At 62.0% G+C, this 259,870-nt stretch overlaps 31 protein-coding genes and 2 non-coding genes across 47 annotated transcripts; 12 read left to right on the top strand and 21 right to left on the bottom strand.

The window, feature by feature from the left end:
- Positions 1-463: 463 nt before the first annotated feature.
- ANKRD33 (ankyrin repeat domain 33) lies at positions 464-2,856 on the top strand. Its single transcript, XM_033083119.1, has 4 exons — positions 464-514; positions 720-849; positions 1,513-1,653; positions 2,078-2,856. Exons 2-4 carry the CDS (start codon positions 729-731, stop codon positions 2,854-2,856), a joined length of 1,041 nt encoding a protein of 346 aa, XP_032939010.1. The 5' UTR covers positions 464-514; positions 720-728.
- Positions 2,857-4,858: 2,002 nt separating this feature from the next.
- Positions 4,859-16,435, top strand: ACVRL1 (activin A receptor like type 1). 2 transcript variants are annotated; one of them, XM_033083205.1, is made up of 11 exons: positions 4,859-4,944; positions 6,038-6,305; positions 9,555-9,625; positions 11,462-11,686; positions 11,940-12,139; positions 12,226-12,325; positions 12,990-13,136; positions 13,221-13,496; positions 14,783-14,980; positions 15,914-16,044; positions 16,142-16,435. In XM_033083205.1, exons 3-11 carry the CDS (start codon positions 9,556-9,558, stop codon positions 16,274-16,276), a joined length of 1,482 nt encoding a protein of 493 aa, XP_032939096.1. In that variant the 5' UTR covers positions 4,859-4,944; positions 6,038-6,305; position 9,555; the 3' UTR covers positions 16,277-16,435. The 2 variants fall into 2 exon arrangements, with proteins under 2 accessions (XP_032939096.1, XP_042636014.1); XM_042780080.1 differs by having other exon boundaries at positions 12,990-13,496.
- A 3,158-nt stretch (positions 16,436-19,593) lies between these two features.
- ACVR1B (activin A receptor type 1B) lies at positions 19,594-37,091 on the top strand. Its single transcript, XM_033083242.1, has 9 exons — positions 19,594-19,684; positions 28,487-28,726; positions 29,602-29,850; positions 31,967-32,197; positions 33,400-33,567; positions 34,133-34,289; positions 34,717-34,841; positions 35,442-35,572; positions 36,082-37,091. The coding sequence occupies exons 2-9, from the start codon at positions 28,552-28,554 to the stop codon at positions 36,205-36,207; spliced, it is 1,362 nt and encodes a 453-aa protein (XP_032939133.1). The 5' UTR covers positions 19,594-19,684; positions 28,487-28,551; the 3' UTR covers positions 36,208-37,091.
- On the top strand, positions 36,790-46,248 carry TAMALIN (trafficking regulator and scaffold protein tamalin). Its single transcript, XM_033083117.1, has 11 exons — positions 36,790-36,949; positions 41,417-41,539; positions 41,781-42,013; positions 42,148-42,246; positions 43,941-43,990; positions 44,377-44,431; positions 44,745-44,847; positions 44,934-45,027; positions 45,158-45,224; positions 45,305-45,371; positions 45,453-46,248. Exons 1-11 carry the CDS (start codon positions 36,790-36,792, stop codon positions 45,875-45,877), a joined length of 1,476 nt encoding a protein of 491 aa, XP_032939008.1. The 3' UTR covers positions 45,878-46,248.
- Positions 46,249-47,867: 1,619 nt separating this feature from the next.
- On the bottom strand, positions 47,868-50,170 carry LOC117008972 (basic proline-rich protein-like). The gene is made up of 3 exons (XM_033083116.1): positions 49,500-50,170; positions 48,771-48,862; positions 47,868-48,388 (listed from the first exon to the last, which is right to left on the bottom strand). Exons 1-3 carry the CDS (start codon positions 50,168-50,170, stop codon positions 47,868-47,870), a joined length of 1,284 nt encoding a protein of 427 aa, XP_032939007.1.
- NR4A1 (nuclear receptor subfamily 4 group A member 1) lies at positions 49,438-55,307 on the top strand. Its single transcript, XM_033083189.2, has 7 exons — positions 49,438-49,503; positions 51,721-52,526; positions 52,763-52,892; positions 52,996-53,147; positions 53,588-53,790; positions 53,954-54,132; positions 54,219-55,307. The coding sequence occupies exons 2-7, from the start codon at positions 51,723-51,725 to the stop codon at positions 54,473-54,475; spliced, it is 1,725 nt and encodes a 574-aa protein (XP_032939080.1). The 5' UTR covers positions 49,438-49,503; positions 51,721-51,722; the 3' UTR covers positions 54,476-55,307.
- Positions 55,308-57,583: 2,276 nt separating this feature from the next.
- Positions 57,584-60,085, top strand: ATG101 (autophagy related 101). 2 transcript variants are annotated; one of them, XM_033083251.2, is made up of 3 exons: positions 57,584-57,683; positions 58,500-58,788; positions 59,250-60,085. In XM_033083251.2, exons 1-3 carry the CDS (start codon positions 57,637-57,639, stop codon positions 59,652-59,654), a joined length of 741 nt encoding a protein of 246 aa, XP_032939142.1. In that variant the 5' UTR covers positions 57,584-57,636; the 3' UTR covers positions 59,655-60,085. The 2 variants fall into 2 exon arrangements, with proteins under 2 accessions (XP_032939142.1, XP_032939143.1); XM_033083252.2 differs by having other exon boundaries at positions 57,627-57,683; positions 58,503-58,788.
- A 1,886-nt stretch (positions 60,086-61,971) lies between these two features.
- Positions 61,972-75,807, bottom strand: FMNL3 (formin like 3). 4 transcript variants are annotated; one of them, XM_033083172.1, is made up of 27 exons: positions 75,648-75,807; positions 73,265-73,348; positions 73,096-73,176; positions 72,937-73,013; positions 71,784-71,867; positions 71,156-71,308; positions 70,296-70,404; positions 70,141-70,217; positions 69,963-70,056; positions 69,239-69,313; positions 69,049-69,159; positions 68,827-68,976; positions 68,615-68,716; positions 68,290-68,536; positions 68,091-68,162; positions 67,661-67,785; positions 67,390-67,592; positions 66,260-66,494; positions 66,100-66,168; positions 65,896-65,976; positions 65,685-65,814; positions 65,444-65,604; positions 64,477-64,578; positions 64,299-64,388; positions 64,095-64,206; positions 63,898-63,997; positions 61,972-62,476 (listed from the first exon to the last, which is right to left on the bottom strand). In XM_033083172.1, exons 1-26 carry the CDS (start codon positions 75,792-75,794, stop codon positions 63,906-63,908), a joined length of 3,063 nt encoding a protein of 1,020 aa, XP_032939063.1. In that variant the 5' UTR covers positions 75,795-75,807; the 3' UTR covers positions 61,972-62,476; positions 63,898-63,905. The 4 variants fall into 4 exon arrangements, with proteins under 4 accessions (XP_032939063.1, XP_032939064.1, XP_032939065.1 ...); XM_033083173.1 differs by having other exon boundaries at positions 68,827-68,973; XM_033083174.1 differs by lacking the exon at positions 71,156-71,308.
- Positions 75,808-76,153: 346 nt separating this feature from the next.
- Positions 76,154-79,638, top strand: TMBIM6 (transmembrane BAX inhibitor motif containing 6). Its single transcript, XM_033083255.1, has 10 exons — positions 76,154-76,258; positions 77,567-77,665; positions 77,751-77,859; positions 77,946-78,066; positions 78,179-78,227; positions 78,343-78,440; positions 78,543-78,622; positions 78,728-78,828; positions 78,912-78,984; positions 79,088-79,638. Exons 2-10 carry the CDS (start codon positions 77,610-77,612, stop codon positions 79,109-79,111), a joined length of 711 nt encoding a protein of 236 aa, XP_032939146.1. The 5' UTR covers positions 76,154-76,258; positions 77,567-77,609; the 3' UTR covers positions 79,112-79,638.
- An 89-nt stretch (positions 79,639-79,727) lies between these two features.
- Positions 79,728-87,772, bottom strand: NCKAP5L (NCK associated protein 5 like). Its single transcript, XM_033083115.2, is given in 14 exon segments — positions 79,728-80,167; positions 80,533-80,672; positions 80,778-81,062; positions 81,146-81,224; positions 81,301-81,454; positions 81,528-82,147; positions 82,149-83,258; positions 83,691-83,804; positions 83,888-84,007; positions 84,099-84,137; positions 84,246-84,314; positions 84,579-84,685; positions 84,786-84,827; positions 87,723-87,772. Coding segments are annotated over 12 exon segments (3,069 nt in total). The 5' UTR covers positions 84,681-84,685; positions 84,786-84,827; positions 87,723-87,772; the 3' UTR covers positions 79,728-79,930.
- Positions 87,773-88,202: 430 nt separating this feature from the next.
- KANSL2 (KAT8 regulatory NSL complex subunit 2) lies at positions 88,203-104,872 on the bottom strand. 3 transcript variants are annotated; one of them, XM_033083197.1, is made up of 10 exons: positions 104,832-104,872; positions 103,888-104,145; positions 100,244-100,422; positions 99,140-99,254; positions 97,106-97,269; positions 95,546-95,712; positions 94,723-94,819; positions 91,598-91,851; positions 89,308-89,499; positions 88,203-88,640 (listed from the first exon to the last, which is right to left on the bottom strand). In XM_033083197.1, the coding sequence occupies exons 2-10, from the start codon at positions 104,136-104,138 to the stop codon at positions 88,521-88,523; spliced, it is 1,539 nt and encodes a 512-aa protein (XP_032939088.1). In that variant the 5' UTR covers positions 104,139-104,145; positions 104,832-104,872; the 3' UTR covers positions 88,203-88,520. The 3 variants fall into 3 exon arrangements, with proteins under 3 accessions (XP_032939088.1, XP_032939090.1, XP_032939089.1); XM_033083199.1 differs by lacking the exon at positions 104,832-104,872 and adding an exon at positions 104,727-104,818; XM_033083198.1 differs by lacking the exon at positions 104,832-104,872 and adding an exon at positions 104,286-104,522.
- LOC117009204 lies at positions 88,690-88,817 on the bottom strand. Its single transcript, XR_004420444.1, has one exon. It is a non-coding gene; the product is annotated as a small nucleolar RNA SNORA2/SNORA34 family (small nucleolar RNA).
- On the bottom strand, positions 94,520-94,647 carry LOC117009203. Its single transcript, XR_004420443.1, has one exon. It is a non-coding gene; the product is annotated as a small nucleolar RNA SNORA2/SNORA34 family (small nucleolar RNA).
- Positions 104,873-105,543: 671 nt separating the features above from the next.
- Positions 105,544-115,662, bottom strand: CCNT1 (cyclin T1). The gene is made up of 9 exons (XM_033083183.1): positions 115,484-115,662; positions 114,344-114,425; positions 113,968-114,096; positions 113,120-113,180; positions 111,764-111,826; positions 111,107-111,152; positions 108,485-108,648; positions 108,092-108,162; positions 105,544-107,777 (listed from the first exon to the last, which is right to left on the bottom strand). Exons 1-9 carry the CDS (start codon positions 115,654-115,656, stop codon positions 106,404-106,406), a joined length of 2,163 nt encoding a protein of 720 aa, XP_032939074.1. The 5' UTR covers positions 115,657-115,662; the 3' UTR covers positions 105,544-106,403.
- A 776-nt stretch (positions 115,663-116,438) lies between these two features.
- Positions 116,439-127,786, bottom strand: ADCY6 (adenylate cyclase 6). The gene is made up of 21 exons (XM_033083163.2): positions 126,952-127,786; positions 125,306-125,455; positions 125,098-125,219; positions 124,878-124,989; positions 124,684-124,811; positions 123,861-124,019; positions 123,631-123,772; positions 123,423-123,551; positions 122,945-122,970; positions 122,699-122,846; positions 122,014-122,111; positions 121,853-121,940; positions 121,663-121,779; positions 121,421-121,579; positions 120,034-120,209; positions 119,920-119,952; positions 119,328-119,457; positions 118,605-118,868; positions 117,747-117,951; positions 117,179-117,303; positions 116,439-117,096 (listed from the first exon to the last, which is right to left on the bottom strand). The coding sequence occupies exons 1-21, from the start codon at positions 127,783-127,785 to the stop codon at positions 116,968-116,970; spliced, it is 3,474 nt and encodes a 1,157-aa protein (XP_032939054.1). The 5' UTR covers position 127,786; the 3' UTR covers positions 116,439-116,967.
- Positions 127,787-130,749: 2,963 nt separating this feature from the next.
- CACNB3 (calcium voltage-gated channel auxiliary subunit beta 3) lies at positions 130,750-137,748 on the top strand. The gene is given in 15 exon segments (XM_033083200.2): positions 130,750-130,870; positions 131,010-131,102; positions 133,841-133,963; positions 134,046-134,168; positions 134,246-134,287; positions 134,289-134,362; positions 134,430-134,494; positions 134,586-134,605; positions 134,837-134,917; positions 135,111-135,169; positions 135,252-135,361; positions 135,448-135,599; positions 135,674-135,769; positions 135,850-135,999; positions 136,608-137,748. Coding segments are annotated over 15 exon segments (1,515 nt in total). The 5' UTR covers positions 130,750-130,828; the 3' UTR covers positions 136,893-137,748.
- A 191-nt stretch (positions 137,749-137,939) lies between these two features.
- DDX23 (DEAD-box helicase 23) lies at positions 137,940-146,654 on the bottom strand. Of its 3 annotated transcripts, none has more exons than XM_033083180.2 (17): positions 146,591-146,654; positions 145,741-145,943; positions 145,537-145,635; positions 145,335-145,431; positions 145,142-145,207; positions 144,499-144,637; positions 144,287-144,420; positions 144,101-144,213; positions 143,865-144,008; positions 142,723-142,948; positions 142,473-142,618; positions 141,096-141,273; positions 140,772-141,014; positions 140,061-140,212; positions 139,864-139,972; positions 139,475-139,649; positions 137,940-138,511 (listed from the first exon to the last, which is right to left on the bottom strand). In XM_033083180.2, exons 2-17 carry the CDS (start codon positions 145,941-145,943, stop codon positions 138,288-138,290), a joined length of 2,448 nt encoding a protein of 815 aa, XP_032939071.1. In that variant the 5' UTR covers positions 146,591-146,654; the 3' UTR covers positions 137,940-138,287. The 3 variants fall into 3 exon arrangements, with proteins under 3 accessions (XP_032939071.1, XP_032939073.1, XP_032939072.1); XM_033083182.2 differs by having other exon boundaries at positions 144,287-144,417; XM_033083181.2 differs by lacking the exon at positions 146,591-146,654 and adding an exon at positions 146,480-146,573.
- Positions 146,655-147,138: 484 nt separating this feature from the next.
- Positions 147,139-152,492, bottom strand: RND1 (Rho family GTPase 1). The gene is made up of 5 exons (XM_033083256.1): positions 152,331-152,492; positions 152,160-152,247; positions 150,433-150,542; positions 149,061-149,195; positions 147,139-148,081 (listed from the first exon to the last, which is right to left on the bottom strand). The coding sequence occupies exons 1-5, from the start codon at positions 152,448-152,450 to the stop codon at positions 147,836-147,838; spliced, it is 699 nt and encodes a 232-aa protein (XP_032939147.1). The 5' UTR covers positions 152,451-152,492; the 3' UTR covers positions 147,139-147,835.
- A 248-nt stretch (positions 152,493-152,740) lies between these two features.
- CCDC65 (coiled-coil domain containing 65) lies at positions 152,741-155,915 on the top strand. 3 transcript variants are annotated; one of them, XM_033083214.1, is made up of 9 exons: positions 152,741-152,806; positions 153,221-153,354; positions 153,553-153,720; positions 153,789-153,958; positions 154,112-154,250; positions 154,328-154,525; positions 154,905-155,123; positions 155,212-155,364; positions 155,483-155,915. In XM_033083214.1, exons 2-9 carry the CDS (start codon positions 153,223-153,225, stop codon positions 155,705-155,707), a joined length of 1,404 nt encoding a protein of 467 aa, XP_032939105.1. In that variant the 5' UTR covers positions 152,741-152,806; positions 153,221-153,222; the 3' UTR covers positions 155,708-155,915. The 3 variants fall into 3 exon arrangements, with proteins under 3 accessions (XP_032939105.1, XP_032939103.1, XP_032939104.1); XM_033083212.1 differs by having other exon boundaries at positions 152,747-152,777; XM_033083213.1 differs by having other exon boundaries at positions 152,757-152,834.
- Positions 155,916-156,064: 149 nt separating this feature from the next.
- FKBP11 (FKBP prolyl isomerase 11) lies at positions 156,065-158,432 on the bottom strand. Its single transcript, XM_033083258.2, has 6 exons — positions 158,254-158,432; positions 157,746-157,811; positions 156,654-156,741; positions 156,531-156,564; positions 156,369-156,439; positions 156,065-156,298 (listed from the first exon to the last, which is right to left on the bottom strand). The coding sequence occupies exons 1-6, from the start codon at positions 158,368-158,370 to the stop codon at positions 156,081-156,083; spliced, it is 594 nt and encodes a 197-aa protein (XP_032939149.1). The 5' UTR covers positions 158,371-158,432; the 3' UTR covers positions 156,065-156,080.
- Positions 158,433-159,999: 1,567 nt separating this feature from the next.
- ARF3 (ADP ribosylation factor 3) lies at positions 160,000-162,866 on the bottom strand. The gene is made up of 5 exons (XM_033083259.1): positions 162,762-162,866; positions 161,808-161,987; positions 161,587-161,697; positions 161,379-161,503; positions 160,000-160,998 (listed from the first exon to the last, which is right to left on the bottom strand). The coding sequence occupies exons 2-5, from the start codon at positions 161,953-161,955 to the stop codon at positions 160,837-160,839; spliced, it is 546 nt and encodes a 181-aa protein (XP_032939150.1). The 5' UTR covers positions 161,956-161,987; positions 162,762-162,866; the 3' UTR covers positions 160,000-160,836.
- Positions 162,867-165,625: 2,759 nt separating this feature from the next.
- On the top strand, positions 165,626-167,758 carry WNT1 (Wnt family member 1). Its single transcript, XM_033083237.1, has 4 exons — positions 165,626-165,791; positions 166,062-166,315; positions 166,501-166,766; positions 167,015-167,758. Exons 1-4 carry the CDS (start codon positions 165,691-165,693, stop codon positions 167,501-167,503), a joined length of 1,110 nt encoding a protein of 369 aa, XP_032939128.1. The 5' UTR covers positions 165,626-165,690; the 3' UTR covers positions 167,504-167,758.
- A 5,437-nt stretch (positions 167,759-173,195) lies between these two features.
- DDN (dendrin) lies at positions 173,196-174,738 on the bottom strand. Its single transcript, XM_033083233.1, has 2 exons — positions 174,352-174,738; positions 173,196-174,272 (listed from the first exon to the last, which is right to left on the bottom strand). Exons 1-2 carry the CDS (start codon positions 174,519-174,521, stop codon positions 173,240-173,242), a joined length of 1,203 nt encoding a protein of 400 aa, XP_032939124.1. The 5' UTR covers positions 174,522-174,738; the 3' UTR covers positions 173,196-173,239.
- A 658-nt stretch (positions 174,739-175,396) lies between these two features.
- Positions 175,397-178,734, bottom strand: PRKAG1 (protein kinase AMP-activated non-catalytic subunit gamma 1). 2 transcript variants are annotated; one of them, XM_033083231.2, is made up of 12 exons: positions 178,608-178,734; positions 178,426-178,516; positions 177,865-177,968; positions 177,709-177,790; positions 177,576-177,634; positions 177,436-177,481; positions 177,290-177,344; positions 177,078-177,204; positions 176,454-176,619; positions 176,308-176,345; positions 176,061-176,207; positions 175,397-175,971 (listed from the first exon to the last, which is right to left on the bottom strand). In XM_033083231.2, exons 1-12 carry the CDS (start codon positions 178,611-178,613, stop codon positions 175,873-175,875), a joined length of 1,020 nt encoding a protein of 339 aa, XP_032939122.1. In that variant the 5' UTR covers positions 178,614-178,734; the 3' UTR covers positions 175,397-175,872. The 2 variants fall into 2 exon arrangements, with proteins under 2 accessions (XP_032939122.1, XP_032939121.1); XM_033083230.2 differs by lacking the exons at positions 178,426-178,516; positions 178,608-178,734 and having other exon boundaries at positions 177,865-178,409.
- Positions 178,735-179,381: 647 nt separating this feature from the next.
- On the bottom strand, positions 179,382-207,282 carry KMT2D (lysine methyltransferase 2D). The gene is given in 59 exon segments (XM_033083266.1): positions 179,382-181,250; positions 181,363-181,471; positions 181,573-181,646; positions 182,021-182,306; positions 182,393-182,523; positions 182,624-182,760; positions 182,978-184,148; positions 184,501-184,637; positions 184,718-184,853; positions 184,948-185,096; positions 185,434-185,609; positions 185,705-185,786; positions 185,870-186,026; positions 186,112-186,276; positions 186,349-186,492; positions 186,574-187,683; positions 187,752-188,012; positions 188,015-189,118; positions 189,121-189,486; positions 189,488-189,694; positions 190,303-190,535; positions 190,687-190,753; positions 190,902-190,989; positions 191,083-191,206; positions 191,299-193,373; positions 193,587-193,735; positions 193,844-194,014; positions 194,165-195,844; positions 195,984-196,034; positions 196,113-196,186; positions 196,466-196,710; positions 196,814-196,898; positions 197,166-197,339; positions 197,451-197,555; positions 197,852-197,926; positions 198,348-198,537; positions 198,621-198,745; positions 199,025-199,141; positions 199,231-199,374; positions 199,455-199,670; positions 199,770-199,811; positions 199,903-200,009; positions 200,095-200,259; positions 200,334-200,515; positions 200,728-200,832; positions 200,939-201,049; positions 201,363-201,476; positions 201,675-202,528; positions 202,621-202,755; positions 203,000-203,895; positions 204,008-204,174; positions 204,255-204,369; positions 204,451-204,616; positions 204,704-204,869; positions 204,962-205,059; positions 205,140-205,390; positions 205,477-205,603; positions 205,675-205,753; positions 207,216-207,282. Coding segments are annotated over 58 exon segments (16,233 nt in total). The 5' UTR covers positions 205,724-205,753; positions 207,216-207,282; the 3' UTR covers positions 179,382-181,157.
- A 1,467-nt stretch (positions 207,283-208,749) lies between these two features.
- On the bottom strand, positions 208,750-210,664 carry RHEBL1 (RHEB like 1). Its single transcript, XM_033083114.1, has 5 exons — positions 210,377-210,664; positions 209,988-210,140; positions 209,552-209,769; positions 209,393-209,472; positions 208,750-209,249 (listed from the first exon to the last, which is right to left on the bottom strand). The coding sequence occupies exons 1-5, from the start codon at positions 210,662-210,664 to the stop codon at positions 209,026-209,028; spliced, it is 963 nt and encodes a 320-aa protein (XP_032939005.1). The 3' UTR covers positions 208,750-209,025.
- A 770-nt stretch (positions 210,665-211,434) lies between these two features.
- DHH (desert hedgehog signaling molecule) lies at positions 211,435-215,420 on the bottom strand. The gene is made up of 3 exons (XM_033083229.1): positions 215,109-215,420; positions 213,370-213,631; positions 211,435-212,791 (listed from the first exon to the last, which is right to left on the bottom strand). Exons 1-3 carry the CDS (start codon positions 215,418-215,420, stop codon positions 212,124-212,126), a joined length of 1,242 nt encoding a protein of 413 aa, XP_032939120.1. The 3' UTR covers positions 211,435-212,123.
- Positions 215,421-217,361: 1,941 nt separating this feature from the next.
- On the bottom strand, positions 217,362-222,999 carry LMBR1L (limb development membrane protein 1 like). 2 transcript variants are annotated; one of them, XM_033083206.1, is made up of 17 exons: positions 222,810-222,999; positions 221,172-221,256; positions 220,864-220,900; positions 220,583-220,722; positions 220,384-220,487; positions 220,175-220,301; positions 219,991-220,059; positions 219,775-219,839; positions 219,579-219,654; positions 219,385-219,471; positions 219,112-219,188; positions 218,953-219,030; positions 218,787-218,860; positions 218,592-218,682; positions 218,341-218,407; positions 218,089-218,250; positions 217,362-218,001 (listed from the first exon to the last, which is right to left on the bottom strand). In XM_033083206.1, exons 1-17 carry the CDS (start codon positions 222,879-222,881, stop codon positions 217,943-217,945), a joined length of 1,470 nt encoding a protein of 489 aa, XP_032939097.1. In that variant the 5' UTR covers positions 222,882-222,999; the 3' UTR covers positions 217,362-217,942. The 2 variants fall into 2 exon arrangements, with proteins under 2 accessions (XP_032939097.1, XP_032939098.1); XM_033083207.1 differs by having other exon boundaries at positions 219,385-219,468.
- A 628-nt stretch (positions 223,000-223,627) lies between these two features.
- Positions 223,628-227,637, bottom strand: LOC117009037 (tubulin alpha-1B chain). Its single transcript, XM_033083216.2, has 4 exons — positions 227,530-227,637; positions 225,839-226,061; positions 225,601-225,749; positions 223,628-224,795 (listed from the first exon to the last, which is right to left on the bottom strand). Exons 1-4 carry the CDS (start codon positions 227,530-227,532, stop codon positions 223,815-223,817), a joined length of 1,356 nt encoding a protein of 451 aa, XP_032939107.1. The 5' UTR covers positions 227,533-227,637; the 3' UTR covers positions 223,628-223,814.
- Positions 227,638-230,806: 3,169 nt separating this feature from the next.
- LOC117009039 (tubulin alpha-1A chain) lies at positions 230,807-234,700 on the bottom strand. The gene is made up of 4 exons (XM_033083219.1): positions 234,592-234,700; positions 232,812-233,034; positions 232,574-232,722; positions 230,807-231,963 (listed from the first exon to the last, which is right to left on the bottom strand). The coding sequence occupies exons 1-4, from the start codon at positions 234,592-234,594 to the stop codon at positions 230,983-230,985; spliced, it is 1,356 nt and encodes a 451-aa protein (XP_032939110.1). The 5' UTR covers positions 234,595-234,700; the 3' UTR covers positions 230,807-230,982.
- A 2,607-nt stretch (positions 234,701-237,307) lies between these two features.
- On the top strand, positions 237,308-243,180 carry LOC117009041 (tubulin alpha-1C chain). Of its 2 annotated transcripts, none has more exons than XM_033083221.1 (4): positions 237,308-237,331; positions 240,841-241,063; positions 241,153-241,301; positions 242,151-243,180. In XM_033083221.1, exons 1-4 carry the CDS (start codon positions 237,323-237,325, stop codon positions 243,120-243,122), a joined length of 1,353 nt encoding a protein of 450 aa, XP_032939112.1. In that variant the 5' UTR covers positions 237,308-237,322; the 3' UTR covers positions 243,123-243,180. The 2 variants fall into 2 exon arrangements, with proteins under 2 accessions (XP_032939112.1, XP_032939113.1); XM_033083222.1 differs by lacking the exon at positions 237,308-237,331 and adding an exon at positions 239,523-239,557.
- Positions 243,181-244,281: 1,101 nt separating this feature from the next.
- On the top strand, positions 244,282-248,281 carry PRPH (peripherin). Its single transcript, XM_033083235.1, has 9 exons — positions 244,282-244,640; positions 245,269-245,329; positions 245,453-245,548; positions 245,628-245,789; positions 245,861-245,986; positions 246,067-246,287; positions 246,611-246,660; positions 246,807-246,883; positions 246,955-248,281. Exons 1-9 carry the CDS (start codon positions 244,297-244,299, stop codon positions 246,994-246,996), a joined length of 1,179 nt encoding a protein of 392 aa, XP_032939126.1. The 5' UTR covers positions 244,282-244,296; the 3' UTR covers positions 246,997-248,281.
- Positions 248,282-249,015: 734 nt separating this feature from the next.
- On the bottom strand, positions 249,016-258,133 carry LOC117009003 (zinc finger protein GLI1-like). The gene is made up of 11 exons (XM_033083161.1): positions 258,003-258,133; positions 257,821-257,898; positions 257,442-257,637; positions 257,118-257,268; positions 254,854-254,955; positions 254,611-254,751; positions 253,908-254,057; positions 253,036-253,200; positions 252,524-252,772; positions 251,839-252,118; positions 249,016-251,268 (listed from the first exon to the last, which is right to left on the bottom strand). The coding sequence occupies exons 1-11, from the start codon at positions 258,097-258,099 to the stop codon at positions 249,041-249,043; spliced, it is 3,837 nt and encodes a 1,278-aa protein (XP_032939052.1). The 5' UTR covers positions 258,100-258,133; the 3' UTR covers positions 249,016-249,040.
- Positions 258,134-259,870: the final 1,737 nt, after the last annotated feature.

The raw sequence follows: 259,870 nt of genomic DNA, 5'->3' as shown, positions 1-259,870 counted from the left end.
AGGAGCGGTCACAGTGACAGTGCCAGTGTCCCTCTGTGTCCCACAGGGGCGGTCACAGTGACAGTGCCAGTGTCCCTCTGTGTCCCACAGGAGCAGTCCCCGTCCCCAGCGCCCCCTGCCCAGCCGGGAGCGGCTCCTGGCCCCAGGCGGGGCAGGGCTGAGCTGGGCTCGCTCCCCGCGCCCAGCCCGGATGACAGATGCCTGCAGTGGAGCAGAACGAGCTGCAGCTCCCGCTTCCAGCCTGGATGCCTCCGACCCGGAGCTGCACTATGAGGAGGAGGAGGACGAGGAAGAGGAGGATTCATCCTCAGGATCCTCAGAACCCTCGGACACCAGCAGCATCTTCTCCGACGACTCTGTGTACCCTTGCTATGAGGTGTCCCCGCAGGCTGACAGTGCTGAGCTCCTCAGCCTCTACCAGTGCTGTGCCAGGAATGATGCCAAGCTGGTGTGGGAGAGGCTGGAGCGTGGGGTGACCCGGAGTGAGGCCACAGAGGTGGACATCAACGGGAGGGTGAGTGGCTGGGGTGGAGGATTTTCCAGGAATGGATAAATCCTGAAGGCTGGTGGCTGCTAAAGCAGGAATGGGTCTGCTGGGGTTGATCCAATCCTTGGAGCAGAAGTTTGTCTGCCCTCCCATCCTGCCCCTGCCTAGTTTGGGTGGGGGGACAGTTTGGAAGAGCCATGGGAAGCTGTTCTCAGTGTTGTTCCCTCTCCAGAACGCGCTGATGGTCGCCTGCTCCAAGGGCTTTGTGGACATTGTGCCACTGCTGCAGAAGTGTCCCTACATCAACATCAACCAGCAGGACAACGATGGGAACACAGCCCTCATGATGGCTGCCCAGGCAGGTCAGCACTGCCTTGGCACAGGCAGCACCTTCTAGAAGGGATGTGACCCCCAAAAACCCTAAAACTGCCTGTCCTGAAAGCTCTGCTCCCAAGGGATGTGTGACATCAGCTGTAATTTATGGTTCATCTCAGCACTGCTTTAAAGCTGATGTGAAAACGGAGATTCCTGCAGCAGAGCTCTCTCAAACGTGCCGTGTCCAGTGGCAGAGCTGGGCTGGAGCTGCCCCATGAGCTCCAGGAAACTCCTGGAGGGAGAGGAGTCACAGGGATTTACCTGACAAAAGGCTTTGGAGCTCTCTGTAGGGCCCAAACCTCCAGTCTGGCTCCCTCCCCACGATTTACCAGGAGGGGAAGGAGAAGGGTCCCAAAGTGGGGATCACCCTTGATTCCCATGGTATCCTTGCTAGAATTCATTATTTTATGGTGGGGTTTTTTTCATTTTTGGACTCTTTCCTGTGTTTTCCACTAAAGCAGCTGGTTCATCAGCGCTGTTCCCTCCATGCCCAAACCAAAATAAACCCAAACCCTTTCAATCCTGATCCCTTCAAGCTTCTACACCCCCATCCTCAGGGAATGCAGCTGCAAAACCCTTTATCCAACAGCCCCAACCATCATCCCAGTTAACTGTGTGAACTCTAACGCAGCTTCTCTCTGGCTGTTAAGGACACATCACCATTGTTAACTACCTCCTCAACTACTACCCTGCCCTCGAGGTGGACCAGCGGGACCCGCGGGGGCTGACGGCGCTGATGAAGGCGGCGGTGCAGGGGCAGCGGGACTGTGTCACCGCCCTGCTCCTGGCGGGTGAGCATCGCCCCGGGCACTCCCGGCCTTGCTGGGGTGGTGATGGTGCCTTGGAGAGGCTGCCTAGAACGGAGGATAGGCAAGGTGGGGATTTATTAAAAGTCCATACACCTTGGGCAGTCAGAAGTCTGTCAGAGGTTACACCCAAGATGGGTGATGGTCACGAGTTTTTCAGACAATTTTAAGTTTGGTCTGAGACTCCAATTAGTCTCAGGTAATGAAGTCGTATTCCCCCAGTTTTCCCCCACCAATTCACTTTTGTTTACACTTTTTGGGCCCTGAGGCTGGAGGGTGTCTTTAACAATTCCTAGATCAAAATATGAAGACAACCGACACTCCATAGGGAGTTATGCACTAAAGCAGCACAGGATTTAAAAATGTGAAAGCTGAAATGCTCAGGCACGGTGATGCTCTGTGCTCTCAGGAGCTGACCTGCAGGCTGTGGATGCCGTGAAGGGGAAGACAGCTCGGGAATGGGCGATTTTCACCGGCCGCTTCGACACCACCGTGCGCATCCGGACCCTGCTGCGGCGCCCGCGCGCGGAGCAGTTCGGATCCCAGTACCAGCCCGAGTGGCCAGCCCTGGCCGAACTGGTGGCCAAGGCTCTGAGCCCCAAATCCAGGAGCAAAAGACTCTCGGAAAAAATCCGCTCCATCTTCACCTTCAACATCCCCCGCGATCCCGAGGAGGACGGCGTGCTGGACCACATGGTGAGGATGACCACGTCCCTCGCCAGCCCTTTCGTGGCCACCGCTTGCCAAACCGTCTGCCCGGACAGCCCCCCCGAGGTGGGGAAACACCGCCTGTCGGTGCCGGAGATCCTCGGGCAGCACGTGCCCGATGCAGGTGATGAATCAGAAACATCCTCGCGTCCCAGCACCGGGGGATCCTCCTGCAACGGCCACGCCGTGTCCGAGCTGCGGCCACCGCCCCGGCAGCCTCCCAGCCGCCTCCTGAGCTTCCTGCCGCTGTGGCTGCGCCGTGCCAACAGCATCTTCCCCGGAGAGCCCGTCCCCAAAATCAAAGTGAGCAAAGCTTCTGGTTCATCTGCCGGGGAGAAGAAGCCGCGTGTGAAGGACAAGCACCTGCTGCAGCCGCCTCAGTGGAGGTACAAGATGCTGAAGGAGGAGAAGAAAGCGGCTGAGGAGGCCAAGACGGGGGAGAAGAAGAAGAAGAAGAAGAAAAAGAAAAAGAAAGGCTAAGGGGGGAGGTGTCGGTGTGGGGACAAGGTTCTTGCTGTCCCCTTGGATCCACCGGGTTTTCTGGCACAGGGGTGGTTTTGTTTTGGGAATGTCCAAGGGAGGAGGAGGATGTGGGCACACACACCCAGCTGAAATACCCCCGAGGGTTCACAGGCCCTGCCTGGCCTCTTGTCCTCTCCACCCCAAGGGTGGCCACCCTAGCATGGTACACACTGTGCTGGACACTGATGTCCTGAGGCCCTGGACCAAGCTCCAGGAATGCCAGAGGGCTGTGGCACAAGTCCAATGTTATTTCCTCTTTTTTTTTTTTTTTTTTTTTTTTTCCTCTTCGATCTTCCCAAGCTCTCAGTTCCACAGCGCGCGTTGGAATGTGGCTGAGCAAATTAAAATGGAAGTGGTTGCCATGTTAACAGGACTGATTCCATGAATAAAGCTCAGGGTTGCCGTGGGGCTGGCAGGAACGCTCCCCCTTTGCTGCCGGTGTCCCCTGGCCACCCTGTCACATCCTCAGTGACACTCCCCACTCCTGTGTGCTCCTGTGTGGTGGGTGGACACAGCAAGGCTCAGCACAGGGAAACAGCTCCGTGCTGTGGAAGGAGCCCCAACTGCAGGCACAGGCTGGAAACCGAGCTTGGGATGCTCTGGGCTCCGTGTCCAGCTGCTCCCCCGAGCTCCAGCGTTGCCAATGCTGCATCAGCAGCGTGTTGGTGTCCCCACATTTCAAGATCCCCCCCAAATCTGCTCCATCCAGGGTGAAGTTTGGGCTGCTGGCTCCTGCAGGATGGGCACGGTTTGGGCTCCAGGAGGGCAATGAACGGTGTCACAGCGCTCAGAGCTAAAGTTACCCAGCTCACAAATAATTCTTGTCCCCATCCCTGCACCTTTTTAGAGGGTCAGGAGCCCACACCCCACACTTTGAGGTAGCAGCTCTGCCCTTTGTGAGGCTCTGGGAGGCTCGGGCTGGCTGCAGGCAGGGAAGGATTCCCGAGGGGAAGGAGCTGCAGCCTCCCCGTCTGTTCCCCTCTGTGCCTTGGCTCGCTCGGGCTCCCCGGCACGTGGCTGCCCTCCCTCGCCAGCTCCTGCCGCTCGCAGATGAGCCGGGGGCGGTGGCACATGGAGCAGCCGTGCCACGAGCCTGGCTCCTGTCGCACAGGGGGAAGGGAGGGACGGGCCCCCCACCCCTCTGACATCGTGGGGACGGCTCAGTGACACCCCAAGGGTGCGCCTGGGGAGGTGCGGCTGTGATCCAGGGATGCTCCGTCCCTTCTGCAGGATGAAATCACAGCGATGAGCAGCGGGATGATGAAGGGAAGTCTCACGGGAGGCTGGAAAGGGCTGGCATGGGGCTGTGGGTGGTGCCCAGGCCCGCTGATTCACTCTGTGTGCCCCAGACAAGGGCTGGAACCGGGGAGGAGCCTGCGGTGGGGTTGATTCGCTCATCCCATTCCTCTACAGTCAATCCCACTCTGGAGGAATTCCCTTTCCCACCGTGTCAGAGCTGCAGCTGAGCGCAGGGCTCTCACCCATCTCTGCCCTTCGATCAGCAGTTAGGAACTTTTAGAAATTTTTAAGCAGTGTTTATCCCCTCAGTGATGATTTTAATTTAAAAAGGAAGGTTTGAAAGAGGGAGTTGCAGGGATCAAAGCAGCCGGCAGCAGCTCTGGCTGGAGAGCTGGCGTGCTCGCCTGCCCAGAATAACTCCTGCCCGCAGCCGTAAAAGCAGGATGCCCTGTGTCTGCTCCCATGGAAGGGATGCAAGAACCCTCCAGGAATAACCCCGGGAGGGGCCAATCCGGCCGGATCACTGATGGTCACGGAGATAAGATGTCTGCAGGCATCGCCTTCCTCCCGGGCAGCTCCTATCTGATGGAACCTGCCCGTTTCCCCCGCGCCAAAGCTCCGGCTCCGCACGGGCAAAGTCACATGTGAAGGTCCTTCGTGTTTTATCCTGGTTTTGTGCTTTTGTTTGCTTAAACTTCCTAGATCACGGCTGATAGCCGGGCGAGACTCCGCGCTCCGGCGCTGGGAGGCTCCGGGTGGGTTCAGGATGGTGATTGCATCGCTCGGTGATGCAATGGCAGCGGGGAGGTAAATCAGAGCCTGGCACCTCGTTAGGAAAGAGGTTGGGGTCACCGTGCCGGGGAAACAGCTGGCAGCAAGGTAGGGATGGGGTTGGGATGGCACTGGAGGGAGAAGGGAGAAGCAGCTGGGATTGGGGTGCCCAAATAACAACCCTGAAAGCAGCAAAAGGGAAGCGGAGCTTCCGCTGCCCACGGTCCCGTGAGCTGGGGGACCGGGAAGTGCCCGGCCCCGGCGTGGGAACGGCCCTGCCGGCGGTGTCCCAGTGCCTGTCACCGCAGGGTGCTGTGGGGACAGCAGGGCCAGCACAAGGCTCTGAGTGAAGCCCCAGAAAGCCACAGAAAGGCTCCACGTCTCCATCACACCCTAATGCCACGTTACCCCCCAGGGAAAATCCTCTCTGTCCTCCTGATGCCTTTTTGGGCTACCTGAAAACAGAGGCCAAGCAAAATAAATAAGAATAAAAATTCTATTTTTTGAAGGGCCTTCAGGTTCATTTTGGTACACGGGTTTTCATGCTTCTATGAGTTTGGTCCATTTTTGGGTGTAGCCCCTAAGGGGGTTTTACCTGCCTGAAATGTACCTGAAGGTTCTTCAATAAATAGAACTGCTCTTTATTCCCTTAATTTTGCCTGGCCTGTGTTTTTAGGTAGCCCAGGAAGGGCTGCACCCTGGAATTGCTGGGTCCAGCATGGAATAACCAGGGAGCCCCTTGGCTCTGCCCCAGGGCTCCATCCCCGTGAGGGCTGGAGCAGGAGGGGTGGCCAAGCAGGTCAAGGTCATTCCCACAGCATCTCTCTAGAACATTCCCATCCCTGCTCCATGCTCTTGTTAAAGACCTTGGGATGCTCAGGGTGAAGTGGTGATGGCCATGGGATGAAAACTGGGAAACTGGGTGGGAAAACTCTGGGTGAAGGATGAGGAGGGAGTAACAGGGAAAGAACCAGGATGGAGCTGGGGCCCGGTGAGCGGGAGGAAGGGAGGCTGGTCGTGGCTGTGTGCTCAGCAATAGGAAATGCTTTATTAGCTGGGAGTGGTGGAGAGAAGCCAGGCAGGAAGAGGCAGTAATAAGAAACATTTTTTTGACTTCTCCCACATCCAGACCACAGAGCAGCTGCCAAGCGGCTGCGTCGGACAACGGGGTCGCCGAGCCGAGCCGGGGAGGGTGACAATCCCACAGAGGGACAGACACGGCCGTGGGAGCCCCCACGGGGACAGGATGGGTGCTGGGAGGGGAGCAGATCCATGAAGATCCTCGGAGTTGGGGCTCAGGGCACGGAGTGAAGCTGCCCCAGAGCGGGATTGCGGCCGGGAGAGCCTCGCCAGGGCCGGGCAGTGCCGTGGGCTCCTGCAGGACCTGGATGCTGTAGGTGAGTGGGGAAAAGTTTGTGGGGTCTGAGGCTGCTCAGGGCTTCCTCCTGATTTACCCCCCAAATCAGGATTTGGCCCCATTTCCTTTGTGTTTGATGGGACGCTGGTGTTGACATCAGGGTTGGAGAGGCTGGAATTTGGGCCAGGGGAACAAATCAGGGCTCACATCAGTGTGAGGGCAGCAGGGTCTGTCCCCAGGTCCTTGTTAAAGAGCTGAAATAATAAACAATGGCAGCAGAAAAGCTGGAATCAACATGGGAAATGGGGAATTCGGGTGTATTTGGAAAAGGCAAGGGGAAAAATGACGGAAAGTTGACAGCTCCGCTAGCGAGGGCTGCAGCAGGCAGAGGGATCCAGCAGCACGGAATGTGCCACCTCAGGGCTCCCCTCTGCACTGCCAAAATCCTCCTCTCACAGCAGGGTGGCCAAGGAAGACCCAAATGGTCACTAAAGAGGCTCCATCTGCAAAACCAAACTGGGGAGAGCCCAACAACGGAGCCAGGGCAGCCACAGTGTCCTTGTCCTTGCAAGGAGCTGCAGGCAATGCCATCCCCACACCAAGGAACCTTGCTGCACCCTTACCAGGTTTTGCTGCTCCCTTGACCAGGTTTTGCTGCTCCCTTGAGCTGGTTTTGAAGCTCTCTTGAGTTGGTTTTGCTGCTCTCTTGAGCTGTTTTTGCTGCTCTCTCTGTGTGGTGATGCTCATGGAATGGAAATGCCCGTCAGTGAGCAGGGCTTGGTTGATGGAGGGTGAATGCTGCTGGATCTGTGACCCACCTGCAGCTGCAGGCAGGGAAAGGAGAACCTCCACCTGCTCCTGAAACCAGGCTGGAGCCTTGGGATCTGTGGCAAAGCTCTGTCCTGGTGTCCATGCAGTCCTGCAGCCCTGCAGCCAGAGCACACCTGGCTCACCTGGCTGGGGCTGGCACTGGCACTGGCACTGGCACTGGCACTGGCACTGGCACTGGCACTGGCACTGGCACTGGGGCTGAGCTGTGTGAAAAGGCAGCACAGGGAACTGAGCCTGAGCCACATCCCGTGCCTAAACCCCCTGACAGCAGCAGAAACCACAGGAGAAAGCAGAAGAGCTGGGATTGAGAGCTGGGCCTGGTGAGAGCAGGGATCCCTGAACCATCCCACACATCCCAAGGGTTGTGCCCAGCCGCCCTTCCCTGAGCTCCTGTGCTCTCCTGTGCTCTCCTGCTCCATTTTCCCTTTGGTTTTCTCTCCATGGGGGTGATGGGGAAATTCCCCTTCCCCAGGGTTTGTTCTTGCTCCAGACCCTGCAGCTCAGCAGCCACTCCTGCCAGCACCCATGTCCCAGCCCAGAGGTTTCCCTTGGGGTTTTTTCCTTCTCCTGATGCTACAAATCCCAAAGAATAGAGTATAGAGTATAGAATATAGAATATAAAATATAGAATATAGAATATAGAATATGGAATATAGAATATGGAATATAGAATATAGAATATATAGAATATAGAATGTAGAATATAGAATATAGAATATAGAATATGGAATATGGAATATAGAATGTAGAATATAGAATATAGAATGTAGAATATAGAATATGGAATATAGAATGTAGAATATAGGATATGGAATATAGAATATAGAATATAAAATGTAGAATGTAGAATATAGAGTATAGAATATAGAATATGGAATATAGAATATAGAATATAGAATGTAGAATGTAGAATGTAGAATATAGAATATAGAATATAGAATATAGAATACAGAATACAGAATATAGAATATAGATGCTGTGGGTGTCAGGAGGGGACAGGGATGGCTATGCCAGGACTGCTTTGTGCCATTTCTGAAGAACCTGTGATGTTTTTCCTGTGGCATGCCAGGAACAGCTCTGGATTAAGTTTTGCTCTCACTAACAACGACAATCCACGGGATGTTTCACATCCAGCAGAGTTTTGGGTGAGGCCCTGCCTGCTTTTGTATTTCATGGCAAATATCCTGCAGCTGTCTAATGGTTCAGGATTTCGTGGAAGTGGCTCCAAGGAGGGAATTCACCACCTGGGACACTCAGCCTCCCTTTGAAAACGTACATCCTGGAACTCTCAGCATTTCAAGAAGTGTGGTGCTTGGCAGCATCCCAGCAGTCAGAAATCAGCAGCTCAGCCCCAGAGGGATGAGTTTTAAAATAAAGCAGATCCCAGTCCAGCCCTGGGGCAGTTGGGATTTTAAAACAAAGCTGGGGGTCAGACGGGTCAGCCTGGCATCACCCCTCACACCAGGCACCAAGGACCAGCACCCAGGATCTGCCCACTGTTTCCTCCCCTCGAGCAGCATCCAAGTGAGTTATTTTGGGGAGGAAAAGCCCGATTTCCAGCAGGGCTGGAGCTGCCGGGGTCAGCCACGTCCGTGTGCGCTCCCGAGGGCCGGGCTTGCGTGACTCCGCTTCCCCATCAAGGCCAGAATCTAAACAATCTTGATTCCTGTCCCAGCAGCCCTGGGCTGGGCTCTTCAATTGCAGGAAACGGAGCCTTTGGCATGTTTATGTCGGGAACACGAAGAATGAGCTGAGGAGGGGCTGGAGCCTGGAGCGAGGCGGGGGGCAGCGGGGGGATCGCCGTGTTTGCCTTGGCAGAAATGGCTCTTTTACAAGGAGAAAAAAAAAAAAAAAAAAAGGAAGATTAAAAATAGCCAAACTTCCCCCAAAGGCTCAGCAAGGAATTTCTGGCTGTCCCAGCACCTCTGTGTCATTGATAAGCTCCACACAAAAGCACCCCCAGGACTGAGCCCCTGCCTGAGCCAGCGGCTTTGGTGGCTCCGGTGATGTTGGGGCTGCCCTGGTGTGGGGGCTTTTTGCTCCATCCCACACTGCAAATCTGGGATCTCCAGCAGGGCTGTGACATCCTCAGGGCTGCCAAGCCCGTGGGGATCGTGGTTTTACAGAGCAGGAGCCACGGGAGCAGCGGGAAATGCCGGAACACTGGGAGAAGGGAAGAGGTTGGGGCTGCATGGACGTGGCCAGGCCTGGTTCCAGAACATTCCTGAGCTCTGTGGGGACACAGTGGCACCCCCATGCCATGGCGGGGAGGTCTCCCAAGGCTGGGAGGTCCTGGGATCTGTTCTCAGGAAGGGCTGTACCCAGGATGTCCGGAGCTGCGTTGTTGGGAGCAGCACATCCTACCTCACCCTGCGCCTGCTCTCCCTTCCCAGAGCCCCCATGGGTGCTGAGGAGCCCTGGGGTGCAGGGGCTGCTCTCACCCCTCTCCTCTCCACAGGATGATGCCTTGTGCAGCCTCTGGCCGGGTGTTGTTGGTGCTGGTGACGCTGTCCCTGAGCTCTGCAGCCGGTGAGTGCCGCGCCACGGGGTTAAAATAAACCCTCGGCTTTTTGGGACCATCTCTGCCCAAAATAAAACCCAGGGAGGAAGCTGAGCTCCTCAGAGACTGTGCTGTGCCCCTGTGGGAGGGTGACCCAACCCCAGAGAGGATCTCAGCTTAATTAATTGTGGCTGATCAAAGCGCTTTGCTGTCACCGGAGGGGAGATGAGGAAAGGTTGGTACCACACAGTAAAAAATGTGGATTTCCCCAGGGGTGGTGGTGAGATGATGATGATGGGAAGCAGGAGGAGCTGCTCAGCATCCCAGGGGAGCACCAGGTGATCTGGGGACATTTCCAGGCTGGGTGCTTTTGCAGGGAGGTCCAGGATAACGTGGCTGTGCTGGGGAGCAGCAGCAGAATTACTGTGGGGATGAGTCTGCACCGAGTCCCTGTCCTGCCCAGGGGGCCACCAACCCCAAACTGGCCCCATCACCACCCCACGGCACTGTCACCAGGCAGCCTTTGGGGCAGGAAGTGCGGGATGGCCACCACAGCCATCCCCTTGCTGTCCCCTCTCTGTCCCCTCACTGTCCCCTCGTTATCCCCTCACTGTCCCCTCGTTGTCCCCTCGCTGTCCCCTCACTGTCCCCTTACCACCGGATGTCTGGCTGCCCTCACGCTGAACTCTCTGATTCCAGGAGGGATATTTTCTGTGTAAAAGGGCAGAGCTAAATTAGGAATTTGGGAGGGTGGTTGCCATCTGAGCCACTCTGGTGCAGGAAAGGGCCTTCAGGGAAGTCAGGAAAAACTCCAGGAAAGACCCTGGGTTTGTCACCCAGCTCCCAAAACACCCACTGGGAAGGCACTGGCTGAATTTGGGGCTGTTGATCCACCCCAGGCTCCCACAGGTCCCACATCCCCTGGGATTCCGTGGGCAGGATGTGACCCCGTGTGCTGTAAACCAGTACATCCCAGTTTATCCCAGTTTATCCTTGGGGTTGTGGGAACAGGTGACCCCCAGGTTCAGGGCTGGGACTTGGAGCCCAGTGACGTTTTGGGGGTGTCAGGATGGACTGAGCACTCACAGCAGCCTTCCCCTCCTGTGATGGTGCCAAGCTGCCCACGCTCAAAACTTGGTTCAGGAGTCTTTGGGACGATGTCACTGTCCCCAAAGCCACTGAAGATCCTGGGTGGGCAGTGGAGTGACCCCATGGGCAGTGGGATGACCCCATGGCAGTGAGGTGACCCCATGGGCAGTGGAGTGACCCCATGGGCAGTGGGTGACCCCATGGACAGTGAGGTGACCCCGTGGCACTGAGGTGACCCCATGGGCAGTGAGGTGACCCCATGGGCAGTGGGATGACCCCATGGGCCGTGAGGTGAGCCCATGGCAGTGAGGTGACCTCATGGCACTGAGGTGACCCCATGGGCAGTGGGATAACCCCATGGCAGGGGTGACTCCATGGACAGTGAGGTGACCCCATGGGCAGTGGGATAATCCCATGGGCAGTGGGTGACCCCATGGCAGTGAGGTGACCCAATGGCACTGAGGTGACCCCATGGCACTGAGGTGACCCCATGGTAGTGAGGTGACCCCATGGGCAGTGGGATGACCCCATGGGCACTGAGGTGACCCCATGGGCAGTGGGATAACCCCATGGGCAGTGAGGTAACCCCATGGCACTGAAGTGACCCCATGGCACTGAGGTGACCCCATGGCACTGAGGTGACCCCATGGGCAATGAGGTGACCCCATGGCAATGAGGTGACCCCATGGCACTGAGGTGACCCCATGGGCAATGAGGTGACCCCATGGCACTGAGGTGACCCCATGGCACACGGTGTCCCCTCCCTGTGCCCGCAGAGGAGTTGCTGTGTGCCTGCGATGTGCCCCACTGCAGCCAGCCCAACTGCACGGGCAAGGTGTGCTTTGTCAGCAAGAGGAAGGAGGAGGGCACCATCACCCAGCACCGGGGCTGCTTCTCCCAGCACATCCTGGAGCAGTGCAACACGCCCCTGACGGAGCAGTACGGCATGAGGTGCTGCAACTCCCACATGTGCAACGCCGAGCTGGATATTTTCCTGAAAGGTACCGGGGCAAGGTGGGGGGGATGAGCTGCCCACCTGGCTGGAGATGTGCTTGGCTCTCAAGATCATCCCTCAGCACTTACAGAGCCACCAAGATGAGCTCAGGTGTCCCTTCTTGGGCGATGCCTGCAGAGCTGCCGTGCATGGGGTTGATCCCAGTGCAGGGATGATTTCCCCCAGGTCCAAACCCAAACCCCAGACCTGCACCCTCCATGTCCAGCCTCACACTCCCATCCCTTCTTTCCCCCACCCAGGAGAAGATGCTCTGGTAAAGACACCTTCCCTACCCAACCTCCTGCTGATGATCTTCGTCCCACTGCTCTCCCTCCTCGTCCTCGTGGCGCTCACAGCCCTGTTCTGCTGGAAGCTGGCCCAGCACCGCCACAAGCACAGCGACTTCGGGGACACAGACCTCATGCTGAAGGCATCCATGATGGGAGACAGCACCTTAGAGGTGGGTGAACTCCTTGAGGGACCCTAAATGTCCCCAGGGTGTGTGTGTGTGGGGATGTTGAGCCCATGGGCACCCTGTTTGCACAGGACCTGCTGAACGATGACTGCACCACAGGCAGTGGCTCTGGGCTGCCTTTCCTTGTCCAGAGGACGGTGGCTCGGCAGATCACCCTGATGGAATGTGTGGGTAAGGAGAGTGGCTGAGGTGGGGGAGGAGTGCCTGGGTAAGGAGAGTGGCTGAGGTGGGGGAGGCTGCTCCAGTCACCCCCAGCTGGTGCTTGAGTGATGACTTCAAACCCAGGAGGGACCCAGCCAAACCCAGTAACAACCCCAAGTTCTTCCCCTTCCCAATCCCAAGTGCTGCTGACTGGGGAGGGAGGGAGCAGCTGGATGGTTGAGTGGATGTTGGCCAAGCTCAGGGAACCCTGTGCTGCTCCATTGCTGTCCCACACTGTCACTGTATAGCTAGGAAAAGAACACAGCAACACTGCTTCTCTTGCTAGCAGCAAGAAAGAGATTTATCAAAGAAAGCCATGGCCTTATACAAAGGAGATTGTGACAAATGCAGAAAAGACTCATTGGTCAAAAAGGGTCAAAAGGTCAAAAATATGCTGTCTGTAAAATACCATGAGGCACTCACAGGCTCGGTGGTCAACACCAGGTGTCTGCCTGTGGAGTTCTTTCATCCTTCCCTTGTTGATCTTTCCCTGGGAAAAAAAGAAAAATCAACAACCTGGGAAAAAAACAGATTAGATTTATCCACAAACCTCAGTAGTGTCCACACCCCACGGGATCCAGGTGCATCACCTGGGTCCTGGAGCGCTGCTGACACCGTGCCATGGCTGTGACAGGTAAGGGACGCTATGGTGAGGTGTGGCGAGGCGTGTGGCACGGGGAGAGCGTGGCTGTGAAGATTTTCTCCTCCCGGGACGAGCAGTCGTGGTTCCGTGAGACAGAGATCTACAACACCGTCCTCCTCCGGCATGACAACATCCTGGGTGAGCAGGGGGGGCCGGGAGGGCTGGAGAAATGGGGGCAGCCATGTGGGGGGTCCTTGATTCACGGTGTTTGTCCCTGTCCAGGTTTTATTGCTTCGGATATGACGTCCAGGAACTCCAGCACGCAGCTGTGGCTCATCACCCACTACCATGAGAATGGTTCTCTCTATGACTATCTGCAGAGGACAGCCCTGGATGTGGAGACCTGCCTGGGCTTGGCCTCCTCCATCATCTGTGGCCTCGTCCACCTCCACGTGGAGATTTTTGGCACACAAGGCAAACCTGCCATCGCCCACCGTGACCTGAAAAGCAGGAACATCCTGGTGAAGAGCAACAGGCAGTGCTGCATTGCAGACCTGGGTGAGAGGGGTGGGATGTGGAACCCCAGGGGTGTAGAACCCAAGGATGTGGCACTTGGGGGGTGTGGAGCCCCAGGGATGTGGAACCCCAGGGATGTGGAACCCAGGGATGTGGAACCCCAGGGGTGTAGAACTCAAGGATGTGGAACCCAGGGGTGTTGAAACCCCAAGGATGTGGCACTTGGGGGTGTGGTACCCAGAGATGTGGAACCCCAGGAGTGTAGAACCCCAGGGATGTGGAACACAGGGATGTGGAACCCCAGGGATGTGGAACCCAGGGGTGTGGAACCCCAGGGATGTGGAACCCAGGGGTGTAGAACTCCAGGGATGTGGAACCCAGGGGTGTGGAACCCCAGGGATGTGATATCCCAGTGATGAGGTGCCCAGGAATGTGGTACCCAGGGGTGTGGCGCTTGGGGGTGTGGTACCCAGGGATGTGGAACCCAGGGATGTGGAACCCCAGGGGCGTGGAACCCCAGGGATGTGGAATACAGGGATGTGGTACCCAGGGATGTGGCACTTGGGGGGTGTGGAACCCCAGGGATGTGGAACCCCAGGGATGTGGAATACAGGGATGTGGTACCCAGGGGTGTGGAACCCAGGGGTGTGGAACCCCAGGGATGTGGGACCCAGGGGTGTGGAACCCAGGGATGTGGAACCCAGGGATGTGATACTCCAGGGATGTGGAACCCCAGGGATGTGGTACCCAGGGATGTGGCATTTGGGGGTGTGGAACCCCAGGGTTGTGATACTCCAGGGATGTGGAACCCCAGGGATGTGGTACCCAGGGATGTGGCATTTGGGGGTGTGGAACCCCAGGGTTGCAGTACTCAGGGATGTGGAACCCCAGGGATGTGATACCCCAGTGATGAGGTACCCAGGGGGGTGGAACCCCAGGGATGTGGAACCCCAGTGATGAGGTACCCTGGGGATGTGGTACCCAGGGATGTGGCATTTGGGAGTGTGGAACCCCATGCTTGCAGCACTCAGGGGTGTGGTACCCCAGTGACGAGACACCCCAGTGATGTGGTACCCCGTGGTGCTCCAGAGTTGTGGAACCCCACAGAGATGACACTCCAGGAATGTGATATCCTGGGGATGTGATATTCCAGGATGATGCCCCAGGGTGATGGTGCCACAAGGCTGTGGTGTCCTGGGGTTTTGGTACCTCAGGGATGTTGAGCCACATGGATGCAGTGCAGCACAAACCATGATATCCCAGCATTTTATAATTGCACTGATGACCTTAAAAGTCATCCCAAAAGACTCTGTGATCTGTCCCCGCAGGGCTGGCAGTCATGCACTCCCAGGGCAGCGACTACCTGGACATTGGCAACAACCCCCGGGTGGGCACCAAGCGCTACATGGCCCCGGAGGTGCTGAGCGAGCAGATCCGCACCGACTGCTTCGAGTCCTACAAGAAAACGGATATCTGGGCGTACGGGCTGGTGCTCTGGGAGATCACCCGGCGGACGGTGGTGAATGGTGAGCGGCTCTCCGTCCCTTCCCTCCTTCCCTTGCTGCTTGTTTTTTTTTTTTCTTCCCCTTTCCTTCGCCCAGAAGATTAGCTGTAAATTATAAACACTGTAATCTAGTGTCAGCACCCGGCTCCCTGATTAAAGGGCCCATTAGACTCAATCAGTGCTTTGTTTGTTCAGCGCTGATTAGAAAACAAGCAGCTTCAAGCGCTGCCTGGAAAGCGGCCACGGCCGGGACCTCCGGCCGCGGGTTTGGCTCGAGAGCTCGGGAATGGGGCGAGGGGTAAGGTCCCCCCACGCTGGGGACAAACCCAACTGGAGCTGCCTGGTCAGCGCTGCTCATCACGGCAAAGTCCATTAAAATCATTAATTAAATGGTGGGCGCTGCCTGGTGGGGCGGAAGGTCCCTCCAGGCGCAGTCTGGCCGGAATAATCTCATTTACGGCCCCAGGGCTCCCTCAGATTACACATTTACTCCGAATTACCCCAGCCTTGCGCAGGAATGACCTTCAGCCGGCTGGGTTTAACCCTTCCAAGACCCCTCACTGTCCAGAACAGCTTCAGGGGTTAGGGGATCTCCAGGGGACCCCGAAGTTTTGGGGTCACCCCTTGGGGTGCAGGGACTCGAGGCTTCCCAAAGACATTAAATCCCACGAGGACACGGAGAATTAAGCAGAGATTAGCTGGGCCAGATGTCAGATTGACCACCAGGTGCTGGGTGGAGGTGGCCACAGCGCCAAGGGCTGGTTCTGGTGCTGGTGCCGGAGCTGATATTCGTGGTGGGGCTGGTGCTGGGCTGGTTCCAGAGCTGCACTTGGTGCTGGAGCCACCACCCCACGTGCCCCCCAAGGCAGGGAGCAGCTCGGTGGTGCCGGGACCCTCCGGGCAGTCCCTGATGTGCGGGACGGGGCTGAACCCCTCGCTCTGCCCCGTCCCGCAGGTATCGTGGAGGAATATCGGCCGCCCTTCTTCGACGCCGTGCCCAGCGACCCCAGCTTCGAGGACATGAAGAAGGTGGTGTGCGTGGACCAGCAGACCCCCGTGATCCCAAACCGCCTCTTCTCCGACTCGGTGAGTCCCGGGGGCACCGACCCCTCCCAGCCCGAGCCGGACCTTTGTTCCCCATCAAACCCTTCAATTTATTCCTTTTATTTTTGTGCGTCCCCAGGTTCTGTCGGCACTGGCCAGGATCATGAAGGAGTGCTGGTACCAGAGCCCCTCGGCCCGTCTCACCGCCCTGCGCATTAAAAAGACCTTGAAGAAGCTGAACAATTCCGTAGAGAAGCCAAAACCGGAGCAGTGAGCGCCGGGAACCGGACACCGGAGCCACTGACGGGGCAGCACCGGGGACGGCTCCGGTCACAGAGGGGATTTACTCACAGCTCCGGCCTCTCTCACCCCTCCTTCGAGCCGGTTCAATTTGCAAGCACGGAAAAAATAGGAAAAAAAAAAAAAACCAACCAAGCACCAAAGGAGGAATCTTCCACCCGGCCATAAAAATATCCCCTGGATCCGTCACCCGACACCGGCGCGTCTGCTGTCGGGGATGGCAGCTGGTCACCCACCCCGAGTCCTGGATGCCACAGAGAGGGGGCACCGATGGCAGAAGCACCCCCAGCCCTCGGGGCACCGATGGCAGAAGCACCCCCAGCCCTCGGGGCACCCACCCAGCGCTGGCACCACCGGGGGAGGAGCTGCCCAGACCCGCCCGCCCGGCGCTGGCAGGAATTCCCCGGCACAGCTGCGGTGCCCGGCGCATTTCGCGCTAAAGGAGGGATGGGTTTGGCTGGGAAAGGATGGTCCGAGGGCAGCATCCCCTTTGTGGGGGATACCAAAAATGAGGAGAGTCCAGCGTGGTCTGAGCATTCCAGGATGGGGTCCCATGGTGATCCTTGCCAAGCAGCCAGCATCTCCCTTGCCAAAGGAGCGTCCTTTTTGGGTCTTTGCCAATGTTTTGGTGTTTTCTGAGGTGTTTTGGCTTCATCCTGCGTTGCTCCCTGCCATCCCAAAATCCACCCCGTGCTTGGAGATGTTTGGACATGACCAGGATGGGACGTTCAGCAGAACCAGCTTTGCCACATAACTATTTAATTATTAAGATTTAATATATTTAATAAAGTGTAAAGCTATTTTATCACCTAAGAGCTGCAGAACCTCCCATGCTGGGCACTGGGCACCACAGCAGGATGGGGCTGGGTGTTCCTACATGGTTCAATTTATGGATTCACCTCCAGCAGCACTGTTGGATCCCATAATAAACCCGGCCCCAGCCTTGTGCCAACCCTCCTCCTGTGCCCCTGAGGGGCTGTGGCTGCTCCAGGGGGCACCAGTCCTCCAGCTCTGAGGGGTTTGCACAGCCAAAGCTCCCAGGATGGAAGCAGAGCTGGATAATGTGGACATTCAGCTCCAAAGTGCTCTCAGCACATCTCAGCTGCTGCCTTGGTCTGCACCCAGTCAGACACTGGAAGGAATTGGGCAGCAAAGGGCAGTTCTGGGCAGGGCATGAGGTCATGGAGAGTCTTGGGTGCCTTGATCTGGGCTTGGAGTGCTCAGCATGGGGCTTGGGGTGCCCTGCCTGGGGTTTGGGATGCTCAGCTTGTGTTTTAGGGTGCCCTACCCAAGGTCTGGAGTGCCCTGCCTAGAGTTCAAGGTGCTCAGCTTGTGGTTTGGGGCACCCTACCTTTGGTTTGGGGTGCTCAGCCCTGAGCTTGGGTGCCCTACCCAGGGACTGGGATGCTCAGCCTGTGGTTTGGGGTGCCTTACCCATGGGTTTGGGGTGCTCAGCCCTGGGCTTGGGTGCTCTACCCAGGGATTGGGATGCTCAGCCTGTGGTTTGGGGCACCCTAACCAGGGTCTGGAGTGCCCTGCCTAGAGTTCAAGGTGCTCAACCTGTGGTTTGGGGCACCCTACCTGTGGTTTGGGATGCCCAGCCCTGGGCTGAGGTTCCCTGCCTGGGGTTTAGGATGCTCAGCCTGTGGTTTGGGGAGCCCTACCCAGGGTCTGGAGTGCCCTGCCCAGGGTAACCTGCCCCAGGAAGATCACACACACACACAAATCATGCTTGCACACACAAATAATGCACATGCACACACACATCATACCCAAACTCATGGCCCATCCATGCTCAAACACGTCATGAAGGTTTGCACACACATTTTAGCTGAACACACATCACACACTGCACACAAACAGGGCCTGAACACACAAATCATTGCACATGATGCACACACACAACACACAGGCTTGAGGATGAACAAATCAATCTTGAACATCTGAACACAACTCACACCTGAATGCACATCACACATGGCACAGAGCCACACAGACCCACGAATGCACACAGGCACAGCACACATGTTTACAGCACAGGTGATTGAAAACATACAAATCACACTGGAAAACAAGGAACAGGGAGGCTTGGACACACTCATCATGTGTGTGCACACTCATCACACACAAAAATCTCACATCTATCACACACTTACCAAATACTCATCACACACATTTATCTCACACATATCTCACCCATAACACACACCTATCGCACACTTATCTCACCCATATCACACACTTATTTCACCCATATCATGCACCTATCTCACATTTATCACACCCATATCACACACCTATCACACACTTCTCACCCCTCACACATGAACCCTCCCATAATCACACATTTATCACACACCTATCTCACACATTAACTCTCCCATATCACACACCTATCACACATTTATCAAACACTCATCACACACTGATCACACGCATTTATCACACACCTATCTCACATTTGTCACACACCTCGCACCCCTATCTCACACATTAACTCTCCCATATCTTACCCCTATCTCACACATTTATTACAACACCTATCACACACATTAACCCTCCCATATCGCATTTATTGCACATTTATCGCACATTTATCACACATCCATCACCTGTATCTCACACATTACCTCTCCCATATCACACACCTATCACACACATTTATCAAACACTCATCACACACTGATCACACAAATTTATCACACACCTATCTCACAGTTATCACACACCTATCACCCCTACCTCAGACATTTATCACACACCTATCACACCCCTATCTCACACATTAACTCTCCCATATCGCACGTTTATCACACACCTATCACACACATTAACTCTCCCATATCTTACCCCTATCTCAGACATTTATCGCACACTTATCACACCCCTATCTCACACATTAACTCTCCCATATCACACACCTATCTCACACATTAACCCTCTCATATCACACATTTATCCCACATTTATCCCACATCTATCACACACCCATCACCCCTATCTCACACATTTATCCCACATTTATCGCACATTTATCACACACCTATCACCCCTATCTCACCCATCACCTCCCCCCCCGCTGTCCCCTCCCTCCATCTCTCCCCTCCCCTCCCGTGTGCGCACGCGCGGGTTCGCCCCGCCCCTCCCTTAGTCCCGCCCCTCGGTCCCTCCCCTTGGCCCCGCCCCCAGCCCCGCCCCCGCTCCCCCTCCCGCCGGCGCTGCGGCCGCTCCGCTCCGAGGCCGCGGCGCGTCCCCGCCATGGCCGCCCGGGCCCCCCGCTCCCCTCCGGCTCCTCCCGCCGCCCGCCGCTCCCCACCGTCCCCCGCCGCCCTCCTGCTCGCCCTGTTCCTGTTTCTGGCCGGGCCGCTCGGCGGGGCCCGCGGTGAGTGAGCGGCGGAGCCGGACCCGGCCCGCACCGGGCGTAACATGGCGGCGCCCCCGCCCCCGCCGTGAGGGGAGCGGGGAAGACCGGGGAGGGGTCGCGAGGGGGAGCGGGGACGATGGAGGGAACCGGCAGTGAGGCGATGCTGGGGGCTGGGGAAGGGCCGGGGCCTGCCCGGGCCTGGGGCTGGGGGCGGCCCTGGGGTGGGCGGTGAGGCCGAGGGGAGATTTTAGCCAGGCTTGGAGGGGAAAAGGGGATGAGGGAGAGCTGGGGGTGTGAGGAGGCCCTGAGGAGTTTGGGGGCGGGGAGACACAGGGGTGGGTGTTTGAGGGTGCGAGAAGGGCTGGGGGTGGGGGGATCGGGGGGCGGGGGAGGCGGCGGGGCTGGAGCGGCCTGGGGGGGCCCCCGAGGCTGCGAGGAGCCCCCTGAGGGGTCTGGGGTGTGGGCATGGGGGTGGATGGATCTTAGGGTGAAACGAAGGATTTGGGGGTGGCATCCGTGGGGTTAGGGGTCCTGGAAGCAAGGGGGGCTCTGAAGGCATCAAGGATTTGTGTTGGAGGTTTGGGGGGTTCAGGCTTGGCCGAGGGGCTCACAGGTCTGTGTGAAGCGGAGCTGATTTGGGGTTTTTCCCCACAGAGGGGATGTGGATGTGTCAGGGAGAGGCGGCAGAAATTGGGGCTGGGGGTCCTGCAGGGTGCTCTGAAGAGCAGAGCTCTCTGTGCTCACCTTCAGCCTTCAGCCTGGTGTGGGGGGATAACGATGGAAATTGGGATTTATGGCTTTTCATAGAGGATGGGCTCGGTGTTCTCAGAGGTGTTTTCTGGGCTTGTCACAGAGGCGTGATCAGCCCATGGTGGGAAGTGCCACCGTGTTGTCATGGAACTTCTGGAGTTTGTGGCCTCTTCCCACTGTCTTGTGGCCCTTTCCAGGGTTGAACTTGGCAGCCCCCCCATGCCCCAGAGCTGGCAGTGTGTCTGTAACATCCAACCCTCTGCAATCTGTGGTTTGGGCTTTTAAGGAAACCTTTCCATACCCTGAGCTTGTGGAGTGAAACAACTGTAAATATTTATTTGGAGGGAGGTGAGGGAGGAAAAAACTCTTTGTGTCGTTGTTTGTTCTGTGTTGATCCATTTCCTTTACCTGGTTTGGCTCCTGGGGGAGGAGTGAGGGGTCTCAGCTTTGGATTTGGGAGGAGCAGGAGGCCTCAGCTCCAATTTTAGGAAGGAAATCGGTTTGGGATCAACTGAGCCCTTTTCCCCAGAGGTCAGGTGTCTCAGGGGGACAGAGGATGGGCTGGTGTCTGAGGATTCCCAGTGCAGTCCAGTCTGTGGCTATCGAGGTGATCACTGTTGTGTAACTTAGGTACCTGTTCTGACAGGTTCCACTCTGGAATATTTTTCTCCTCCCCAACCTCTCTCACCGTTTGTGTTCTGCATTCCCACCTGACCATCAGAGGGTAATAATTGTGTGTGTGTGCTCACAGATCTGGGCTTGTTAGAGCACAGAAAATGGCTTCAAACCTCACCTGGGCAGAAGGTGAGGGTTTTACCTGTGAGCTCTGGGAATTTGGGAATAGAAATGTGCTTTTTGGGAGGAAAGTAGCTGTGTTTTTGGTGTAACCTCAGGTAAAACCCAGCCTTACAAAGGTGTTTCAGCTCCTCTCTGATAACTGGCAGAGCAGGATCAGATGAGACTCGTGGCATGGCTGTTCTCAGGCTCTCACTTAGGTAAAAACTGGTATTTATTAAAAAAAAAAATCATAATTAATAAACAGGAAAGGTCCAATTGAGTGTACAAATCCCCTGGAAACTTGGCGACTCGCGGTGCCTTTGATTTTGGGCTCTATGAGTGACTATTGTTTCCGCTCAGTGTGTGCTGAACGCTTTTATTCAGCACAAGGTGTGAGCTCAGCCTGGCTTCGAGGGAGCTGGAATGAGGGGCAGGATGGCAGGGAATCACCCTGGGGATTGTTCTCAGCTCCAGCAGCCATGATGCACGTTTGGTATGCCGGGGCTGCCCTCGCTATTGTGCTCCATACCGGAGATTTAACAGCTGCTTATTACGGGAAAGGCTGGAAAAAAAATCTGAATTTCTGCAGTGCTGGGGAGCCTGTCAGAAAACAGAGCAGACAACACTCCTCCAGCCCCTTCCTTTAAAAACAAAAAATAAAATCAAATAATCAAGGCTCCTTTACAAAGGTGTGTTGCAGGTCGACTTTGCTTGAAATAAATCCAAAACCCACCGTGGGGAATAATTTTGGGACAGATTTTATTATTAACACCCGCTTCAAATATTTACCCAGTTAAATCAGGCAAACTCTGTCAGTTATATCCTACAACTTTCCAAGAAAGCCCTTTCTCTGACTGGAAATTAAAAACAGTGTCCAACAAGCATTCTTGAACTCGTGCAGCTCCTTGGCCAGACAGCTTGGGTTGTTTTTTTTTTTTTTTCTTTCCCCTGGATTCGCTGCCAGGAGTGGATGCTCCGGAAATGGCTCTTGCGAAAGGAGTGGAGTCAAACGTCAGTTCTCTTAGCAGCAACCAAAGTTCACTGGGTGGTGACCAGGGGGAATGTGTCCTGCCCTGAGCACAGCAGGCAGGAATTGCTTCTCTGTGAGGGTTTCACAGGGTGGGAGCTCCTCTGTCCTCCTTTAATCCCCTGGCTCTCAGCTGCTTCTCTTGTGCACCCCTATTTATTTCTTTTCTAAAAAAAAAAAAAAAGACCTTTCCTTGCACTTTAAACCCCCTTGACACAGTCTTGCCCTTTGTGTGGATGCACCTGTGGATTGCTGGATGTGGGAATGCAGACCACATGTTAAACAATACATTTCCACTCTGGAAAAGCCAATTAATTGCCTGAGAGAATCCAGGATGGGTCTGAAGTGTTGGAACCTTGAGAAACCTGGGCATCAGGTGTGCAGGGTGTTCCACCCCAGCACCAGTGTGTGTGGTCTGTTGGTTCCTGAACTGGTTTCCTGACCAGTTAAAACACAAAATATCAGCCTAGAACCCAGAGAGGGAATGGGGAGCCCTGGCCCCTGTTCTGGGTGGAAGAGCAACAGCAGAAACATCAAGGCTTCTTCTAATGAACCTCCTAATGATGAGACTCCTGTCAATTCCTTATTTACAATTCATTTAGAAGCTCTTTTGTTTTCCTTGAGTAGATGCAGGGAAAGTTCTGCACTTTAAAGGCACATTTTTCCTGCCTGTTTTCTTCTTTTTTTTTTTTCCATTTCGTGTGTTTTCTAGTCAGCCGTGCTGCTTTCACGTCAGGTCCAGCCTGTGCCAGGGGACTGCAGCCAGCTCAAAGAAGTTGAGACTCTTACTTGCAACTTGAAATATCCCAGGATAATGTTTAGTTTCTGGATGACTTGCTTTAAAGTGCCTTGTTTTTCATAGTGCTTTGCAGCTAATTTTAACTCCATTTCGTGTAGCAGCAGTGGGTCAGTAGATACCAGGAAAAAGCAAAAGAGAGATTTTGGTCCAAAACAGGAGGAGAAAATGAAGGGGGAATGAGGTGGAGGGAAGGTGCTCGAGGTGGTGGTGCTGTATCTCCAGGAAATGTGCAGTAACAGCATCCAGAACTGGCCCAGCATTTGATTTTGGAGGCAGTGGGTGCAGCTGAGCTGGCTCTGGGAGGAGGTGACACCAAAGTGACACTGGAGGAATCACTTTGGACTCCAATGTATCCCAGCAAGGGGTGGAGGGATCCCAGGTGAGGACCCCAACATTGAAGGTGAATGAGTATGAAGAGCCATCAGGATGGTCAGAGGGTGTGGAACCTCTCCTGGAAGGAAAGGATGAGAGAATTGGGATGGATTGTCCAGCCTGGAGAGCAGAAGCTTTGGGGTTACCTAATTTTGGCCTTCCAGTACTTGCAGGCAGTCTGCAAGGAAGATGGAGAGGGGCTCTTTGCAAGGCCTGGAATGCCAGGACAAGAGGGAATGACTTCCCACTGCCACAGGGCAGGGTAGGTGGGATACTGGGAAGGAATTTCTCCCTGTGAGGGTGGTGAGGCCTGGCACAGGGTGCCCAGAGCAGCTGTGGCTGCCCCTGCATCCCTGGAAGTGTCCAAGGCCAGGTTGGAGGCGGCTTGGAGCAAACTGGGACAGTGGGGGTGGAACAAGATGAGCTTTAAGGTCCCTCCCAACCCAAGGATTCCATGATAATTTAATGGAAAGTAAATCTTGTTCCTTTCAAGCCTTCATCAGATGGCTCAGTGTCCCCTCATCACTGCCTTTGGGAAAGGGAGCTGCTTGTTTGCTGGGAGCTCTGTTCCTTTATCCAGCAGCACACAGGGACTGCTGGACACACCTCTGCTCCCTCACCACGAGGGAATGGATTTTATTCCTAACTCTGTGTGATACAGGTTGCTCTTTATTTTGGCACAGCACAGAGCCAGACACTGACAGGTATTTCTTTCTTCCAAGCATGTTTACACATGTCCCTCTTCATTAAAGCATCCAGAGAGGCAGCAGAGCTACAGAGCCAATTGTTGCCCATTTCTGTTGCTGACATTTTGCTGCATGAAGCTGGTGCTCCCAGAGTGGGGCTCGTTAAGTTTGGTGCTGCATAAAAACACAATCAACTGCAGCTCCTGTTCCAGAGCCTTGGAAAGGCTCAAAGTCAGGGGGAATCATTCTTCCAGCCTCAAATCAAACTGTTGAAAAAGAACAGCAGCTACAATCCCTGCAAAAATCTGTTTATCTGGTAAATACGTGGGTGATTATTGGCAATTTTACCAATGATCATCTTCAGGTTAATTATCCTCATACATATTGATCAGGTAGAGTTCAGCCCTGAGAAAATGGCATCTTTCTTAGGCACAGCTTCGGGAGATGCTGGAAAATGTATTCCAAAAGGTGGTTAACACCATTGCATGAGATTCTGCTGTGAAACTTTCCCCTGTCTAGCTGCAGAGACATCTTGACACATGCAACTCCGTGTGAGAATAAATACGTGCAAAATGAGCTGGGAGAGTTGCTGGGGAAGGAGGAGAAATGTTCTTTGCCTGTCAGAGCTCAGTGTTTGAGTCTCCCTGGAGCACAGAGCTCCAATCTACAGCCCCCACCTGTTTGTTTGAATCCATTTTGGTTGCTTTTAATGGGGGGATTTGGAGAGAGCCACCCTCTTTTTTTCTTTTCTGTGGTTGATGCAGGGGGATGTGGAAACCTCTGGGGTTTTTTCAGGACCAAAAGCATCTCTTGGGCTTGAAGGAGCCCAACCCTGAGCTGGGATAGTCGAGGATGGAGGAAACTTTGTTTATTAGCAGTGACCTCTCAGATTTTGGGGAATAGCAGCGAGGCCTGGCCTGGGATCAAATCACAGCAAGGTTCGCTCCAACCTGCTCCATCTCTCCAGAGAGAACAAAGCTGAACCTTGGGCTTGTTCAGGCAGTGTCTGTGCAGGGCTGGGCTGGGCTCTGGGTGTCTGTGGGGAGCAGATCGAGCTCCAGCTCTGCTCTCACCCTCCTGGAGCAGATCGAGCTCCAGCTCTGCTCTCACCCTTCTGGAGCAGATCGAGCTCCAGCTCTGTCTCACCCTCCTGGAGCAGATCGAGCTCCAGCTCTGCTCTCACCCTTCTGGAGCAGATCGAGCTCCAGCTCTGCTCTCACCCTCCTGGAGCAGATCGAGCTCCAGCTCTGCTCTCACCCTCCTGGAGCAGATCGAGCTCCAGCTCTGCTCTCACCCTCCTGGAGCAGATCGAGCTCCAGCTCTGTCTCACCCTCCTGGAGCAGATCGAGCTCCAGCTCTGCTCTCACCCTCCTGGAGCAGATCGAGCTCCAGCTCTGCTCTCACCCTCCTGGAGCAGATCGAGCTCCAGCTCTGCTCTCACCCTCCTGGCAGCCTCATCCCCGGGTGCTCTGCAGGAAGAACGCGCGGCCCGGCCCGGCTCTGCGAGCTGCTCTTTGTTTCCCTTCACCCCATCTATTCCTTCAGCCCATTCCTTTTATTAAGTAGATTATATGTTTGGCTCAATAGGAGCTTTTCTTCCCCAAGGAAAAAGAATGCTGTTGGCATGAGAAATCCTTTTATCCACTCCTGTCTCCTGCTTTGCCCCGGCTGCTCTGGTGGAGATACCAATGGGGGGCTCTGGTCCTTGTCCACCTTCTGTCCCCCACCCAAGGGCAACCAGCAGCTGCTTTTTCCTGCCTTCTGATAAGTTTCTGATAGAAGAATTTGCCTTTCTGATTAACCAAACTGGAGTTACTGGAACCCACATGAGTTGCTCTGTAATTCTCCTCTTTGCCAGGAGCTTCCTAGTGAGGCTGGGTGCAGACAGGCACACACAGAAAATCGGAGAGTTCCTGCCTGCAGCTTCTGCAATAATACCTGGAAATACCTGGAAAGCCCCTCAAGGGTCTCTGATGAGAGGTGGAGAGGACAATCATGTGCTGAAGGCTCCATTCTCTTTGTTCCAGCTGCTCTCCTACCGAGGGGATTTTTGAGGTGCAAACGTAAGAATTCAAGTTTAAAAAGAGCAGTTGTCTCAGAGGTGAAGCCGTGGGGCATCCCCCTCCTTAGCAGGAAATCTTGGCTTTCTGCACAGAGCAGATAAGGATCTCACTCTGTCTCTGAGCTGGGGTTCTGGTATCATACCTTCCAGGTAAACTGATTTTTTTTTGGTTGTTTTTTTAATCCTACAAATGAGACTGAGCAGACATGAACCTGCTTCTCTGCTTTCCCTCTCAAAGGCACGCTCAGTTTCAGGCCAGATACTTCACTCAGAAGTTTACAAAACCAGTTTTATTAGTGCATTGAAGTGCTTTGTTTGCTTTGTAGCTTCTGGAAGCAAAACTGCCACAGCCTAAATCTTGGGATTGAGACCTCAAAAATGAGTCTAACAGGAACAAAGTTCAGTTTTGTTGTATCTAAATCAAACTGAAAAGAACCTACACAGTGAAATGTGTGTGGGTTAAATGTTTTTAATTTGTACCTCGAGCTTTTGATAAGTAATAAGGGAGATGCTTTAAAAGACCATTTCCTTTTAAGTAGACATGAAGGCAGGAATGTGCCCTGGGTGCTCTTTGCCTTCTCAGATTTTCATAAAATCTTCTTTATCACCAACCTTTGTTCCCCCAAGTGTATGTATTTTTCAGAATTGTCTTTTCTGCACTCTGCTGACCATGGGGAAACACTCATCTTGGAAGTGAATGTTAGTGGAAGGGTTTTTTCCTTTAACATTTCCTCTCAAAATCTTCAGAATCTATGGATGTTCTCAACACAGATCGGTCTGAGAGTCCTCCCTGTCTGTTTTCTGTCCTCTGTCCCTTTTCACTGCTCTGTGCTGAGCACCTGCTAACGAGCTCCATTTGCTCGTGATGCTTTTTAAAGGTGTCTCACTCAACAGCTCTTCAGCTTTTAATCACATCATTACAGAACCGTGAAATATCCTGACTTGCAAAGGCCCCACCAGGATCATCCTGCACAGACACCCCACAATCCCACCCTGGAGCAGTGTCCAAAGGCTCCTGGAGCTCTCAGGGCTGTACCCATTCCCTGGGATCTCCATCCTAAACCTCTCCTGACACAGCTCCAGACCTTCCTTTGCCTCTTGTCAGTGGCTTTTCAGTGCAGTTTTGAATCTGTTGATTCCAAACTAACCAGCACCCACATTGAGCCCATCTGAACCAGCTCACAACAACAGCTGGAAAAGGAGGAGCAGCGTCCAGAGAGAATTAAGTGAATAGTAATGCAATTACCCTGATTGATTTACCCAGGTCTCTGGGATAAGGGCTAATGGATGTCTTCCTCCTAAATGAACCTTGAGTAAATCAGGAGCAGCTTGTTTTTCATTAAGCTTAGGGTAACATGGCCCCACACACAATGCTGAGAGTGACTTTGTCTGTGACTTTACACTGAGAGGATTTAGCTCAGCCTGGGCAGAGTTAACTGTGGCACTTCACACCCTTCCCTACCTGAAAGCCCATTTCTGCAGCGGGTAAGGACATGTTTTGGATTCCCTCTGGGAAGGCTGGGAGAGCTGATGAAAGCTGGTGAAAACCCTGCGTGCTGCTAAACAAGCCCCACCCTTCTTCTTGACATTGTTGGATTCCTCTTTGTTCCCAAGGATGGCAAGGCCTGGGGATTTGCTTACAATTTTTCAGGCAGCTTGAGAAAAGTATAATGACAGCTGGGAGGTGGAAAAATGTGGGAATCTGCCTCAGAGTTTCTCCTTCTCTTTATCCAAATAATCTTCGTGGAGAGCAGGCAAAAAGCCAGGAATTTATTTGACCCAAGGTAGTATCTCAGATCAGGAAAGCAGTTCATCAAGAAGTGGCTGATCTGGCTGGGTGTAGCACGTTTGGCTCGTGCAGTTTGTTGGGATTTGGTTTGGTTGGGCATCTCCCAGCTCCCTGAGCTGGGGTGGTCGTCCCTTGGCAGCCCAGATTAGGCAGCTCCAGGGACCTGGCCAGTCAGCCCAGGTGGAATCAGGTCAGTCACTTTGAGTAATTGCTGGTTTTGTGTTGAGTCTGAGCCGAGGTTGGGCTGGGAGAGGATCTTGGTCCGATCTCGCCGGGTTTGCAGGGATGACTTGGGTCATGGCTGGTGGTGATTGCAACAGGGGCAGGCAAAGGGCTGCCTGGACAGGCACCTCCTGGAAAGGCTCCTCTGCCTCCACAGTCTGCTTCATGCTGAAATTGGATTCTTGCAGGTCTGGAATACTGAGTATGACTTGTGCTGTTGGCAGAGCCGGTTCTTCCAGAGCTGGAGAACGGCCCTTCTGAAATGGAGAATTTCATTTCTCATTTCAGCTTTTGCTCTGCATGGCTTTTAAGGAGTTGATCTTGTTTTGATTTCAGCTTTGACATGTCTGTGCTCTGACTGCAAACAAGCCAACTCCACGTGTGAGACGGACGGCGCCTGCATGGTCTCAGTGTTCAACCTGGACGGTGTCAAACACCACGTCAGGACCTGCATTCCTGAGGCAAAGCTGATTCCTGCTGGGAAACCCTTCTACTGTCTGAGCTCAGAGGATCTGCGTAATACTCACTGCTGCTACTCTGATTTTTGCAACAAAATCGATTTAATGGTTCCCAGTGGTAAGTAGGGAGTGAGATAAATCATGTGTTTGAAGTGGGAGGAGAGGAGCTGTCTGTTTGGGATTGGGAATTTGGAGTTCTCGGCCCTGTTTTCACTTCTTCCCTTCAGTTGCTGCATGAACTTCAGCTCTGGGTTTATTTCCTTCATCTGTAAAGTGGAAATAACAAACTACTTCAAATTCAAATGGGGATGTGTGTGTTTGTCACTGAGCTGGCCCTGCCTTTATCAGCCCTTCCAAGACTCCAAATGTTTTCAGTGCTGAGCACAAGTAGAGGAACATTGCAGCAGCTTCAGAGCAAAGTGTGTGGGGAGGAAGGTGCCTGGGTTCAGAACAGGGGAAGCAGCACTGCCTCTGAGTGAGGCTGTGGGAAACTTCTGCTTCTCATCCCTGGGACAGAGAGGGCATGTGGTGCTTCCTCACACCTCCTACTTCCTCTTTTGGGCTGGTTTTTAGTGGGTGCTGTGAAGACTGCAGTCATTTTCTTTGGGAGCAGTGGGGAGGTCTCATCTGGGGTGGTCAGAACAACAAATAATTCTCTTCAGGTGCAAGTCCACTGGTTGTTAAAGGATGAGTGGGAAAGAGGGAGCTGGGAGCCCTGGTTGAGTTCAAATGGAAGGTGAACTGCAGGCTGTTCTGGAAAATCAGCCCAGGACACACTCCTGTCTAAAAGAGGGAATGAGCAGCCCATAATCCCTGATCCCACAAGTGCAGCTCCATCTTCTTTTTGGGGTTTCAGCTGCATTTTTTCTGCCTGATGATCAGCCCCACTTTAACCCTGTTGTTTGATGTGTCCCCAGGCTCTGAGAAAACAGTAAAACACAAGAAGTCCTCAAAAGAATGATAATTTTCTCAAAATGCTTTTTTCCTCCCAAGGACACCTGAAAGACAACGAGCCCCCATCCAGCTGGGGTCCTGTGGAGCTGGTGGCAGTGATTGCTGGGCCTGTGTTCCTGGTGTTTGTTGTGATGATCATTGTGGTGTTTGTGTTCCATCACCACCAACGAGTCTATCACAACCGCCAGCGCCTGGACATGGAGGACCCTTCTTGTGAAATGTGCCTTTCCAAGGACAAGACCTTGCAAGATCTGGTCTATGATCTGTCCACCTCTGGCTCTGGCTCAGGTATTGCGAGATGAGGGGGTGGCCAAGGAGAAATTGCAGTTGTTTCTTTGGACCAAGGGTTGCCACAGCTTTGCCACAGCAGTGAGGCCACGGCCTCAAAGCCTGTTCAGGGAGTGTGTCATGAGTGTTCAGGGGTGTCTGTCATGTGTCTGTTCAGGTCTGTCATGAGCCTGTTCAGAGATCTGTCATGTGTCTGTTCAGGGGTCTGTCGTGTCTGTTCAGGGGTCTGTCATGATTCTGTTCAGGGTCTGTCATGTACCTGTTATGGGGGTCTGTCATGAGTCTGTCATGTGTCTGTTCAGGGGTCTGTCATGAGTCTGTCCTGAGTCTGTTTAGGGTGTCTGTCATGAGTCAGTTCAGGGTTCTGTCATGAGCCTGTTCAGGGGCCTGTTCAGGGTTCTGTCATGTGTCTGTTCAGAGGTCTGTCATGAGTGTGTTCAGGTCTGTCATGAGTCTGTTCAGGGGTCTGTCATGTTTCTGTTCAGGGCTCTGTCATGATTCTGTTCAGGTCTGTCTTGTGTCTGTTCAGGGTGTCTGTCATGAGTGTTCAGGGATCTGTCATGAGCCTGTTCAGGGGTCTGTCATGAGTGTTTTCAGGTCTGTCATGAGTCTGTTCATGTTTGTCATGTGTCTGTTCAGGGTGTCTGTCATGAATCTGTTCAGGGTGTCTGTCATGAGTCTTCAGGGGGTCTGTCATGGTTCTGTCATGAGTCTGTTTAAGTCTGTCATGTGTCTGTTCAGGGATCTGCCATGAGTCTGTTCAGGGGTCTATCATGGCCTGTTCAGGGCTCTGTCATGAGTCTGTTCAGGCCTGTCATGTATCTGTTCAGGGGATCTATTCAGGGATCTGTCATGAGTGTTCAGGGGTCTGTCATGATTCTGTTCAGGATCTGTCATGTGTCTATTCAGGGTCTGTCATGTGTCTGTTCAGGGGGCTGTCATGTGTCTATTCAGGGTCTGTCATGTGTCTGTTCAGGGTCTGTCATGAGCCTGTTCAGGGGTCTGTCATGAGTCTGTCATGTGTCTGTTCAGGGGGCTGTCATGTGTCTGTTCAGGTTGTCTGTTGTGAGTAACTTGAAGGGATGTTTAAATCCAGTCATGCAGTGGTCTCATATCTGTTCAGGTAAAAGCAATGGTTAAACTCCTCCTTTACTGCAAGAGGATACCTCAGACAGCTGCATCTGTTCCCAGTTCAGCCTTGGAATGGGATTTGGGTTGGAAGCAGCCATGAACTGCTAACCTGTGCATTGTTGGCTTTCAGAGGAGAAGGCAGGATGTCACCTGCATCAAAGCTGCAGGAAAATGGGCAAGATCCCAGCAGATCAACATTTTACAGTGCAAATAGTGCATTTGCACAGCCCATTTCATCCCAGAGAACCCTTGGGTCTTCCCAGGTGGATGATGTGCAATGTTTGCTTCTGTAGCAGTTGAAAGGAATCCCCAGAATAGATGGAAAGTCACTGTTCAGTGGTGGCTTTGAACTAGGAAGGTAGTTGGGTTTAAGAATATAAGGAATTTTGCAGCAGATGGAAATTCTAGGAAAATCCTCAGAGACAGAGAATGTCAGAACCTGATATTTGACCAGGGAATAAACCTTCAGCAGCACATCTGCTGCTATATAGAAAATATTTGGGATCTCTTCTGTGCATGCTGTGAGCAGGTGAGCTCCATGCTTTCTGTAACCAATGGCAGTGATGTTGGGACTACTTTCTTAAGAGAAATTTGGGGGGATTTTCTGCTAAAAAAAAAGGAGAAACTGAACAGACTTCATGAAACTCCCTTTTTTGCATTTTGAGGCTGCAGTTCCTTTGATCTGTGGTGGAGCAGAAGTTCCTGAGCTGCTCCATGCTGGATCTCTGCCTCAAAGCAAAATGCAGATGCTGCCCAAGCAGTGGCACATCCCACACAGGAACTGCCACCATTCCCTGGTTGGGTCTTGCTCAGGCAAGATGGGTTCAGCCTCTGAGGTTTCAGGAGGTTTTTGCTACCACAGGAACTCATTCCTTCAATTCTCATTTCCTGGTTGGGTCTTGCTCAGGCAAGATGGGTTCAGCCTCTGAGGTTTCAGGAGGTTTTTGCTGCCACAGGAACTCATTCCTTCCATTCTCACCCCCAGGTTTGCCCCTGTTTGTCCAGCGGACCGTGGCCCGGACCATTGTCCTTCAGGAGATCATTGGCAAAGGGCGCTTTGGGGAGGTGTGGAGGGGCAGGTGGCGTGGAGGGGACGTGGCTGTGAAGATTTTCTCATCCCGTGAGGAGCGCTCCTGGTTCAGGGAAGCAGAGATTTATCAAACCGTGATGCTGCGGCACGAGAACATCCTGGGCTTCATTGCTGCTGACAACAAAGGTGAGCAGGGAATTCACCACTGCAGCCAGGGCCTGACTGTACCTTTCCTTTTTGGTCCCTGGTGGTGTTTACCAGGACCAGAGAGTGCTAACATGTAGCTATCTCTCAGAAAAGCTCACATTTAGCCAGCAGAGAAAAAACAGAGGCCTTACTTGATGAGTCTTTGGTGGTCAAGCAGGATTCTCTCAGAATCATATTTATAGGTTCAGGGAGGATTCAAACTACAACCAATAAAAGTTTATACAAAGAACAGCATCCAATCTAAGTGAGAAGTTCTAAAGATGAACTGACCAATTACACAGACTAATTTCTAACCAATTATCTTCCATAGTGTTAGAGAGTGACCAAATTCTTAAGGAATTTGGCTCAACCTTGGTATCTAGGATACCTTATCTATTATAGCAAGTTCCAGGGGCCAGGGGAAGATGGCTTTGGAGGAATTGTATCATCCACACCTGACCACCCTTTCCAAGGAGTTTTCTCTATGACCCAATCTAAACCTTCAGCTTTAGTCCAGTCTCAGTGCCTGACCACCCTTTCCAGAAAGATTTCTCTAATACCTAAGTAAACCTTCAGCTTTAGTCCAGCCCCAGTGCCTGAGCACCCTTTCCAAGGAGTTTTCTCTATGACCCAATCCAAACCTTCAACTTTAGGAAAGCCCCAGTGCCTGGCCACCCTTTCCAAGGAGTTTTCTCTAATACCCAATCTAAACCTTGACCTTTAGGGCAGTTCCTCTGGTCCTGTGGCTTGTTACCCCACCTGGCTCCATCTCCCTGTCAAGGAGTTGAGCAGATTGAGAAGGTCCCTTCTGAGCCTCCTTTCCTTCAGGTTGAACCCTCCAGCTCCCTCAGCCACTCTTCAGAAATTCCCTAGACCCTTCCCCAGTTCTGTTGCCCATCTCTGGTCACCCTCCAGCACCTCCACATCTTTCTTGTCATGGGGGACTAAAGCTGAGTAAAGTCAACTTCTCTGGGCCTCTACACTGCCCAAAACTGACTCCAGCATTTGAGCTGTTGCTTCAGCAGTGCCTGGGATGGGGGGAAAGTCACTTCTCTGGTTTTGCTGGCCACACTGATTTGATTTTCTTACTTGCCCCTATTGAGCTGCAACCTTACACAGCAACTCTGCTCTGTCCCAAAAATGTGTGAGGGTGGCCATCCCTGCATTGCATCTAGCTGAGCTCCATGTTTTTCCTGTTGCAGATAATGGGACTTGGACTCAGCTGTGGCTTGTCTCTGACTACCACGAGCACGGGTCTCTCTTTGATTACCTGAATCGCTACACGGTGACCATCGAGGGCATGATCAAGCTCGCCCTGTCTGCTGCCAGCGGCCTGGCCCACCTGCACATGGAGATCGTGGGCACTCAGGGTAAAAGCTCAATTGGAAAAAGCCACTGGGAGTTCTGGAGGGGAGGATAAAGCAGCATTGCTCAAGGGAGCTGATGTGCTGTGCAGCAAATCCTGCCTGAGTCAGCCTGGCTTCATCTGGTGGTTATTGACCAGAAATAGAGCGATTGCTTTGGCTGCCTGCGAAGTGGGTTAACCTGGCGCTCGCTCCCAGGAGTTATATCACCATTTCACATCCCATCCTAAAATTGGCACTGCCTGGGTGGGATGTGAGCACAGGCAGAAGCAGAATCACAAACTCCTGACGTCGGTGCCTGCGCTGGGATGTGGAGTTTACATCCCTCTTGAGGCCTCAGGGTGCCACTGCATCAGTGGCGCCTCCAAAACACGACTGGAGCCTCTAAAACACGACTGGAGCCTCCAAAACATGTCTGGAGCCTTTCCCTGCTCTGTTCCTTATGAATCTAAACAGAAAAAAGTGTTGCAGCAGTGGGTTTAACGCCCTGAAACCCGCTGCTGCCTCTGCACCAGTTAACAAATGGATTTCCCCAGCTTGACCCTTGCTGCTTTTTATTTTGCTCTGCTAGGAAAACCTGGGATTGCTCACAGAGACCTGAAATCCAAGAACATTTTGGTGAAGAAGAACGGCACGTGTGCCATCGCTGACCTCGGCCTGGCCGTCCGGCACGACTCGGTCACCGACACCATCGACATCGCCCCGAACCAAAGGGTTGGCACCAAACGGTAGGAACAGGCATTTGGAGGCCTTGAGTGAGCAGAAATGCCTGAGCTGCAGGTTGAACACTGAAATCTCTGAATTTGGCGTTTCCCAGTGTCTCACAGGCTCGGTTTTGTGCCTGAGTTGATGTTGCAGGTGTGGGCCAGCCACGTAAACCTGGCACCCGGAGTTCATGTAATCCATGACAACAAGCTTGGCCTCACTGGAGCCTTTGGGACCTTGTGTAGTTTGGGGACATTTGTATCTCTTTTCCCAGCTTGCTGTTATTCTTTAGTTCTTTTCTTCACTCTCTTAGATCACAAGGCCCAGTTCTGTTCTGTGGCTGTGCCAAGCAGAGCTTTTTCTGCTGGGAAATGCTGTGTGGGAAAACTGAGCATTTACTGCCTTCCAGAGAATTCTCTCAGAATGAAAATGCTTTTCCTTTCTGTGCAGATACATGGCCCCAGAAGTCTTGGATGAAACCATCAACATGAAACATTTTGATTCATTTAAATGTGCTGATATCTACGCCTTGGGCTTGGTCTACTGGGAGATTGCCCGGAGGTGCAACGCAGGAGGTAACATCCTTTGTGTGCCTGGGCTTGCTCTCCTAAATTTGGGCTTCCACTGATCAAGTGTTTGGGAGTTTTGAGGAAGAACAGAGTTGTGGGGAACAGAAGAACAGAGAACACACATCCCTGTGTGTTGTCACCAAGGGAAGTGACAGAAGTGACCCAAGAGCTGCTAAGCTCAGCCAGCCAAGGGTGTTGGCACTCCCAGTGGTGGCTGATGTTCCTTGGATGGATTTTCAGGAAATGGTGGTGCTGATTGGTGAGAGACTCCCCAAGATCAGTGTCAATGTCGTGGCACGTGCAGCTGCAGCATCATCCCACGTGTGACAGTCCCACTGCTGGGGAGGTTCAGTGACCCTGGCGCCTTGCTGGGAGGTGTTGATCCCAGCCTGCTGACTCTGTTCCAGTTTAGGCAGCTGCATTTTATTTCCCTGAATTTTTCTTGTTAGCTCCAATTCCAGATTCTTCATTTCTGTTCTAAATAACTGCAAAGTGTTGACGCATCTCAGCAGTGAGTCATGGAGCCCAAGCCTCTCTCTGTCTGCCTTCAGCGAGCACAGTGGTCCCTGTTTTCAGGAATTTCATTTTCCCTGCTCTGCCTTTCAGGTATCCATGAGGAGTATCAGCTTCCCTACTACGACCTTGTCCCCTCTGATCCTTCCATTGAGGAGATGCGGAAGGTTGTGTGTGACCAGAAATTACGGCCAAACATCCCAAACTGGTGGCAGAGCTATGAGGTAAAATCTGCTTTCATCTCCATTTATGAGGAAAGGCTGAGAGAATTGGGGTTGTCCAGCCTGGAGAACAGAAACTGTGGCCTTCCAGTATTTGAAGGGAGTCTGCAAGAAAAAGGGAGGGAGAATCTTTACAGGGAATGCCAGGATAAGGGGAATGGCTTTACAGTGCCAGAGGGCAGGTTAGATATTGGGGAAAAAATTCTTCCCTGTGAGGGTGGTAAGGCCCTGGCACAGGCTGCCCAGAGAAGCTGGGACTGCCTCTTCCCCAGAAGTGTCCAAGGCCAGGCTGGACAGGGCTTGGAGCATCCTGGGCTAGTGGAAGGTGTCCCTGTGCATGGCAGGGCATGGAGTGGAGACGGGCTTTAGGGTCTGCTCCAACTCAAACCATCCCATGATTCCCCCATGGTGAAGTCACTCTGATTTTGGGCAATGTGGAGGCTGTGTCAGTGCCTGGCACACCTGGTGAAGGGAAGAGCAGAGCCCTGACCTTTGCTGTGTTGCTCACCCAGGCACTACGGGTGATGGGCAAGATGATGCGAGAGTGCTGGTACGCCAACGGAGCAGCTCGGCTCACTGCCCTCCGCATCAAGAAAACCCTCTCCCAGCTCAGTGTCCAGGAAGATGTGAAAATTTAGGCTCTGAGCCTCAGCAGGAGGAAACTGCACAGGAGCTGCTGTGCTAGAGTAGATGTGTGATGGAGGCCTACCTCGTGTTTCAGCCCAACCTACTGCTACAACCAGACGGCGGGACCTGCAGGCTGCTAGGCAGGGGGACGGAGCCTACAGAACCGCTCTCTTCCCTGCTTGGGTATGAAACAATCCGAAACATTTTGTGATCACCTCCTGAGAGCGTGGAGACTTGAGAGGGACTTCACCCGAGGGATCTCAGCCATGATCCTAACTCTTTGTTCCTTGAAAGGAAATCCCTGTAAAGTTCAGCGTGCGTTGAGCACCCGTTGGCAGGGTCCGAGCCAAGCCCGGGTGCTCGGTGCCGGGAGCGGGAAGGGAAAGGGAAGGTTTTTCTTGCCGTACTCTCGAGGATTTTTTCCAGGGACTGGCACGTTCATGCAGAAAAAGCAAAACAAATGGTGCTCTCTTCCAAGAGGCTGAGCCGGAACAGTTGATCAGCTTCACAAAACCGTTCTCCCTCCTTTTTTCTTAAGCTTGAAAAAGTCCAATTGAGCGCCCTGACGGCCGTCGGGGCGCGCCGGTGTCTGCATGCGCGAGGTGCGCGTGTCCCTGTGCCTGGTCATCTCCTCCATAGCCGTGCGGTGTCTGCCTGTGGGTGGCTCATCTCTGTCCGTGCTTCCTGTGCATGTGCAAATCTCGAGTGTCCCCGTTCGTGAGCTGTTTGCGCTGGTGCTCTCCGTGCTGAGTCGTGAGCGTCGTGGAGCTTGGACAGGCTGCTGCAGAGCGGAGCCCCCGCCGCGCCGCCGGCTGCCACAACGTCCCAGCAGGTTTTGCCTCACTGCCACCCCTTCCCTTTTTTAAGATGAAACAAATAAGGAACTGAGAATCGCTCCTGGAATCCAGGTTTTTTTTGTCTTGAGCCCCTGGGGTTTGTAGTTCTTGGTAAGGGGGAGCTGAGGTGTGTCAGAGATGGAGCAGGCGCTGCGGCCGGCACGCTCGGAAATGCAGGGCTCAGCTGGGGAAATGCAGGACTCAGCTGGAGAAATGCAGGACTCAGCTGGGGAAATGCAGGATTCAGTTGGGGAAATGCAGATTCAGCTGGGGAAATGCAGGACTCAGCTGTTGAAATGCAAGATTCAGTTGGGGAAATGCAGGATTCAGCTGAGGAAATGCAGGATTCAGCTGGAGAAATGCAGGACTCAGTTGGGGAAATGCAGGACTCAGTTGGGAAATGCAGGATCAGCTGAAGAAGTGCAGGACTCAGCTGGGGAAATGCAGGACTCAGTTGGGAAATGCAGGATCAGCTGGGCAAATGCAGGACTCAGTTCTCCTGGAAACACAATTCCCAACTCCACCACCCAGGCACATTTCTGGGGGCCTGATGATGCAGTGCTGGGGACAGAGTGGCTGGACAGTGGCCAGGCAGAAAGGGACCTGGGGATATTGGTTGACAGCCAACTAAACATGAGCCAGCAGAGTGCCCAGGTGGCCAAGAAGGCCAATGGCACCTGGCCTGGATCAGGAATGGTGTGGCCAGCAGGAGCAGGGCAGTGATTGTTCCCCTGTACTTGGCAGCACCTTGAGTGCTGTGTCCAATTCTGGGCCCTCCAATTCAGGAAGGGCATGGAGAGGTGGGGATGTGTCCAGAAAAAGGCAACAAGGCTGGTGAGGGGATTGGAACACAAATCTGCTGAGAGAGCTGGGGTTTGACCTGGAAAAAGGCCCAGGGGAGACCTCATCACTCTCTACAGCTCCCTGAAAGGTGGCTGCAGCCTGGTGGGGGTTGGGCTTTGCTCCCTGCAACCACTGACAGAATGAGAGGACACAGCCCTAAGCTGTGCCAGGGGAAGTTCAGGTTGGACAGCAGGAAAAAATTCCTCACTGAAGGAGTGATTGGGCACTGGAATCATCTGCTCAGGGAGGTGGTGGAGTCACCATCCCTGGACATGTTTCACAAAAGACTGGAATGGTTGATGAGGAGGTGTTGGGTTTGGTCATAGGTTGGACTTGATGATCTCAAAAGTCTTTTCCAACCTGGCTCATTCTGTGAGCTGAGTTTGGGGATGCTCTGCACCTCCCAGAGGCACTGGGCAGGATTGGGCAGGATCTGACAGCAGGTGTGGGTTGGGAAATCAACATCCATCTTTTTAATCTAGGTGTATAAATATCTCCTAATGTGGAAGTGGCTGTGTGTCAGTGTGGGGTGGGGGGATCTGCATGGGTTTTCTTTTGATTCAATGCCAGGTGAGGGAGAGGTGGGGTGACTACAGCAAATTTGGAAGTGAGGGCTGGGGCTGCCATGGTGATTTTGGCAGTCAGGAAGAGCCCTGGTTTGGAGGTCAGGTCAGTGTCTGCAGTAGAGAACTCTGAAGCCATAACTTTTAACTGGAGTGGTTTTGATTATTATTTTTTTAATTATTATTGTTATTATTATTATTGTTGTTGTTTTCTGGGAGGGTCTGGATTTTAACTTTTTTGAATATTGTTAATTCTTTCTAAGAGCAGAAAAACAATCTCTAATTATTACCTCTTGACCTGTTGGTTTGTAAAGAAATCACTGCAAAAAAAAAAGAAAAAAAAAAGAAAAAAAAAAAAGGAACCAAATGCACAGCTCGATTTACACTGGAACTGTTTCTACTCTGACCTTGCTCCTGCTCTCTAAGGTGAGGTTTCATCTCTGCTCCGGCTGCCAGGGTTAAGTCTTTATTTCAATCCCTCTGTTCTTGCTGTCTGTGTCCCTGTCCATGTGTCCTTCTCCCCCCCCTCATTCCCTGTGTGTCCATAACCTTGTATAAAATGAGGAGTGTGGTTTTAGAATCCTCTTAGGAGCCGTTTTGCATCCCCCAAGGAGTTTTTGGTTTTTGGCTGTGGGAGCAGGGATGGGGATCCCCTGTCCCCTCCCAGCTTGTCCTGAGTCCCATCTCAGCCAGAGGATCCCACTTGTTGTCCCTGAAACTGCATTTAGAAGCTGAGGGGGGCACTTGGAAGCCCTGGGAGCTGGGGGAAGGACGGGGGGACACCCCACAGGTACTGCAGCCTCTCCCCTCCCGGTGACTGCAGCTCCCCACGGGTGCCGTCAGCTCCACAACTTGCACTGAACTCACCCCCTCCAACTGTAGCCACACTGCACCTGCCTCAGCTAAACCAAACAGCTGCCAGCCAGCAGGGCTGGGCCAGCTGGGATGAGGGAAAGGCAACGTCCCTGTGAGCAGGGTTTGAGGAAAAGCCTCGTTTCACTGGAGATGGGGAGCGGCCGGGACGCGCGGCAGGAACGCTGACCATGTAGCATTCACACAGCACTTTCATGCAAACCGGTGCCCGGGGGTGCCAGTGCTTGCCCAGCTGATGGAGCACATGGGAATTGCTGCCTGGCTCCAAAAGTTGCAGCAGCTCTGGGATAAAAGCAGCATTGCAGGCAGTTGTGAGGGGAGCCGGGTGCAGGACGAGGAGGGGTCCATCAGCGGTACGTGGCTGCAGGACAGAACTCTTGGTACTTCTCTGCCCCTTTGATTTGTTTGGTTTTGTACATTTTCTTAGCAAAGGACTGTAAGAAAATAGCCACTTAGCCACTTTACCTCTTCAGTATGCAAATGTACATATGGTGTAAGATAGGAAATCTTTTGTTTAATATAAAACCAGGCTGTCGATTTCTGCTGTACATTATTAAAAGTTTGTTTTATTCATGTGAGGTGTTGCAGTCTCACTTCACTGGGAGGGGTGGGAATTGCAGGGCACGGCTCAGTGCCTCAGAGAGGGGTTTGGGGGACTAAATAATCTCTTTAAATGTTGAATATTCCCATTTTTAGTGAAGATGCAGCTTCCAACACCCACCAAGCACTCGGCAGGTGGAGGTGAGACAGAGGTGCCAGGTTGGATTTTCCACCCATGCAGGGATGAGCAGCTGAACTTGGGGCTCCAGCTCTGGAGGACAGGCACAGAGCAGGAGGGGTTACAGAGAATAAATAAATAAAAACTCTGGAGATCCCCTCAGAGCATCCCTGGGGGTGTGGTGGGTACAGTGGGCATCTCCCTGGAGCATCCCAGCACTTCGAGGACAGATAAACACTGCAGCAACCTGCCCTGTGCCCCTGTAAAATCCTGTAAATGGGCTGCAAGAACTGCCCCTGCTAATTCCTTAATTAGAGCCTCCTGCAAACGAGCCTGTTGTGAGCGGATCAAGGGGAAAATCTGCCGAGGCCTGGGGTCCCCCCGGGCTCAGACAAGGTGGGGAGGGGGAGGCACCATCTGGGCTTGTCCTTCCTCATTCTCGGCTTTGTCTGAAGCTCCTGCTGTGGTCCCCAGGAAAATCCAGCCCCGTCCTGCCAACGTGGGCAGCAGTGAGATGAGAATATCGAATTATGAAGCAAAACCTGTCTGCTCCTCTAGGAAATCACTCTGGGGTGGCTGCAACTGAGGAGCCAAGTTGTTACCAAATTTTGGGAACACGATGGGGTGTTCCTCTTCATTCCCAGCGGTTTGGTGACTCAGGATCGGTGTTGGGCTCCATCCCATCCTTTCCCCAGCGCTTCCAGCCCGGAGCAGCTCTGCTCCTGGAGCAAACAAACTTCCCGGTGTAACCCCGGCCAGGCTGTGGGCGGGAGGTTTGGGTGGAACGCCAGTGGGTTTGTTACGATCTTCATTTTTTTTGGCAAATTTTAAACAAACATTTGGGCAAGGCTCTCAACTTCAGCTGGAAAATTCCTCCTGTCTCCCGCTGGAGCGCAGCGAGGAGCTGCCGGAGCCGCGCGGTGTCCGCGGCTGCCTCCGGGAATTGTTCTTCCCTCCGTGTCCCAGCTCAGCACGGATCGTGCGGGAACAGCTTCAATCCCTCCGGCTGGGAGCCGGGACGGGGGCTGTGGCCACTCGTGCCCCAGCTCCTGCCTCCCATTAAATCCCAAATGCGGCTTTGGCGGCGGGTGGTGGCAGCTGTCGGGGACCAGCAGAGCCCGGCACTGTTTCTGCTCCCGGAAAGCCACCAGTTTCTCCCCAAATCATCCCTGGGAGCCCTCCTTGGTACCTCTCAGTGCCTGCCGTGACATTGCCGGCAGCATCCCACCCTGAACGCTCAGGACATCACCTCCCCCACTGCACCCAGACCCCCACGCTGAGCCCCGTGCTGTCCCTGAGGATGCTCCCACGCAGGACCCCCCCTCTTGACCCCCCCATGGGGCCCCTGAGCAGGACCCTGCGCTGAAACCCCCTGCTGGACCCCCAGAGGTCACCGAGCAGGACCGCAGGCAGAACCTCCCCTCTGGACCCCCACAGGATCCCTCAGCAGGAACCCGCACTGGGACCACACCCAAGGGACCCCGGCGCTGGATCTCCAAGGAGTCCCCGAGTGAGACCCTCACCCTGGACCCCCCCACTGGATCTCCAAAGGGTCCCCGAGCGTGATTCTCACCCTGGACCCCCCACTGGATCTCCAAGGGGTTCCCGAGTGAGACCCTCACCCTGGACCCCCACTCTGGATCTCCAAGGGGTCCCCGAGCGGGACCCTCACCCTGGACCCCCCACTGGGTCTCTCCACGTGGTCCCCGAGTGAGACCCTCACCCTGGACCCCCACTCTGGATCTCCAAAGGGTCCCCGAGAGTGATTCTCACCCTGGACCCCCCCACTGGATCTTCAAGGGGTTCCCGAGTGGGACCCTCACCCCAGACCCTCCCACTGGATCTCCAAGGGGTCCCCGAGTGGGACCCTCACCCTGGATCTCTCCATGTGGTCCCGACTCAGCGCTCGGGGCCGGAGCGGTACCGGACCCAGCCGGCCACGGGGCGTGGTCCATCTCCAAACCGAGCGCGGTTTAACGCCCAAGTGGGTGCGGTTTGGGTCCAAAAGGGGCGAGTCCCGCCGTGTCCCCGCCCCCAGGGTCCATATAGCGGCTCACGGGACGGCCCGGCCCGGCCATGACCCTGCGGCGGCGGCGGCGGCGGCGGCTCCGGCCGCAGGACGATGCGGCACCGGCGGTGGCCCCGGAGAGCCCCGGCCCCGCCGAGCTCTACCGAGCGCTGGCGGCGGCCGGCGGGACCCTGCCCCGCGTGCGCAAGGTAAGGGCTGCGGGGGGAGTGCGGGAGCCGCCCCTGTGCTCCCGGTTGTGCACCGGGACCGGAGGGGAACGGGGGAGCGGTAACGGGCAGGGGAGGGAGCGGGGCTGCGCCGTGTCCCCGTCCCGCCCAGCCGCTGCTATCTGCGCCCTGCGGGTCTCCTCTTGGGCTCTTGTCCTGCCCCGGGGGCCCGCCCGAGCTTTCCCCGTGTCCCCATCCCGCCCTGGTGTCCCGATCCTGCCCCGGTGACCGCCCCCAGGTTCTTGTCCTGCCCCAGCATCTCTTCACCGCCGTCCCATCCTTGCGCAGCATCTTCCCGGTGTCCCCGTCCCGCTCCATGTTGTCCCCCCAAGCGTCACATCCTGTCCCGGGTCCTGCCCATGTCCTGCCACGCTATTACCCCTCTACCCCCATCCTGGTTCTCCCCATTTCCATGTTCAGGTTCCTCCTCACATTCCCTCAAGTATCTTCCCTGTGCCCCTTCCCAGTGTCCCCCCCAGCCCCACATCCTGTCCTGGTCCCTCTCCCTGTCCTGCCCTGTGGCTTCCAGGGCACAGGGCCAGACCCCGACCCCACAGGACGTGGCTCTGTCACTGGGACAGGCGTGACCCCACGGCCCCCCTGGACTCTGTGCTATGAGAAAGGAAAAGAGATCGACCACAGGGTACCCCAGGGTACCCCAGGACCTCGGGTCTGGTTCAGGGAGGGTAGGAGACAGGTCACAGAGTGCCCTGGCTCTGTTTTGGAACACGGGGCCCCTGGAGAAGCCCCTGTGTGGTGACGCTGGGACCGCCACCGCCCTGCTGCTCCCCCCGGGCCCGCGGTGCTTCCTGAGCGTGCTGGGGAAGCGAGAGCAGAGCCGACATCCGGAGCAGAAGTGGCCTCACGGCTGCACTGCCACAGCCCAGATATGCACAACGGCCTGGCTCCCACTCACCAGCCAAGGCCACCACCAGGCATGTCCCTGAGGGGTCTGGGACATCACCTTCCCGTCACTGTAGTGACGTGGGGCCCAGCGTGACAGGCGACAACTTTCCCTTTGGTGACACACCCAGTTCTGGTGGTTTTGCACCCGTGGGTGCGTTGGGGGCGGTCAGTCCCTGTCTGGTGACACCTGCAGGGCTGGTGGCACCCATGTGGCAGAGCACAGAGGGAACTGAATGCCACCAAGACGTTCCATGTGCTGCTCTCAAGGGGCAGCTCATGGTGACACTGCCAGAGCCCAGCAGCCACCGAGGGGCATTTGGGGACAGCGCTGTCACCTCCTGCCCTGCGGTGAGGGTCCTGCCTTGCCCGGCCAGTCCCTCCACCCGCCCACGCCTCTGTGCCTGCCACAACAGCGACATTGTTTGGGCCGGGGGGGTGGATTTGGAATGAAAAAACCCGACTTTGTGACCACAACAGGGCCCCTCTGTGCCGGGGCCCCTCGGAGCGCGGCGTGGGGTGGGTGCGGCGCCCTTGACGTCAAAGCGTGGGGCGAGCTCGGGGCAGCTCTGAGGGTCCCTTTGAGCACCGATCAAAGCCTCGTTATGCCCGGCCAGCCCCGGGGCACCCGGTGCTGGTTCGGTGCCGCCTTGGCACGGTGCTCTCCCGGGTTTGGTGCTGTCCTGGTGGGACAGCGCGTTTGGGCTGTCCCTGGAGGAGGTGGGGGATGTCCCCTCGGGTGTCCCTGGCTGATGGCTCTTCCTTTGCCGCAGGACACCGGGTTCAAATGGGCATCCCCGAGCCAGTCCCCAGAGGAGCACAGGTAGGGACAGGGGACACGGGAGTGGGGCTGGGCTCTCTGTCCCAGAGGGTTGGAGCTTGGCCCTGGGATGTTGTTCCACTCTGGATACTCCAGGAGGGCTGGAAGTAAAGGGGGATTTTATGGGGGAACCTGCAGCAGTGATGGGGTCACAGCTCCTGGTGGGCTCAGATACCCCCAGACCTGTGGGGATCCTGCCTGGCACCCACAAAGGCAGACTGGGGGGGGTCTCATCCCTAGGGGTAGAGCTGGGGGGAATCCCATCTCAGGGGGAGGTGTCCTGTCCTTGGGGACCCTGAAGCAGCATTTTGAGAAGAGCCCAAGGTTGGCACAGGTGGATTTGGGTGTGGCTGGAGCTCTGCCTTGTCCCTGACCCTTGTGTCCCCCAGGAGGGTGGTGATGCTGGAGAAGAAGGCAGAGGAGTCTTTCGGCTTCGAGATCCAGGTGGGTGCAGAGCTGAACCTGGCCAGGCCATGCCCTGCTCCCCACCCTTCCATCCTGCACCTTGCTTTGCATCGAGGGTATTTTTAAGTTGTCTCTGAGCTGGGGGTTATTTTTAGCTGTGACAGAGATGCCGTGTTACTGAGCCTCCCCCGGCTGTGCCCGCTGGGGACAGCCAGGGCGGCACCCTGGGCTGCAGCCATCGGGGCAAGACCCTGCTGCACCAGCAGCACTTAAACACCGCAATTTCTGCCGCATGGCTGCTGCTGGGGGGCTCCTGAGGCTCACCAGAGGCTCACCAGACCCCCCATTCCAGACCTACGGGCTGCACCACCAGGACAGGAACAGCGTGGAGATGTTCACCTTCGTGTGCCGCGTGCACGACGGCAGCCCGGCCGAGGCCGCGGGGCTCAAGGCTGGTGAGCACATCCTGGGGGAGCTGGGGGGGACCCCAGCAGTGGGGACAGCACCCCTGAAGAACCCTTGTTCACCCCCTGTGCTCTAGGGGACACGATCACAGGAGTGAATGGGCTCAATGTGGAGGGCATCCGGCACCGGGAGATCGTGGAGATCATCAAGAGCTCAGGGAACGTTCTCCGGTGAGCTGGGGGGTGCGGGGGGGCTGGGTGACACAGGGGGGGCTGGGGGGATGCAGGGGGGCTGGGGAGTGCAGAGGGGGCTGGGCTGGGTGGCTGCAGCCCCCCAGTGCTGACAGCTGCTGACCCACAGGCTGGACACTCTCTATGGGACGTCCATCCGCAGGGCCGAGCTGGAGGCCAGGCTGCAGTACCTGAAGGTGAGCAGGGGCTGGCAGGGGTCATGGGGGGCTGGGGACCCCCTCATCAGGGTCCTCACCCCCTCACCCTCCCCCCACAGCAAACCCTCTATGAGAAGTGGGGAGAGTTTCGCTCGCTGATGGTGCAGGAGCAGAGGCTGGTGCGGGGTGAGTTGGGGCTGGGGGTGATGGTGGGAGGATTTTGGGGCACCAGCTTGGCCCCCCTGACACCCCCGTGTCTCCCGTCAGGTGTGGTGGCCAAGGACCCCAGCATCTACGACACGCTGGAGTCCATCCGCTGGTGCCTGCAGGGGGAGGGACTGCCGGGGGGCTCCTCCCGTGCCAGCGGCAGCGATGACTCCCTGTACCAGACCTGCGTCTTCGCCTCTTCCAGCTCCTTGGATGCGGACAAGGATGGCGACAAGGACAAGGATGAGGACAGCGGGGGTCCCGCGCCCCCCCCACCGCGCCCCCGCCCTGCCCTGGCCCGCAGCGCCAGCCTCAAGTGTGCGGGGGGCCCGGGGGCTGCGGGGAGGCTCTGGGCTCGGGCCGGGGACCCTGGGGAGGGGGCGGCCGCCCCCCGCAAGAGCCGACACAGCAGCTTCCGCCGGCGGCTGCTCAAGTTCATCCCGGGTCTGAACCGGGCGCTGGAGGAGGAGGAGAGTCACCTCTAGCCGGCCCCCGGCTCCCCAGGACTATTTATTTATTTATTGCAAGGGGCTTCGTTCCCCCGGCCCCCAGCCCTGGGGGCTGCAGGAAGGTTTGGGTTGGCCCCGGGGGTTCCGATTTGCGCCCCCACCCCGGGCCGTGGGGATTGTGACACTGTGAGGGACGGACACGACACCAAGGGACAGACGTGAGGACCTTCCTGAAGCGGCGCACGGAGCTGTCGCTGCTCTCAGGAGCAGGGGACTCCTCCCAGGAGGGGAGCACCGGGGGAGCCCCGCATTCCCCAGGTTCGGGGGGCTCTGGGGGTCGCAGCCCTGCTCCCCCCGGGCTGTTGTACCACGTCAGCGCTCGCCAATACAGAGACGATTTGCAGCGATGTGTGGCTGTGACTGAGAGGGGACAGAGCCCCGTGGGGACCAGGATTGGGGGGCTGGGGGCTGCCAGCTGCAGCTTCCTCACACCCCCCACGCTGCCCCCTTGGTCCTCCCCGCTGGGCTGCGGGCAGGGCGGCCTTGGGGTGACCAATTGCTGTCACCTTGGACCTGGGTGAGCTCTCGGGGACCCCCTGTGCCCCCCGCCTGCTGCAGCCCCCGGTGCTGTAGCCACGTCCCGGCGCTGCGGGGCCCCGGCCAGGCCCTTCCTGCCCCGTTTCCTCCGGCAGCCGGCGGGAAGCGAGTCCCACCCCGAGCGCTTCCGCCTGCGGGGAACAGGGTGCCCACGCAGGACGGGCACTGGGATCCACGCACGACCTGCCTCAGTGTCCCCCAGAGCCACCGAAGCAACATCCAGAGGATTTGGGGGACACGAAGCACCCCCAGCAGCTGTGGGACTGCTGCAGCACCGGTGTGTGTGGGGATTCCCTTGCACGGGTGCTCCGTGGGGCACCCAGAGCCCCCAGCCCTGTGCTCTGTATCTCTGTTGCCCCTCTGTTGCATTTTTGGGGACTCCAGCTCCCCCCTTCCCCTCCCTGTCCCCACCCCAGGACTCCAGGGGAGCCTGCTGGAGATCTGGGGGTGAGAACTGCAGGGGTCTGTGTATGGGGGTCTCAGCTGGCTCCCCCACCCTCTCGTGCCTTGTCCCTGTTCCAGGACGGCTCTGTGCTGGACATTTATGGTCTGGCTCCCGCAGCCCCGGCATCCTCCCGCGTGCTGCCAGGGTCGGAGCACCCCGTTCCTTTCAAAGCCATCACGGGACCCCGCGCCGCAGCTGCCACCCCACGCTGAGCTTTTTATAGCCCCGACCTGGGGCTGCGTGTGCCCGGAAATGGGCAGGTGGCCGTGGGGACAGCGGGGTCACGCGTGGCACCGGCTGAGCTGGGCAGGGCCAGGGGGCCGAGGCTGTACGGTACGGACCGGGAACGCCCCGGAGCAGCCTGTCATTACCGATAAATATAGGCCCGGGGCAGGGAGCCAGCGCCAGCCGTGGGCACTGATCACCGCCCGGTCACGGGCACCCTGCGAGCCCCAACGCCCACCCTGGGCTCGGGAAGTGCTGCCTGGTGGCCATCGCATCCCCGTGTCCCACCTGGCTGTCGAGGTGGATCCTCGGAGGTTTTGTGAACAGGGATCCCCCCGCTGCACCCCCGTGGCCTTGCCGGGGTGGCTGGGCTCGGGTTTCCTCCCCCGAATCCATCGCAGTCCCCACGACCTCTCCCGGGGTACAGCTAATCCCGGGTGCGGGGGCTGCCGGTGTCACCCTCCTGTCTCCGGTAACGCCGCCACCAAGCGAGGGACACGGGGGGCTGCAGCCACCACGCTCCGAGCCCCCGGGGGCTTTGAGACTCTCGACAGCTCTGGGACCCCCCTTGTCTGTCTGTCCCGAGGATCCCGCCGGTAGCCCCGGGCTGGCACCGGCCATGTGCCCCTCGTCGCGTGTTGCAGGGACCCCTGCAGGTCACCCCGGGCCCGGGGGATCCCTTTGGGGGCGACCCCGGTGGTGCCGCGGGATCCCCAAGGCGTCAGTGGCCATGTGTGACGCCAGCGGGCAGGTGTGATGTCACGGAACCCCGTCGGGGGCGGGCGAGAGCAGGAGCGGGGCCGGAGTGAGGTAACGGGCAGCGGGAGGAGGCAGCGACGGCGCCCGCCCCGGGCCGCCACCTCTGGTACCCCCGTGCGCCCTCCGGGCCCCTCCGGTGTCCGGCTGCCCCCACACCCCCTGATCCTCACAGGGCCGGGGGTTTTGTGAGGCCAGGCAGGGTCCCGGTACCGAGGTCCCGGCAGCACCCCCGGCCCCGGCTGCGCTCCCGGGACCCCAGGGTGGCTCCAGTTCCCGGTGGGACCGGGCCGGGGGCCTCTGCCGCTGCAGGGGCACTATCGGGGCAGCACTAACGGCGCTGCCAACCCCGGGCACAGCGGGCCAGATCCCCCAAAACCCCCGGTTGTCCCCGGGAGTGGATACCGGCGGGTACCGCAAGGAACGGTACCGACCTGTACCGAAGTCTATGGGGTTGGTACCAGGAGATACCAATGGAGTAGCGGGGTAGTACCGGAGGGTACCGGCTGGGAAGATGTGGGGCGCTACCGGAGGGTATCGCGGGAGGTACTGGGGTGGTACCGAAGGGTACCGGGATGGTACCGGAGGGTATTGAGGCGATACCGGCGTGGCACCCGGGGCACTGCGGAGTTCTGGGTCCCTTCCGCTCACCCTTCGCCCTCCCGCGGGCCCGGGCCGGCCCCGCACGGGCTGAGCTCATCTTTCCAGCCCGCGGGCGATGTTCCCGGCGCCGGCGCCCGCCAGCAGCCGCCGCTCTTTCCATCGCCCCGGCCAGGGGCTCCCCGCGGGGACCGGGCGGGGGCGGGACCCGGCGTCACTCCCCCCGCACCCGGCACCGAGCGGGAGGAAACCGGGGGCACCGGTGCCTCTGAGCACTGGAGATACCCAGATGGGCACCGGGGGTACGGGAGACCACCGGGGAGCCCGGCTTCGTGGGGGACACCGGGAATGGGGGCACTGAAGATACCGACACCGAGGGGGCTCCGGGGATGCCAACACTGAGGGGACACCGGGGATAATGGTACCGGAGATACTGGCACCGAGAGGGCACCGAGAATGGGGGCACCAGGGTACCGGCACCGAGGGGACACCAGGGATACCGGCACCGAGAGGCTACCGGGGCTGGCGACTTAAGTGATGTCAACACCGAGGGGGCATCGGGGGTGGGCGCACCGGAGTAGCAGCAAGGAGGGGACACCGGAAATACCGGCAGCAAGAGCACACCGGGGAGGGAGGCACCGGGGGACGCCAGCCCCGGGGTAGCAGCAGCGAGGAGACACCGTGAATACCGAAGGGGCAGCGACACCGGGGATACCCCTGACACCGGGGCCTCCCTCCCCCCGCCGGCGGCCCCCGGAGCCCCGGGGGGATATGTGGGGAAGCGAGGGGCGCCCGAGCTATTTTTAGCCGGGGCCGCGGGGGTATTTTTAGCCGGGGCCGCGGGTGCGTCAATGGAACCCCGCGTGCGTCACGGCCGCGCCCCCGCCGGGGCCGCCCCCCCCGTGCGTCACCGGCCCCGCGCCGCCCCGCGCGTCACCGAGTGCTTAAGAGAAAGTAGTGGCGGGGCCGGAGCCCGGCGGAGCCCGCGGAGCGGCCGTGGCAGGAGCAGGAACCGGAGCGCCGCCGCGCCGGCACCCGGGTACGGGCGGCACCGGGATGCGGGGAGCAGGCGGGGGGCACCGGGGGTCGCGCTGGCAGCGGGGGCGGGCTGAGCGCACCGGGAGGTGCACGGAGTTGGGTGTCCCGGTGGCACCGGGGGAACGGGAGCCATCGTCGCGGGTGGCACCGGAGGGGTTGATTGGGCGTGTTGGGTGTCGCCGAGGGTTTCTGGGTCGGGCATCGCCGTGGCACCGGTGGATTAGGGCAGTGGGTGTCCTGCAAGGTGGATGTGGTCGGGTGTTCCAGTAGCACCACGGGCAGCCGGGTCGCGCGTCCTGGTGGAGCCGGGGCTCGCGTGTCCGAAGGAAGCCCCGGTGGCACCGGCGAGAGTCAGGGGTCCCAATGGAAGGGACCGGGCGGTGTGCGCTGTGCGGGACTGCCCCTTGTGGGTACCCGGTGGCACCGGGGGGAGCCGAGTCGGGGATCCCGCGTGGCGCTGGGAGGTGCATGGGATGAGGAGTCCCAGTAGCACCGGGAGGAACTGGGTCAGGAGTCCCGGTAGCACCGGGAGGAACCGGGGGTCGCGCACCCGGCGGGAGTTGGCAGAGCGAGAGGTCCCGGCCCCGGCGGTCCCGGGAAGAGCCTGACCCACCCACTCCTCTGGGAGCCGCTACTTGGGCCACGGAGGACCGGGCTGGTTCCCCCATCACGGCACCTTAACCAGAGCCAGCTGCATGTGCAGGAAATCCCCGTCTCTGGGAGTGGCGGGGAGCAGAGTCACTCCATCCCGGGCATCACCCCGGGATCCTGGAGCAGAGTGGTGACGGAACTGGAGTGGGCAGCAGCGGGGCAGGCAGGAGCATGCGGGCAGCACCGGGAGCCTGGAGCTGCGAGCAGGGATGTGCAGGCAGCACCAGGACCCGGCCGTGGAGACAGGGATGTGCAGGGCGCCAGCCCCGTGCAGACAAACCCCCCGCTGCACACGTGGGCCTGGCAGCAGCCGCTACGGCATTACCGGGCAGCAGGTGCCGGCAGGGATGTGGGCAGCTTTAGCCACCCCCGGTGCCACCGGCTGCTCTCGCCCGCCCGCGGCCCCGGGGCCCGGTGCCAGCGGCTGCCACCCGCCCGTGCAGGCAGCAGCCTCAGGGCTGGGCACAGGCAGCTGCCTGCACTCCCAAAGGAGGAATCTGCAAATAGAGCCCGGCCGTGGGCAGCGCGGGGGCTGCTGCGGGAATCTGTGCCCGGTCCCTGTGGGGACGGAGCAGAGGGGACCCCAAGTGCTGTCAGCGAGTGGGTGAGAGAAAAAGGATTCAAACAACCGGGACCACAGGGTCGAGGCTTTGCATCGGCCAGGATTTTCATGTAGGCAAGGAACACTCCCACTGGCAGAGACAGAGAACCCCCGGGGCCGTGTCCCCAGCACAGCCTCACGTCCCCTCGGCTTCATTCGGGGACAGGAGGCAGCTGAGGGGTCAGTGCGCCCTCTAAACCCAGTTGGATACGCATAAACTCCACTGGGACACCGGCAGGAGGCTGGGGGCTGGTGCCATCCCGTGGGTGCCAGAGCTGGACCCACTCTGGGTATTTTTAAACCCAGCTCCTGGCTGGTGTCGGCTTTCTTGGTGCCCGAGAGAGCTGTCCAGATTTGGCTGGGGGAATCCGGGGGCTCTGGCTGCAGGGCCGTGCCAGGACCGTGGCCGGGGGCCAGTGCAGCGTGACCTTTAAAGGTCTGCGAGATGAATTACATTATCATCTTGCCATTAGGGTCACTTCTGGCTTGCTTTTCAGCTGGATATGGGAGTCTTAGGTCTCACCAGATCCATGCACAGCCCCGGGGGGCTCCAGGGACAGAGAGTGGGCTCCTCTCCCCCTCATCTGCCTGCACTGATGTTCCCGAAAAGCCCCAAAAGGGATTACGGGGGAAGCGGGATCCTCAAAACCTAGTTCAGCCCCGACTCTGGCTTCCCTTGGCCAGCCCTAGGGCTTGGGAATCTGCTGGCCACATTCCTCACTCCTTCCCTTTCGGGGGCTTTTGCTAAGCCAGCGTTTTGGGGAATGTCCTTTGCACCCATTGGCTGTGCCGTGACCTTTCCCAGGGACAGTGGTGGCCGCCACCAGGCAGCCAGTGGCCATGGGGGTCCAGTTCCAGCACGAAGGGAATCCTGGGGAGGTTCCCACGGTTCCCACCGTGTCTCCATCCTCTGCCTGGATGAGGGGCGGTTTCGGGGTCCCCGCTGACGCCCCTCTCTCCCCACAGAGATGCCCTGCATCCAGGCACAGTGCAGCACCACGGGCGCCGGCCCCTGCGAGCGCTGCCCGGCCGAACTGCTCAGCCCCGAGGGCGGCCGATTCCCCATGGAAGTGGCTGGAGCCGATCTGGCGGCCGCCCCCGCCCTGCCCAGCTTCAGCACCTTCATGGAGGGCTACGCCGGCGAGTTTGACGCCTTCCTCTACCAGCTGCCAGCCAGCGGCCAGACCAGCGCCGCCACCGCCTTCAAGCTGGAGGACTTCCAGGTGTACGGCTGCTACCCCAGCGCCTTCGGTGGGCAGCCGGACGAGACCCTCTCCTCCAGCGGCTCGGACTGCTACGGGAGCCCCTGCTCCATCCCCTCGCCCGCCACGCCAGGCTTCCAGCCCCAACAAGCCCCAGGCTGGGAGGGCTCCTTCGGGCCCTACTCACCTCTGCCGAACTACGAGGCTGGGCAGCCCTGGGCTGAGCCAGCCAAGGGCGGGGGGTCTCAGCCTCCCTTCTTCGCCTTCGGCCCCCCTGCCCCCAGCCCTGGCGCATCCCCTGCAAGCCTGAAGGGGCAGCCGGGCCCCTCGCCGCGTGTGGACCCACGGCTGCTGGATACAGACGCCTTCCCCACGACTCAAGGTCCTCCCAGGGGCTTTGTTGGGCTGCCCCTGGCCCCGACCTCGCCGCTGCTGGAGGGGCCAGCGCTGGCTCCCACCAAGGTGCGCAGCCCCGGGGCAGGCGAGGGCCGCTGCGCCGTCTGCGGGGACAACGCGTCCTGCCAGCACTACGGCGTGCGCACCTGCGAGGGCTGCAAGGGCTTCTTCAAGGTAAGGGGACCCCCAGGCGATCACGTGCGCCGGGATATTCCCACAGTGCTTTGCGGCAGCGGGAGGATGCTGCGGGGTGCCCCAGGGAGGGGCAGGGCTGGGAGCGCGGTCAGAGCCCTCCCCACGGACACGGAGCCGGATGCTGGGCTGGAGAGGGAGGCAGGGGAGGACAGAAGGGCTTTTGTTTGGAGCCCGGCGCCCCAGGCTGAGCTCGGCCGCTCCTTCCCCACCCGCAGCGCACAGTGCAGAAGAATGCCAAGTACATCTGCCTGGCCAACAAGGATTGCCCTGTGGACAAGCGGCGCAGGAACCGCTGCCAGTTCTGCCGCTTCCAGAAGTGCCTGGCCGTCGGCATGGTCAAAGAAGGTACCAGGGTCCCATCCCGGGTGGGGGGTACCCAGCAGGAGTGGGGAGTCCTCACTCCACAGCCTTTCTGAGGGCAGACACTCACTGCACATCCCAACCACAGTGGTCCGGACTGACAGCCTGAAGGGGCGGCGGGGCCGTCTCCCCTCCAAGCCCAAACAGCCGCCAGATGCGTCCCCAGTCAGCCTCATCACCTCGCTGGTGCGGGCACACATCGACTCCATCCCCAGTGCCACCAAGCTCGACTACTCCAAGGTAGGGCTGGTGCCACTCCATGCCCTGCCCAGGGCAGTGCCAGGGCTGGGGCTGGATCCTGACCCATCCCCATCCTAGTCCCTCACCCATCCCATCCCAGATCCTGATCCTGTCCCCATCCCAGTTCCTGATCCAACCTCATCCTTGTTCCTGACCCAAGCTTTTGTCAGTTCCTGACCTGTCCCCATCCCAGATCCTGATCCCATCCCCATCCCAGATTGTGATCCCATCCCCATCCCAGTTCTTCACCCATCTTCATCCTAGATCCTGATCCCATCCCAGATTGTGATCCCATCCCAGACTGTGATCCCATCCCAGTTCTTCACCCATCTTCAATCTTCATCCCAGATCCTGATACCATCCCAGTTCCTGATCCACTCCTGTCCCAGTTCCTGACCCATTCCAGTTCCTGACCCAATGCTGACCCATTGCTATCCCAGTTCCAGGAGTCAGCACCGTGCCCATTTGAGAAGGAGGACTCAGTGGACGTGCAGCAGTTCTATGACCTGCTCACCGGCTCCATGGACGTCATTCGCAAGTGGGCTGAGAAGATCCAGGGCTTCACTGAGCTGCCCAAGGAGGACCAGGACCTTCTGCTGGAGTCAGCCTTCCTGGAGCTCTTCATCCTACGCCTGGCCTACCGGTGAGTTCTGGGGCAGCGCCGAGTGGGGGCAGCCAGGGTGTGCTGGGGGTGACACCTGGATTGGTGACACCTGAATTGGTGACACCTGGATTGGTGACACCTGGATTGATGACACCTGAATTGGTCACACCTGGATTGATCACACCTGGATTTCTGCTGGCAGCTCTAAGCCAGAGGAAGGGAAACTCATCTTCTGCAACGGGGTGGTGCTGCACCGGCAGCAGTGCGTGCGTGGCTTCGGGGAGTGGATTGACGCCATCCTCGAGTTCTCCCAGAGCCTGCACCGCATGAACGTCGATGTTCCCTCCTTCTCCTGCCTTGCTGCCCTTGTCATCATCACAGGTGAGACCCCCCAGCTCCAGGCCCGTTGCTGTCCCCATCCCCACCTTGTGTCTGTCACCAAGTCCCACACTCTCTGTGTTACCCAGACCGGCACGGGCTGAAGGAGCCGAAGCGGGTGGAGGAGCTGCAGAACCGCATCGTGGGCTGCCTCAAGGACCACGTGGCAGCTGCAGGGGCTGAGCCTGGGCGCTCCAGCTGCCTCTCCAAGCTGCTGGGGAAGCTGCCAGAGCTGCGCAGCCTCTGCACCCAGGGCCTCCAGCGCATCTTCTACCTCAAGCTGGAGGACTTGGTGCCGCCACCGCCCATCGTAGACAAGATCTTCATGGACACTTTGCCTTTCTGAGTCCCGGGCAAGGGGCTGCCATGAGGCCCTGACCTGCCTGGAGACATCTGGGACCCTCCCCGGGCAACCCTGGTTGAGTCCGAGGGTGCCTGGGAACAGCTGGGCACCCCTGGGTCACCCCTGGGATGCCTGGAACATCCCCTGTGTGCTCCTAGATCAACCTTGGGATGTTTGGGACCCCCCTGGGTGACCCCCAGAATGCCCAGAAACCACCTGGGCATCCCTGGATCACTGCCAGGATGCCTGGAACTCCCCCAGTCACTCCTGGATCAGTCCTGGGGTGTCCAGAACCTCCCTGTGGACTCCTGAATGACCTCTGGGACACCTGGGACCCCCTGGGCCATCCCCACGACTCTATGTACACCCCTGGATCATCCCCAGAATGCCTGGAACCCCCCCTGGGTCACCCACAGAATGCCTGGGACCCCCTGGGCACCCCTAGATCACTCCTGGGATGCCTGGGACCACCCCTGCATCACTCCAGGGATCCCTTCTGGATCACTCCCAGGGTATCTGGATCCCCCCTCAGATGCCTGAGTCTTCTTGAGGGCACCCTTGCAGGTGCCCCATGTGCCTTCACGGCCCGGGGCACAGCCACACAGCAGCCCCGGTGCCGTCTTCCCCCGGGGGCATCGCCAGCGCGGTGTCCCCTTTCCCCTGTAAAAACGCCCCTGATGTAAATAGCGCCGGCCGGGTCCTGTACAGAGCGGGGGGCGCGGGTGAGGGGTGGCTCCGGCCCCCTCAACCTCGGCCCCTTCCCCTTTATATATATTTTTCTGGGTTTCCCTCTTTTTGGCCATTTTCTGTATATAAACTTGTACGTACAGTGAGAGCAGCTGGGTGGGAACTTTGTCCTTGTGTTCCCCTTTAGTTAATTAATATTCGGGGATTGGGAAGAGGGGACAGAGCAACTGGGCTGGGGACAACTGGGACGCTGGAAACGGGGAAAAACGGGATGTTGGAGCTAGGGAGAGTGAGAGGATTGGAGCTGGGGGCAGCCGGAACTCCGGGCAAGGGGAGAGGCAGAGGGACCAAACAGGACACTGGAGCTGGCACAGCCACAGCTGGGACAGAGCTGGGGACCGGAGCTGGTGACAACCGGGGCTCGGACAGCGTAGATGTCGGAGCTGGGGGAAGCTGGGACACTTGGGCTGGATAAAAACAGGAGCTGGGGAGAAAACGGTGCACTGGAGCTGGGACAGCGGGGCGATGGAGCCGGGGACAGCTGGAGCTCCGGAGTCGGGATGCCTGAGCCGGGGACAGCCGGGCCGGTGGAACTGGGGACAGCTGGGGACAGCCGGAGCCGGGGACAGCCGGGATGCCAAAGGCAGGGACAGCCGGGGCTCCAGAGCTGGGGACAGCCGGGATGCCAAAGGCAGGGATAGCCGGGGCTCCAGAGCTGGGGACAGCCGGAGCCGGGGACAGCCGGGATGCCAAAGGCAGGGATAGCCGGGGCTCCAGAGCTGGGGACAGCCGGGGCCGGGGACAGCCGGGACTCCGGAGCTGGGGACAGCCCGGACGCCGGAGCCGCACGTTGCCCACGCCGCTGCCCTTGAACCGTCACTCACCCCCGCGGCGGCGGCTGCCGCGGCCCCGCACCTGTCGCCTGCCTGATTTATCGTCCCCAAAATAACCGAGAAGCGTGACCGTGTCCCCCGCTCGTGTTCCTGGAAACGTGGCCACCGGCAGCGCCAGCCCTGGCGGGAGGGGTCGGGGGGGAGGTGATGGCTTTTGGGGTCCCAATCCCAGGAGCTGGGGACAGAGTTCCAAGGCGGGGGGGTGACATGCGCGGCTGATGTGTGCCCCGGCTTGTCCTCTTCCTCCTGCTGGGGACAGCCTGGCCCCGGAGCGAACGTTAACGGGGACACCCAGGGCCCATGCGGAACAAGGGCCACATTGAGGCGCGGGGCCGGGGGCGCCCCGCAGTGACACACAACAAGGGTCCCTCTGTCCCCCGCCGCCGCCCCCGCCTTGGAGACAGAGCTGACGCACGGCGGGGCCGCGAACGGGACTCGGGGTGGGCAACGGCGGAGCTGCGCACAGTGGGCACGAAGGGCACGGGGTTGGCACCCGGCACGGCACAGCTCGGCACGGCTCTGCTCCCGTCGTGCTGCAGCCCTCTGCCCACCTTGTCCCCATCTCTGTCCCCGTTCCCTTGGCAGGGGCTACTGCAGGAGGGACGGGGACGCTTCCAGCAGGGCCGAGTAAAAGCAGCTCCGGCCACACCGGCGCTGCCGGGGCTGCACGGCACAGACACGACTGTGTCCCCCCGCACGGGGACACGCCACGGCCACATTCCTGCTGCTGCTTACACCAAGCCATGTGTCCCCATGGCTGCGTGGCCGATCAGTGCCCAAATCCGCATGTCCACATTCCCTGTGTCCCCCCATGTCTGTCCATCCATGCATCCCTCTGTGTCTCACATCCATCCCTCTGTCCCCATATCCCTCATGTTCCCAGGTCTCTGTTTCCGGTATCCCCTGTGCCCTGTGTCCCCATGTCCATCCATCCCCCATTCCCGTGTCCCCCAAGTCCCCACGTCCCTGCTTCCACCACCCCCTGTTCCCTGTCGTCCATATCACCATATCCAGCCATCTCACTGTCCCTTTGTCTCCTAATCTTCATGTACCATTATCCAGTATCCCCGTGTCCTGTGTCCCCATATCCCTGTGTCACACTGTCCCTTGTTCCATCTGTCCCTGTGTCCCCCGCTTCGTTATTTTCCCATGACCCTGCCATCCCACATCTTTGTGTCCCTTCTGTCCCCCACACAGGTGCCCTCCGTGCCCCTGTGTCCCCGCACGTGTCCCCACCGTTGTCGCCTTGTCCCCGCAGGGGTCAGCGGGGGACACCGACCCTCCCGCCCCGCTGCAGTACCGCAACGGAGCCTCCCGCACAGGGGGCGCCATGGAGCCAGCGAGCCGCTCTGGGCTGCGATGATGCAGCTCTATGGCCCCTTGGGAACGAACCAATTCAGGGAGAGGGGAATCCGCGGACTCGGAATGGTGATCCCACCTCTGGTGACGCCCCGCGACTCGGAACGGCACCGGAGAGGCAAAATGTGCATGGGATCAAGTTCAGAGTGGTGAAACACGATGGTCATAGCCGGAAGGGCCGCTAGGGTTGCCGGGGGTGTGTTCTAACCCCCCCGCGCAGATGGGATGATCCACTTCCCTCCTCCGTGCCGTCAGATGGTCGGGCCCGGGCGGTGAGTGGGGTCCGGGGCTGGGGCCGGGACCGGGGCTGAGGGGCCGGGGACCGAGGGGGATCCGGGACCTCGGGCCTGGGGGGAGCCTGGGGCGCTGCGTGGGAGACTGAGGTGGGCTCGGGCCGGGACGTCGGGACCTGTGTGGTGTATTGAGAGCCCAACCGGGACGCCCCGGGACCCTGTGAGGTGGGGGTGGGCCCTTACCGGGACACCTGGGTCCCTCTGGGCTGTTGGATCCCTGAGGGGACCTGACCAGGACATTTGGGTCCCTCTGGGGTATTGCGGAGCCCGTAGCAGGACTCCTGGCGTACCTGTGTGCTGGCGGGGGAGCCAGGCGGGGACACCTCCCTGAGGTGTGAGGGGACCAGGTCACATCTGGGTTTCTCTGGGTTGTTAGAGGCTCAAGCCGGGACATCTGGGTCCCTGTGGGACATTGAGGGGCCTGTACTGGGGCCACGGGGCCCTTGTGAGGGGGGCGGGCACGCACTGGAGCACTACCCTGGGGTGTGAAGGAACCAGACCGGGATATTTGGGTCCCTGTGTAGGAGGCCCGCCCATGCTGGGACAGCTGGATCCCTGTGGGGCACCCAGGCCTGGACCCCCTGAGCTTCTGCGAGGTGTGTGGGAGGGTTCCGTGTCTGTGGGATGTGAAAAACTTAAACCAAGACATGTGGGGCTATGAGGGGCTGTGAGGGGCTTGTACCAAGGGTGCCTGGCTCATTGTGGCCTGTGTCACATGAGGACATCTGGGTTCCTGTGGGGATCTGGGACACCAACAGCAACCAACACCCCCTGCCCACCCTCCTGTCCCCTCAGCAGCCGCTGCTGTGCCCCCTCCAGCGCCGGCCGTGCCATGAACTGCCGCGCCGAGGTGCTGGAGGTGTCAGTGGAGGGGCGGCAGGTGGAGGAGGCCATGCTGGCCGTGCTCCACACCATCCTGCTGCACCGCAGCACCGGCAAGTTCCACTACAAGAAGGAGGGCACCTACTCCATCGGCACCGTGGGCACCCAGGACGTGGATTGCGACTTCATCGACTTCGCCTATGTCCGTGTCTCCTCTGAGGAGCTCGACCGGGCCCTCCGCAAAGCTGTTGGGGAGTTCAAGGTAGGGGGGACAGCAGGGATGAAAATGGCAGCATGAAAGGTATTAAGGGGAAGCCATACAAGGAGCAGCTGAGGGCATTAGATCTGTTCAGCTGAAGAAGAGGAGACTCTGATTTCTGCCCCCTGGGACAGTGACAGCACCCAGGGGAACAGGTGGAGCTGTGTCAGGGAAGGGGTAGGCTGGATATTTGGAAAAGAGTCTTCCCCCAGAGGGTGATTGGGCACTGGAACATCTCCGCAGGATTTGGTCACAGCCCTAAGGCTGGCAGAGCTCAGGCAGCGTTCGGACAACGCTCTTAGGCACAGGGTGGGATTGTTGGGGTGTCCTGTGCAGGGCCTGGAGTTTGACTGGATGATCCTTGTGGGGGATCCAACCCAGGGTATTCTGTGATTCTGTAAAACCCAGTGGGATGTGCCTGAGGAGGGGTCAATCAGTCCCTGTTCCCCCATGGTGTCACGCAGGACGCGCTGCGCGGCTCCGGCTCCGACGGCATGGGGCAGATCTCCCTGGAGTTCTACCAGAAGAAGAAATCACGGTGGCCCTTCTCAGATGAGTGCATCCCCTGGGAACTCTGGACCATCAAGGTGAACGTGGTGAACCTGGCAAACGAGCAGGAGCGGCAGATCTGCCGCGAGAAGGTGGGTGAGAAGCTCTGCGAGAAGATCATCAACATCGTAGAGGTGATGAACCGCCACGAGTACCTGCCCAAGATGCCCACCCAGTCTGAGGTGGACAATGTCTTCGACACCAGCCTGAAGGACGTGCAGCCCTACCTGTACAAGATCTCCTATCAGATCACGGACTCCCTGGGCACCTCAGTCACCACCACCATGCGCCGGCTCATCAAGGACACGCTGGCACTGTAGGGCTGGTGTCACCCAGGCAGGGTCACCATGGGCCGTGGCACTTTTGGGACAGTGACTCTGCTTGGATCCCCTCCTTCACCTCCAGAAAGCCTCTGGGAGGAGCTTGGCTTGGCCTAGCCTGTAATTTGGGGGTTGCTGCTCCTTGGTTTATGCCGTGGGGTTTTGTCCATCCTGGAGAACTGGCTCAGTGGCTCCGGCCTGGCTGATGACTGGGGTGAGTCCTCAGGGCACGTGTGGCACCAGCTCCAAGTGGTTCTGGGGCCTGGCAGGGGGTGCTGGGCGTCAGGGTGACACCTGAACCCCACCCTTCTGCAGCACACTCGGTGCCACACAGCCAGTGCTGGCCGTGTCCCTTATCACCACCTGTTCCCTGGTGTCACCCTTTCCCTGGAGGGCCAGAGCTGCCCCAAAAATAAAAGTTTCTGCTTTCACATGGAGCCTGGTTACATCCTGGCTGTGAGGAGGGGAGAAGTGGATGCTGAGGCTGAGCTGGTGATACCCATCACATCCAAAACCAAGGGGCTGGTCTGGGAGTCCCTATTGCACACTCATACCATGGGGCTGAGCTGGGGGTCCCCATTGCACCCCAGTGCTGTGGAGCTGAGTGCCTGCAGTGGGGAGAGGCAGAATGGACCTTGGGCAGCCCCAGCTGCCCCCCAAGGCACCTAGGAGGGAGCTGGGGTGACTCCCCCTTCCTTGCACCCTTCCAGGGGGGCTCCAGAGTGGAGCAAAGCTGCTGCCCCTTGCCGGGGGGGGGCACCCAGTGCCAGCGAGTGTGAGGGGGGCCATGGGAGGGAGGGAGGGATGAGATTGTCCCTGACATCACTTAAACCCTCCCCGTCTGTCACCGACACACTCGGCTCCCGGGAGGAAGAAGAAGAAGAGGAGGAGGAGGAGGAGGGGACATGAACACCACCCGTGAGGACATGGGGATGAGCGAGGCTGCTCAGATCACCGTGGTGCTGGTGCTCTGCCTCACTGTCACCTCTGCCATCCTCTTCCTCGGCTGCAACCTGCTCCTGAAGGCTGAGAGCCTGGCAGCGCTGGCAGCCCAGGGTGAGCGACGCCTGTCCGAGCCTGACGGGGACATGGAGGGCACGTAGGGACCGGCTGGAGCCTCGTGGATGGACAGATGGACAATGTGGATGGCTGGGCACAGCTGGATGTAGATGGACAGATGGACATGTGGATGGCTGGGCACAGCTGGATGTGGATGGACAGCCCTGTGGATGGACACATCCAAGTGTCCTTGGCTCTAGCATCTGTAAGGGTGTGGGACAGCACGGGGGGTTGTGTAGGTAGATGTCACTGAGTGCGTGTAGGGACTGGGCAGGCACAGCCCAAGGGGTGGAGAGATGGACAGATGGACGGACAGACACGATCCACATGGATGGACATGGCCAGGCAGCAGAGTCCTTGCCTGCAGCATCTCCAGTGACCCTCAAGAACGGAGCTGGATGTGCACTGGGATCCTGCACTGGGGATTGGTGGCTGGATGTCACTGAGGGCAGGTGGGACCTGCCTCAGCCCAGCAGACAGACAGATGGATGGATGGATGGACATGGCTGGACAGCAGCATCTTTGCCCACAGCATCTCCAAGGGTCCTCCAGGACGGAGCAGGGGGCTCGTGTGGGTGGATTAAAAGGTCCCAGGTCAGCAGCAGCACTGGGGCGGGGTGAGGCCGGGCTGGATCCCACCCTGGGTGTGGCAGTGCTGGTAATCCCCCCAAGAGGATTAGGGGAAACTTTTATTTCGTGTTTCAGGGCTAATCCCTGGGCTGGTGGGGCTCAGTGAGGGAGGCCAGGCCCTTGTGCCACTGCCGGGGGTCTGGGGTCCCATCCTGCCCCTCCCAGCCCCTCACACCCCCATGGCCACATTGCACCCCACAAACCCTCTCTGCCCTCCTGGCCCCATCCCATCCCCCTCCACTCCCTTTGGGATCTCATCCTGCTCCTCCTGCAGCCCCTCTCAGCCTTGAATCTCTTCCAAGTCCCCCACAGCCACCAAAAGTGGGGTGAGCTGGGACCACCCCACACTGGAGTGGGGCTGGGAATGCAGGGGGCTCCCAATTCCTCCCCAGAGCAGGTCCCTCCTCTCCTTAATCCCACTTTAATAGCAAAGCCTTGCCAAATGTCTGGTCCCTGCACATCTCTGTGCCCCTCCCTGCCCTCCCTCTGGCCTGGGGAGGCTCCCCAGACTCCTGGGGTGCCTCTGTGCCCCCACCACGCTCCCCCAAATCAGGCACTGGCCATGTAAAAGACTTCATATATTTCACATGTACAAAAAGTCACTGCGGGGGGGATGGGCAGGGGGGTCCTGGGGTGGGGGGGCACCATCCTGCCCCTCTCCCAGTGCCCCCCCAGCCTGGCTTTGGTCCCTTTTTTTTGGCACTTAGTGTTCACATCAGTGGTCAAAGTGTCGAGCGCGGGGTGGAGGGGTCCCCGTGGTCCCTGTAGTGGGGGTGGGGGCTCTGAGGCAGTGAGCCCCCCGGGGACAAGGGGACCCCCATGGGGAGGGGGCACCCCACGGGTCAGCTCCTGATGCTGGGGCCCCACCACAGATGGATTTGTCCTCTGCCTTGGGTGGGCAGGGGTGGTCTGGGTGCAGGGTCTCCCCAGGCACAGGGATGTTACTCGTGAGCATGGTGGCACGAGGACATTTTGGCCCTGTTCCCACCTGGTGTCAGGGCAGGACAGAGCCTCTCTGGGCACCTGGGGGGCAGAGGGGGGTGAGGAGAGGAAACTGAGGCAGCCCCAGTCCTCCCCTGCCCCCCAGTCGGGCTCCTCAGCCTTGCTCAGCTACAGGCGGATCCACCTTCGGGCTGTGGGATGGAAGGGACAGTCAGGGACAAACCCAGGGACAGCTGGCCTGTCCTGAGGGGGTGCCCAGGTGACCCCCCCAGAATGAAGGCAGCACAGGGTGAGTCCTCCAGGCACTGGGATCCCCACTCTGGACTCCAGTAGGGCACTGAGACCATACCCTGGCATCCAGTTTTGCACTGGGACACTCCTGGGGATCCAGTTTTGTCCTGGGATCCTGCCCAGAACCCAGCAGTGTACTGGGACCTTGTACTGGGACCCAGTAGTGCACTGGGATCATGCCCTGGGATCCAGTGATGCACTAAGACCCCACTCTGGGATCCAATATTGCAGTAGGATCTGTGCTGGGATCCTGTGCCAGGACTCCATGCTGGGTAGCAACATTTCACTGGGATCCAGTGCCAGGACCTGGCCTTGCACCCAGATCCAGCCTTGTGCTGGGATCCTGAGCTGGGATCCAGCCTTGAACTGGGACCCAGTGCTGAGACTCAGCCTTGCAGTAGGACCCTGTGCCAGGATCCAGCTTTGCACTAGGATACTCTGCTGGAATCTGTGCTGGGATCCAGCTCTGTGCTGGGATCCTGTGCTGAGATCCAGCCTTGCACTGGGATCCTGTGCTGAGATTCTGTGCTGATATCCAGCTCTGTGCTGGGATTCTGTGCTGGGATCCAGCCTTGCACTGGGATCCTGTGCTGGGATCCAGCCTTGCACTGGTGTCCTGTGCTGGGATCCTGTGCTGGGATCCAGCCTTGCACTGGGATCCTGTGCTGGGATCCAGCCTTGCACTGGTATCCTGTGCTGGGATCCTGTGCTGGGATCCAGCTCTGTGCTGGGATCCTGTTCTGAGATCCAGCCTTGCACTGGCATCCTGTGCTGGGATCCAGGTCTGTGTTGGGATCCTGTGCTGGGATCCAGCTCTGTGCTGAGATCCAGCTCTGTGCTGAGATCCAGCTCTGTGCTGGGATCCAGCTCTGTGTTGGGATCCTGTGCTGGAATCCAGCTCTGTGCTGGGATCCTGTGCTGGGATCCAGCTCTGTGCTGAGATCCTGTGCTGGGATCCAGCTCTGCACTGGGATCCTGTGCTGGAATCCAGCTCTGTGCTGGGATCCTGTGCTGGGATCCTGTGCTGGGATCCTGTGCTGGGATCCAGCCTTGCCCTGGTATCCTGTGCTAGGATCCAGCTCTGTGCTGAGATCCTGTGCTGGGATCCAGCCTTGCACTGGGATCCCATGCTGGGATCCAGCTCTGTGCTGAGATCCAGCCTTGCATTAAGATCCTGCCCCGATCCAAAGGACGGGGGCACACCAGACACCCTGGGGTGACAGCATGCAGGGAGGGGACGTGCAGGAGGGGCCATGCGGGGTCAGGGGAACCCAGGGGGATCCAGGTGGGATCCAAGGGGGTCCAGGCATGCAAGTGGTACCTGGGGTCTTAACAGCTGGACTCGTCGTGGTGAGACGGGTCGCAGAAGAAGCGGGAGCCCCGCTTGGCCGTGCGGGCAGTGAAGGGGACGCTCTTCAGCGCTGTGGGGGGACGGGCAGGGAACGGGGGGGACAGGGACATGTCAGCCCCCGTGGCTGGCAGGGCCAGGACAGGGGGCAGGGACAGAGGGGGCCGTACCAGTGATGATGTCCTCGATGGTGCCATCCTTGCCCTCGTACATGGGCCGGTGGTCCTTTGCCTGGCGCCGCCGCAGCTCTGCGATCAGCTCCTGCTGCTGCCACTTGTTCCGCTGTGAGGGAGGCACAGGGGGTCCAGGTTAGGGACACGGGTCCTCTCCATGCCCCCTGCTCCCCAGCCCACCCTGTGCCAGCCTCCACGAACCTTCTCCTGCTTTTTAGCCTCCTGTGCCAGCAGCTTCTCCCGCATCACCTCCTCCTGCTTCTTCCGTGTCTCGTTCTCCTGCTCCGCATCCTGCCCGGGCACACAGGTGGGGGGTTTCAGGTTTCCCCCACCGTGGAGTGACTCACCTGCCGTGTCTCCCCTCCCAGCCCCACCTCACCTTGTAAGAGTGGATGAATCGGACAAAGACCGGGAAGAAGACGGACGGGGGCGTCGTCTTGGGGCTCTCGCCGAAATACCGCACCACGGTGTTGTAGGCGTCCTGGCACAGGACCGGGGGTCAGGGACGGGCAGTGTCCGGCACAGGGGGAGTGCAAGGCATGGTGGGCATCATGTGTGGGCAAAGCAGGGCAGGAGTGCACAGGGAGTGTGCAGAGCAAGGTGTGTGTGACAAGGAATGCACACACAGAATGCACAAGGGCCATGCAGAGCAAAGATGTGGGTGACCAGATGTGCACGAGAAGTGTGCAGAGCCAGGAGTGGAACCAGATGTGCACGAGGAACATGCAAGGCAAGGTGTGGGTGAGCAGATGTGCATGAGGAGTGTGCAAAGCAAGGTGTGGATGTGAAAGTCTGCACAAAGACTGCATAGAGCAAGGTGTGGATGATGAGGAATGACACGGGGCATGCAAAGGAAAGCAGGAGTACAAGAAGAATGTGCAGAGCAAGGTGTGGATGAGCAGGTGTGCACAAGGAATGTGCAAAGCAAAGTGTGGATGAGCAGATGTGCAAAAGGAGCAGGTAAGGCAAGGTGTGGATGAGCAGATGTGCACAAGGAGCATGCCAGGCAAGGTGTGGAGGACCAGATGTGCACAAGGAATGTGCAGAGCAAGCTGTGACTGAGCAGCTGTGCATGAGGAGCATCCAGAGCAAGGTGTGGATGAGCAGATGTGCACAAGGAATGTGCAGAGCAAGCTGTGGCTGACCAGATGTGCATGAGGAGCATGCAAGGCAAGGTATGGATGACCAGATATGCACAAGGAGCATGCAAGGCAAGGCGTGGATGACCAGATGTGCAGCAAGGCAAGGTGTGGATGAGCAGATGTGCACCAGCAGCATGCAGAGCAAGCTGTGGCTGAGCAGCTGTGCCCATGGGTGGTGCCAGGCCGGGTGTGAGCTGCCCTCACCTCGGCCGTGCGCGCGTCGCGCTGCAGCCGCTCGAGCTGCCCCTCGCTGCCGCCCAGGAAGCCGCGCAGCACCGCGCTCTCGTGCTGCCCGCACTCCCGCCGCAGCAGCTCCATCCCCCGGCCCAGCTCCTTCACATCCAGCAGCACGTTCTCCAGGGACACTGCAGGGACAGGGGATGGGTCAGTGGCTGCGTGGGGCCGGGACAGTGAGGTGGGGCCATGGGCACAGGTTGAGAGGCACCTGCCGCAGCCTTCTCCACGAAATGCAGCTCCTGCCAGAAGGTGGCCAGCTCTGGGTACTTCTCCCGCACCGTCAGTGCGATGAAGTGCAGCAGTGTCATCTTCCTGTCTGTTGACTTGGTGTCCAGGAGCTGCAGGAGGATTTGGGGAGGGGGTCAGGGCTGTGGGATGGGAACCTCGGGGTGCCAGGGAGCCAGGGAGGGGCTGCCCACCAGGTCCAGGCTCTGCAGTTTGAAGCCGTAGACTGCACCGCGTTTGCTGCTGTTCATGTAGTTGCCCAGTGCCAAGATGATCTGCAGGGGCAAAGCAGTGGGATTGAAGGGTCATGAAGGAGTGAGACCCCACAGGATCCCCCTCACCCAGCTTTGGTGAGGCTGGAGTGAAGGACCCCCACCCATCCTCTCCTCAATCCCCACCTCCAACATGTGCTTCAGCTTCTGGGACGACTTGACAGAGGCCGAGGCTGCGATGATGGCGTTGAGTTGCTGCAGGGGGGCAGGACAGAGGGGCTCAGTTGAGGTTCAGGGTGCAGGGACACCCCTGGTGGGTCCAGCATCCCCCTCCCCATCTCCGTACCGGCGTCAGCATCTGGATGTTCTCGGCGAAGTTGCCGAGGAAGGCCATGATGGCCATGCGCTGCGGCAGCCGCTCCACCTTGCTGAACTGCAGCATGAACCTGTCCTCGTCCGCCAGCTCCTCCAGCGGCTTCCGCTCGCGCTCGTACTGGCGCAGCGCCTTCGCCTCCGCCTCCGTCGGCAGGAACCGCATCAGGCACTCCACAAAATCCACCGGCAGCGTCGCCAGGTCAAACCTGCCCCGCACCGCAATGTCGGGGAGCGGCTCCCAGCAGTGCCCACTCTGGGAACCCTGGGTCCCAGCCTGGCTCCCTGCAACCCCAAACCACAAGCAGAGCCCCTGCACTCTGCCTGAGCCTCTCTACCCTGCCTGCACCTCCTGAACCCAAATCAGACCATGCAGCCCCCCGCCAAGTTCTCTGCACCCCAACACTCCCTTCTGCATCTTGCCTGGCTCTCCTGTTGATCCCTCTCCCCCTGGCCAGACCCACTGCAGCTCAAAAAGCCCCTCTGCATTCTAGACAGTCTCTCTGCACCCTGCCTGGCACCCCTGAACCCCAAAAACCTCCTGCTGCACCCTCTGTACTCTGCCTAAGTCCCCTGAACCTCAAGCAGCCACCCTGCCCACCCACCCAAACCATCTGCACCCCAGCCAGTCCTCTTGAACCCTGCCTGTCCCTCCTGCATCCCAACCAGGCCTGCTGCACTCTGTCTGCACCCTCTGGATCCCACCAAGTCTCCCTGCACCCCAACCAGTGCTCCTGTATCCTAACCAGACCACTTGTCCGCCAGCCAAACCCTCCACAACCCTGTCTGGTCCCTCTGCACCCCAACTGGCTCCCCTGTGTCCCAACTGTTCCCACTGTACCCCAACCAAGGCCCTGTACCCTGCCTGAAACCCCATCCAGACCCCCCTGCACTCTGAGCCAGTAGAACCTCAGCCAGACCACCTTCTGCACCCCAACTAGCCCCTCTACACCATGTCTGGGACCCCTGCACCCCAACCAACCCCCCTTGCACCCCTACCAGCCCCCTTAAACCCTGTCTACCCCCCAAACCCATTCCTAACCCCCCTCCAGCCCCCCAGACCCCATCCCCCAGCTCCCCTGTCCCCCCCATATGGGGCCATACGTGTGGATGGCCCGGCAGATCTCGTCGGCGCTGCGCCCGGCCTTGCGCAGGGTGATGGCCAAGTTCTTGGCACGGTTGGCCTCCAGCAGCGTCACCTTGGTGGCCACTTTCTGCGCCGCCTTGCTCTTGGCACACACCAGGTCCAGGGCCGGGCCCTGCGCTTTGGTCTTGAACAGCTCCTCAAACCGCTCCAGGTCCAGGTCCTGGGGGGATGAGGGGGGTCAGAAGTGGGGGTGGGGGGTGCCCAGGTGGGGAGGGGGCCTGGGCTCACCTCCAGCACACGCTCATCGTCCAGCTCGCTGAACACCGTCCCGCTGATCTGGCTGGGCTTCAGCGCCGTCCAGTTGAACACGGGCAACCGGAATTTGGTCTTGATGGGCTTCTTGATCCGGATGGCTGCCAGCAGGGTGGGAGCCAGCTCAGCACCCCCAGGGCACAGGGACATGTCCTGGACCCACCCTGAGCCACCTGAGCCTGGTGTCATCAAGCCCTGGGCCACCCCATCCCTGTGCTGTGCTCCTTGAGGATTGCCACTTCAGCACCCTGGTGCCTGCAACCCTTCCCTGTCCCTTGTCCCCGCAGTTCCTATGTCCTCCCTGTCCCCATGGTCCCCACATCCTTCCTGTCCCCGTCCCCACGTCCTCCCTGTCCCAGTCCTTACAGTGCCCACACCCTCCCTGTCCCTCGTCATCCCCACATACCTGAGAGCCCGACGGTGAGGGCGATGGAGGGTGAAGCCCCGGGCAGCGGCGGGGCAGCCGGGGGACACTTCCCTGTGAAGCCGTCAGAGGGTGAGATCCCAGTTCTGGGCACCACCCAGCACCAGGGACCTCCCTGTCTGGGAGCCCCCAGGTCCGATGTGCCCCAATTTTGGGTACCCCGGGGTTTTCCCCTCCTCACCTGGGAGCGGGGGCGCGGGAGGCGGCAGAGGAGGAGGCGGAGGGGGCGGGGGGGGCGCAGCCTCCACCGGGGGCAGGACCGGGAGCCGCAGGGTCTCCTCCATGGGCTCTGCCGGCGGAGGTGGTGCTGGCTCGGCGCTGGGCAGCGAGGGCGGCTCGGAGCCGTAGTGCCGCCGGAAAGCTTCGTCCTTCTCCTTGATCATCCTGCGCAGCGTGTGCACCTGGTGGCTCGTGTGCTCGTAGGTCTCCTGGGGACAACGAGCGTCAGCCCAGAGGGGTCGGGACCCTTCCCCACTCCCTACAACACCTACGGGCCCCCAGCACACCTTGACCACCTCCAGCTCCTTCTCTCGCTGCAATAGCTGCTTCTCCAGCTCTGCCACCCGCATCATGTTCTCGTTCTCCAGGTCCAGCAACTTCTCTGTTAACTGGGGAGAGGGACACGGCTGTGACAGCGGCTCAGTGACCTCCCTGCTGTCACCACTGATCTCCTGGGACCCAGCAAGGAACATCCCTGCATCTCCCTGTGCTCACATACGTGGGACAGGTGCTCCTCCAGCTCCTCCACCTTCTCCAGGGCCACATTCTTGGTCTCGGCATCCTCCAGCAGCCCTCCCACATCGAAAACATTGTCCAGGTACGCCTGGATCTGCACCTGCAGCTTCTCGCTCTCCGTGTGCCTCGACTTCTGTGGGCACGAAGGCAGCGTCAAGGATGGGGGGGCCCCGGTGCAGTTCCCCCGACCCTCGACCCCCCATACCTGCAGGAACTCCTCCAGCCCCAGTTTGGTGAATTCGTACTGGAGGTGGACACGGAAGTTCATGTCCTCCACCGAATGCACCACGATGTTGATGAACTGCATGCAGGCCACCTGCAGGCAGGGTTGTTGTCACCAGGAGTTCTCCTGCCCCCCAGAGAGCCTCCCCCTCGCCCAGGACAGGGTGTCCCACCATGAAGTCGATGCTGCTGTCCTCGTTGCGGAAGTATTCCATCAGCCGCTCAAAGCGGTGCTTCTCCTTGCACACCTGAGCAGGCAGGAACAGGGTTAACCTGGCATGGTCCCACCAGCCACTGACCCCCCATCCCAATCCCAGCTCCTGGACTCCACTTCCCTAATCCCAGTCTGGTCCTGGTGTTCCCAGACCACCCATTCCTCATCTTCCCTGATCCCTCCATCCCTGCACTCCAGACTCCCCATCCCAGCCTGGCCCTGGGGACCCTGGTGCTCCCATCCCAGCCTTCTCTTGGGGTTCCTGGTGCCCCCATCCCAGCCTTCTCTTGGGGTTCCTGGTGCTCCCATCCCAGCCTTCTCTTGGGGTTCCTGGTGCCCCCATCCCAGCCTTCCCTTGAGGACCCTGGTGCCCCCATCCCAGCCTTCTCTTGGGGTTCCTGGTGCCCCCATCCCAGCCTTCCCTTGGGGTTCCTGGTGCCTCCATCCCAGCCTTCTCTTGGGGTTCCTGGTGCCCCATCCCAGCCTTCCCTTGGGCTTTCCCTCATCCCAGATTGCTCCCAGTTCCTTCATTCCCAGGCTCCTACTCCCCAGTCCCAGCCTAATTCTGGTGCCATCTGAGGCTGTTCCTGTCTCCCCCTGGTCAACCCCCATCACAGCCTGGTCCTGTCTCCCCCCAGTCCCTCCATCCCAGCCTGGATCTGCTGTTCCCACTCCCCTTGTACCTCCTTGAAGTTGTCGAAGGCTGCAAGGATGATCTCATGGCCACCCCTCACCAGGCAGACAGCTGCCAGCAGCTCCAGCACCAGCGCCTTCATCCTGGGCACAGGGTCACCATCATCATCAGTGCCACCCCCAGGCAACTCCAGGACCCCTGTCCCACCCTGCCAGACCCTCCCTTACCTCGAGTTCTTGTTATTGAGGCTCAGGGCGATCTCATTGACAGCGTGTGGGTGAGACATGACCAGGTTGAAGCCGTACTGTGGGGACGGAGAATAAACAGTGTCAGCTGTGGTGGCAGTGGTGACAGCAGTGTCCCCACTGTGTGGTGACAGTACCTGGTAGTTCATGATGGCCCGAAGACACATGATGCAGAGGTGGACGTCATCCTTCTGGCTCACCAGGCGCGAGTTCTTCAGTGCCCTACGGCTGGGCAGTGTCCCATAGCTGCAGGACAGGGCACGCAGTGAGCGGGACCGTCAGCTGGGTGGGGAACCGAGGGACAGCATGGGGACAGCGTGGGGACAGCGTGGGGACAGCTGGGATTTCGGAGGGGTAAAGGCAGACAGAAGCGGTCGGAGGGCGACAGGGACAGAATCTGCAGACGTGGAGCGAAGGCACCGCGAGCACTGGGCTGGCCCCGGACAGCCGGTACTTACCCGGCGGGTGGGCGAGCAGCGAGGTGGGCACGGAGGAGAGAGAGAGAGAGCACAGCCAGAGAGGGGAACCCCGGCCCTGGAAGCACAGACGGGGTGCATTACCCCGGGGCACGGGGCCAGAGCCAGAGCAGGGGTGGTGGAGGCGCGGGGGGCAGAGGACAGGCAGGATGGCAACGGCGAGACAGCGACGGCAGTGCCAGGGCTGGCAAGGCGGGCAGAACAGGACACGGCACGCGTGGCACGTGCCACGGCACAGCCACACCGAGGGCGAGGCACACCCTGAGCTCCAGGCACTGCATTTGTGCTGTGCAGGTGATGTGCTGGCACAGGACAGAGCGGTGAGTGGCACCGGGCACGACGGCACAAGCCACGGCAGAACAGTGCTTGGCACGGCGCACACCACGGCACAGCAGCACACACCACGGCACACAGCACAGCAGGCAGCAAGTGGCAGCACCATGAGCAGCCAGAGCCCTGCAGCAGGACGTACCCCCACGGCAGGATGTCCCCCCGCGGTGGGACATCCCCCGGGCACGTACCGTAGGGCGGTCTGGCGGGCAGAGCGGGCCAGGCTGCTGGCGAAGGGGGCGGGCAGGGCGCTGGGGTGCTGCAGATCCTCGATGGACCTGCTCCAGGCATGCAGCTTCTCCAGTGCGCCATCCTCGCCGCCTTCCAGGCCCTCAAAATCCAACCTGGTGGGGGGACACGCGCGCAGCAGGGGGCACATGGCTTTGGCAGGGGGCACATGGCTTTGGCAGGGGGCAAACGGCTTTGGCAAGGGGCACATGGCTCTGGCAGGGGGCAAACAGCTCTGGCAGGGGGCACATGGCTCTGGCAGGGGGCACATGGCTCTGGCGGGGGGCAAACGGCTCTGGCAGGGGGCACAGGGTTCCAGCACAGATGCAAGCACTGAGGCAGATGGAGTGGGTGGTTGCAGGGTGGGGATCGCCACGAGGGTGGCTCTCGAATCCCCAGAGCAGGCAGGAAGGGTTTGAAAATCCCGCATCCCTCAGAACCCCGGTGCAGACAGGACCCTGCCTTAGTGATGATAAGGACTGAGCAGTATCAGTCAGCAGCAGGGAGCTGCCACAACCACCAGGAACCTCCACACACCCCAAGGACTCCCTGGGTCCCCCCTCACGCCAGAGACCCCCCAGCCCCACTCACATGACGGCGCACTGGGCGAAGGACAGGTAGTTCACCAGCACGTCCAGCCCCTTGTTCTCATCATTGAGGAACTCTCGCACCCACCTGCAGCACCAGGTACCCATCAGAGCCCGCAGGAGTCGGGGATCCCCCCAGCACAACCCCTCCACCATGGAGACCCCTGTCCTGGCACAGGGAGGGAGAGGGGACGGTGGGGGCACCCCGAGGCTGCAGTGGGGGTTGCAGCTCCTGCGCTATCGCTGGAACCAGCGGCAGCGCGGGGTTATCTGAGCAGCGCAGGGCAGGGAGGGCTCGGTGCGGGCGGGAAACGGAGATGGGTGCTGGGGCTGCACCCCAACCCCCACCCTGGGAACCTCGCGGGGAAAGGAGGGGATTCGGGATGCCCCGACCCTTGGGAGGGTGTTGGGGTGCGCTTTGTGAGGTGATGTGCCCAAAGGCGAGGAGGGGGACAAGTGGGGTGGGGGTGCACGGGGTGGGGGATTCACCCAGGAGCGCTGGGAGCACTGGGGGTCCCCAGGCCTGCCCACAGCCGTGCGTCAGGGAGCCACGGGGGCCGCAGCCGCCCCTTTCCTGCCGCCGCCAGCCCCTCGCTTCAGCCCGTTTCCTGTCTCCGGCTGCTGCTATTTTGGGTCCGTGGGCAGGGACGAGCGGGGCCGGCGGCGGGGAACAGCCGTGCACGTGCACGAGCCATACCGGGCACGACCGAGCCGCCCCGGGCACGATTGTGCCACCGGGCACCCTCCGCTGATGTCCCCAACACCCCCGGAACGGCCCCGTCCCGCCCGACGCCCCACGCAGCTCCGGGGCATCCCGGTGCGGGTCGGGGTGTCACCGGCTCGGGGATGGTGACAACCGAGCCCTCCGGTCGGTCGGGAGGAGCCGGTCAGGATCTGGCCACGCTGCCTCGTTCAGGGCGTCATCGCCGGCCCATCCGCCCCGGCATCCGCCCCCGGGACCTGCCCGCGGGCCGGGGCAGGAACCGGCCCAGTTCCTGCAGCGCCTCCGGCTTCCCCTGCAGCTGTGTGGGGCTGCTGACAGGACCCTGCAGTCCCCCCGGGGATCCCACACCCCATCCGGAACTCTGCACCCCCAGCCTGGACTCTGTAACCCCTCCCTGAGACCCCATAACCCCTCCCCAGGACCCCACACTCACCCAATGTGGTTGGTCCTCAGGCTGATCTCCAGCTCGCGCAGAACCTTGGTCGACTCCTGCACCCTCCTCCTGAACTTCTGGGGGCAGAGCAAGGCTGAGCCGTGCTCCCCCAGACTCCTCAGACCCTCTAAGGCTCCCCCAAACCTCCCAGCCCCTCACCTTCCGTGTGACACCCGGCTCCAGGAAGCTGCGCAGCTTCTGGATGTAGGCATGGGGTGGGCTCTTCACCTGGAACCGCTCCTGGGGGAGGGGACAGAAGGGTGTTGGTGACACTGGGACAGCAGCACCGTCCCCTCCCCAGAACCCCCATGGACCACCCAGCCCCCACCTGGTCACAGATGAGGTCCCACTTCTTCTCGTTGTCGTACTGGCGCAGGAGCCGGGCTTTGTCCGGGGGCAGGTTCATGGAGCTCTGGGGATAGAGGGGGGTGTCACCCTGGGGGACACGGGGACAGTACCCCCCAAGGGGCACCTAGACCTATGGTACAGCCTAGGTCCCCCCAAAAAGCACCCAGAGCACACTCAGGGTCCCCTCTAAGAGCACCCTGAGCCATTTCATAACCAGAGTCCCTGGCACCAGGATGCACCAGCAGGCACAGATGTGGCACGGGGACAGCAGTGCCACCGGGGCCACATGCCAGCCAGCAGCAGCACCAAATCTCCCCATCCCTGACGCATCCTTCCTGTCTGCACCCGCTTCCGTGCGACAAACCGCAGCCTCCGCTCCCGACCGCGGCACGAGGCCAGGCACCGGTGCCAGCTCCCCAGGACACCGGACACGAAGCTCAGCACTGGTGGCTGCTCACTGGGACACTGGGCACGAGTCCCAGCACAGGTGTCTGCTCACTCGGACACCGGGCACAAGGCCAGGCTCTGGTGCTGGCCCGTCGGGTCACTGGGAACAGCCATGGGGGAGCCCCAGGATCCTCAGTGCAGGACAAATGGGGTGTCACAGTGGGCACCAGGGATGCTGGAGGGCCGTGGGACTGGGACTGCTCTGGTTGGCAATGCCACCCCATGGGGAGATGCCAACCCGGGCGGGTGATGCCATCGTGCAGGGTGATGTGACCCTGGTGGGAGATGCCACCCCAGTGACGCAGCTCCGGGTAGCCCCATTATCAGAAGCCGTCACCACGGCTGCTCCACCCACCCTTGTCAGCTAAACTTAGCCCTCCCCTGCTTATTCCGATCCCACGGAGCCGCAGGAAACCGGGACAGAGCCTGACCGAGGCCAAGCACCCCTGGGCAGGGGGTCCCTCGGGACCCGCAGATTCCCACGAGCCTGACCACCAGCACGGAGCCGCCAGAACTGCCCCCCAAACGGGCACCATCCCCTACCCAGAGCGCTCTGGTTATTCCCCCGTGCCCACCGGTAAAATCCCGGGCCTCCCTGGGAATGGAGGTGGAAAGGACGCACAGAGACCCCGGGTGGGGTCGAGGGGCACCCGCGGGGGGCTTTGAAGCGCAGCCGCCCGTCCCGGCGTTCCCGCCGCTTCGTTTCCTGCCTTTGTGGTGGGAGCGCGGCCGCTCCCGGCCGGGCACTTCCTCCGCTGTCGGCCCCACCGGGAGCCCCCATGGCTATCCCGGGGCTGAATCCGACCGGGAAACGGCGGGACCGGGGCTGGAGCCCGCTCCGGGGCTGGGGGGCTCCGGGGCGGATCCTCGCCTCCGGGGGCCGCCGGAGCTCTATCACATGATGGAATATTTTCCACCCCCGGTAGCAGCCGGGACGGCACCGGGCGCCGCCGACGGCCGCGGGGACATTTTGGAGGGAGGGGAACTGGTGCCACCACCCTGCAAAGTGACCCTCCCGGCACTGGTGTCGCCCGGCAGGACGTGTCCCCCCCGGCACAGGCCCCGCGGAGACCGGCGGCCGCATCCGCCCCGCGTGGGATGCGGGACGGGCAGCGCCGCCGCGGGCGGGAGCCGCTCGTCAGCGGCGGGACGCGCCCACGCCGGGGGTACCGGCACCCCCCGTTGCCCTCGATTTCGGCTTCCACAGCCCCGTGGGACCACATTCGGCATTTCCTGCCCGGCTGCGGCTTCCGCTGGCGGCGGCTCCCACCGGGATGGCGGGGCCGGTTGGCGGGGGCACCGATGTCACTCAGCCGTGGTGTCCCCGCGGTGTCCCCCCACCAAAACAAAGCCGGCGCCGCGATGGGGCCACCGAGACAGTTCGTGGGCGACCCAAGCGCCGGTGGGACGCCTCCGCGGCGTTGGTGGTCCTGGTGGCACCGGGGACACCGCCGAGCCACTGTGACAGCGGACTGGGGACTGCGCAGGGCACCCGCGCCCACCGGGCACCACTGCAGCCACCGGGAAACCGGGACCCCCGCATTTAGCGAGGAATCCCAGCCCTGCGGTCCCACGGAGAAACCCAACTCCAGCTCCGCGCGCTGCCCCGACGGGACTTTCCCGGCTCACAAAGTCCCCGGGCCTCAGCGGCCCCCACGGTGGCATCGGGAGTGGCGTCACCCCCGGGGCTGTCCCGGGTGGGGTGTTCCCCGCGGCCACTGCCCATCCCCGCGGGCACCGGCACTGCCCGCCCGCCCCCGGTGGCTCCGGGAGAAGTCCCGGGTAGGGATGAACCGGGGGGGGGGCTCAGCGGGAACACCGACGGAGCGAACAGGGGAAGCGCACCGGGAGGGGCACATCGGGAACGGAGGGTGAGCATCGGGAACTGGGGAACGCGGCGGGGGTCGGCCTCTCACCAACACCAGGGCGAAGCGCTCCTCCAGCTCGCAGGGCTCCGGCATCGGCATCTTGCCCGGGGCGAACAGTCCGGCTCCCCCCGGGGCCGCCGGCGTTCCCGGGCCCCGGGGCAGCGCCTCCCCGTCCGCGCTCTCCACGTTCCCCATCCCCGGCCCAGGCACCGGGGGGCGGTGGGGGAGGTTCAGCCCGTCGTGTCCGGCGCTGCCACCGCCTCCCGGTCCCGCCCCGCCCGGTCCCGCCCGGTCCCGCCCGGTCCCGCCCCGGCGCTGCACGTCCGCGGCGACGCCACCAGGGGGCGCCCCCCAGGGCGGCCGAGCCACCGGAGGGCGCCCAAAGCCCGGCGGCGAGCGGGGCGCTCTGATTGGCCGAGCCGCGCCATCGCTGACCAATCAACGTGACGCTCGCGCGCGGGGGCGGGCGCTGCTCCTCCAACGGCGGCGTTCGGGCGCGGCCCCGGCCATGACGGCGGCTGGAGATAAGCCCCGCCTCGAGCGCTGACGAGAGCCAATAGGATGAGGTGAGAGGCGGGACTAGGCGGGGGTTCAGCCAATGAGCGGCGGGGGCGTGGCGCAGAGCTCGCGGCCTGGCACGGACGGCGGACGCGGCGCAGGTGCGGGCGGGGGCCGCGGGCGGGGCGGGCCCGGGGCAGGCCCGGGGGACCCGCGGGGGTCCCAGGGTGGGTATGGACCCCGGGCAGGCCCCACAACATCCCCCAGGACTCACCCCGAGTGGGCCGGGGGGTCCCGCCCCCACCAGGCCCCGTGGTGGGGGGGGGCACGCACGGGTTCGGCCCCCGGGGTCTCCACCCGGTTCTGACGGGAGGATTGGGGGGGATCAGGGGGGATCGGGGCGGCGGAGGGGGGAGGAGCGCTGGGGCAGCGCCCCGGGGGGGTGCAGGAAGATGCGGGTAAAGGTCGCTTGGAGCTGACCAGGGGCGGCAGCAGCGAAAGCGAAAGCGGCGCTGGGGGTGGGGAGGGAGGCTCGGGGTCCTGGCCCGGGTCCGGGTCCTGCTGCCGGCTCGGGCCCGGCACTCAGCGAGCTCTGCCCGGTGGAACCGTCTGTCACTAGGACCGGAGGGGTGTCGCCCCCGGGGGTGCTGTCACACCCCTGTCACACACACCCCCCCGCCGCCACACCCCGGCCGGGACTGTCCCCATGGCCGCACCTCCTCCCTCGCCTTGCCCTCTGACCTGGAGCTTCCCTTAGGGCCTCGTGGCACCAGCCCAGGCGTGGCAGCGGTCCAGAACCACCCATGTCCCTGTGCCAGTGCTGGGTTGTGACCTGTGTCCCCCTGGGCTGTGTGGTGTGGCAGGATGGGGCCCCTCTCCTGCACCCTCCCCTCTGCCAGGGCGGCTGCTTGAAGCCCACGTCCCGCTCCCCGTCGGGCCCAGTTCTGTCCCCTCCATCCCTTGGGGACAGCTGGCTTGTGCCACTGGCTGGGCAGGTCGGGCTCCAGCAGGTGCCAGAGGGGACAGAGCCGGCCGAGCCGGCTGGACCAGGAGGAGGAGGACGAGGAAGAGGAGGAGAAGGAGGAGGAGGAGGAGGCCCTGCTGGGAGCCTCCTGCTGCCAGAGCCACCTCTGGGGACGTCATTACGGGCACTAATAGTCACCTGGCACAAAGACGTTTCCAGCTGCCAGCAGCGCTCCCACGGCACCGGGTGCTCTTCAGGGGCTCCCTCAGCCTCACAACAGCCCCGCTGCAGGATCCCTGAGGGCTGCCCTGGCCTTGCAACAGCCCTGCAACACCCCAGGGGCCCCCCTGGCCTTGCAACAGCCCGCAGTGCTTGCACCAGTTGGACAAGGAAGGCTCCGGAGCGCCGGCAGCTCCCAGCTCCTGGGCTTGCACTCGGCTCCTGGGGGAAGTTTGGGAGTTTTGGGTGGGCTCCAGATCCTTCCTGACCCCGCTTCCCCTCACAGCTTGCCCTGTGGAGTGGCCTTGGGCCCATCCCAGCCCGGCACCATGAACGTCTTCGACCGCAGCATCAACTTTGACGCCCTCTTCAAGTTCTCCCACATGTGAGTAACACACAGGCAGGGCAGGGGGTTTGGGGGGCTGTGCCAGCCCTCCCTGCCCCCCTCACCACCCCCTCCTCACCCACAGCTCGGCCTCCACCCAGGAGCACCTGAAGAGGGTCTATGGCAGCTTTGCCCTGTGCATGTTCGTGGCAGCTGCAGGCGCCTACATCAACGTGGTGACCCATCTTTTCCAGGTGAGGAAAGGGCCACAGGGCACCCCTAGCCCTGCACCACCCAGGTGAGGCAATGCCCAGCCTTCATCTGTCTCTCCCTCTCCCAGTTTGGACTCCTGACTGGCCTGGGTGCACTGGGGCTGATGGTTTGGCTCACGGCCACCCCACACAGCCGTGAGACCGAGCAGAAGCGGCTGGGGATGCTGGTTGGCTTCGCCTTCCTCACAGGTAGGTGGCCACTGGGACTGCCCCCCCACATCCCATAGGATACCAAATCCTGCAGAGGGGCTGGATGAAGCCCCTAGAATAGCTCTGGTGACACCCAGTTCTGTCTTTCCAGGAATCAATCTGGGACCCCTTCTGCAAATGTGCATCTCCATCAACCCCAGGTAGGAGACACCCCCACAGACCCTGTACCCCACCTCCAGCTGCCACACAGATCCTGTTTCCCCCACTGATCCCCCCAGCTGACCCCAAAACCCTCTTGACTCTCTTTGTCTCCAGCATCATCCCCACTGCCTTCCTGGGCACTGCCACCATCTTCGCCTGCTTCTCACTGAGCGCCCTGTATGCCCGGCGCCGCAGCTACCTCTACCTGGGAGGTGAGAGGGGCTTTGGGGAGGACTCTTGGGGGGCTGGGGACTCCCTGTGGGGGGACAGGGGTTCCTCAGACCTGGCCCTGACTCCCTGCCCTCACCCTGCAGGTTTCCTGCTCTCCGGCCTCACCCTGATTCTTCTCTCCTCCCTGATCAACGCCTTTGTGAGATCCACCTGGCTCTTCACGGTCAGTCCACTTCCACCTGCCCTCCCCCCTGCTGAGGATGGACAGACAGACAGGTGACACCAGCAGGGGACTGTCCCCACCTCATGCCCCTCTTTCCCCCCACAGGCCAACCTGTACGTGGCGCTGATGATCATGTGTGGCTTCGTGCTCTTCGACACACAGCTCATCATTGAGAAGGCGGAGAGCGGGGACAAGGATTACATCTGGTGGGTGCTGGGGACACGGGGGGGAGTGACACAGGGGGCAGGGTGGCCCCCTCTGAGCATCCATCCATCCATCCCTCCCCCAGGCACTGTGTTGATCTCTTCCTCGACTTTGTCAACATCTTCCGGGAGCTCCTGATGATCCTGGGCATGTCCGAGGTGGGTGAGGGTCCCTGGGCAGGGCAGGGAGACAGAGCTGCCCCGTGGCGTGGGGGACAGAGGGACAGAGCCCATGGTGACCATGGCCACTTTGCTCTTGCAGAACAAGAAGAAGGAGAAGAAGTGAAGCAGCTCTGAGCCGAGGCGGAGCCACCCCTGTGTCCCCATGTCCCCTCCTGTCCCTCTCTGTCATTAAAGGGGCTGCGCTTTGCTGCCGAGGAAGCAGCCAGAAGCTTTCGCACCTTGTGGGTTTTTCTCTTGTTCAGCTTTTTTTTTTTTTTTTTTTTTTTGATTAAAAACCAGCCAATTTGTGGATCCTGCTGGAGTTTGGCTCCCCCCTGGTTTTCCCCAGCCTGTGGCCCCTGGAGTGGTCACCCACGTGTCCTCTTTCCTTGGAGGTTTGTCCCCAGCCCCACCCGGGGTGTTTCCCTTCCCTGGGAGGCCGTGAGGCCCCAAAACCAGCCCCCAGGGGATTGTTGGTGGGACCCCCCCTCAGCCAAATCCATTGGTGGAGCCTCCCCTTCAGCACCAGTGCCAAGAAATGAACGTGTGCTGGGAGGGGGCCGTGGGGACATGGCATTCCCAGCGCTCCCAGCCCCGCCATCTCCGCTCTTTGTACACCGGGATGATTCAATAAATCGCTCAGACTCCAAACTCTGCTTCCCCTCTTTCCATCCCCCGTGTCCGTCCGTCCATCTGACCCTCCCTGGGGCGCGGGGACACAGCGGCTGCACCATCACGTATATAAATAACCCGGGCTGGGGGGGCGGCTTTATTGAGTTAAAAACCCATCGGCGGGGGCTGTACAGGGCCATAGCACCATCGGAGAGAGCCGGGAGAGGGAGCGACGGGACACCGGACACTCCCAATCCAGGCAGCACCCTCAGAGCAGGAGCGGGGAGCAGCGGGGAGGGGGTGGAAGACGTGGGGACAGGGCCGGGGCAGCTCAGCCCTGGCTGCCGCAGGAGGAGAGGCTGTCGTAGAGCGAGTCGCTGAGGGATTCGGAGTGTTCCAGCCCGGCAGGGCCGTGCCCCCCGTCCCGGGACCGCGCCTCCGTGCTGCCCTCGTCCCCCACGTCCGAGGCGCTGGGGGTCCGGCTGCTGCTAGTGCTCAGGGCAGGGGGCAGTGGTGGGGGAGCCTCTGGGGATGCCCCCCGATGCCCCGCCGGGCTGCACACGGGGGCCTGGGGAGGGACAGCGTGGGCAGGGGGGGTTGCCTGTGCTGATGACACCCCCACATCTGTCACTCCCCCCATGGCAGGGAGCCTCTGTACCCCTCTAACAAAACATTATAGGGCCACCTTAAATCCCCCCCACCGCACATGAGGATGTGGTAAATGATCACAGAGCTCTGGTGAGGGTTCCCCCCACATCCTCTCCCCATTTCTTCTCCATCCCCACAGCATGGGCAGGAGGGGCTGGAGTTCCTCAGCCGAGGTTTTGGAGTTCTGCTCCAGAGTTTCAGTGTCCTTACTCTGGAGTTTTGGGGACCCCACACCAAGGTTTTGGGGCACTCCAGGATTTCGGGTGTCCCATAACCTGCCCTTACCTGCACAGGCCGATGCAGCCCCTCCAGCCCCCCGGCGGGGCACACGAAGGGGTCAGCAGCACCGCAGGCTTTGGCATTGGGGAAGGTCCAGTTCTTACTCTGCTGGACACGCCGCGGCTTCCTGGCGTCATCCCCGGTGTCTGCAGCAACAACGGGGGGCAGCGCTGACCTGCAGGGCCCCCCACGCCCCCACCACCCCACCGTGGGGCCGAGTAACGAGGGTGGCACGGAGGGGGGACACCAACCTTGGGGTGCAGCGCGGTGGCCGTGCGAGCTGGGGGGCGCCGGGAGGCGGCAGCTCGGAGCGCTCCGGTGTTTTCCAGGCACCAGCAGCTCCTCGGCGCTGGGCACCTCCCGCTCCAGCGTCCGGGCCTTGCGCGGCACTTTGGTGACAGCGGCCGGCACGGCCCCGGGCAGCGGCTCGGGGCGGCCCCGCGGTTTGGGGGTGCTTTTGGCAGGGACCCCCCCATAGTCGGGGGGAGGGAAGGTCCCGATCCCGCTGTCCAGTGTCCGCGTCAGAGACCCGCAGGCTGCGGCACAGGGGCACGGGTCAGTACCGGGGAGTCCACCCCGGTGTCCCCTCTCCGCCCTAACCTCCCCATCACCCCCTCACCAGCAAAGTGCTGCGCAGTCCCCGACTCGGACAAGCTTTCGTCGGACGGCAGCTCATCCCGGAGCCCCACGTCGGGCACCTGCGGGGATGCAGAGGCTGAATGGTTGCGGGGTCCCCCTGGTGCGGGGGTCTGGGGGCCGCAGGGGGATCCTCACCTTGTCCGAGGGCTCCCGCAGGTGTCCCACGATGCCGTTGCGGGGCGGGCGGCACAGCCGGGGTTCTTTGGCGTCGGGGGGGACCCTCCGGAGGTCACAAAGCTCCCGCTTGTGCTCCAGGCGGGTCTCGTAGGGGACATCCTTCCCGTCCACCCTGAGGGGAGGCAGCGGTCAGGAGGACACCCCACCCTCACCCCTACCCCGAAGGGACCCAGGCGGGAGCTGACCTGTCCAGCAGCTGCTGCATGAAGGTCTCGGCCGTCACCTCCTGGTACATGACGGGGAGGGGGCCGGGGCCTCGCGGGGGCCCACGGGGACGCCCCTTCTCCAGCGCCAGTCCCTGCAGGAACGCGTGCTCCTCCCGCAGCGCCTTCCGCAGATCCTCCGCCTTCTCCATCAGCTTCGAGATGTTGAGACTCTCGGCTTCCAGCTTGCGGGCGGCCAACTTGACCTCTCGGCGAAGGGGCGCGGGGGTCCCAGCCCACTCTCGCCCTCGCCCGCCGTCCCCACGCCGGCTCAGCGCCGGTAATTTGCTGCGCCGCAGCCCGAACCAGCTCGCCAGCCCGGCCGCTTTGCCTTTGGCCTCGGCGCCCGGCGCCCGCTCCTGCCCCTGCAGCCGCAGCACGTTCTCCTCGATGCCCTTCATCACCTTCTCCTCGATGGCCGAGTGCCCCGCGGCGCCCGGCGCTGGCCCCGTGGGCTCGGGCTCTGCGGGGGTTTTGTGGGGACCCCCGCTCGCCTTGGCGCCCGCGGGCTCCTCGCCCCGCTGTGCCCCGGCTTTGGCCGCCTTGGTGGGCAGCTTGGTGGGGCTGCCGTGAGGGCTGCGGGAGGTTTTGGCAGGGGGCGTGGGGGGGGGTCCGCGAGGGGGTCCGGCCGGTGCCGGGGCGCCCCTTGCCCCCCGCCTTGCCGGGGTCGCCCATGGAGCCGGAGGAGTAGCAGCGGGCCAGGGGCTCCGCGCCGTGCGCTGGCTCGGGGTGCTTCAGGCTGCCCCCCAAACCCCCCCGGGGCGGAGGGCGCAGCTCGGCCCCATGGCCCCGTTCGGGCCGCCCTGGGCCGGCCGGTTCGCGGCCCTCAGCCCCCCGCAGCTTGCCCAGCGCTGCCAGGCGCTCCTTGAAGGGCAGGTAGCCCGGTTCGGGGGGCTTCTTGCCCTGCCGGCGGCAGGGGGCCGAGCCCCCCGTGCCACGGCGGGAGCTGGGGGGGGAAGCGGCCGCCCGCTCCCCGCTGGCCACGGGTCCCGGTGGCCCAGGGGGCTGCTCGACCGCCTCGAAGGTGCGGGGGTGGGGGAAGGCGGGGGGCTCGCTGGAGCCGGGCTCTGGGGGGGCATCGGGGGATGGGCGGCGGCTGAGCGCCGGGGAGGCCTCGGGGTGGGCGCCCCGACAGGGGATCTTGGAGGGGTGGGCGAGCTGGGGGCTGAGGCGCAGCCCCCCGGGTGGGGGCGGCAGTTTGAGCACCTTGGTGGGGGAGGGCAGGGGGTTGGGGACCCCCCCAGGTGAGAGCGGGGTGAAGCCGCCCTCGGGGCTCTCCTCACCCGGCGTGTAGAGTCCCAGGAAAGCGGGGTGCTCCCCGCGCCGCTGCCGGGGGGGTCCCCCGGGGGCTTCACCATTGCGCCGGCAGCAGCCCCCACCCTCACCTCGCAGCAGCCGCTCGGCCAAGGCGCTGAGCAGAGCCCCCCGAGGCGGCCCCCCCTCCTCTGGCGAGGAGCAGGGGCTGCCCTCGGTCCCCCGCCAGCCCCCCGCAGCCCCCGGCCCCCGCAGTGGGCAGGGGGGCCAGCCCAGGGCTGCGCAGGGCTCGGGGGAGCCGGGGGAGGCTGGAGGGGGCCCCAGCAGCGGGTCTGTCTCCTCCAGCTTGCGCAGCACCTCTAGGATTTGGGCTTTCTTTTTGAAGAAGGGGGAGAGGGCATCCAGGGGTGGGGCGCCAGGGCTGAGGCCAGGGCTGCCCGATGGCACTGGTGGCAGCACCTGTGGGGACAGGGTACTGTCACCCTGTGAGCACCTGGCACTGTGCCCCTGGTACCAGAGGGAGACACTCTGGAAACACAGAGAAGGACACAAGAGGCTTTGGGATGGGGACACAATGGGGACAGGGACGTCTGAGGCAATGGTTTTTGGAGCCAGAGACATCACAGATGGAGGGGCTTGGGGAGGTGGACACCATGGGCCTGGAGAGGTGACACCACAGGGACCACAGGGACAGGGACCCTGTTGAAAGTATGATGCCATAGGCACATGGATGAGGACACCACAGACCCGGGGAGGGGAAGGGGAGAGGGAAACCACGTGTCACAGGCCTGGTGACACCACACGCTGGGAATAGACAATTGGGGAAGTGGGTGACACAGCCCAGAGAGGGGGACACTAGGACAGAAAGGGGTTTGGGACACTGGTACCCACCTCAGGCAGGGACAGACAGAGGCCAGGGAGCAGCGGGGGGGGCTGTGGCTCAGCAGGGCCTGGCTGGGGGGTGACTGGGACATCCGGGGGTACTGGCACCGGGTGCAGTGGCAGCTGGAGAGGAGAGGAGAGGAGAAATGCTGGGTTAAGCTTTGTGGGGGCTCTGCCCCATGCCAGACCCCAGCCCCAATGCACACCTGGGGGAGGGACCCAGTGGAGAGCTGCAGCTTCTGCTGGAACAGGTCGCTCAGCACCTGGTTCTGCCGCTCCAGCTCGAAGACACGTTTCTTCAGCTTGATGCACTCCTCACGCAGGTCCTGGCAGGGGTGTGGGGGGTCAGCCAGGACCCACGGAGCCCCTCAGCATCCTCCCAGCCCCCTGATGCCCTCCTGCCCTCCTGACACCCACCTTCTGATTGAGCAGCGCCTGCACCACATGGTTGGCAACCTGGGGAGGAGAGGGGAGGTCTGAGGTGGGGCACAGGGCACACACAGCCTCGTGGCCCAGCACACACATGTGCACACGTGTCCTTCGTGTGTGGCTGCTCTCCAGTACCTCATCCAGGCAGCGTTCGTACGTCTCCCGCTGGTTCTCATTGGCCTGGGCCAGGGCTGAGTTCTCTGCCTAGAACAGAGCAGGGACAGCTCAGGGGACACAGTGGCACTAAGCAGACCCTGTCTCCTGGTGGGACTCAGGGCCACACATGGCAGGATGGGGCAGCCCCAGGAGCAGTGGCACACGAGGGCCGTGGAAAGCTGGAAAGTGCAACCCATCACCACAGTGTCCAGGCTCCATGGCACTGGCCACAGCTGGCTCTTGGCACTGGCTGCACGGTGGCCATGGCTTCAGTGGGCACGGCTGCCTGGTGGCACCACCATTCCTGCATACCTCGAGCTCCCGCAGGCGCTGCAGCAGCTCATGGCTGGTGCCCGTCTCGCCCAGTGCTGCCGGGCTCCCGGCTCCCGGCGCCTCGGCCACGCTCTCCGACATCACTGCTGCAGGGACAGGCATCACCACGGGGTCCCTGCTGGCCCCTGGCTGGTGGCACCAGGCCTGAGGCACCCCCAGGCCCTGCACAGCCCGGCCCTCTCTTACCTGGCTTTGGATGTCCCCAGCCTGGTCCCTGTGCGGTGTCACCTGCCAGGGAGAACTGTGCTGAGGAGGGGGATGGAGCCCTGAGGGCCGAGTCCTGACCCCACCGGCACCAAGAGCCACAGGGACCCCTCCTGCTGCCCACCTCCTTCCCGCTGCTACAGGGGAAGCTGATCGGCCCCAGGATGCACGACCGGGACCGGGATCCCGACCAGCCCTGGGGCACCGGGACGTGCAGCACCACTGGGACTGGAACCGGCATCAGCCCCGGGGCACCGGTGTGCCCCAAGGACCGCGACCGTCACCGGCACAGGGTCACGAGGATGCGCAGGACCACTGGCACCGGAATCGGCACTAGCCCCGGGGCACCGGGCTGTGCAGCACCTCCGGGGTACCGGGCCATGCAGCACCGCCGGGGCTGACCCCGGCCCCGGGGCACCGGGATGCGCAGCCCCGGTGCTCAGGACCCCCGGCGTTCAGACGGGCCCCCCCAGTGCCGCACACCCCCCGCTCCACCCCGGGCTCCCCCCGCCGCCGGTGCCACTGCGTCCGTGCGCTGAGCCCCGACCCCGGCCCGTACTCACGCCCGGGGCTCCCGGCGGCGCCGCCGGTCTGGGCTCAGAGCGGCCCTGGGGCCGGTCCCGGCGGCGGCGGCGTTTCCATCCCGGCCCGGCCCGGCCGCGCTATTGTTGGGAGGCGGCGGCGGCGGCTCCGCCTTCCCGCCGAGGCCGGGGAGGAGCTGGGATGGAGCCACCGCCTCCCCCGGTGCGCGGCTCCGCCAGCGGCAGCCCCGGAGAACCGGCGCTGGGGCCCCCGAGAGCGGCGGCACCGGCACACCGGGGATCACCCCCGGGAGAGGAAGCACCGGGAATCCCCCCGCGGCACCGGGCAGCGCCGGAGGGACGGGGCAGAGCACGGAGGGATCCCCGCAGGGCATCCCGCACCCTCCGGAGGGACTGCCCGGAGCCCGGGGACCCCTCGGGGATCCCCCCGGGGCTGCAGACCCGGAGCTGAGCCGTGACCCGCGGCCGTGGCCTCCACCCCCCGCCCCTCGAGGGTGAGGTTTGGGGTTTTGGGGTTCACACGGGGCCACGCGTCCCCGGTTCACCCGGACCCCACGGCAGCGCGGCGGGGAGCGGGGGGCTCGGCAGAACGAGGAGGACCGGAGGGGACAAGAGGAGGGTCTGGGGGTGATGCGGGGGACAAGAAGAGGATCTGGAGGTGATGGAGGGACAAGGGCAAGATCTAGGGGGCACAGGCTGTCCCCGTCCCCTGCAGCCCGTGGGGTGAACCCCCGCGGGTCCCTGCGGTCCCCATTGTGCCCGAGGTGCCCGTGGGCCCCTCGCCTGCTCCCCGCGCAGGAAGCGGCCCCGGGGCCGGCGGCTCCGGCTGCGTCACGGGGGGAAGTGAGGCTCTGTCTGGAGGGGAAGAGCAGCCCGCGGCCCCCCCAAGCCCCCGGCGGGGACAGCCGGGGGGGCCCCGACAGATGGACAGCGAGGCCATCCCCTCCCCCAGCGTGGGGCCCCGCGGGGGCAGCGAGAGGGTCCCTGTGGGGAGGGGGACACGGCTCTGACACAGCCAGGGCCACCCAGAGCCCGTGTCCCCTCCCCAGCACCCCCCAGTCACTCGGTCCCCGCTGCCCCGGGCACTGTGGGGACACGGCGTGGGGACACGGCACGTGCCCAAACCGCAGCCCAGGACATGCCAGCGTGGCTGTGACGGGCTGGCCCTGGCCTGCCCCACACCAGGGTCCCCATGCCGAGCCCAGGAATAGGAGATGACAGCCCCGAGTGTCCCCAGCCCTGCTGAGCTGTTCTGGGGACAGCCAGGACACACTGGGGACAGTTCAGGGACATGGGGTGACAGCCCCGAGTGTCCCCAGCCCTGCTGAGCTGTTCTGGGGGCAGCCAGGACACACTGGGGACAGTCCAGGGACAGGCTGGATGCAGCAGGGACAGCAAGGACACCCTGGGGACAGCCGGGATACACCGGGGACAAGTGGGATGTGCTAGAGAAACAGCCTCGGGGTGCAGGGACACATCGAGGACAGCTGGGACTCGCCAGGGACACGCAGGGACAGCCAGGGATGCCGTGGGGACACTGGGAACAGTCAGGATGTAGTGGGGACCACAGAGACACACGCAGGGGACAGCTGGGGTGTACTGGGGACACTGGGGACCGGCAGGTGGGAGGAAAGACAGTGAGGGACACCCCAGGGACACCCAGGATGCAGTGGGGACACTGAGGACACCTCAGGGACAGTCGGGATGCAGTCGGAACATACCAGGAACAGTCAGGATGCAGCGGGGACACCAGGAACACCCCAGGGAGAGTCAGGATGCACTGGGGACACCCCAGGGACACCCGGGGTGCAATGGGGACACTGGGGACATACCAAGGATAGTCAGGATGCACTGGGGACACTGGGGACACCCCAGGGACAGCCGGGGTGCAATGGGGACACTGGGGACATTCCAAGGATAGTCGGGATGCACTGGGGACACTGGGGACACCTCAGGGACACCCGGGGTGCAATGGGGACACTGGGGACATACCAAGGATAGTCGGGATGCACTGGGGACACTGGGGACAGCCGGAATGCACTGGGGACACCCCAGGGACAGCCAGGATATAGCGGGGACACCTCAGAGACAGCCGGGATGCTCCGGGGACAGCGGTGACACCCCAGGATGCACCGGGGACAGCGGGGCGAGCCGAGGACACAACGGGGATGCACCGGGGGGCACCGGGGACATGCGGAACGCCACCGACCGGGCCACCCCCGCCGTTCCCCCGGGCTCAACCCCCACCCTCCCACGGCACGATCCGGTGCCCGGAGGCTACGGATGCTCCCCCCCCACCGCCTCCGGTGCCCCCCGAGCAGCGGCCCGATCCCCCGGTCCCCCCGTTTGCCCCTCGCCGCGGAGCGACCGGACTCACCGGGGGCTACGGCGGGGCCAGGGCCGGGGCCGGGACGGCATGGCCGGGGCTGGGACCGGGACCGGGGCGGGACCGGCGGCGGCGGTGACGTCATGGCTCCACCGGGCCGGCCCCGCCCTGCGCCCCCGCCGCCGCCAATCCGCGCCCCGGGCACCCCCCCCCGAACCCCCCCGTTCCCGTGATCCCCGGTGCCGCCCGACACGGAGCCGGTACCCCCGTGTCTCTCCTCCCGGCGGGAATCGGTACCGGGATGGGACCGGCCCGACCCGCGCCCCACGGAGTCCCCCGAGTGTGTCCCCCCCACCCCGCCACGGCAGCCGAGATCCCAATAAAGGGTGACCCCAAAAGGGGAGAGCCCAGCAGGAGGAGCTGGGGTCTGGCAGGAGGGTCCCCCCTCCCTGGAAGGTCACCCAGCCCCCCAGGACACCCCGGGACACCCCCCAGTCCTTGGGCTCAGCCACACGACACAGGAACACCGAGCACCGCTCTCCATCACTTTATTGTGCGACGGAACCTCTGTCCTCCCAAAACACGACAGGGACACATCATCCCCCCAGGGCACAGCAGGGCGTGGTGAAGGATCCCAGAATTCAGCGATTTCCCTCCCCAGTTTTCCGTGGCTACTCCACCCCCACGGAGGGACACGAAGGTCTGGAGACCCCATCTGGGGTTTCAGGAATCAGTGGAGGAGCCAGAGCTGCAGCTCATCCTGGCACTGGAGCAGGATTCCAGCACCTGAGTGCCCCCAAATCCCACGCTGAGGGTCCCCTGGGTGTGGGGACCGTGGTGCTGCCGGGCTCAGCTCACAGCTCCCGGCTCCAGGCTCCCGTTGGCAGCTGCTCCCCGGGCCGGTGTGGACGAGGCTGTTTCCTCTGCCTGCTGCTCATCCCGGGGCCCTGGCTGGAACGGGAGGTGACTCTGCAGGGGACAGGACAGGGTGTTGGCAATGCTGGGACACAGCCTGGGACAGTGTTGCTCCCACACGAATTGGTCACTCCATGGGATGGGAGCACCAACAGACCGGGAGACATTTCCTCTGGGCTCCTGTTTGAAACCAACAGCTACAGCAAACTGGGGGTCTTCAGTCAGAGCCAAACTTGGCTTTCAGCCAAACCCCAAAACTTGGCTTTCATCCCAGGAGACATGACAGAAGAGTGGGGGACACCCCAGAGAAGCTCCAGGCTCCAGGCAGGATGACAGGAACAAATTTTGGTTATTCCAGTGAGAAGACTCAAGGAAGAAAGGAGAACTCCCAGCCTGGCAAACAACTTTCCTAAAAACCCCCAGCTGGGATAAAGAGGTTTCAACAGCAGGCAACCCTCCTGCCCAGACATCCCCAGTGCCCCAGACATTCATCCCCAGGACAAGGGTGGCACTGAGCCACCCACAGAGCCACCTCGGGGGCCAACCTCTGGCTGCCACCCCACCCTGGCACTCCTAATGCCATCCAGACCATGGGCACACCCAGCCTCTGGAGCAGCTGGGTGGGAGAGGAGCCCCCCGGGCCTGTCGGGAGGAAAGGGGGGGTTCCTGCTGGGAAAAGCCCATCCCGGAGCGGGGAGGGGACAGCCACACCCAGCCCTACCTGCGCAGGGCCCTCGGGCGCAGGGAGCAGCGGGGTGGAGGAGGAGGAGCTGCCCCTGTCCGGCTCCTCCAGCGCCAGGATGTCGATGGGAGCCTCGGCCATGTCCCGCAGGGACGGATCGAGGGTCACAGAAGGGTCAAAGAGCAGAGGGGATGGGGGGCACTGCATCCCATCACCCACCACGTCCAGGTCCTGGCAGGGAAAACAGCGGAGCGGCGCATCAGGAGGGGTCTGAGACTCCGATCCTCTGAAGCAGGAGGGAAGGGAGGAGGAGGAGGAGTGGGCACCATGCCAGTGGGGCCCCCAGCCAGCAGCCAAAATCCCCTCCTCCTTTCTCCTGGAATGCCATGATCCCAGCTGGCACTGCTGGGGACAAGGTGTGGGACACAGCACCTGGAGCCCAGCGTGACGTGTGGTCCCCAAAGTGTCCCTGCAGCACCTGGAACGGCTTGGAGAGCATCCAGGGTCCTTCTGGGGACCCCCAAAGCAATCCCTGCTCTCCAGGATGTCACACACATTCCTGAGGACCCCCAAAGCAATCCCTGCTCTCCAGGATGTCACATTTCAGGGAACCCCCAAAGCAATCCCTGCTCTAGGGGATGTCACACACATTCCTGGGGACCCCCAAATCATTCCCTGCTCTCCAGGATGTCACACACATTCCTGGGGACCCCCAAAGCAATCCCTGCTCTAGGGGATGTCACACACATTCCAGAGGACCCCCAAAGCAATCCCTGCTCTCCTGGATGTCACACACATTCCTGGGGACCCCCAAATCATTCCCTGCTCTCCTGGATGTCACACACATTCCAGAGGACCCCCAAAGCAATCCCCGATCTCCTGGATGTCACACACATTCCTGGGGACCCCCAAAGCAATCCCTGCTCTCCTGGATGTCACACACATTCCTGGGAACCCCCAAAGCAATCCCTGCTCTCCTGGATGTCACACACATTCCTGGGGACCCCCAAAGCAATCCCTGCTCTCCTGGATGTCACACACATTCCAGAGGACACCTGGAACATCCCCACCCTCCCCTAGGATGTCACACCTCCTTGGCTTGCCCTGACACCACAGATGGGGGTGGACAGGCTCTGAGGACTCCTCCATCTGCCCTCCCTGAGGAGAGGCTGGGATTCAGGAGAGGCTGGGATTTGTTTTGGCTCCAGAGGGGGTTTGACACGAGGGCGAGATTCCTGTGACTCACGAGTGGCACCTCCCCAGCCTGGCACCATGTGAGACACAACACAGATGCCCCCCCAGCAGCTTCCACGAATCTGCAGCGCTGCAGAGGGAGCTCAAAACTCTCCCAAAGGACAGGAAGATGGAAAACAGTCCTGTTTCTCCTTTCTAACCCAAAAAATCCACCTCCTGTTTGCACAAAAAGCAGCTGGGATCTGATGTGAGCCCCCCCCCTAGCCTGACCCTGCAATCCCTCCTCCATCCCCAAACTCCACAGCACATCCAAGGTTTGTCTCCAACACCAGTGCTCAGCAATCTGAGGAAGAACCAAACACTGAGGGGACACCTTGCTCACAGGAGCAGCTCCCATGGATCCTGGGGCTTTGCTTTTGGCTCTCAAGTGTGTTGGCTGAAATGCAGGATGATGCCACAATAATCTGGGGATTAAAAGCATTGTGTTTTCCTCATGCAAGAGAAAATGGGGATGTAGGGGGAAAATCCTCTTTTGAAGAGGCCCCTAAAGGGATTTCAGTGAGCACAGCCATCCCAAAGGAGCAGCCACCAGCCCTGCAATAGCTCCCAAACCTTCTGCATTCCTGCATTTGCACAGAATCCCAGGATGCTTTGGATTGGGAGGGCATGTAAAGCTCATCCAGTTCCACCTTTGCTATGGGCAGGGACACCTTCCATTGTCCCAGGCTGCTCCAAGCCCTGTCCAGCCTGGCCTTGGACACTTCCAGGGATCCAGAGGCAGCCACAGCTTCTCTGGGCACCCTGTGCCAGGGCCTGCCCACCCTCACAGAAATTCCTTCCCAATATCCCATCTAACCCTGCCATTCCCCCTTGTCCTGGCACTCCACCCTTCATCCCAAGCTCCTCTCCAGCTCTCTCCAGGCTCTGGAAGGGGCTCTAAGGTCTCCCTGCATCCTTCTCCTCTCCAGCCTGGACACCCCCATCTCTCCCAGCCTGACTCCAGAGCTGTTCCAGCCCTTGGAGCATCTCCTTTGTCCTTGCTCCAGCAGCTCTTCCTGTGCTGAGGATCCCAGACCTGGATGCAGCATTCCAGGAGGGCTTTCAGGTGGGCAGAAGAGCAGCTTTTCCCACTTACATCACTGAATTCCAGGGGTAAACTCTCCGTGGGCTGGAGCTCGGCTGCGCTCAGGTACAGATCCGTGGGAGCAGCTCCCAGCTCCTGGGGGACAGCCAGGACCTGCTCTGGGACGTACATCTGGGGGGGCAGGCGGAGGTGCAGGGGGCAGCAGGGCTCCTCAGACAGGCTCACAGGCACAGGCTTGTTGCAGGGAACTTCCTCTGAGCCCTGGCACGGTTTGAAAAGTGTCTGGTTTGTATCCTGGCAGATATCTGGGGAGAGGAGGTCAAGGAAAGCAGCAGAGGTAGAGCCAGAGATACATCCAGAGGGATGAAATGCTCCCAATTTCCCCACAAATGGTGTTAAACCCACCCTCATTTCTCCCAGATCAGGAATCCAGAGCTGCACCCCAACTGCCCAGGGATGTGGGTGACATAATTTCCATGATGGAAAAGTGGGACAACAGCCACAGTCCCCCGTGTGGGGGCTGGGAGATGTGGCTGGATCCCTGGAAACCACTCACAGATACTCAGCTGGATGTCACAAAAGCACAGGATTAACTTTTGTTTGCAGACATCCATGGAAAATGATCAGCTGCAGCCCCACAGGCAGGGAGATCCCAGCACACACAATGACTTTTCCACAGCCAGGAGTTTAGTTATGGTATTTCTATCTTCCCACTGCATTTTCCTTCCCAGTGGAAAACCTGTTCCTGCCAGAGGTGTAAATGGGATTTCCTGCCTTTAATCCCAAACAGAAACTCTGCTTCAATTGCATCACACTTGCAGAGTGATCCAGAAGCAGAGAAGCTACAGATGAAAACCCAGCCTGCTCTGAACCCATCACCTTCCAAGCCTTTCCTTCTCTTCCCACTCCTTCCTCTTCCCACACCCATTCTCTTCTTCCAAGCTCCATTCTGATCCCATCCTCCTCTGCCAACCCCTTCCTCCTCTTCCAACTCCACCCTCTTCTGACTCCATTCTCCTCTTTTAATGTCTTTCTCTTCTTCCCACCCCTTCTTCTTTTTCAACCCTCATTCACTTTTTCCAACTTCTTCTTCCAACCCCTTCCTCCTGCTTTTCCTCTTTCTGATTCCCCATCCTTTTCTCCCAACCCCTTCCTCCTCTTCCATCCCTTTCCAACCAGGATCATCCCAACTGCAATTTCCTCACACACACCAGTGTGGGGGTGGGGAAATCCCAAACCCACATAAAACTGGGAAAAGTTTAAGCCAGTTTCTGAAGCTGTCTAGGTCTGAGATTCACTCTCCCCTCCTCTCCTCCCTACTCCAAGAATTCCTCAGGAATCCACCTCCCAGCAGATCATGGGGAGCATAATCCAGGCTGGCAGCAGTGTCAGAGCCCAGCCCAAGAGAGAAGGACCTGGGACACACAAAGGAAGATGTGGTGAGGGAACAGGGGGTGGGGAAGGCAGATTTTCATCTCCTGGAGCAACTCCCAGCTCCAGCACCGACTTCAAGCACAGATTGCCAAGAGGACAAAAATCCCAGGCTCCATCTGGAGCCTCCCAGCCTTTCCCCATCCCTTTAGTGCCCTGTCACAAACAATCCAGCTCCTGGAAGCAAACAGAGCCCAAGAGCCTCCCAAAAAGCCGCAGATGTTATCAGATGTTATCAGCTGCCCGAGGAAAAGCTTGTTTGTGTCAGTGAGAGTCAGCTGAGAGCTCCCAGCTCTTCCCCTCCCTCCCGGGAGCGCCAGCTGCCAACAGCAGCTCCTCCGGCTGTTTTATGGGATTTCTCCTGTCTTTATTTTGAGGTCTGTGGTGGTTAGAGAGAAACAAAGGCAGCTTCCAGCTCCTGCTCCCTGCACAGGGCTGGGGGAGTCTGAGAACTCCAGGGATAAAGCAAACCCAGTGGCTCTCAAAAATCCAGAATCTTCAAGGAAATCTGAGAGCTCCTCAAGACCCAAGAGTTCCCAAAAACCAGCGAGCTCTGCAGACCCAGGAACCCACAAACCCAGAAACTCTGATAAATCCAAGAGCTCCCACAAATCCAAGATCTCCCACAGATCCAGAAGCTCCTCCTCACCCAGCCCTGGGAGCCAGCACCAGAACTTGTCCTGATTCACCCCACTGCTCCCTCCTGCAGCTCCAGCTTGATCCAAACCTGGACACACCCACCCACTCCCACAAAAATGGATCACATGCACCCAGAGCAATGCTGGGGTCATGGACCCCATACTGGGGGTTATTTCTGAGATGGGGGATCCTTGATCCCGTATTGGGGGTCATTCCTGAGCTGGGAGATCCTTGATCCCATATTGGGGGTCGTTCCTGAGCTGGGGGATCCTTGATCCCATACTGGGGGTCACTCCTGAGCTGGGGGATCCTTGATCCCATACTGGGGGTCACTCCTGAGCTGGGGGATCCCTGATCCCGTATCAGGGGTCATTCCTGAGCTGGGGAATCCTTGATCCCATATCAGGGGTCACTCCTGAGCTGGGGGATCCCAGTGGAACTTTCAGTGCTGGCTTTCCAATAGCTGAGGTTGATTTGGGAAGTGGAACTGGCTGTTCACAGACACAAGAACCTTTTGAAGGGTCACAGAGACTGAACTGGGCCATAGCAGCTCCAAACAGGCTCAGAATTACCTTCCCAAAATCCCCAAGGCCATGTTCCAGTGTGTGTGTCCTCAGCTGGGGGCAGGCTTTGCTCCCAGGGAATGAGGGACAGGGCAAGAGGAAAGAGCCTCAAGCACTGTCAGGGGAGGTTCAGGAATTTCTGAAATCATCAGGAGGAATTTCTTCCATGGAAAGGGTGGTCTGACACTGGAAGGGCTGCTCAGGGAGGTGGTGGAATCCCTGTCCCTGGAGGGGATTCAGGTACATCCCTCACAGCTCAGGCCTTTCCAAGTACATTGCCCACCCAGTTTGGATGCTCTGGACCCAGGAGGCCACAGCAGGACCAGCCCTGAGCCCAGCCCTTTGTTGCTCCCACACGAATTGGCAGTTCCACAGGATGGGAGCACCAACAGACTGGGAGACGTTTCCTCTGGGCTCCTGTTTGAAACCAACAGCTACAGCAAACTGATGGCCTTGATTCAGGGCCAGAGAGGGAAAAGGGAGGCACAGCCACGAGGCAAACTGCTGGAAAATGCTGAGAAGAGAGTCAGGATTAAAGGATACGTGTGAGGCAGTGCCGGGTCATCGGGAGGGACGGGTTGGAGCATCGCACATCATCGACAAAGGCCAAGCAGCGCTGGCTGGAGCGGGTGGTGTGTGCCTGAAATCACACAATGGTTTGGGTTGGGACAGACCTTACACCTCCTTCAGCTCCTGTTCCCATGGGTAAGGACACCTTCCACTATCCCAGGTTGCTCTAAGCCACATCTGACCAAGCCTTGGGTGCTTCCAGGGATGGAGCTGCCACAGCTTCTCTGGGCACTCTGTGCCAGCACCTCGCAGGGAGGAATTTGTTCTCAATATCCCACCTAAACCTCTCATCTCTTTGTTTAAAACCACTCCCTCATGTCCTGCCACTGCCTATTTAAAACTCTCTCTTTGCATTAAGGCTCCTTTAGGCACTGGAATGGATTCACTCAGACCCAGGAGCTCCCAAAACCCTGAGAGCCTTGACAAACCCATTTGCTTCCACAACTCATGAGCTCCTACAGACCCAGGAGCTCCCAAAAATCCTCAAGCCTCCAAATACCCTGAGCCCCCTTTTCTCCAGGCTGAGCTTGCCAGCTCCCTCATCCCCTCAGGAATTTTCCAGACCCTTCTTGTGCTGCAGTCCCTTCCCTTCTCTGGACTTGACCCTCGATGTTTTTGTTGCTGTGAGGAGCCCAAAACTGACTCCAGCACTCAAGGCGTGGACACAAAGAGCTCCAACAAACCCCAACAAAGCAGGAGGGTGGCTGTCCTTGCAGGAAGAGTCAATCAGCATGGGCTTGGGGTCACTCCCAGAAAGACACAAGAGGAGAGACCCATCCAGGGGGTGCCCACGGACCTGCTGGGCCGCGCCGTCGGTGGCCAGGACCCGGCGCTCGCGGAGCTGCCGGTGCAGCAGAGCCTCCACCCCGTAGCGCTGCCGGTAACGCCGGAGGCACTTGAGCCTCTTCAGGTTCTCCCTCTCCTTGGCCATCAGCCCCTCTGGCCCTGTGAGGAGGCTGCTCCCTGCAGGAATAAAGGAAGAGTCAAGAATCTCCAACTACCTGCTTGTTTTTTTGGCATCAAGATCAGCTGTTGAGGGTTTTGAGGGCTCCATCCACAGGATCAACAGAAGAGCAGCTTTGGGTGACGCCTGGTGGTGCAGGTTCCATCCCAAAATTTATCCTGACCTCTCCAGGAATGCTTGGGCCCACAGAGTATTTTTAAAAGCTCCTTTAAAAATAATTCAGCCACTCCCATGCATTGTGATTTCGGCAGCAGAATAGAAACTTGTCAAATTCCAGGTCACTCCTGTGCGAGTTCTGGAAGCTTCCCGCCAGCATTCCTGGTGTAATTACAGGGCAGCGCTCAGGATCTGCTTTTCTCTGACTCGTTTGCTAAAAAGAGTTCTGCAAAATTGGTATGTACCAAACTCCTGGTTATTTTTACTTGAGCCTGAGCTGAATTATGGCGTTTTCCAGGATGAGCTATTAAAGGATGGTGCTGGAAAAAGAGTCCTTTCCTCTGCAATACTTGGGGATCAGTTACACAACTCGGTTTTGCCTCTGTTGAACTGGGAATTCCTGCTTCCAAGAGCATATTCTGCACAGGGAGAATGCCAGCAGAGGCAGAGAGAAAGCTGCATCCCTGCTAAGGAGGGATACACCAGTACAGCAGCACTGGTGTTACTGGAACCAACTCCTGTCCACACCAAGGGCCTTATGAACGAATATTTTTTGTTCGTAAAAGGAAAAAACAGGAAATCCCAGTACAAAATAAGCACTTTTGTCTCAGAATTAACATTATAGCTCATTTCCTGCCAGCGCTGCAAACTCTGAAGAGCAAAGAAAGGCACAAGCTTTGTGACTGCAGTGATATGGATCTCTGGGCACAGGACCAGCACAGAATCATGGAATCACTCAGGTTGGGAGAGCTCTCCAGGATCAGAGTCCAACCTGTGACTGATCCCTGCCTTGTCAACCACACCAGAGCACTGAGTGCAATGTCCAGCTGTTCCTTGATCACCTCTGGGAGCAGGGATTCTACCACCTCCCCGGGCAGTTCCAATGCTTGAACACCTTTTCCATACAGAAATCCTCTTGATGCCCAACCCAAACCTCCCCTGGCACAGTTTGAGGTAATTTCCTCTGTCTCATGGTTCCTGGGAGCAGAGCCTGACCCCCACCTGGCTGCACCCTCCTTCAGAGAGTGAGATGGTCCCACCTGAGCTCCTTTTTCTCCAGGTTCAGCCCCTCCCCAGCTCCCTCAGTTCTCCAGACCCTTCTCCTTGTGCTCCAGCCCCTCAAAAAAACACCTGCTCTGAGTGTGGAACCCTCTGAAATCTGCCTCTAGAAAGGCCCAAACTCCCAATTTTTAGCAGCTTTACGTGCATGCCCTCAGCCAGGAGGTCTGGGCTCACCGATGGCCTCGTGCTCTCCCTTCCTGCTGTGCAGGAACCGGCGCTTCTTCTCCTTCAGCAGGTGCTGCAGCCGCTTGAACTGGTCAATGTAGAGGGACTGGAGCCGGATCAGCTTCTCCCTCATGATCAGAGCCACCTCCTCGGCTGTGTACACACCAGCATGCCTGCAAACCCCAGCAACAGGGGCTGTCTGGGAGGGTCCTTGGAGACTGAGCCCCACAAAGAGTCTGGGGGCTCCTCAGGGTTGATCCCTGAAGGGTCAGGGGATGCCATGGGTTTGTTCTGCTGAAGAGTCGGGGGATGAAGCCCCAGAGGGTGTGGGGATCCCTGAGAGCTGTTCTCCAAAAGGGTGTGGGGGTGTCTCAAACCTGATTCCCCTCAGGGTGTGGAGATCCCTCATGGCTGAACCCCCAAAAGTGTGGGGATCCCTCAGGGCTGATCCCCTAAAGCTGTGGGGATCCCTGAGGGCTGTTCTCCAAAAGGGTGTGGGGATCCCTCAAGGTTGATCTCCCTCATGGTGTGGGGATCCCTCAGGGCTGTTCTCCAAAGGGGTGTGGGGTGTCTCTCAAGGCTGAACCCCCAAAGGTGTGGGGATCCCTCATGGTTGATCCCCTAAAGGTGTGGGAATCCCTGAGGGTTGATCCTCCTCAGGGTGTGGGGATCCCTCAGGGTTGATTCCCCTCAGGGTGGGGGGATCCCTAAAGGTTGATCTCCCTCAGGGTGTGGGGATCCCTCTCAGGGTGGGGGGGATCCCTGAGAGCTGATCCCCCAAAGGTGTGGGGATCCCTCAGGGCTGTTCTCCAAAAGGGTGTGGGGGGTCTCTCAAGGCTGAACCCCCAAAGGTGTGGGGATCCCTGAGGGCTGATTCCCCTCAGGGTGTGGGGATCCCCCTCAAGGTGTGGGGATCCCTCTCAGGGTGTGGGGATCTCTCAAGGTTGATCCCCTAAAGAAGTGGGGATCCCTGAGGGCTGATCCCCCTCAGGGTGTGAGGATCTCTTAAGGTTGATCTCCCTCAGGGTGTGGAGATCCCTCATGGCTGATCCCCCAAAGGTGTGGGGATCCCTCAGGGCTGTTCTCCAAAATGATGTGGGGGGGTCTCTCAGGGCTGATCCCCCTCAGGGTGGGGGGATCTCTCAGCACTGATCCCTCTCAGGGTGCAGGGGGTCCCCTGGGGCTGTTGTCCCAAAGGGTGTGGGGGTCTCTCAGGATTCTTCTTTCAAAGCATTTGGGCTGAGCCTCCAAAGGATCTGGGAGACCCTCAAGGCTTGATTCTCTGAATCTGTGAGGGTCTCTCAGGATTATTGTTATGTGGGGGTCCCTCTGGGCTGTTCCCCCCACAAACAACACTGATGTGACTGGGAACATTGTGGGTAACACCATCAACAAGTGATGAGCTGAAATACTCAATTTCAGGCTTTTTTTAAGAGTTGGGATCACCCAAACATGCTGCCAAGGGAGCCACTCCACTCTGGAAGACGATGAGCAGCAAGTGCTTCCCAGAAAACCCCAGCTCCAGGACCTGAGAGTATCCACAGCCAACAAACACATGGGCACAAATCCATGAAAAACCATCATGTTTTTAACACTATCACTGTCCCCTGGAGCCACAGTGGGCCCAGAACATGGAACATGTGTGTAGCAGGCAGCAGCCACCCTGGAATCCCAGAATCCCAGAGGCTGGAAAAGCTCTCCAGGATTGAGTCCAACCTGTGACTGATCCCCATCAGAGCCCTGAGTGCCACATCCAGTCATTCCTTGGATACCTCCAAGGATGGGGACTCCACCACTTTCCAGGGCAATTCCAATGCCTGACAACTCTTTCCAGAAAGGAATTCCTCCTGATGTCCAATCTGAACCTCCCCTGGCACAGACTGAGGCCGTTTCTTCTTGTCCTGTCCTTTGTTTCCAGGGAACAGAGCCTGACCCCCCACCTGGCTGCATCCCCCTGTCAGGGAGTTGTGAAAAGCCAGAAGGTTTCCCCCTGAGCCTTTTTTCTATCCCAGAAGATAAGATGGATTTAACTCCCCAACCTACTTGAGGGGATCCTCCTGGTCGCTGTCGATGCTGTCAGCTTCGCTGTCGGGGTCCCCACGCCACGTCTGATCCACGGTCACAGGGTCCTGCTCGCAGTCACTCCAGCTGTCCTCGTCTGCAGAACACAGCACAGGAGTCACAGACACTGTCCCACATCCCAGCATGACCAGGGACACCCTGGAGCTCACCCCAGGGAGCTGAGCCAGCTCTGCCTCACACCAAGGGGGAATTCTCCACCCCAAAATTCTGAGTGAGGGACATGGAGCAGTGAACAACAGGAAAACTCCCAGTTTGGAACAGGCAGAACACACAGGGAATGATGCTTCAGCCCTTCCAGGAACCACCAGGAATTACAGTGGTGCTATTTAGCAGCCCTACCAACATTTCCACGTTAAACCTGCAGGATTTCTCTGCAGTTGGATTTCTCTGCAGTGAGACACACCAGGCTTGATAAAATCCCAGTGTTTACTCCCAGGCTATGGGACCTTTCTCCCACTGGACTGAAAAAGGGATATTGCTGGCTTTCCCCCACAGGAACACAGCAGCCTGGCACTGCTTTTGGGTTTGATAGCTTGGAGTGGCTGCCTAGAACAGAGGCCAGACAAGGTTAAGAGAATAAAGTGGGTATTTACTAAAGGCCTTCAACAGATACACCTTGGGCAGTCAGTACCCTCCTAGAGTCTACACCCAACATGGATGAGGGTCACAGGATTTTCAGAGAGGTATGAGTTTGGTCTATTTACATATCAGGGGTTAATCCTCCAATTAGTTTCAGGTAATGAAGTCATATTCCTCCACTTTACTTCCCCCCCAATTCACTTTTGTTTGGGCTTTTCAGGGCCTGAGGCTGTGGATGTCCTTAAGTTTCAGGCCTGGAGGAATTGCTTTGTCTGACCAAAACACAAAGACAGCTAACTAACACTCCATATGGAGTTGAGAGTTCTGCATTAATGCAGTACACGATTTTAAAATATAAAAGCTAAAATCCCAGTGAATGCATCAGGTTCAGTCCTTACCCAGGATGCAGATGGCCATGCACTAATGGATTTGAAGGATCTGAAAACATAAAAGCTAAAATCCTACACCATGAGGTTTAGTCCTTACCCAGGATGCGGCTGGCCTCGCTCCTGGTGCTCTCAGTGCTCTGGGAGCCCAGCTCTGCCCGGGCATAGGAGCTCAGCTGGCACAGGAGGGTCTCACCCACGGGGCCGGGGTTGGATTTCTTCACCTGAGCCTGGAGCGCCAGCGCGTTCCGCCGGGCGTGTTCCGCACAGAACGAGGTGCTGCAGGACAAACCATGGTTCAATACAACCCTCAGCCAGGCAAGGAATCATGGAATACAGCAATTTCATGATTATAAGCCACAAGTGTCTTGGGTTACAATACAGGGTGTGATAAAAGGTGTCTGTTCCATCACCATCTGTTGAGGGTGGGGCAGTGATCCTGATCTCTGTGGGAGATATTCTGTTAATGGGCATCCATTGAAACCAGGTGGGGCAGCGTTCTTTATCTCATGGGATATCTCCTGTTAATGGCCATGGTTTATAAACCAGCTGGGGCAGTGTTCTTTATCTCATGGGATATCTCCTGTTCATGGCCATGTTTTATAAACCAGCTGGGGCAGTGTTCTTTATCTTTTCACAACCCATCCTTCCTCCAGGAGTAATTTTCTGCCAATGGCCATTGAGTCCCACTGTGGGACTGATAAAATTACTGCATCCCATTGGGAGTTGCTCCAGCCAGGGGGAAGAGCCCAACATTTCTTACCAAGATAAAAACAGAGGGTTTGGGACACTAAGGGAGCCCCTTTCTCCACTGGACTTCAGAGGGAAACGGGATTCCTCCACATCACCACTGGAGCTCCAGAGGGAAACTGCACCTTGTACAGGAGCACTGCTCCAGCTGAGCCACATCTGTCACTGCAGGAGGATGCAGCCACCATGGGATGGGACTGCTGCCAGCACCCTGCCTGACGGGTGTCAGGCTGTACTCTGACTGTGTCAGGGTTTGGAGTTTGTTCTTTGTAGTGCTGTATTTCTATTTTAATTTCCCTAGTAAAGAACTGTTATTCCTAATTCCCATATCTTTGCCAGAGAGCCCCTTGATTTCAAAATTCTAATAATTTGGAGGGAGGGGGTTTACATTCTCCATTTCAAAGAGAAGCTCCTGCCTTTCTCAGCAGACACCTGTCCTCCAAACTAAAACAGCAACTTTTCATTCTTTGTCCATATATAAGCCACACCTGATTATAAGCCACACTTTGGGTTCGGACCAAAATTTTCGTCAAAATGGTGCGGCTTATAATCGTGAAATTACTGTAATTTGGGGAGGAACAACCTAAAAGCTGATGTGAGCACCTCCCCAAGCCTGACCCTGCTTGCTGTCCCAGCTCCTGCAGTCCTGGGGGTAGCCAGGCTGAAAGGACAGATAGCGCAGGAGGGAATCTTTGCCAGAAACTGCAGCTGTGCTGATTACCAAGGAGTGGAAGCATCTGTGTCTGCCCAATCAGTCTGGGGAATATAAAAGAGTGGCCACAGTTACAGGCAGTTGCAGTTTGAATTGGAGATAAGACTCAAGAGTCTGCTGGAGTAAGAGAAGGAGGTGGCTGTGCTGTGAGCAGGTGAGGGACACGTGGGTGTGTGAGGGACAGTCAGGGTAAGGTGGCCAGGAAAGGAACAGCTTGGGGTCAGCCAGTCATGCAGAGTGCAAGAAGGAGTCAGTGCTGTGTGGAACTGCCTGTAAGAAAAGGGATCAGTGCTGTGTGAAGCTGCCTATGAGAAAAGGAGTCAGAGTCTGAGAGAGGTCTATGAAAGGAGGAGTGAGAGTTGTGAGGAAAAGAAGTTAAGAGAGGAAGGCACATAGGGTTTGCCACTAAACGACTGGTGGTGATACCAACTGTGTCCATCTGGACAGAATAACTGCAACACAATCCCTCCTCTATCACCAAACCCCAAGGTTTGTCTCCAACACCAGTGCTCAGCAATCTGAGGAAGAACCAAACACTGAGAGGACACCTCGCTCACAGGAGCAGCTCCCATAGATCCTGGGGCTTTGCTTTTGCCTCAGTGCATTCCTGAGGCTCTCAAGTGTGTTTGCTGAAATGCAGGATGATGCCACAATAATCTGGGGATTAAAAGCATTGTGTTTTCCTCATGCCAGAGAAAATGGGGATGTGGGGGGAAAATCCTCTTTTGAAGAGGCCCCTAAAGGGATTTCAGTGAGCACAGCCATCCCAAAGGAGCAGCCACCAGCCCTGCAATAGCTCCCAAACCTTCTGCATTCCTGCATTTGCACAGAATCCCAGGATGCTTTGGATTGAGAGGGCATGTAAAGCTCATCCAGTTCCACCCTTGTTATGGGTAGGGACACCTTCCACTGTCCCAGGCTGCTCCAAGCCCGGTCCAGCCTGGCCTTGGACACTTCCAGTGTTGGGACAGCCCCAGATTCTCTGGGAAATTCATTCCAGAGCCTCCCCAGCCTCACAGGGAGAAATTTACTCCCTGTGATACCCTGCCTCTGGCAGTGGGAGCCATTCCCTCCTTGTCCTGGCACTCCACCCTTTGTAAACAGTGTCTCCATCTTTCCTTCAGGCACTTTATGGTCACAATTAGGTCACCTCTGAGCTTCTCTTCTCCAGAACAATCCAAACTCTCTCAGCCTTTCCTTCTAGCAGAGCTGCTCCATCCCTTTGCTCATCTTGGTGTCTCTCTGGAATCACTCCAACTGCTCCTTGTTTTTCCTGTGCTGGGAGCAGGGCTGGAGGCAGCTCTGGATGCAGGGTTTCACCTGAGCAGGGCAGAAGGGCAGGGAACAACCCCTGGCACCTGGAATCTCTGACAGGGAGCTGGCTGCAAGTCCAGCCTGGGAATGCTGAGAGCCCACCCACCACTCTAGGCACCAGCAGCAGGGAGTACAAAGAGCTTTCAGCTAAAGCCAGTGAGGTGGGTAAGTTTTTGAGCTCTTCTGATTTCAAACATTCTCACTGGACTCTGCCTTCCCCACATTTTATGGCACAGGGACCAGAGTGGAGACAACCACTATCTGCATCCCAGTAAATCTCTGAAAGCAATGCTCCTTTGAGGAATCTGTGCTCTGTCATCCATAACAGTTCCAACCCTTTCACTCAAGCATTTTAAAGGCCTAAGGGAAGCAGCAGCACAACCAGGTCAAAGCTCCAAAAGGATCTGAGTGGTTGCTCTGGGGATTATGCACTGGCAGTGGGATGTGCTGGGATGAGGGAAGGACAGCACACACAGATGCAGTGTGGGGCCTGGAGCAATGCAGCCACCTTCTGCTGGGCCAGGGCACAACCCACAGTCCCAAAATAACTCCATGGAGTCCTTCTCCAGCTTAAAAACACTTTGGAAAGAGGGAGATACTTCTCAGAGGTAACCCAAATCAAACAGCTGAAAGAGAAGAGTTGTGGAATATCCTGAAAGGGACCTGCAAAGGATCACCAAGTCCAACTCCAGGTCTTAAACAGGACATCCCAAAATCCCACCATGTTCCTGGGTGCATTATCCAAACACTGCTTGGGCTCTGGCAGGGTTGCCAATGTGACCACTTCCCTGAGGAGCTGTTCAAGTGCTCAGCTGGGGGAAGAACCTTTTCCCAAAATCCAATATAAATCTCCCCTGACACAGCTCCAGCTCTTCCTTCAACAGGGAAGAAAAACAGAAAAACCACCCCCTGCCTGATTTAATTCCTTCGAGTTTGGAACTGGAAAGCCAGGAGGCAGAGCCACTCACCCATCCTTCTTCTCAGGTTTGGGAGCAGCGTTGGGACAACGCTTCCCGTTCTTTGTGGACACATAGCTGCACTGTTTGAAGGGAGCATTCCTGTCCTCGAGGATGTGCTTGATGCAGAATTCCTGCCCTTCCAGGCGGGGCTGGGAGCAGGGCCGGGGGGCGAAGGCGCAGGCCAGGGGCTCCTGCGGCCGTGGCACCGGGGTCAGGCGGCCTCGGCTGGTCGGCAACACGTGAATCCGGATCCTGTTCATGCCGATGCTGCAGGAGGGATGCCCAGCAAGGAAAGGGAACGGAATAAAACACTGATAAAGAATTTGAATAAAAGTCTGACCCCTTCAGCAGAAGATGAGGCTGCTCCTAAGGAGGTAATTCCCAATAACGTTGGAAGGAACTTTTACCCCTGCAGAAATCTGTGGAGGATCCTCTTCTCCCAGTGCCCATGGTTGCCTCTATCCCGACGTATCCCGGTGATTCATCCTGCCCTGCTACCGGCGTTTACCCCCGCCTCCATACCGGCGCATCCCCGTTGCCCATCCAGCCTCAACCACGGTTTATCCCGGTCTTTTCCGGTGCTCATGCCGGTTTACTCCCGCCCCTATCCCGGTTTCCAGCAGCGCGCATCCCGGTCCATGCCCGGCTCTATCCTGGTCCATCCCGGTCTGTCCCCGGTTCTATCCCGGTGCTCCCGGCCCGCGCACGTGCTCTGCCGCCGCGCTCCCGCGCATGCGCGCTCCCGCCGCCCCGGCGCCGCCATTTTGTCCGCGGGCGGCGGGCGTGAGGGGCACCCTTGAGCGGCGCTCAGGCAGCGCTACCAGAGGGCAGAGCGGGAGGAAACCCACCCCCGGGACGGTTCAGGACGGAGGAGCCCTGGAGAAGCACTCGGGGGCCGCGCTGAGGGGTAGATCGGGCCCCATTGCGAGCAGCAGGCGCCGCCGCCATCTTACCTCTCTGCCGCCGCGGCCTCCGCGCTGCCGCGCCGTGCACCCGCCCCGCCGTCTCATTGGCCCGCCCGCTGGCCAATCAGCAGCGAGCACGAGGGCGTTCCCGCACGGGATTGGCTGAGGTCGCCGTCATTCATGCAGGCAGCGAGTACGCCCCCCCCAAGGTCACGTGGGCGCACCGCGGCGGGAACGCGACACGTGGGCGCGGTGGGATCGGGGCGAATTCCCGGGCCGGGACACCGGGGACGTCCCGGGACAGACACTGGGGTGCGGGTTCCCGAGACGGGACACCGGGGGGAAGGTGTCCTGGGACAGACATCGGGGGGCGGGCTCCCGGCCAGGACACCGCGGGGGATTCCCGGGGAGGGGGGTGGGTCCCAGAAACTGGGGGTGAGCCGGGACCGGGCGTGGGCTTTGGTTCCGGGTCAGGAAACACTCGAGATAGGCCCAGTTTGGTCCCAGAGCACCAGCACGTGTCCCCCGGTATCATTAAGTCCCCTCCTAGTTCCCCCAGTCTGCCAGCAACACTGCTCCGACATCCCTGAGGAGCCATCTCCAAGAGGGACTTTGAAAGAGGAAAGGGAAGCAAGGGATGGGCCGTGCCCAGAGCCTGGAATCTAAGAATTGGTCCCAAAACTGGACTAAATCAATCCCCAAATCCTTGGGAGGGAGTTTGGCAGCAGCAATTCTTCTTAAAATCAAGCTCGACATGGAACAAGTTTCCCAAAAGCATCCAGAGACCATCTATTTATTGAAGGTCAGAAAAGTCAAGTTAAAAAGAAATGAAATAGGGCTTTCCTAAATATTCAACCCAAACCCTGGCAGGTCCCTTGGCCCTGGGCTGAGGTTCCAGGAGAAGCTGCTTGCAGCTCAGCTGGGAACAGCCACGTGCCAATGTGATTCCCTGAAGAGCTGCCCCGGGCATGGTGCCTACAGGACCAGCCTGGCACTTGCTCATCCCACATCACACTAGGAATGTGCCCCCCCCACCCTGAGACCCCCTGTGCCCCAAGGGTTTCCAGTGGAAATCCCAAGATCTGCGGGAAGGGAGCAAGGGATGGAGACCAGATCCCAAACCAGAACAGGTGCAGGGGCAAGGAAACAAAACCCATGGGAAGGAGGACAAGCTCCCATCACCTGGGATTCCCTCAGCCCCCCACATCCCTCCATCCCCCAAGAACTCAACATTGATGCCTCAAATGAAACCTCCCCCCAAAAGCCCTCCACGGTTCTGCCACAGCCCCTCAGAATTAAAAGGAACCAAACCACTAAGATATAAGTTAATGCTTAAATTATTTGTAAAACATCTTAAATTTTCTGTGACATACTTTAAATATCCCCCATGTTCCCCAGAGGGGGGTCAAAGCCCAACACTAACTGGGAGCCTATGGGGGAAAGGGAGGAATAGAGAAAGGGTTCCTTATCCTTTCACAGCTTTAACAACTAAATATCAATAATAAAAGTTATATTATAATAAAATAAGTTCTTCGTGAGGCAGTGGAGATCAAAAAGCCCTTAGAAAAGCCCTGCAGGTTTGGGCTCGGGCTCCAGACTCAGTAGTAAAAAGGGGGTTGGTTATTTAGGGAGGGGAGGCAGCGGGGGGGGTGGTTCCGAGGGCAGGGGGGGCGGTCGGGGCTTGTCCGTGTTGGTGGCAGCTCTGGAGCCGCTGGAAGCCCGGGGGTTCAGGAGATCGTACGAGTGGAATTCGAAGGCGGGGGGCTGGGTGGGCTGCATGCCCTGCGCGCTCAGCAGCGAGTGCAGCATGTTCACTGTGTCCTGATAGTCACTGGCCTGGCTGACGTTGTGCCCGTTGGCCCCCGAAGGCCCCTTGTCCGATTTGTAAGCGCTCCGGGCTTTGCTGGGCTGGGATAAATCCGAGCTGTGCCCAGGGAGATGGGCGGTCCCGGGAAGGTGAGCGTATGGGAACGGCACTCCAGGGCCTTTGGAGACTTTGCCCACCTTGGGCTGGTGCTCGTGGGGCACGGCCGGGGGCTCCTCGGGCAGGGGTCTTTTGCGGGTGGGGGCGAGAGGCCCGTAGCCCTTGTGGGGGGTGGTGGTGGCACCGGGTTGGGCGCTGTGTTTGGAGTCCCCCGGGCGCTTGGCCGCGGTGCTGGGGCCGGCGCCGAGCTGGGCGTGCAAGTGTTTGTGCGAGTGGTGGTTGTGGTGGTGATGGTGGTGGTTGGATGAGTGGCCCTTGTGCTTCTCTTTGTATTCCCGGCTCTTCCCACCGCTCTCATCTGCGGAGCTGTGTCTGTCTCCGGGGCCCGGCACCTTAATCCTCATCTTGATCTCCTCCTGCTTGGAGGGGATCGGCCTCTCCCCACCTCCCCCCACCGCCGGGATCCTCATCTTGAGAGCTTTGTCACCCTTGTCGGCGCCGGGCGGGCGCTCGGGGTTCTCCCCCGCGATGGGGATTTTCAGGACGATTGGGGAGGGGTTGCTGTCCTGCTGCCCTTCCCTCTCCCGCTGCTGCTGCACCAGGAGGTTCTGTGCAGCGTAGGCGTATTGGGAGCGCACATTTGCTTCCATGTTTTCCAGCTGCCGCTTCTGTGCCGCCAGTTCCTCGGCGTGCTTGGCCCGGTATTCCTTGAGGGACACCTTGGCTGAGGGTGCATTCTTGGTGCTCTGCTTGGGGTAGGCAGCACCATCCTGCTGTGGGTGCTCAGCGGCCGACGCGCTCTCGCTAGTCCTGTGGATGTCCAGCTTGGCCGGGGGATGCCAATGATCCGCCTGGGATGGATCCGCAGTGCTCGGCTCCCCGGGGGAATCGGCCGAGGCTGGGAGGGCCGGCCCCGCTCCTGCAGTGGAGGATGTCGACATGCTCATGAGCCCGGCGATGTTCATGTCCGAGCTGTTGTTCCTGGAGATCATGTTGAGGATTGTCTGCTCTGACAGGTTCTCGTCATCGCCATGGTCGTCGGTCTTGGATTTCCTGGCTGCTTGAGAGGCCTGGAATTAAACAAATCAGCAGGTGGTTACTTGGGGTGTTGGAGCTGGTTTAATCCAAGCAGCTCACCATGACAGTGCAAGGTCTTCTTTAGAGACAGATCCACTTTGCTTCCCATCCCTCCTTGTGGGAAAATTCCCAACCCCTGCAAGCACCACACAGTGGAAAACCAAAGTTCTGTACAAGTTAATTCACAACAGATGAACTTGAGCACCACAAGCACCACGCAGTGTCCCAGCTCCACACACAACTCCCTCCCTTGCTGTGCTGCACTGGGATTCCTCAAGGAATCACAGCCCACGTCCAAGGTTCTTACCCGCCAGTTCCGGATCCGTTTCAGTCGGCTGGGAGTTTTCTCAAGGATTTGTAGGAATTCATGAGTCAGTTCTGCAGAGGAGACACAAACCCAAGCGGGAGGGTCAGAGCAGCCCCAAGTCCATCAGGACAACCCCCTCATCTGACAGATGGAGTTACTGGTGGGATGGAGCTGCACCAGGAGGGGAATTCTGACAACTGGAAACACTGACCCATTCAAACTCATTTCTCTGTGGTGCTAAAGAAGCTGCTGCTGCCCTGGAAAACCTCAGCAAGCCCTGAACTCCTGGAGCCCGTGAAGTGGTGTTGCAACATCAGACCCAGGACCAACAATGCCAAAATAATTTAAGAGCCTTTTGCAGGGGGGGAAAAAAAACCTCGCTCCCAAACTTACCATCTAAGAGCTCCAGAGTTACAGTGCCATCAACGTATTCCCACCAGTGCTTGCCGTCCGTGGAGACTGGGATCTCCCAGTTGGACCACTTACAGGCCAGGTGGATACAGACGCAGGCCACAACGGGCGGGGTGTACTGCAGGCTGAAGGTGGTCAGGTGCAGGCTGACGTCACCGGGAGAGAAAACAAAAAGCCATCAACTCCCACGCCTGAGCTGCAGATCCACGCGGGAAATGGGGGGGATGAGGCCCTCTGGACCTGCTCAGAAGGACCCCTGGGCACAGGCAGCTCCATCCTGCTCCAGCACAGCGAGGCTCTGCGACCGCTTCGCTTGTTCAGGCCTGCTTTGCTACAGGGAATATGGGTTCTGCTCCATCGTGTTTTGTTATAGAGGTAATTTGGGAGCTTCTCTGAGAGGGGATCTGCCAGCCCCACCTGTGCTTTGCAGAAAAAAAAATCATCCCTGTTTTGCTACAGGAAATTTGGGATCTCTTCCAAAGGAGGAAAAGCAGTGCTGAGGTCACCTGCCTGCCTCTGCTCTGAGAAGAAACTCATCCTGCTTTTACTACAGGGAACTTGGGATCTCCTCCACCAATTTCCCTGTTTATCCCTGTGCTGATGCAGGAAATTTGGGATTCCCCTCCAAGGGGGAAAGTCACTGGGGACCAGCCCCACCTCTGCTCTTGAAGAGAAATTTGTCAGGTTTTTTTGCTCTTCCCTGTTTTGCTGGAGCAAAGTTGGGATTTCCTCCGTCTCTGCTCATTCTTGGTTTGCTACAGGAAATCTGGGATCTCCAAGGATGAAAGTCAGTCCTGGGGTCACCTGCAAGCCCCACCTCTGTTCTGGGGAGAAGCTTCCAAGCACAACTCCTGGGTGGTATTCAAGGAGCAAACCTGCCATTTTCAGCTTTAGGAAGGGTCTGGAAGGTCTAAGAATCCTTTCCTAAAGGATTTTTAGGAATACACTTTATGCTGGAGTGACTCAGGAGAACCTGAGCCAGGTGATCTACCAAATATTTTCATGAATAAACTGATTTTCCACATGGCCATGAGTACTGGGAGGTGTGGGCAGCACTGGGGCAGGGAGAACTGAGGGACTATGAGAATCCTGCAGGAACACCAGAGCTTAAGGAAACACAGAATCAAGTCTTGAGTGTGGGATTTGCCTTTTGGGAATTCTGCAATCAAACCCCCACATGGCACCATCTCCTCAGCACCCTCTTCAACATTTTTCCATCAGTGAAAAGTGGAGAGGCTGAAGTTTGGCATCTACAGCAAAAAAATCCTCAAGTTTCACAGATACTGAGTTTATCCAGAGAAGTCAAACCCAGAAAATTCAGAGCCTTGAAGTTTGGCATCTACAGCAAAAAATCCTCAAGTTTCACAGATACTGGGTTTATCCAAAGAAGTCATACCCAGGAAATTCAGAGCTTTGACAGAACAAACTCAAGGATAACAAAGAGCCTCAACTCTGCCCCATAACGATGTGAGAACAAAACCAAAGGGAACACAAGGATAAATCCAGTTCATCCCAGAACTGGCACTCTCAGGCAAAACTGAGGCTCTTCTTCACACTTTCTGTCTGGATTTCCCTCAATTACAGCCTTAACTCCTAATCCCATGGCTTTGAAATTCTTGCTGCAGGGATAAAACAGGTTTGCAGGGCTGTGTTTACCCAAACATCACCAACACCACATTCCTGAGGCCGGAAATCCACAGGGCGCCCTTTGGAGCCCGAAACACCTTCAACAAACAGTGAAGGTGAGCAGGGAACACCTCCCAGGTGGAAAAGGGAAAAAAACCACGTGCCCAGACATTCCCAGCCAGAGCTTGGAGGCATCTCCAGCCCTGCAGCTTCACCTCTGTTGGCACCTGAACCACTTTTCCCACTGTAATTTCCCAAAAATTCACTGTTTTCCATGCCCACAATTTTGTCCGCGCCAAAACATTAACTCCATGGTTTGTCTGAAGCTCATAATCTAGGAAATTAAATTTAGAAATAATCCCAACAAAAGTGCTGGCATCAGGCTGGCAGTGAAAATTTGGGGATAAAACAAATCAGAGACAGAATCCAGGGCTGATTTTCCTTTCAAGGGAAAATTTAGGGACAAAACAACCCAAATGAAGAACTCAGGACTGATTCTAATTTCCAGGGAAAACTCGGGAGCAAAACAACCCATACAAAAAACTTGGGGTTGATTTTTCTTCATTTATGCCCCAAATCAGCCTTTTTTTGCAGGTACAAACCATATTCAAGGACAATTTCCACAGCACCTTGTTGAGTGAAAACTCTTCAACACTCAGGAATAAGCAAGGAAAAAAAAATCATAAATTAATTTTCCCCTCCATTTTTTTGGTTTGGCTTTTTCTTTTTTTTAAACTTTCACAACTAAATTTCTATCAAATAAGCAGTGAAGCTTCTGAGTATCCCATCTGCCTTATTTTCCAGCTCATTTTACTCAGCAGCTGGCAGGAAAAATGGCTGGAACCCTTTCTTAAGGCTCTTCCTGTGGTATTCACAGCTGCTCCCAGGTTGAGTGATGCTTCTGGGGCCAGAGGCAGCAGATAAACCATCAATCAATTATAAAATAATTATAAAATTATAAAATAATAAAATAATAACCTGTTTGTAGCCATGAAATAGGAAGTTTGTGCCAAGTCCTTGCTGGCTGCAAGAAAAAAAAAATAAGAAAAATTAGGGGTTTATTTGCATATTTTCATGTTATCTTATTTTAGTGCAAGCACCATGGGCCACCCACAGATTGACCAGCAGGCCACAGCCACAAGGATTTTGGGAACTGCTGTTCACTGAGAGCTTTGTGTGGTTAGAAAAGCCAGAACCATCTAAAACTGCCTCTGTTTTGAGAATCAAAGGGATGGATCAGCTCTCCTGGGAGGAAAAGGGAGAACTGGGATTGTTCAGGTTGGAAAAGTCTCTGGGGTGACCCCATTGTGACCTTTCAGGTTCCAAGAGAGCTGAAGTGGGACTCTGGATGGGACCTGGAGTGGCAGGACAATGGGCAATGGTTTTTCACTTGGAAAGGTGAGATTTAGATGGGATAATGGGAAGAAATTAATCCCTGTGAGGGTAGGGAGGCCCTGATTGTCCAGAGAATCTGTGGCTGCCCATCCCTAGAAGTGTCCAAAGCCAGGCTGGAACAACCTGGGCAAGTGGAAGTTGTCCTTGCCCTCCCAACCCCACCCATTCCAGCGTTCTGAGAAGCTCTTGAGCAATCCCAGCTGGACACTCCCCCACATTTTCCTCCCAACTCCCTCTCACCTCGAACAAGCTGGGTGCACTTCACCACATGGGTGTGAGGATGGTCAATAGTGATCTCAAACCCTGGAAGGACACAGACAAAGAACCATCAGAACCAGCAGCACAGCCCTGGATCCACATTTCCTGCACCCCTTCCCTCCTACAGCCCTGCTTGGAGCCAGGCAGGAATAGAGGAGCCCTTTTTTCCTGTATCCAGAAGCCTCAAGTTCTCCAGCTACAAACCCAGAAGGTCTCTGGTGCTGCCAGACCTCCCAGCTTCTGAAAGGCCTCACTGGAAACAAAACAACTATTAAGGATTTTAAAAATAGCAGGACAAAGCCTCTTGAAGCAGCTGGGAGGAAGGCGAAGACAATGGCATCTGCTCCAAGGGATTTCTCTCACCCAAAAAGCTGAGAGGAAGCAGATTGTTTTCCCTTTGAATGGGCCTAAAGCATTGAGGACAACTGAGCTTAATCCTCGCTCCCGCTTCCTCCTCAGTTTGGGAATTATGTTTGAAAGGGGAAAAAAAGAATTCCAATTGGTCCATGTGCACAGCAGATCTGCAGAATGTTCTGGGAGAACTGGGGTGTTTAAAAAGGCCTCTGGAGAACTGAGAGGTTGCAGAACTGGGCTTGGTTTAGCCACAGGCTTGTGACCCATGACATCTCTGCCCCTACTGAAGGAGGGACACGGGGTGTCTGCTCTGAATCCAGTCAGGAATAACAAATCCTGCTTTCTTGGAGGGAAAATCTGCCTACAAACTGCCTCTGAAACAGAACATTTGTTAGTGAACACAACTTTTAACAAGACATTTGATAAAGAAACAGGGCACCAGCTCCACCAGCAACAGCCCTAGGTGGAGAATCCTACTTCCAAAAACACCCAGCAACTGATCCTGGCTTGTTGAGTTACGGGGATTTTTTCCCACCATTTAATTATTTGATCAAAATATTCACTTTTAACCCAATTTTTAAGACATCTCTCAGTAAAAACTGCTTCCTGCAACAGAACTGGAGCATTATGGTCTGGAACTGGATGGTCTTTAAGGTCCCTTCAAATCTAAACCATGAATTCCATGATTCTACGATTGAGGAAAGCACAACCCAAGACAAGGGCCGGTGTCCAAGCAGCACAAATCCTGCTGGTTTTTTTAGGAAAGAAAAAAACAAAAACAAAAAACAAAGAGACAAACCACACTTAAATCTCTCAGCATTGAGCCTGGCTCAAGTTACACCTGAAAAATTGATGTTAAAACAGGAGTCTGGCTGAAAAACAGGGTTTGTTGTGTGGACTCTGGAAGGGGTGAGGCTCTCCAGCCTGTGGAATTCTCCTGGCTCTGGGATTCGTGTGGCAGTCCGGCCGCTTCGAGGAACTTACCCAGGGTCTGTAGGATTATGCTCTCTAGAATGACCAGGTCTTGGGCTTGTTGCAGGTAAGCCTGGGGTTGAGAGGACAGGCAGGTTACTCACGGAGAGGCACTCGGATCAAGCCTGCACATTCCTAACACCCTTCAGTCCGGGGCAAAAATGGGAACCTCCCTGCACGGGGGGACTGGCACAGATTCCCTGGAAGTGTTCAAAGCCAGGCTGGATGGAGCTCAGAGCAAGCTGGGCTACTGCAAAATGTCCCTGCCCAAAGCAGGTGGGTGGAATGGGATGGAATTTAGTGTCCTTCCAACCCAAACCATCTGGAGATTCCAAGAAAGAGGGATCAGAGTGTTTGAGGGGGCACTGGGTGCTGGTTCCCCACACTCCTTGGGTGGCACATGAGCAGTGCAGGAATCAGCTGCTTTTCCTGCCTTTTTAAAAAAATTTTCTGTGAGTTTCCCTGGAAAAAGCTGTCCCTTCCAGCAGTACTCATTGCTCAGCTCCAGGTAAAAGGGGCTGTCTGGAGAGATGAGGGATCAGCAATGTTTTTAACCCACTGAGACAGGTGCCAAGACAAACTGCTCCCACAGTGCAGCTCCTCTGCTCCACACCCTCCTCAGCAGCACTCCAGGGACACTGGCACACAGCACACCTGGATCCAGGTGTGCAGCAGAGGAGAAAAGGCTTTGCACAGAGAGGGGAAGCCCAAATCTCTCTGCAGCAGGAGAGGCTGGATTGAGAAGCTGCCCCTGAGCACCTCGGGAGGGTTGAGGAGCCACCGGAGCCGCACAATTCCAGATGCCATTCCCGCTCCTCCAGCACTCACAGCACTTCCCAAGGCTCCATCCCCACACTTACCTCACTCTTGGTGTCCAGCAGAGGCTCCTGGGGGTGCAGACAGGCATGTGCCACCTTGATGACGTGCTCCAGCTTCCGAGGCTGCTCCTCCACCTTGGCTGCCAGGAAAAGTGCTGCTGGCACCACTGACTGTGAAGGAAAAAGCTCTGTTTACTTAAAAAGCCACTAAATTCAGGATTAAAGCAAACAAATCAGGTGGATTCTCAATATTCCTTCAGGAAACAAAGGCTGTTCAAATCTGGCCACCACCAGAAGAGAGAAAAGGGTCCCTCTCCCTTCCCAAAGCTCCTCCCAAAGTGAGTCCCCAGCCCAGGCACCAGCAGGAGTGGATTTGGGGGGTCCCACCATCCCTGCCCCACCAGAGCCCAGCACTTACATTCCTGTGGAACTGGGTGAAGGACTGCACCATGTAGAAGCGATGCATGTACACAATGGCTGTGTTGATGGTGAGTTGGGAGCTGGGAACAGGGTTAAGGGAAAGCACAGAAACCCCCAGGCAGGCTCTGGGGGACCACTGGAACAGACCCCACATGCCAACAGCACTAGGAGAGGACAGGCTCTCCTTATTCCCAGGGTAGGCCTTTCCTGCATCCCAGCACAGCTCTCCCCACTCCTGAAACTCTCCTCAATCCCAGAACAGGCTCAGAGCTCCCCATGCCCAAGCCGAGCCTTCCTGACACCCAGGAGAGCTCTCCCTGCTCCCAAAGTGGGGTCACCTCGACCCCAAAAAGGCTCAGCTCTTCCTGCTCTCTGGATGGTCCTTTCTGACAACCTGGTACAGCTCTCCCAGGTCATGGAATCCTTTTTGGAATCTCCTTGGTCCTAAGGCAGGTTTGGCTTTCCCACGCACTCGTGGGCCGAGCCTTACCGAGTCTTCACAACACCCCAGTACAGCTTTTTCCACACCTCCAACCGGATTTCCTCAATCCCAAAATGCGCTCGGCTCTCCCCACTCCTAGGCCGGGCCTTCCCGGCACACCAGCACGGCTTTCTCTGCTCGAGAAACGGGATTTCCGCGATCTCGAAAGGGGCTCGGCTTTCCCTCCTCCCAGTCTTCCCTTCCCTCCATCCCAGCACTGCCTTCCCCCCTCCCGAAATCTCCCCGATCCCAAAATGGGCACGGCGCACCCGGGACGGGCCTGCCGCTCCCTTCCAAGCACCCCGGCACAGCTCTCCGCACTCCCGAGCCGGCCAGGCATTCCCAAGCCTTTCCAACACGCCGGCACAGCTTTCCCCGAGCCCGAAATGGGATTTCCAGAACCAAAAACGACCTCGGCTTTCCCCGCTCCGAGAGCCGGCTCGGGCCTTCCCGACACTCCAGCCCTGATCTCCCCGTTCCGGGGCCGGGCTCTCCTCGATCCCCACAAGACTCAGCTCTCCCCACAGTTGTTCCCAGCACTCCCCGTACCGGCTCCCGGCTCTCCCCTCACCCGCTCCCGGCTCTCCCCCCTCCCCGCTCCGCCCGCTCCGCCCCACTCCCACCCGCGGCCTAGCGCGGCCTAGCGCGGCCGGATACACGTTGAGGCGCTGCCCCATGTCCTGCAGCAGGTTGGCCGCCTGCTGTCGGTACGAGAGCTCCTTGTCGGGGTCGAGGCCGGCACGACGAGATGGGCTCCGCTCCAGCTGCTCGCGGCTGAAGTACCAGCGGCGCCCAGGCCCGGCGCCGCCGCCGCCCGCCGAGGCCTCCATGGCGGCTCTGCGCCCGCGCGGGGGACGCGGCGTGCGCACGCAGCGCGGCGGCGCGATGACGTCAAGCGTCGGGTGGGCGGGCGCGGGGGGAGCCGTTGGAGGCGCGAGCGTTCCAAAGCAGGGAGGGACCGTTGAGGGGGCGGGGACTGAGCGAGGCCACGCCCCCTCCCCTCACGGCCAGGCCACGGCACGCCCGAGGAGGCCCCGCCCGCGCTTTCCCTCACGCCGTGAGGGGGCTCGGATTTCAAGACCCCCACACCTCGGAGCGGTCCCTGTGGCTCCACCACTGCCTTCTGAGCTCCCCCTTACTGGCACTTCTACGCGCTAACACGCGGGGAGCCCCAGGACACCGGTGTGTCCCTTCACCCCGAGACCCCCTCCTCACCTCAGCGTGTATCCCACCCCGGTATGTTTCCCCTCTCACCCCTTGCCAGCGGGATTCCCCTACCCCCTCCAAGATCAGGTTTTACCGGGGTCCTCAAGATGTTTCCTGTATCCCCCAACCGACTTCTCACCCCCTTTCCCTCACCAGGACCCCCTCACCGGGATCCCGGTGTTTTCCCCCACCCGGGGCCCCTCCCAACCCTCCGCCCCACAAGCCAGGCCACAGCTCGTATCCAAAGTGTTTTATATATAATTTATCTGTACACACGAAGGACAAAGTACCTCAGGTCTAGCGCTGGGGTGAGGGGGTCAGTGTCCCCCACACTCCCCCCGGGCTGAGCCCCCCCCGCCCCAAAACTGCTTCAAAAAAAAAAAAGAAAAAAAAAAAAGAAAAAAAAAGTCACTTCATTAGGTTTTTTTTGCATTTAAAAGGGGAGGGTCTGCCCCTCCCCTCCCCGCCACAGCCCCCCCGGAGGGAGCTGGGACCCCCGGGGGGTGAGGGGGCTGCGGAGATGCTGGGCCTGCGCTCCCCACCCCCCGCAGGCGGCACTTCAATTTGGCACATGGAGGGGGCTGGGCACCCCCCCGCCCCCCAAAACCCCCTGCAGTCCCTTTCCTGGGGGGGCCCCATCTCCCCTCTTTGGCACATGGGGGGTTTCAGCAAAGGGATGGGGGTTACCGTGACCCCCCCCCCCCTAAAAAAAAACCACCCCGGTGCAGGGCTGGGAAACACCCCCTAAAAACACCTGCGGAGGGGGAGCACAGGGTTACCTCCCCACACCCCCCAACCACCTCCCTTGTGTCCATTTCTCCCTTTTTATTTTTTTAAATATGTGGATTTGGGGATTTTTCCTTTTTTTTTTTTTTGCCTGAGCTCGGCACAGGCTGGGGGAGTCCCTGGTGTGGGGGAACACCACGGGGACCCCCCTAACTCCCCCCAGGGCCCGCATTGAGGAAGTAGGTGGTCATCTCCCCCTTGCCCTTGACCTTGACCAGCCCCCGGCACTCCAACACGTAGCCCTTGGCCGCCAGCACCTGGTACAGGTCCGTTGTCACCTGGAGGGGGGACACGGGGGTGAGGGGGGGTCCTTGGGGGTCTCTGGGCTGATGTCCTGTGCCTCTCCCACCCCTGACTCACCTGGATGCGGTCAGGGACCCCGGTGCTGTCCATGCGGCTCGAGACGTTGACGGTGTTGCCCCAAATGTCGTATTGGGGCTTGCGAGCCCCAATGACCCCTGCGACCACTGGGCCCATGTTCAGGCCTGGGGGGGACATGGGTGAAAGTCAGGGATGACCCCCCATGCTTGAGGAAATGGGGAGAGGGAAGGGGAAAAGGGGAAAAGAGGAGTGAGGAGGGAAAAGAAGGAGTTGGGGGTGAGATTGGAAAAGGAGAGAGTAACAGGAAAACGGGAGTGTGAAGGGGGAAAAAGGGGAAGGGAGAAGGGAAAGTGGGGGTGAGACGGGAAAAGGAAGGTGTGAGGGGGAAAAAGGGGGTGCCAAAGGGGAAAAAGAGCAGGAGGGGAGAAAAGGAAAAAGGGGTGTAAGAGAGGAAAATGGAGTATGAAAGGGAAAAAGAAGAGGTGATTGGGAAAGGGGAGGATGAGAGCAAAAAGGGCTGCAAGTGCCTCCAGGCACAAAGCCATGAACAACAGCATGGGATGGCTGGAGGTGCAGAGGGGCGTGCAAGGGCTGTGCAAGGGCTCACCAATCTTCATCTGGAAGTTGTTGAAGGAGTGCTCGTTGATGTACTTCATCTGCTCCATGAGGTGCATGGCGTAGTCGGCCAGCGCCGCGATGTGGCTCCGGCCCTCGCGGTCGTAGGTGGCCGCGTTGAGCCCTGAGGCTGCCATGTAGGTGCTGCCAATGGTCTTGATCTTCTCCAGCTGCCGGTACTTCTGCTCGCTGATGATCTGGGGGGACGGGGTGGGGTCATCCCTACAGCACTTCGACAGGGTGATGGGCACCCCAAATCCTGCACCCTGTTCTTGGCTCCATGAATGCTGTTCCATGGCTTTTCCAGCACCTCCTGCACCCTGCACTGCGCCTCCACAAATGCTCCACAGCCTCTCCAGCACTCCATGACCGCGTCTCCTGCACCCCAACCTCCTCCATGGCATTTCAGAACCTCTCCTGCACCCTGTCCCCAAACACGGTGTTCTGCAGGCTCTCCATACCTTGTGCATCCCATCTTCTTGCACCTCATCCATGGTGCTCCACAGCCTCTCCCACAACCTGTGTCTGCATCCCCTGCACCCATCCTAATCCATGATGCTCCACAGCTTCTCCAGCACCCCATGCACACAATCTCCTGTACCCTGTCCCCAAACCTGTGTTCCACAGCCTCTCCAGCATGCCCTGCACCCATCCCTGTGGCTCCATGAAAGTTGCTCCAAGGATGGAGTACATCCTGTACCTCACCCCCACTTTCCAGCACCCTGTGACCACACTCCCTGCACCACAACTTCACCCACACTGCTCCACAGCCTCTCCAGCACCCCATGAACCCCATGCCTGTGCACTCAGCCTCCATGCACCCTCTCCCCTTGCCCCTTCTCCCCAGCACCTCATCAAAGTCGGCGATGATCTCGTTGAGCAGCCGCAGACACTCCACACCCTCGTTGTTGGCCTCCAGCTCCACGTAGAACTCAGAGAAGTTGCTGATGGAGGCGAACATGACGGCCACACACTCACAGGACTGGTAGTAGAGCTCATCGTTGCGCCGCTCCCGCGCCAGAAAATGCGCAGCCACGTCCTTGGGCAGGATGTTGTGCAGCAGCCGCCGGTTGTAAGCCTGGAGTTCCTCCATCTCCTCCTTCTCACCTGTTGCCTGCAGGCACAGACCCAGGTGGGAGCTGCCACGGACCCCACAGCCACCCCAGCACCAGGGTGTGGGGAGGGGGTTGGTCCCAGCCCCGTGGTCACCTCAGTGCTGGGGTGCAGGATAAAGGGCACTCCCAGCCCTTGCAGCCACCCTCATGTCAGGATGTGGGGAGGGAGTCCTGGCCCTTGATTGGTCCCTGTCCCATGACTGCCCCAGTTCTGGGGTACAGGGAAGGGTCAGTCCCAGTCCCAAGGTACAAGGAGGGGTTTGTTACAGCCCCACAGTCCTCCTAACCCCAGGGAGCAGGGGAAAATCAGTTCCTGTCCCACGGTCACCCCAATCCCAGGGAGCAGCATCAGCCCCAGTCCCACAACCACCTCATTTTTGGGGTGCAGGGAGGGGGTCAGTCCCAGTCCCAGGATGTAGGAAAAGGGTCGTTCTCAGCCCCCCACACCTTGGTTGTACCTGGAGCTTCCAGAGGAAGTCGAGGCGGGCAGTGGACTCGACCTGCTGCGCGTGCAGGTACAGGGCGAGCGCGAACACGGCCAGGACCACGGGGGTCACGTAGCGCAGGGCCACCTTCCCCTCTGCCGGGCTGCAGGACCCCCAGGACCCCTAAGACAGGCTGAGGGACCAGCCCCTGCCCACAGAGGGATCCCAAACTGCACCCAGACCCCAAAGATCCACCCACCCACCCCAGGGACACCAAATCTGCACTCAGGCCCCAAAGTTCCACTCACCCACCCAGGGGAACCCCAAACGTGCACCCAACCCCAAACATTCACCCCCTCACCCCCCAAGAGACCCAAAACTTGCACCCAGACCCCAAAGATGCACTATTCCATTCCAGGAACCCTAAATCTGCACAGTAGACCCCAAAGATCCACTCACCCAAAGGAGCCCCAAATTTGCACCCAGACCCCAAAGCTGACCCCACACCAGAGACCCCGAGGCTGTACTCACCCCCCAACACTGCAGCACCCAAGGGACCCTCCTGCTTCTGCCCACCCTCACTCCCCTACACCCAGGTCCCCACTGGCTCCAGTTTCCCACTCACCACTCTCCCTGGGTCACGTTGAAGGAAGAGGGCCTGTGGGGACAGGAACCAGTGGTCAGTGGGGTGGGGACATGGGTCCAAGGTGGGGACACCTGGGGGACTGGGGGCACTCACAGGGCGTTGGCCAGGACCAGCAGGTCAGCGTTGTCAAAGAGGGCTGCGTGAGGCCCTTCCACCAGCAGCAGGAACGTGGCCTCAATGGCCACCATGAGCAGCAACTTCCCAATACTACTGATGTGCAGGAAGACGGAGCAGGCAAGCAGGCTCAGCACTACACTGTAGCTGAAGTACTGGGGAGGACATGATGGGATGCAGCAGCACCCCAGGAACACTGGATGGCACCCCTGGGATCTTTGCAGCACCCTGAGAACCCCAGATGGCACCCCAGGAACCAGGACTGGCATTTCAGGAACTGCTGTAGCACCCTGGGAACCTGGGATAGCACCCCTGGAATACTGGATGGCACCCTGGGAACCCGGGACAGCACCCCTGGAATGCTGGATGACACCCTGGAAATCCCTGTAGTACCCTGGGAATACTAGCAGGCACCCCTGAGAATACTGGTGGGCACTCCTAGAAATCCCTGATGGTACTCCAGTAACCTCTGCAGCACACTGGGAACTCCACATGGCACCCCAGGAGCGCTGGGAACAGCAGCCAGCACCACAGGATTCCCAAAGCACCCCAAGAACCCTGAATGGCACCTTGGGAACACCAGCTGGGACCCCAGGAACTCCTGCAGCACCCCAGGGATCCCAGACAGCATTCCAGGAACTCCTGCAGCACCTTGGGAACACTAGATGGCACCCATAGGAACCCTGCAGCAACCCTGGAACTCCTGCAGCACCCCAGGAATCCCAGCACCTCCCCACGCCCACAGGGACCTTGCACCCCTGGGGACACTGTGCCAGCACCTAGGAACCTCAAGGGCTCAGTGCCAGCACCCACTGAGGACCTTGGACCCAAGCGACCTGTGGCAGCACCCTGTGTGTGTGGGGACCCTGTGCTGGCACCCTGCACCCAAGGGGACTCAGTGCCAGCACTGAACCCTCTGGGACCCTGTGTCACAATGCTTAGGGACACAGTATCTGCAGGGACCCCATTCCAGCCCTCAGGGACCCTGTGCCAGCATGTCTGGGGACACTGTGCCAGCACCCTGTGGGACACAATGCCTACAGAGATCTGTGCCAGCATTCCTGGTGACACTACAACCATGGGGACCCTCTGCCAGCATGTCTGGGGACACTGTGCCAGCACCTTGGGGGACACAATGCCTACAGAGATCCATGCCAGCATTCCTGGTGACACTACAGCCATGGGGACCCTCTGCCAGCACATCTGGGGACACTGTGCCAGCACCTTGGGGGACACAATGCCCACAGAGATCTGTGCCAGCATTCCTGGTGACACTACAGCCATGGGGACCCTCTGCCACACCCATGGAGGACTTGGCACCAGTAGGGACCCCTGTGGGAGCCTGACCCCATGCCCAGGTGCTCACCTCAGGGAAGTCACAGGCCAGCCCGTCACCGTGGCAGGAGCCCACGGGGGTGCCCAGGGAGAAGTTGAGGGCGCGGAGCTGGCAGGGCCCCACGGAGCCGGGGGTGACGTTGAGCTCACGGGCGGCGCAGTCCCGCAAGGCCACGCGGCTGCAGGAGAACTGGGGGTGCCAGAGGGGTGAGCTGGTGCCCAGCAGCTCCCCACAACCCCCCCAGAACCTTCCCCAATACCCCATGACCCTACCATGTTGACAAAGGCAGCAATAAAGACGAGGAGGATGGTGAAGACGGCGATGGCGGTGCTGCGGGCGCGGGACTGGACGATGCTGCGGGAGAGCTGCTGCAGGGCGGTGGGGAAGAGCTGGGGGGGCACCAAGGAGCCTGTCAGGTATGGCTGAGCCCCCCAAAAACCCTCCCAGCCCTCAGGTACTCACAGTGACGCAGGAGTAGATGGCACAGATGAAGAGGATGGCAGCAAGGAGGATGAAGATGCTGACGTAGACCCCGAGCATCAGCGAGGAGCTGGGGAGAGGTAGGAGGTGAGTGAGGGGGTTGGGGGATCAGAGCTGGTATTTGGGGGGGCTGTGGCACTTACTGGGGGAACACCAGGATCTGGAGGCAGCAGATGAAGCAGAAGACGAGGAGGGTACAGGCCACATAGCCACCAAAACGGTCATCAACCTTCTTGGAGTACTGAGGAGACAAGGGGAGGTTGGATGGATAGAGGGGGGACCCCAGGAACCCCAGAGGAAGAATGGAGGTGGGAGTGAGGGGACACCAGTGAATGGGGTGGAGGGGAACCTGGGGGACAGGATGGAGGGAAATAGCAGGACCCCAAGGGATGCAGGTGAAAGGGGACTGGGAACATCCCAGAGGATGGGGTGCAGGGGGACAGAGGAACCCCCAAAGGGTGGGATAGAGGGGAATGGGGAACCCCAGGGGATGCAAGGAATGGGATGGAGGGAGAGAGGGGGGACCCCAGAGGGTGAGGAAAAGGGAGACAGGAGCACCCTGGGGCATGGGATGGAGGGGGATGGGGAGGGACTCCAGGGATGCAGGAAATGGGATGCAGGGAAGGGACCTCAGAGGATGGGAGGGGACAGGGGGGACCCCAGGGGATGGAATGGAGGGGATGAGGTTGAGAAGGTGAAACCAGCACACAGAAAACCCCTAAGGGATGGAGGAGAGATGGGAGGGTTAAGATGCTGATGGGGCAGAGGGGACTTCAAGAGACAGACAGAATGGTGGGTCCAGAACAAAGGGAACAGAGAGACTCCAACCTTCTTCTCCAGCTCAGGGGTCTGGAAGGTGAGCAGGAACTTCTTGACGTGGTCCTTGCGGAGCTGGTCGATGCTGCGGGCATCGATGGCCCGGCTCAGGAACTCATCCACCTCGTCCTCAGGGTTGAGGGCCTCCTGGGCACCACGGCTGGGGAATGTGGGGGGTCAGCACCATCCCAGGCTCCCAGCTCTGCCCCAGGGAGGGGCTGGCACAACCCCCCCGCGGCCTAGAATGGGAACACTTACTTGTCCTTGCTGGAGTCATCGATGCCCTGGGAGACACAAGGGAAATGGAGATGTCAGACACTGGCACAGATGGGGGCGACCCTCATGAATGACAAGGACATGGGACATCCCCCAGGGTCACCCAGGGTGGCAGACAGAGTTCCAGGGGTAAATGGGGCAGGGGGCGTCCCCAAGGGTTCTTGGCAAGGACAAGAAGATCTCAGGGGTGTGCAAAGGGAGGAGGGAGGGGTCAAGGGGGGATATCTAACACCAGTGAGGATGGGAGACCCCTGAGGGCACCCAGGACTGCTTGAGAACAAGGAGGATCTTTAAAGGGGGCCACGCAGGAACTCCCTGAGGCCTGCGGGCAGCAGCAGGAAGCCACAAGGGCTGCGGGCAGGGCTGGGGAAGCCACTGACAGCCACGGAAGGGCGGTGAGTGACTGATAACACCGTGGTGAGGATCCCTCATGCCCAGCGCCCTCCCCGGGGCTGCTCACCATCTGCCGGAAGGCCTTGGAGTCCTTGGTGCGGGAGAAGGAGCGCTCGGGCACCCAGCGTGGCACCAGCCCCTCAGTGGAGTTAGCGCGAGTGCGCTGCAGCTTGGCCAGGATGGCTTTCTCCTCCTTCTGCAGGGAGACACGGCCATGAGGGGGTGACCCCAGCCTTCCCAGACCCCTGCTGCACCCCGGACAGCCCCCAACTCACGCGCTTCTGGCTGCAGCCCACAATGAGGAAGGTCTCGATGTTGTGCTCCTTGAGGTAGGCGTTGCGCTCGCCCCCGTGGCCCGGCTCCACCTCATAGTCCCCGTTCAGGTACTGCAGCGTTGCCCACGTGATGTGGATGCGCCTGGGGATGGGGGAATGAAGGTGCTGAGCCCTCCCTGCCCAGCACCCCCCACCACAACCCCCAGCCCAGCCCCTCCATCCCAGCTCACCCGGCTTTGCCACCCGCTTCCATGTGGTTGGCAAGGGTGACATCATTGGACCAGACATCGAACTGCCACTTGCGCAGCCCCAGGACACCGCAGTGAACGCGCCCGCTGTGGATGCCCACGCGCATGTTCACGTTCACCCCTGTCACCTCACGCACTAGCCTGTGGATGGGACCAGCACTGTGTCACCTCTGGGCACTCCATGGCCTGCCAGGTGCCTTGAGGCAACACTTGGCCTTGCAGCAGGCACCACAGCACCCCATTGGCACCATGGCATTTCCAGACACCTCACGGCACTCCCAGGCACCCTAAGGCACCCCACAGCCTTTCAGGATTCCCAGACACCACAGCACCTCAAGGCATCCCAAAGCACTGCTGGACTCACAGGAACCTGAAGCACCACAGCACACCCAGGCACCTCATGGCACCCCCAAGCACCCCATGGCACCTGTCCATGGCACCCCTATGACTCAGACTGGCAAGTACAGAACCAGGAATGAGAACCATCCCCCAAGTTGTGGCAGCACCCGGGACTTGCCAAAACTGGTGAAATTGCAGCCCCCCCCAAATTGCAGTGGCACCAGGGACACACCAGTACTAGACACAGCTCCTCAGGGCTGTGACTGCACTTGGGGACATGCCAGCCCAGGAGATGAGCATGGCCCCCCACACTGTGATGGCACTGGGGGCACACCAGCACCAGGGCTGGATACAGCCCCCCAGATTGTGGTGGCACAGGAGATTTGCCAGCCCAGGGGATGGGGTCAGGTGCAGCCCCCTAAGCTGTGGTGGCACTGGGGACAGCCCCTGGCTCTGCCCCACTCACGAGATGGCCTCGATCATGTCAACACCCATCTCCACACAGCAGTGAGCGTGGTCCCCGCGCGCCTCTGGCAGCCCTGACACACAGTAGTAGCAGTCCCCCAGGATCTTGATGCGCAGGCAGTGGTTCTCCTGAGGGGCACAAACAGGTTAGGAGGGCTCCAGGACGCCCCAAAGTCCCCCAGCCCCTCCACTCACCGCAGCCAGCTTGTCAAAGCGGGCAAAGAGCTCATTGAGTGTCATCACCAGCTCCTGGGCCGTGCACTGCGAGGCCAGGCTGGTGAAGCCCTCGATGTCTGCGAAGAGGATGCTGCCAGGAGGAAGAGCACAGGCTGGGGATGGCCCACACACTGCCCCAGACACACTCCCCTAGTGATGCCTCCCCCAAACCCCGCCTGCATCCCTGTCCCCACAGTACCTGACGTTGTCATGCTTCTGGATGTAGATCTTGTGGAACATCATGTCCTCCTTCTTGGTGTTGATGTCCTCCTTCATCTCCATGGCCACGTGCTGCGGCAGCACTGAGAGCAGCAGCCGCTCCTGCAGCCAGAGCAGTCCTGTCAGCAGGGCTGGGGTGCTGATGGACCCCCAGCCCAGCAGGGGACCCCCGGGATCCCCTGTCCCACCTGCTGCCGGTTCTCCCGCTGGAGGTGCAGGCGTGCCTGGATGTAGCCACGAGTCTCCTGGAAGGCCTGGCGCTGAGACACCTCGGCAGGGTAGTGGGTGCAGACCCCCACCACGTTGGTGCAGAGGAAGATCAGGGCATTGGCGCTGAGCTGGGGGGGAGATGGGCTCAGTGTGATCCCCCAGCCAGTTCTGCCACCCTCCTCTGCACCACAGAACCTTGGCTTTGGTATGGGGGGTGCTGCTATGGGGAGAAGAGGGGTCTGCAAAGAGAGGGATGTGGGTATGGGAACAGGGGGGCTCAAGGCAGGGGGACATGGGGGACATGGGGGTTCTGGGACACAGGGCAGGAAGGATGCAGGGACATGGAGATGCAGGGGACAGCCTCAGGGGATGTGGGGCACTAAAGGACACGGGAAAACAGGGCAAGGGAGCTGCAGGGACATGGGGGACTTGGGGCTGTGGGAAACCAGGGAACAGGGGATGCAGGGACCTGGGGACACAGGGTGGGTGGGGCAAAAGGGACCTGGGGACACAGGGTGGTGGGGGGCAAAGGAGACACAGGGAAGGGGGATCACAGGGACCTGGAGACACAAGGTAGGGTGGTAGAGGGGACACAGGGGACATGCACAGGGTTAATGTGGAGGATCTGGAGACTCAGGGCAGGGGGAACATGGAGATGTAGAAAAGCAGAGCAGGGGGGATATGAGGATAAGGAGCCTGAGGCCAGGGGTTACATGGGGGCCTGGAGCACGGGGGTCATGGGGACTCCCTCGGGAAGCAGAGGAAGTCAGAAAGCGGAGATGACTGCAGAAGGAGCTGCGGTTTCCCCCCTTTCCCATCCCCTGGGACCAGGGCCAGGGCTATTTATAGCACTCCAGCACACTGGGACACTGGGAGCAGAGGCCTCCCATCCCCTCCCCGGCCCCATCGCATCTCCCAGAGCCCCACAGCTCCTACCCTGAAGGGGTGAACCCTACCCAGGGGGGTGGCCCCTCCCGTGACCCTGCTGGCCTCGGATGTCATTGTGCTCCTCGCCCTGTGCCCCGCGGGGACGGCACGTGGCCCAGGCCCTGGCCAGGCAGGGCGAGGGTGACGGGTGACGAATGGCTCTGCTCAAGGAGGGGGAGCTGCTGGGGCTGGGAACACGCGGCCCTAGAGATGGGGCCCCCTGTGCAGCCCCTGTGCAAGCAGCACCCCACCACCTCAGAGGGGCTGCAGAGGGGACACTGGCAGTGTCCCAGCCCCCCTGGGTGACAGTCACTCCCCTGCCCTCGTGCCCTGGACTTGTGTCCCTGCTCGGGGGCTTCCGCCAGCCCTACAACAGGGGCTTTGTGGGTGCCCCTTCCTCCTGGTGCAGCCCACAATGGCGAGTCTGTGCTGGGATGAGGGGGCCTCCTGTCCCCCTGGGGCTCTGGCACTGTAAAGACCCCCAGCTCCACCACAAGACCCCAGCATGGGACCTCCCCTCCAGGCCTCCTATCTCCTGGTAGCCAAGGGGCCCCTCCTGCATCTAGAACTTTCCACCAGCAGAAACACCAAGTGCAAAAAACATCCCAAATTTGCAAAGCAGGATTCAGGGACGGGAAGTCCCACCTGCAGGTGAGCAGGAACCCCCAGCCTCAGGCCATCCCAGGTGTGTCCCTACCTGCTTCCAGAGGAAGGGGTCGGCAGCGTTGCGGTGCCAGGCGATGGCGAGGTGCAGGGCAGAGAGCAGGACCCCGGCCAGCACGGCCGCCCGCATCCGCACGGGCAGCAGCGTGTAGGTGATGTAGATGAAAAAGACGCTCCACCAAACACCCTCAGCCGCGCTTCGGGGAGCCACGGCCACCGTCCCCAGCGCCTGTACCCCAGCCAGCAGCCCCAGCACCACGTAGCTCACCACCCACATGTAGTCTTGGGGGAAGGCGCTGCGACTGCACAGCACCATGAGGAGCAGGAACAGGGCCGTAGCACCGGCCAGCACAGCGGCCGCCGGCACGTGCGGGGCACCGGGCAGGCAGAGGAAGAGCAGCATCACCCCACAAACCAGCACCAGCACTCCCATCAGCACCGTCAGGCTGCTCTGGTTCATCTGGAAGAAGTAGCGCTGGTAAAGCCGCTCCAGTTTGGCCGACTGGAAGCGTTTGGAGCGGAAAACCTGGAGCAGCCGCCGCCAGCACTCGCCGGCCAATGGCCGCCCCCCATGTCCCCCCGCTCCCTTCGGCGCCTTGGCCTCGCCGTCCTCCAAGCTTGCGTCCACCGATTTGAGTCCCAGGTCGCCCGTGGGCCCCTTCTTGCCGTAATGATCCTCCTGCCAAGAGCAGCGCAGCCCCCGGGGGGGTCCCGCGCCCCGCTCCATCTCAGGGTCCTGCAGGCAGCTCATGTAGCGGGGGCCACAGAGGCCGGCTCGGGGCCGGGGGCCCTTCTTGCCGTTGCGCTCCCCCCATGCCGTCTTCCGCTCATCCACCTTGGGCACCAGGATGCCGCTGAACCACGACATGCTGCGGGCACCGAGGAAGGGTCAGAGCTTGGACCCCCACCCTGACACCCAAGGAGGGGCTCTGGTGTCCACGGGGGTGCAAGGCCATGCAAGGAGCGGAGGGTCCTGATGTCCTCACCACCTCCCTGGGGGACGCAGAGCCCAAGTCCCAGCTCTCCCACTACCCCCATGGACCCTGTGGGAAAGGCCAGTGCTGGGTTCACGGTGCCCCAGTGTCCCGGTGCTGGGTGCCCGGTGCCAGAATCCTGGTGCACAGCGCTGGGTTCCCGGGGCCGGGTTCCCGATGTTGGGTTCCCGTTGTCCCGGTGCCCGGTGTCCTGGTGCCCGGTGCGTGGCCCTGCCGAGGCCGCCCCGAGCCCGCCCTTCCCGGTGCAGCGACCTGCGACAAAGCTGGGACCGACCCGGGCGTCCCGGCCCTGTTTGTCTTGAACGGCGGCCAACGGGCTCTACCGGGCACGGCCGCCCCGGGGCACCGGGAACCAGCCGGGACGTGGCAGCCGGTCCCTGCTCCGGTCGAGTGGCGGTGGAAAACGGCCACCGGGAAGGGCCGGCCCCGGTGGCGGCCGCCGCCTCTCTCCCTCCCCGCTCCGGGCACGGGAGCCCCGCCGAGTCCGGCCCGTACACCGGGACCCACCAGCGCCCTCCGGCCGCCGCACCGGACGCTCCCACCGCACCGACAGCTCCCGCCGCACCGGTACCCCTCGGGCACCCCGCAGCCCCCCGGGGCCGCACCGCTCCCGCCGCCCGGGGGCCCGGCCCGATGTCGCCCCCCCCGCCCCGATCCCAGTTCTAGTCGCAGTCCCGGTCCCGGTCCCGATCCCCGACGCCGCCGCCGCCCCGATCCAACCCCCCCGCCCCTCCCGCCGCTCCCGGTGCGCCCGGGCGGCCCCGCTCACCTCCGCCTCCGGCGCTGCCGCCCGCGGGGCCCCGCGCCCCTCCACGGGCCCGCCGCCGCCCGCTCCTACACGGCGGCCGCACCGCGTCCCCGCCGCCCCATCCCGCGCCCAGGCCGGGCCCCCGGTGGCGGTGGCGGCCCCGGTCCCGGTCGCGGCCGCGCAGCCCCGGCCCGCCCCGGCCGGTGCCCGCCCCCCCTCCCCCCCCCCCCGCCCGGATCCGCTCCCGGGCGCTCCCGGCCGGCGGCCTTAAAGGCGCAGCGGCGGCGGCGGGAACGGCCCGGTACGGCCCGGAGCGGTGGGGGCGGACTCGCACCCCCGGGGCTGCGCACACGCGCACGGACACGAACACACGCACCGACATGGCGGGGACAGCGGGGACACGCGCGGCCGGGCCCCCCGTGCCGCACCTCCCGGGCCCCCCGTGTCCGCACAGCCCCCCCCCCCGAGTGTGTCTCTTGCACGCCCACCCCAGTGCCCCCGGTGCCTTCCCCCTGCACACCCGCCCCGCGCACATCCCGCTGCCCCCTTTGCACACCCAACACACGCGTGTTGCACACACATCTGTGTTCACACGCACACACACCCAGCGCCTTGCACACCCCCCGCACGCACACACATCCCCCTGCACACGCACACACGAGAACACAAACCATTGCACTCGCGTTTTCCATGCTGCACACACAGATATTGCACATGCACACCATCCTTGCACATTTACACGCCTTTGCACGTACACACAGCCTTGCACACTCAGGCAGCTCCGTTACGCACTCACACATAAGCCCCTCTGTGTTTGTGTGCGAACACACGAATCCCCGCGTTCACACAGGTGTGCACCCCTCAGGTACAGCGGGCGTGCACACAGGTGCAGGTGCACACACAGCCCTCGCACACACAGCCCTCGCTAACACAACCTTTGCACACACTCGCAGGGGCACACAGTCCCATCATCCACACCCCACATACACATACACACTCCCTTGCACACACACGTACACTCACCCCTTGCACGCACACCTTTACACATACACAACCCTTACACCACCTTCATACACACAGTGTGTGCACACAGCCCGTTACACACCCCTTACACAACCGCAGCCACCGCTGCACGCACTTTCACCCTTACACACTCCTTACACACTCCTTACACACTCCTTACACACTCACAGCCGCCTTTGTATGCACACGCACACACCTTGCAGATGCCCCCACATTTCCAGGCAACCTCATGCCCAGCTTGGCACAGGGCACCCCCTCACGACCCCCACCGTACCCCACGAGTGATCGTGGGACCGGCCCTGCCCTCCCCCCGTGGCAGAACCTCCCCGTGCCCCCCCGTTCCCTCCCCCGCAGCGGCGGCGCCGGGCCGCGCACCCCCCCCCGCCCCGGCGCCGGGCCCCGGGGAGCGCTGATTAATCATTAATTAGAAGCCGCCGGCGGGGCCGTGTCCCTGCGGCCCCACGCGGAAGTCCCGCCGCGCGGGGGATGGGGGGGCCCATACTGGGGCTCCGAGGGGCTCCCAGTCCAGCCCCACCCCGCCCCGCGGTCCCCTTCTACCCCTCCGGTCCGGTGATGCAGCAGCACCGGAACCGGCCGCCACCGTGGGCACGGCGGGGACACGGGGAGTGGGGTGGATGGGCTGCGTCCCCCCCACGGCCCCGCCTGCCCCACACGCGGGTCTTTTGGGGCGTGATCCCGTGTGAGGGGATGATGCCCCGGCGTGGGGGTGGCAAAATAACCATGGAAGGGGGCACGGTGATTACGGGAGCCGTCCCCGTGGGATGCGGGCGGAGAGGCTCGGGCTCCCGCATCCGTGCACACGCGTGGGCAGGGCCGCGGCGGCCTCGGGGGGGCTCCTCTTCCCCGGTACCGCGCGGCCGCTCACCGCAGCACTGCGGGTTGTGGGCAGGGTCCGTTCCCGGTGCCTCCCGGCGGCTGCCCAGCTGCGGGGGCGCGGACCGGCCGCCACGGGGATGGGCGCGGGGGCGGGCAGGCGGGGGCGGGGACGGCCGGGACGCCCCGGCGGCCCCGTGTGATGCGGAGCGCGGCAGTGGCGGCGGCGCGGCCCTTCCCCGCGGAGCGCCGCGGTCCGGTGTGGGGCTGCCCCGCCGGGATCCCCGGGGCTCCGGTGGGTGCCGCCGGGGATGTCCGCCCCGGCGCAGCCTGATGCTTCCGGCTCCTTCCAGGTGAGCGAACCAGAGCCCTCCCGATCGTCGCCGGCCCCGTGCGGCCCGGTTCGGTTCTGCCCGCAGAGCCGGGGGCCGCCGGTGGCAGCACCGCGGTGGGGCCGGGCTGCCCGGTGCTCACCGCTTGCTCTCGCCGCAGAGCCCCCGGAGGCTCCCGAAGCGCAAGAGCCGCTTCAAGCGCTCGGACGGCAGCACCTCGTCCGACACCACCTCCAGCATCCTCCGCAGGCAGGTGAGCGGGCCGGCACCGGCACCGACACCAGCACCGGCACTGGGCGCGGGGAGGCTCCGGCAGCCCCGGGCTCGCCGCTGCTGCGGCTCCGCATTAAAGCACGGACCTGGGGTGGGGAGCGGGGAGCGGCCGAGCATCTCCCACTCCAACCTCCGCACTGGAGGGAGCTACGAGGCCGCCTCCGCCCCGCCGCTCCCCCGGGACCGGGGCTGGGCGCCGGCACCGGGCGCCGGTGGCATCGCAACAGCCGCTCCCCGCGGCTAAAAATAGCGAGTGCTGCGTCAGGGCCGGGCCGGCGGCGGGCACCGGCACTGCGGCGCGGGGGGCGGCCCCGGGAAACTGAGGCAGCGTAAGCGGAACGGGCCGAGGGGGTCGGTAGAAGGGGCCGCGGAGCTCCCCTCCCGCTCCCTCAGCCGGCACCGGGCCAGGTCCCCGCGCTGCCAGGGAGAGGCACGGACCTCCCCGCCGCCCCTCAACCGGTGCTTCGGTTTCCTCCGGCCCCGAGCTGCGCCCCCTCCCCGGCCGCCGGGGGTTGAGCGGGTACCGGGGAGGCCCCGCGGAGGGCGGGGGGTTCCTGTGGGGGCGGCCCCAGGAGGCGCAGAGCGGCCCGAGCATCCCCTTTCGCTCGTGGGGTAGCACCTTCTGTTCCGCTACTCCCCGGTACCCCCAGGGACCCCGCGACCCGGCCCAGCACCCGGCGCGGCCCCTTCAGCACCTCGGAGAGGGCCCGGCTGGGCCCCGCCATGTGCCCGGTACCGGGGCCGGTGCTCAATGCCTGGTGCCTGGTACAGGTGACGGCGGCTGGTCCCGCCGCTGTCCGTAGCCCCCACCCCGCCGAGCGCTGCCCGGATGTCCCCGGGCTGGCCGTGAGCTGTCCCGGGCCGGTCCCTCCGGGCCTGTCCCACTGCGCGGTAACGGGGCGGGCCGGCCCGGTCCCCCGGGACCCGTCGCTGCCCCCCTCCGCGGGGGCGGGGGTGGGGGGGGGGGGGCGCGGCGGGGGGGCGGGAGCGGCTCCGGCCCCGCCGCAGGGCTCGCCCTGAAGACGGGGCTGCTGCCGGCTCGGGGCAGGACCGGAGCCGCTGCACCGGAGCATGGAGGTACCCACCGGAACCCCCCGCCGCCGCCACGGAACCCCGAGCTGCGCGCTGCGGGAGTCTCCACAGCCCCTCCGCCGCTGCCCCGGGACTCCCCTCTCACCCCGAGCTCTCTTAGCAAACTATCCCCCCCCTCCCCGGGCCACCGGGAGCTGCACCGGTGACCCGTCCGGTGCAGCGCACCGGGACCGCTCGAGACTCCCGGTCGCCAGCGCCGACCCTCGTGGTCCCCACCGGAGAGGGGCCGGAGCCCCTCGCCAGCATCAGGAAGGGGGAACGGCGACCCCCAACACACATCCACCCACCCCCCCCTCGGGCTGAGCGGCGGGGGCGGCTCCGTGCGCCCCGGGGGGGCGGTGGGAGTCGGGGGCGGGGAGGGGCGGGGAGGGGCGGTGGCGGCGGAGCGGGCAGGGCCAGCCGGAGCCCGAGCCGCAGCCGGAACCGGAGCCGGTGCCGGTGGAAGGGGGCGGGGGGGGCGCGGGCGGCTCGGCTCGGCTCGCCCCGTCTATGTCGTTTTCTGACTCCAGCGCTACCTTCCTGCTCAACGAGGTACCGGCTCCGGTACCGGCCGCGGTATCGGGGGGGGGGCGTGCGGTTTGGGGGGGAGCTGCGCCCCCCGAGGTGGTGATGGCGCACGAGGGGGCTGTGCCTCGGGGGAGGGTGGGCCGTGCCGGGTGCGGGGTTCGCGCCCGGTGCGGGGGGTGCTGTGCCACCCCCCGGCCCTTTGTTCCTTGCCGCCGCCACCGCTCTCGTCCCTCCCTCCCCCCGGCAGGTACCACCGGGACCGGGACCGGGAGGGAAGGCAATCCCGATCCCCGCGGCCGAGGCCCCGCGGGGGCCGATGCTCCAGACCGGGGGGGCTGCATGGGGGGGTGGTGAATGAGGGGGGGCTGGAGATGCTGTACTGAGGGGCCTCACTGGGGATGATGGGGATGTCGTACGGGGGGGCCGCACTGGAATGCTGCGGAGCCATCCTGGGGATACTGGGGGGTGGGGGATGCTCGGGGTGCGGTGACGATGCTGGGGGGGCCGTGCTGGGGAGGCCATGTTGGGGGGGGCTGTGCTGGGAACCATCTTGCCCGCGGGGGGGGCTGGGGGGGTGTCCGGGCTCCCCCCGGTGTGAGCGGGGTGCGGGGTGCAGGTTAGCGGGGGGGCGGTGCTGGGCAGCGGCGCTGAGCTCAGCCCGGCAGGGCCCGGGGGGCCTCGGGGGGGGGTGTGGGGGGGCTCAGCCACATCCAGGGACCTATAAATATTTCACCGCATCTTCTGCGCCTGTTCCAGGCGCAGCGGGCGGTGGGTAAATACCGGCGCGGCGGGGAGGGGGAGCCGGGGGTGCTGGGCTAAGCACCCCAAGGTGGGGAGTGGCAGGGGCAAGATCCACATACCAGGGTGACAGGGGTCATCTCCCCATCTCTGAGGCTTCGGGGGTCTTCCCCGTAACCCCCCCAGCACGTGGGGACTGCACCCCAGGGCAGCAGTGCTGGGCGATGCCCCGGACACACCCGGCTTGTTGGCACCATGGACCCCCGAGAGCTGGAGGGGGATCAGTAGGGTCCCCCCCGACCCTGGCACTGGCTCAGCACGAGGTTCTGCTTCGTGGGGGTTCTCCTCACAGCCCCCCGGCACTCAGCCCCGTTCCCCCAGGGCTCGGCGGACTCCTACACCAGCCGCCCATCCCTGGACTCCGACGTGTCCCTGGAAGAGGACCGTGAGGGCGCCCGGCGCGAGGTGGAGAGCCAGGCTCAGCAGCAGCTCGAGAGGGCCAAGGTATGGATGGGGAGACACCCAGGGCCCGGCCCGGGGGTGCTGCCAGGGCCTGGGGGTGCTGATCACCCCCCAAAACCCCCAGCACAAGCCGGTCGCCTTCGCTGTGCGCACCAATGTCAGCTACTGCGGGGCGCTGGATGAGGAGTGCCCGGTGCAGGGAGCCGCCATCAACTTTGAAGCCAAAGATTTCCTGCACATCAAGGAGGTCAGCTGAGGTGCTGGGGGGGGCTCTTCAGGGCCACAAACCTCCCCTGGTCTCACCTCTGCCCTGTCCTGACCCAGAAATACAGCAATGACTGGTGGATCGGGCGCCTAGTGAAGGAGGGGGGGGGACATCGCCTTCATCCCCAGCCCCCAGCGCCTGGAAGCCATGAGGCTCAAGCAGGAACAGAAAGCTAGGTAGGGATGGGACCCCCCTGGCCCCACCCTGGGACCCCCAACACTCGCTCACCCCCTTTTTCCCCAGGAGAGCTGGCAATGCCTCGGGCCTCGGCGACAGCGGGAGCCGGCGATCGCCTCCCCCCTCCTTAGGTAAGGGCAGATCTTGGCTCAGGGGGATCGTGGGCGTCCTGAGGGGGTCCCCACTTTACTGTCACCAACCTCTGTCTCTTCTCTCCCCAAGCCAAGCAGAAGCAGAAGCAGGTGAGTCCCAGGTGCAGGGCTGTGCCCTGGGCAGGGGGAGGTGGGGAGGGGGCTGCAGGCAGGGCCAATAGTGGCTGTTTCTGGGGTGGGCTGGCAGCAGAGGCTCCTCTCTGTTCCCTGATTAGGGGGCTGGGAGGGCTCCAGGATGCTGTGACTCTCTGGAAAAGGCTCTTTGATGCCTTTCTGGCTGTGGGAGCACAGGGCACTGACACACCCCGTGTACCCCTGCAGATGCAGCACATCCCTCCCTACGATGTGGTCCCCTCCATGCGGCCCGTGGTGCTGGTGGGGCCCTCACTGAAAGGATATGAGGTATGGGGGTGTGCAGGGTGGCTTCGTTGTGCCCTCATGGTGGTGGCCTGTGCCCCTTGTCCCTTCCCTGCCCGTGGTGTGCTGGCAGCAGGCAGATGGCAGGGCCGAGGGCGGCTGGCAGGGTGCTGAGTGGCTGCCACCTCCCTGCTGGTGCCATCTGCCGTGGCTCACTGGGCTGGCGGCCCCACGGCAGGTCACCGACATGATGCAGAAAGCCCTCTTCGACTTCCTCAAGCACAGATTCGATGGCAGGTGAGATTGTCACCCCTCCCAGCCCACCCCTCCTTCCACAGGGTGGGTCCCCAGGTGCCCACTGTGTCCCTGTGCTCCCCAGGATCTCCATCACCCACATCACAGCTGACCTGTCCCTGGCCAAGCGCTCCATCCTCAACAACCTGGGCAAGCAGGCGATCCTGGAGCGCTCCACCACCCGATCCAGCATTGGTGAGGGGCCAGGCTCAGCCTGAGGGTGCAGGGACCCCCTCCCAGGGCCAGCCCAGCCTGACACAGCCCCCACTGTGTCCCCCTAGCCGAGGTGCAGAGTGAGATCGAACGCATCTTTGAGCTGGCCAAGTCCCTGCAGCTGGTGGTGCTGGACGCTGACACCATCAACCACCCGGCCCAGCTGGCCAAGACCTCCCTGGCACCCATCATCGTCTACGTCAAGGTGTCCTCCCCCAAGGTGAGGGGTGACCACGGCTCTTGGGGGTCCTGGCTGCCCCCCGTGGTGCTGTCACTCCCCTGTCCCCTCGCCAGGTCCTGCAGAGGCTCATCAAGTCCAGGGGCAAGTCCCAGGTGAAGCACCTCAACGTGCAGATGATGGCAGCTGACAAGCTGGTGCAGTGTCCCCCGGTGAGCCAGCCAGAGCCCTGCCCTGGGTATGCCTGGGGGAACCCAAAGCCCTCCCTGACCCCTCTCACCTGCCCCCTCAGGAGCTGTTTGATGTGATCCTGGATGAGAACCAGCTGGAGGATGCCTGTGAGCACCTGGCTGAGTACCTGGAGGTTTACTGGCGTGCCACGCACCACCCGCCACACGCGCCCCACGCTGTCCCCTCGCCCACCGGACTGCCAGGCCTGCAGGTAACCCCATGGACCCCACTGACAGCTGCCACACAGGGGAGGGCATGGGGGGGAACACACAATGTCCCACGGCCCCCATGGGGACTCAGCCCAGGGGTGCTGGGGCTGGGCAGCCCCCACACTGTCCCCACGGGTACAGGGGGATGCACAGATCAGAACTGGGGACACACAGCCCCATTCCGTGCTCGTTATGGGGAGCACAGGGGAGTCCAGGCTAGGGGAGACATGCAGCTCCCCCAGTCCCCTCCCTGCTCCCCAGGGGCAGTGGTACAGGGGGATGCACAGACCAGAACTGGGCACACGCAGCCCCATTCCGTGCTCCTTATGGGAAGCACAGGGGAGTCCAGGCTAGAGGGGACATGCAGCTTCCCCACTCCCCTCCCTGCTTCCCACGGGTACAGGGGGATGCAGAGATCAGAACTGGGGACACACAGCCCCATTCCGTGCTCGTTATGGGGAGCACAGGGGTATCCAGGCTCGGGGGGACATGCAGCTCCCCCACTCCCCTCCCTGCTTCCCACGGGGACCCAGCACAGGGTGCCAGGGCCGGGGGATGGGGCACACGCAGCCCCCACCGCGCCGCCCCCGCAGCCCCTCCCTGCCCGCAGAGCCAGCAGCTGCTGGGGGAGCGGGGCGAGCACTCGCCGCTGGAGCACGACAGCCTGATGCCATCGGATGAAGCGGGGGACACCTCGCCCCAGCCTTGGGGGGCCACATCCCAGCGCAGCTCGCGGCACCTGGAGGAGGAGGAGGAATACGGAGACCCCTACCCCGACCTGTACCAGCCCCACCGGCACCACGGCAGCGGTCCCGGCACGCCGGAGCGCCCGGGCGAGCGCAACCACGACAGGAACTGGCAGCGCAGCCGGCCCTGGGCCAAGGACAGCTATTAGGGGTGGGGAGCGGGGGGCACGGCTGGGAACCGGCCCCCCCCCAAACCCCGGGCGGTCCCCGCCTCGCCCCAGCCCCTCGCTGGGGGTGCTCAGACAATCGAACTCCGCACCGGCAGCTTCCTCTCGCCCGGGCCCCCGGGCAGTCTTCAGCCATAAGCACAGCGGGGGTGGGGGGGCCCGGCGGCCAGGATGCCCTGGGACTCCCCGCCAAAGTTTTGGGGAACCTGGGGACAGACACATGCCTTCGTCCTGCCTCAGTGTCCCCCCCCCGCGGGCTCTGCATCACAGGTCGGCTCATTCTCTGCAGGGCGGCTGCCATGGACAGTGGGTGCCCCCCCCCAAAAAAAAGGGGAGGTAAGGAGGGGGGGCAGCTGTGGCAGCATCCCCCACCCCACACAGACCCGAGGAAGAAAGGGAAGGTGCCTGCTCACCCCTGGGACCTGGCCTGACCCCTCCCCACCCCTGCATGGGACCCCGGGAGGAGTGGGTCACACCACTCACTTCGCTCTGCACCGATTCCCCCACCCCGGTCCCCGCGGCCACCCCTCTCCTGCCCCCCGTTCTGGGGAGGACAGAGTGGGGGGGCTGCGCGGGGTGTGGGGGCTGCTCCACGCTTGCACCCACTGCCCTGTCCCCGATGTCCCCACGCTGTCACCGCACGTCACCACAGTCCTGTAAATACGGCACCCACTGCCCTCAGCCAGGGGTCCTGGCGTGGGCTGAGCCACCCCCCCCGCGGCCATTACTGGTGGGGAGAGGGGGGAAATGGGCTGGGTGCCACAGATTTGTTATAATTTCTTTTGTAGAAAGCACTGATTTCCCTGTAATTGGTTTCAGAAACACACGAGTGCTCAGAGGTGGTGTCTGTGTCTGTGGAGGGGACATGGGGGAACCTGGTCTGAGGGTGGGGAGGGACAGTGCTGGTGGGTGCTGGGCACCCTGAAGTGCTCCTTTTGGGCACTGCTGGCTTCTGTCCCCATGGGAGGTGGCACCCAGGGGCTGAGCAATGGCACTCAGGCAAGGGAGAGGACGAGGAGGCAACGCTGGTAACGCCGCTGCCGGTTTATTCCCTGCAGCCCGGAGCTTCAGCTACAAAAAAACCCCAAAAACCCAAAGGATGAGGTGCAGACAGTTCCCAGAACAGCCCAAAAACACCAGCCCCACCCTGGCAGCAGGGAGGGACTGGCCCCCAAACAGCCTCCAGAAGCTCCTCCGCTCCGTGGGAAAAGTGGGGAGGGGGACTGGGAGAACAGGGGGGATATTTTGGGATAATCCCAGTGCCAGTCTCTGCTTGTGGGCAGTCCTTGGGTTGCACAAAGAGCTGGGATAAGAACAGCCAGAGCAGTCCTGGCAGCCTTGCTGGTCCTGCTGTGACAAAGAAGGGCCAGTGGGGCCTCAGGCGAAGATGGTTTCCTCCCGCCGCTTCTTGGTGAGGATGGTGCCAGGTTTGTGCTGGGCATCGGGGTGGTTGGCCAGCTCGGGGGGGCACGAGGACACGGGGCTCTCCAGGATGGCCTGCTTGAGGTCGTAGAACACCGTGGAGTCCTCCTTGGTGAGGAAGGTGATGGCCACACCGCTCTTCCCTGCTCGGCCCGTCCGCCCAATGCGGTGGATGTAATCTGGAGGAGGAAAATGAAGGGCTCAGTGTGGGCAGTGCCAGGGTTGGGCACTCCCTGCAGCACCCAGTACCAGGACCAGACACTCCCTGGACACCCAGTACCAGGGCTGGGCACCCCACAGCCCCCTCGGTATGGAAGCACTGGGGCTGGGCACCCCACACACACCAGTACCATGGCCAAGCACCTCTCACACTACTGGTACCAGTACCAGACACCCCCTGCAGTCCCAGTAACCAGGACCAGGCATCCCCTGCACTCCCAGTACCAGAATCCCCCTGCACTCCCAGTAACCAGGACCAGGAACCCCCTGCACTCCCAGTACCAGAATTCCCCTGTACTCCCAGTAACCAGGACCAGACAGTCCCTGCACTCCCAGTAACCAGGACCAGGAACCCCCTGCACTCCCAGTACCAGAATTCCCCTGTACTCCCAGTAACCAGGACCAGACAGCTCCTGCACTCCCAGTAACCAGGACCAGGCAACCCCTGCACTCCCTGTACCAGGACCAGACAGCCCCTGTACTCCCAGTACCAGGACCAGACACCTCCTGCACTCCCAGTACCACAACCAGACACCCCCTGCACTCCCAGTACCACAACCAGACACCCCCTGCACTCCCAGTACCAGGACCCCCCTGCACTCCCAGAACCAGAACCAGGCACCCCACAGCCCCCTGAGTGTGGCAGCACCAGGGTTGGGCACCCCCCCACCCTCAAGAACCAATGCCAGGAACCCCCCCATCCCCCTGACACAGGCAGCACTGGGGCTGGGCATCCCCTACCCCCCCAGTACCAAGGCTGGGCAACCTCACAGCCTCTTCAGTGTGGCAAATCCCCCAAAGTCCCTCCAGTGCAGGTACCACCAGGGCCAAGCACCCCCAGCATGGGCAGCACATTCCCCACAGCCTCCCTGGCCCAGGTAGCAGAGGAGCTGAGCATCCCCTCCGTGCCCCCCCTGCCTCACCCTCGATGTTCTTGGCCATGTCGTAGTTGACAACCATGGAGACGTCGTGGATGTCGATACCACGTCCGGCCACGTCCGTGGCCACCAGGATGTCCTTGGCCCCGGCCTTGAGGTTGGAGAGGGCAAACTCTCGCTGCTCCTGGCCCTTGCCACCGTGCAGGGTGCAGGCATTGTACTGTGGGAACAAAGGGGGTCAGTGGGGGCACATCAGGGAGTCCCAGATGTTGTACTGTGGGGACATAGGAGGTCAGTGGGGGCACATCAGGGAGTCCCAGGTGTTGTACTGTGGGGACACAGGGGGTCAATGGGGGCACATCAGGGAGTCCCAGGTGCTGACTGTGGGGACAAGGGGGACAGGGCTCAGGGTGACCCCCCCAGCCCAAACTCACCCCCATCTTCTCCAGGGACTTGGCCAGCACATCGCAGCCCTTCTTCTGGTTGACGAAGATGATGATGGGTGGGTCGAAGCCCTGTTCCAGGATGGCCAAGAGCTTCTTCCTGTAGGAGAGAAAGACACAGTTGAGCATAGAGATGCTGAAGCACCCCACAGAGGGACCCCTTCACCCCCAAATCCCGTGCTCCCCACCTCTTCTCGGACTCTGACATGAGGAACACCTTCTGTTCCACCCTCTCGTGGGGTTTGCCGGCGGAGCCGATGTAAACCACGGCTGGGCGCCGGAGGTAACTGCGGGCCAGGCGCTCCACTGCTGGTGGCATGGTGGCCGTGAACATGACAGTCTGCAAGGGAATGGGGCAGTGAGGTGGGAATGTCCCCTCCCCATGGAGAAAGAATGGGCAGGGAACGTTCCCCCATGGAGCAGGAACATCCCAAAGTGAGGTAAGAAGGACTCTGATGAGGCAGGAATGTCCCCCCACTGCATATCCCCTTCAGTCAGTGAAGCAGGAATGACCCCAGTGGGGCAAAAACATCCCTCAATGGGTAGGAACAACCCTGGTGTGGCAGGAGCTTTCCCCAGGGAGCAGAAGTAACCCCCAATGAGGTAGGAATGACCCCAGAAGGGCAGGAATGTTCCCCCACAGAAAAGGAACATTGCCCATGGAGCAGTGACATCTTCCTGTGGGGCAGGATCCCCACAGGAGCAGAAATGCCCCTCATGGGACCAAAACGTCCCCTTGTAGGGTAGGAATGACCCCTCATAGGGCAGGAACACCTACTGTAGGGCAGGAAGATTTCACCACAGAGCAGAAATGTGATTCCCATTCCCTCAACCCTTTCCCCAAAAACCCAGTTTGTTTTTGTGACCCCCTCCTAGGCCCCCCCCTTACCCACACCCACCTGTCTGTACTTGTGTTTCCCAGACTCAAAGTTGGCCAACATCTTCTCGGGGTCCTCAGCCTCATCAGTGTCAGGTTTCTGGTTGGTGACTGGCATGTGCTCCAGGATCTTCTGCACGTCGGGCTCGAAGCCCATGTCAATCATGCGATCGGCCTCGTCCAGCACCACGTAGGTGCAGCGGCTCAGCACCAGGTACCGGTTCTCCAGCACATCAATGAGCCGGCCCGGAGTGGCAATGACGATCTGGGGGGGTCAGAGGGGGTTGGTGGGAGCAGCCCAGGGCTGAGCCACCCCCCTGAAGCCCCCTCAAGGCCCCCCACTCACCTCGCAGCCCATGCGGAGCCGGAAGCCCTGGTCCTCGCGGGAGATGCCGCCGATCACGGCCACGGTGCGGATGCCCAGGGGTTTCCCAAATTTGATGGTTTCCTCCTCAATCTGCTGTGCCAGCTCACGGGTGGGGGCCAGGATGATGGCGTAGGGCCCCTGGTCTGACTCCTCGATGCTGCAGCATGGCAGGATATGGTTGTGTCACTCATGGTGCCACACAGGTGTCCTACAGTGTCACCTCATCCCCTCCACCATGTCACCCTAACTCTGCCTCAATCAGTCTCCAGTGTCACCCTGTCCCAACCCTTCTGCGTGTCACCCTTCACCTCCACAGTGCCACCCTATCCCCTCCACCATGTCACCCTTAACCCTGCCTCAAACCCTCTGCAGTGTCACCCCACCACTCCACCACGTCACCCTAACTCTGCCTCAATCACTCTGCAGCGTCACCCTGCCTCAACTCCTCTGCAGTGTCACCTGTCATCTGCACAGTGCCATCCTGTCCCAACTTCCGTGCAGTGTCACCCCATCCCCCTCACTATGCCACCCTGTAACCCTGCCTCAACCCTTCTACAATGTCACCCTGTTACCCCATCCTGTCACCTGCACAGTGCCACCCTGTCCCTCTGCAGTGTCACCCCGCCACTCCATCATGTCACCCTATAACCCTGTCCCAACCCCTCTGCAGTGTCACCCTTCACCTCCACAGTGCCACCATGTCCCAACCCCTGTGCAGTGTCACCCCACTACTCCGTGTCACCCTGTAACCCTGCCTCAACCCTTCTGCAATGTCACCCTGTTACCCCATCCTGTCACCTGCACAGTGCCACTCTGTCCCAACTCCTCTGCAGTGTCACCCTACTACTCTGCAATGTCACCCTGTAACCCTGCCTCAACCCTTCCGCAATGTCACCCTGTCACCCCATTCTGTCACCTGCACAGTGCCACCCTGTCCCTCTGCAGTGTCACCCTTCACCTCCACAATGCCACCCTGTCCCAACCTCTGTGCAGTGTCACCCCACTACTCCACAATGTCACCTTGTAACTCTGCCTCAACCCCTCTGCAGTGTCACCCTTCACCTCCACAGTGCCCCCTGTCCCTCTGCAGTGTCACCTCATCCCCTCCACCATGTCACCCTAACTCTGCCTCAACCCCTGTGCAGTGTCACCCTTCACCTGCACAGTGCCACCCTGTCCCTCTGCAGTGTCACCTCATCCCCTCCACTATGTCACCCTGTAACCCTGCCTCAACCCTTCTGCAATGTCACCCTGTCACCCCATCCTGCCACCTGCACAGTGCCACCCTGTCCCAACTCTTCTGCAGTGCCACCCTGCCACTCCAGCCCGTCCCACGGGCAGTGTCCCAGCCCGCACCGGTCGATTTTGGGCAGGGTGGTGATCCACACGAGCAGTGGGATCAGGAACGCCGCTGTCTTGCCGCTGCCAGTCTCGGCCACGCCGATGATGTCCCGGTTCTGCAGCCCGATGGGGATGGCCTGGCGCTGGATCGGGGTCGGTTCCTGCCGGGGGGAGCAGGTTGAGAACAGAACTTCCCCTGTTCCCCCTCTCCAAATCCTTGATGATCCCTTTTTCCCCCTCCCCATCTCCCCCTCTCTGTGCCCACCTTGTATCCACACTTGTCAATGACCTCCAGGATGTGGGGGGGCAGGGAGGAGTCCTTCCAGGAGCGGATGGGATTTGGAATCTTGCCCCCCTTAGTGGTGATGCTGTAATCCTCACGGAAGATGCGCCAGTCCCTGTCTGTCATCTCGTCCAGCTTCTTCTGGGACCAGTGCCGGTCATCCCAGCGCTGCTTGGCCTCCTTCTTGCGCAGCTTCCGCAGCCGAGCCCTGCTCGGAGCAAGGGGAGGGAGGAAAGGGAGAGGGACAGGGAAAGCAGGGTGGGAAAAGGGGAGACGGAAAAGGGGAGAGGGGAGAGGAGGATGGGGAAAAGGGAGAGAGAAAGGGGAGAGGAACAGGGAAAGCAGGGTGGGGAAAAGGGAGAAGGGGATGGGGAAAAAGGGACGAAGAAAAAGGGAGAGGGACAGGGAAAGCAGGGTGGGGAAAAGGGGACAGGAAAAAGGGAAAGGGAAGAGGAGGATGGGGATGGGGAAAAATGGATGAGGAAAAAGAGATAAGGAAAAAGGAATGAGGAAAAAGGGAGAGGGACAGAGAAAGCAGGGTGGGGAAAATGGGACAGGAAAAAGTGAAAGGGGAGAGAAACAGGGAAAGCAGGGTGGGGAAAGGGGATAGGGAAAAAGGAAAGGAGAGAGGGGGATGGGGAAAAGGGAATAGGGAAAAGGGAGAGAGAGATGGGGAAAAAGGGATGAGGAAAAAGGGAGAGGGACAGGGAAAGCAGGGTGGGGAAAATGGGATAAGGAAAAGGGAAAGGGAAGAGGAACAGGAAAAGCAGGATGGGGAAAAGGGAAAGGGGGGAGGAACAGGAAAAGAGTAACAAAGTGATAAAAGAAGGAGAATAAAGGAAAAGGAAGTGGGAAAAATAAGAGAGGGAAAGGGGATTGGAGAAACAGAGATGAGTATTGGGGGGGATGAGGGAGGGGGACAAGGGCAAGGAAAGGGATGACAAAAGGGAGTGAGGGTAAGGAAGAGGAAGGAGAAAGGGGACAAGGCCCACCCTGTGCCTCAAAAACCCTTCTGCCAACTTCCTGCAGGACCCACTGCAGCCCAGCTCCACATCCCAGCCAAAACAAGCCAGCCAGGACCCCACACACCCCTCAGCACCCTCCCAGCTTCCCCAAAACCTCACTCCTCCTGCTCTTTCTCCTCCAGCGTCCGCCTCTTCTCCATCAGGTCCCCGTAGAACCGCGACTGCTCCCGTTTCTGCTGCTTCAGGTCGATGCCGGCAATGAAGCCACGGCCCAGCAGCTGCACCTGGTGCCTCTCCTTGTACCTGGAGCAGGGTAAGAGCGTCAGAAGCAGGGCTGGGAGCTGTCTTGCACCCTGCAGGGACACCCCCAGCCCTCAGGGCAGCCCAGCACTCACAGGGGGTTGTAGTCGATGGACGTGTCCTCTGATGCATCCCACTCGAACACGAACTTGCGGTCGTTGAGGTGCCGCGTGCGCCGGCGCTTCTTCACCCCGCCCAGGTACCGCTCCTGCAGGACCCCAGGCTCAGTGGGACCCCCCCCATCATCCCCTCAGCCCCCCCAGCTCAGCCCCCAGCCCTACCTTGATGGCGTGGAGCTCTTTGCTCTTATCCTTCTCCTCCCGGATTTTTTGCCTGCCCTCCTCGTCCTCGGTGCCGTTGGTCTCCCGCTCCATGCGCTCCCGGCGCTCCCGACGCTCGCGCTCCTGGGGGTCTTCTGGGGAGCAGGGGAAGGGGCTCAGAACCAGCACCCACCCCAAAGGCTAGGTGGGGGGCTCCAGGGATGAGCCCTTACCCAGCATCTTCCTGCCCATCTCCTGGAATTGTTTCCTCTTTTTCCTCTCCTCCTCCAGCAGTCGCTGCCGCTCCTCCACCTCCTGCTGCCGCCGCCGCAGGGCCTCAGCCTCCCGCTCCGCCTTGGACAGGAACTTCGGCTGGGATGGGAGAGAGGGAGCATCACACCGGGCCTGGCTGCTACCCCCGTGCTGCTGGGGGTCCCCTCAGCCTTCTCTGCTCCTTCCTGGGGACCCTCAGGACTCCCCTGTCCCTCCCAGGATCCCCCAGACCTCTCCACTCTCTCCCAGGGGTCTCTCTGCCCCCTCCCTGTGTCCCCCAACCCTCCTTTGGTCTCTCTGTGCCCCTCATCAGACCCCTCAGCCTTCCCTGTTCCCTCCCAAAGTCTTTCTGCTCCCTCCTGGGGGTCCATCAGACCTCCCCATGTGCCCTCCCTGGGCTGCCTGCCCTGCATACTCCCAAGTACCCCAACCCTCCCCGCTCCATCCTATGATCCCTCCCAGTGTTCCCTGGCACTCCCTGCTTCTTCCAGAGCTCCTCTGTATCCACAGGTTTCCCTGTTCTCCCCTGGAGTCCCCCATGCTGTGTCCCTGCAAACATCCAGACCCCTAGCAAAAGGAAGAAGCTCCTGTTGCTGCTCCTACCTTGGCTTCTGCCTCCTCTTCTGCCTTCTTCTTTGCCAGCAGCTCCTCCAAGGACAGTGGCTGTGCCTGGAAGTGAGGCCAGATATCAGCACCGCTCCCAGGGATGTCAATCAACCCTCTGGAACCATTCCCCAGAGACCTGGACCACCCTGGAGCACCATTCCCATCCAAGCCCTGTCCACCCTCTCCTCACTTTCTCCTTCTTCAGGGCATTCTCCTCCTCTTCCTCTGCTTTCCGTGCCTCCCGATCCTTCCGAGACTTGGAGTCCTTCCCTCTGCCCGGGGACAAACTTCCAAAGAAAACAGCATGGAATAAGACACAGCTCTGGGGGATCTCCAACCTCCAGGGGATTTAGGGGACAGCAGGAACCCCTCAAAAAAGTGACAGGACCCACCTGGATCGCTTCCTGTCCTTATCCCGCCGGTGCCCATCCTTGTCCCTGTCCCGATCCTTCTTGCTGCGGTCCCGGTCCCGCTCCTTGTGCCGCCGATCCCTGAGGAACGAGGGGATCACAGCACGGCCCCAGAGCCCTCACTCACCCTCTGTGGCGCTGTCAAAACTCCTCCCAAAAACCCAGGCAGCCCATGCCCCGCCTCACCTCTCTGTGGACTTGGAGCGGGACCGGGAGCGCGAGCGGCTCCGTCTCCGGTCCCGGGATCGGTGACGCTTGCGGTCCTTGGCAGGGGAGCTCTTGCGGTCCCGGTCCCGCTCCCTCTCCCGGTCAGGGGAGCGGGAACGTTTCCTCTCCTCCTTCACCGGGGATGCATCCCGATCCTTCTTGTCCGCCAGTTCTCCGGCCATCTGTAGGGAGGGGTCAGAGCGGGGGAGACCGGGAGGGTCGGGGGATGCAGAGGGAGCGCGGAGGGCTGGGAGGGAATTTGGGCTAAAGGGAGGGGACCCCACGGAGGGCACAGAGGGACCCCAAGAAAGCGCGGGGAGGACCGAAAGACGCCCGCGAGGGAAGGGGGAGACGCTGAAGAACCCAGGGAGGGAACAGGCAAACGCCAAAAAGAAGCAGGGAGAGCTGGGGAACCCGGGGAGAGTCAAACGGACCCTCTGGAGGGAGTGGGGAGGCCTGGGGGATTCCCGAGAGGGACCCCAAGAAAAAGTGGGAAGGGCTGGGGGGCACCGAAGAAAGAACGCAGAGGACGGAGGGACCCCAAAAGGGCACAGGGAAGCCAGGGGGTGGTGGTGTGAAGGTTTGAGGGACCCCAAAAGGGCACAAGGAAGCCGGGGACTGGGGGCGGGAAGGCCTGAGGGACCCCCCGAAAGGGCTCCGGGAGGCCCGGGGGAAGCGGCGCAACGGCGCTCCAGGCCCTGTCCCTGGTTCCCAGTACCGGGGCTCTGCCTGGTGCCGTGGCACCAGCGCTCTCCAGGCCCTGGGCCCCGAGGAGGTTTCCCGGGTGTTCCTGCAATGCCCCCGCTCGCTCCCGCCGCTCTCCGCTCACCGCCGCAGCTCCGGGTTCAGCGCCGCCGCGCAGCCGCCATGTCTGCCGGGCCCGCAGGGCATGCCGGGACGGTGCGGGACTACAGATCCCGGGAGCCCTCGCGTCACTGGACTACAGCTCCCGGCATCCCCCGCGCTGTCACAGCACCGCCGCGTCCCGTGATCCTTCCGCCGCGCGGCAGCTCCCCCCGCCCCACTGCAAAGAGTCCCCCGGAACGGTGTCCTCGCGTCCCTGAGACCCCGCATCCCGCAGAGACCCCGCCGCCCAGAGCATCCCAATGCCTGGAGGAATCCGAGTCAGTGTCCCCCATGTCCCTGCACCCCACAGGGGGGTCCCAGGCAGAGTCAGGGGGCAGCAGAAGAGGTGGGGGGACCCTCCCAAAGACACCCCACCCCAGGGATTTTGCCTTCTGCACCAGCACCCAGGGGTGACAGCACAGCCCCACGTCAGTGTCACCATCATCAGTGACACCAACACACCCCACCCCTCCCCTCCCAAAACCCTCCAAAAACCAGGGTCCCTCCCCAAAACACAGGGCCAGGCAGGGCTGCACGTAGGTAGGTGTTATATTTCTGATAATAAATAAGCTTTTTAATAACACTGACATGGAACAGAGACACCCCCCCAAAGACAGTCCATAAAACATCCCCCTCCCCCCTCCCCAACCCAGGGTCCCCCCAGGGCCAAGCAGCAGATGAGGGATGGGGTAAAGGGGGAGAAAACAGGATGAGTCCATGGATGAGTCCCATGATGTGCACCCCAAACCCCACAGGGATCCCCAGGACAGTGTCCCTGTGTCCCCCAAACCCCACAGTGACTATCCCAGGCTGATGTCCCTGAGGGTCTGGGCACCCCAAACCCCACAGGGATCCCCAGGGCAGTGTCCCTGTGTCCCCCAAACCCCGCAGTGACTATCCCAGGCTGATGTCCCTGAGGGTCTGGGCACCCCAAACCCCACAGGGACCCCTCCTGGGTTGATGTCCACAGGGTTCTGTGCACCCCAAACCCCACAGGGACTCCCTCAGGGTTGGGGACCAGGTGAAGACACCCCCCAGTCCCCTCCTCCCATGGGGACAGCCCCCCAGGCTGTGGGGCTGGCAGGGCAATGGTGCAAGGGGAGGGCAGCAGCCCCCCCATCCTCCTTTGGGGGGGGCTCCAGGGCCCTGTCCAGCCCCCCCACCCCATTCCAGGGGCTTGGGGGGGTGGTCCAAAGGTTTGTGTGTGGGGTCATTCCCTTCCCCCCCTTCACATGACGGAGCAGCTTTTTGCTTTTTCCTTCTTGAAGGTGGAGGAGATGAGCTCAGAGCGGCTGGGGAGGTGCAGGAGTCTCTTGGAGAGGCTGCGGGCGGGGCTGCGGGGGGGCTGCGAGGGGGCTTTGCTGAGACAGATGCCGGACACGGTCCGGAAGATGCTGTGGACGCTCTTCTCCGAGGTGAAGGCTGAGCATTCCAGGTATCCCTCGGCTCCCAACTGCCTGGCAGCCGCACAGCCCTGGGGGCAGACCCGCATCAGACCGGTGGGACACCGCAAATCCACTCCCACAAACACCGGGATCCCCCCAAACCCACCCCCACAAACACCGGGACAACCCAAACTGACCCCTGTGCAAACACTGGGATCCCCCAAACCCACCCCCACAAACACCGGGACAACCCAAATCCACCTCCACATCACACCACCAGGACACCCCAAACTGACCCCTGTGCAAACACTCGGATCCCCCAAACCCACTGCCACATCAGACCACAGAGACACCCCAATTTCATCCCTACAAACACTGGGATCTCCCAAACCCACCCCCACAAACACCAGGATGCCCCAAACTGACCCCTGTGCAAACACTGGGATCCCCCAAACCCAGCCCCACAAACACTGGGACACCCCAAATCCACCTCCACATCACACCACCAGGACACCCCAAACTGACCCCGTGCAAACACTGGGATCCCCCCACCCCACTGCCACATCAGACCACAGAGACACCCCAATTTCACCCCCACAAACACTGGGATCTCCCAAAACTCACCCCCACAAACACTGGGACACCCCAAACTGTCCCCTGTGCAAACACTGCAATCCCCCCAAATCCAACCCCACAAACACTGGGACACCCCAAATCCACCCCCACAAACACTGGGATCTCCCAAAACCCACCCCCACAAACATTGGGACACCCCAAAAAGAGACAGAGACCCCTGTGCAAACACTAGGATCTCCCAAAACCCACCCCTAACACCAGAGCACCAGGACACCCCAAACTCACCACCACAAACACTGGGACACCCCAAACTGACCCCTGTGCAAAGTGACCCCCACACCAGACCACTGAGACACCCTAAAATCACCACCCTAAAATCACCAGGACTCCACCAACCCCCACATCAGACCACAGGACACTCCAAACCCAATCCCTTGTGATTCTGCCAAACCCACCCCACAAAAATCAGATTTATTCTGGGGCCCACCCGACCTGCTCGTAGGAGATGGGCGCCTGTTTCTGGTGGGAGAGCTCCAGGAGGGTGCTCAGGTCTGTCCGTAGGTCTGTCTTGCACCCAATGAGCAGCACCCGTGTGTTGGGGCAATAATCCAGGATTTCTGTCTTCCACTGAGGGGTGAGGGCACAGAGATGCTCTCAGGGACAGGGGACCCCAAAACTTTGTCACCCCAGAGGGTTTGGGTGTCCATGTGCCAGCACACCCCAAACCCACAGAAATATCCCCAGGGCAGTGTCTCCACATCTCTGAACCCCACAAACACCACAGAGACCCACCCTGGGTCAGTGACCTCACATCCCCGAGCCCCCCCAACCCCACAGAGATACCCCAGGACAGTACTCTCATGTCCCTGAGCCTTTTCAACCCCACAGAAATATCCCCAGGACAGGACTCCCATGTCACTGAGCCCCCCAAACTCCACAGAGACCCCCCCCAGATCAATGTCCCCACATCCCTGAGCCCCCCAAAGTGATCCCCAAGGAGAATGTGCCCCTGCCCTACATCCCCAAATCCCACAGGAACCTCCCTCCCTGGTTCAGTCTCCCTGGGCACCCACAAACCCCATAGGGACTTCCCAGGACAGCGTCCCGACAGCTCTGAACCCCCAGAACCCTGATGGGACTCCCAGGTCGATGTCCCTGTGCTCCCCAAACCTCACAGAAACCCCCCCAGATCGAGTCCCTGCATGCCTGAGCCTCCAAACTCCACAGGGACCTCCAAGGACTGTGCACTCCAAACCCTGCAGGGATCATCCCAGATTGTTGTTCCCCTGCATCCTCCTGGGCTGGTGCCCCCACATTTCTGAGCCCCCCAAATCCTGCAGAGTCAGTGTCCCTGTGTCTGTGAGTCCCTGAAACCTCCCAGGTGACTCCCTGGGCTGGTGTCCCCACATCTCTGAGCCCCCTGAACCCCATAGGGTCAGTGTCCCTGTGTCTGTGAGTCCCTAAAACCTCACAGGTGACCCCCTGGGCTGGTGTCCCCACACCTCTGAGTCCCCTAAACCCCATGGGGACTCCCCTGGGTCAGTCTTCTTGTGTCCCTGAAATCCCCTAAATATCACAGGGATCCCCCTGCATCGGTGTCCCTGCATTCCTGGGCCCCCCAAACCTCACAGGTAACCCCCTGGGCTGATGTCCCCACACCTCTGAGTCCCCTAAACCCCACGGAGCCTCCCCTGGGTCAGTCTTCTTCTGTCCCTGAATCCCCTAAACATCACAGGGGTGGGGTGTCCTTGCATCCTTGAGCCCCCCAAACCTCACAGGTGACCCCCTGGGCTGGTGCCTCCACATCTCTGAGCTTCCCAAACCCCACGGGGACACTGTCCTGGGGCCTGAGCCCCCTCCCCACCTTCTTGGCTGCACTGTCGAGGGTCTCGGGGCGGCTGACGTCGAAGCAGAGCAGGACGGCGTCCGAGTCGCTGTAGCATAGGGGACGCACGTTGTCATAGTAGGGAGAGCCTGGGGGAAAAGGGGGTGTCACCGCTCAGCCCCCCCACCCCAGGGACCTGGGAAAAGGGGTCTGGCAAAGGGACACAGCCCCCTGTCCTGCCCAGGGTGGAGGCACAGCTCTAGAGACCCCCAAAAGGGACAGAGATTCCCAAAACAGACACAGCTCCCCTCCTGCTCAGGGTGGTGAGCAGCTCACAGCTCTAGAGAGCCCCAAGAAGGGCATAGGGACACAGTCCCCCAAAAGACACAAAGCCACTTTTTGCCTGCAGTGGGGTGCACAGACTCAGAGCCCCCCCCCAAAAAGAACAGAGCCCTCAAAAACAGACACAGCCCCACTTCTGTCCAGCATGAGGGGTTCACAGATCTGGAGAACCCCAACAGGGACAGGGGAGCAAACCCCTCTAAAACAGACACAGCACCTCAAAAAGGACAGGGGGACACACAGTTCTAGACACCTTAAAAAAAAACAAACCCTGTTCGTGCCTGAGGTGGGCACACCGAGCTCTAGAGCCCCCCAAAACGCACAGAAACCCCCAAAACAGACACAGCTCCCCCAAAAGGGAGAGACGGACACACAGCTTTAGAACCCCCTAAAAGGGACACGGCTCCCCTCGTGCTGGGGAGGGGGACACAGCTCTGGAATCCCCCCAAAACGCCACCTCCGTGCCCGCAGCCCATCAACGTCGCATCGCGCCTTCACGAGGCAGCGGGAAATGGATTCCGCGGTGTTTATGTAACAGCTCCCCCCCGCCCCCCATTTTGGGGAGCCCCGGCAGCACCGAGGGGTGTCGGGGTTGGGGGGGAAGCCGGAGGAGGGGGTGGCACACGCTGCCACCTCCCTCGGGGGCACGGAGCCACCAGCACCGCACCGGGGACTGCGGGGGACGCGGCGCAGGGGGTGAGGGAGGGGGGTCAGTGGGGTGGGGGGTTCCGGGATGCCCCTCCCCTCCACCCCCCCCCCGACCCCCCAAAGGCCTCGGAGGGGTTTCGCAGCCCAGACGCTCCGTGCACAGAATAGCAAAGAGGCTGCGCCAGCGCATCGCCATGGCAACCGGGGACCGGCGGGGACCCCCCCGCTCGGGGGGACACTGCAGCACCGGGCAGGGCTGCCCCGAACCCCCCAACTCTTTGGGGTGCCCAGGGAAGGGCAGCATCGGGGTCTCCCATCATTGTCCTAATTGACAGGCAGGGAGCATGCTGGACCCCACCCGGGGGGCGCAGCGGTGTGGGGATCCCCCCAAGGAAGGGGTTCAGCCTCATACACCCCCCAGTGTGTCCCTGGGGAGTACCTGCGACCCTCACCCCCAGGGATATGACCCTAGACCTGAAGCCCCCCCAGCACAGCCACCAAGCTCCCGTCCGCCACCGCAGGGACCACAAAACACCCCCGGGCTTCCCAAAACACCGAGAGCTCACCGGGGCCACCAACATCCCCCCACGCCCCGCGCTGCGGGTCCCCAAAACACCCTCGGGACGCCAAAACACCTCACTGCAGCCTCCCAGCCCCTCGAAACCTCAAACCACCTTCCCCAGCGAACAACCCCATCACTCCCTCCAGGGCAGCCCCCGTCCGCTCCCCCGGTACCGGAGCCCCCCGAACGTGCACCGCGCGTCTCCCCCCGGTACCGGAGGTGTCCCAGAGGCTCAGTTCCACCCGCTGCTCCTCGCTGGCCAGACACGCCGTGTAGTTCTCAAACACGGTGGGCACGTACGTCTGCAACGGCACCGAGAGCGTCAGCGCCCGGTCCCGCTTGCCGGTGCCCGCTGCCGGTTCCCGGTGCCCTGATCTGGGCTCACCTCGGGGTAGCAATCCTTGGCCAGCACCTGCAGCATGGCCGTCTTGCCGCACTGCACATCACCCACCAGCACCAGCTTGCACCGGGCCGGAGCGGCCGGTGCCGGCCTCCGCTCCCGCATGGCGGCAGCCGGCACAGACACCCCTACTCTCACCCACCCACCGCCCTGCGCCCCGCCGCCGCAGCTCCCTTATATATCCCGCGGCCCTAGGGCCCGCCCACGGCGGAGCCAGCCGGCCAATCACCGCTGGGAATCCCGGAGCGCCGACCAATGGCAGAGAGGCAGAACCGGCGGGACCCGCCCCGTGGGGGTGCGAGCGCGCTGTTGGCCGCCAGGGGGCGCCCGCGCGGGTCAGGGCGGAAGTGCGGCCGAGGCCCCGCCCCCGAGCAGAAGCGGCCGTTGCCGGGAGACCGGGGGGACGCGGGAGCGGGGCCGGCACCGGGGCCGGTACCGGGAACGGGACCCCAAAGCGGGGGGTGGGAGACCCCAAAGGCGGAGATGGGGGTGGGCGCTGGGGAAGCTGGGAAAGGAGGGGGGGGTGAGCCTAGGAGGGCTCCGCTGTGGATGGGCAGCGGGAAATGGGCCTTGGGGAGGGAGATGGGAAACAGGTCTGGGGGTCACTGTGAGGGGAGATGGGGATAAGCAGGGGTTGGTGGAGTCTGGGGGTACTCCCAAGTGGAGGGGGAGTTAGGGGTGAGCAAGGGGAAATGGGCTGGGAGAGCCTGGGGAGGGAGGTGGGAGTGGGCCCAAGGTTATGGCATTTGGGGGTACCCACAGTGCGGGGAGCTGGAGGTGGGCAGGGGGAAACGGGCCTTGGGGGGACCATGGAGGGGTCACCACAAAGACCCTGGGCCACCCCCCAACCCCTCCCACTGTGTCCCCTTCTCCAGCCATGGCGGTGCCCCGTGGTGCTCCCATGGCCCCCGCGGCGGCCGAGGGCGAGCTGCTGCTGCTGCAGAAGCAAGCACTGGCTGAGGAGGAGGCGGCCAAAGCCAAGCAGAATCTGCTCGCTCGCTTCCTGCAGGTCTGGGACCCCACTGCAGCCTCCCCCAGTTGCCTCCAAATTCCACCCCCCTAAGCCCCCAAACCACCTTTCCCCAGAAAATGCCCCCCTCATCCCCACCAGGGCTGGGGCTGCCCCTGTTCTACTGCACCCTTGGTTCCAGAGGCAGCCCCAATTCTCACTCCTGCCCCTTTCCCACCTCCCATGACCCCTCCACAGGTCAAGTTGACCCATGAGGAGCAGAGCAGCATGTGGGGTCTCCACAGAGTCCGCACGCTCTGGCGCTCGGTCCAGCGCAAGACCAAGGACCAAGAGCTGCGCCAGGACGTCGAGATCCTCAGTCAGACCTTCTCACGGGTCATGGACTGCAAGGATGGCGTCATTGAGGTGGCTGCAGGGCTGGCAGGGTTGGGGGGGTGGCAGGGGACACGCATGACCCCCCAAAAACTCCCCAGATGCTGGTCACGGACCTGAAGGATGCAGAGGAGCAGCAGAACCGAGCCCTGCGCAGCCACCTGCACCTCACCGACCAACTGCTGCACCTCCAGCGCTGCCGCCTGGGCTACCTGGAAGAGGGGTTTAATGCCCAGGTGGATGCCCTGAAGGCTGAGTTTGAGGCTGAGAGGTGTGGAATTTCAGAGGGAGAAGGGGAATGGGGGAGCAGTGGCACCTGTGGGCTCTTCTGGAATGGAGTTGAGCCCCTTGCCTCAATGGGACCCCTGCAGCCCTGACCTCTGTCAGGGAGGAAATCCCTTTGTCCTGCCATGTGTCCCCACAGAAGGACCATTCTGAAGCAGCAAGAGTGGGAAAGCTGCTGCCTGAAGGACATGGCGCTGGCCTCGGAGCAGAATCACGCCAGGAACGACCACGAGGCCTTGCTGAACTTCCAGAGCGCGCGGGACGACATCAAAAACCAGGCAGGGGGCACAAAGGAGCACGGAGGGGCTTTTAGGGATGGCAAGGGAGGTTTGGGGTGTAACCTGTGTGTCCCCAGTGCTGGCAGGACCAGCAGTACAGCCGGCTGCAGCTCGGGGCCAGGCTGGAGGCGCTGTGGGACCAGATCCAGAAGGCCCGGAGGAGCTACAACCAGGCCACAGAGAGGAAGAAGGTGGAGTTTGAGGAGCTGAAGAAGAAGTGTGAGAAGAGTTCCCGTGAGATTGACACACAGGCGGAGAAACTGCAGAAGCTCCAGGTTTTGGCAGGGTGCTGGGTGGTTGTGGGAGGGGGGTCACCTGCATTCCCCACTCATTTTCCGTGGAATTGTTGAGTTTGGAAAAGCCTCTGAGACCCATCAAGTCCAACCCAGGCTAAGCAGGGGCCTCTCCAGGGGTTTGTGGAGCAGCACATGGAATTGTTGAGGTTGGAAAAATCTCTAAGACCATCATGTCCAACCGTTCTCAGCACTGCTAAGGCCACCACTAAGCCATGTCCCCAGGGGTTTTCTGTCCATGTGTTTTCTGAGCATTTCCAGGGATGGTGCCTCCACCACTGCCCTGAACAGCCCATTCCAATGCTAGGCCACTCTTTCCAAGAAGGAATTTTCCTCAATACCCAACCTGCTGTTTCACCAGGAAATGGTTGCCACCACTAAGAGCCAGATTGCAGCTCACCTGCAGGAGAGCGAGAAGCAGAGCCAGCTCTTACGGGATGACAAGGAACTCGCCCTCCAGAAGCTCCAGAAACTGCGGGCTCAGGTCAATCAGGCCGGGATCACAGCTCACACCAACCTGGTCACGCTCACCTGCCAGTGCAGTGCCACTCTCAAGGTGCTGCAGCAGTTGGTGGAGAAGGTGAGTTGGGCAGTGCTGAGCAGGGATGTCCCTGTGCTCAGTGTCCTGCTGTCCCTTCCCACCTGCCCTTCCTGGCGTTCCCCCCCAGGCCCAGCGCATCCTGCGCCTGGCTGAGATGTGCCGCAGGCTGGAGACAGAGGAGGAGAAGGTGCTGCCTTTCTACCCCTCCTCTCTGGCTGAGTGGGAGCAGGAGAAAGCCCTCAGGGTCCTGGAGGAGATCCCTGATGAGCCCCTGGCACAGGTGAGGAGGCACCACCGCAGTCCACAGGGAATGAAGGCCGTGATTCTGCCCTGGGGATCACCCAGCTGGTGCTTGGGCAGGCTGGAGACCCCAGACTCTCCCCACTGCCTCCCCCCAGGCCATGAAGGACTATGTGGGGCTGGAGCGGTTCTGGCAGCGGTTCAACAAGGCGAAGCTGGAGGAGAAGGCGCTGGAGAAGGCACGGGAAGACCTGGCAAACAGGAACCAGGACCTGCGTAGGCTGCTCCAGCAGTACCTGGCAGGGGCTGCAACCAACCAGAAGGTGGTCAAAGACCCCCAACCCCTCCTCACCATCAAGCAAAAGCTGCATCCCCAGAAATGAGCCCCACGTTGTGGGGGAGCCACACTCAGGGACCCCAAGAGCCTCTGGGGAGGGGTCCATCACCCAGAGATCCCATTCCTGGTTCCACCAGCTCCAGCTGATGCTCCCTGGCAGATCAGGGACCTGCCTGGTGTTTGGGGACTCCAGGGACTGTCACTGCTTGGATATGCCTTAAAAGAGCAAAACTGCCTGAAAATGTGCTCCAGGGTCTTATTTCTGGGATTCATTAAGTCTGTCACCTCCTGCTCAGGTCTGACACGACCCATCCAGGCTCTGGAGCAGGCAGGGACCTGACGGGTGCACAGCCCCTTCCCACTGCTCTGTGCCCATCCCTGTCTCAGGAAGACCAGCCACAGATGATGAGGGGAAGGTTTTATTTCTTTTTGGCTTTGTTCCTCTTCTCCTCCTTCTGCTTTTTCTTGGAGACCTTGGGACTGCTGGCCTTGCGGTACAGGTGGAACCCAATGAGCCCCAGCAGTGCTGGCACCAGCCCCAGGCACAGCAGTGGCACCACCTCGTTCACAACCTTCTGCCAGTAACTGGCTCGGGACAGCCCCACCAGCTCCACCTCGAACTTCAGCACTGCATCACCTGCAAGGAGAGCACAGCCTGAGTGGGGGCCCCACAGAGACCCCACGGGCACCCTGAGGGCTGCACTCACCTGGGATGGTGGGGGGGGATCCCCGCTTGCCATAGGCTAAGTGAGGGGGAATGATGGCTCTGCGCTTCTCCCTGCCACAGTGAGAGCGTTGCTGCCACAAATCGTGGTGGGGGACACTGTGGGGGGACACTACCCACCCCCATGTCCCCCATCCACACTTACCCCACACACATGTCCAGCAAACTCTGCTCTAGACCTGTAACAGAGTGGGATGAGGGTGAGTGGGGCTGGCTGGGGTTACCCTCGTTACCCCCCTACCCCCCTCTCCCTGAGCCCCTCACTCACCAGGAATGACTTGGTGCTTGCCCAGCTCCACCTGGAGGGGGTCCCGGCTGAGTGAGGAGTCAATGATCCGGCCATCCTCCAGGCTGCCCTGTGGGGGGCACGGCCACAGTCACTGCCATGGTCACCCCTGGGGACACAGCCCTGGCACTTCCTCTATGTGGCTGCCAGCGTGTTCCCAGTGCTGCTGTGGTGCTGATCCCAGTCCCTGTGCCCCCCGTGCCATCCCTGTGCTGATCCCAGTCCCTGTGGCCCCCCGTGCCATCCCTGTGCTGATCCCAGTCCCTGTGGCTCCCCCTGTGCCATCCCTGTGCTGATCCCAGTCCCTGTGCCCCTCTGTGCCATCCCTGTGCTGATCCCAGTCCCTGTGCCCCTCTGTGCCATCCCTGTGCTGATCCCAGTCCCTGTGCCCCTCTGTGCCATCCCTGTGCTGATCCCAGTCCCTGTGCCCCTCCGTGCCATCCCTGTGCTGATCCCAGTCCCTGTGACCCCCGTGTGCCATCCCTGTGCTGATCCCAGTCCCTGTGGCTCCCCCTGTGCCATCCCTGTGCTGATCCCAGTCCCTGTGCCCTCCTGTGCCATCCCTGTGCTGATCCCAGTCCCTGTGGTCCCCCCGTGCCATTCCTGTACTGATCCCAGTCCCTGTGCCCTCCCGTGCCATCCCTGTGCTGATTCAGTCCCACTACATTCCGTGTCACTCTGGGACACCCTCACGAGTCCCAGTGCCAGGGTCATCCCAAGGTAATCCTCGGACTGATCCCAGTGCCAGCCATGCCCGTACTAGGGTTGTCCCACGCCAGCCCCAGTGTCATCCCTGTGCCACTCCCGGCGCCACCCAGAGCCCGTCCTGTGGCTGTCCCCATGCCAGTCTCAGTAGCACCATCCCCTTGTCCAGCCCAGCGCCGTCCTCATGCCCACCCCGGTGCCACCCCTACGCTCAGTCCGGTTCCACCACGGTACCGCCCCATTGCCCACCCTGGTACCACCCCCGGTACCGCCCCGGTGCCGGCCGAGGTCCCCCCGCCGGTGCCGGTGGCCCCCGCCCCGCCCGCCGGAGCGCAGTGCTGACGTGTTCCTCCCGCCGCCCGCCCGCACCGTGTAGTGGATGTGCACCGTGTCCCCCGGCGCCGACAGCTCCGTGCAGCCCTCGGGAGGGGGCACCTGCAACGGGGAGGTCACGGGGAGCCGGGACGGGGCCCCCTCGCCTCGGGATCCACGCACACCCCTCGCCCACGGGTCCCCCCAGCGCTCCGAGAGCCCAATTCCCACCCGGGCCCCCTGTCCTCGGTGCGCCGCGTTCCTCCGCCACAGTCCGGTTCTCCCGGTGCCCTCCCATCGCAGCCCGATCCTCCCGGTGCCCCGTGGCTTCCCCCTGGCGCAGCCCGGGCCTCCCGGTGCTTCCTTCCCGCCGACCCGTGCCCAGGCCGGGCTCCCCGGTGCCTCCCGAGCAGCACCATCCCGCCGGTGCCCCGTGTCCCGCTGGTGCCGCCGTTCCCTGCCGGTCCCGCCCCGGTCTCAGCTCCCTGCCCAAGGGGCCGCGTGGCTCCCCGGTGCCCGGTGTCTCCCGCGCAGTCCCGGTTCCCCCGTCCCCCCCGGAGCTCACGATCGTTTCCAGCCGTAGCTCCCGGGTGCCGGTTTCGGTTTCGCTCTCGGTGGCGAGGGAGAGCGGCGGCGGCGGCAGCAGCAGTGCCAGGAACAGCAGCGCGGCGGGGAACGGCATGGCTGGGCTGGCGGCGGAGGAACGGGGACCGGGACCGGGACCGCCCCCCACCTCGGGCCCCGCCCCCGGGACCGCCCCCACACCGAGACCGGCCCCGGGACGGGCACCCGCAGCTTCTCCGGGCCCCAGCGAGTTCGGGGACAGGAGGATGCTCAGCACCAGCCGCTGCCTCGGTGCCCGGTGCCACGAAGGCGCCTGAGCTCCGTGGGCAACCCGGCGGCACCGGGGTCCGCCCCTGCCCCGGGGACCGTCCCGGCGGCTTCGGCCCACACCGAGCGGTCAGCGTGGGGGTCAAGGCGGAGGGTCTGAGCGGGGGTCCGGACCTGGGGATGCGTCCCAGGCACCGCTTGGGTGCAGCCCCGGTGTCCTGGCGCCGCCAGTGCCAGCAGGCGGCAGCACAGCCCGGGGAAACCGGCACCCACCGGGGCCCAGGACCCCTCCCCGGGTCCAGAACCCTTCTCCAGCACCCGACGGGTGCAGGTCATTCCTTCTCCTGGCACTTCCCCAGCTCTTCCAGCTCCGTCTGTGCAGGACAAGGGAAGTGGAGCCCCGAGCCCGGGCTGGCTGGAGCTCGGAACCTGCCCCAGAACCCCCGTCCCTATCTCTGGGGATACACAGCCCCTAGGGCAGAGCTGGGAACACAGGGAATCCCCCGGTCTGGCGGGATCACACCGGCACACGGAGTGCAGCCTGGATCTCCTGCCCCGTGTCTTCGGGGATGGCTTCATTGCCGGCACTGGTGTCACCGGACCCGGTGCAGCTCCAGGATGGTGACGACGTTGACGCCGGGTGCAGCTCCCGGACGACGGCATCGGCACGCCGGCCCCACCGGCGCACCCACATACCAGCCTCGGTTGCCGAGAGGTGGGGAAGCCGGGCTGGCGGCTGGGCCCGGGGCGCTAATGGGATTAGGGGCGCCGGGTCAGCCCTCGCCACACAAAGCCGTCGGTCCAGCCGGTGGGAACGCGTTGGTGCCGGCTCCGCTGCTCCCACCCACCGGGGAGCTCCGGGCATCCACACTGCAGCCCCCCGAGGCAGCTCCCAGAGCCTCGGTCATCCCCATTTTGGTTCCCCAGTATCATCTCCACGGCCCCCAGCCCACTGTGAGGCACCGGTCACCTGCACTGGAGCTCCCCCATGTCATCTCTACAGCCCTCAGCCCCACTCCAGGCCCTGGTGCTGGTTCTGCAGCTCCCACACACCAGGGAACCCCCACCACAGCCCCCTGGTGTCACCGACATGGCCAACAGCCCCCCAGCCACCAACGCAGAGGGGACACAGGGATGGGATGGCAGTGCTGGCCCCAAATGTGACTTAGTCCCCCATAACCCATGCGGGGGGTGTGGCGGGGGGGGCCAAGTCCCACTCGCGCCCATCCCAGCACTGGCACCGTCCCCACGCCCCAGCTGGGATTAGCGCTAATGGGATTTACCATTTCATCCAATATTCCCCTAAAGATGAGCCTGGGAAGGGAGGGGAGGGAGCCCTCACCCCCTGCCAGCCCCACCTCACCCCCCCTGCCCCGTTAAGCTCTTTCTAATTAAAGCCAGCCCTGGGCTGTCCATCACCGTCCCCTCCACGGGACCCCCACGCTGGGGGGGCTGCGGAAGAAGAGACGAGGGGCAGCACTACATAAAACATGTTTAATATCCAAGGGGGGGGTCAGGGGAGGTCACCCACCGTCTCAGGCGCAGGGGGCTGGAGGGGGGAGGGCTGAGAACACACGTCCCTGGACAGGGCAGAGCCGCAGCGACACGTCACACCAAGCACAGACCAGGGGTATAAATACGGTGCTGGGGAGGAGGGGGCACAGTACGGGGTGGAGGGTGGGGGGACACTGTCCGTCCGTGAGGGGCAGGGACATACAATCACTATGCTGGCATGGGGTGGGGGGCAGGTGACCAGGGCAAGGAGGGGGGGCATGGCCAGGGGGACCACAGGGGTCCTGGCAGCCCTGTGCCCCCTCCTCTGCAAGGGTCACGCTGCGGGGAGGAGACCTGCCTCGAAGTGACATGGGGGGGCCGGGGACGTGTGGGATGCCCGGGGGGGGCACACGGGGCCGGGAGGGGGTGCTGGGAGGGAGGGGGACATGTATAGTCCCAAATCCCCCCCCATGGCCCTGCTGCCCCCACATTTGGTCCAGAGGAAGGCGAGGGGTGCAGGGACATGCATGGGGATGGGGTGTCCCCGGCTCCCCCAGGCAGGGCAGTGCCGAGGTGGCCCCCCCAGCCCCCATCCCACCCTCCCGGGGCTCTGCCCCTGCCCCCCTGGGCGTTATATAGAGCTCTAATTCCACGCACGCACACACGAGATCCGAGGGGAACCAGGGGAACCCCAAAAAAGGCGAAAAACCCCACAGCAACCGGTGCCAGAAGAAAGCAAAACCCAACCGGGGCAGGGAGGGGGCGGCCGAGGGGGGGCCCTGGCACGGCCCGGGGGGCCGGGGGGGCACAGGGGGACCCCCCCTCACTTCTTGTTCTTGAGCTGGTTGGCGAGCCAGTCGAGGCCCTCATAGAGCCCATCCCCGCTGGTGGCACAGGTGGCCTGGATGTACCAGTTACGGTGGCGCAGGGAGTGCAGCCCCAGCTTGTCCGTGATCTCTGCTGCGTTCATGGCATTGGGCAGGTCCTGGAGCAGACAAGAGATGTCACACAAGGGGCCTGATGCTGCAGGAATGGATAAAACCCCTCCACGGGGGCTGGCACCAGCCCTGATGCCATAGGCACAACTCTGCCACAGGGGATCATCATCAGCCCTGATGCTACAGGAAGGAGCAGGGAATGGGAGACACCAGCCCTGGCACCACAGGGATAACCAGAGGGCCGTTAAAGACCAGCCCTGGTGCCATGGGACAGCTCTGGGAGCCACCACCATCCCTGATGCCACAAGGAATGACACGGTTCTGTCACACAGCCTTGATACCACAGGAAATTCTACACCAGATAGCTGCCCTGACAGCCTGGAGATGTCTCAGCGCCACCACAGGGCCCTCCCACCCCCAGACCCACCTGCTTGTTGGCGAAGACGAGGAGGACGGCGTCCCGCAGCTCATCCTCCGCCAGCATCCGCATCAGCTCCTCCCGCGCCTCGTTCACCCGCTCCCGGTCGTTGCTGTCCACCACGAAGATCAGCCCTGGGGAGAGGAGCGGCCACTGACAGGGTGTCTGTGGCCACCCCACTCCCCAGTCCCCTCCTGGCATCCCCTGAGACACCTACCCTGGGTGTTTTGGAAGTAATGCCTCCAGAGGGGCCGGATCTTGTCCTGCCCACCCACATCCCACACGGTGAAGCTGATGTTCTTGTACTCCACTGTCTCGACGTTGAACCCTGTGGGGAGCGACAGCGGAGGGAAACTGAGGCACGGGGAGCTGCCAGCCCCTTCAAAGGAGCCCTGATGGGGAGCGGTGTTTGCTCAGTGCCCCCCCAACCCCACCCACCGATGGTGGGAATGGTGGTGACGATCTCCCCCAGTTTGAGCTTGTAGAGGATGGTGGTCTTCCCAGCAGCGTCCAGCCCCACCATCAGGATCCGCATCTCCTTCTTCCCAATCAGGCTCTTCAGCAGGTTCCCGAAGATGTTGCCCATGGTGACGGTGGCGCTGGCTCCGAGGCCGGATCCTGCGGGGGCATGGGGCAGGCTGGGGGAGGCCCTGAAATCTGCAGGGGTGGAGCTGAGGGGTCCCCCGTGTTTGGGGGGGGTTGCAGGGATTTGGGATCTTTATGTCCTGGAGGGATGCAGGGTTTGGGGGGCCCCAGGCAAGGGGCTGGGGAGGGGGCCGCACACTGTATGGGGGTGTCTCTGTGTGCAGCTCAACATGGGGGGCGGCAAAGATGGGGATCCTGAGCGCCCCCGCTGCACCCTGCAAAAGGACAGCCCAGGGCGCTGCACTGGGGAGAAACTGAGGCAGGGCTGTCGCCCTCCTCTTGGGGTCCTGCCCCACCGGACCAACCCCTCCTCTACACCATGTCCCCATCACCGCAGCCTCGCCGGAGGGGGAGGCCCCCATCGCCCCCCCCGGCACCGCAGCGCGACCCTTCCCCCGCACCGTGCGCAGCCCCCGCGCCCCCGGGACCCCCGAATTCACCGTTCCCCCTTTTTCCCACCCCCCCATCGCAGCGCGCCCCCAAACCACCGCCTCTCCACCCCGCACTGCGCCGCCCCCCCTTGCGCATTGCCCCCCGCCCCCGCACGCCGCACCGCACCGCATCCCCCCCCCCGCCCCCGGTACGACCCCCAACCCGCCGGGGCTCCGCACCCCCGCCGCTCCGGGCACCCCGGCACGCGCTGCAGCCCCCCCGCGCCGCTGCGGTACCGAGCCCCCCGTGCCCCCCCCCGCACGCCCCACGGCGATGCCCGCGCCCCACATCCCCGAGCGGTGCGGCCCCCCGCACCTGGTGCCGGTGCCGGTGCCGGTTCCGCCCCCGCCGCCGCTGACTCTGCACCGCTCCCGCCGCCGGAAGCGGAGGCCCCGATCGCGCCGATCTCGCGAGAGCGCCCGGTGCCCCCCCCCCCCGCCGCCCCGCACCGCTTCCCGCAACTCACCCCCCCCCGGGACCGGGGGCGCGCGCGGAGAGCGGCGGGGGGGGGGGGGGGAGCGGGGGGTGCAATCGCGAGAGCCACGAGGCGTTACCATGGCAACGCTGCAGCAGCGCGGGGGGGACGCTCTGAGGGGGGGTCCCCGTTTGCGTGTGTCCCCCCCGCCATGAGCCCGTTCCTAGAGGCACCGAGACCCGCACCGGGACCCGCACCGAGATCCGTACCGGGACCCGCACCGGGGGGGCCGAGCGTCCTCCGGAGGGGAGCTGCACCGGCGCGGCGGGATGGGGACATGGGGACAGCGGGGTCCCGCGTCTTCCCCCCGCCACCATGAGCACCGGGAGGCTCAGTCCCCACTGGGGGGGTCCCTGTGCTTCACAGGGGACGGGGACCCCAACAGGGGACAGGCTGAGCACCCCCGCACCGTGCCGGTATCGTTGGTACGGAGGCCGTCCCGGTGCTCGCAGGCAGGGCAGGGGTCGGGAGCTCGAGCGGGGGGACCTGCGGGTGCTTCCCACGTCCGTCTGTCCCCGTTGTCCGCCTGTCCGTCCCTGCTCGATGACACGGGACAAGACGAATTCCCCCTGCTCCCGGGCAGCCCCGACGGCTGCGGGAACTGTTCCAGCGGCACCCCAGGACCGGGGGGATCCCGAGCATCGGGCTGCCGGGCCGCCCCGGGTTGCGGCAGAGGGGATGGGGGGAACGGGGGCTCGGGGCAGTGGGCAGGGACTACGAGGACCGGAGGGTCCCAGGATGGAACTGGGGAGGCGAGGGCCGTGATTGCGCCCCACCGCTGGTGGCACAGCCCCGGGCAGGGCCCTCCCAGCCGCGCCCCGGGGCCTCCCCGTGGCCGCTGACCTCAGCCCCGGGAGCCCCGACGGGGCGGAGGCCCGAGGGCGTGGACACGGCCCGGCCCGGCCGGGAACCGGGGCGGGGGAGGCGGGAGCGCCGTGCTGGAGCAGACCCCGGGTCGGCCCTGGGCTCCTCCCGGGCCTGGGGAAGGGGTGCGGGTGGGTGCCGGTGCGAGCCCCCCACCTCCGCCGCCGTCCCGGGCTTTGTCCGTCCTTGAATTAAACTGGTGAGCGGCGGCCCCGGGCCGTGACGGGCGAGCGGGGCTAATCCGGCCCCGCATGACTGGTCCGGGGAAACCGCGGAGGGGGGATTACCCCCCCCGGTTCCCGCCCCAACGGGGGACTCAGCTCAGGCCCCCCGGCCCGTCGGGCCCCGCACTGGGGATTTCACACCCACCCACAACCGGCCCGGGCGGGGGATGACGGGAACAGTCTTGTCCAAACCGAGACCGGGCCAGCACCAGCTCTGCGTGCCCGTGTTCTGGCCGTGGGCACATCAGGCCGCCCCCCGCCAGCATCCGAGCACCCCCTGCCCTTCCTTCTATCCCCTTCTGCCCCTCAATCCCTCCACCCCCGCTCCATCCCTACCTCCGACACCGGGTACCGGCCCAGACCGGGCTCTCCGGGGCAGCGGGAGATGTGCGTGCCGCGGGTTGTAGACACCGTGGGTGTCCACGGGCACGTTCGCGGGGGCCCGGGGTGCTGCCGGGATAGCCCGGGACAACCCGGGCTCGAGCAGCTGGAAGAGGCTGCAGCCCCGTCCCGCTGGGCACGGACGAGGACGGGAGAGGGGTCCGTGGGCTCCGGAGGGGCGCCCACGCAGCCTCGACGGTCCACGTCCCTGGGGACTGCACGTCCTGTCCCTCGGAAAGCCGGTGGCCCCAGGACGGCGTCCCCGGGCTTCCCCGGGACTGGGATCCCCGTGCGCCCTGGGTTGTCACGGAACTCTGCCTCCCCCGTGCGCCCGGGACTGTCCCGGGAGATCCCGTCACTCCTGCCCCTGTGCACCCCCGGCTGTCCCGGGATATCCCGGGCTATTCCCGTTCCCCGCTCCCTCCGTGCGCCCGGAGCCGTCCGGGGCCGTCCCAGGTTATTCCGGGACCAGCTCCGCCTTGCGCCGGGAGTTGTCGCGGGCCGTGCCGCGCTCCCCCCCGCCGGTGCCGGTGCCGGTGCCTGCAGAACGTGTGCGCGGGACCGCGGGGAAGGCGGGGAGCGGCAGCCGGGAGTTCTGGGCACGGGGCCGGGGCGCAGCCACCCGCCGGGCTAATCCGGGCCGTGACGGACAGCCCCGGCGCCGCCGCTCCCGCCGCCCCGTAAGAGATGCCGCAGCTCCGCCGCTCCCCATTGTTAGGGCGAGGACGCGGGGAGGCCCCGCGCGGCGGGACCGGCCCACGGGGACCCTCCGCGCCGCCCCTATAAGAGGGAAGGGGCTGGAAGATGCTCCCGGGTGCTGAGCGCTGTGCACCCGCCGCGCCGAGCCGAGTCCAGCCGCGCCGGCTCCCCGGGGAGCTGCCGGTACCGGCCACCGGCACCGGGTACTGCGCACGGACCGCCGAGAATCAGCACCGGTACCGACACCGGGTACCGCGCACAGAGTGCCGAGAACCGGGCACAGAGCACCGGGGCACCGGCACCGGCACCGCGAACGGAGCGCCCGACGCCGCGCTCCAGGGCCCGGTCAGTGTGCGCTGGGCACCGCACCCCCGACGCCGCGCCCCGGCCACCGGCTGCAGCCCGGTGGCGGTGGCGGTGCCGGCCCGCCCGCCCGCCCGGCGCTCCCCGCGTCCCCCCGCGGCCGTCCTCATCTCGGAGCCGCCCCGCGCGTCCGGAAACACGCGTGGATGTAGCGGCCGGGCCGGGGGCTCTGCGGCACCATAAATACCGGGACGGCCGCTCGCCCGCGCACTTTGCCGGGGCTCCCGGGGCCGGAGCCATGCGCGCCGCCGCGCTGGGGCTGGCGCTCCGGGCACTCTGGGCTCTGGCCCTCTCCTCCCTCTCCAACACGCTGGCAGTGAACAACAGCGGGCGGTGGTGGTGAGTCGGACAGCGCCGGCACCGGCACCGGTACCGGCACCGGGGTGGTGAGGCGGAAGGGCGGGGCTGGCACAGGCACGGCAGAGACTGCCCCGTACCAGGGCGTGTGGGGGGACACAGGGCTGCGACCCCCGTTTGGGATCCCTACACGGGTACCAGGGAGGAAGATGCTGCGGTCACACCGAGTAGCCTGCAGGGAGGGAGGTTGAGGTGAGGAGGGAGGTGCTGGGGACCCCCCGCTAGTGGTCACCATCCCCACCTGTGCCACAGGGGCATCATCAACGTGGCCTCGTCCACCAACCTGCTGACAGACTCCAAGAACGTGCAGCTGGTGCTGGACCCCAGCCTGCAGCTGCTGAGCAGAAAGCAGCGCAAGCTGATCCGGCAGAACCCCGGCATCCTGCACAGCGTCAGCTCCGGCCTCCAGACAGCCATCAAGGAGTGCAAGTGGCAGTTCCGCAACCGCCGCTGGAACTGTCCCACCTCCCAGGGCCCCAACATCTTCGGCAAAATTGTCAACCGGGGTGAGGCTGGGGGTCAGCACACGGGTCCCCAGACCTCCTCTATGCATCCCCGAGTTGGGATGCTCATGGAAGCGCCCCTGGTTTGCCATGGGGCATCACCAGCCCAGCGTGATGGAGGGTTGGGGGTGCCGGTGGGTGCCCCCTCCCCATCCCAGCTGCATCCTGAGGCCCCGCTCCCTCCACAGGCTGCCGGGAGACAGCATTCATCTTTGCCATCACCAGTGCTGGCGTGACACACTCGGTGGCCCGGTCGTGCTCCGAGGGGTCCATCGAGTCCTGCACCTGTGACTACCGGCGCCGTGGCCCTGGGGGCCCTGACTGGCACTGGGGGGGCTGCAGTGACAACATCGACTTCGGTCGCCTCTTTGGGAGGGAGTTTGTGGACTCCAGTGAGAAGGGCCGAGACCTGCGTTTCCTCATGAACCTGCACAACAACGAGGCCGGGCGCATGGTGAGGGCGCTGGGAGAATGGTGAGGGCACTGGGGGCTGTGGGCAGCACTGGGGTGGGCACGGAGACAAGCGTGACCACCAAGATGGTCTGTTCCCATGAGCATGTTGGGAGCAGTTAGAGATGAGTTTTGCACTTGTCTTTGGGACAAATGATGTCTAAGTGTGATGTGAGCGGGTGTAAGAGCACAGTGGTCCTCAGACGAGGTCCCAGGATGCTCACAAGGCCCTAAATTCCCCTTTCCTTCCAGACGGTCTTCTCGGAGATGCGCCAGGAGTGCAAGTGCCACGGCATGTCCGGCTCCTGCACCGTCCGCACCTGCTGGATGCGCCTGCCCACCTTCCGTGCCGTGGGCGATGTCCTCAAGGATCGCTTTGACGGCGCTTCCCGCGTCATCTACGGCAACAAGGGCAGCAACCGAGCATCGCGGGTGGAGCTGCATCACCTGGAGCCCGAGAACCCGGCCCACAAGCCCCCTTCACCCCACGACCTTGTCTACTTCGAGAAATCTCCCAATTTCTGCACCTACAGCGGGAAGACGGGCACAGCAGGCACGGCCGGGAGGTTCTGCAACAGCTCCTCGCCGGGGCTGGACGGGTGTGAGCTGCTGTGCTGCGGGCGCGGGTACCGCACGCGCACCCAGCGCGTCACCGAGCGCTGCAACTGCACCTTCCACTGGTGCTGCCACGTCAGCTGCCTCAACTGCACCAACACCCAGGTGCTGCACGAGTGCCTGTGACCTGCCCCGGGACCACCCTGCCCAGCCCCGGAGGGGGTCAGCGCCACACACCCCCCATGACGGGTGCCCGGCTGGATTGAAGGCACCCATGGGTGGGGGTATGGATGTGTCCTAGGGACCCCCATGGTGCCATGAGTGGGCTCAGTGCCACGCACCTTCCCGGCCACCCCCCGGCTCCACGGGGTCCCTTCTTGCTGTAAATAAAATATTTATTGTGGACGGTTTGGTGCCACCGCCCCCACCCTGCTTCGCTGGCCCCAGGCCCTGTTTTTTATAATTAAAGATAATAATAATAATAATTAATAATGATGATGCTTTGTTACAGGTGTCATTGATAGCCTTTAGAGAAGAATAAAGAATATATTTTTATCAGTCCTGCCCCGATTCGTGTTTGGGGGGGCTGTGGGAAGGAGGGGCTGAGCTGTGGGGGGACACCAATGCATCCCAAACTGTGGGACGTGCTGCCCATGTCCATCTGTCCATCCACCACTTCTCCATCCCTCCACCTCCCCATTCCACGTCCATCAGCCCCTCCGGCTGCTGTCTGTCCATCTTTCTCCTCCTTCCCTGCACTCTCTGCCATCCCCTCCCCGCAGACCCCCTTCTTTCTCCCGCTGTGCCCGTCTCCATCCCAGCCATTCCCGCCGCCGCTCCCGGTCCATCCCCACGGCTGCGGCGCCCATCACCATGGCACCTTGACTGCAGCATCTCCGATGCTGGAATTTGCCGGGGCGGTGGGGCTGGTGCCGCCGAGGCCGGGCGTTGGGAGCGGCCCCGGGAGGTACAAGACGACAGACAGGGAATGAGCATCGTCCATCACCGCTCCCGGCCGGGGCTGACGGCTCCCCTTGGCTCTGGGGGAAAAGCAGGACCGGGGAGGGCACTGGGGTTACCAGGGCAGGGGCCAGAGGGGACAGAAATGGCCACTGGCCCCACAAACAGCCCCACATCCATGCGTGGGGTCTGAGCACGACAAGAGAAAGGCTGTGGCAAAGGTGGGGTGCAGCTCTGTGGTTGGCAGGTGTTCTGCTGGTATGGCTGGGATTGGCATCCTCTGGAATGGGCATCCCACCAGAATGGGCATCGTTTTGGGACAGCCCTGCCACCGGAGTGAGCACCCCACCAGGATGGGAATTCATCATGCAGGACATGCCTTGAGATTTTTTTTTTTTTTTTTTTTCCCTGGGCTGGGCATACCCCCAGAATGGGCATCCCTGGGAAGGGCATCCTTCTGGGACGGGTTTCCCACCAAGGTGGGCATCCCCCTCTGATGGGCACCCCTGGGGTGGACACGGAGTCCACACATCCCCTCTGCAGCACTTCACACTTGGGGACACCAAAACCTTCCTCTCTGGGTCTGGAGGACCCCCCAGCCTGGTGCCCACCTGTCCCAGGGGTCCCCAGAGCCCGGGCTCTCCCCCAGAGCCGGGAACCTCTCGGGGCCCCTGAGGCTCTGCCGCATCAAAGGCTGCGGGATGACGCTGCCACCACCCGAAATATCCCGCGGAGCCGATAGTGGAAAAGTTGATGTTTAGACTCAGAGGAGGGGGGGAAAAACACCCTGGGGGCCCCCGCTGCCCGCGCCAAGGTCAAAACACAGCCCAACGTGGAGAATAAAATACCAAAACGCAAGGAAAACGCCTGGAAAGGAACACAGCCCGAAATAACCCTCCGAGCATCTCCCGCCTGCCGGGTTATCTGCCTGCTAAATTCTGCTCCTGCTTCAGCATGAAAATAGCCTGTTTTCCTGCGGTAGGAGTCAGGAATATAGATAATGACATTCTTATAAGTCACCTCTGTTACTCAGCTTTTCCTGCATGTCCTGCTGGGCACCTCGGGCAGCTGCGACCCCCGGGGTGGGCAGGGGCACCCTGGGCACCGGGCACAGACCTCCCCGGCTTGTACAAATATGACTGGGTGCTGGAAATAGCTGCTGCGGGCCAGCACAGGGCCAGGGAGAGGGCGGACCCATCCTGCACCAGCCTGTCACATCTGGGAAGCCGGGGAACAGCTGGATGGTGGCCACAAGCTGGGTCTGATGAGGGCTGGGACAGCCCCGCTCAGGGATGGGGTGCAGGGGTGCTCTGCCTGGGGGTGTGGGACAGAGAGACAGGATGACACACAGAAGTGCAGGACAGAGGGACAGGGGTGCTTCCAGGACAGAGGAAAGGTGTCACTCCCAGAAATGCAGGACACTGGGACGTGACAGTACCAGAGGTGTGGGGCGGAAGGGCAGGGCAGTGACCAGTGGTGCAGGACAGAGGGACAGAGTCATGCCCAGGGATGCAGGACAGTGGGATGGTGACACTCCCCGAAGCGCAGGACAGAAAGACAGGACAGTGCCCAAAGTTTCTGGACAGAGGGACGGGGTGACACAGACAGATACAGGACAGAGCCATGCCTAGAGATGTGGGACAGAGAGATGGTGTCATTCCCAGAATTTAGACAGAGGAGCACGACAATGCACAGAGGTGCAGGACAGAAAAATTGTGCAGTGTGTGGCTCAGGTGCAGGTTAGGACAGTGCCCAGAAGTGTGGGGCAGGAGGATTGTGTCATTCCCAGAAATGCAGGACAGAAGGAGAGGTGCAGGGCAGACAGAGCTGTGCCCACCTGCCCAGACCCTCAGGTGGCCCATTCCACCTGCAGAACCCACCCCACCCCATCCCCTGTCACCATCGCCAGCGGCACAGCCCCGTCCCGGCTCCCCTCGCCTCCGGTCGATGCGGACCCACGTCCCGCCAGCTCCCGGCTTGTCCGGCCGCCCCCTCCCATCCGCCGCATTCCTCCGGCGCGGGGCCAAGGCGCCCAGCAACGGTGGCAGCGCTGGCCTCTAATCCCCGGGCATGCCAGCCCCGGGGGGACCGTCGCCGTCACCCACTCCCTGATAGGTGACCAATGCCCGAGACGAACAATTAGGGACAAAGCGGAGCCGCCGGGGGCTAACGCCGGCCTTCACGGGTGCCTTGTGCGGCATTCGGCGGGTTTAATGAATTGTCCATCAATCCTTTCAGCTCCGCTCGCCCGGGCTGGATTAATCTGAGAAGCCGCAGTGGGGAAGGAGCCGCTAAGCCTGTATTTATTACTCTGCCATTGTAACTAATTGAGGTAATTATCTGTGACTCCAACCCCGCGCAACAATGCCGCATTCACCGGACCCTTCCCACCGGCTCCTCGCGCGGCCTGGGAGAGCAGGGACACGGTGGGGACGGTGGGACGTGGATGGCCAGGAACGTGGCGTAGCAGACACCGGGTGTAACCAGGTGACACCGCGCTGTGGGGACACGGACGGTGCTGCTGGCACACGTGGGTTGTGGCATGGTCAGTGCCAGCTGCACGTGCGGGTCACGGCTCTGCAGGGACACTGCCAGCACCAGCATGTACACGGACACAGATGTCTGGGGACACCACTGTCACCAGTGACACACGATCACAGCTGTCTGGGGACACCGCCAGCGCTGGCACATACATGGACATGGCTTCTTTGGGACACTGCCAACATCAGTGACACATGAGAGCCACGGCTCTCCGGGAACGCCACTTACCACCAGTGACACACACGGGTCGCCACTGTCTGGGGACAGAATCAGCATCAGCACATACACGGGCACAGGTCTCTGGCGACATCACCATCACAAGTGACACACAAGGGTCGTGGCTCTCAGACACCACCAGCACCCATGACACATGTGGGTCGCGACTCTCCGGGAGCACAGCCAGAGCTGGCACATCCACGGACACAGCCCGCTGGGGACGCCACCGTCACCGGTGACACATGAGGGTCACAGCTCCCTGGGGACATCGCCAGCCCCGGTGACACACAGGACAGCACTGGTACGGATGTCACACGTGGCTGACGGTTCTTTGGGGACACCGATACTGCTCCCCCCGCCGCTCCCGGGGCAGGCAGGCCCTCCGGTGCCCCCCAGTGCGATCGGTCACCGGCTGCGCGGCGACATCTGGCGGCCACGGGTGACAACGCGTCCCGATCCGGGGGCTCCGGTACCGGGCGGGACCCCCCGGTCCCACGCGCGGGCACCCCCATGGGCTGAGCCCCCCTGGCCCCGGGGGGACCCCAGGTTGTGACGAGTTTCGGGGGCCGGCGGGTGCCCCGGGGGTGCCAGGGGAAGGCGCTGGCGCCGGCGCAGCCCGAATTAGAAGGTGATTTTCCCGGCGGGGAGCGGGTTTGGCCAGGAGCTGATCCCACGGGAAGGGCCGAGCCGCTGCCCCCGCGTCTGGGACACCCCGCGCCACGCCGGGCACCGCGCCGAGCCGAGGCATGACGAGCTGTGCTGGGCTGTGCCAGGCTGTGCTGAGCCATGCCAGGCTAGACCAACCTGTGCCAAGCTGTGTTAGTTTGTGCAGAGCTATGCCAGGCTAGACCAGCCTGTGCCAAGCCGTGCCAACTCACGAAGAGCTCTTCTGGGCTGTTCCGGGCTTTGTGAAGCTGTGCTGGCCATGCCGTGCTGAGTTGTGCGAAGCTGAGCCATGCCAGGCTATATCAGGCTGTGCTAAGGTGTGCCAAGTCGTGCCCAGCCGTGATGAGCTGTGCCAAATAGGCAGTGTTCTGGGCTTTGCCGAGCCGTGCTGAGCTGTGCTGAGCCATGTCAGGTGGTATCAGGCTGTGCCAGGCTCTGCCAGCCTGCACTGAGCTGTTCTAGGCTTTGTTGAACTGTCCCTTGCCATGCAAGCCATGCCAAGGCTGCTGAGTTGTCCTTGGCTCTTCTGGGCTTTGCCAAGCTGTGCCAGGCTGCTGTGCCAAGCTGACCTGTGCCAAGCTGTGCTGGGTCATACCAAGCCATGTTCCAAACTGTGCCAGGCTGGGGTAATGTGGATCACACCTTGCCAACCATGCCATGCCATGCCATGCCATGCCAGTCACCGTACCGGGTGCAGGACCACAGCCGTGCCACCGTGAGCTGCAGCTGCCATTGTGGCTCAGGCTAGACCCAGGTGTGGGACTCGGATGGCATCCTGGCCCCGTGCCAGGACAGGGGACACATGGGGTGACGTGGCCCTGGGGGTGCCCCCCCAGCCTCCCGGGTGGCCTTGCTGTGGCAGCTGCCCCGTGCCGTGACCTCCGGGCCGGTGTCACCGGGATAATGACAGGGTCGCGCAGGGGGGCGGGGGAGGAGCCGGTTTTAAATAACGTGCAAATTGGACACGATATTTGTGTGGTTTCCTGGGGCCGCGGGGATCCTCCCCCCCCGCAGCGTGACTAAGAGGTGGCGGCTGTTTGGGGGGGACAGTCTCCCCCGGGTGAGTCACTCGGGGTCCCCCCCCGGCCCTGACGTGGGGCCGGTGGCCGAGGGCCAGACCTGCTGTGCTCACCTACTCATTATGGGGGATACGGGGGGAGCTGGCACGTCCCACCCGTGTTGTGACGCACTGTGGTGGCCGCCGGGACACCCGGGACCTCCGACTGACCCTGGCACCATAACGGGGCGGGGGGGACCGGACACCGGGAATGTCATGGGGGCGTGCCCAGACACCTGTGTCCTTGCTGGGGGACACAGAGAGGCCTCAGGGGGTGACGCCCACCCCAACCCCACCCCCCAGACCTCACACAAACGGGGCAGAGGCAGCACACCGGGATCCCGGAGCTTTTATTGGGGTCAGCCCGTGGGAACTCCAGTCCCGAGCCCCGCCCCCGAGCCCACCCACCAAGCCCCACCCCTGAGAACCACACCCTGGCAAGCCCCGCCCCATAAGTGCCACACCCCGGCAAACCCCACCCCTCAGGCAGGGGTGGGGCTGGGGGGGCCTGGGGGGGCCCCGCTGCTCTCCAGGCTGCTGCTGCTGCTGCTGTAGGCGCGGGGGTCTCGGCAGAGCCGCTGCCGGGAGCCCCCCACGCTCCCCTCGGCATCCGAGTCCGAGTCGGGCGCCGTGTGCCGCCGGATGCGGGACACGGCCTCACGCAGCGCCTGGGCGTACAGCACCGGCCGCCGCGGGGGGAGCCGGCCCCGGGCACCCCTGCAGCCCCCCGGGCTCTGCCACGGACTGCGGGGGCTGCCGGAGCGCTCCCGGGGGGGCGAGGGCGCGGCAGAGGGGCTGACAACCCCAGGGGACACGGAGGGGCTGCGGGGAGGGGTGCCAGACCCCAGGGACCCCCTGGCATAGCGGACCTGCTGTCGCTGTGGGGGTGGCACGTACTGGGCCCGGACCACCACACGAGTGGCGTCAATGAGGACGTGTCCCCCCGTCCCTCGCTGTCCCCTCCCGCGCCCCGGCACCCGCTCCCGGCCGGCTGCTGCTCGTGGCAGCGTCTGGCAGTGCCGGGGCGTGCCAGGCCCTCCCGGGGACACTCCCGGGGACATCCCACGGGGCCACCGGTGCTTGGCCTCGGTGGCCGCCCGGGGCAGTGTGTGGCTCCAGCCCCCCGGCACAGCCCCCCGGGCCCGAGGTGCGGGTGGGGGGCTGCGGGGTCCCCGCAGGGGGCGGAGCTGCAGGGTGCGGTGGGGACCGTCATAGGCAGGGGGGGAGATGTAAGGAGGGGGTCCCCCACGGCGGGCGTGGGCTGCCTGCACCCGCTGCATGTGCACCTCGTAGGTGGGGGGGCCCAGCTTGTCACCCGACACCGGGGGTCGAGGCACAGGCACAGGGTGCCCCCCCCAGGGTCCACTGCCCCCTGTCCCCTCAAACTGCCGTGGGGGGCAGGGGGTGGGGGGCACCCGGGGCCGGGTGGTGAAGTCCTGCAGGCGACAAGGGGGGTTAGAGGGCACCGGGGGCCAGGGAGGGGCCAGCTCGGCCACAAAGCGCTTCTCCAGGTACCTGCAAGACAGAGACGGGGAGTGAGGGGAGCGAGGGGCGGGGAGCAGGACGGACCCCCCACCCCTCTGTCCCCACTCACGCGTACTCCCCGGCGATGCGGCGGTAGGTCCAGGGGGGCTCGGGCCAGCACCCCGCAGCCATGCCGGTACCCGCGCTGCAACACGCCACCGTGTCGATCTCCACCAGCACCAGCTTGGTCCGCTCGCAGATTCGCAGGCGCCCCGCACCCCGCTCCGGACCCCCCAGCATGGCCCCGGCCGAGAGGGGGGTCCCCGGCACGGGCAGCTCACCGGAGCCTCGGCGGAGCCACGCGTCCGCCCACACGCACCCACCTGCCGCACGTGTGCCCCCGGGGACCCCGTGTCCCGCCCGGTGCCACCTCGGGCCACTCTGACCCCCGGCACACCGGCGCACCGCGGGGACCCCACCGGCCGTCCCAGGGGTGTCGTGTCGCGTGTGTGTGTTTGTGTCCCCCCCCCCGCTCCACACCCCCCGCGGGATCCCTTCCCCCCCTGCGACAAGCAGGCGATGGCGGGTTTGGCACCGAGCGCTGCAGCCCACGCGGGCTCCGAGCGGAGCTTAGCAACCCTCCGGCGGCGGCATGGCAACCGGCACGGCCCCCCCCCGAGTCCCCCGGGCCCCCCGGTACCTGCCTGGCGATCACCTCGCTCTGCAGCCTCTGCCGGACCCCGGGACTGGCAGGGACAGGGTCCCCGGCCGCCCGTTCCCTCCCCGTCAGGAATGTGCCTCGCTCAGCACGGCCAGGCCTTGCGCCTCCCCTGTGGACACCGGCTGACACCCCCGGTGTTCCAGCTGCCCGCGACCCCTGCCAGCCCCCCACGGGACCTTAACATCCCAGCTCCCCCCTCAACCTCCCCCAGCCCCTGCCCGACTCCCCCCCGGGCTCACCGTGGTGCCCACCAGAGGGTCCCCATGTCCTGCCAGGTCCCTGTCTCTGTCCCATCCCCAATCCTGGCCTTTTAGAAAAGCCACAGGCGGAACAAACAGGGATTTAGGGTCTGGGCGAGCTCAGCAGATTCCCCCCTTCCCACGGGGGGGCCTCACCCCCTCCCCACACACCCCCTCCCTGGTCAGTGCCCCCTGTGCCCTGCACCGAGTCAGGGTGGTGCCAGGTCTGTGTTTATTCGTGGCTTCTCTTCACACACGAAGCGGTGGCGGGTGTGGGCACAGCCGGGGGAACGTGGAGGGGGAACCCCCGGGGGCGTGGGGGGGTCCCCGGGCCGGGTGGTGCTGAGTCCCTCACCCAGGGAGAGGGTGCAGGGTGACAGGGATGAGAATCCACACAGGAACAGCCCTGGCATGGATATGGGTGACCCTGGCCTGGTATCCCAGGGGGGGGTCAAAGGCTGCCCCCATCACCCCACACATTTTTGGGGTGCAGGGCACGGCATGGGGGGGCTGTGGGCTCCCCCCACCCAGGGAAGGGCAGCAGGGGCTGCCCCAGGGCTGGGGGTTATTGCTGGATGCTGCTGGTGAGTGGGGGCATACCCCGGGTGTCCCCACCAGCCCGGGGGGGCACAGTGTTGCAGGAGAAGAGAGTGGGGGGCTTGGGAGGACTGATCCCCCCCCCTCCACTGCCTCAGGGGCCCTGTGGGAGCACCAGGGCTTGCAGGATGTCCGAGAGGGAGACGATCCCTTTAACCACATCGCTCTCATCCACCACCACCAGCCTGTGGACCTGGGGAGGAGGGACATAGGGAGGGGTTGAGGGGGTGCAGGGACCCTGGCCCACCACCCCTCGACCCCCCAGCACCCCGGGACAGTTACCTCAGCCTCGACCAGGCGGTTGATGATGGTTTCCAGCGTCTCGTGCTTGTAACACTTGAGGACGCCCTCGAAGTAGTGGGAGCGGTGCTGCAGCGCCCGCGTCACCGTCACATCCAGGTTGTTGTAGGTCTTCTCAGCTGCCAGGTTCTGGGGCAGGGACAAGCATTGGGGACACAGCTGGGATTGAGACCCCACCACCACCTGACAGCATCCCCCCAGCCCAGGATTTTCCCCCACCAGTACTCACAATAACGTCGAATTTGGAGTAGATGTCCACCACCCGCCCTGGGGAGGGAGGGGAGCAGCTCAGCCGAGCCCCTGGTGCTCCAGAGGGGACACAGCCCCCAGGGAGGTGACTTGGGGACAGCCAAAGCGAGGACAGGACATCCTTACCCGAGTCATCGACCACGGGCAGCGCGGAGACGCGGTGCTGCACGAAGATGCCCAGGGCCACGTAGATGGGGGTGCTGGTGCCAACCACGGCGATGTTGCTGTAGGTGCCAATCTGCAGCTCCTCCAACGTCTGTGCCATGAACTCAGGCTTGGGGACCTCTGCAATCTGTGGGGGACAGTGAGGGGACAGTGCTGAGCCCAGGCCTGGAGGTGCTGGGGGTGAAAGCACAGAGAGCTGGGGTGCAGAGCAGGGGGTTTGTAGGTGCAGTGGGGAGGGTCCATGCCATGTCCTGGGGGTCCTCTGGCACTGCAGAGTGTGGTGAGGTACCAGAGCTGTGCCCACCCCAGAGCTGGTGGTACCCAGGGTGCAGGTATAGCACAGCCCAAGCTGGGGGTCTCAGAGTAACCCCTGAAGCAGCCTGGGCCTGGTTCTGGTGCAGCTTCTGGCACAGCCTGAGATGGGGGTCTCAAGGCAGCCCCTGGCTCAGGGACCTGGCACAGCCCAGGATGGGGGTCCTGTATCTCTGGCACAGGCTGGGCTGAGAGTCTCAGGGTGGCCCCTGGCACAGCCTAGGGTGAGGCTCCTGGTCTGGCCCCCACCATCACCAAGGGGCAGAGACTTACAAAGAGCTTGAGGAACTTGAGGATGCGTTTGTGGGTGAGGATGTAGAGTGTGTTCCCCGAGTCGGGGTCGATGACGGGCAAGCGATGGATCTTGTTCCGGATCAGGGAGCAGACAGCGTCGAACAGGCTGTGGGGAGGAAGGGAGGGGGGATTTGGGGTGTTCCTGGGAGTGCCACCACCAGCTGTGCCCCTCTCCCTGCCCCCCAGGGTACCTGGCATTGGGGGAAATGCAGACCAGTGGCTTGAAGGAGTCTTGAAGATAAACCTCTGTGGGGAGAGGGCAGGGTGAGGTACGGCACTGGGGGGTTCCAGGCATGCCAGGAAGGGCAGGAGGCAGCCAGCAGTGACCCCCTCTCACCTCTCCAGGTCTCTATTTTATGTTCCTCCAGCTCATAAATCTGCACCTGTGAGGAGGAGGAGAAGCCCAGATCACCCACCCAGGGTCAGGTGGGGCAGGCAGAGCCTGGACCTGATCCCCCAGCAGACCCCAGCCCTCACCATGGGTGATTTGTAGTAGCGGTGCAGGATGTTGATGAAGTCGGTGATGGTCAGCATTCCTGGGGGGCAGGCAGGGTGAGGAGGGTCCTGCCAGCCCCCTCAGCCCCCAGAGACCCCACCCCACCTCACTCACCTACAAAACTTTGCTTTTTGCTGTCCCAGAGCGGGGCTGCTCGGACACCGTTGGTGACCAGCGCGAAGAATGCCTTCTTCACCTGCAGGCACGGGGGTCAGGGAGCCCCAAAAGTGCCTCCCCGGCCCCAAAAGTGCCCCCCCGGCCCTGGCACACCTGCAGGGATGTGTCGAAGACGACCAGTTTGGAGCTGGTGGGGATCAGGTCGTAGCAGCGATGGGATTTCATGAAGGCGGTGTAGGCACCGCGGTGGGTGTCCCCTGGGGTGGCAGCGTGAGGGGGCACCCCAAAACCTGGAGCACCGCAAAACCCAGGACACCCCCAATCCCGGGACACCCCCAGTCCCAGACACCCCAAATCTTGTAGCACCCCCAATCCCAGGACACCCCAAAATCCTCTGCCCCAAATCCCGGGACACACCAATACCTGGGACACCCCAAATCCCGGGACACCGCAAACCCTCGAATGCCCCAAGTCCCGTTTCACTCCCAACTCCGGGATTACACCCAGCTCCACCACACCCCAAACTCCGGGATATCCCCAATCACGGGGCATCCCAAATCCTGCGGCACCCAGCTCAGGGCTGCGGGATACCCCAGACTCCGGGACAGGAACCCCCCAGCAGCTGCAGCCCTTGGGACACCCAAATCAATGTGTCACCTCCTGTGCCGGGACCCCCCCGCATGCCAGCACCTCCCAGGCCTCCCTCGGAATCACCTTCCAGCCCCGGGGGGCTCAGCTCCGCCGGGCTCTCAGCGGCCGGGCCCGAGCCGGGCCCGGGGCCGGGGTCAGGGTCGGGGCCGGGATCCTGGGGACAGACAGGGGTCGGGTCAGAGGTGGCCGCGGCCCCCGGTCCCGACCCTCCGTGTCCCTCCCAGCCCCGCTGTCCCTCCCACAACCTCCATGGGTCTCGCTGCGTCCCGAGGCGCCGCTGCCCCACTTCCGCCCGACTCCGGCCCCGAGTTCACCCGGTTCCTAGTCCCGCTTCCTCGCAGCTTCCGGCTCCACTTCCGCCCGGTTCCAGCTCCGCTTCCGCCCGCTTCGTGCCCAACTTCCGCCCGTTCCTGCTCCACTTCCGCCCGGTTCCAGCTCCACTTCCGGCTGTTCCCGCTCCACTTCCGCCCGCTTCGTGCCCCACTTCCGTCTGTTCCTGCTCCGCTTCCGCCCGCTTCGTGCCGCACTTCCGCCCTATTCCAGCCCCGCTTCCGGTTCTGTGAGCCACTCGGGCCCCGGTCCCGGTTCCGTCAGCACCGCCCATACGACTCACGGCCACCAGGAGCCCTTTTTCCCCCCGCCACGTCCCGGGGGAGAGGTTTTTGGGGGCAGTGTCACACGTGTGGGGATCCCCGGGGGTTTGAGGAGGATATGGCGGGACACACCTCGGGATGGCCCAGGGGAGGGGGAACATGGACCGGGGTCCGCGGGAAAGGACGGGGATTGTGACACACATGAGGGTCCCCGGGGATGGGGACACACCTCGGGGTAAACCAGGGAAGGTCACTGATTTTGAGGGTGACAGAGCCTGGGGTGGGACAGAGACCTTCCCCGGAGATACCAGGGACACGAAGGGACACCAAGGAGCAGAGCAGGACCGAGCTGTCCTCCATCGAACCCGCTGTCCCCTGTCCCCCCCAGAACCCCCGAGCTCCCCCAGGAGGGATCAGGAGGCCTCAGCTTCTCACGCGCTTTATTTAAAATAACATCCAGTGGTTCCGGTATTGGTAAAAACGGGATTTCTACACGCCCCGGCCTATGTACAGCTCTGAAAGTTAAATTTCTCGTATATTTTCTGTTAAAACTTTCTCATCCCCCCCCACTCGCGCTTTTCCTCTGTTCTTCTTTTTTTTTTTTTTTAATTTTTATTTTTAAACATTTTTACCTTAAACCTTTTTTTTGTGGGGTTTTTTTTGTCGGTTTTTTTTTTTTTTTTTTTTTTTGCAGCTTTGACGAGTTTGCGGAAGCAGCTTTTCAAGATCGGCCCCGGCCCCCACTGCACCGGGGCGGGGAGGGGGCAGCACCCCCGTCAGACCCCCCCCTCCTCCAGGAGCAGGAGGGTCCTCCGTCCCTCCCCTGCGCCGTGTTTGTGCGTTAAGAGATCCCGGCGCCCCCCGGGGTCCTCCCCCGGAGTGGGGAGGGGGCGGGCGGGGACCCCGGGGGGGCCGCAGCCGGCGCGGGGGGGGCCGGGGGTGTTAATGCCCACTCGCTGCTTCGCTCTCCGAGGCTGCCCCTGCCTGGCAGGAGGTTCCAGAGAGAGACCCCCTCCCCTCCCCACCCCCACCTCGGAGATTGGGTTTAAAAAACCCCCCCTTTTGTTTTGCCCCTGCACCCCAAATCTCAGCCCAGCAGAGCACAAAGAGCCCCCCCCCCAGCCCCGTCTAGTATATACAATATAAGGTATAAATAGATAAATAACCTTCCCCCCCAGTGCAGCCCCAGCTGGGAGGGCCAAGGATGAGCAGGGGGAGGGCAGGGGGTTCCACCCAGCCCCTCCAGCCGTGGGGGCCACGGGTGAGGAGGGGTCCCCACCCAACCCCTCCAGCGCCCCACCAGAGCTGGGGGAGTGGGTGCGACCCCTCCCTCGCCCCTCCCATCCCCACCTCACACCTTGGCACGTCACACAGCTGGGACCTCCTGAGGGAGGGGACGAGGAGGGGGTGTCCCCGTGCCCCCCCCTTCAAGGCGTCCTGACAAAGGGCCGCATCTGAGGAGGGGGACACGGGGAAGCCGCATCCTCTGGAGCCCGAGGGAGAAGGGGAAAAAGGGAGGGGGGGCAGGTTGGGATGGAGGGGGGCTCACATTTAAAAACAACAACAAATAAAAAGAAACAAATCTAACACTTAAAATGAGGTAGGTTTGGGTGCAGAAGCTCCTTGTGTCTGTCGGGGTCTTGGCTGCATCCCGCCGCCGCTCCGGGGTCTCGTCCACACGCACAAACAAAAAGAGATCAAAGGAACCGAGCGAGCTCTGGCCGCCACGCCGGCGGGGCAGAGCCCGGATTGTCGAGCTCAAGGAGTCTGTGTTACCTTGGTAATTAGCGAGCAAATATTATTAGTTTCTAAAATAAAAAAAAAAAAAGAAAAAAAAAGAAAAAAAAAAGAAACAAAAAAAAAAAAATAATCGTTATATCCAGACCGGCTCCGCACAATCGCTCCGGCCGCGCTGGGCCCGGTGCTGCTCCCCCGTGGCTCCCCCATGAGGGAGGCAGGCAGGGGGTGGTGAAGGGGGCGTTTCTGAGCCCCTTTCACTCCTTTTTCTTCCTCGCAGGACGAAGCAAAGAAAACCCTGAGTTGCCAGTTCATCTGTCCGTCCGTCCCGCTCGGGCAGGGCCGGCAGCGCTGCAGCCGCTGCTCTCCCTCAGTGCCCGGCCGCCCCCGGCACCTCCTGCAGCCCTGGGGGGCTCGGCGAGGTCTCTGAGGCGGGGATGGCAGCCCCCAGCCCCTTTTTCCCAGTTAGTTCATCCACTTCCTGCAATTCCAAGCTCCACAGTGGCAGGGGATCTTGTGCTGATCGTCCTCGAAGTCAAACTGGTAGTCATAGGTGAGCTGGAAGGGAGAGGGGAGTCACCCAAAGCACAGAGCTCAGGCCTGCCGCCTCCCTGCCACCCTCCCTGGGTCCCCCAGGACCCCCTGAGCACCCCCTCAGTCCCTCACTGACCTCCTCCCCCTTGGGGATGCGCCGGCTGGAGATGATGATGATTTTGTCCTCCTTGTCGAAGGTCACGACTTCGGCCACACAGTTCGGGGCACACGAGTGGTTGATGTACCTGGGGGACAAGGGGAGTCAGCACCAACCCAGAGGCAGGACAGATGAATGTCATGGCTCCCTCTGGGGGTATCCCACCACCCCACAGCCCCCCGTGCTCACCTGGCCGGGCCCCCCGTCAGCGTGGCGTCAATGACGTGCTCATTGTTGATGCGGAACATGTAAATGCCACGGTTCTGCCACAGAGGAGAGGAGGGGGTTGAGGGGTGCACTGAGGTCCTCATGTCCCATCTGAGTTGATGTCCACCACCCCATATCCCACTGGAGACCCTCAAATCTCGTATGTCCCTCCACATCCCACCTGAGTCACTCCATGTCCCACCAGAACCCTTGATATCCTTCTCAAGTCCTTTCACATCCTGCCTGAGTCACCCAGCATCCTGCCAGAGCCACCACATCCCACCCGAGCCCCCAACATCCCATCTGACTCTGGCCATGTCCTTCTCAAAGTCCTTCCATGTTCCACCAGAGCCCCCACCGTGCCACCCAAGTCCTGCCACACCTTGCCCAAGTCCCCACACAAGCCCCCAGCGTCCCAGCAGAGCCCCACCTGCTCCTCATAGATCTTCTCCCGCCGGTTGGCCACCTCGTTGCGGATGATGGTGCCGATGTACTCGATGACCATCGTGTGCTTCTCGATGTCCTTGGCCGCGTAGAGCCCCAGCCCCTGGATGCGGGACCGCGCCAGGTACACATTGTTCTTCCACTCCGTCTTCAGGCGCCGGTACTGGGAGGACTTGGAGTGCACAAACTGCTTGCTGTAGGGTGTGTTGGTCTCGCCCGTGAACGTGCTCTGGTAGGCCTTGGACATGCTTGTGCTGTTCAGGGTGTGGGGCCTTCCAGGGGAGGAGGATGGGAAGAGTTAGAGCTGAGGGATTCCCCAGGGATCCCAGCTCTCCCAGTGAATTCTGGCCCCGCTTACCGCTTGTAGTGGGTGAGGATCTTGGGCTCGGAGCGGGCGCAGCCGGTGGGATTGATCATCAATGGCAGCTCCATCAGAGGATGGCGCCCGTAGCGGAACAGGTAGTTCTGGCAGCTCTCGACACCCGGCAGCTGCAGAGGGGGACATGGAATGAGTGTGGGTCAAGAGCCACCGGCAGCAGGGTGGATCCCCAGGATGGAGGAGAGACCCCCATGCCCACCCCAGACCTACCGACTCAGCGATGCGCAGCACCGCGTGCACCGTGAGGCCGAAGAGCTCCTCGCCCTTCAGGTACTCGGGGAAGAGTCGCAGCATGTCGGCCTCCTTCCTCATCATCGCCACTGGCTCGATGATCCGGTTCCACACAGCTGCCAAGGGAAGGGAGAACCACAGAATTAATTAGGCTGGAAAAGTCCTCCAAGATCATTGAGTCCAAGTGATCACCACAGCAGAGCACTGAGTGCCACGGGTTGAAGGTGGGGACCCAGAGGGGACCTCAAGCCACCTTCTGCCACCCCACCTCCTGGTGTGTTCTGGTGTGGTTCAGAGACAAAAGTTAGACACTGGCATCTCCCAACCCCTTACCTTGTGGCGAGGAGTCAGAGAACACAAGATCCTCCAGGCCCTGCTCGATGACCTGCACGACAAACTCGGGGCGCCCGTTGTTCTCACAGATGGTGCAGCGGTAGCAGCAGCGGCGGTTGTTGGTCCGCAGGCTCCAGTAGATTCGCGTGGCCTCGTAGCCCACGGGGTAAAGGGCCGTGACGCTGTGGAAATCGGCCATCTGATGTGGCAGCAGCTGCCCGATGGCGTGGAAGACCAACCCGCCCACGCGGAACATGTGGAGCCGCTCCCCACGCTGGATGATGCTGGCGATCTGCTTCACCTCGTCCCGCTCAATGTAGACGCGGCGGAACACGGTGAAGCTGCTGAGCTCCTGCTCACAGGGCCCCTTCAGCTTGTGCAGAGGACACAGCATGGTCTTGTCCTTGAAGAACATGCACTTGGCGCGGATGGCGCAGGCAAAGTGGTACACGCTGGGGCAGCGGATGCGGTTGCAGCTGTTGGTGGCACCGGTTTTCTGGCACAGGGAGCACTTGGTGAGCAGCCCGCGGTGCAGTGCCACCTCCACGTTGATCAGAGCCCCTCCCTGAGTCTCATACACCTCCGTGGACCACAGGGCGCAGTTCAGGTGGACCCAGAGGTCGAGGTCAAGGTTGAGCAGGCGGGCCGGCCCGTCCGTGGCCCCGTCACCCTCCTCGTGACAGAAGCAGCACTTGCGCAGGTCCTGCGGCACCTTTTCGGGGCGCAGCGTGGTGCCCAGCTTGTCAATGAACTCGGCGATCTCCTTGTCGCCATCACGCTTGGCCCCTCCTTTCTGGATGGTGACGAGGAAGCGCAGCCGTTTCCAGCGCACCCCTTTCCACTTCTTCAGCCGCGGCCTCGCCTCATCCCCGTCCTCCGGAGGCCGCGAGCGCGGCTTGAAACGGGGCGGTGAGTGGGCAGCCGTGGCCCCTTCCTCCTGTGGGGCTGGCGAGGGGGCTGGTGGCAGTGGTGACAATGGGGCTGGGGCTGCCTCGTGGGACGCCTCGGGGTCAGGGACCCTGGTGGGCTCAGCGGGGCTGGATGGGGAGGGAACAGAGGGGGACAGAGGGGGCGAGGGCTCCTGGGGCAGGACAGAGAGCTGCCGCACATCCAGGTTGGAGACGTTGTTGACGTAGCAGTGGTGAAGAGTCTTCTCAGGAGCAGGGCTCTCCTGTGGTGTGGGGAGGGGGTCACAGGTCAGAGCATTGCAGGGATGGAGACCCCCAACCTCCCTGTGCGTCACAGGGAGGGGTCCTTGGCCCCACAGGGACCCATCAGCATCCCACATGCCCCTAACCCTGCAAGGATCTCCCGGGCTCCTTCTTAGGAGACCCAGCACCAGCCCATGGGGAGACCCGGCCCCCCAGGCAAGTCCCTGCAATCATGGGGTGCCCTACAGGGACCACCACAGACCTCTACCAAAGAGTAGAGAGCTCCTGCACCCCTCCACAGCCCTACAAGTACCCCAATACCCCCCTCCCAGTCTCCCCCCAGCCCTGCAGGGACCCCTACACACCACTGACCTGTCTGAGCAGCGTCAGGAGGTCCAGCTCACCCTTGAGGCTGTACCCCGGCAGCACCGCATCGAACTGCTTCAGCCATTCAGAGCTGCTGTCCGGCACCTTCCCAGCCAGCGCCTTCTCCTTCCCTCCGAGCATTCCTGGGACAGGGATGGACAATCCATCATGGGGGTCCCAGCCCAGGGACACCAGGGGACATGGGGACAGGGTGAACACTCACCAGCCATATCAGACTCCACCCTCTTGGCCTCAACCACAGCTGCTCGCACAGGGCCATCGGGGAACAGAACCTCATAGGAGCTGGGGATCTTCATGCTCAGCAGCTCGGCCATGGCCACCATCACCCCGTTGAGGTTCTAGGAGAGAGGAAGGCAGGATGGGTCCAGGTGCCACTTGTTGGGTCACTGCTGGGACCCCAAGGGTCTTGAATGTCCCCAATCCCTCACTCACCTTGGCAGCTGCTGCAGACACCGTCAGCATGACGGAGACCTCACTGCTCTTGCCCTTCTCCCATGGGGCTCCAGGGCCTGCTGCCCCCACCTTCCCTGGTGGAGCCCCAAAGGGTTCTGTGACCTCGTAGGGTTTTGTGTCGGGGAACACTAGTGTGGCGAGAGGAAGGTCAGAGCCAGGGTCAGAACTGTGCAGACACAGCCCCACCAACATAAGCCCACCCAGCTACACCAGATTTCTGCAGGGAATCCACCACCCTGCAAATCCCTTCTCCTCCCACACTTCCCAAGGACCCTTCCCCTGGCTCCCTTAAACCCCTCCTAGTACAGGAACCCCATCCTGCTCTATCCATATTCGTTCCTACCTATAACACATGCTCCAGACACCCTCCTATGCTGCACATCTCACAGACTCCCACCTGCCCAGTCCATATGGAGCACAGACCACCCCTGCCCTGATCCACACACCCCTCCAAGCCCATCCCACCTGGGATACTGGCCCGGGGGATGATGGGGATGATGGGGGACAGCACACGCTCCTCCAGCTCTGGCTTGGCCTCGCTGAGAAGTGGGAAGCGGAGCAGCTCCTCGCCCAGGACACTCTCAGGGGACGAAGCAGGGACAATGCTGTCGGGGGAGTCGCTCTCGTCGTCACTCTCCATCCTGTGGAGATGGAGGTGTGAGGGGCCAGAGGGCCTGGTGTCACCCATGGAGGGGCTGATGTCACTTATGGGGTGTCACCACAAAGGGAGTCTCACCTGACGTCCTCGGTCTGGTTGTGCGGAGGGGTGGGCAGTGCTGCCAGCAGGTCCAGGCTCTTCACCTCCACAGCTGGTGCATCTGCAGAGAAGAGATGGGTGTCACAGGGGGAGTGACGGGTGGCAGCAGGGATTCTGTGCCACCCCTGTGCCAGCCAAGCTCACCTTTCTGGCCATGGGGCTCACGGGCTGGGTCAGCATCCTTGGGCTGCTCCCCCAGCTCTTCAGGGGCCGTGACACCATTCACCATCTTCTGCTGCACGGAGGGAGGGGGTGTGGGGGGCAGCGAGGAGGGTGGCGTGGGTGGGTTGCTGAGGTTGTTCTGGGGGGAGATGGTGGGGTGAGAACAGCAGGATGATCAAGAAGCCCCAGATAAGGGGGGCATCAAGGAACAATCCCCCTCTCACCTTGGTGAGCAGCTGGGAGTAGTAGTCAGGGACGCTGTCGAGCACAGCACTGCCGAAGGCGCCCCGCAGCTGGCTCTTCCCGTTGATAGGGCTGCTGCCGAAGGGCGCGAACAGGCTGAAGTTGGCCATGATGGTCGGCTCCGTCAGTGGCAGCAGCGACAGCTCCTGGGGACAGAGTGGTGAGGAGGAGACAGGGGCAAAGAAAGCCCCCTGCCACACCCCGGCCCGCGGCCATACCTGCTTCAGCTGCTTCATGAGGGCCTCGCCAGGACGGAGCCCCTCATCCTTCCGCAGCTTCTTGCGGGATGCTGGGATCCGCTCGTTGCCCTTCTGCACCCGCTTAGGCTTGGTGGGTGCTGGCTTCCTGGCAATGGAGGGGTCCTGGGGAGGGACAAGGGGGCATGAGCTGTGCCAGCACAGCCCCTCACCCACCACACCCCCAGCCCAGCCTCTCCTGCTCACCTCCCGGCCCAGCAGCAGTGACTGCGGCCGTGGCTCTGTCCCAGTGCTCCGGTTCTCCATGTGCCCGTTGAGCTCGCCTGGGCTCTGCGCTGACAGCTGCACATTCTTGGCCCGCAGTAACTTCTGCAGCAGCAGGTGCCCAGCCTCAGAGCGCCCACCTGGGGCCAGCAGGCTGTTGGCTTGGCTGTCCCCAGGGTCCCCATTGGCCTCTGGTTTCGCCGTCTCGTCTCCATCCACCTCACACTGTGCCACTGCTGCCGCCTCTTCCTTCGGCTCCTGCTTCACCAACACCTGCGGGGCTTCGCCTGCTGCAGGGGGCCCCTCTGGCACAGCCCCATTGACATGGGTCTCACCAGGGTCAGCTGGGTCCACCCCAGGTGCATCAGAGTCCCAGGGGCCATGTGCTGGGTCAGGGAGGGCACTGCTTGGCATGGGAGTCAGCCCTGGCTCCGTGGGTGCCGCAGGGCTGGGGGCCAAGGCTGGGACTCCCGGTGACGTCTTCTTTGGCTCTTGGGGGCTCTGCTCAGGGCTGGCAAGGTGCTGGGGGGCACAGCCAAGGGGTGAAGGGGCTGGTGGTGTAGGGGAGGCGGATGAGGACTGGGCTGGGGACCACGAGGCAGCCAGAGCTGCCTGAACCAGCTCAGCCAGGGGCTGCTGGGGGGGCTGCCCTGGCAGCACCCGCCCCGGCTCGGTGGCAGAGCTGGTCTGTGCCTCTGCCGGGACACCTGGCCGGGGCTGGAAAAGGGACCCCATGGGGCGAGGGGGCTGGCGGGTGGCAGGCAAGCTGTAGTCTGGGGCCTGCCCGGGGAAGGGGCCAGGGGTCCGTAGTGCCTGGTTCTGCTGCAGCAGGCTCTGCTGGTGCCGCTGCACCAGGAGGGCCTGGAGCTGCTGCTGCTGCTGTGGCGTCAGATGCCGCAGCTGTGGGTTCTTGGCCAGGACACCCTGGAGCTGTGCCCGGATCTGTCCCATCACCGGCCCTGGCACCTGCCCCAGGAGACTCGGCGGGAGCGTGGCCGTGCCTGACGCCGGCCCGACTTTGTGCTGAACGGGGCTCTGGAGCCGCAGGGGCTGTGGCTGCCCTGGCAGGGCCCCTGCCACCCCCTTGCCTGGCTGCTCTGGGGGCCGTGGTGCTGGCACCAATGGCCTGTGCTGGGCCTGTCCCACAGCCCAGTGGTTGCTCTGTTACCCCGGTCCGTGTCCCCATGCTGCTGGGACAGCTCGGGGTGGACAGTCCCAGGGCTCTGCAACGGTGGGGCAAGTAGGGCACCTGCCTGCCCAGGGGCTGCCCGCAGGACAGCGGGTTGTGGGGAGGTCAAGAGGAGCTGCTGGCTCTGCCCCAGCTCAGCCTGGTGCTTGGGGGCCAGGGGCTCTGGGCCCCCCAGTCCCGGGGGGTTGAGGGCTCCCTGCTGCTCCCCGTGCAGCTGCCCCCCAGCTCTCGCCACCCTCAGCGTGCAGGGCTGCTGCCCTCCATCCCTGTGGGCTGGTCCTTGGCAGCCAGGACTGCTGGGGCCGACTGCATTCCCTGACTCAGGTGCAGCACAGAAGGGGCCTGGCCCCCCGCCCCGTGCTGCGGAAAGTGCTGGATCGAGGGCTGCCCCTGGCCCAGCCCCAGGAGACCTGGCTGGGCAGCCGCTGAGTTCTGCTGCTGCTGCTGCTGCTGTGGGGCCAACAGAGCCCGAGACTGCCCCAGCTGCTGGGATAGCACGAGCCGGTGGCTCAGCATCCCTGGTGTCTGTGGTGTCAGCTGGGGCGAGCCCAGCACCCGCTGCTGGTGGGGGGCCAGGACGACCTGGCGCTGGGGCTGGGGGTGGCCCAGCACAGGTTGGTGCTGAAGCCCTGGTGTGTGGCCCAGCACACCTGGCTGCTGCTGGGGCGAGAGCTGCTGCACTAGGAGGCTCTGCTGGCTGCCCAGCAGCCCCGGCTGCTTCGGCACCATGGGCTGAGCCCCCGTGCCGGGCTGTGGGGCTGGGGGCTGCTGCTGCTGCTGCCCCAGCAGGCCAGGCTGCCCTGGCACGGCTGTCGACTGCACTGGGGCCTGGCCCAGCACACCTGGCTGCTGCATGGATGCCTGGCCCATTATGCCTGGCTGCTGCAACGATGTCTGGGCCAGCACACCTGCCTGTTGCATTGAAGCTTGTCCCATCACACCTTGCTGCTGCATGGACGTCTGTGCCATGATGCTCTGTGGCTGCATCGAGCTCTGTCCCATCACACCCGGCTGTTGCATGGATGCCTGACCCATCACACCCTGTTGCTGCATCGATGTCTGTCCCATCACACCTGGCTGCTGCATGGACGCCTGTGCCATCACACCTGGCTGCTGCAGCGATGCCTGTCCCATCACGCCCTGCTGCTGCATGGAGGTTTGACTCATCACGCCCTGTTGCTGCATCGATGCTTGTGCCATGACACCTGATTGCTGCAGTGACGTCTGTCCCATCACACCTGATTGCTGCATGGATGCCTGTCCCATCACACCTGATTGCTGCATGGCTGCCTGTCCCATCACACCCGGTTGCTGCATTGATGTTTGTCCCATCACGCCTCTGCTTGCTGCATGGCCGCCTGTCCCATCACACCCGGCTGCTGCAGCGACACCTGTCCCATCACACCTGGCTGTTGCATTGACGTCTGTCCCATCACACCTGGCTGCTGCTGCAGTGACACCTGTCCCAGCATGTTCTGCTGCTGCAGTTTCTGTGCCAGTTGCATCCTCTGGAGCTGCCTCTCCTGCATCAGGCGGCTGTCAGCGGTCAGCCCACGCAGCGCGGGGTTCCCACTGAAGAAGGCGCCAGAGGAGCCAGGTCCTGGGGCATTTCCCACAGGCTGCTGCCCCATGAAGGACAGGCCCTGCTGCACGGCCATGGACACACCGCCCTGGGGCAGGCGCAGCCCCCCAGGCTGCCCTGGCTGCTTGCCCGAGGCCCTGCGCTCCCACCAGGGCTCCCCCGGGCTGCTGCACGCCGTGTGCTGACAGGAGCTGTCCTGGGAGCTTGGACATGAGGCGGGGGCTCTGCGAGGGGCTCAGGGCCATCACGGCCGAGGCCTGGTGCTGGTGCTGCTGCTGCTTGTTGCGGTACTCAGCCATGAGGTTGGTGTGCTCCTTCTGCTGCTTCCGCACCTGACGGGGATGGCAGGGTGTCAGCACCAGGAATGGCAGGGTTTTAGTGCCAGGGATAGGGGGACAACACAGCCTTAGCACTGGGGATGATGGAGTATCAGCACCAGGAAAGGCACAGCTTTAGTGCCCATGACAGGGGACCATGAGCATTAGGAATGGCAAAATAACAGTGCTAGAAGTGGCACACCATCACCACTGCAAATGGCACGGCTTTACAGCCAGGAACAGTAAGGCATCAGCACGAGGAGTGGCACAGGACAAATGCTGGGGACAATGGGGTATCAGTACTAGCAATGGCAGAGCATTAGTGCCTGAACAGCAGGGCATTAGCACCAGGAATAATAGGACATCAGTGCTGGGAATGGCAGTGTTAGTGCCAGGAACAGCAGGGAATTAATACCAGGACTGGCACAGCATCAGTGCTGGGGACAGCAGAGCAGTAGAGCCAGAAATGGCACATTTACTCTGAGGACATCATGTTTGCACCGGGGATGGCACAGTGTTAAAGTGGTGAATAGCAAGGCTGGCAGTGGGAATAGTGAAGCATTAGCACTGGGGACACCAGTTTGCACCAGGAACGAGGTGCTCATCCACAAGCAGAGTCCTACCTGGTCCAGCTGCTTCTGGATCTTGCTCTGCTGCTCCGTCACCAGCTTCAGCTTCTCAGCGTCGGCCTCGGGGAACTCCCGCCCGGCTTTCTTGGCCGTGCGCTGCTTGGCACACAGCGCCTTGCGGGACTTGCGGTGCGCCCCGATCTGCTCCTCCAGCACCTTCAGCTGCATCTGCAGCAGCTGCTGCGTGTGGAACAGCCACTCCTCGTACTGCCGCTGGTCAGCCTCATCTGCAGGACAGGGAGAAGCTCAGATCAGTGGGGACTCCGGGTAAGCAGAGACCCTGGGTCAGCACAGACCCCAGGTCAGTGGAGATCACAGCCCCCAGGGGCTGGGTGAACCCTGTCCCAATCCACCCAGCCCTGCCGTGTCAGTACTCACTGATAACGCCCTGTGCAAAGGTGGGTGGGTTGGGGCGAGCCTGGGTCGGGTCTGCACCGCTCCGCTCCTGGTAGAAAGGGGAGTGTTTGGGACACGTGTTGTGGATTTCTGTTCTCTCCCCCCAGTCCCCACCTCCTCAGAGAGCCAGAAAAACACCAGTTCTGGCCTGGTAGCCCTAAAGAGACCCCTGTGGGTCCACTGGACACCCCACTCACCTGCCCGCTCCCTGCCAGTAAGTGGTTCTGCATCTCAGAGACAGCCGGGCCCCCTGAGAGCCGCTGGGCCAGCAGGGAAACCTGTTGCCTATGAGGGACACAGACAGGGATGGGGTGTGAACCAGAACCAAAGCAACCTGCCTGCCCCACCCTGTGCCTCTCAGATCCCCATGCCTGTTACCTGTTCATGCCTGGGGCCACCCCGATGCTGCCCTGAGCCATCACCTTCTTGATGCCTTTCAGTGCCACCATCTTGGCCTTGGCAATGGGGTCCATGATGTCCTCGGCCGCAAACTTGTCAAGGTCTGTTGGGACAGACACCACAGTATGTTCAGCTCTATGCCCCCCAGCCAAAAGGGCCCCATGCTCCCCCAAAACAACAACCTGCAGCCCCTACCTGTGTCTGGGAAGAAGCTGTTGGCCAACTGCTGTTGCATGACGAGCTGCGGGGGCTTCAGACCCAGCGTGGGGGGCTGTACCCCGGCCATTGGCTTCTGCACCAGCACCTGCTGCTGGCTCTGCTGTGGCTGCCCCAGGGCCACCTGCACCCCATGGGGGGATGACAGCACATGGGGCTGCCCAGAGCCCATGCCCATGTGGGGGGCCAGAGCTGGGCCCTGCTGGGGTGCGTTGAGCCGGGGGGGCTGTGGTGGCAGCAGCGGTGGCCGGGCCACCAGCCCCAGCTGGAGGGATGTCTGTGGGGTGCCCAGACGGGGCGGCTGCCCCTCAGGAGGCTGCCCAGATGCCCCTGTGTGCAGCATGGGGTGCCCTGGGGCTGGGAGGTGGGGAGTGCCACGGGGTAAGTGGGCTGACATCTGCTGCTTCTTCTGCAGCTCCTTCTTCTCGTGCTCCAGGAGGTCCTCGATGAGCAGTGGCAGCTCGCTGGCCACCAACGAGCTCTCCATCTTGTCCAAATCATCTGCTGGTGAGTGCCGGGCACTGCCCAGCCCCAAGGCTCCGCTGTCCAGCTCAAACTTCTCCAGCAAGGGGTTGCTCTGGCCACCCAGCTGTGCAGTTGCCAGCCCACGGCCAGGGCCGGTGTAGGGGTCCTTCTCCAGCATGGGGACACCAGTGTGGCCACTGTTGGAGAACTGAGTCAGGTTGAGGCGAGCGGGGCCGGTGCTGGAGCTCAGGAGGGTCTGGCCAGGTTTGACACTCAGGCCCAGGGAGGCAGAGATTTTATCTGTGCTCTGCAGTGCTTCTGACTTGACCGGCACCGGGAGACGCTCGGGACCAGCGGTGGTGAACTGGCAGGGCGAGGTCTTCAGGCAGCCATCCTCCAGCTTGGGCTTGACATCAGTGGGCAGGGAGCCAGCCTTTGCCTCTGCACCCTGTGCCTTGAAAGCCGGGTCAGGGGCCAGCACAGTGCCCGTGGGGCAGGCAGAGAGCCCCAAGCCCATCCCAGACACCAGTCCTTCCTTGGGCACCTCCTGATCCTCCACAGATGGGGTCACATCTTTGCTGTCTCCAGGGTCAGGGAGCTTCAAGGTGGGTGCTGGTGGTTCTGTTTTGAGCTGGGCCTCACGCTCAGCCTTCTCGTTGGCTGACTCAACCAGGCGCAGGTGCTCGTTGAAGATGTCCTTCTTGTCACCCGTGTCCAGCTCGGGGTCAGTGTAGGCCAGCAGGTCGAACTCATCACCATTCAGCAGGTCATCAAGGTGGGGGTCTGCTGTCTCCAGGCTGTCCAAATTGTCCAAGTCATCGTCCCCTTTGGCCACATCTGGATCTAGGCTAAGGTTGGCCAGATCATCATCGTCTTCCAAGTCCTTGTGGGAGCCAAAGTCATCATCCAAATCGGGCTCCACGGGCACCTCGCAGGGCAGCCGCCCTCCCTCCAGGCTCAGGTGGCTCTTCCCTGGGGCCGGCGCAGGGTCTGGAGCAGCGCCGTCCTTGGGACCCTCAGGGCGGAGAGTGGTACCAGAGGACAGTGGGCGTGGGGGGATGTGCTGCTGCAGCTCCAGGGTGGGGGCTGGCAGCGGTGGGGCTGCCTTGGCATGGGGCTGCTGGTGGCTGTTGCCCATCTCGGCTCCCTGCGGGGATGCGGGTGGCAGCGGTGCTGGAACCTTCTGGGATGGCAATGCCTGCAAGGGCATGATGGGGGTGCACAGGGCCTGGGGGGTGCCTTCCTCCCCAGGCAGGAAGAAGCGAGGCCGGGGTGCCTGGGGGGCAAAGGGAGAGCCCACCACACCCCCAGGTCCCTTCTGCACGTTGTGTCGCAGCTCGATGAAGGGAGCGCCCAGGGCAGCTGGTGAGGGGGGCACAGCCTCGGCAGGGGTGGGCAGGCGGGTGCCCAGGCTGCCCATGGGGGTCCCAGTGGCCGGGGGGGCGAAGCGGGAGGTGACAGGGAGCCGCAGGGCCGCCACGGCCGCTTGCTGCTGCTGCTGCTGCTGCCAGAGGTGCTGCTGCTGCTGTGGGGATGGTGATGGGAAGACCCCACGGGGGTAGAAGGCCTGGGGTGGCCCCACCGCCGCCCTGGAAGACACCATGGTGTTGGTACCAGCTTGGTACAGCCCCGACACACACTGTCCCATCCCCCTCAGACTGCACCAAGCACCCAAAAACCCACAGCCATCCCCTCCCTCCAGAGTGACCCACACAAACTGGGGGTACACATGCTCCTAGGGTGATATTTGGTGGCTCCCACCTGTGCATGCCAAGCCTATTGCCCTGTCAGGGGGCACTCACCGCCCGCTGATGTCCAGCATGGCTGGCGTGGCCGCCGGCGGGGGCCGGGAGAGCCGCTCATCCTGTGCGAACGCTGCCTGCACCATGACGGAGCCAGGCAGCTTCCCAGCACCCGCTGCCGTGGCCAGAGTCCCGAGGAGAGCCTTGTCCTGGAGGAAGGAAGGAAAAAAGAGTCAGTCCCCCATCAGCCACATCTCCCCCATGCACCTGTGCCCCTCCATCAGCCACACCCCGCCCCCCATGCACGTTGTGCCCACCTGTGCTGGTTGGTACGGGGCCATGCCCCGGCTCAGCTCGAAGCTCTGCCCACCAGCCTCAGGGGCCCAGCCAGCTGGGGAGGAGGCAGCAGCAGCCGCGCTCTCCTTCTCCTGACGAAGGCTGTTCCGCTGGATCTGCTGGCGAATGAGCAGCTCCCGGAGCCGCTGGCGCTGAGAAGAATTCCGTGTTAGAGCACGGAATAGCAAGAGGACCAAAACCAGCAAAACAAACCACATAGAGTGCCTCCACAGCCCCAGTTTTTCCCTTTCATTCTCTCCCAAACCCCAATGGACACAGCTGGAGCTCAGGAGAAGCCTCACCTGCCGCTGCTTCTCCAGCTCTGACTGGCTCATGGCGCCCAGAGCTCCATCCTGGCCCCCAGGCAGCTCTGCCAGGTCCCGGTTTGGGGGTGCTGAGAGCCCTGCAGCCACCTCCTCCCTCTTGTCAGCCGTCAGTCCCAGCGCAGTGCGGGGCAGGAAGGCTCCAGAAGGGTCCTGCTGCTGTGGGGGGGCCGGGGGCTGTGGTGGCAGCACCGATGGGGGCCGCAGGGGCGAGAGGCTGTAGGAGTCGTGGGCAGCAGTGCCAGGGCCCAGTGGGCTGCTGGCCTGGTGGAAGCTGGGGGACGAGGCGTAGGCCGAGCTCTGGGGCTTCCCAGAGCCATAATGGCTGTTGATCCCATGGGGCTGGTGGGACGGGGAGCCCTTGAGCGGCTCCGAGACGGCCGGGGGGAAGGTGAAGCGCATGGGGGGCTGGCTCCCTGGGAACACGCTGGCACCAGGCGAGCGGGCAAAGGGTGGCTGTGGCCCGGCTGCCGCCTTGGCGTGGGGGTCACCTGCCGGGGTGCCCCCAAAACCTCCGCCAGCCGCACCCACTGACTTGAACCCCGGCTCCGGCATCTGTGGACGGGGGGGCTTGTGCAGGGGGGTGAAGGGGTCCCGGGATTGTGGCCGGGAGGGCGGCTGGGAGTAGGGATCTGGGGATTGGAAGCGAGGGGTGACAGGGGACTGGCAGAAGGCTTCGTTGGAGAGAGGGCGGGGGGTCAGAGGAGACTGAGAGCTGGATTGGGACTGGGGGCTGGCAGGTATGCGGGAGAAGGGTTCAGAGGGCAGGGAGCGGGGCGGGAGGGCACAGCAGGCCTCAGGGGGCTGCAGCCGGGGCGTCAGAGGGGGCTGTGAGTAGGGGTCCAGGTAGGGCGACTGACGGTAGAGATCAGGGTGGCCAGGGGGTGAGGGGGCCAGGGGATGGGGGTCGGGGGGCCGGTGCCCCAGCCCCGGGCTCTGCGGCTCTACCTGAGAGACCCGTGGGGTCATGGGGGCTTTGAAGACATCGGCCGCCTTCAGCTCCGCAGCCGAGAGGTGGGGCCCACTGGGGGAGTCCCCATAGCCCATGGCAGAAGTGTAGCCAGGTGAGCAGACCCCCAGGCTTCCCCCATCCTCCTTCTTCACCTCCAGACCCTTCTTCTGCTCCCCAAAAGGCAGGGGAGAGAGCAGGGCCTCAGGGGGCCGTGCCCCAGGACTCCCTGGCACTGAGAGGTTGTCCAAGGAAGGGCACCGGGGTTTCAGGAAGGGGTCAGGGGTGCCAGGTTGGTGCCGGGGGGTGCCAGGTGGTGTGGGGTGGAAATCAGGGGGAGCACGGGGGGCTGTGAGGGGCTGGGGCTGGCCAGGGAAGGGCTGGAAGGCAGCACCCGAGGTGGGGCTCTGGCCCAGGGGCGAGGGGAAGCGGGGCTCCAGCGCGTAGGCGGAGGCCGCGCCGTAGGGATCGTGCGAAGGCACTTGGGCAGGGGATTGGGGTGGGAGCTTGAGGAAGAGCTCGCTGGGAGACTCTGGTCCCCCTCCAGCACCAGCTGGGGGCTTCAGGAAGCCCTCGCCGGTGGCGGGGGGGCTGCTGATGTAGACAGGCTGTGCCCCTGACGGCACCGGGATCCGCAGGTGCAGCGAGGGCCTCTCAGGCTTGCGCAGTCCCTCCCCTTTGGTCTGCTTGTTGATCTGGCTCTCGGCCTGCTGCAGAGAGAGCCAGGCTGTCAGCGCTGTGGGAGCCCTGCTGCCCTCTCCGTGGGTTGGGCACGGGCTGGGGGTGGGCACACCATGTCCCCCCAGGGCTGGGCCGGGGCCGCCGGGCACCTCCCCGCGCCTCACGTACCTTCTGCACCTTGTTGATGCGATGAGCCGCCCGGTTATCTTTGGCCTTTTGCTAACAAAGACACGAAGCCAGCTGACTTGCAGCCCCCGGTGCCCCGGCCCCCCATCCCAATGACCTCCCAGCACTCACCAAATACGGGGCTTTGTCCGTGGCAGGGACTTTCCTCCAGAGCTTCATGATCTGTTTACAGCGGCTCGACCAGTCTGGGAGTCCAGTACGAGCAGATAAAGAGGAGAAAAGCAACATTAACCCAGACCTGACAAGCCCACTCATATCCTTGGTGGGTCATTGTCCCGCTCTCATGTGAAGGGACAGCCCTGTGCCCAGAATATGGAGGTGAGACTCTCCCAGCCCACTGTAGAGAACACTTCAGAGCCAGAACAGCCTGGTCTCCCCTCAAAAAAGTGACAGGCGAGTCACACTCTACCCATACCCACAACCCTCACCCCAACTGGGTGGTTGCAGCTCCCCCAGAGCCCTACCTGGATAATCCTGCTTGAGGTTGGGGAAGTTCATGTTGGCGTAGAGGACAGGAGAGATGGTGGAGAGCTCACCCAGCTCCTCGTCCTTCTCCCAGCGCTGCAAACTGCGCTGGTTGTAGGACAGCCCATCACCCTCGCCCTCCGTCGTGGGCGTTGTGGGGGTCGAGGGGGTGGTGGCGGCCGAGCTGCTGGCCCACGGGCTCTCAGGCTCGCAGTGGTCTGGGCTAAAGAAGCCACTCCGCTCCCTAAGTGGAGAGGAGTGTCACAGGTTGTGAGGGAAGAGTGGGTCCCACAACACCCTGTGGTTCAACCCCTCTGAGGAGGGGACCCTCCAGCTCCTTGAAGTACCTGTTATCAAGGAATGGGGACTGGCAGACACCCGAGTACGAGTCCAAGGAGACGGATCCGGAGAGTGAGCCCAGAGAAACGCTCCCTGTGAGGGAAAGGAGATGGGTTACAGGGAAAGCAAAGCTGGGGCACAAGCCTGCACCTCCACTAGCAGTCCAAACAACCCCCAGACAGCACAACCCCCAAAATGCCTCTCATGTTCACCCCTGGAGCAACAGAGCTCTCAGATACCACAGGTACCACCGCTCTTCCAAGCAGATCAACCCCATGAGTCTGGCTTTCCTTGGGCTGGCAACGAGCCCTGCCCTTCACCACACTCTCCATGGACCTCCTGGATGGCAGTTCCACCCACCCTGCCCCGAGAGCTGGAGGTCTCCCTGCAGGAACGGCCGCTGTGCTCGGCTGGGGTCCTGCCCGGCCTCCATCCCCGCGGCCACGCAGTTGAGGGGCTGCTCCCCGCGCTCTGCTGAGCCCAGCACATCCTTGAAGAGCTGCTGCACGTCTTTGCTCTCCATCTTGGGCAGCTCTGCAGGGGCAAAAGTAGGAGCTGGGTGTTACAGGAAGTGGAGAAACCTCGTGGTCATGGTCCTGGGACCACCATTGCTTCAGCAGGAGAGGGAGCACAGGATATTCTCACCTTCTGTGGGGATCTTATCGAGGTCAGAGCTTAGCGCTCCCTCGCCTGGGGTCGCTGGTTTTTCGGTGTCCCCACGGTCTGGGGAATCCTTCGGCTCGTCAGCCCCTGTGAGGAATAATCAGGAAATGCCCTCAGCCCCTCGGGGACCCTCACGGGGCAGACCCCATCACTGGAGGTCCCTCGGTCCTCCAACCAGGCCGCGCCACGCGGGGGCGCTCTGGGCGCCACTCTATGGTCACCAGCACCATGTAACTGATGTAGATACAGGGAACCATAGAGCTCAGCCCAGCCCAGAGCGGACCCCACAACCATAGAGTTCCATCTCGATGGTTGTGGGCGCCCCAATGCCCTGTGGAGGACTCGGCTGTTGGGGGTGTCGCAGAGGAGTCCCCAGGCCTCACCCAGGTCCTCGGCCTTCGCGTCGTCCTTGCCATCATCATCGGGAGCGGCGGCGCTGCCGTCAGTGCTGTCGTCCCCTGCAGGGTACCCCAGGATTCAGCGAGCAAGGTCAGGGCCCCCCCTGTGACCCTCAGCATCCTCCTACACCCCTCAATGGCAATGGCAGCCCCCCACAGACCTTGGCATTCTCCAACGAGCCTCAGTCTCCACAGTGGCTGCTCACAATGAGGGTCCCCCCACAACCCCAGTGACCTCCAATGTCCCCCAAAAACCCCTCAGCCATCCCCAGCCATCCTAGGGACCACAATAACCTCCAACAAACCCAGGGACCTGCAACAACCCCGGGGACAACCCCCAGCAAGCCCAAGGACCCCCTGATCAAGTCCAGGGACCCCCAACCACACTAGGGACCCACAACAACCCCCCACTAACCCCTGTAACCCCTTCCTGGTCAGCAGCCATGGTTTAGGTTGCAGACCCACTCCTGGTCACACTCACCTCGAGGGTGGGTGGGGGTCTCCCTCCTGTCCAGGGTGCCCCCTTGCAGTGCCCCAGCGAGGTTGGGGTCCCCCTTGGGCCTTGGGGCACTCTGGCCCAAGGAGGGGCGGGCAGTCCCGTCTCCCACCCCGCCTGCTGCCAGCAGCGCCTTCCGGCTCAGGTCCATCAGTGCTTTCCCAAAAAACGCTTCCTGGAATGGGAGGGTTCTGTCAGCACCAGGAGGTCCCCTCATCCATCCCCCCATTCAACTCCAGCTCCCCCCATCCATCCCACCTGCAGGTACGGGGGGAACATGTCCTCCAACTTGCTCTTCTTCCGTCCCCGGCGCTTTTTCTTCTCGTCCCCCTCTCCTGAGCCTGGATCCAGACCAGCCTCGGCTGGGACATCACCTGGAGCCCCTGTAACAGCCCCCCAGGAATGAATACCCACCCCCCAAAAAGGGTCTGGGGCTGTTCCTGTGCCCAGCACTGTGGGGTGCAGCCTGAGGGCCCCTCCACATCTCCGAGGGTGAGAAGGGAATGGGAAATGAAGAAAAGAACAGTGCTGAGAAGGAGAAAGAAAAAAGGAGGGAACTCCAGGAAGGAAAGGGGAAAAGAGGGAAAAAAAGGGGGAAAAAAGGGGGAAAAGGCAGGGAAAAAAAAGGAGGGGGGGGAAAAAGGGGTGCCACTGGGCCCTACCATCCTCAGGGTGTCCCTCGTTGCTCAGCCCCTCGCGCCCCACATCTGGCAGCACCGCCGAGACCTTCTTGAGCCGCGTGTGGGATTTGCGCTGCCGCACCATGAACCCACCAATGCCTGGGGGGGCAGGGAAGGAGGGAGGATCACAGTGAGGCCTGGTGGTCACAGAAGAGCTTGGAAGGGTTCAGGGCCCGCGGGACACCCACCAGGCCGGTACGGTTTGCGCTTCCTCTTCTTGCACTCCTCAGGGTCCTCCAGCCCCTTCCCCGAGTCCCCATCAGCTCCAACGTCGCGGTCGGGGCTGGCTGGAGCCTCGAGCTTGATCTCACACTCCATGTGCTCCACACCCACTGCAAGGGGGGTGCGCGTTAGTGGGGTACCCTGACCCCCCACACTGCAACCCCGCAGCTCTCCCACCAGCAACACCCACCCTCAGCTTTGAGCAGCTCATCGGTGTCCAGGTCACCGTCCTTCTTGTCCTCAGGGCCCAGGGGGTCACTCCCCTCCAGCCCCCCATCCCCGTTGAGGGCGCCCGGGCGGCCCTTGCGCTGCCGCCGCTTGTGCAGGGGTGACAGGGTCAGGTTGCGCAGCACGGCCATCCCTGTCTCCGTCAGCCACACGCCCTCGAAGCGGAAATACTGGGGCTCTGAGGGGACAAACACCAGCGTTGGGGACAAATGTCGGTACTGGGTGCGTGGCCAGAAGAGGGCACAGCCCTGATAACCCCACAGTACCCTGCGCATACCTGGATCCTTGGCTTTGATCATCTCTGCAGAAGGCGCGGGCACTGTGGCAGGAAAGCAGAGGCACAGGTGAGTCCCCACACCACTCAAATGCCCTCCAGATCCCCCAGAGTTCCCCCTGCCCCGTGAGCTCACCAGGTTTGACCACATAGGGCTGGCAGGCGCTGCAGTCGAAGCCTTCATCCGCAGCCTGCTCCACCTCCTCCTCAGTGAAGAGGCTGTCGCACGCCGCATGCAGCCACCTGTGGGCAGTGGGGAGTCACACACCACAGCCCCCCCTGGAGCACCCCAAATTTGAGCCCCTCAAGCCCAGGGCACGGTGCTCACCGATCGCAGTGCCGACACTGGATGAGCAGGTCGTCCTCCACGTACTTCTCGCGGCAGAAGGGGCACACAACGAGGCTGGCGCAGGGCGCGCAGTGCGTGTAGTTGTTCTGCCACTCGCAGTGGAAGCCGGGGGATGCAGCCCCACACTGCACACAGCAAACACACCTGCAGAGGGGGACCCGAGGGGTCAGCACCAGCACCGAGCTCCCCCCGTGGCTCCCAGTGTGTCCCCCACGCACCACTTGCACTTCCAGCCGCCCTTGGGCACAGTCTGCAGCGGCGGGTCCAGGCAGTAGGTGTGGTAGCTGATGTCGCAGTCGTCGCAGAGCAGCAGGCGCGAGGGGTCGGAGGCTTTGCCGCACACCTCACACACGATGCACTCCACGCAGCGCCAGCCCTTCAGCAGCATCACCTTGGTGATCTGGGGACATGGGAGGGCAGCCACGTGAGCCCTGGGCATGGCCCATGAGGGTCTCCAGGCTCGGTGTGGCTGTGGGGGACACGCCAGGCTTGGCATGGATACACCAGAGCACAACTCAACACACAGACGTGTCAGGCATGACCTTGTGTGTGTCCCTGGGGGACACAGCACAGTCCTGGGATGGGGCCAGGGGTCCTGGACCCTCTCCTCACCTTGCTGTTGACACAGTAGGGGTGGTAGCACTGGGAGCACTGGGAGCAGGCAAGGAGATGCCCCTCGGCCCCACGCCCGAAGCTGCCGCACACCACGCACATGTCCTGGGGGTGGGGAGAGAGTTTGTGAGTGAGGAGACAGCAGCTGGCAGAGGAGACACAGAGCCTATCACACCCTGTCCATCTGTCCATCCCACCATGCCCTGGTTACCTGCATGAGCACAAACTTGTCAGTGTTGGAGAAGAGGACAACCGTGTTCTGCATTGTGTCATCATCGTCCTCGTCCTCCTCCTTGCTGGGCGAGCTCTCCACATCAGCGAGCTGAGGACAGAGGGGGAAGCTCAGCATTGTGGAAAGCCTCTCTGTGCAGTCTGGGGGCACCAGGAAGACGCAGGGGCAGCAGAACCTCTCCCCAGGGAGAAGCTCCATATCTGCCCTATGCTTTTGTGGTGAAGCCCCCAGACTCAGCAAAGGCCCAGGCAGTTCCAACTCCCATGAGATCCCTATCCACCCCATATTAAGGGTTCTTAAGTCTTTCCAAAGGAGGGATAAAAAGGAAAGGGGATGGGAGAGACTCTTAGCCTAACAGCTCAAGGATTCCCCAAACCCCACCTCTGCCCCAGCCCAGCCTTACTGCTAAGGTGTCAACAGACGAGGTGGTCGACTTCAGGCGTGCACGGCCCCGGCCTCGGCCCCCATGGGACCCACCTCGAGGGCGTCTCCGCCCAGGGAAGCTGCTGCTGCGACCCTGTGGCCAAGGGGAGAGGGGAGTTACAGCACTGAGGGGCCCAGTGGGACCCCAGGGCAGCAGAGGGGCACTGCCCCCATCCACCTCACCATGAGCTCAGCCCTCATTGACTTGCTGCAGGGGCAGCCCAGGGAGGGGATGGCCCCAGAAGGGTGCTCAGGGTTCCCATAAAATTGTGGTAAGAGGGGTCTCCCTTACCTGCTTGACACGGGAGCGCCCAGGAGAGCTGCGGCGCCGGCTCTTGTCCCCGTCACCCTTGGCTGCTGGCTCGAAGAGCAGCGAGTCATCGGTCTCAGCACCCAGCGGCAGCGACCCAGCGTCCTCCTTCTGCAGGCTGGCATCAGCCGAGGCCGGGCCCAGCTCAGGGGACAGCGATCCCCCACCCTCAGGATCTGGGGACCCCAGCAGTGGCTCTGAGCCGGGGAAGCTGCTGCTCGTATCCCCCTGGCTCAGGTTGGAGATCTCATTGAGGATGTCGGGCCGTGGGCGCAGCGCAGGGGGCTCGGGGCACCCCTCATCCCCATGCTTCTCGCTGGTAGTGCACACCTCCATGGGGGTCTCAGGGCCCAGCTCCTCTGGTTCCAGGAGCAGGGGTGACCCCGAAGGGGATCCCTTGACTTCAGGGTCCCCCCCAGCCCGGGTTTCTTCCAGTGCATCCTCCTCACTGAGCGGCGGGGAGCTTCCACTGGTGCCCTCCCTCTCCAGCCTCGGTGCCTCTTCTTCCTCCTCTTCCTCCTCCTCAGGCAGGCCTGGGAAGGGCCCCAGCTCAGGGGCTGGGCTGCCCTGGGGGGCATCTCCAGGGGGGTTGGCTGGGGACTCCCCCTCGCCACCGGCCATCTCCATCTCCTCATCCTCAGGTGGCTCAGCAGGGGCCAGGGTGACAGCAGGGGAGCCCAAGGGTGGCGGTGGAGATCCAGGGGGGTCGGTGTCCATGGCGGTGCCAGGGCTGCTGGGGGGCTCAGGCAGGGCTGGGGTGGGGGGCTCGAGCACTTCATCCTCCTTGGCATCAGGGGAGGGGACTGGGGTCCGTGCAGGTGAGATGGCACGGAGAGCTGGGGGTAGAGAGGGAGGAAGAGTGATATCACTGCCCACCCAGAGACACCCACCCACCCCAATCCCAACCCTGGTGTTTCCCCAGACCCACCTGGGGGAGCTGAGGGTGGGGGTGTCATCTCAGGGGGCAGCGAGGGCTCTGGCTCCAGCTCCATCTCCTCCTCGGGGAGCACCTCTGGAGCCAGGGCTGGCGCTTCCTCTGCCACTGTCACCTCGGGGAGGAGACCTAGGGGACGGGGATGGGGTGAGGGGGGTCCCCTCCACTGCCCTGTGCCATCCACCCTGGGATTGAGAGGCAAGACCCTTCCCCAGCTCCCCATGAACCCCAAAACAGGGCACCAGCACATGAAAACAGGTGGAATATGGGGATCAGGCAAAGCCAACGTGGGGAGAAGCCCCTGGTGCAGGACCCCCACACCCACTGGAGAAAACAGGAGGGGAAAGAGGACAGTGAAAAGTCCCCAACTTACCTGGTGGTTTCAGGTCCTCCTCAGGGTGCAGCTCACTGGGGACTGGCTGCTCAGGGGGTAACTCAACAAGGGGGGGCTCTTCAGGGCTCAGCTTCTCGGGGGACAGCGCTTCAGGAGGAGGTTCCTTGGGGAGCAGCTCGATGGGGGGTGGTTCATTGGGGGGCAGCTCCTCAGGGGGCAGCTCCTCGAGGGGCAGCTCCTCGAGGGGTGGCTTGCTGAGGGGCAGCTCCTCGAGGGAGGGCTCACCGAGCTGTGGCTCATCGAGGGGAGGTTTGGGAGGTGAGCCATCGGGGGGCAGCTCGTCAGGGGGTGATTTGTCAATGGGCAATACTTCGGGGGGCAGCTCATGGGGGGGCGACTTTTCAAACGCTGGTTTCTCAGGGGGCAGCTCAGCAAGGGGAGGGATATCGAGGGGCAGCTCATCGTGGGGTGGTTCACTGAGGGGCAGCTCCTCAGGGGAGGGTCTGTCAGGGGGTTGTTCAGCAAGGGATGGTGTCTCGAGGGGCAGCTCCTCTGAGGGAGGCTCCTCGGGGGGCAGCATGAGAGCAAGGGGCTCCTCAGGGGGCTGCACATCAGGAGGCTGAATGTCAGAGGGCTGCGTGTCGGGGGGCAGCTGATCAGGGGGGAGCTCATCAGAGGGCAATTCTTCGGGGGGTCCCTCACTGGGGGGCACCTCCACAGAGGCCAGCTCGCCAGGAGGAGACACTGCACTGCCCGGGGGAGCCTCCTTGGGGTCTGGGGGTGCCTCTTTGGGGTCTGGGGGTGTCTCGTTGGGGTCTGGGGGTGTCTTGTTGGGGTCCAAGAGGGGCTGTGTCTCCTCATCACCCCCCACGGGCTCCAGCTCAGGCGGGGGCACGGTCACATCCGTCGGCTCGCTGGGGACAGGGGACTCTGACCTGGCATGGGGGAAAACCTGGGTGAGGGGGCATCCCCAAGGCTGTGGGGCACATCCCCCACCCACAAAGGGCCTGACCCTCCCTCCATAGCAGCACCCCCATCCCCACTCACATCTGGGCGGGCGGGTCAGGCTGTGGTGAGTGTTCTGGCTCCGTGGGGACATCGGCCGTGGCACGACGCTGCTGGCAGTCCCCACACACCGCAGACCCCGGGGACCAACGGCAGCTGGAGTCAAGCCCCGTGGGGTGCCGGCCACAGTCTGAGCAGACCCAGCAGTTCTGGGGGGGAAGCAGAGATGTGTCAGGGGGTGCAGTGGTGGGGCAGGCACCCTGTACCCCCGAGCAAAAGCAGGACATACCTTGCACTTCCAGGAGCCGGTGGGGAGGCCCTGGGTGGCTGGCTCCATGCAGGAGGTGTGGTAGCCCTTGTCACACGCCTCGCACACCAGCATGGCAGAGTCCTGGCCGCGCTGCCTGTGGGGCACAGGGGCAAGTGAGGGCTGGGACTCCTCCTTGGGTGCATACCCACTCCCCACTCCGGGGCTGGGGGCTCACCTGCAGGTTTGGCACACTTTGCACTCGGGGCACTGCCAGCCCGAGCGCTTGCGAGGCGTCAGGGAGATGTTCAAGCAGGTCCCGTGGAAGTGCTGCCCGCAGCTGGTGCAGAACACCAGGTCCTGCAGGTCGCCCGGCCCTTTGCACACCGAGCACCGCGCGTCCTCTGCCAGCCACGAGAGAAGGAGGTCAGGACCACCATGGCTCTCAGGACCCTCACAGCACCCAGAGGAGGTGTCCCCAGCCCACATACCCATATCCACAGCCTCAGCCACGTGCTCGGGGCAGAGCAGCCGCAGGGTCTTCATGGACTGGAAGCAGCCACTGGTGGCGGCGCAGGGGAAGTGGTAGAGGCGGGAGCAGCCGGTGGCCGCCCGGCAAGGGATGGTGGCCCCCAGCCGCCCGCAGTGTTCACATTTCTGAGGGCAAAGGAGTCCAGGGGGTCAGTGCTGCTGCAGTGCAGCCAAACCGAGCCCCTGCCATCCCCCTGGACCCCTCGGGATCCGCTCACCTGTGAGATCCCTGAGAAAACAGCTCTGGCCACGCCGGCCACCTCCGGCTCTGCACCAGCCGCCCAGGCCGCACACCAGTGGTGCACCCAGCAGTGCCCTGTGAAGAAGGGGCATCAGGAACAGCTTGGGGACCCCCAGGTGGCAGGATGGGGACCCCCGCGCTGTGAGCACACTCACCTGTCGGCTCGAAGAGCTGCGCTGGGGTCACCCCCTCGGAGAAGCCAATCTGTGCCAGGCCATCACCCAGCAGCTCTGGCTCTAGGGGGAGCTGGCTGGGCCCTGGGGGAGGCTGGCCAGGCCCATCGGGGGGCTCGTGGCCCACCAGCCGCTCGGGCCAGTCGGGCACCGGCTCGAAGCGCTGCAGCTCCCGCTGCCCGTGTAGGCTCCAGTCCCCACAGTTGCAGAGGGCACAACGTCGGCCCAATGGGCTGGGAGAGGGACAGGGTGAGTGTCAGGGATATTTGGGACCCCCCTCCAGTAGCTCCATGCCACCCCCAAATCCTTCCACCCTCACCTGCCAGCCTCAGGAGGTCCCTCCATGCCCGTGCTCTCTGGCTCTGGCCCCACAGAGGCTCCTTCGGGGGGTTTCAGAGGGTCCCCCTCGGCACTGCCCATCTCCTCCGAGGCCATCACCCCATCGGCTGTGGGGAGAGGGGGTGTCACCATCACAGGGGAAACAGGGACAGGTCCCCAAAGTCCTGCCCTAGCTCACCTGGCGCGGCTGCGTCCTTCTCCTCACTGGGCACCTTCTGTTCGTCCATCCTGCCTCCGGCGTTCCTGGGGGGCCACAGCTGTAGGGGGGACATCCATCAGCACCAGGGATGATGACACCTTCCCCGACACCCTTGCAGCCCCCCATGACCCTCTACCCAAGGGACAGGGCAGCATCTTCCCACTGCTCTCCCCAAGGCAATCTGTAGGCTCTGGGATTGGGAATATCCCCCATGAGCAGGGGGTGGCTCCCTGCTCCCCGGAGATCCAGGAGACCCCCTGGCCTCACCCATACCCCCCTGCCTCCCTAGGTCCTCCCCAAATCCAGGCAGCGACACCCTAACAAATCTGGGGCAACCAAACCCCCGAGTGACCTCGATTTAACCATGGGGAAAAGGAGATCAGTGACCACGGCTCCACCACACACCAACACCCCAGGGAGTCACCAAGACCCCCGAGGAGCCCTCAAGACCCTACCAGGAGCACACCCAGTGCTCACAACCAAGCTGAGAGCCCCCCGTGCCTCCCACGTGGGGGATCTTCGGGGAGAATTTAGGATTCAGCAAAAAAACGGGTTCCCCACGACCAACACCTGCCTGTGCCCCTACTTCCTCAGACGCAGCACCAACCGTGCACAGCACGGGGATCCCGGGATAGACACGGGGGGAAGGCTCACCCCAAAACACGACACACAACCCAGGGGGGGCCATGCCCTGATCTGCAGCCGCCCCCTCCCACCGCTGCCTCACGTGCACCCGAAAAACCCGAGAGGGCTCCGGCACCCCGGGGCCAGGGGAGGAGACCCCGAACCTGACCACGAGCCACACACGGGGCGAGGGGGGAGACCGGGAGGGGACCCGCGGGCACCCCCGGGGCACCGGGGAGAGGGGAACGCGCTGGGGCAGCGCCAGCCCCCCAAAAACCCGGGACGGCGCGGGGAGGGCGGAGGGAGCCCCCAGCGGGGTCCCGGCCGCGGGGTAGGAGCGTCGTGTCCCACCCAGCACCTCCCCCCTCCCGGTTCCCGGTGGGCCCGGGGATATTCGGGCCTTCCCGGAAAGGCTCCGGGGCCGGGGGTATTCGGGCCCTCCCGGGAAAGGCGCCGGGGCCGGGGGGAGGCCCGGCCCGCACCCCCGGGTGGGCCGAAACACCACGCGGGGACACCCCCCCCGCACCCTCCCCGGCGCGCCCGGGCCACGCTTCCCCCGCTCCCCGGTGCAACCGGGGGGTCGAGCCGGCCAGGCCCCGATCCCCGGCCCACCGCGGCCTACGCTGGCACCGGCACCGGGCCCCGAGCGACGGGCCCGGCCGTACCTGCGCTGCAGCCGCCCGGACCCCACCGGTACCGGACACAAAGGCGTGGGAGCCGCGCTCCGGCCCGGCCCCGGTCAGGCCTTACCGGGAGCGGCGGCACGGCGGAGGCGGCGCGGCCCGAGCCCGCACGACCGCGGGGCCGCTCCTTCCGGGGCCGCCGGGGCCCGTCCCGCCCGCGCGGGCCCCCCGGCGGGGCCGTTTGCACCCCCGCGCCCCCCGCCCGGTGCTCACCCCCGCGGCCGCCCTACGCCGACGGGCCTCGGGGCGCGGGGCGTTCGGTGCTCCCCGGCGCGGCCATTTCCAGAGGAAAGTAGGTCCCGCCGCCCGCCCCCGCCCCGCCCCGCCCGCCCCGCCGGGGCCGCCGCCGCGCTGGGTCCTAGGGGGGAGCCGCGGACCGGGGGGCGCCGCCGCTCCCGCACTACTTTGGGCGGCGGGGGCTGCGGGCGGAGGGAGACGGTGCGCGGCGGGCGGGCGCTGCGGCCGCGGGGGGGGTGCGGGGGGTGTGACGGCGCGCGCGCGGCCGCAGCGCACGCTGCCGGGCGGGGCGGGGGGGGAGATCCCTCCGCCGCGCTTAACCCCGGCGGCGCCGGGGCGGGAGCGCACGTGGGCACCGAGGGGGCGGGGCCGGAGGCGCGGGGCTCCGCCCCTTCCCGGCACCGGCACCGGGCCGGCCCCGAGGGTGGACAGAGAGAGGCCTCCGGGACTGCGATGGCCACGGGGTTAGAGGAGGGGAGGGTGGGTTCCGGGATGGGGAGCCGGCGGGAGTGGGACCGTCCACCGTGCACCGGGCCGGTGTCTCCGGTATCAGCCGCTGTGTCCGGTCCCAGAGTTCTCCGTAGCAGCCGCCGGGACCGGTTCCGGTGTATCCGGAACAGCTACTGTGTATGGTGCTGATGTTCTCGATATCACTAGAGTGGGCGCTGTGGCGGTCCTGGATTTCCCGGTAGCAGCCGCCGAGTCCGGTCCTGGGGTCTCCGGTAGCAGCCGCCGAGCCCGGTCCTGGGGTCTCCGTTAACAGCGGCCGAGCCCGGTCCTAGTCCCCACTCACGGCCACCGCGTGCTGCTGCTGAGCCACGCTCGCCCGGTTCCGGTATCCCCGGAGCAGCCGGTCCTGCACCGTGAGCCCCACACACCCCCCTCGACGCCGCGGACCCCAGACCCTAAAGAGTACACGGGGCTGGTACCCCCCGTGTGGGGCCACATCAGCTCCCTCGGACCCTGAAGCCCCCCCGGGACCCCCCAGTTCCGGGTAGAGGGATCAGACCCAGGATCCCCGGGAGCCCAAACCCCCAGACCCAGAAATTTGGGAGGGTTATTGAGGGGTGCAGCCCCCCCGAGCCCCCGGGGTGCATTACCCTTGCCCCAGCACCCCAATAGCCCACTTCACAACCCCCTAGCAGCTCCTGCTCCTCTTTACCATCATAATTGGGTAATTAGTAATAATTAGCTCGACTGGGTGGAGATAAGCCACAAGGGGAACCACAGCCAGACCACCCCCCACACTCACGGAGCAGGAGCTGAAGTTCTCAGGGAAAGAAATGGGGGGGACAGGGCTGAACACACCCCCCAAAGATCCCAGTGAGGTCTTTGGGGTGCTCAGCCCCACGAGGAGGGGGCTCAGGCCCAGAGCACATCCAAGGCTGGAGGGACCCCTTTGCTGGGGTACTGGAGGGGGCCTCACATGCTGCCCCCCCCCAGCAAGGAACAGCTCCCCCAGTCCAGGGGTTTACAGACAAAACAACGTTTAATTGTTTCAGCTCCGACTCCCACGGGTCCTGCCCAGCCAGGCTGCGGCCCCACGCTGGGAACAACACCCGCATTCAGCCCTGGCTGCCAGAGCAGGAACGGCCCCGACCTGTTCTTGTGCATGTGGGGGATAGCAGTGATGAACTGAGGGGCTCCTGCCTGGGACAGAACCCCCCAGCCCCCCGTGAGCCCCACAGTCTGTGCAAAGTGAGGGGTTCAGAACCACAGCAGGACCACGTGGCCTCCCCAAAGGCACTGCTGTGGTCGAGGTGAAGGCTCTGTCCCATCCCAGGGATCACATCCGGTGGCAGCAGGTGGATCTGCCATAGGAATTGTCCACCTCGTCGTTCTCCTCAGTGAGCTTCACGAAGATACCTGAGGACAAGGGGACATCAGTGCCAGCACGCTGGGAACCCTCCTTCCAACGCCGGGTGGGCTCTGCCCCCCAAACTTGGCTCTCCTTGGCTGAAGACTCGAGGAAAATGGCCCCAAATGACTCCACCAGCTTCTTCCCTTCATCTGTCCTCAGTTCCCAGCTGAGGACACAGCAGAGCAGCAGGGGACAGGCAGGAGATGCCACTGGGACACACACACAGGCAGGACCTCCCTTCCTTCAGCAGGGCCAGGTCTGCCCAGGACACAGGGAGGATCCGAGCCCAGACCACCCTGGGCCCCCTCTCTGGGAGGGACAGCACCTTGGCTCTTGTGCAGCTCATTGTGGAGGGTCTGGAACACCTGGAAGCTGTGGGGACAAGGGGACACCCAGGCACTTCTTCCCCTGCTCCCAGGTGATTCATCCCCGAGTCTCGGGGGTTCCTCACCTCCGCAGGGATGTCACCAAGCAGACCAGGATGTAACCGTGGATGGTGATGATGGAGTGTGGCAGGATAGTGTACTCGTCCTGGTGGTGGGGAGGAAGGACAAAACTGGTGGCAGGGGTGCCTGGCAGCCCAGCATCCCCACGACACCCCCAGACCCCCCAAATTGCCCCAGCATTACCTGCCCAGCCGTGGAACTCAGCCTTGCCCACCACCACCATCTTGTGGGACCAGATCGGGGGGGGGGCTGCCTGGGATCTTCAGATCCTCTCCTCAAGGCTCAGACCCACTTCCACCTCAGTCCAGGGGCACCTCAGCCCCCAGCAAAAGGTTTTGGGGTACAATCCATCCTTCACAGAAGTGGGGACACGTCTGTCCTCATCACCTGGGGCCCCACAGGGGCATCAGGAAGAGGGACCCCAGGCGGCCCCCCACCCACCCTCCCGGGCTCGTAGCACTGCACGAACTTTTCCAACACGAATTGATGGGCCAGGGATATTTTACCGGGGTGGGGGAAAACAACACCGCTGGGTGGTCCCGGCTTCACCCCGCGATAGGGGATAGAGCCGGACAGAAAGACGGGAACCCCTTTCTGGGGGGGCTCCAGGGGATGTGGTCCAGGGGACGCTGCCCAGGCTGAACACAGCCCCAAACCCCCACCGGGCACGGCGGACCCATAGTGCCGAACCCCTCCGGTGCATCCGCCGTGCCCGGTAATCCCCAGTGGAGCAGTCCCGCTCTCACGCACCCCACGGGCAGGAACCCCCAGAGGGCAGCACCCCTCTCCGGAGCTCAGGACACCCCCAGACCGATTCCCCCCGCGCTGACCCGGTAGCCGAGGATGAGAACTTTGCGGGCCCGGACGGGCGGCACGACCCGCGGGAAGGCGCGGGCGGGTGCGGCAAACGGCGCAATAAAAGCGCCCGCCGTGCCGGGGGGCGGGGCCGCCGCCACTACACCGGCGGCCGCACGTGACCACAACACCGCCCGCGCACTCCCATTGGCTGAGCCGGGCGGAGGGGGCGGGGCTTCCCAGTCGCGCATGTGCGTTGGCCGAACGGGCTCTCCATTCATGAAAACGGAGGGAAGGGCCGTGGCCACGTGGTGGTCGCGCATGTGAGTGGGAATGTGGGAATGTGGGGGGAGGGAGGGTCCTGGTCCTGCCACATGAGCCCTCCAACTTGTCCCAGCCCGGAAACACCCGGGAACACCCACACCCACCTCCTACTCCCCGAGACCCCTATCGCGGCCTCCCTCAGCGCTATGACCCCCCAGGCCCTCAGGAGTATTTCAGGATCCTTGACCCCTGCCCCAGGTATCCCCAGCCTCTTGTGATGGCCGACTCAAACCTCAGGGACCCCCAGCCTGGGAATACCCCAATTTACTGCAGTGCCCAACCCCAGCCCCAAGGACCCACATCCCCCTGGAGATACCCCAGCCCCTGAGGGCTGCATTGCTATTCCCCTCACTAGAAGCTGAGTCACGAGTTTGTCTCCACCCAGACAAAATTTGCAGGGGAATGTGAGCTTTTTGCCCATCTGGGGGCCAGAAAATCCAGGGGGAACTGGGCTCCCTACTCCAACACCAGAGCCCCAGGGTGTCAAACCCCCAGGGATACCTCAGCCCCCTGAAATGCCCTAACCAGGTCCAAGGTACCCCAGCTGGATGCTCGGGATGCCTGCCCCCCACCCAAGTGAACCCCTGCCCCTGGGATACCCCAGCCCCTCAGGATGCCCAGCCTCAGGGACCCCCAGCCCCCTGGGATGGGCAGTTCCAGCCCCTCCAGACTCCCCAGCCCTGCCTTACACATCCCCGATTTCCAGCCAAAGCTCCAATAGGGCCATAGACTTTCTTTATTTCCCCAAACAATTAAATAGTAGTATTTCTTTTGTTTTTTAAACTGAAGTGGTTAAAAGCAGGCTGCCCCCTGCCCCGTGGGGTGAGTCCCCCTGCTGGGGCAGGCAGGAATGGGGGACATTTATATTACCATTTATAAATAGAAAAATAAAACTCTCAAGCAGGGCGGGTTAGCGGTTAGCATGGTTAGAGTTGGACCTGGCACGGGATGCCCGTGCCCATGGCAGACACCCTGTGCCCATGGCAGACACCCTGTCCAGCCACCCTGTGGTGCAGGGACAGGGACACTGTGGGTGATAGGGACAGACGGAACAGGAGGATGGGCAGGAACTGCTGCCAAGTGCTCAGTGTTGGGATGTTTTTGGCATCCCCCTCAGCTGGATTTCGCCCCAGGACAGGGTCTGGTGCTGCCTGGCTGTGGCTTGACAGGCACCAACTCCAGCCCCAGCGCAATGGTTAATAAAGCAATAAATACCAGGAGAGAATGTGGGGGTCCAGGTGTGGGGACCTGGCCATGGGGGGCTCTAGGACACAGGACAAGGCAGAGCCAGTGCCACTCCCACCACCCCATATCCTAGGGCAGTGCTGAGCCCCAAACTCCCTACAGCACCAGGGGTGCCCCTGTCCCTCCTCCCCAGGTCCGAGGGGTGCCCAGAGCTGGAGCGGCATCCAGTGTGCGGCATCACCTGCCATGTGCTAACTGGGCGGGCAGGGACCCCTACACCTGCAGGGCCTCCTGGCCCAGCACGCCCCCGGCCAGCCGGTAGAGCAGGCGGGAGTACCAGTGCATGCCCGCCTCTGGCACCGTCCCATTGCCCACCTCGGGGTGGGCCGGCAGCAGCGAGAGGAGCCCGTGGAAGAGGCGGAGCGGGGCAAACGCCCGGTGAGCCCAGCGGTGGCTCTCCAGGACGGCGTAGCAGGATGCCAGCACCCCATTGACCAGCAAGGTGCCGTGGGATGTGAGGGGGGCAAAAACCCCCACGCCGTCCTCCCGAGACACCCTCAGCACCCGTGTGGGGCGCAGCCCCTGCCCGCCAGCCCCGTGGGCCAGCACAGCATCGCCGGGGCGCACACGGCGGGCGAAGATGGGCAGGAAGGCAGCCGAGCCGTTGGCCGCCCCACGGGCAGCAAACACCAGGTGGGACGGGGTGAGGAGCAGCCGGCGGGCTGGGCTGGCCGTCTCGATGGCCACGAAGGAGGCACGTTGGTCCAGGTCCCGGTCGAGGAAGAGCAGCACCTCAGTGGGCACCAGGCGCCCGCCTGGCTCGGCGCCCAGCACCCAGTCACCCTGGCGCAGGTCGGCCAGGCCCCGGCGCTCGCCGCTCTGCAGCGTCACGGTGGCGTGGCCGGGAAAGCAGCCACCGGTGCGGACAGCCAGCGAGTTATCTGGGAGGATGGAGAAAGTTATCAGTGTCCCCATCAGCCACCTCCACCGGGCCACCACCTCCAGAGGGGAAACGGCAACCCCCAGACCCCCAAACCACCCCCGGAACAAAGCGGGTATTTTCCAAAGCTCCCCCAGTTCCTGCATGCGGCTCCTGAACGCTGCAGGGCCCCTTTGTCCGCCCTGTACTGACGCCCTTTGTTCCGGGCTGGAACGGTGACATTTATGGCCATTTTCACTTTCTGTCAATTGTCACTTCTGGACTGGATGGGAACTGCTGGCTGCAGTAACTGTGGGGCTGAGGCCTGCAGGGCAGAAGGCTGCATTGCTATTCCCCTCACCAGGAGCTGAACCACAAGGTTGTCTTGATCTGACCAAAATTTGGAGGGAAAAGTTAGGTTTTTGCCTATTGGGGGGCCAGGTAGGCCGGGGAGAGCTGGACTGCCTGAACCCACTGAGGCTAGACACCAATAATCCCACATGGATCCAGGATAAGCAGCAGAGACTGCAAAGCTGTGGGCTGGGATGTTTATGGGGACAGCAGCCCCCTGCTCTGGTGGCAGCCCCTTCTATGTGGTACCTGCTTTGACAGAAACATGGATGTGCGCCTTGGACTCATAGTAGACCCAGTCAAAGCCAGCCTCCACGGCCAGCCGTGCCAGCATGCCGTACTTGTGGCGGTCACGGTCGGACGTGGTGATGTCCAGCGCCCGGCCCTCGTAGTGCAGAGAGTCGGGGAGGTGGTGCCCATCCTCGTCCCAGCCCTCTGTCACCCGCAGCTTCACCCCCGGCCACATGTTCATCACCGCGATGGCCAGTGAGTTCACACGCTCCTTGCAGCGCTGTGGGGACACGCCAGCACCGGTGTCACCCTCCCCACAACAGACAGGGACCCCACAGGGACAGACAGGCAGACACCAGGCCTGCAAAGAGCTTTGAGGGAGCCCAAAGGGGCTGCTGTGGGGGCAATCCCCAGGTGCAGAGAGGGTCATGGCTGAGCTACCCTCCTGCCTGGGTGCAGGTTGAACGTTAACGTGCCCCGGGGTCCCGTGGTGGAGCTGCTCCACGGGCAACCGGGCAGAACAGGCAAGGGACCGGGACGGGCACCAGGACAGTGTCACCTTCCCCGCGGCCACGGCCGTGACTGATTAACCTGGTGAGGGGGGTCTGTGAAGCAGAGCTGGGGGACAGCTGACCCTGAACCAGCAGCGGGTCTGGGCTGACAGGGAAAGCAGGGCGTCCCAGGAAGTTCTGGGGTCCCTCTGCCCACCAGCACTGGCAGCATCGCCATGGGGTGCAGGGGTCGGAGCTGTCCCCGTCCCCTCCTGCAGCCGCTGAGGTCACAGCGTCCCTCAGTGCCCCAGTGTTCCCCCTCTCCCCCGTTCAACAAAGCGGTTCCCGGGAGCGCGGGGCTGCGGGGGCGGCAGTGCGGGGCGCGGGCCCGGGGTGGCCGTGCCGGGGGGGCGGCAGCGGCGGGGGGGCAGGAATGCGCTCGGCCCGGCCCGGCCCGGCCCGGCCACAATAGGCGCCTTCCAGCCCGGAGCTGACCTCAGGCCCCGGGAATGCCGCCGCGGCCACAAAAGGCTCTTTCAGCCGCCCGCATCCCGGGCCGGCTCCGCGCCCGCGGCCCCGCCGGGCCCCGCCGCCCCGGCCCCGCCGCCTCCGCCGTCCCGGCTCGCGGGAGCTGCCGGCGCCGCCTGGACCACTCGCAGCATCCCCCGTCGCCATGGCGACCGCGGGGCCGCCCCTCGCTATGGCAACCGTGAGCATCCCGATGGGTGCGCGGCGAGTCCCGGGCTCTCGCCGGCCCGGATTTCCCCCGAGTAGCGGGGTACCGGGACCTCCCCCTCCGCGCTGACCCTGGGGCCGGGACGCGGCGCGCTGGGGCAGTGGAGCCGCCGGTGCCTCGTGCCCCCGGTGCCATCGCGTCCCGTTAATCCCCGACGGTCCCGAACGCACAAGGCGACGGGACCGTCTCGTCTTGGGGCTCCGGTGCTGCCGCGCGGCTGCCAAGGGCCGTGGAAAGGAGCGGGGGACCGGGGTGAGGCACCGTGTGACCCCGGCAGGGACCCTGAACTCCAGAAGGCTCCGTGATCCCGGGGAGGGTCGGTGCCACTCGAGAGGATCGGTGCGCCCTGGAGAGGATCAGTGGTGGCCGGGAAAGCTCCGTCAGCCCCTGAGAGGGGTCGGTGCTGGCTGAGAAAACTCCACGAGCCCTGTCGAGGGTCGCTGTGATCCCGCCCATCCCTCCGCCGCCCCCGCGCCCCCGCGCCCCCCGGGAGCGAGGCCGGACCGGGCCGGGCCGGGCGCAGCCCCCACCTCGGTCATGAGCCGGTCCGCCCCCGTGTTCTCCTCGTCCTTGAAGATGATGTCGGGGTTGTAGTTGGGCACCAGGTCCCTGAAGCGCTCCGAGCCCCGCAGCACTTTGCCCTCCGCCTTCCCGCTCGCCCCCAGCGTCTGCTCGGGCACGTTGGGCACGAACTGCTTGTAGAGCAGGGGCGAAAGCTGCCGCCGCCCCAGCCGCCGCCGCCCCACCGGGCCCCGACCCGGGCCGCAGCCCAGCACCGGCGCGACCAGCAGGCAGGCGGCGAGCCCGAGCAGGACGAGGGCGAGCGGCCTCCACCGGGGCATCCCGCCCGCCGGGCACCGCTGCCTCCGCGGGTCCCGCTCAGTCGCCGGGGGCACGGGCGGCTGGGGCGGGCATGGTCCCGGTGCGGCGGCCCCGGAGCTTTTAGATGGTCTCGGTGCCAGGGGCGGGTCGGCGCCGTTTCCTTCTCACACCCACGGTCCCGTCGCTGCTGCGGGATCCGCGGCCGCTCGGGACGATTGACCACCCCCTCGTGCCCCCCCCGCCGGTGCCGCCACCCACTCGGAGCGCCGCCGGTTGCGCGCCCACGGTATCAGCACCCCCTCGCCTAGCGCTGCACCCTGGTCCGGTCCTGGTTCCGACACAGTCCGAGCCTTAGGGAAAGCCCTCGCAGAGCTGCGTACCAGCACCGGGCACCGTCACCCAGCTCCGGGCACTGCCTTGGCACTGGCACTGGTCACCCAGCTCCTGAAGCTGCCCCGGGACCGGCACCGGGATCTTATCCCGCGTCCCAGTCTTTCTCCCCCTTCCCGTCTAAATCCCGCACTCTGATGTCGCCTCCTCTCCACGGTCCCTGCACTGCGCTCCGGTACCGGAACCCCCTCTTATCCGATCCGAACGCCGCGATTCTGGTCCTGGGACCTCTCCTGTCACCGCCTGTTGAGAACGGGGACTCCTCGCTCCCACTCCGGTCCTTCTTCTCCTCTCGCTGTCCCTTGCACTGAGAACCCTCGTTATTCTAAGTCTGTGCCGCCGGTATCCGCACCTGCTCCGTCCCCTTGGCACAGCCCCGCTGCCGGGACCCGCTCCCTGGCACTACCCCGGTCCCCTCTGTTCGGTCCGACCCACGGTGCCCGTCCCCGTTCCTGGCCCAGCCCCCGGTACCGACTGCCTTGGTGCTGGTCGGCACCGTGCGCCGCCCTGAGCCGCCCCGGCCGGGCTGCCCCCACCGTGGCCGCTCGCCTTCGGCGCTGGGCAGCCCCTTCGGGCCCCGCCTCGGACCCGGCCCTCGGCAGCGGCGGCAGCGGCGGCCACATCCCCCGGGGCCGCCCCCGCCGGGCTGCCCTGCCCCGGCCGGCCCCTCCGCGCCCCGGCACCGGGGCACCTCCGAACCGGGACCGGGCTCCGCCAGGGATCCAGGTACCGCCGAGGATGGGGCCGGGCTGTTCCGGAACTGGCACCGGGCTCCTGCAGGGACATGAGCTCCTCCAGGAGCGGGGCACCCCCGGGACCGGGACCGGGACCGTGTCCCCCGACGCAGCACCCCAGAGCTCCCGGCAAAGCGCCCACGGGGACTGCGGACCCCGGCGAGGGCAGGAGGCAGCGACGGGGTACTGGAGGGTTGGGTGGGGGTCGGGGGGCGTCCCGGCCCCCACGGCCCCCCCCACAGCTTCCCCACAGCCCCGGTGCCAACCCGGGGTGACTGGGAGGGGAGCAGGTTACGGGGAAATCGCGGGCACCGATGGCCTCATTTCCTGCAATATAAACCAGGTTTCCTGTGCTTCCTGCTCGGCCCCAGCCCGGGGGGGGCGGTGAGGGGGGGCCCGGGCCCCCCACCCCCGCCATGGAGGGGCGGGGGGCGGCCTGGCTCGGCCACAGCCGGGGCAGGATGGGTGGGGGGCCATCCCGGGCAGTTTCCGCTCCATCCCAGGAGGTGAAGCCTCTGCTTTGCCCCTCACTTGGGGTAGCTCAGCCCATACCCCAAAGCCTCCCGGAGCCCCCCAACACCCCCGAGTCCCTCAGGCCGGGCAGCAGGCAGGGAGCTGCCCTCTGCTGTGGCCCTGCCTGGAAGAAGCTCGTTAACCCCAACCAGGAAGAGGGTTAATTATGGCCCCATAGGGGCCATAAGGAGGGGCAGGACTGTGACCCCCGCAAGGCAGGGACACCCCGCCCCTGCCCCCTTCCTACTCGGCCCTGCCCTCGGGAGGAATAAAACCCCAGATTAAATTATTTTTATATAAAAACAGTAACTATTTATTTCTCCAAACAAGTTCCGTGGTAACAGAGACCCGATGTACTCATCACATCAAGCTGCCTGGGGAGGGGAGTGGGGCTGTCCCCTGCACCCCAGGCCCCCCTATTAGGGACCCCAAGGGCCTTGGAGTGGGTGAGGGACAACCAGTGTCCCCCTGCAGCCCCAAAGTGACACAGGGATGGAGTGTGCAGTGACTCTGGGCAGGGAGCACACGACCCCCTCCCACAGTGTCAGGACAGCCCCCAGGTGGGGCAATATTTAAAACTCAACCAGACCCCAGGGAGCAGCCAGAGGAGGTCGGGGGGGGCCCGGCCATTCTTGCACGAGGTATGTAAATGGGGGTGGGGGAGCTGCAGCCAGCACAGCCTGGGGGGACCCCAAGCCCCTTGGGGATGTGTGATGGGGATGTGGCTCAAGGCCAAGGCTCAGTAGCACAACACGCTGAGACAGAGCAGGGGGGGCAACCCCCAAAGGTTTCCCTGAGGGGCTCTGATGTCCCTGAGGTACCAGGTGCTATCATGGCCACCTCTGTGGCTGGCAGCCACCCTGGGGGCCACCACAGCGGGGAGGACACGTCCCTGTCCCCCAGCCCTAGCAGGGCTTGCTGCGGGTCCGGCAGCGCGTCACAGGCAGCGGCAGCTTGTGCAGACCTGGATACAGGAAGATTGTGAGAACCAGGTTGGGGGACATGGGACACCCCAGCAGCCATCCCTGTGTCCCCATGTCCCTGTCCTCACCAAAGGCACGGATGAGCTCGGCCTGGACTGCCCAGGAGACCCTTTTCACCAGGCACAGCGTGGTGAGCCCCGCAAAGCCCATGTTGTAGAGGAAGACAATGTAGAAGTTTCCCAACCAGTTGAAGCGGCCAAAATCCCCCAGGAGGTCAAAACGGGTGATCCCTGCACAGGGGTGGGGTACACTGGTCAGGACACTCTGATCCTAGGGACACCCCCATCCAGGCATCACCCTGATGTCCCTGGGAGGCTCACCCAGTGTCCTGGAGAAGACAGGCAGTGCTGAGCTGAGCACCAGCAGGGAGACACAGTTCCCGATGATCTGGGGAGAAGGAGGAGGTTTGGGGTGGGGCAGTGCTGCTGCAGGGAACCCCCAGGGACTTTCCTGGCAGCAGGACACTGTCCTCCCACCTGGGGACATCACAAGCAGTGCACAGGGGCACACTGTGGGGAACAGGGTCTTGCACCCCCACAGGAGCCCCCCAGCCCCGTCCTGCTGCTCCCACCTTGGTGAGGGGCGTGTCCTGCCGCTCCGGCAGCAGACGAGTGAACAGGGGGGAGCTGTAGAAGCCCACAACAGAGGAGACCATTAAATAGCTGCAAGGAGTGTTAAGGAGGAAAACAGGATGGGATGGTGCTGGGAACAGTGTTGGGGACACAGGGGACATCGCTGGGGACACAAGTGCCCGTCTGAAGGATACAAAATGAGGACAACCTGCAGTGCAGCTCCAAAGGAACCAAAGATGGAGAAGGAAACCTGGCCCAGGGATGCATCCTGCAGGAAGAGAAGGGCACAGGTTGGGGAGGAAGGGTCCCCAGACCTGTGAGGGACACAACCCTGAGCTGTCCCTTCCCCCACCCGGGTACCTGGATGCCCCGTGGCATCGCAGCATCATCCAGCAGCAGCTCCAGGACGTGGAAGCAGACAATGAGCACAGAGATGCCCTGGGAGGAGCAGGGAGTGAGTGAGGGCAGTGGTAGGATGGGGACAGCCCCCAGCTCCCCTGGGAGCCCAGGGTCACTCACCGTCAGTGCCAGGAGGCCCAGCATGGCCAGGGGATAGCCCAGGTTCCTCTGCCAGGGCGATGCTCGGTGCCGCAGCTCTGCGAGGAGGATGTGCCCAGGTGAGAGGGGAGCACAGCTCCCAACCAAGGACAGGACACTGAGGGGCCCCAAAGTGCCAGGACAGCCCCCACCCCATCTCCCACCCTCCCTCCACGGAGCATGGAGCACTCCAGAGCTCCCAGTGCCAAACTGGAGGGAGCCCAGTCCTGGCTTTCCCCCTGCCAGGCTCCTCACCCAGCTTCCGCCTCTTGCTCCGGATGGCAAAGAATTGCTCTCGCAGCATCTCCATGTCCAGATTCAGCCAGCAGGAAGCTTTGCCTGCTGGGGGGAGACCCAAGGGGCTCAGGGGGGATGAGGCCTCCTATGTGGTTGGGTAGAGGAGCCCCCAGTCCACCCCATGCTCCCCTTTCCCAGCCAGCAGCACCCACCAGAGCGGATCCTGTGGGACACGGCGGCTTCCTCAAACCTTGTGCAGCTCAGCTGCTCATCCAGGTCTTCCAGGAGCTGGGGATGGGTGAGAAGCCTGTGAGTGGCTGCAGGGGTGTGTGAATGGCTCCCCATATCCGATGTGGGAGACCAGTCACCCCCAAAGCTGGGGCAGAGGGACTGGGGGGGACACCTTACCCGGGGTTTCACCAGCAGCTTCCCAGTGACACTGAACATGATGGAGAGGCCAAAGGGGGTGCACACTGTGGTAGGAGGAGAGACTGAAAAGGAGGTGCCCTGCCATCCTACCCCTCCCCACACCCCCAAAAAGATCCTGGAGGCTTCAGCCAATGAACCATGGCCCTCCAGACCCCACCAGGAGCAGCACCAGGGCCTCGTGGGGACACAACTTACACAGCAGAAGCAGGACACCAAAAAGAGAGATGCAGGAGTAGAGGTAGGGCAGATAATATTCCCAGAGATCTGTGGAGACAGTGGGATCAGGCCAGTGACACCAGAAATCCCATCCCTTGTTCCATTTATTGCCAGGGTCTGATCCTGGAGCAGGGGGAGCCCAGCACACCCCAGCAGCACCCACCATAGAGTGACTGGCGACTGGCAGCGTCGTTGCCCACGATGGCAGAGGCCACCCAGACCATGCCCAGCACCAGCAGTGTCAGCAGCAGCAGCACCACCGAGGTCTCATACACCCTGGCCATGATGCCCTGCAGGAGCTGGGTTAGCAGGGAGCCACAGAGGAGGGGACAGGGGGGACATTTTGGGGCAGGGGTTTGCAGGATCACCCACCTTCTTGGATCCTGCAAACCCCTCAGACTCAGTGAAAAAGTAGGCAAAGGGCATGAGGAAGACCAGGGACATATTGGAGAAGAGGAAGACCAAATTCCAGAGGCCTGGAAGAGGAGGAACAGCATGGGGTGAGCTCCCAGGCAGGGCAACTCTGACCCACAGATTTTGGGGACACCCCAGGGTCACCCCATGCACCCACCATGAATGAGGGACCCGTTCAGCCACTGGATGTAGTAGTTCTGGGGGAAGGAGAGCAGCACCTCGTTGCTGATGATGGAGAAGGGCAGGAGGAGGACGGCACCCAGTGCCACAGCCAGGGTGAAGGTACAGAGCCCCAACCTGCCCAAGGGACAAGCAGCTGGGTCAGGGCTCCTCTGGGTGTCACAGCCCGGCTCTGCCACCCAGCGTCACCAGCACCCACAGGACACAGTGTCCTGGCTGAGGAAGAGGACACAGGGAACGGGACAAGCAGGAACTTACGCAATCCTGTTGACAGCAGCATCCTCGTCATCGTGAACTGCGGGGACAAAATCCCAAACCAAAGGGCTGCGGGAGGTGAAGCTGCCTGGAGCATCGCTCCCTGCCCCCTGCCCAAGCTCTCCCCTCTCCAAATGCTACAGAAATCCTCCCAGGGAATTTGGGCTTTGCTCCCACCTAGAGCGTCACAGCAACCAGGCTGTGGCAGGACCAGGGCTCCGGGGGAGGTCGAAAGCAGTGGAAGAACAGGAAGAACCCTGGGGAGGCTGAATGTGGCTGCAAGGGCTGCCCGGCTCTGGCAGCTCTCTTACCTCCTGTGAAATCTGTGTGCTTCTTAAAGTGGGTTATGATGAAGTGGCAGAGGATGTAGAGGCTGGCGAAGAGCAGGGCACAGATCTGCGGGCAGAGGAGTGTGGGCAGTGCAGGCATGCCCTGAGGGCAGCACTCCTAGCCCAGCTCCTGGCTCCTACCCCTGGTGATGCCGCCAGCCCTGGGGCTTGTCAACTCCACCCTATTTGTTTTTCCACTCCTGGCACTGGTTACACCCCACTCGTGCACTCAGACCTGTCTGTTCAATGGGGGCTGCACACAGGGTTCACACATGGGTGCCACAAGCTGGCACAGCACCCAGGCCAGGGGGCTGAGAGCCCATCCGGGTCTGGATCAGCCTGTGCTGGCAAATCTGTGACCCCGTGGGACATCCCTGAAGTGCCTGATCCCACAGCCCTCGCCTTGCTGGCACCAGCACCCAGCAGAGCCACGGGAACAGCCTTGAATAAGGCACCAAGGACATCTGCAGTGTCCCTCCCGCCCCCGCTGGAACGCCGAGGTCAAGCCAGAGCAGGCGATGTTCAGGGAACACGGCGACCTTTCATCCCACTGGGTACGCGTCAGGATGAGGAAAGGTCGCCTGAATCCTCCACCTTGGCACAGGTGCAGTGGGAAGCAGCTGTGGCACCTCCCTTCTGCCTGACTGGGGATGTTCTGACCTCGCTGAGGGTCCCCAGGATGTGCCAGTGGGGTGGCAGGGAGCCCCCAGAGCTGGCCCAGTTCTGGCTCCCAGAAGGGCAGTGCCCAGCAGGTCCTTCTGCTCCTGCTCCCAGCTCCCCAGTGAAGGGTCTCAGGCCACAGGTTCCCTCCTGCCATGGGCTGTACCCCACAAACCAACACTCTGCCTGGTGGGGGGAACCCCAACTCCTCCTGTACTCAGTGAAGTCGTGCCAAGTATGTTTTGTGCTGCCCGTGCCAAGCCAGGGGCTCCAGGGCAAGATGCAGCTCCCTGGGATGGAGGTCTGGGAGGTTCCAGGGCAGAGGTGCCAGGCTGTGGCCACCAGGTCCTCCCTGGAGGCACTGAATGTGGCTGTGGCGAGGTAACCTCGGCACTGCTGGTCACAACCCCCTTGGTTCCCTGCACGCAGCATCCCAAGGCCCTTAGGAGATGCCAGGACCAGGACATCCAGGTCATCCCCATCCCCGAGCCTGTGGCAGTAGGGAAAGGGGAGCAGACCCAGCTGGCTGCCGCTGTGGTACCCGAGGTTTGGGGGGCTCTGTAGGGTCCCCTTCATGCTGACACCGAGCTGCTGGCCTGGGAACAAGGACAGAGCCTGGCATGGCGCTGGCCCGGCTCTGACACCACCATAGCCCGGCACTCCCAGCCCTCCCAGCGGGACGGGAGCACAGCCGGCACTGCTGGAGCCGGCAGAGGGGTCGTGGCAGGGGCTGGGCAGGGTCCGGTCCTGGCACCCCGCTATCTGCCGGGCACACGCAGCTCTGGCCCCGATAAGCGCGGGGTGTGGAGCGCTGCCACAGCCGGGTCGTGGAGCTGCCACCGGGGATCCCGACGGTCCCACGGAGGGCTGCGAGCTCGCAGCCCCCCTCCCACCTCTCCCCGCCACACCAGGCCCCTTCCCCCGCCCGCCGCCCCTCACCGCGGCCCCCGGGGCACTCACGATGCACTCGCGGACCCTCTCGTGGAAGAGCTGCTCCCGCAGGGCCAGCGCGTCCTGCTCCACAGGGGCCATACTGCGGCCAGCATGGCAGGGCCGGGCGAGGCTGCTGCGGGCAGGGGCAGGACGGCAAGGCCGGTACCGCCAGCCCGGTCCAGCCCCTCCGGTACCGCCGGGAATCGCCGCTCTGAACGCGCCGGGCCCAGCCCAGCGCCGCCGAGGTGGCCCCGCCCCTCCCCGTGACTCCGCCCACCGCGTCCGGTCCCGCTGAGAAGCACCCGCAGCCCGAACGGGCCCGGTAGGCCCCGCCCCCTGCCCCCCATTGGTTGCGAGGCTTGAATGAGGCGAAGCTCATTGGTCGAAGAGCGGCGCGGAGCGCGCCGATAGGCTGAGCCCGCCCGCCGCTCCCACGGCCCCAGCGCACCCCCCGGAAGTGGGAGCGGGGATGGAGCTAATCCTGGGACACGGATAATCCCGGGCGAGTTAATCCCGGACAGCCGCGGGGGGCAGGACTGTGCTCCCGAGAAGGGGGGGCAGCGGGCAGGGCATGGCCCCCCCGGGGAGATCACGGACAGCTCATGAAAGAGCCCAGCAATAGCCACGATGAGGCCCCACCCTGTGGAACCCAGGGATGTGGGGGCTTCACCCCCCCTCAGCTAGCAGAGCAGGGAAGGGCTGGCCAGCTCGGGTAGCAGCAGTACCATGCCAGCTGCCTGACTGGGCACAGACAATAGGGACAGTCTGTTCCCACGGGATGGGGCCAGCCGGCCCGGGCGAGAGCAGGCGCTGACACAGAGGGTTTGTATCCAACACAGTGTAGCTTCTCTTAAAGCCTTTTATTCACAGACACGGTACAGACACATGGAAAATCTGCATGATCACATCCGAGAGGGCAGCATACTCCTGGTTGGGCCCACAGGGCCAAACCCGACGCAGTGCACAAGGAAGCTCAAGTGTTTGAAGCAGACATTTCGTGGACATGCGACAGTGACAGAAGGAACCCAGCGTTTAGTATTCCTCCCCTTCCTCCTCTCCCTCCCCTTCCACAGAATCCACCCCCACCTCTTCATAATCCTTCTCCAGGGCAGCCATATCCTCACGGGCCTCCGAGAACTCTCCCTCCTCCATGCCCTCCCCCACGTACCAGTGCACAAACGCCCGCTTGGCGTACATCAGGTCAAACTTGTGGTCCAGGCGCGCCCAGGCCTCGGCGATGGCCGTGGTGTTGCTCAGCATGCACACGGCGCGCTGCACCTTGGCCAGGTCGCCCCCGGGCACCACCGTGGGTGGCTGGTAATTGATGCCCACCTTGAAACCAGTGGGGCACCAGTCCACAAACTGGATGCTACGCTTGGTCTTGATGGTGGCGATGGCGGCGTTGACATCCTTGGGCACCACGTCCCCGCGGTACAGCAGGCAGCACGCCATGTACTTGCCGTGCCGTGGGTCACACTTCACCATCTGGTTGGCCGGCTCAAAGCAGGCGTTGGTGATCTCGGCCACTGAGAGCTGCTCATGATAAGCCTTCTCAGCAGAGATGACCGGGGCATAGGTGGCCAGAGGGAAGTGGATGCGGGGGTACGGCACCAGGTTGGTCTGGAATTCTGTCAGGTCGACGTTCAGGGCTCCGTCAAAGCGCAGAGAGGCCGTGATGGAGGACACGATCTGGCTGATGAGGCGGTTCAGGTTGGTGTAGGTGGGACGCTCGATGTCCAGGTTGCGGCGGCAGATGTCGTAGATGGCCTCGTTGTCCACCATGAAGGCACAGTCGGAGTGCTCCAGGGTGGTGTGGGTGGTGAGGATGGAGTTGTAGGGCTCCACCACAGCTGTGGACACCTGTGGGGCCGGGTAGATGGAGAACTCCAGCTTGGACTTCTTGCCGTAGTCGACAGAGAGCCGCTCCATGAGCAGGGAGGTGAAGCCAGAGCCGGTGCCACCGCCAAAGCTGTGGAACACCAGGAAGCCCTGCAGCCCTGTGCACTGGTCAGCCTGCAAGGTGGGAAGAGGAAAACAAGATCAAACTGTCAGTACTTCTGAATTTCAGCTGCTACTGACTTGCCCAGGATGACACATATTTCCTCCAAGGGTCTCTTAGACTTTTGGGGCACCTATGCCCACTCCACTCCCAGCCACAGGACTCTGTGTTACAAAATTACCTTCCCTCAGAAAAAGGGACCCCTTCCTGCCCTCTCCCTTCAGCTGCTTCCTCCCATGACCCTGGCAATCTGCTTGAGGGAAGGGGGAATCCACTTGAGCTGCCCCAGCAAGAGTTAAATACTTGGCACAGCTGCTCATAAGCAGTTGGCGAAGCAGGATCAGAGTCCAGATCAAGAGCAACCTCATATGACCTTAAAAAAAGGATGAAATAAGGTTTTCCCAGGGACAGAAATGACACTGAATCCCGCAAGCCCTAGTGCACTCCTGGAACATGCCATGCTCAGGGTGCACATTCTGGCCTGGTGGGTTTGTAGAACACTGAGTAAAGGGATTCAGGTCAAGAGGAAGAGAAGGGGCTGATCCTGATCACTTAGAGGATCCAGATGCCATAGGGAGCCTGGATGTGCTGCAGGCTGACACATGACTCACAACAACTCATAACAGACCCTGGAGGCACAACAGGGGTCATGTTGGTCCCACCAGGAATGCAGGAGGTCTCCCCTGGGACAGCCCCACCCTCTGCCCCAAAGTGCTGATGGGCTGAGAAGGACCTGCCCAGGAACACCTGGAGCTTCCTTTTGTCCCCTCATCCCCCGCAGGGATGGACCCACCCCATGAGACCCCACAGGACACTCACCAGCTTGCGGATGCGGTCAAGGACCAGGTCGATGATCTCCTTGCCGATGGTGTAGTGCCCGCGGGCGTAGTTGTTGGCCGCATCCTCCTTGCCCGTGATCAGCTGCTCGGGGTGGAAGAGCTGCCGGTACGTCCCGGTGCGCACCTCGTCTGCGGCGACAGCCCCGGGCCCCGTTAGCACCCAGCGCCCGCTGCCAACGCCCCCCGACCGCCTCCCCGGCCGCCCCCCGCGCCCTCACCGATCACCGTGGGCTCCAGGTCCACGAACACGGCCCGGGGCACGTGCTTGCCGGCGCCCGTCTCGCTGAAGAAGGTGTTGAAGGAGTCGTCCCCCCCGCCGATGGTCTTGTCGCTGGGCATCTGCCCGTCGGGCTGGATGCCATGCTCCAGGCAGTACAGCTCCCAGCACGCATTGCCGATCTGCACGCCCGCTTGGCCCACGTGGATGGAGATGCACTCGCGCTGTGGGGGCACACACGGCATTGGGTCACCCCTTTTTGTCCCCACCGGGCTGGGAAGGGCCCCTTTCCCAGCTGGATGGGGCCAGATCCTGCCCAGATACACCCACTGTGCTCATCCCATCCTGCTCCCACTCCTCAAAAACTGAGGGCTTGCACACCGCAGAGCCAGGGATGTAGTTCCCCAGCATTATTTCTGATCCCCACTATTCCCAGTCCCCTCCACCCTTGACTCCCTCTACAGGTGGCTGCCCGTTACCCTCCTTTACCAGTTCAGGGACACCCCCATATCCCAGGGAACACCCCTTTTCTTCAATGCAGAGTGTACTGAGGGTCCCATCCTGCCCTCTGTGGGATGAAGCGATCTCACATGGGTTCAAACTCAGCACCCCTAGACCCCAGTAGTGCCACCCAAACTAGCGGCCGAACTTCATTAGGGCCACCCAGGATCCGCTGAGAGATGTGTTGGGTGACATCTGTGTTTGGGAACAGACTGCAGCCACCTGTGGGCAGCGCTCTGGGGGTCCCACACCCTGCATCTGCCACCATCTGCTCCCAAATGGCGCCCAGGGAGGACATTTTCCAGCCGGGCAGCCTGCGCAGGGCGAGGTCGGGAGGAGGAGGAGGAGGAGGAGGAAGAGGAAGCTGAGCGCTGCAGCGGGGCCCAGACTGCACCAGCTGACCCGAAACCGCGGGGATGGGAAGGGCCGATGGCGTCACCCTCGGGGGGTCGCGCACATTCCCGGCCGCTCCCTGCCCCGTGCCACCTGCTCCGCGCGTTCCTCTCCGCCGGGGCGGGGGATGCCGGGATTTGGGGGGGGATCTGGAGCGGAGCGTGGCCCGAATGACCCCCCCACCAAGGAACCATGGAGCGGGGCCAGCCTCACGGGCTCGGGTGGGGCAGATAACAGGGAAGGGAGCCTCGTGTTCTAGGGAGGGGTGAGGTTTGGGGGGAACCAGGGTTGGATTTTGGGGGGGAAGGGTGGATATGCGGGAGGGGCGGGGCCGTGCCCCCAGCGAGGGGCGGGGTTCTGCCCCCGCCGCGCGCCTTCCCGCGCGCGGGAACGGTAACGGTCGGGCTGACCCCGCCCCCACCGGTGGGCTACTGGAGACCACGTGTGACCACCCTAAAAGCGCTGTGACCCCCCCCAAAGGGGGTCCATCCAACAAGGACCTCACATTCTATTCCCTGCCCAACACCCCCAGACCCTGCTCTACCCACCCACAGCTCCCACCGTACCCTCCCATCCCCTCTCAACTTTTCCCACTTGATCCCCCGCACCCTTATATCCCCCAGCCCCATTTCCTGCCGTCCGAAGTCTCCCCGTCGAAATTCCTTCCCTCTCCTCTCATCCGCACCTTTTCCCCCCCAACTCCCCGCACCCTCCAGATCCAGCCCTTCTGCTCCTTAACCCCGCCATGCCATGGGCCCATCTCCCCCATTTCTCCTTTCTCCAGCCCCCTCCTCTCACCATGATTGAGGCTTGGTTACTCGTCCCGACAAGCAAGGAATCGACGCAAGTACCAGCTACCGCCGCCCCCGGGCGCCCCGCTATATACCGGCCCGGGGGGCGGGCCGAGCGCCCCCGCCCCGCGCTCCTATTGGCTGCACCGCTCGTCAATCAGCGCGCTCTCATCGCGGATTGGCTGAGGCGAGTGGCGCGCTCCGCCTCCTCCGCCCTCCGCGCTGCGGGGCTTGGGGGGGGGAGGGACGGGGACCTTCCCATCGTGGGGTGCAGCCCCTCCACCCCCCCGGTTTGCGAAGGGCCCCCCCCCCCACGGGGAGTGCGGGGTATGGGGGGGTCTGACCTTCCTGCGGTTCTCTGCCCCCCCGGTAATGCGTTTTTCCGCGTAGGATGGGGGGGCACTGCCGTTCCCGCCCGCCTCCCCCCGCTCCGCCGCCCCTCCCGCCCGGTGCGGCTCCGCTGCGGAGGAAAACTGCGACATGGGGGGGGCGGCGGCACGTGCTGCCGCGCCCGGTGTCGTTTCCCTTCCTCCCCCACCCCCCCCAGTCCCCAGGTTGTTAATCGGCTTCTCCTCACGGACCCCCCCCCCTCCCCATCTGCACCGCTCAGCCCCCCCCCAGTCCGGCTTATTTACACCCCGGGGGTCCCACCCTGACCATCTGCAGCCTGCGCAGCCACCTCCCCTCCCCCAGCACCCCCCAAGTCCATCTGCACCCCCCAGCCCCTCCCAGCCCATCTGCACCCCTGGATCCCACTGCGATGGGGGGGTGCGGGGTTCGCACACTGAACCCCGCTTTTCAGGGTGGGGTTGTTCTCAGCCATGTCCGCAGCACGGGGGGACGACCGTGAGCTCCAGAAAACAGGGAACGGGCTGGGGGGAGCAGGTCCCGGAGAGCGCACCGGGTGGGAGCCCAATCCGGGGGGGGTTTGCCATCCCCAGCCCCCATCTAATCCCCGGAGCTATTTGCACCCAATAATCCGCCTTCCTGTTTTGCCAAGAGCTTTGCGGAAAACCCAGCGGCCCCTTCGCCAGCACACGCTGCTGAGGGGGAGGGAAAGGGGGGGGGACACATCCCCTCCCGCCCCACCGGAGCCACCCCAGGCTGGGGTCACCGGGGAGCTGAGCCCACCCTGGCCGGGCTGGCGGCGCTGGCGCGGCCGCATCCGCCGCAGCTGCACTGCAGCGGTGACGTGGCTCCCCGCCATTTGCCTCGCCAGCCCTGTGTGGCCGCATGGCTGCTCCAGCCCCGCCGGTCCCACCGGCAAGGAAAGAGCTGCTCCCCCTCCTCCTAACCCTGCCCGCTCCAGGCTCCCAGCCGCTCTCAGTTTGGGGGTCCCGGATGGCACTTTCGGGGGTCACTCGATTCTGAGCGATGCCAGCGTGGCGGCTGCTCCTGGAGGAGTTGGTGCTGGTTGTGTTTATTGGTGTTTATGGGGTGGGTGTTGTTAAATCCCCAGATTCCCCGTGCATCACGTCATCTCTGGAATGGTGTTACCGGAGTGTTTTGGGTCGCTCAAAGAATTACCGGCAAAAGCAGGTTTCGTGTTAAAGTGAAAGTGCTGCAAAATTCACTTGGCAACTTCTCACTGTGACTCACTCGGTAGTGAAAGGCAACAGAGGAAAATGGGGATAAAATTTAAAGTCGACCCATGTAACACTAAAATCGGCCAAAAATGACCTAAGGGAAGGCTGGGGATGGGAAAAGAATGATAAGGATAAAATGCAATAATAATTGAGATCCTCCCTCTGAGTAAGAATGGGCAGAGTGGACCCCTGCCCCATTGTCAAACTGAGCCCTGGGCTTGACCCACAGTTTAAACCTAAAGGTTTAAGAGCACTTAATCCAGAGTTAAATTTAAATAATTTATCAACATATTCATATAGAATTTACTATAGGCACAATAGTAATGCACTTAACAGGCCTATTTTATTTACTAATCTAAAGTGCTTAATAATCTGAGAGCAGCATTCCTAGCACACATGTTATAGAATATTCACCCTTGCACACACACATACCTGAAGATCATGTACAGGTGTAAATATCTGTGAAAAATCCACCTTGAGTTCAGTATTGACATCAGAGCCTTTGTGTCTTCTCAACAGGCCAAGGGTTCAGTCCCAAGGTCTGGGGGGGATTGGCCCAAGCTCTGTTCATCCTCCAAGAATCCCAGACTTTGGGTTCACTGTTCCTGAGAGTTGTCCTGCCTGCTGTGGTCCAGGTGAACTCAGGGGGTCTCACTCAGGATCTGCTGATTATAAGATTACAAGTGTTGGCTTTTTAGTCATCCTAATTTTCTGTCCTGGCTATAATATGGATCTTCCTTTGAAAATTTGGTAACAAACATGCTGTTCTTCAGAAAAAAAAAAGAAAAAACAAGCAGTTCCCAAGGTTGCTCCTTAAAATCAAGGAGTTGTTTTGATAACACAAGTTCCTGGGAGCTGATAGTGTTGTTGATGAACTGAATGCTGCTCATCAAGGTCTAGCCTGAGCTCGTGGTGCAAAAGAGGGAGGGGTGCACCACACAAATGAGGGTCCCTGGGGTGCCCCCAAGCTGCAGCATCTCCTTGAATTTCACTCCTCAACTTCCCTTTCATTATTTATCCCTGCTGGAGCCATAAGGGACTAGGTAAAAGGATAGGGAAGAGAGGGTGAAAGAGGCTCCCCCCATTCAGGGGGGCTACTTCTACATTTCCCCCTCCCCCCTCGGTGGGTGGGACCAACAGGGCCAATTCCTCACCCCTGAAAGAACCAGAGGACCTTAAGTGTGTGGTTGGTGTTGGGGGAACCTCATGTAACCCCAGACACCGAGCTGGATGAAGGAACCCTCACATCCCCAGCACTTCCACCTGCAGTGGGCAGAACATCCCCTCCCCACCCCCAGGGAAATGCACCCCTCCCCTGCCCAGGAGGAGATAGCAGAGAGACCAAAAAGATTTCTGCCAAACTGGGGGGGTTCAGGGTCCTTCAGCCCACCCACTCCCGATGTGCTCAGGTGGGGCTCACTGGAATTCCTGGTACTAAGAAAACCCAACCCTCTCCACCTCCCCAGCCCTCGGGGTGGGGGCACAACACCAAGCCCAGCAGGATAAAGAAGGAGCAGGGGTTTGGGAGGACAAGTTTTGGGGGGTCTGAACTCACCACAACACCCAGCACATGCTCAGGGACAGGGAGGAGACCCTGGGTACAGACAGGGACTGCAGGGCTGTGTCATGTGCTGGTGGGGACAGTGTCAAAGCCAGGCAGGGACATCGCCACAGGGAGTGAAAACACCAGAGCCAGGGTAAGACAGGGAATGCTTTTTATTCAGACCCACAGGAGAGGACGGGTGAGTCCGTCACAGACTTTTCCATTGAAGCACAGACCATTGACAGGACAGACCGTGGCGCACACATTGCTACAGACCCCGCGGGGTCTTCAACTAGTTTATGTTCCCTGTTCGAGCAGCACCCTTGTGAGTTTAGTATTCCTCCCCTTCCTCCTCTCCCTCCCCTTCCACAGAATCCACCCCCACCTCCTCATAATCCTTCTCCAGGGCAGCCATATCCTCACGGGCCTCCGAGAACTCTCCCTCCTCCATGCCCTCCCCCACGTACCAGTGCACAAACGCCCGCTTGGCGTACATCAGGTCAAACTTGTGGTCCAGGCGCGCCCAGGCCTCGGCGATGGCCGTGGTGTTGCTCAGCATGCACACGGCGCGCTGCACCTTGGCCAGGTCGCCCCCGGGCACCACCGTGGGCGGCTGGTAGTTGATGCCCACCTTGAAACCAGTGGGGCACCAGTCCACAAACTGGATGGTGCGCTTGGTTTTGATGGTGGCGATGGCGGCGTTGACATCCTTGGGCACCACGTCCCCGCGGTACAGCAGGCAGCACGCCATGTACTTGCCGTGCCGCGGGTCACACTTCACCATCTGGTTGGCCGGCTCAAAGCAGGCGTTGGTGATCTCGGCCACTGAGAGCTGCTCGTGATAAGCCTTCTCAGCAGAGATGACCGGGGCATAGGTGGCCAGAGGGAAGTGGATGCGGGGGTACGGCACCAGGTTGGTCTGGAATTCTGTCAGGTCGACGTTCAGGGCTCCGTCAAAGCGCAGAGAGGCCGTGATGGAGGACACGATCTGCCCAATCAACCTGTTGAGGTTGGTGTAGGTGGGACGCTCGATGTCCAGGTTGCGGCGGCAGATGTCGTAGATAGCCTCGTTGTCCACCATGAAGGCACAGTCGGAGTGCTCCAGGGTGGTGTGGGTGGTCAGGATGGAGTTGTAGGGCTCCACCACGGCTGTGGACACCTGTGGGGCCGGGTAGATGGAGAACTCCAGCTTGGACTTCTTGCCGTAGTCGACAGAGAGCCGCTCCATGAGCAGGGAGGTGAAGCCAGAGCCAGTGCCACCGCCAAAGCTGTGGAACACCAGGAAGCCCTGCAGCCCTGTGCACTGGTCAGCCTGCAAGGAGAAACAAGGTAGGGAGGCATGTTTACTCCAGGCAGCAGAAGTTACTCCTTCCTCTCTGTGGCCTCACAAGGACATTTGGGGGCATTCCAGCAGCAGAGCCACAGTCAACAGGATGGGGGCAGGGGGCCACTGACTCTATTACCACCTCTGACTCATGGTGAATCAGTCAGGGAATCTGCTTAGTCTCTGGGGTGAGACAGTGGTCAGGGGCACCTCAAGGTGCAGAATTGCCACCAGCTCAGCTGCAAAGAGGGGACAAGTTTGACCACCTGGCACTGTCAGAGCCACATGACTCTGGGAGGGACCGGCTCGGGGCTGCCCATCCCCAGCAGACGCAGCTGGACTCAGCCACGTCAGGAGCCAAGTCGGAACAAAGAGGGAATTGCCGAGCTCAGCACCGGCGGCGCCCGGGGGCTGCGGCGCTGTGGAGCGGCTCCAGCTGCGCCGCGTCCCGCTGCCGGCCAATGGCAGCCACTGCACAACAGGATTAACATTAATTAATAAATTAAATCTAAACCCAACCCAGCGAGTCTAGAGGGGAGAGCGAGACAGAATGGAGGCTTTGTCCTCGCTCGCCATCTGCACCCCCCTGTGCCCCTACCAGCTTGCGGATGCGGTCAAGGACCAGGTCGATGATCTCCTTGCCGATGGTGTAGTGCCCGCGGGCGTAGTTGTTGGCCGCATCCTCCTTGCCCGTGATCAGCTGCTCGGGGTGGAAGAGCTGCCGGTACGTCCCGGTGCGCACCTCGTCTGCGGCGACAGCCCCGGGCCCCGTTAGCACCCAGTGCCCGCTGCCAACACCCCCCTCCCGCCTCCCCGGCCGCCCCCCGCGCCCTCACCGATCACCGTGGGCTCCAGGTCCACGAACACGGCCCGGGGCACGTGCTTGCCGGCGCCCGTCTCACTGAAGAAGGTGTTGAAGGAGTCGTCCCCCCCGCCGATGGTCTTGTCGCTGGGCATCTGCCCGTCGGGCTGGATGCCATGCTCCAGGCAGTACAGCTCCCAGCACGCATTGCCGATCTGCACGCCCGCTTGGCCCACGTGGATGGAGATGCACTCGCGCTGTGGGGGCACACACGGCACCGGGTCACGCCTTTTGTCCCCCTCCCCAGCTGTGGCACCAGACCAACACAAGCTCGGCTGTCGCCGAGGTGGGAAGGGCCCCTCCCCAAGGCTGGCTGGAGCCAGATCCTGCCCGGACACAGCCATTGTTCGGGGGCTGGAGGTGCCCCCAGTGCTCAGGGTCCCATCCTGTCATGTGCCCATCACCGCTGGCACCCTGCCTGGGGGGGATGGGCAGCTCAGCACTTGTGGCTCATCCTGTCCTGAGGGACTGGGACTGCGGCCATGGGGAGACAGGGAGCCCCGGGGCTGCCATCCTGCCCCGCCCTGTCCCGGTGAGACCCAGCAGAGCCCCAGGGTGGCTCAGCACCGGCGGTGCCTCCTGCCCACCCGGGTCCCGGTCGAAGCAAGGCCACGCCCAGTTCAGGGCTGGCGGGGGGGGCCCATCCTGTCGTGTTTCGAGCTCTGGTGCGGGATGGGGTGCTCAGCACTGGGGGGTCCATTCCGCCCTGCCCACCCCGCACCGGGGACTTTCTGCCTCGTAAAACCGGGGCCATGCCCAGCCCAGCACAGGCTAAAGGCTCAGCACCGGGCGCGGGGGGGTGAAGGGGGTCTGTCCTGCCCGGTTTAACGGGAGCCACGCCCAGGGACGGATGGCGGCTCGGTACCGAAAATGGGGGGCACGATCCTGCCCCTTTCACCCAGTGCCACGCCCAGTACGGGCTTAGCACCAGGGACCCATCCTGCCGGGTTTAATGGGAGCCACGTTTAGTTCAGGCTCGGGGTTCGGTCCCAGGGAACCATCCTGTCAGGTTTAACCATAGCCACGCCCGACAGGAGCTCAGTTCTGCATCGCGGGGTCCCATTCTACCCTGTTTAACGGGAGCCACGCCCGATGCAAGCTCGGGGCTCGGTCCCGGGGGTCCCGTCTTGCTCGGTTTAATGGGAACCACGCCCGGTACGGCACCGTGGATCAGCGCCAGGGATCCATCCTGGCCGGTTTAACGGGAGCCACGCCCTATGGAAGCTCAGTGCTGAGTCTCGGGGGTCTCATCCTGCCCGGTTTAACGGGAGCCACGCCCTGTGGAAGCTTAGTGCTAAGCCTTGGGGGTCCCATCCTGGCCGGTTTAATAAGAGCCACGCCCGCTGCGAGCTCGGAGGTCGCTCCCGGGGGAGGCAGAAAGACCCTTCCAGGCCCATTTAACAGGAGGGACCCTCGGGACTGGGTCCCAGGCGATACATCTTGCTCGGTGTAACGGGAGCCACGCCCGGTGCGGGAGGAGTCCCAGCCCCGGGGGCTCATCCCGGGGGCGGGGGGGGAACGACAAGCCCTTGGGAACGGAGATCAGGGGGGTTGGGGACCAGAGACAACGGCGAGACGAGGGCGGGGGTGAGGGGATGAAAACCGGAGACTACGATGGGAGGGTGGGGATTGGAACCGGGAAAAACCACGGGTCCGGGGGTGGGAGGGATGGGGCGGGCGGGAATGGGAGACAAGGGAATAAGGATTATGGGAATAGGGACAAGGGACATCCCGACCCCCCCACACCCCCTCACCATGGCGGCGGTCGGTCCGGGGCGGTCTCACAGCCCGACGCTGAGGCGGTCGATGTAAGAGGCGCGGCGGAGCGCGGGGCTCGGTGCGGGGATTTATAGCGGCGGCGGGGCGGGGCAAAGCGGGGCGGGCGGCGGGGCCGGGGGGGCGGCGGGGCCGGCGGCGGCGGAGGCCATTGGTGGCCCGGAATGAGGTAATGCCCCCCCGCAGCCGCAGACAAAGGCCGGGCGGTGCGGGAGGGGGGGCCCGGGGGCTGCGGCGGCCACGGCCCGGCCCCGCCGCCGGAGGGGCCCCGGCTGTGTCCTTGGCACCGTCCCTGCCACGCCCCGGTCCTCGGTCTTGGCTGAGCCAGCGGTCACGCTCGGGTCCCCATCCCACGGTCCCCATCCCCCCATGGCCCCCTTTCTCAAATCCCGCCGTTCTTCCCGATCCCGTTCTCCCACTGCCCGGAATGGGTCTCTTGGTCCCGGGGCTCCCGTTAACACGGGCTAGGACCACGCCCTGCTCCCCGTCCCCGGTGGTGCAGCCCTCTCCCTTGTCTGGCCACTGCCCGAGCTCCCGGTTATCCCCGGCCACACCCTGGTCCCTGTCCCCAACCATCCCGTTGTTCCCATCCCTTGTCACACTCTGGTCCTCATTCCCAGCCGGCCACGCCCTGGTCCCCATCCTCAGGGTCACTGTTCTCACTCCTGGCCAAGCCCCTGTCCCCATCCCCAGGGACGCTGTCCCCATCCCTGGCTGTGCCACAGTGCCCTGGTTCTCAGCCACGTCCCTGCCATGGCCCTGTGCCTGTCCCGGCCCTTTCCCTGCCGTGCCCAGCCCTTCCAGTGCCTCTTTGTCTGCTCGGGCGGTGGGAACCAGCGCTGCGGGGCCCAGCCGGGGGACAAAGAGTCATCCCTCCGGGCAGCTGGGGACGAGCAGGGCCGGGGGATGAGGGACAGCGGGAGGACACAGGGGACAAAACCCCCCCCAGGGATAGCGTTGGGCTGGGGACTCGGACCGAGCAGCAGCTGCTGTGTGGCAGCTGGTGGTTGGGACACAGCTGGGACACTGGGACACGCGTCCCCTGGCCACCCCTCCATCTGCTGCAGCCCCTGCACAGCCCCCCCGAGCCACCAGCCCCACAGCCCTGGGCTTTCCCACTGCTGGGGGGGTTCCCCCCTCCCGTTTGTTCTTGCAAAGCCCACAGGGGCTGAGGGTTGTCTCCCCAAACCGGGAGGTGCTGGGGGGGCTCAGCTCCTGCAGAGAAGTGACCCTACAGCACATACATGGCCTCAGCTGCTGCAGGTGGAGCTGCCAGAACATCCTCCCTGCCTTTTTTCCTGGTGTTTCCCACATTATGCAGATTTCTGGGCAGATCCGAGGTTCCCCATGTCCCTGCTACCAAACCCATGTCCCCACTGCCACACCCATGTCCCCAGTGCCAGCCCCATGCCCCTGCTGGCACCTTGTTTTTGGGGTGCTGCCGGGACTGCAGAGCTGCAAACAAAGAGGGGATGGGATTTGGGCATCGCCCACCAGAACAAAGGACCAGGTGGCTCCGGCTTTGCTAAGCAGAGAAAAACCAGGAGATTTGGCTCCCACCGAGCTGGTGCCCATGGCAAATGGCTGTTTTGGGGCACCCTGACCCCAAAGCAGCTCAGCCCCCAGCCCTGACCCCACTGTAGGTCCATCCTTGTATGGGAAATACCTCCTGCCTTTGTCCTCCTACAGTCCCAAGTGCTCAATGCTGGTATGGAGCCTGTCAGGGTGTCCCCATTCTGTCCCCACTGCCAGGGATTTTGGGGGCTCACAGCCTGACTCGGGGACCACTCTCCAAGCTAAGGAGGGCCCCCACCCATCCTATTGCCCTGAGCTGTGGGTGGGAGGTGCCTCACAGGGCAGGGGGTGGCTCAGTCCCAGTGGGTGATGTGGGGTGTAGGGTGAGGGGCACTGGGTGCTGCAGTCTCTGGTGCCCCCCAGCCCCCTCCCCTCTCCTTGGATATGGGCGACCACACGTCCTGCACCAACTGCTGCCAGGCAACTGCTGGGGTTGCTAGGAGACTGGTTGCTAGGAGATGGGCTGGGACCCCCCCCCCCCTTGCATCCCCCTTCCCCAACATCCATCCTGGGGCCTGCTGGGTGTGTGGGGGGGTTGCAGGCAGAGAAAACCAGGTTCCCACCACTGCCTGCCCTTGTTGTCACAGTGGGGGCACCATCCCTGGGACCCCACTGCCTCACCCTGCTCGGCTGTGGGTGAGGCAGCATCCCCAGGACCCCCAGTGCCTGACCCCGAGGGTGGGGCACCATTCCTAGAACCCCCAGTGAGTGATCATTCTGCTGTGCCAATGGGGGGTACACACACCCTGGGGTTCCCCTGTGCCCACCCTACTGCCATGGATGTCACCAGCTCTGCAGCCCCCAGATTTCCATCCCTGGTGAGTGCCGGTGTGGGGGTTCTGGAATAACTCCCAGCCTCCCCCTGCCCCCCCCCCGCCCCGCACTTCCCATCGCCTGTGCTCTGTTGACTGTTGGTAGCAACGCTCTGGCTCCTGGTGACGGTTGCTGTCCTCCCCCTTCCATATCCACACCACCGGTTCCACCGGGTGGGACAGACCCTGGACCCCCCCAGGGAGCCCCCTGTCTGCACAGAGTCCCCAGGGCTGCCCCCCACCCAGACAGCACAACTCGGGGGCTCCTAGAGCTGGCATCTATCCTGTGTGGGCTGAACTCCTGGCTGCTGGACTCCTGCCCATGGCGAAGGCAAGATTCCCAGCCTCCCCCAGTTTGGGCCCTTTCTGGAGATCCCAAGTTGGTGACCTCGAACCCCCCGACCGGGACACGCTATCCCCAGGGACAGAGGGGTCTCAGCCCCATCAGGAGCTGTCGTGGCTCAGGGCTGACATCCCAGACACAGGCTGTTGCTATTTTTAGCCTGTTTTCCCGCAGAACCCAGCTCTGTCTGTCTGTCTGTCCATCCGCTGCCACCATCGATGTGACAGGTTCATTCGGATGGAGAGACAGGGCAGCTCGGGGGTGGGGTCGCTCCTCTCCGGGGTGCCGGATGAGGCTGTGGTGTGGTGGAGGGGCCCCTCCGCCCCTCGACTGGCCCAGGGTGGAGCTGGGGGGCTGCAGTGCCCTGCGCGCACCCCCTCCCCATCAGAAGGGCAGAGGGAAAACACCTCCAACCCCACTGCTGGGGGCAGCGGGTGACCGCATTCCCTGTGGCAGGAAGCAGGGGGATGTCACCGGTGTTCCCGCAGCCTGGGTGTCCCCATGCCCCCTCCCAACCCGCAACCCTTCCCGCCCCCTCCCGGCCCTGCGGGGGCCACAACAAAAGGGAGACTCGACCCCGGGAGTGGGGGACACTGCGGGGGGGCAGGGGGAGCAGCCGTGGGGTGCGGGGGGCTGCGGGCGCGCTGCCCGTGGGGAGGGGGCTGCGGCACCGCCTGCGTGCGGGGCGGTTCCGCAATGCGGCAAAGCCGGGAATAAAGGAGCGGGGCGGCGGAGGGGTGGGGGCGAGGTGGGAGAGACCCTGCTGTCGGAGGGGTTCGCTCTCGGTCTGGCCCCCCTAAAGCATCCCCTGACACCCAGCAGCGCCCCGGAACCGGCGTGGTGGGTGGGGGGAGCATCGGGGGGCTCCGGTGGCATCGGGGACTCAAGAGTGGGTATTGCTGGGACAACGGGCACTCCGGGCTGGGCGTGTGCCAGCACCGAGGATGTGCCCAGGGAGTGGGGAAACACCGCGGTGCTCAGGGAAGGGAGGGACACTGAAGTACCCAGGGTGTGAGGGGACACAGAGTGCCCAGGAAACGGGGGGGGGGGGACATCGAGGTACCCAGGGAGGGGAGACACGCTGAGGTACCCAGGGTGTCAGGGGACACTGGGGGTGCTCAGTGAGTGAGGGGGACGCTGAGGGTGCTCAGGGGCGGGGGGGACGCTGAGGTGCTCAGGGTGTGAGTGGATATGCGGGTGCCCAGGGACTGTAGGGACATTATGGAGTGTGGGGTCTGTAATTCTGCCTCGGGGCCGACCCCAATGTCCCCGTGCTGTCCCAAACCTCTCTCTGGCGTTTGGAACTCGGCTCCTACCCTCTTCAAACCAACCCAGAGCGGAGCAGGCGGGATGGAACAGGGCACTGCACCCCGGGGGTGGGTGTGGGATGCTCCCCCGGCCCCGTCCGTCCTGCCCCACAGGAACTGCCCCACGTGAGTTCCCCCGGGGAGCAGCCCCGGGGCTGGCAGGGAACAGGGCGGCGGCGGGCACAGGAGCCGGCGCGACGGGAGCCCGCGGGGCTTCCCACGGGAACGGGACCGGGATGGGGACGGGGGCGCGGACAGGGATCACTGGACCCCCGAGGCCTCCAGCCCAGGCGGGGCCGGGGCGCTCCCTAGGCAGATGCAGCACCTGAGGCTGCGGGCGGGGGCTTCTCGGATCCATCCTGCCGCCGACTGAGCCCCCCGCCCCAATACTGCAAAGCCCTCCGCCTATAAAGCTTCCCGTAAAGCCCCCCTAAAGCCCCCCTAAAGCTCCCTCACCCCAGCGTTCCCCGGCCCCGCTGCCCCTAATGCTTTCCAACCCTTCCGACCCCCCACATTGCCCCCAGTCTGCTCGCCCAGCCCCCTCCCCACTCTCGGGACCCCCAAACCCCCCCATCCCCGCCTCTTTCCCCGCCCATAGCCACGCCCACTTCCACACAAAGCCCCGCCCCCCTCCCCGCCTCCCGCCCACCACATTCCACTCCGCTGACGTCACCGCCCACCCAACCTCCCAACGTTCGAACCGACCAATCAGAATCGAGGTGGGCTGGGAGGGCGTGGCCAGAGCGCCGCGTGGCCCCGGGGGGCGGAGCAAAGTCCAGCTGGCCCCTCCCCCGTCCCGCCCCCTCCCCGAAGCCCCGCCCCTGGGGTATAACTCGGGGGCCATACGGGGCGTTCCCCGCCTCCCTCCTCGACGGCTTCGTAACAGTTCGGGCAGCGAGCGGCCATGGTGAGGGTCGGGGGCGTGGCGGGATCGCGAGGGGACACCGCGTGGCGTGGGACCCCCAGGGAATGCGGGACCCCCGGGGCAGCGCGGGGGGCTGAGAGGCGGGCGCGTGCCGGGTCCCCTCCACATCCCCTCCATGTCCTCAGCAGCACGTGGGGCTGTGCTCTGGAGGGGTTGGGAGCTCCTCGCGAGTTCAGGACGCCCCATGGGGTTGCCGAGTTCTGGCTCGTCCCGGGCAGGACCTGAGGTTGGGATACTTGTGTCCCCCACAACCGGGGGTCACTCCTCGGGGTGCTTCCACCCTCGGGCTGGGCCGATCCCCTCCGGGCTTCGGGGTTCTGGGCTCCCACGCAGGTACTAAACACGTCCCCACACCACCCCTGGGGGAGAGGAACCGGTTTGGGGGCACCCCCCGCGCCACCTTCTCCCGGCTCTGTTCGCCGGGACACGCGTGGGAGTGAGTCACGGCGGCTGCGGCGATTCCGGGGGGGGCAGGTCCCATGCTCTCTGCCAGGAGAGGCTGCCACGGGGAAAGTCCTGCCGGTCACCGGGGTTTGATGTTGTCCCGGGTGGAGCTGGCTGCCAGCCGGGTCCCAGAACGGCGGTTCAGGGCTGCGGCGGGACCGGGACGGTGCGGGGCTGTGCAAGGGCTGGTGGAGGAGAGTGGCTCCACATTCCATGAGGTCCAAGGCTGCTCCCGAAGTGGGAAGTGATGAGCAGCAGGGAAGGGGCTGAAGTGTCCTTGAGGTGTGATCCGTGGGTGGAGGGGACTGGGAATGGGGGGGACCGGGAATAACCCTGTGGAACTCCAATTCTCGGATCTCGAGAGGTTTTGGTAGCACCTCCAGCCGGTGCAGGGTCCCAGCTCCCTGGGGGGTCAGGATGGGACCCCCAGAGCTGAGCACTCGCTGTGTCCCTTGTACCCCTAGGGCTGTGCACACTGGCAGCCCCAGCCTGGCCTCGAACGCGGGGGTCCCTCCACACCTCCCTCCCCAGCTCCAATTGGAGTTTGGGATGGTGCTGGGTCAGCCCTGCGGGAGCCAGGGTAAAACCGGGGTTTGGGGGGGCTCAGCCTGCGCCCACCACGTTATAGCTCCATCCCTCAGTGGGGAGGGTCTCACGTCCCGATGGTGGGGGGACAGGATGGGACCCCCAGAACAGAGCACTCCTTGCAATGGGTCAGGGCAGGATCTGGCCCCATCCAACCTTGGGGACGGATCCTTCCCAGCCCGGTGGGGACAAACAGGGGACAAAAGGGGTGACCCGGTGCCGTGTGTCCCCCACAGCGCGAGTGCATCTCCATCCACGTGGGCCAAGCAGGCGTGCAGATCGGCAATGCGTGCTGGGAGCTGTACTGCCTGGAGCATGGCATCCAGCCCGACGGGCAGATGCCCAGCGACAAGACCATCGGCGGGGGGGACGACTCCTTCAACACCTTCTTCAGCGAGACGGGCGCCGGCAAGCACGTGCCCCGGGCCGTGTTCGTGGACCTGGAGCCCACGGTGATCGGTGAGGGCGCGGGGGGCGGCCGGGGAGGCGGGAGGGGGGTGTTGGCAGCGGGCGCTGGGTGCTAACGGGGCCCGGGGCTGTCGCCGCAGACGAGGTGCGCACCGGGACGTACCGGCAGCTCTTCCACCCCGAGCAGCTGATCACGGGCAAGGAGGATGCGGCCAACAACTACGCCCGCGGGCACTACACCATCGGCAAGGAGATCATCGACCTGGTCCTTGACCGCATCCGCAAGCTGGTGAGTGTCCTGTGGGGTCTCATGGGGTGGGTCAATCCCTGCGGGGGATGAGGGGACAAAAGGAAGCTCCAGGTGTTCTGGGCAGGTCCTTCTCAGCCCATCAGCACTTTGGGGCAGAGGGTGGGGCTGTCCCAGGAGCGGCCTGCTGCCCCTGTCCTAGCTCAGTGCTAATCCTTGCCAATGGGAGGAGGGTGGGAAGCCCCATGGCCAGGGCAGCGGGGCAGGACAGATGGTTTGGGTGCTGGTGCAGCACTGGTTTGACTGGTGCAGCTGCCCAAGCTCTTTGAACCTCTGGTTCCCACGCTGGGGCTGGCGCCGGGGCGGCCGGACCTGCTGCGCCACCGGCTGCGCTCGGGGAGCTGCTGGCACATCAAAGGCTGAGCTGGCTGCCCCTGGGCTCTTGTGGGATAAGCTCCTCTCCTCTTAGAAAAAGAGGGGGTGAAGCTGTGGCTGACTTATTCCAAAACCTGCTGGGGTGTCTCCCAAAGGCATCCACCATGAGTTTCTCTCCGACACATAAAGTCAGGGCCAGCTGGTCCCTCACGCTGGTGGTCCCTGCTGTGGTGGTGGAACACCTGAATGATGTCCTCATGTGGCCACAGAGAGGAGCAACTTCTGCTGCCTAAAATAAACATGCCCCCACTCCTTGTCTCTACAGAGTGTCCCCAAATCCCTGCAGGAAGGAGTCCCTTTCTGTGGACCTGGTCTTAGTGACTCACAGGGCCTGAGATCCTTGGGGGAAATATTTACCATCCTGTGAGGAATATTTGCCTTCTTGGGCAAGTCAGTAGCAGCTGAAGTTCAGAAGTACTGACAGTTTGGTCTTGTTTTCCTCTTCCCACCTTGCAGGCTGACCAGTGCACAGGGCTGCAGGGCTTCCTGGTGTTCCACAGCTTTGGCGGTGGCACCGGCTCTGGCTTCACCTCCCTGCTCATGGAGCGGCTCTCTGTCGACTACGGCAAGAAGTCCAAGCTGGAGTTCTCCATCTACCCGGCCCCACAGGTGTCCACAGCTGTGGTGGAGCCCTACAACTCCATCCTGACCACCCACACCACCCTGGAGCACTCCGACTGTGCCTTCATGGTGGACAACGAGGCCATCTACGACATCTGCCGCCGCAACCTGGACATCGAGCGTCCCACCTACACCAACCTGAACCGCCTCATCAGCCAGATCGTGTCCTCCATCACGGCCTCTCTGCGCTTTGACGGAGCCCTGAACGTCGACCTGACAGAATTCCAGACCAACCTGGTGCCGTACCCCCGCATCCACTTCCCTCTGGCCACCTATGCCCCGGTCATCTCTGCTGAGAAGGCTTATCACGAGCAGCTGACCGTGGCTGAGATCACCAACGCCTGCTTTGAGCCGGCCAACCAGATGGTGAAGTGTGACCCGCGGCACGGCAAGTACATGGCGTGCTGCCTGCTGTACCGCGGGGACGTGGTGCCCAAGGATGTCAACGCCGCCATCGCCACCATCAAGACCAAGCGCACCATCCAGTTTGTGGACTGGTGCCCCACTGGTTTCAAGGTGGGCATCAACTACCAGCCTCCCACGGTGGTGCCCGGGGGCGACCTGGCCAAGGTGCAGCGCGCCGTGTGCATGCTGAGCAACACCACGGCCATCGCCGAGGCCTGGGCGCGCCTGGACCACAAGTTTGACCTGATGTACGCCAAGCGGGCGTTTGTGCACTGGTACGTGGGGGAGGGCATGGAGGAGGGAGAGTTCTCGGAGGCCCGTGAGGATATGGCTGCCCTGGAGAAGGATTATGAGGAGGTGGGGGCTGACAGCATGGAAGGAGAAGAAGAAGGGGAGGAGTAGTCGTGCCTTGTCTCTGATGTTACACCGTGGTGCTGTTCATTAAAATTGCTCTTTCCAATGTTGTCTCGTTCATTGTGCTGGGACAATCTGCCTTGCTGTGACCTGGGGGGATGTCCCAGGGGAGGGGACAGCTGGGCTGGCTGCCAAGCCCTGCTGCCAGCTGGCACGGGAGCTGTGCTGGGAGAGGCTGGGGGGTTGTGTGGGGTCAGGGTCCCTGGGTGGGTCCTGTGCTATAAGCTGGCAGTGCCCTGCTGGGCTGCCTGCAGGGGCGGGGGTCTCATGTCCCTCTCACTGTTCTGCTTGCTCTGGGGGTCACCAGGTGAGGAGGGAGCCCTGAGATGCCCCAGTGTCCTGCCCAGTGCCTGGTGCAGACAGGCTGGACGTGATGTCATGCTGCTACTGGCACGGAGCCACTCTCGGTGTGCGGCTCTGCAGAGCTGGGAAGGGGTCCTGGGCGGGGGGGACCCTCCCTCCCCGCAGCCTCTGGGCAGGGCACCGACTACTTCCCGTAAGTGCTGCCCTCGCTGCCAGGAAAGGGGGGGCTCGGGGGGGTTGCAGAGCCCGTTGTCCAGCGCTGCCCCGCGCATGGCAGCTCCCACAGAGCCGAGTCACGGCGGCCCTGACCAGCAAGGAGGGGGTGGACGAGAGGGTCCCCTCTCCATGGGTGCTGAGCACCCCGGGCAGAATGGGGGACCCAGCTCCGAGGGGTGCTCTGCCTGAGCCCTGCAGCCCCCAGCCCCTCTGTGCACCCCAGCTGGGGGGTCTGGACCCTTATGCTAACTGGGGGGGACCTCGTAAAGGGGGTCCCTCTCCCTCTGACCCAGCGGGGGGCTCCTCTGTCTCCCGGGCACCTTCGGCCCCTCTATCCCTGCTGCTGCTGGGTTTCTCTGCCTGGACCCACCAGCCCCTCACCTTCTATCCCGTGAGGGTCTCCGACCCCTCCCGAAGGGAAATACCAGCAGCCTTACGTCCTTCAGCCCCTACCCCTCATCCCGAGGGCTGTCCCGCATCACCCGAGCCCCTTTCCCCGCCCCTCCGAGGGGACATCCGCAACCTCCAGCTGGGAGACCCCTCCCCTCTCTCCGTCCCGCAGCCCCGGGTCTCCCCGGCGGGGCGGAGCCGCTGTCCGCTATAAAGAACCGATACCGGCAGCCACCGCCCTCCCGGTGCAACCATGAGCCGCCGTGACCGCGACCCCCGTGTGCCGCCGCCCCTCACCGTGGCCCCGGGGCGGCTGGCGGCGGCGGCGGCAGCGCGGGGCGCGGAGCGAGAGGAGCTGGCGGCACTGAACGATCGTTTCGCCGCTTTCCTGGAGCGGGTCCGGGCGCTGGAACGGCAGAACGAGACCCTCCGTGCCGCTCTGGGCCGCGCCACCGCCGCCACCGGGCCCCGCACCGGGCTGGTGCAGGGGGAGCTGCGGGGGCTGCGGGAGCGGCTGCAGCGCCTCGGCCGGGACCGGGACCGGCTCCAGGCTGAGCGGGACGGGCTCGCCACCGACCTGGCGGCCCTGCGGCAGCGGTGGGCCGGCGGTGGGGCCGTGGGAGGCAGCGGGATGGGGACCAAGGATGCGTCGGGATGAGGGGTACTGGGGATGCGCTGGGATGAGGGATGTGACTGGAGGGTGTGCCTGGGGGAGCAGGGAATGCAGCGGGATGAGTGATGGACTGCGGTGGGAGTCGGGGATGTGTCAGGATGAGTTATGGATGGGATGGGGACTGGGGAACGCGCCACGGAGGGACTGGGAGATGCGCATGAGGAATGTGATGGGATGAGACTTGCACCAGGATGGGGACGGGTGGATGCAGCGGGATGGGGATGGGGGAGCCCCGGGGAAGTCGGACTGGTGAATTTTCAGGGAAGAGGAGCCCTGGGAAGGGATTCGCTCAGCACTGGGACAGGCGCTCGGGATGCACGGAGGGCACTGGGAGGCGCTGGGAGAGCTGGGCTCTGCGGAAGGGCGGGGCACTGGGAGGGGCAGGGCAAGGGTGAGGGCACTGGGAGGGGACTGCTCCGAGCGCTGTGGGACGCCCCATCCCAGTTCACCCCCGCTCTGGGTGGAGGGGGCTGCAACAGGAGGCAGGAGGAGGAGGGGGGGGTCTGCAGTCCCGCCCCCACCTCCCTCTCATCCATCCCTTGCTGTCCCCAGGCTGGAGGACGAGACACAGAAGCGTGAGGATGCCGAGAAGAGCCTGGTGCTGTTCCGCAAGGTGAGGGGACTGGCGGGGCCCATCCACTACCGAATCCTCATCCCCCACCACCCCCGGGGGCGCTCCAGGGTGTTTCCCATCCCCTCCGCGCTGCTCTGCAGCTCATCCCAGGCTCTCCCACAGGACGTGGACCACGCCACGCTGTCTCGCCTGGAGCTGGAGCGCAAGGTCGAGCTGCTGATGGACGAGATCGGCTTCCTCAAGAAGCTGCACGAGGAGGTGGGGCCAGGGTGGGATGGGGCGAGGTGGGGCAGGTCAGGTCCTTGTGGCACGACGTGATGCTCACGCTCCCGCGCAGGAGCTGCGGGACCTGGAGGTGAGTGCCCCGAGCCCGGCGGGGCTGGCAGAGGTGGAGGTCTGCAAGCCGGAGCTGACGGCTGCGCTGCGGGAGATCCGCACCCAGTACGAGAGCATCGCTGTCAAGAACCTGCAGGAAGCCGAGGAGTGGTACAAGTCTAAGGTACCCGGGGCTGGGAGGGATTTTGGGGTGGCTGAGCCATCCCAGAGCCCTGACTCGCCTGGCCCGCGCAGTTTGCCGACCTCTCAGATGCAGCAAACCGTAACCACGAGGCGCTGCGGCTGGCCAAGCAGGAGATGAACGAGTCCCGGCGGCAGATCCAGAGCTTGACCTGCGAGGTGGACGGGCTGAAGGGCGTGGTGAGAGCCGGGGAGTGTTTGGGGGGGGGTGCAAGGACCAGACCCACCCCGGCCCTTTGCAGCCCTTTGCTCCCCTGCAGAACGAGGCACTGCAGCGGCAGATGCGGGAGATGGAGGATGAGTTCGGGGAGGAGATCGGGAACTACCAGGATGTGGTGGGGAGGCTGGAGCAGGAGATCCAGCAGATGAAGGAGGAGATGGCGAGGCACCTGCGCGAGTACCAGGACCTGCTGAACGTCAAGATGGCCCTGGACATCGAGATTGCCACGTACCGCAAGCTGCTGGAGGGCGAGGAGAGCCGGTGAGGGGAGCCCGGCATCCCTGGGAAGGTCCCCGGTTCGAGCCCCTCCGGTTTTTGTGGGATTTTCTTTGGAGGAGGCAGCTCCAAGCCTTGTTCCCACAGGAAAACAAGAGGTTCTCATGGGAGCTGAGATAAAGGCAAGGCCAGGGGCTGGAGGGATGGTGGGGGAGCTGCCTCCAGCTCCGCTCCGGGTGCCAGCCTGGCAGCCCATGGGCACAACCCCCAGCTGAGCTGGGATGTGGGTCACGGACTTGAGGGTGTGGAAGGGGTCACTGGCAACTTCCAGGAGTCCCAGACCCTCCTCATCCTCCTCTCCCCTCCAGGATCACCATCCCACTGCAGCCCACCACCTCCTTCAGCATGAGAAGCTCAGGTGAGCGACAAGCTGGGGGTCCCCTGCTATGTCTGGGGGTCTTTTTTGGGGGGTAGAGATCGTGTGTGGGTGTGGGTGGGTCCCTGTGCTCATGCCCAGGGTGTCTGGGGAGGGGCATGGGGTGCTGATGACCCCTCTGTGCCCAGTGCTGGAGCCCCAGCCTGCAGAGAGCTCGGCACGGAGGATGGTGCTCATCAAAACCATCGAGACACGGGATGGGCAGGTGAGAACTGGGGGTGCCCTGCCTGGGAGACCCAACCCTGCCATGAGACTGATCCCCAAATTCTCTTGCAGCAAGTGGTGACAGAGTCGCACAAGGAGCGGGCGGGGAAGTGACACAGAGGAGCTGATGCGATTGCCCCGAGCCCATGGTGGGGGTTTTGCCAGACCCTGCTGCGTCCTGGGCGGGGCACGGAGCAGAGCAGAGGGGCTGGGAGTGCCCCAATTCCTATTCCTGCTGTCAGCACCACGGGACAACGCTGTGGTGTGTCCCTGTGCCTTTGCAGTGTGTCCCTGTGCCTTGTCCCCGCACTATTTATCGCTATTTATTGCCTATTTATTATCCTCCCATCCACAACCCCACTTGTATTTAATATCGAGTGTTCCCCACGCTGCCCTGGGGCCGAAGGGGTCTCGGCTTCCCTCCCGCCACCAGAGCTGGCACCGGCTGCCCCAGGGGCTGGCGGATCCGGTGACATCCAAGCGCTGTCCCCTCTGGTGTCACCGTCTCGGGGAGTGGGGCAGAAAGGGAAGCAGCGCCCGGCTGAGAGGGGATCTGCATCCCCAGAGCCCCTCTCCATCACCACCACTCCCATTTTGGGGGGGTCTCACCTCCCCTCCCATCACTGGAACCGGTACCGGTGTCACCACCTCGGGGAGCCTCAACCCCGCTCCCTCCCGAGACCCCGCGACTTCCAGAGGATCGAGGGCACTCCCGGTATCCCGGAGGGCTCCAAGCCCATGGAATGTCCGGTCAGAACGGGATCAGTGCTCCCGGAACATCGCGGGACCGGAGCGGACACCGGCGGGAGCGCCGCGCTCATTCCCCATCGGCACCACCAGAGGGCGCCACCGGCCCGGCCCGATCGCTGCCGCGCGTTAATTACGTATTAATTACGTATTAATCACGCATTAATTAGGGGTTAATTACAGCGTGACGAGCTCTGGGTGTGCGGGGAAACACCCTGATTTCTCTAACTGCGTTATTTCAAGAATTTTTTGGCATGACTGCGTTACTTCGAGCAACTTATGCAAAGTTGCGTTCATGCAAAATTTGCGTGTTAGTTATTTTAAGCAAATATTTTGCACTATTTCATGATTTTCAGCATTTTTCGAGTCGCTGATTGAATTGTTTAAAGCAAATTATGCACAATTGCGTTATTTAAACAAATCTTGCCCACTTACTTGCATTATTTAAGCAAATTTTGCACTATTGCGTTATTTTAAGTATTTTTTTGCATCACTGTGTTATTTTAAGTAATTTTTTGCATTATTGTGTTATAGCAAATTATTTAAAATTGCATAATTTCATGGAAATTTGGCATCATTAATTGCATTATTTTATGCAATTTTCGCACCAATAATTACATGAACAAAGTAATATAAAATCGCGTTATTTTAAGCATTTTTTCATGATTAATTACCTTATCTTAGGTCATTTTTTTGCGCGAAAATTGAATTATTTTAACCTATTTTTGCATCATTAATAGAATTATTTTAAGCCGCTTGCATGATTTGAAGCGTTAATTGTGATATCGCTCACTCTGGGTCTGCAGGAACAGCCCCAGATCCCTGATCGAGGGTGGGGGAGGTTTGGTCACTGTCAGAGGACCAAGGAGTGACCTGTCCACCCCTCCCCAGGACAAGATCAAGCCGTGGTGACAAACACAGAGTCCCCTGAGAAAGGGTTTAATGAGGGGAGGGGGTGGCACTGCTGGTGCTCGCACAGACGGGAGGGACAGACAGACAGACAGGTATGAACACTATGTACAGGCACTCCCCTGCCCCACCCCTGGGGATCTGCCCCCCTGGAGCAGGGCTGGGGGCGCTTGCAGTCCTGCCACACTGGGATTTGGGCTTGGGGGGCACTGGGAGCACTGGGATGGGGCCGGGGGCTCTTTGGTTTCAGCTGCACGGGGGCGAGTGGGACACGCTCCGAGGAAGGGCCCAGTAAAACCAGTTCCCCACACCAGAGGTCACCTGGAGAACTGGGGCTGTGTCTGTGACCCCTCCTGGACGAGGGTGACACTGAGGCTGGAGAAGGGGGGGGCTCAGGGGTGTTCCCCACTCCCCCCAGGCACAAACCTGTGTGTGAGGCCAATTCCCACCTGTGCCCCACCCCAGGCGGCAGAGGTGCCCACCTGAGGGCAGGTACCCCCCGTTAGGACAGCGAGTTGAGGAAGTGGCTCTCCCCTGCCAACGTGCTCAGCATGGAGCTCATGTCCCCCACTGCCATGTTGGCACCCCCAGGTGAGGGCAGCAGGAGCCCCCCGGCCGGGCTGGGGGGTCCGGGCACTGCTGGGGGGGTCTCCACATCCTCCACGATGGCAGCAAAGTCAAGGTGCGTGTTCTCCAGGTCCAGTGAGTCCAGGCTGTTGGCCACCTGCTCCCCCGAGTCCAGGTAGTAACAGGAGGTGCCCCTGAGTCCCTCGGGGCCGTAGTGGCCGCTCCCCCCGCAGCTCGCTGCCCCCTGGCCCAGCAGCTTGTGCCCACCTTTGCCCCCCTGCCCATGGGGGCTCTGCCCTGGGTAGTACAGAGGGAGATTCCCAGGCCCCTCGGGCATGGGGCGGGTGGGGGGCAAGCGTGGCAAGCGCCGGGCACTGGCGTCCATCCCCTCGTAGCCATGCCCTGGTTGTGCCAGGCTGCCGGGGTAGCTCAGGCTGGGTTGGTGACCCGGTGGTTTTGGGCCACCTGGAGGGTGTGGGATCATCTCGGGGCTGAAGCAAGGAGGGCTCAGGAGGGGCTGGGGCTCTGCCAGGCTCTGCAGATGATCTGCTTTGGGTTGGTAACCGCAGTACCTGGGGCTGAGGTACGGCGGGGCTGGCACAGCCTGGCACTGGCCAGGCTCGCTGCCCAGCCCCACGCCAGCCACGCTCCCCTTGGGCGGGGGCTGCTCCCCCCACATCAGCGCCTGCTGCGCCTCCACGTAGTTCCGGACCATCACCTCTTTGGTCTGCAGGGTGGGGGTCTGGGCTCTGCGGGCTCCCGGGCTGGCCATGCCCATGTACCCGCCCGGTGCCGGTGCCGCAGGGGGGAACCCGCCCGGCCCCACCTCCACGGCGTGCCCGAAGGCGGCGGGGGACGCTGCGGGCCCGGCCAGTTTGGCACCGGGGCAAGGAGCAAGTGCTGGGCTCGGCGCTGGGTATCGCTGCTCCGATTTGATCTGGAGTCGGTTAAACCGGTGCCCCCTGGAAAATTCGCTGTCTTGGCACGAGCTCATCAGTTTGGGATGCTGCCCGCAGGCGCTGGGATGGGGGTACTCGATGCTTTGATGGGGACAGTGTGGCCCGGACATGGTGGGAGCTGCAGCACCGACACCGTGCCTGGAGCTCATGTCCAGCGTGCCCTGGGGGTGCCCATCCCAGGGCTCCGGCACGGCCCCGTTCCCAGCAGGCAAACTGGGGAAGCGCTGGTTCATCTGGCACTGCGGGAGGGAGAACTCGGGCTGCAGCAGCCCCTCCTCCATGTCCCCATGCGTCCCCACCATTGTCCGCTGAGCACCGTAGATGCCACCCTGGAGATCCACACCAGTGCCCTGGCATGGGAAGCTTTCCTCGGGATAGCTCAGGTACTGATCCATGTCCAGCAGGCCGGACTCGGGGCCAGGACCCCCCATGCTCTCCAGGAAAACGTTCTCGGTGATGCTGGGGGGGCGTGGGGAGAAGCCGTGGCGCTGCAGGTTGGCCTCGGAGCCGCCCAGGGGCTGCAGTGCTGTCCTGGCCACGCCCGGCACGCTCACATTCCCCACGCTCTTAAAGCGCTGCACCCTGGGCACGGCCGGAGGCTTGGCCACCGTCCGGGCAGGGTCACTCGCCCGTCGCACGCCGTGCCGAGGCACCAGGTGAGCAGGAACACTGCCTGGGTAGCCGGGCTGCTCGTTGGAGCTGTGCCTTCTCAACAAACCATTGGCGATGCAGCGAGGTCCGGCAGGCGCGGGGTAACCCCCGGGCACGCCACCGTGGCCACCTGTGGCCACCTGCTCCACGCTGGGCAGCGGGGTGGGCGGGGGGCCGCCCGTGGCTGCAGCGTACTTGGCCTTGAGGCGATACCGCTGTGCCGGGGTGAGGCTGCCCACCCCCGGCAGCCCCCCACAAACGCCGGCGTCGCTGGAGCGCCGCGACTCGTCCGGAGAGATGGGATCGTAGCCATCCCCCGGGCACGTCCCGCCGGGCATGGCACCGGCCTCGCCACCCAGGCAGGGCCCAGGCAGGTACGGGGACACCAGGGAGGAGCGGCGGCTCACGGTGTAGGCAGAGCTGACGGTGCTGGTGCCGCTGCTCCGGCGCTCGCTCAGCGCCGCCAGGCCCAGCTCTGCCGCCGACAGCTCGGCGATGCGCCGGTGAGAGGCTGGCGGTGGCACCGGGACACCGGGCACGTCCCCGGGCAGGCCTGGGGGAGACAAGCAGGAGTTACCCCGGGACACGGTGGGAATGTCAGAGCAGGGACAGGAGGCACCTGCAGAGCTGGGAGGTGGCTCTTCCGTGGTTAGAGCCTGTGAGGACAGGGAGCAGGGGGCAACAAAGATGGGCAGAGGCTCATTTAGGTTGGAAAAATGATGGAATGGTTTGGGTTGGACCACCCAGTTCCACTCCCTGCCACAGGGGCAGAGACTCTTTCCACTAGAGCAGATCACTCCAGCCTAGCCTTGGATGCTCTCAGGGATCCAGGGGCAGCCACAGCTTCCGTGGGCCTGCCCACCCTCACAGGGAGGAATTCCTCCCAATATCCCACCTAACCCTGCCCTCCTTTCCAGTGTGAAGCCATTCCCCCAGCCCTGGCCCTCCATGCCCTTGTCCAAAATCTCTCTCCAGTTCTCTCAGAACCCCTTCAGGGCTCTAAGGTCTCCCCAGATTTGGGGTCCAGCAAGGAGTGGAAACCTCTGGCTGCCCACCAGACCTCTCCCCACACTTCCCATGGGCCAGGCCCCACATCCCAGTGGGGGAGGCACCCCGATCTCACCTGCTCCAGGGATGGGGGGCAGGTTCAGGCCCTTGGAAGCCGCAGGTTTCCTCAGCTGCTTCAGTTTGTCGATGCGAAGGTTTTCCAGTTTGTGGAGGGCCATGAGCCCTGAGGTGCCCATGGGCTCCCCAGGCACCACATCCTCCAGCGTGGACAGGTCCTCGTAGCTGCCACCAGCGTTTCCTGCCATCTCCACGCCGCTGTCGTTGTTGGTGGTGCTGCCCAGGGGTGAGTGGTCGCTGCTGCACGAGGATTGCCCGCCTGGGCTGGGCTGAGGCTTCTGGGGAGAACCAGAGCACGGCCAAGAAAAGGGGGTCAGGTACCCAGGACACCCTCAGAGCCATCATGAAGGTTGGAAAAGCCTCTGAGATCACTGAGTCCAACTGTTAACCCAACACTGCTGTGTTCACCACTAAACCACATCCCCAAGTGCCACATCCCCAAATGCCACATCCCCAAGTGCCACATCCCAGGTTTTTTTTTAATATTTCATGGATAATTTCTGGATACAGGGATGGTGACTCCACCACTGCCTTGGGTAACCCATTCTAGTGCTTGAGCACAAAAAAATTTCACTAATATCCAACCTAAGCCTCCCCTGGAACAGCTCAAGGCTCTTTTCTTGTCCCATCACTTGGGGATGATCCCCCTCCCTCCCCCCTCCACTGCCCCTGCAGCTCCTCACCAAGGCCAGCTCAGGCACCAGGAGCTTCCCATCGTCCTTCCGAGCCTCGCTGGAGCCGTTTGTGTCCTTCTCCTGTTTCATATCCGGGGGGGCACTGGGGGTTGGCAGTGCCCTGGCCGGCCCCACGTCCCCTCGGTGTTTTTTGGTGACGTGGGCGTCGGGGCCGTGCACGGTCTTGACGTGTTTGCGCAGGGAGCTGGGGTCCGTGTAGCGCTTGGTGCAGCCGGGGATCTTGCACACGTACGGCTTCTGCCAGGGAAAACCGGCGGGGGAAGAGGAGGGAGGATGTCAGCTCCACCCTCCCCAAAGGTAAATCCTCTCCTCATCACCCTCTGGAGAGAGCTGAGGGTGCAGAGGAAGGAGGGAGCTCCCCAGGAGCGGGGTAAAGAGATCACAAGGGGAATGCTGGTGATATTGAGAGCAGGAAAAGAGAGAGTTGAGGCACACAGGGGTAAAACCCAGCGATGTGGGGAGTTCTCAGAAGCACAGGGGAGCCCTGGGTGGGGCCGTACCTCGTTGGAGTGGGTGCGGTTCTGGTGCTTGGCGCGGTCGGAGGCGTTGGAGAAGGCTTTGTTGCAGCCCTCGTGCTCACACACGTAGGGTTTCTCACCCGTGTGCGAGCGCAGGTGGGTCTTGAGGTTCTCCAGGCGGGAATAAGCCTTGTTACAGCCCTCAAACTGCAGCAGAGAGAGGTGGCACGTGTCACACACGTCACCAGGCCTGGGAGCACGTCACCCCTCATCCCACACCCCTGGCACGTCCATGGACACACCATGGATCTCACCTGCCCTGCTCAGGTGCAGCCCCACACCCCCTTCTCCCGGGGGCTGTGCCACCTCCTTGTGCCCCTGGCCATGGCAGCTCCTCAGAGAAACCCCAAACTGGGATTGACAGCAACACCCAGCTCCCCATCCTGATTAAATTCAGGAACATATTCCAAAGCATGGCACAGTGCTGAGACCATGGGACTCTGGGTTTAGATGGGATGTTGGTTTAGATGGGATGTTGGGAAGAAATTCCTCCCTGTGAGGGTGGGGAGGCCATGGCACAGGGTACCCAGAGAAGCTGTGGCTGCCCCATCCCTGGCAGTGCCCAAGGCCAGGTTGGACAGGGATTGGAGCACCCTGGGATAGTGGAAATGTCCCTGCCCATGGCAGGAGAGGGGATGGGATGGGATGGGATGGGATGAGATGAGATGAGATGAGATGAACCAAACTTTTCAAAACATTCCATGAGCCCCACACCTGTACCCACCCACTGCCCACCCCCTTCTGCCACTCCACAGACCCCACAGCCTCCAGCTGCTACACTTGCACCCCCTCTCATGCTCTACCCTCATTTTTCCAGCTCACCCAGAATTTCTGAGGATTTTTTAGCATCTCACCGTGCACTTGTGAGGTTTCTCTCCCGTGTGACGCCTCATGTGCACCACCAGCATGTACTGAGCCTTGAAGGGCCTCTGCTCCCGGGAACACGCTGCCCAGTGGCACACAAACTCCTTCTTCTCCCCGTGGATGTGCTCATTGTTGATGTGCTGAGGAGGGAGAGGAGCGTCACTGGTGGCACTGGGGAGGGGGACAAGGGACAGGGAGATACAGGAATACCATGGGAGAAAGGGGTGTGGAGGGATTGGAGAGGACTGGGATGGGAGGAAGGGACATGGACAGACTGGGATGGGAGAAAGGGACATGGACAGACTGGGATGGGAGGTGGAGACACCAGAGTTTGGGGAAGAACAGGTCAGGTGATGTTTGGAGGAGGCAGACAATGCAGGGAATGTTTGAGGGATACTCTGGGAGGACCAAGAGCAGCCAGAAAGGTCAAGATGGTCCAAAGCATGGTCAGGGGGATATAGGAGAGTTGGAGGAAGGAAATCTGGAGCAAAGGAAGGAGTCTGGAAGCACCAGTGGCTGAGTAGAACTGGGGGATGCACATCCCTCCCTTCCCAGGAGGGAACTTCCAGCATCATGGTGAGCTCCCAGGGCGGGGGGTTGGGAACTGGGAGCACTGGGCTGGTCCAGGGGGGTGTGGGCCAGCAGCCTGAGGGTAGTTTTGGGATGGGAACACCTCAGCAACCCCTGACTCACATGCACCAGCTGCTCCTGTGTGTCGAACTCCTTGGCACAGCCGTCCCAGTAGCAGTTGGTCTCATACACAGCCTCACACTCGGGTTTCCCATCCTCCTTCTCCAGCTCTTCCCGAACATCCAGCATGCCCAGCAAGGGGTCCTGGGGGAGCACAGGCAGGTGAGTGCAGCCACGTGTGTGACCCCACAGGAGTGGTGCTGGGAGTGTGGGGATGTCAGGGGGATCTCATGGCCTGGGGGGTACCTGGGTGCCTGTGGATGCTGGGCTGGAGATGTCACCCTCAGATCGTTCCTCAGGGAATTTGGCACTCAGGGGGCTGCTCAGGCTCCACTCCAGCTTCAGCTGCTGCCAGGGCAGGGGAATTGGGAAGCAGTCAGCATGGAGATGGTCACCAGAACACGAATTACATGGATGCCTGGCTCACATGGATATGTCTGACACAGATTCCCCTCTCACATGGATCCCACTCACATGTGAGCTGGGGAGCTCACACAGATCCCCACTCACACTGATCCCCACATACAAATTTCCCTCTCAAATGGACCCCACTCACACAGATCCCCTCTCTCATGAATTCCCTCTTACATTGATCACCTCTCACATGGATCCCACCCACATGGATCCCCAGCTTACACAGATCCCCACTCACACAGATTCTTCTCTCACACAGATCCCCACACACAGATTCCCCTCTCAAATGGATCCCACTCACACAGATCCCCAGCTCTCACAGATTCCACTCACACAGATCCCCTCTCATGAATATCCTCTTACATTGATCCCCTCTCACAGGGATCTCTCTCACATCGATCCCCACACACAGATTCCCCTCTGACACGGATTCTTTCTCACACAGATCCCCTCTGACACAGCCCCTCTCACATGGATCTCCCCCCCCCCCAGATTCTCCTCTCAAATAGATCCCTACGCACAGATCCCCTCTCACACAGATCTCCTCTCACACTGAGCCCCTCTCACACTGATCCCACTCACATGGATCCCCAGCTCACACAGATCCCACTCATGCAGATCTCACTCACATGGATCACACTCACACTGATCCCTCTCACATTGATCCCCTCTCACACTGGTCCCCTCTCCCAGGGATCCCCTCTCACACTGATCCCCTCTCACACTGATCCCTCTCACAAAGATCCCACTCACATGGGTCCCCAACTCACAGAGATCCCTCTCACAGGGATCCTCTCTCACAGGGATCCCCAGCTCACACAGATCCCTCTCACATTGTTTCCTTCTCACACTGATCCCTCTCCCACAGATCCCCTTCTCCCAGGGGTCCCCTCTGACACTGAACCCCTCTCACAGTGAACCCTTCTCCCGCTGAACCCCTCTCACAGGGGTCCCCTCTCACACACATCCTCTCTCCCAGGGATCCTCTCTCACACAGATTCCCCTTTCACAAAGATCCCACTCACATGGGTCCCCAACTCACAGAGATCCCACTCACACTGATCCCTTCTCCCACAGATCCCCTCTCACACAGATCCCTCTCCCATAGATCCCCTCTCCCAGGGATCCCCTCTGACACTGAACCCCGTTCACACTGACCTCCTCTCACACAGATTCCCCTCTCACTCAGATCCCACTCATGCAGACCTCACTCACATTGATCCCACTCACACTGATCCCTCTCACATTGATCCCCTCTCACAGAGATCCCTCTTCCAGGGATCCCCTCTGACACTGAACCCCTTTCTCACAGATCCCCTCTCCCACAGATCCCTCTCACGCAGATCCCCTCTCACACTGATTCCCCTCTCTCACATTGACCCCCTCTCCCACTGACCCCCTGTCCCACAGATCCCCTCACCCAGGGATCCCCTCTGACACTGAAACCCTCTCCCAGGGATCCCCTGTCCCACAGATCCCCTCTCCCTGGGGTCCCCTCTGGCACTGATCCCCTCTCCCAGGGGTCCCCTCTCCCACTGCCCCCCTGTCCCACAGATCCCCTCACCCACAGATCCCCTCTCACACTGATTCCCCTCTCTCACATTGACCCCCTGTCCCACTGACCCCCTGTCCCACAGATCCCTCTCCCAGGGATCCCCTCTGACACTGAAACCCTCTCCCAGAGATCCCCTCTCCCTGGGGTGCCCTCTCACACAGATCCCCTCTCCCTGGGGTGCCCTCTCACACAGATCCCCTCTCCCTGGGGTGCCCTCTCACACAGATCCCCTCTCCCTGGGGTGCCCTCTCACACAGATCCCCTCTCCCTGGGGTGCCCTCTCACACAGATCCCCTCTCCCTGGGGTGCCCTCTCACACAGATCCCCTCTCCCTGGGGTCCCCTGTCCCACTGCCCCCCTGTCCCACAGATCCCCTCTCCCAGAGGTCCCCTGTCCCACTGCCCCCCTCTCTCACAGATCCCCTCTCACAGGGATCCCCCCCTCACACAGATCCCCTCTCCCTGGGGTCCCCTCTCCCACTGCCCTCCTCTCCCACTGCCCCCCTGTCCCACAGATCCCCTGTCCCCCTGTCCCCCCGTACCTGGCAGTGTTTGAGGCCCCCCCGAGCAGGCGGGTGGTGCAGCAGCCCCGGGCGTGTGGGCAGCTCGTGGGAGCTGCAGGGTGGGGGAGGCGTGTACAGGTGGCCTTGGCCCTTCTGCTGCCCAGGTGGGCTCTGGTACCCCAGGGACGGGCTGTGGACACCAGAGGGACGAGGTGACACCGTCAGGAGACAAGATTGAGGTCTGGGATCCCATCCATCCTTTCCCCACCATCCCACCCTGCTCCCAGCGCTCCCCAAGCTGGGAATGGGCACTCAGCTCCCAGCCGGGCTCCCAGTGCCAGGGGGCTGAGGGCAGGTGCCCACCTGATGGTGCTGATGGACAGGTGCCCATAGGAGCCGCCGGCCGAGGCACAGCGGGAGTTGATGAAGGCGACGAGGGAGTTGGGGGAGGTGCGGATCACGGTCTGCAGGTCGATGCTGGAGTCGGACAGGGGGGAGATGGACAGTGCCCGCTTCTTCCCCAGCTTCCCTGCACCACGGGGCGTGGAGAACCGGGAGCCTGGGGGGGCAGAGCAGGGGGCACTGCCCTCAGCATGGTCCTGGGGGGCTGGAGGCACCCCAAGGACACACACCGGGTGGGTGGAGGCTGGAGGAGTGCCCTGAGTGTGTCAGTTCGCTTCGGATTTAGAACAGAGAGATGCTTAACTCCTCAAAGGAATCCCCCCCAAAACCGGAGACTCACCATCAGCAGCGTGCTCAGCTCCTGGTGCCAGCCCGTACCCGCGGTGCCCGGGCTGATGGCACACGGGGAAATCAAGTCCTGCAGGAACGAGGACAAGTGAGCTGGGGGTGGGACAGAGACCCCCGGAGCACCCCTGACCTCGGGGGGTGCATCCGGAGCCTGGAGCCCCCTCCATGACCCACCTGGCGGTCCCGGGGCGGTGGGGGCTGGTCCGTGGGGTGGGTGCAGGCAGCAATGCTCGCTGTAACCGGCAGCCGGGGGTCCCGCGGGGTCGAACATGTCGCGGTGGGGCCCGGGGGGGTCTCAGGGGCACATCGGGGTGGCGGCGGGGACCTGGGGGGGGTGGGGAGAGGTTGGGTGTGGCCGCCAGGGGGCGCTGCAGCACGCGGGACCTCGCTCCCCGGGACTGGATTTAAATTAAAATAGCAGAGATTTGGGGATTTGGGGAAGAAATTCCCCCCTGGGAGCGTGGGGAGCCCTTGGAACAGGTTGTCCGGAGAATTTGTGGCTGCCCTTGGAACTCTGGAATTGTTCAAGGCCAGGTTGGATGGGGCTTGGAGCAACCTGGGGTAGTGGAAGGTGTCCCTGCCCATGGTGAGGGGTCGGAACGTGACTTTAAAGTTCCTTCCAACCCAAACTATTCTGGGATTCTATGAAATGGAAAAGCGAGGCACAGCCGGAATCATTCCCGGGCCAAAGACCAGAGCTGGCTCCCTACTCCTCCCTTCCCAGGGATTCTCCAGCATCTGCAGGTCCCACCCAGCCCTGCCTTGCCCGTGGGTCCCCACCCTGCCCGCGGGTCCCCACCCTGCCCTGTCCCACCCACGCATCGCGCCCCTGCCACGGGGCTCAGCCCAGCCCACCGCCGATCCCTGCCTGTGGGGTCCTGCCCTGAGCCTGGTCCCGCCCCCACCCAGGGCCACCACTCTGCCCCCAATCCACCTCAACCCCCCGGTCACCATCCTGTCACCCCACTCCATTCTCACTCACTGTCCTTGTGCTGCCCCCCAACTCCATCTCCATCCAGGGCCACCACCCTGCACTCATCCATTCCCACCCCCCGGTCCCTGTCCTGCCCCAAGACCCCCGAGGAGCAGGAGAAGCCACCACAGGACGAGGCAGATGTGGGTGGCACTGGGAACAAGGACTCCTGCCCCCTCAGCTTCCCCCTTTGAGACGCGGGGAATCGCCCCAAACAAGGGGTCTGGGGGAGTGGGAGCCCCTCACCCCGCTGGGAAAAGCGCTGGGTTGCGTTTGGAGCCGGGGGGGCGAGGGGGGCAGCAATTCTTCCGCATGAGTTGCCCCTTTGAAAGCTCGTCTAGGGGCTTTGTGAGAGTGTCAGGCAGGAAGAATGGAGGGGGGGGGCAGCGGGGCAGGCACAGGGGAGGGGGCTGCCCAGGAAGGTGGTGGAACTGGGGGGGGAAAGGGGAAAGAGAGATGAGGAGGAAACAGGGGGCAGAGAAGGGGGCTCTCACCTGCCCCCTGGGCCTGGGCCTCGCAGGAGAGTTTGGGGAAAGCTCCTACCTGCCCTCAACCTGCCAGGGCTAAGAGGTTTGTGATCCCCTCCCCTAAAGTCCCCTAAAGGTTATGGGGTGACCCCAGCCCCCCAAGCCTCTGCTGCTCAGGTGTGCACACATAGGGACACATGGCCTGACTCACCAGAGAGCACCTGGGAGGTGATGGGGGGGTTGAGATTCAGTAAACCCCCACCTCCCCCTCCCCACAACCATCACCTGAGACCCCTGGTTGCCCTGGTGACCACCAGCCCCATCCCCCTGCTCTGCACAGCCCTGGAACAGAGATTCACACACCTGCACATGGCACCTGTGTGACACCAGCACAGGTACAGCCACAGGAACACACACAGAGCTCTGTGTGCACAGGAAAACACACAGGAATCACACAGAGAGCACACAGAGAATCACACACAGGTAAACACACAGGGAACACAGAGAATCACACACAGGGCACACAGAATCACACACAGGTAAACACACAGGAAACACAGAGAATCAAACACAGGGCACACAGAATCACACACAGAGCTCTA

This window comes from Catharus ustulatus, chromosome 31 (assembly GCF_009819885.2).
Source record: "Catharus ustulatus isolate bCatUst1 chromosome 31, bCatUst1.pri.v2, whole genome shotgun sequence".
In the NCBI taxonomy this organism is placed as follows: domain Eukaryota; kingdom Metazoa; phylum Chordata; class Aves; order Passeriformes; family Turdidae; genus Catharus; species Catharus ustulatus.
This window is presented reverse-complemented; position numbering and strand designations above follow the sequence as displayed.

Excerpts from the sequence above, each read along its gene's own strand:
- LOC117009041 (XM_033083221.1), top strand. Across the intron at positions 241,064-241,152 it reads CCTGGAGCCCACGGTGATCG|ACGAGGTGCGCACCGGGACG; the intron begins GTGAGGGCGCGG and ends CTGTCGCCGCAG. Across the intron at positions 241,302-242,150 it reads TTGACCGCATCCGCAAGCTG|GCTGACCAGTGCACAGGGCT; the intron begins GTGAGTGTCCTG and ends CCCACCTTGCAG.
- LMBR1L (XM_033083206.1), bottom strand. The coding sequence starts at position 222,881 with ATGGCCCCTGTGGAGCAGGACGCGCTGGCCCTGCGGGAGCAGCTCTTC. Across the intron at positions 220,723-220,863 it reads GCTGCTGTCAACAGGATTGC|GTTGGGGCTCTGTACCTTCA; the intron begins GTAAGTTCCTGC and ends TCCCTTGGGCAG. Across the intron at positions 218,683-218,786 it reads CTGCAGGTTGTCCTCATTTT|CTATTTAATGGTCTCCTCTG; the intron begins GTATCCTTCAGA and ends CACTCCTTGCAG.
- CCDC65 (XM_033083214.1), top strand. The coding sequence starts at position 153,223 with ATGGCGGTGCCCCGTGGTGCTCCCATGGCCCCCGCGGCGGCCGAGGGC. Across the intron at positions 153,959-154,111 it reads GCTGAGTTTGAGGCTGAGAG|AAGGACCATTCTGAAGCAGC; the intron begins GTGTGGAATTTC and ends GTGTCCCCACAG. Across the intron at positions 155,365-155,482 it reads CTGATGAGCCCCTGGCACAG|GCCATGAAGGACTATGTGGG; the intron begins GTGAGGAGGCAC and ends GCCTCCCCCCAG.
- RHEBL1 (XM_033083114.1), bottom strand. The coding sequence starts at position 210,664 with ATGCGCGACCACCACGTGGCCACGGCCCTTCCCTCCGTTTTCATGAAT. Across the intron at positions 209,473-209,551 it reads TTGGTGACATCCCTGCGGAG|CTTCCAGGTGTTCCAGACCC; the intron begins GTGAGGAACCCC and ends TTGTCCCCACAG. Across the intron at positions 209,250-209,392 it reads CAGAGAGGGGGCCCAGGGTG|ATGAAGGGAAGAAGCTGGTG; the intron begins GTCTGGGCTCGG and ends AACTGAGGACAG.
- LOC117008972 (XM_033083116.1), bottom strand. The coding sequence starts at position 50,170 with ATGGGGGAACCAGCCCGGTCCTCCGTGGCCCAAGTAGCGGCTCCCAGA. Across the intron at positions 48,863-49,499 it reads CCGGTGCCGCCCGTACCCGG|TGTTGGCATCCCCGGAGCCC; the intron begins GTGCCGGCGCGG and ends GTGTCCCCTCAG. Across the intron at positions 48,389-48,770 it reads GGGCTCCCCGGTGGTCTCCC|CGCCCCACATCTTCCCAGCC; the intron begins GTACCCCCGGTG and ends ACCCTCCGGTAG.
- ACVRL1 (XM_042780080.1), top strand. The coding sequence starts at position 9,556 with ATGATGCCTTGTGCAGCCTCTGGCCGGGTGTTGTTGGTGCTGGTGACG. Across the intron at positions 9,626-11,461 it reads GTCCCTGAGCTCTGCAGCCG|AGGAGTTGCTGTGTGCCTGC; the intron begins GTGAGTGCCGCG and ends CTGTGCCCGCAG. Across the intron at positions 14,981-15,913 it reads CCGGCGGACGGTGGTGAATG|GTATCGTGGAGGAATATCGG; the intron begins GTGAGCGGCTCT and ends CCCGTCCCGCAG.
- DDN (XM_033083233.1), bottom strand. The coding sequence starts at position 174,521 with ATGCTGGGGGGTCCGGAGCGGGGTGCGGGGCGCCTGCGAATCTGCGAG. Across the intron at positions 174,273-174,351 it reads CGCATCGCCGGGGAGTACGC|GTACCTGGAGAAGCGCTTTG; the intron begins GTGAGTGGGGAC and ends TCTGTCTTGCAG.
- CCNT1 (XM_033083183.1), bottom strand. The coding sequence starts at position 115,656 with ATGGAGGCCTCGGCGGGCGGCGGCGGCGCCGGGCCTGGGCGCCGCTGG. Across the intron at positions 114,097-114,343 it reads TCACCCAGTTCCACAGGAAT|TCAGTGGTGCCAGCAGCACT; the intron begins GTAAGTGCTGGG and ends TTTCCTTCACAG. Across the intron at positions 113,181-113,967 it reads TGCTGGACACCAAGAGTGAG|GCTTACCTGCAACAAGCCCA; the intron begins GTAAGTGTGGGG and ends TCTCAACCCCAG.
- RND1 (XM_033083256.1), bottom strand. The coding sequence starts at position 152,450 with ATGCGGGAGCGGAGGCCGGCACCGGCCGCTCCGGCCCGGTGCAAGCTG. Across the intron at positions 149,196-150,432 it reads TCGACAGTGCAGCCAAGAAG|TGGAAGACAGAAATCCTGGA; the intron begins GTGGGGAGGGGG and ends CTCACCCCTCAG. Across the intron at positions 148,082-149,060 it reads CGCCCATCTCCTACGAGCAG|GGCTGTGCGGCTGCCAGGCA; the intron begins GTCGGGTGGGCC and ends GTCTGCCCCCAG.
- DDX23 (XM_033083180.2), bottom strand. The coding sequence starts at position 145,943 with ATGGCCGGAGAACTGGCGGACAAGAAGGATCGGGATGCATCCCCGGTG. Across the intron at positions 139,973-140,060 it reads ATGTCAGAGTCCGAGAAGAG|GAAGAAGCTCTTGGCCATCC; the intron begins GTGGGGAGCACG and ends TCTCTCCTACAG. Across the intron at positions 138,512-139,474 it reads CATGGCCAAGAACATCGAGG|ATTACATCCACCGCATTGGG; the intron begins GTGAGGCAGGGG and ends TTCCTCCTCCAG.
- DHH (XM_033083229.1), bottom strand. The coding sequence starts at position 215,420 with ATGCCCCGGTGGAGGCCGCTCGCCCTCGTCCTGCTCGGGCTCGCCGCC. Across the intron at positions 213,632-215,108 it reads CGGACCGGCTCATGACCGAG|CGCTGCAAGGAGCGTGTGAA; the intron begins GTGGGGGCTGCG and ends GTGTCCCCACAG. Across the intron at positions 212,792-213,369 it reads CCATGTTTCTGTCAAAGCAG|ATAACTCGCTGGCTGTCCGC; the intron begins GTACCACATAGA and ends CCATCCTCCCAG.
- FMNL3 (XM_033083172.1), bottom strand. The coding sequence starts at position 75,794 with ATGGGGAACGTGGAGAGCGCGGACGGGGAGGCGCTGCCCCGGGGCCCG. Across the intron at positions 66,169-66,259 it reads ACATCCAGATGCTGACGCCG|CAACTCAACGCCATCATCGC; the intron begins GTACGGAGATGG and ends GCCCCCCTGCAG. Across the intron at positions 64,207-64,298 it reads AGGCTAAAAAGCAGGAGAAG|CGGAACAAGTGGCAGCAGCA; the intron begins GTTCGTGGAGGC and ends CCTCCCTCACAG.
- FKBP11 (XM_033083258.2), bottom strand. The coding sequence starts at position 158,370 with ATGCCGTTCCCCGCCGCGCTGCTGTTCCTGGCACTGCTGCTGCCGCCG. Across the intron at positions 156,565-156,653 it reads CAAGCACCAAGTCATTCCTG|GTCTAGAGCAGAGTTTGCTG; the intron begins GTGAGTGAGGGG and ends ACTCTGTTACAG. Across the intron at positions 156,299-156,368 it reads ATCCCCCCCCACCATCCCAG|GTGATGCAGTGCTGAAGTTC; the intron begins GTGAGTGCAGCC and ends CTCTCCTTGCAG.
- PRPH (XM_033083235.1), top strand. The coding sequence starts at position 244,297 with ATGAGCCGCCGTGACCGCGACCCCCGTGTGCCGCCGCCCCTCACCGTG. Across the intron at positions 245,330-245,452 it reads GCCTGGTGCTGTTCCGCAAG|GACGTGGACCACGCCACGCT; the intron begins GTGAGGGGACTG and ends GCTCTCCCACAG. Across the intron at positions 246,288-246,610 it reads CTGGAGGGCGAGGAGAGCCG|GATCACCATCCCACTGCAGC; the intron begins GTGAGGGGAGCC and ends TCTCCCCTCCAG.
- TMBIM6 (XM_033083255.1), top strand. The coding sequence starts at position 77,610 with ATGAACGTCTTCGACCGCAGCATCAACTTTGACGCCCTCTTCAAGTTC. Across the intron at positions 77,666-77,750 it reads CTCTTCAAGTTCTCCCACAT|CTCGGCCTCCACCCAGGAGC; the intron begins GTGAGTAACACA and ends CCTCACCCACAG. Across the intron at positions 78,441-78,542 it reads CAGCTACCTCTACCTGGGAG|GTTTCCTGCTCTCCGGCCTC; the intron begins GTGAGAGGGGCT and ends CTCACCCTGCAG.
- WNT1 (XM_033083237.1), top strand. The coding sequence starts at position 165,691 with ATGCGCGCCGCCGCGCTGGGGCTGGCGCTCCGGGCACTCTGGGCTCTG. Across the intron at positions 166,316-166,500 it reads CGGCAAAATTGTCAACCGGG|GCTGCCGGGAGACAGCATTC; the intron begins GTGAGGCTGGGG and ends CTCCCTCCACAG. Across the intron at positions 166,767-167,014 it reads ACAACGAGGCCGGGCGCATG|ACGGTCTTCTCGGAGATGCG; the intron begins GTGAGGGCGCTG and ends CTTTCCTTCCAG.
- LOC117009037 (XM_033083216.2), bottom strand. Across the intron at positions 225,750-225,838 it reads CCTGGAGCCCACGGTGATCG|ACGAGGTGCGCACCGGGACG; the intron begins GTGAGGGCGCGG and ends CTGTCGCCGCAG. Across the intron at positions 224,796-225,600 it reads TTGACCGCATCCGCAAGCTG|GCTGACCAGTGCACAGGGCT; the intron begins GTGAGTGTCCTG and ends CCCACCTTGCAG.
- NR4A1 (XM_033083189.2), top strand. The coding sequence starts at position 51,723 with ATGCCCTGCATCCAGGCACAGTGCAGCACCACGGGCGCCGGCCCCTGC. Across the intron at positions 52,893-52,995 it reads CGTCGGCATGGTCAAAGAAG|TGGTCCGGACTGACAGCCTG; the intron begins GTACCAGGGTCC and ends TCCCAACCACAG. Across the intron at positions 53,791-53,953 it reads ATCCTACGCCTGGCCTACCG|CTCTAAGCCAGAGGAAGGGA; the intron begins GTGAGTTCTGGG and ends TTCTGCTGGCAG.
- ATG101 (XM_033083251.2), top strand. The coding sequence starts at position 57,637 with ATGATCCACTTCCCTCCTCCGTGCCGTCAGATGGTCGGGCCCGGGCG. Across the intron at positions 57,684-58,499 it reads CAGATGGTCGGGCCCGGGCG|CAGCCGCTGCTGTGCCCCCT; the intron begins GTGAGTGGGGTC and ends CTGTCCCCTCAG. Across the intron at positions 58,789-59,249 it reads AAGCTGTTGGGGAGTTCAAG|GACGCGCTGCGCGGCTCCGG; the intron begins GTAGGGGGGACA and ends GGTGTCACGCAG.
- ANKRD33 (XM_033083119.1), top strand. The coding sequence starts at position 729 with ATGGTCGCCTGCTCCAAGGGCTTTGTGGACATTGTGCCACTGCTGCAG. Across the intron at positions 850-1,512 it reads CATGATGGCTGCCCAGGCAG|GACACATCACCATTGTTAAC; the intron begins GTCAGCACTGCC and ends CTGGCTGTTAAG. Across the intron at positions 1,654-2,077 it reads CACCGCCCTGCTCCTGGCGG|GAGCTGACCTGCAGGCTGTG; the intron begins GTGAGCATCGCC and ends CTGTGCTCTCAG.
- LOC117009039 (XM_033083219.1), bottom strand. Across the intron at positions 232,723-232,811 it reads CCTGGAGCCCACGGTGATCG|ACGAGGTGCGCACCGGGACG; the intron begins GTGAGGGCGCGG and ends CTGTCGCCGCAG. Across the intron at positions 231,964-232,573 it reads TTGACCGCATCCGCAAGCTG|GCTGACCAGTGCACAGGGCT; the intron begins GTAGGGGCACAG and ends TTCTCCTTGCAG.
- ARF3 (XM_033083259.1), bottom strand. The coding sequence starts at position 161,955 with ATGGGCAACATCTTCGGGAACCTGCTGAAGAGCCTGATTGGGAAGAAG. Across the intron at positions 161,698-161,807 it reads CACCACCATTCCCACCATCG|GGTTCAACGTCGAGACAGTG; the intron begins GTGGGTGGGGTT and ends CGCTCCCCACAG. Across the intron at positions 160,999-161,378 it reads TCGTCTTCGCCAACAAGCAG|GACCTGCCCAATGCCATGAA; the intron begins GTGGGTCTGGGG and ends TGTCTGCTCCAG.
- LOC117009003 (XM_033083161.1), bottom strand. The coding sequence starts at position 258,099 with ATGTTCGACCCCGCGGGACCCCCGGCTGCCGGTTACAGCGAGCATTGC. Across the intron at positions 253,201-253,907 it reads AGAAACCTCACAAGTGCACG|TTTGAGGGCTGTAACAAGGC; the intron begins GTGAGATGCTAA and ends TCTCTGCTGCAG. Across the intron at positions 252,773-253,035 it reads ACCGCACCCACTCCAACGAG|AAGCCGTACGTGTGCAAGAT; the intron begins GTACGGCCCCAC and ends TTTCCCTGGCAG.
- ACVR1B (XM_033083242.1), top strand. The coding sequence starts at position 28,552 with ATGGTCTCAGTGTTCAACCTGGACGGTGTCAAACACCACGTCAGGACC. Across the intron at positions 33,568-34,132 it reads GGAGATCGTGGGCACTCAGG|GAAAACCTGGGATTGCTCAC; the intron begins GTAAAAGCTCAA and ends TTGCTCTGCTAG. Across the intron at positions 35,573-36,081 it reads ACTGGTGGCAGAGCTATGAG|GCACTACGGGTGATGGGCAA; the intron begins GTAAAATCTGCT and ends TTGCTCACCCAG.
- TAMALIN (XM_033083117.1), top strand. The coding sequence starts at position 36,790 with ATGCGCGAGGTGCGCGTGTCCCTGTGCCTGGTCATCTCCTCCATAGCC. Across the intron at positions 41,540-41,780 it reads GATCTCCAAGGAGTCCCCGA|GGTCCCCGAGAGTGATTCTC; the intron begins GTGAGACCCTCA and ends GGATCTCCAAAG. Across the intron at positions 42,014-42,147 it reads GAGCGCGGTTTAACGCCCAA|GACGATGCGGCACCGGCGGT; the intron begins GTGGGTGCGGTT and ends CTCCGGCCGCAG.
- PRKAG1 (XM_033083230.2), bottom strand. The coding sequence starts at position 178,263 with ATGCCCCGTGATTGGGGATATCCCGGAGTTTGGGGTGTGGTGGAGCTG. Across the intron at positions 177,205-177,289 it reads TGCATTTCCCCCAATGCCAG|CCTGTTCGACGCTGTCTGCT; the intron begins GTACCCTGGGGG and ends TCCTCCCCACAG. Across the intron at positions 176,620-177,077 it reads TCAAGTTCCTCAAGCTCTTT|ATTGCAGAGGTCCCCAAGCC; the intron begins GTAAGTCTCTGC and ends TGTCCCCCACAG.
- ADCY6 (XM_033083163.2), bottom strand. The coding sequence starts at position 127,785 with ATGTCGTGGTTCAGCGGCATCCTGGTGCCCAAGGTGGATGAGCGGAAG. Across the intron at positions 121,941-122,013 it reads CAGATCCTGGTGTTCCCCCA|CTCCTCGCTGATGCTCGGGG; the intron begins GTAAGTGCCACA and ends ACCTCTCCCCAG. Across the intron at positions 117,304-117,746 it reads CAACTTCCAGATGAAGATTG|GCCTGAACATGGGCCCAGTG; the intron begins GTGAGCCCTTGC and ends TGTCCCCCCCAG.
- KANSL2 (XM_033083197.1), bottom strand. The coding sequence starts at position 104,138 with ATGAACAGGATCCGGATTCACGTGTTGCCGACCAGCCGAGGCCGCCTG. Across the intron at positions 100,423-103,887 it reads AAACCTGAGAAGAAGGATGG|CACCTCGTTCTGTGCGGAAC; the intron begins GTGAGTGGCTCT and ends TTTGTCCTGCAG. Across the intron at positions 91,852-94,722 it reads GACCCGGCACTGCCTCACAC|ATATCTGCCAGGATACAAAC; the intron begins GTATCCTTTAAT and ends TCCTCTCCCCAG.